Source organism: Podarcis cretensis (assembly GCF_951804945.1).
Source record: "Podarcis cretensis genome assembly, chromosome: 3".
Taxonomy (NCBI): Eukaryota; Metazoa; Chordata; class Lepidosauria; order Squamata; family Lacertidae; genus Podarcis; species Podarcis cretensis.
The window spans coordinates 37,721,525-38,009,882 of NC_137172.1; the positions used below are offsets into that span (position 1 = coordinate 37,721,525).

General features: G+C 41.9%; 3 protein-coding genes and 2 long non-coding RNA genes across 8 annotated transcripts; 3 read left to right on the forward strand and 2 right to left on the reverse strand.

Annotated features, from left to right (window-relative positions):
* Positions 1-1,910: 1,910 nt before the first annotated feature.
* Positions 1,911-154,474, forward strand: KIF6 (kinesin family member 6). Of its 2 annotated transcripts, XM_079969227.1 has the most exons (22): positions 1,911-2,075; positions 3,991-4,100; positions 5,557-5,631; positions 18,003-18,150; positions 22,228-22,337; positions 24,438-24,567; positions 33,278-33,484; positions 36,898-37,041; positions 38,410-38,496; positions 38,710-38,813; positions 51,239-51,344; positions 53,418-53,541; positions 58,171-58,323; positions 83,065-83,173; positions 102,280-102,335; positions 122,949-122,999; positions 139,940-140,021; positions 140,995-141,130; positions 141,657-141,745; positions 147,727-147,816; positions 149,244-149,350; positions 154,391-154,474. In XM_079969227.1, the coding sequence occupies exons 1-22, from the start codon at positions 2,010-2,012 to the stop codon at positions 154,405-154,407; spliced, it is 2,301 nt and encodes a 766-aa protein (XP_079825353.1). In that variant the 5' UTR covers positions 1,911-2,009; the 3' UTR covers positions 154,408-154,474. The 2 variants fall into 2 exon arrangements, with proteins under 2 accessions (XP_079825353.1, XP_079825354.1); XM_079969228.1 differs by lacking the exons at positions 1,911-2,075; positions 3,991-4,100; positions 5,557-5,631 and adding an exon at positions 17,089-17,197.
* Positions 154,475-159,331: 4,857 nt separating this feature from the next.
* Positions 159,332-173,779, forward strand: LOC307212224 (potassium channel, subfamily K, member 16-like). 2 transcript variants are annotated; one of them, XM_079969350.1, is made up of 5 exons: positions 159,332-160,214; positions 164,450-164,564; positions 165,439-165,605; positions 169,512-169,673; positions 172,534-172,729. In XM_079969350.1, exons 1-5 carry the CDS (start codon positions 160,002-160,004, stop codon positions 172,603-172,605), a joined length of 729 nt encoding a protein of 242 aa, XP_079825476.1. In that variant the 5' UTR covers positions 159,332-160,001; the 3' UTR covers positions 172,606-172,729. The 2 variants fall into 2 exon arrangements, with proteins under 2 accessions (XP_079825476.1, XP_079825475.1); XM_079969349.1 differs by having other exon boundaries at positions 159,337-160,214; positions 169,512-169,677; positions 172,534-173,779.
* Positions 173,780-178,758: 4,979 nt separating this feature from the next.
* LOC307212220 (potassium channel subfamily K member 17-like) lies at positions 178,759-207,957 on the forward strand. Its single transcript, XM_079969338.1, has 5 exons — positions 178,759-179,213; positions 186,248-186,359; positions 200,200-200,366; positions 205,736-205,904; positions 207,169-207,957. Exons 1-5 carry the CDS (start codon positions 178,965-178,967, stop codon positions 207,429-207,431), a joined length of 960 nt encoding a protein of 319 aa, XP_079825464.1. The 5' UTR covers positions 178,759-178,964; the 3' UTR covers positions 207,432-207,957.
* On the reverse strand, positions 190,205-197,456 carry LOC307212272. Its single transcript, XR_013836925.1, has 5 exons — positions 197,383-197,456; positions 193,562-193,596; positions 191,954-192,010; positions 191,729-191,834; positions 190,205-190,325 (listed from the first exon to the last, which is right to left on the reverse strand). It is a non-coding gene; the product is annotated as an uncharacterized lncRNA (long non-coding RNA).
* Positions 205,702-209,557, reverse strand: LOC307212251. 2 transcript variants are annotated; one of them, XR_013836892.1, is made up of 3 exons: positions 209,463-209,557; positions 207,192-207,307; positions 205,702-205,836 (listed from the first exon to the last, which is right to left on the reverse strand). It is a non-coding gene; the product is annotated as an uncharacterized lncRNA (long non-coding RNA). The 2 variants fall into 2 exon arrangements; XR_013836893.1 differs by lacking the exon at positions 205,702-205,836 and adding an exon at positions 206,637-206,768.
* Positions 209,558-288,358: the final 78,801 nt, after the last annotated feature.

Below are 288,358 nucleotides of genomic sequence, written 5' to 3' on the forward strand. Positions count from 1 at the left end.
CCCTTTATTTTTAATTTCTGAACACAGCTACAAATACATATACCGTATGTCTGATCCCTGATGCTGGCTTTAATCTTTACAAACCAACTATGGCTGAGGCTCACTAAATCCCTTATGTAGCATTTCTCAGCAATCAGTTGCATTATCACACCACACCTGTGGGTAATTATTGCATACAAACTACTAGTGTGCCTGATTTTGAGCAATAATGTCAATCACAACCACAGCTAAAGCAGTTCTATACAGTATATCAGTTTCCTGCCTGTCCCATACAGTATTGCCACTAATTTTCTCTATTTATGATCTCTCCTATCCTTTCAATATATCACCTGGGAAGTGGGTGGGGTCAGGGCCAGTGCTATCATTGGGCTAGACATCAGAGTACTGACTTTTGAGGGACATGGTTTGATACAGAGTAGTTTTTGTTACATCTTATAAATTTCTGATAATATTTTACTTTTATTTTATATTTTGAATGCAGTTTCTCAAAGCTCAGACTTATAAAATGTACCTCTGCTCAACAATGTTGCAAAAGGAAATAGCTGGCTTGGCAAGTATGTATCACTTTGGAGATTTCCGAGCATCAGCACCTGAACTGAAGGAATTGGTGACAAAGTGGGCAAAGGAAAAGGCACCTAAGGTGATATTTTGATGTGCCTGAAATCGGAACGTTTAAGAGACTCAATTCACAAGTTTATTCAAAATGATTTGTGTGCTAAAACATTTTCTTTTGCATTTGAGAAAGACAGTCAAATATTGTTGTGTTACTTATTCTTGCCATTTAAATTTAGCAGCTTCAAGTTTTTGTGCTTTTCAGTTTTGCTACAAGACATCTGTTTTTGAAAACTGAAGTTGGCAATTTTGTGGAGGGGGGGGGGGCGTTGCAGTATCCTAGGTCGCAACATAGTCTGGCACCGACACCGGTGTAGCCGGCAGAATAGTTATTCTTTATTTTTTAAAGCACAACGATTGCATCACAAGCGGCACATTCATAACTCACATGCTCCGTGCACGCTGCGTCATGGCGGCTGTGATTTAATTTCAGAAAGGAGCAGGCGCCTGGGAAACTTTGCCTGCTTGTCAGGAAGGGCAAATCCCCACCCGAGAGTGACGAAGCACAAAGGAGGCAGTGTGCGCGTGTGACAGATGCCGCTATTATTGGGCTGTTGTATATCCAGAAACATTTTAACCAGAACAGACCTATTAAAAACAATGGACCTAAATCAGTCCTACCAATTCACTGCAGTTAAGTCTGTTCTAACGTTGGAGGCAACCCATTGCGTTTTCCCTGGGTTTGAAGCCGCGCACATGAGGGTCTATCAGTGTCAGTCAACAAATAATACATACACAGTATAATGCAACTTCCAGTAGTGATGTATGGAAGTGAGAGCTGGACCATAAAGAAGGCTGATCGCCGAAGAATTGATGCTTTTGAATTATGGTGCTGGAGGAGACTCTTGAGAGTCCCATGGACTGCAAGAAGATCAAACCTCTCCATTCTGAAGGAAATCAGCCCTGAGTGCTCACTGGAAGGACAGATTGTGAAGCTGAGGCTCCAGTACTTTGGCCACCTGATGAGAAGAGAAGACTCCCTGGAGAAGACCCTGATGTTGGGAAAGATGGAGGGCACAAGGAGAAGGGGGCGACAGAGGACGAGATGGTTGGATAGTGTTTTCGAGGTTACCAGCATGAGTCTGACCAAGCTGCGGGGGGCAGTGGAGGACAGGAGTGCCTGGCGTTCTCTGGTCCATGGGGTCACGAAGAGTCGGACACGACTAAACGACTAAACAACAACATAATGCCACTTAAGGCAATAAGAGCAAGGCTAGGACAGAGCGAACAACGCGCTCTCGTTTTCCGCATGCGCGGTGCGATCCGAGGCTTCTCCCCCCCCCCCCGTCGCTTGCGGCGCAAGGCACGCTGGGTAGCGTTGCCCGGTTACCGTTGCTATGGAAGGCCTAGCGCCCCCTCGCCGCTCTCTCGCCCCGACAAAGCTTTGATTTGCGGAGATGGTGAAGCAAACGATCCAGATCTATGCCCGGGTCAAGCCCCTCGGCAGGAGGCAGCCGCCGGGGGTAGGTGGCGCGGGGAAGAGCCAGCTGCGTCCGAGGGACGGAACCAACGAATAAATAAATAAATATACAGGAAGTCACGGGGGGGGGGAGTGGCTGCTTTTGCGGCGTGTGAGGGGCGCCCTTTGGCAGGGAAGGGATGGAGGGGACCCTGCTGTGGAGACGAGCTGGAAGAGGAAGGCGAGGAGGGCGACCCGCTGAGGAAGTTGTGGCTTGGTGTGGCTGATGCCTAAGAAGCGAATGCACCGCCTTAGGCAGTCGCAGGCGCATCGAGAGCGAATCCAGACGATCTTTCTGTTCACGTGATTAGTAGAATCACCATAAAGTTCTGGTCTGTTGAATCACTCATCAAGGAACTCATTTCCATTTGGGTTTCTTTCTTTCTTTCTTTCTTTCTTTCTTTCTTTCTTTCTTTTACTACACTTGATCTTAGCCAAAAGGCCGAGAAGCGATCTTTCTTTCTTTCTTTTTCTGTATCCTACACAAGTAGAAGTTGTAAATGGGTGCCAACATCAATAAAATATTGGGGAGGGGGCAGGTGAGCCCTGCCCCACATAATTGACCACATGATGTGCACGCAAACTGAACAGCAACACACATCATCTTTTGTGGGGGGGGGGGCTGGCCCAGTGAAACATTTTGTTGAGGGTTGGCCGAAGACCCCCTTGGCCTCTAGGATTTGGCTCCTGTGGTTGTAAGTTTTCATGGGAATTTAACCCATATTCGTCATAGCAGCTTGTTTTGGCCCTAAACGGAATATAAATTGATGCATACCAATATATACTATCACTATTAGAATGGGTTGTTGGACACTTGGGAGTTGGGGTTTTGATTGTGACACTCTGAATGCTTTGGCAAAGTTATGATGATGATGATGATGATGATGATGATGATAGAATCCTAGAACTGTAAAGTTGGAAGGGATCTCGAGGGTCATCTCGTCCAACCCCCTGCAATGCTGTAATCTCAACCGGATCATACATCACAGATGGCTTGTCAAACTTAGCTTAAAAACCTTCCACATAGAGTCCACCACCTTCGGACAGAGTCCATGCCACTGTTGGACAGCTCTTAACGATCATTTCCCCCATATATCAATTGTAAATACAGAACAGTAAATAAATGACATTACGTTCTATAGAACTAAAAGCAAATCAGTGAAATTATGTAATTGCATATCTTTAACTGTTGAATGGCAGACAACTCTGCAACTGAAACTTTCCTTGATTCCTCCTGCCAACTATGATTAATAGGAAATGGTTTACCTGCTATTATGCAAGTTTTTTAAAAAATGCAAAGAACTTGCCGGAAAAAAACAACCTATGGTATCTGTCTGCACCATGAAGCCCCTGCCCCAATTGGCTCACTATGGCAATCACAGTTCCTGGTAATCTATCTGCAAGACTTGTTTGGGAGTTGGAGTAGGGCTTACCAGGTCTTTTTTCAGCTGGAGCTCACCAGAGCTGTTTCAGCACCTCTCAGGTGGGCACCATTACCATTCTAAGAGAACAAGGGAGGTGTTCATGATGAGTTCTGACAACTCTTTTTAAAGAAAAAATAGCACTGGGACTTACATTTGATATAACGCATACAGTTCTGTATTTAATAGGTGGTGATTATCCTGCCATATTCCTCTATACATTGCATGTGTAAGGTTTAAATGTTTTCCATACAAATATATTTTCCTTATTTGTGTATAATTTGCTAACTGATATGAATATAAACCCTTCTTGATATTACTGGTTTCATTATTGGTATTACTATTAGATATATTCCCTTTTTAAAAAAGCCTATTGGAAGTTGTCCATAGAGTCTACAGTTTTAGATCTAAGGGTAATTTATGCTGTATTCTGAAAAAATAAATTGGAATTTCACCAATACAAATAACATATTAAAAGACTCCATATTTATTTTGTAGATATATTCAGTTGAACAAGATGAAACATCAGCATTCAGTTTGGAGATTATTGTGCCACGTGATTTGGCAGATGGATTTGTCAATAACAAACGAGAAAGCTACAAATTTAAGTAAGTTAATTTGTCTCCTTGGTACATAGTTAATTTTAGGAATGTTGTATGTTTGAACATTGTGAATGGCACAATGGCAAAACACAAAAATGCCATCTGATAAAGTTCCATCATGTTGTTTTATAGTTTGTAATCCTTTCCCCTGCCCACTGAACCCTGTGCTAAAAGGCAGGGAGGGGCAGGTGTTCACAGAGAATGTTATAGGGTGGCAATTTTATAGGTTATCCTTGCTTGTTGTTTTGTATTAGTTCTATTATACCATGTGATCATAAGGCAACTTTGTTGTGTATTGTAGGGAGAGAAAAGACTTAGAAGTGATACCTTTATTGCATGTTTGCATGCATCTTCATTTGGAAATAATGGGATTACACCCAAATAAATGTGCATGGAATTAAAAGGACTGCTGTTCTAGGGTAGTGGTGAGGAACCTCCATCTCATGGGCCTGATTAGGCCCACCAAACCTAAATCCCATTGAATTCAGTTGAAATTATTTCTGGGTAAATGAGTTTGAGATTGCAGTGTAAAGTACCATTTCTGTCTGTTTCAATTTCCTTGCTTGGGAATGAATGACGGTTATTGATATTGTTGAAGGATTCTATAATTATGCTGAAAGCAATCTAAAACAGCCTAGAACTATGAAGAATGAATTTGCTAACCATTTTGAAATTAAGTATTAAGGCTTAGTGATGAAGTAGTAGCTTTTGTTTTGTTTTAGATTTCAAAGTCATTACATAACGTTAACTTCTCTCTGCTTTACACTGAAGTGAATGGACTTGAGAACCAGAAGCCTGAAGGCTTCCAAAACATTTGTAGTAGAAAAAAATGGATTAGTTCAGAATAGTTTCTATTAAAGAAGTAGGTGAAACACATATTTGACAGAAATGTTCCACAGAACAGGGTTCTCCTATTCTTATGCAGAGGCTGCTGCTGTCACATTTTGAAAAAACCTGTTGTAAATATGATGCTATATTAAGATGCTAAAATATTTGTATTAAGTGTTGCAAATTGGGCACAATTCCTTTGAAGGATTGGATCTTTGACTAAAATAACTTCCTTAATGACTTCCCTTTCTTCTTCTATAGAAGAAAACTGAAAATAATTTGTACTGTTTATATGATCTGTTTGATTCTAGGGTTAATTATACAAGTCCTGTGTGAGGCCATTTGGAAGCACTGATCCCCTTGACAGTAGTAAAATACAGTTTGCTTTTTTCTAAGCAGTATAATTTTATCAGAGGATTTTATTGTAGAGTGTTTGTCAAAGCAGCAGTGTTTACAGTCTTTTGTGGATACAATAGCACAACAGCATAGTGTAGTAAAGACTACAGGGAAAACATTGTACTGGGTTATGTAAGTTCAGTGATGTAAACATTGACTTAGTTACAAACATATTTTTTTAAATAAAAAAAGAAGTAGTGTTTTAAGATTTGCATGACCAATTGTTCATAATTTGCAGATTTCAGAAAGTTTTTGATCAGGAATCAAAACAGGATGAAATTTTTGAAGCCATTGCCAAGCCAGTTGCAGAATGGTAAGTTTGATAATTTAAAAAAATCTGTGTAATTTCTTTAATTAAATCATCATCTAATAACCACCTAGGGGTTATGCCTTCTGTGAATGGTTTTTAGCTGTTCCCAAAAGTAATTTGAAAGCAATAGGCCAATGTGGTTCTTCAAGGGGCGTCAGTGCAAAGTAATACATTTATTATTTATTTGGAGAGGCATCCAAAATGGTACATTGTCACCTATACCTGGAAGTGAAACACTCCATTTGATTATCTCAGCATTCTGTCACCTTGTTTGCTTTCTGTGTGGACTAGGTCTAATTATGTGGCCTTAGTCAAGTGACTTATATCTGAATTTTACTCCTCCCTAACCTCATGTTTACTGACATATGATATTATGCCAGGTTCCACCGGAGTCCACATTTCCAAGGTAGGTGTTAAAAACTAACTTCTTTCACTGCTTGGCTGCTATTTCTAAGCTAGAGTTTCTTACTTAAATTCATAATGGGCAAAATAATCAACATAAAATTTGGTTACTTTTTATAAGAATTGGAGTAATTGCTTTAACAATTACGAATAGGCTCATAGGTAGTTAGATCTTAAATCCATCAAGGACAGCCCAGGGAGCTAATAGTTGTAAATGGGCATTTTGATTAAAGTGTCCAGCTGCACAATCCTTCAGTGCTTCTCTTAACTTGAGCAAGTGGGTTACTATCACCATTATTAGAATCTACATTTTAATTTGTGTGAGAGGAAACAAAGAGGCTGCTCCCATACTAAGTAGGTGTAGGAGAACTTGCACCAGTGTGAGGCTGCCTCCTGCATCCCAGTCCATCACTTCCTGCAATGACTATGGGACTATGTTTCATCATGGTTTATCCATGTTTTGAAGGTGGCTTGTTTAGCAAATGTCCGTTGATTGTTGTAAGCTATGAGTCCTGGTTGCATATAATGCTAAGCGAAGATCCTTTGAAATGGAATGTAAACTTGGTTGAATTACCGACCGCATGGGAGAAGGAGAGGTGGCAGAGCACGAGCTCTGTGTGCCTTCTCTTTATGGTGTTAAACCATAGTTTAGCATTGTATGCAAATGCACCCTATGAATGGGTAAAGTCTCATGTAATAATTAAAAGCTGAACCCGCCTTAATTTTTAACTGGCACTCCTTGGCATGTTTTTGTTTAGTTTTTTTTTTAATCTGTGTTCTTATTTTGGAATTGAAGGATTATGTATCATCTGTTTCCACCCCCAAATATGGCTTCAAATACTTTTTGGAGAAATAATAAATATGTGAATTAAAACTGTCAGTCAACAGACAGAAAAATGTTTTCTTGCAATGTTTGTGTTCTTTTTAAACTATGTTGTAATTTAGCCCATTGTTAAACTGTTTCCATAGTTGAGTAACACTTGTTCTGTTTTGGTTTATAAAAGTGCAGGATGTTATCACTTGCTGGTAATGGCAGTTTTATTGCAACATAGCTCATTATTTGAACTGGGCTTTCTAAACACAGTTAAAAAACATTCTGTTATGCACAATGTTATTTTTGAAGTATGTATTTACAGATGTGTTCATATTCTAGGGTGTTCTTCACTGCGTGGTGTTACAGTTGCTGTTCATTCTATAATTGAGTGTGCCAAAATTTCCTTACAGGTTGTTACAATTAGATTAATTGTTGCTATTTTGCTATTGTGTGGTTCTTCATAATGAACATTGGTTTTATTATCTTTAAAAAACATATGCACACAAGGTTGGTATGCCAGCTTGTCAGATCCATTTTCTAGAGGCTCAGACCAACATGTTTATGAAGATAAAAGTATACCAGTAAGTCAGGGAACAGCTTTGCTGATGAGTTTCTAGGAAAGTAACACAACAGAAATATCAATGAAGTTCTTCAGTAACATTCCAAGGCTGTTTGTCATATGATCACGGGGAGGCTAAATTCAGTATTACAACAGAATAAATCCAGAACAATGTCAAAATATGATAAAAGGAGAGGACATGCATGGAGCTAATTAGAGGTTTTCAGTGTCTTGTTGGCAGGATGAAGAGTTGAATCATTTTTTTCCTATTTTTGTCTTTCTTTGAACTTCCCCCCTTGTTGCAGTATTCCATTTGTTTAACTGTTTCAGACTGCACTTCCATTCATGGTTACTTGACAACAAGCCCCATTGTGAGGTTGGATTTTTAATCTTCTGATTTGCTTAGATTACATCAGAGCTTTCCAGACTTTTCATGTTGGTGATACACTTTTTAGACATGCATCTTTTCATGACATAGTGATTCAGTTTTAGTAGCAAACCAGAGGTTAAACTAACCCCTTTTCAGCCCTGGGAGGAGCGTAGGGAGTGTTTGCGTGACACACCTACACACTGCAGCCGACACACTAATGTGCCACGACACATAGTTTGAAAAGCTCTGGATTACATGGACTTGTTTAGGTTCATTTGAAATGCTATTTTACTTAAGGCAGCCTGTCCCAACTAGTTGTCCTCCTGATATTTTAAGCTACAACTCCTTGCAGCTTGGGTCTGATGGAAGTTATAGCTCAAAACGTCTGAAAGGCATCAGGTTGGGTAATGTTAAGACACTGCATTGTTTTTCTTGTTTCAGTGATGTGACTGATACATTTCTTGGTTCTCTAGTCTTTTGCTAGAGTAGACATTTTAAACACTGTGGGTTAAACCACAGAGCCTAGGACTTGCTGATCAGAAGGTTGGCGGTTCAAATCCCCACAACGGGGTGAGCTGCTGTTGCTCGGTCCCTGCTCCTGCCAACCTAGCAGTTCGAAAGCATGTCAGAGTGCAAGTAGATAAATAGGTACCACTCCGGCGGGAAGGTAAACGGCATTTCCGTGCGCTGCTCTGGTTCGCCAGAAGTGGCTTAGTCATGCTGGCCACATGACCTCGGAAGCTGTACGCCGCAACCCCAGAGTCTTCCACGACTGGACCTAATGGTCAGGGGTCCCTTTACCTTTACCTTAAGCAGTTTCTGTATTCTCTGACATCCCTGTATTCCCCAGATAGTAGTTAGAGGGTCAGAACTGTATTTACTCATGTTAACTGAACTTCTCATGACTTGCCAGGATCCTGAATATTTATTTACAACTTTAAAACTTTTTTTTTTCTTTTATAAGTGAAACTGTAGACAATTTTGTTGCCTTGAGTAACGTTTAATAGCTCTGTTAGGGGCCAGATTAAATTGCCTCAGGAAGTGAATGTGTCTGATAACCTACCCATTGTCCACCATTGTTCTAAGCATTTCCCCTAACATATAATATTGCTTTCTGGCCTGGTTCATAGGTAACATTGCTGCTCCAACAAACAATGGTTTAATGGAGCAGGAACAAGCTACTAGTTTGAGCATTTCCTCTTTCCCTTCTCTTCTCTTCCTGCACTCTTTTCTTGAGATAGACTACCTGGTTTGGTGAATCACTTTCCCATGACATCCGAAGTAGGACTGGTTTAAGTGCAACTTAAAAGTTCATGTGTGCAAATCAGAATAAAAATGATGGTTTCCAGAGTTGGTTTCTAGCACTTTGAACTCGTTATGAATATAGAACAACTGATCTCGTGACGCTTAAGTCATGCAATGATGGAAGAAATTTAACCATTTAATGGTTCTTTAACTTATTTGACTTACTTTAAATATGTAAAAAATTCCCCTAGAGAGCTCCAGCATTCTATCAAGGGATACCACTTACAAGAACAAGATGCACAACAGCAGAAGCCATGTGCACTAACTAGCTAGTAAGTTACTGGACCTTGGAGAATGCTCAGGCGAGACTATACTGTGAGATTCAAATGGCAAAATTGTCTGTCTCATATGGTCAGATGCCCATATGTTGATTAGGACTGGTGACCAGAGAATTACTAGGAAGTCAGAGGGTCATGGAATATAACCAGCACACCCAGTTGTGGGGATGAGGACCCAGTCTTGAATTTATTACATAGGTATTGTTGGCTAGTCAGCCTGTTCTCTCAGTTATGTTAGAGCTATTATATTATATTACAGTGGTGCCTCGGCTTACATATGCTTCAGGTTACATACACTTCAGGTTACAGACTCCACTAACCCAGAAATAGTGCTTCAGGTTAAGAACTTTGCTTCAGGATGAGAACAGAAATCGTGCTCTGGCGGTGCGGCAGCAGCAGGAGGCCCCATTAGCTAAAGTGCTTCAGGTTAAGAACAGTTTCAGGTTAAGAACGGACCTCCGGAACAAATTAAGTACTTAAACTGAGGTACCACTGTATATCATATCATATCATATCATATCATATCATATCATATCATATCATATCTATTATATTAAATGAATGTTGTATTAAAATGGAAAGAAAGTTAAGAAAAGCTCTTTTATGACTGAATGCAGCAGAAGTTCACAGTTTCCTAAATACAGTTAGGAGACTGGGAGTGTGCTGTGGGCTTGTGTGTGTGCCATCCTCTTCTCTGCATGTGAATTCTACCCACCCTCCCATGGCTTTCTTTAATGCCAATCAGGTTTTACATGTGCATTAGCACTAACTAGGACAATGAGGGATGAAAACCCACTTATTGGTTTTATGATAGCAGCCCTGGTTTACCATGCGTAATGCTAATTCACACATAAAACAAACTATGAAGGAGAGGGTGGCTTTTATTTTGCATGTAGTGTAGGAGAGTATGTGTCACTCTTCGTTGCCTTCTCCCACAAAGAACAGCTATTGCCCATTATTCTTTGTTCATTGTCCCAGCCATTCAGCTGTGGTGTAGCATATCACATTTTCCGTCCTCTTGAACTTGTTTTGTGGCTCGATTGAATGCAGCTGTAGCATGTTGATTCTGGACATGTAGGTGATTTTTGCTGGTATAGTAGGTTGCTGGGCGATTTAACTGGCAGACAGTATAGTTTCCAACACAGTGGCTACATGAATAAAAGGTTTTTAAAACTTACTTATGCTACGCAAATACTGAAAAGAAAGATATTGTCAGTTTTCCAGTTATAGATCATTTATTGCTTCTGGTATTTTTGACTATAAATTCTTTGGAACAAGAGTTGTCATTTAGTTTTATATTTACACAGCATCTGGAACAGCACGTTCCTAACCTGGCTAAGTGCACTCTGTCTCGTATATTCTGACCAGAATATTTATTACTGGAGTTTGCAGAGTTTTGTGTTATTGTAGCTTACTTTAAAGAATGCATAACCACAGTAACTTGTTGTAACACAAGTTTGCCTTCTTTTGAAATCACAACTTAAACTGCAAGTGCCAAACATCTTTTTTTGTGTTTGTAGATCTAAGTGATATATTGCTTAACTTGAGTCCTGGGATCAGTACCTTAAAAACATTACACAAGTTTGCCTAGAATCCTGGACAACAACTCATTTTATGGGAGAACCACTTTGAGGAGAGGGTGGAGATTGGTGGGCAAGTCAGCAAGTCCTGGTGCCACAGCCTCCAGTTGCTTCTGCACTTTTCTTGCCAACTGGCATTTGACCACAGAATTGGCCCTGATTTTTTGGCTAGAAGCTTTTTCTTTCCTTGTTTGTTCTCCAAAATGTTGAGGATTTCAGACTAAAACTATTATATCTAAATATTCTAATTTTAAGATGTCATTTTCATTGGACTCTGAATAGTGCAGCATGAAATCTGAAATATTAAACATTAACAAATAATATTTCACTATAAAATGCCTGTGGTCAGAGGAAATAAAGCTTCTGATAACAGTACTGCACACGGAGGAAATACTCTGGCATGAATCGTAGCACTTTGATATTTGTGTGGCCAGATTCTGCAATGCCACTGTTACATTTCCTAGTTATCGCCATTGACACTTTCCTCTCTTGCTTGTCTAACAACTCCATGATTCAATGGCTGGCTAAACAGAAAGGGGAGCAGGGGGTGTCTTCAAACTAGTTGCATTGCAATTTCACTAGTGAAAAGTACCCTACCTCTTTCAGGGTGTGGGTGTGTGCAATCATATTCTGAAGGACTTCATTTCACATCAACAACCACAACTCAACCAAATAGCTCAGGCCCAACAGACAGTGGCAGAGCTTCATGCTCCGGCACTGGGGGTGGAGAGCAGGCGGGGGCGGGGCTGGCACGAATCCTGGGGGTGGGGCGCGTGTTCTGGGGTGGGACGCATCACCTGCGGGGGTACCCAGTGCTGGCAAGGGGCAGCTGCGATGGAACCCCACCGGGATCATGCTCCCCCCACCCCCCTCTTCCTCCGCCAGTGCCAACAGAGACTCCATTTCCTCAGGGTCTTGCGAAAGAACAATGTTAAACAACAATTGATGACCTCCTTCTACCAGTCCACAACAGAAAGTGTCCTCTCATATTGTATCACAGTGTGGTACGTTGGCTTGATAGCCACAGACAGAAAGTCTTTACAGAGGGTGGTAAACACAGCACATGATATCATGGGCTGTCCCCTGAGCCCGCTAGATGACATTGCAAGGAATCAATGCCTTAGGAGAGTGAGAAAAATTCTCAGGGACGATTCACACCCCGGCCAGCACCTCTTTAATCTTCTACCCTCGGGCAGGAGATATAGAAGTATAATCAGTCGTACCAACAGGCTAAAAAACAGTTTCTATCTGTGGGCTGTTAGGCTGCTGAACGGAAAATAATATAGTGCAACTGACTTTCGGGGTTGGTGTGTTGTGCGACAAGCACACAGAGTGCAATGAGATTGAGTGTTGGGGAGGGAGGGAGGCTCAGTTAATTTCATTGTACACAGGTTGTACATTGACAATAAAGGTATTATTATTATTATTAGAGCACAAGATTCTTAATCTCAGGGTTGCGGGTTTGAGCCCCATGTTGGGCAAAAATTCCTGCATTGCAGGGCGTTCAACCAGATGACCCTCGTGGTCCCTCCCAACTCTACAATTCCATGATTCTATAATTTAAAGTCAAGGGAATTGAGTGAGTCCTAAAAACCTCTCTCTCTCTATGAAATATGGGAGAAAGAAGAACTGGAATAGGTACTTAGGGCTGGTAAATAAGTAAAAAAATCCACCCTCTTTGGAACTAGCAGGATGGTCTATAGTTAGTTCCAGCCAATGGCTTAGCAGCTGAGAACCAATGATATACTGGAAGGCGTTACCATCTTTTGATATCCCTTAGTAAGCAGTGGTGAAGCCATACAATAGACAAACATGCATCACATCCTTCTTCTTATTCGTGTAGGTGGCTTGACATCGAGGTCGGTAGAGTCTATTTGCAGCATGGTGGGGGAAGAAAATAATGCCCTTTTTGAATACCACTTTGACATGATTATAGGGTTTTTATTTAGCATGTTTTGGGTTTGTTTTCTTTCCTCCTTTTTAAATCTCACTGAAAAATGAAGTGTCAGAACTATAAAGATTAAAGTGGTGTTTTTTTAAAAAAAAAGACACTCAGCTATGGAGCCACAGATCTGAAATTGTATCAAGGATTACTATGTTTTTCCTCAAACTGCTATTATAAGGCATAGTATCTTTTAAGATTTATTTTGACACAAAATCCAGATTGCCCAAGCATTCAGATTAATGTAAACTGCTTAAATTATAAACACTGCACATCTTTTTCAGGCCAATTTCTGACAGCTTTTGTGGAAAAAATGTATGCAGTATGTATTTGTACTGAAAAAAATCCATGCGGCTAAGTGTATATATAAAGAACTGCACATATCCGTGAAATGAAGAGCATTGCTAAATAGGGTTTATGCTACAGATTTGGCAGGGAGACAAAAGATGTAATAATGAGATATTTTGTTTATTTTAATGAAAATAACTTTTATCTCCAAATGAGGAAAGATATTTAAATGTATCTCCTTGAAAACATCTGTCTCAAAACTTTAAAATGACGGTAAACTTTATGTTTCTCATAAGCATTACTACTTGAAAGTTGAATTAGTCAGTACTATGCCATATTTCACTCTGGTTCTAAAGGGTGTCTATGATGGATAGAATGGAACTACAAAGATGCCAGAAAAATAGTTTAGAGAAGGGGTGTGACTGAAATATTAATAGTTAACTTTCATCAGCATGTATTTTACATTCTTTGATCTCCAGTTTATTTTTAGCCAAAAATAAAAAAGCTCCCTGAATAAAAGCGTGAAATACTTCATGACTTGATTAGTTTTGAGTGAAAAATAAAGTTTGTACGTACAGTTGTACCTTGGTTCTCGAACACCCTGGTACTCGCACGTTTTGACTCTTGAATGCTGCAAACCCAGAAGTTAGTGCTCTGGTTTGTGAAAATTTTTCAGAAGCCGAACATCCGATGAGGCTTCCCCTTGACTGCAGGAAACTCCTGCACCCAATTGGAAGCCGTGCCTTGGTTTGCGAACTATTTTGGGAGTCAAATGGAACTCATTAAGTTCGAGAACCAAGGTTCCACAGTATCTACCTTTGTGCTTTTCCTCTGTTTCACCTCGTTCCATAGTTATTGAAGGACCACCTCATTTAATGGGTAATGCAGGACTGTATATAATGCAGGAGCAGTTAAGATTCTTTTGGTCCAAAGGCCCCATTTACCCATTCAAGGCCTCTCTTATAAAGTGGCAATTTTTACCATTTACAGTGGTACCTCGGGTTAAATACCTAATTCGTTCCAGAGGTCCGAACTTAACCTGAAACTGTTCTTAACCTGAAGCATCACTTTAGCTAATGGGGCCTCCTGCTGCCGCCGCGCCTCCGGAGCACGATTTCTGTTCTCATCCTGAAGCAAAGTTCTTAACCTGAAGCACTATTTCTGGGTTAGCGGAGTCTGTAACCTGAAGCGTATGTAACCTGAAGCGTATGTAACCCGAGGTACCATTGTATTTTTAACTTGATTATTTTAACTCAGTACTTCAAAGTCTTTGTTTTCCCCAATCAGAATTCCCTCATTTCTTTTAAGTCTGTTGAAATGAGATTTGGTCCATGAAGGATTACTCAGTTAGGTTTATATTGCCAAAGTAACATGCCTCCCCTGAATCTAGGGAGAGAAATGTAACAATCTTTTATATATTTGTACAACATGCTACCCTGTCACAAATTCATGAATGCCTTACTATGAAACTTTGTAGCATGACAAAAACTTGCTACAGTCCATTTTAGTGTGGTTACTTTTTTTAGATTATGTCTTTCATGTGTTTCTGTTTGAGATACAGATATAATTAACTAAATAAAGCAATTCTGTAACCATTTTAAAGTTCAACTACCTAAGAGAAAAGCATTCCAGTTTCTAGTCATATTGTAACTTCCAAGAAGGGCATCTGCAGAACAAGTGGTACTCTGCAAGTGGTTGCCTAGCATTCTTTCTCTACCCAACTCTCCTTTTGCTAGCTCCTCAACTCTTTCTTCTCTTAATTCAGTGGTGGCCCTCCAGATGTTTTGGGACTACAATTCCCATCATCCCTGACCACTGGTCCTGTTAGCTAGGGATGGTGGGAGTTGTAGTCCCAAAACAGCGGGAGAGCCAAGTTTGGCCATCACTGTCCTAATCCATATCTTCTTGTGATGGCAATTGGCTGGATTTTTAAGTTTTGCTGGCATCACCACCCCCACCATTATTCCCCACCCAGCTTAACTAGACAAATAACGTTTTTTACAAAACAGAAACTCTTCCCCCTCCAGTCTCAGAACAGCTTCTTGGTATTGTTCCATACCATGGGGGAATGACTTTCATTTGGGGCAATTTGGACGGGGTGAGGGTGAATAAACTGAAGCTCCACCCAGGCAAGTTTAAACCTGACACTGGAATAGATGTGCAACCTGTTCTGTGCAGGGTTACACTTTCATTGACTCAGCTGATGTACAATATGGGAGTATTTCTGGAACTATCCCTGTTCTTGGATACTCAGGTAGTGGTAGTGCCCGCAAGAACCTTTTACTAGCTTCAACTAGTATGCCACATGTGCTCTTCCCCAGAGAATATGTACCTATCCTCAACCTCAATTCCATCTTGAATTATTGTAGTTCATCTTGAACATCAAAGATAGTCCAGAAACTTTGACAGTTCAAAATGTGGCTACAGAGTCGTATCCTAGTTTAAGCAGAGCTTTCATATCACATTTTGTAAACTGAGATTAAATGACCGTTTTGCACTTTAGATGTAACAAACAAACAAAAGAAATCTGGTTTAGTAAACTGCAGAAGCATTGAATTACCGCAAGACAGAGTAAGAAGTTGTGAGAATGTGAGGACCAAGCCCAAAAAACTGATCACTCAAGAATTGCCCAGTTTCAGTGCAATGCTACACAGTTTGAAAATATTCTGCTAATCCTAAAGTGGACAAACAACTGTTTCACTCTGACAACATGATATAACATAGAACACCCCCCCATGACTTCTTTTTGAAACAAAGGTGGAATATATGCCTAATAACCAGGCAGAAAACAAATACTTCTGACAATTCTGGTATTTTTGTTTTCAGCAGATACTGGCTTTCTTTGGCATCCTATTGTGTTCTTTTCTTTGACATTTTGCTATTGTAGATTACGCTGAGCCATCTGGCAAATGCTTAGGCTTCCAGATAAATGAGTTGGAGGCCTTTTGCCTCTCTCATGGCACCAGACTCACTGTTGACCTACACATGGCCCCATCCTCCTAGGGAAGAAAAGGAAGGTTTTGCTTTTTCTTTTTTTTTTAGCATGGCTTATTTATAACTTTACTCATAAACAGAGTGCACAAAAATACTTTCCCCCTCTTCTTTTACATAACATATGTTGAGTATTTGAGCTGAACAAACCAAATACAATCTTCTTTTGAAAACTAGTAAGTCTTATCAAGAGAATGATTACTTCATCAAGCTGAAATGTTTCCATTGATATGATGTCAGGAATATGATAGAATTATGGGGGAAGCCATAATTCATCATTACATATGCAAGTCAACAAGACAGGGATCAAACCCCCCACGCCCGAGACAGCATACAGTTGATATGGTTTATCTCAGGCACCCCCAACCTTCGGCCTTCCAGATGTTTTGGACTACAATTCCCATCATGCCTGATCACTGGTCCTGTTAGCTAGGGATCATGGGAGTTGTAGGCCAAAACATCTGCAGGTTGGGGATGCCTGGTTTATCTCATCCAGCAACACCCTCCCCCCACCAAACAACACACACTGCAAACCACTCCCTGGGCCCTCTGGTCTCTCACATTGCCAACAAAAAGTAGTGATTCACGTGATGATGACATAAAAGCTTCCTTCATATACAGTGGTACCTCAGGTTACATACGCTTCAGGTTACATACGCTTCAGGTTACAGACTCCGCTAACCCAGAAATAGTACCTTGGGTTAAGAACTTTGCTTCAGGATGAGAACAGAAATCGTGCAGCAGCGGTGCGGTGGCAGTGGGAGGCCCCATTAGCCCCTTAACCTGTGCTTCAGGTTAAGAACAGTTTCAGGTTAAGACCGGACCTCCGGAACGAATTAAGTACTTAACCCGAGGTACCACTGTACTATGTAAAATAATGAAACTTTACTACCTTCCCTCTCTCTTCCCACTTGTCTTTCCCCCAGCCACATATTGCTTACAACAGTAATGTCTCACTTTGAATGTGACTTGAAAACAAAGACTCTGTATGTACATTGCTACCCAAGAAAAATACTTATATATGTGAATTATCAGAGAAGGTATGTAGGATACCTTTTTCAACCTATGGCTACATTTTGCACTGATCTCTGTCTTCTGCATTTCGAACTTTAATTTTGGGAAATCGGAAATGATGATTGGTTTCTTCTAAAACAGTGTACTCAAAAGCTAGTATAAAATTTGGACTGTGAAAAGGGATCCCTCTCCTTCTTTGGAAATTTTCCCCCTGACTGTTGGAAGGGGTGTTAATCAGTGATGTTTGCCGGGTAGCAATAAGGTTTTTGGGTTTTTTTACCTAGGAGGGAGGAATCAATTACAAGGTGCTGTAAGGAGTTTCTTATTCCATTCTTCTTTTAAAAACCTGTTTAAATGTAAAAATGACTTCAAGAAGATGGGGGCAGCCATCTTTTTCCCCATATTGTTTGCTACTGCTAAAAATGACACTGTATCACCTGTGGGGATTGAGGGTGGATTTGCTTCAGTTTAATGATAAAACTACCAAATTCACACTTTCCAGGACAATATGAGAATCAAAGCATAGCCCGCCTTCAAAATTTGCACTTCATTGAATTTTGCTGTTCAGTTCTCCAGCCAAGTAACGTGTACAAAATTGCATACATTGGGGTAAGTGTGTATAAAAATGCATATATTCACGAAAGCATTTAAAAATGTGTTAAATTAAAGGAAATTGCTTGAAAAAGGTTGACATTATTTTCCATCTTAAAAGATGTAAGGAATATCCAGTCATGCCAGCAAAGATTTCCATGGCTACACTAATCAGAGGATGAAGGTTTGTAAACCAATGTTTATATTTTATAGATAACATATTTATTGCTCCACTTTCAGTGCTCTAGCTGGCTATAATGGCACCATATTTGCTTATGGACAGACGGGCAGCGGCAAGACCTTTACCATAACAGGAGGAGCAGAACGTTACAGTGATAGGGGCATAATTCCACGGACACTATCTTACATATTTCAGCAGTTGCAGAAGGTACAGGCCATTCTCTATAATCATTTTTCTTTAAAACATTACATTTACTAATATAATGATATAGCTGAGGAAAGAAATACTGATTTTATCGTGATATCTGGTTGCCTTGAAATTATTATCTGTGTGTGGATGTTAAGCAATTGTTACTAAAAGTTTTTAGATGTTCTTAATTTTTAGATACTTTTAATTGTTTTAAGATGTTAAATATGTTTTCATTTCATTTTTAACTTTTTGGTTTTTGCTGCCAGGGTTCATTTAGTCATTAAAACCTCAATAAGTCTGAGATATCAGTCCTTGGAGATATATTTTCAATCCATTCACGATAAACTGATTTAGATTCTATAGAAGACTGGTTCAGAACCAGATACGCAATCTGTCTTTAAAATGTATTAAAACATTATTGTTGAACTGTAAGTATTCGGAGACAGAAATGTCCAAAATTCTCTCTGATTTTTGTGGGCCTTTTTTATTATTCAATGAAGATTTGAAATACTTATGAATGATATGCAAGAGGTTTTTTCATTGATTCTGTCTGAGCAAAGAAAGGGTAGATATTAGGCAACTTTCTTTGTGTAACTGCACCTGCAGACCACATGAATCAGGTAAATCTGTGAACAGTAAAAATGCAATTAAAATATTTTGTGCAGAAATGTATTTTTCTCAAGAGACTCTTTCCCATCTGTTTTGAATTTAACATTTTTAGATCTGTTAAAAATGGTATCTGGACCAAAAGGACTAGTTAACAAGATCCCATCAAAGACCTTGAAGGGTGAATGCCATTCATAGGACACAGCTGCTCCACAGGTGGCGCTGCTGGTGAATGTTCATTGCTATGCTGGTTACAGACATGGCTGAATTATGAGATACAGTGTTCTGTGTTCCTAAATCCTCTAAAATGGAAGTTAATCCTGTTATTATTAATGTGACCTTACTTCCATATGAATATATTTAGAATTAGGTTAGTTACTGTGAAATGCCCAATTTTACTTTAGTTTATTGCACCTGTTTCTTTGGATTCCTTGTATATTTTAGATATTTCTGCATCCTTTGACTAATTCAGTTACCTTCCCCTAAAATGGCTAAAAGGAGCATGAAATTATGTGGCTTCCTCATGCTTTCTTAACCATGGCTGAGAGTATGTCTGCACTGGCCCTATCATTCTGAGTAGCAATCTGCTTTGCATTTAGTATTTTTTCTTAGTAATAGTTGGAATACAGGTTTGAGCTTAGTGTTATACTCCCTCCAACAAGATGAAACTTGAAGTAAATGATTTTGTTAATCGGATCAAGGGAACAAAGCACTGTAGAAACTTTATTAAACTGATTGAGAACTGATAAGTTAATGAAGAGGTTAGTATTCTTGTCAAATAGGATGTGACAGTCTGAGAATGGTTCTTCTGCAACAGGAAATGAAAGGACCTTGGTATTTTGCCATATTCCACAAAAGAGAAAATGAAATTCTGTTTATATGTTGAAATATCAGTTGTATCACCTCATTAACCAATAGAGGCATAGCCAAAGTGGAACATTTATGTCCTTCTGAGTTGAAACTCTCAGATATTATTTACTATCACTGCTTGTTCATCCAAGTTGCAACTGAGTTAAAAGTTTTTGGTTTATAAGCCTTGACCAGTATCTCTGTTTGGCAGAAAGGTGGCATAGAACTAGTCTGAATATATACATAACTGGGCTTAAAAAGTTCAAATTTTAAAACAGGAAAAAAATCACTTACTGGATTGCCTCAGTTTAGTACTGGAATGGGTCTTCATGGTCTGTAGTCCCACATATGGGATCTCTAGCTAGGCAAAGCCAGATTCAGTATATTCTTGCACATTAGATAGGGAGCTGGCACTCTCCCATCTCTTCCTGGTTTGAGGTCCTAGCTTATGTGCATATCCTTAGAGGTACATGCAACTTCCAGCTCAGTTTTCTTCTAACTGCTGTGTTAGGTAAAGGTAAAAGGTAAAGGACCCCTGAATGGTTAATTCCAGTCAAAGGTGACTGGGGTTGCGGCGCTCATCTCGCTTTCAGGCCGAGGGAACCGGCGTTTGTCCACAGACAGCTTTCCGGGTCATGTGGCCCACATGACTAAACCGCTACTGGCACAATGGAATACCGTGACGGAAACCAGAGCACACAGAAATGCCGTTTACCTTCCCACCGCAGCAGTACCTGTTTATCTATGTGCACTGGTGTGCTTTCAAACTGCTAGGTTGGCAGGAGCTGGGACAGAGCAACGGGAGTTCACCCCATCACGGGGATTCAAACCGCCGACCTTCTGATCAGCAAGCCCAAGAGCCTCAGTGGTTTAGATCACAGCACCATCCGCTCCCCCCTTTTACCTTGCTGTCTTAGAAACAGCTAGTGGAAAGCTTATTACTGTAAATTTACTGAAATGTGGATTATCTTGAGGGAACTGTATGTTAAATCCAAGGTACACAGAATGCAAAGCTCAGTCTAAAGACACTCAAGGAATCACTGAGATGGATACACATTTCTCTCTTACACCGCCATGCCCAGTTTTTTGTGTATGGTTTGAATAATGTTTGTGGAAACACCAACCATGGCATTTTGGTGGCATGGTAGGAGTGGAAAATGTGTAGCTTTGGAGAGGTGGTGCCCCTTGTAATTCGTAATCCATGGGGAAGGGGGAAACAATAACAGTGAGTTGTCCTGCCCAAATATTTGTAATATCCATAGCCTTCCATGTCTTCCTACAATAGGCAGCCTAGTAAAATAGAAAATAACTCACCACCTCAGTAAGTCATCCTTGGTTGATAGGAGCATATTCCATACCCAAAGAAAGGGGCAATATGAGTTGTTTTCAGGCTTTGTACATTCAGAGAACCCTTTCCACATTGACATTCTGCCAGGGAACCTCTACAAGTTGCAAATAAGTATGGTGCAACCTAGGATGTATATTAGTGTCTGTGAGGCACTGCCAGGCCTATTGGGCTCTCCACTGTCCTACATGAACTGATGGGCACACCTTAGAACACAACCGGCATTCTCTTGAGGCTGCACATTGCAAAGAAGCATTGGTAATGGACAGCAAGCTGTCTTTCATTGATCCTTGTCCATCATTGGTAATTCTGCGCTGCTTGTTGGTGATCTCTGTAAGCTCACATTAATTCTTGACCCTTTGCTTTCAGACCTACTGATGATGGCAATTCTGTGCCATTTCTTTAGTCTGAAGGTTCAGAGATGCTCATGGAGATTGGGGGGCTGGTGGCTGATGTCACACCGATACTGATACTTACCTAAAGCAGTGAGAAGTGATGCTGTTCCCCATGTAGGTCCAAAGGGGAAGGTGCCTTTCTTGGGTTCTCTCCCAAATGAAAGATTGTAGGTTCTCAGCAGACTTATTATTTTCTGCTCCCCATCAGTTTTCAGATTGTCTGATCCATCAAAGCAATTCAAGAGGAGAATGCAGACAGATCTGGTCACAGAAACATGGAACATATATATTTGTACAAGTACAGTGGTGCCTCGCAAGACGAAATTAATTCATTCCGCGAATCTCTTCGTCTTGCGTTTTTTTCGTCTTGCGAAGCACCCCTATTAGCGCCTTAGCGGATTAGCGCTATTAGCGGCTTAGCGGCTTAGAAAAAGGGGGGGGAAGGGAAAAAACTCACAAGACCCGCAAGACGTTTTCGTCTTGCGAAGCAAGCCCATAGGGAAATTCGTCTTGCGAAGCGTCTCGAAAAACGGAAAACCCTTTCGTCTAGCGAGTTTTTCGTCTTGCGAGGCATTCGTCTTGCGGGGCACCACTGTATGGAACCATTAAATAAATGTGATAACATATTTTGAGGAAGGTTAATAAGTAACCAGTTGTACTGCTGCTGCTCTTACCATGTTTTATTCTTGATTTTATTACTGTCTTTCTCAGTATGCCAAAATGCTTATAATGGAACATTATAATTAAAAATGGGGGGGGGGGACCACCTAATAATGTTTGTAAACCTTTCAAAGAAGGACATACTGTAAGAAGGTAAACAACACAAAATATGTACTGTCAGTGTATCCTAGGTTTTTTGATAACTATCAATCCCATCTTTTTATTTTTCTTCCAATTCAGGATAGCAGCAAAGTATACACAACACATATTTCCTACTTAGAAATTTATAATGAGTGTGGTTATGATCTGCTGGACCCGCGACATGAAGCCTCCAAACTAGAAGATTTGCCGTGAGTGAAACATTTTTAAAAATCACAAATCTTTTCATTCCCCCCCCCCAAAAAAAATCCAGCCTTCATTAGATGCACAATTACATTTTTCTTTTTAAAAACCCACAAGTGCTTTCAGATTTAGGTGTGGCTATTCTTAATGTATTTCCTTTCCCATACCTTTTAGAAAGTAAATGTGTCAGTTTAGCATTATGTTGGATCGCATTCATTTAGTGGGAACAATTGTGTTAAAATGTGTATTTAATAGGGGTTGCGGTGGATTCTGAAAAGAGTTCTGAATTTACAGAGATGTCATTTTTTCACAGACACATCTAAAACAAAGAATATCTGTGATTTGAAAAGGGCTGCAAAAATAGAGATTTCTGGTCACCACTGGCAGTTAAGAAAATTAGACCTGACAAATATTCCGACTGGACACTTGGATTTTTGCACCCTGTCTCATTCTGGCTTTTTTTTTACCAATAGGTACAACTTTTTCTATAGTGGTAGAAAAATATATGAGATTGATTAGATAGTGTTATGTCAGTGGTTTCCAGTGTCAAACTGTCCCTCTCAAAAAAAAAAAAAAAAAAGTGATAGAGGAAACTATTAATACTGTTCAGTATATTGTTTCTCATAGTTCAAGTTGCTGCTGCTAGCTTTATACCTATATAAAGTTGTCTCCATTCCTCCAATACAGGTAGAAATGTCTAAAATCCGTAAGAATTAGTCCTAACTTGGACCTTGATATGGAAAAGTACTGCTAACTTATCCATAATGATGGAGAGGAGGCAGAAGAAGATTTTTTGTTTTTTCTATAAACAAAGAATGTTTTCATTTGGCTAAGTAGATGGAATTTGTAGACTTCTTTAAAGCTGGGTGGAATATGCATAAAACAGAATTAGCCAAGTTGTACTGTACAAATTCTTTGGTTGCATCAGCCAAGCTAGTAAGAAAACCTAACATATGAGGACTTGTTTTGGTTAGGCACACGCACAGTCATGCACAATCTCAGGTCTAGATGAGGTCTCCAAGTTCCACAACCATCAAGTTTTCTCTTTGTTAAGTTGGCATAAAACCCTAAGCATCTTGGGGCCCAAATGCTGAAAGGAACATCTGTGTGGTGGAGGCCCTTCTTTTCCCCTTGGTTAAGTAAATTGGGATAGAGCCTTCTCAGTGGTGGCATCCCATTAATGGACTGCCCTCTCTTCTGACTGAGGTACAAACTCACTTCTGGGGTGCAGACCGCAATGTTTAGCTTTAGGTGTTAGCTGAAGGCATGCCTCTTTGATCAGCATTTTTTATTTTTTTTGCAGGGGCCGGTGATGTAGCGAGGCCAGTTACTAATAGGATATTGCCTGCTGCATTATTAGAATTGTCCCAAGAATTTTTTTGCTTGTATATTATAATTGTGTCATGATCCTTATTAGTTCATGTTTTATGCTGTAGCCTGTCATTCTTGAATTAGGGCCAGTCTTTAAGTGGAAGAAAGGAAATAAAATCAAAGATAAAGGGGGAAATGAAAGGATGTATTCTGAGGGTGGGGGAAACCATCACCACATTGCCTATGAAATGTTTCATGGGCCTATATCAAGGTGCAAATATTAACTGCAGGGTTGCACTGGGTTTTTGGTAGTTCTGATATGAACACTTGGGAAATTTATTTTTGCCGAGAGACGCAACCTGAGGGTTGCTTTAACTGAGAGTCCTGCATTGTGGGGGGTTGGACTACATGACCCTTGTACCCCTTCCAGCTCAAAGATTCTATGATTCTATGTTCAGAAAAAGAAAAGAAAAAAATCCAGGATATCTGTGCATTTACTTATTCACAAAATACATTATGGATTCTTTAAAACGGCTGCAATATATTTTGTGCCCAAAATGCTGACATTAAGCTTTACTTAAATCTTGGTTTTTTTTAAATGTTATTGTATTGTAGAGCCAGTGTGGTGTAGTGGTTAAGAGCAGTGGAGTCTCTCCGCCTCACTCTCCTCACAGAGTGTTTGTTGTGGGGGAGGGAGGGAAAGGAGATTGTTAGCCGCTTTGAGGCTCCTTAGGGTAGTGGTAAAGCAGGATATCAAATCCAAACTCCTCCTCCTCTTCTTTTTCTTCTTCTTCTAGAAAGGTGACAATAATGGAAGATCCTGATCAGAACATTCATCTGAAACATCTCTCTTTGCAGCAAGCAACCAATGAGGAGGAAGCACTGAACCTTCTTTTCTTAGGAGACACTAACAGGATGATTGCAGAGGTGAGAATCTTTGGCTGTAAACAGTTCAATTATCCTCTCGTTGAACTCAAAATACTTAATATCTTTATTTCTTCTCTTTTGTAAGTCATTTAGCGCAAGACTTCAAGTAATTTACAATCAACTTTAGAAACTTTTCAAATTCCTTTTTTTAAAAATAATATTTATTAAAAAAATTTCAAATATAACAGAAAAAGAAAAACATCCAAATTTAAAACCTTATTTTCATTGGCATCTTTCCAGGACTTCCCCTCCCCTCCCCCTCTTGTATTCCAATTCTTTCAAATAGATTCAACAAATTCTTACCCCAAATTTTAAAATTATTATCATTGGCCCAATTTAAAAAAAATATTTTCCCATCCCCTAAAATCGACCTGTTCCCTTCCACGAGTTCCCCTCTTTAATATGCAATACAGATTAAGATAAACAGAAAGATAAAAAAAAAGAATAAAATGTAATTTAACACCCTTTGGATTCCAAATTTCCCTCCCCCCTTTCCCGGTTGCGTTCCCAATGTCCATCAATGTCTACTGTCATCTTGGAGCTCCCACATCTAAACCACAGTCCTTCACCAGTCCGCTTTGCCATCTTTTTATTAGTCTTTGCCATCTTTTGGTCATCTTTGGTTTCACATGTCCAATCTTGGAAGGAGTCTATCTTCCAACTTTGTCTAGTTCTTGTTATTCTTATTGTTCTTGTTGTTCTCTCTCCTCCTCTTTTTTTTTTTCCCCCTGCTCTCCTGCACAAATGTTCTAATTCCAAAAAGCTTCTAATTCCTCTGCAGAGGCTTTGTTATTCAGGAACAAAACATTACGTCAAGTCCCTTCCATTCTTCAATAGATAAATCTATTGTCTCCTTTAGTGTGTAGACCTCTGTAGACAAAATAGTGTTCCATTTCTGCAGTTTCCCAGGCGATAAAAAGTCCTATTCAAATTTGATGCCAACAATACTTGTAGTGTCCCACAGCTCCTCTAGAGGGATTATAGTAACTCAGTTTCCTTCCCGATCACACCCAACAGTCAAAGTAACTTATTATTCCTTGTTTTAAACAATTTATATCCAATTTGTAACAAATGTGACCAGCAAAGTCCTCGTAACAAAGTTCTCTTTTTGTTCTTCCGCTTTGACAGCTCCTTTGACAGCTGTCAAAACCTCTATTTCTCTTCTCCCGGCGCTCTTTCAGATCGCTCCCGGGGTTTCCGGGGGGGGGGGGTTGCATTTTAATTCACATTCCACTTTTCTCCTCCAGCCCAATCTTATAATTTTCCATTGCGAAGTTAATAACTTTATCAAAAAAAGGTTACACTCAATCTTAGTTGTCAAATCCTTTGCTTTAGCTCCTCTACAACAGGGGGGGAGGCTGACTTCCTTTTTGCACCTCCCCCGCTCGCTCCGAATTTAAATAGAATTTTTCCCCTTTTTTAATCCAAGTTCCAATTACTCACGGGTTATTCTTTTAAAGACCAAATTTTCAATGGAAGAAGTCAGCGCTCTCCGTCGAATGGCATGCGGCTTCGCTCAGCAGGGGAAGCGGAGGACTCACAGCACCCCCCCCCCCCGTCACCCGCTCCGCAGCCTTTAAAAAGGCTCCTTCGCGGGTCGGGGGGGCGCAAACGGTGCCCGCCGAGTCACCATGCCCATGGGTTTCAGCGCCCATGGTTTTTGAGGGTCCCCGCGTCGCCGGCGCGGTAGAACCCAGCCCCTGCCGAGCAGGCTCCCTCCGGAGCTCGGAGGGAGTCCGCCATTCGGCGATGGCGCCAACCCGGAAGTCCAGAAACTTTTCAAATTCCATCAAATGCCCAGGTGAAGAAGAAAATCTCCACCTGGTGCTGATAAGATGTCAGTGTTGGCACCAGGTGAGCCTCACTTGGGAAAGCGTTCCATAGGCAGACAGCCACAACCAAAAAGGCACTTTTTCTTGGGCATCTCTCAGGGGTAGGGCTTCATGGGGAAGGGCCCCAGAAGACATTTGTAATGTCTGGATGAACATAGTCTGGATGTATTCTTGTTGGGAAAGGCAGGCAGTCATTTTTTGTGGCTCTAAGGGTATAAACCCTCTAAGGGTTTATATGTTAAAACCTGCAGCTTATATTGGGCCTCGAAATGTATCTGCAGACAGTGTAATTGTGTTATTACTAGTGTTATGTGGTCAGCAATGGAGGAGTGTGCCTTTGGGGGTGAAGACAAGCTGTTGGAAAGTTGCTCTGGTTGTAGAGACCGATATGGGAGAGACATGTTTTGTTGCAGCTGGGGCAGATGTAGGTGTCTGATTATGCTGCTGCAGATGCAGCATGGCATTTCTTATTTCTGTGATCCTCCTAGTGGTCATTCCTCTTCTTGTCACTGCCATGGATACATGACATGTCTGTCTGTCTCTAGGCACTATGGATTCCCACACAGTGGGGTTGATCCAGACATCTTTGTAGCACAGAGTTGGTCTGCCAATGGGCCTGGTGCCTGAAGCCAGCTCAACATGATAATAAATCTGAATTGATTGTATATTGCATGAGATCCATGCAAACTCTGTTGTATGGAAAACTGAGTGCTTGCTTGGATCATAGACCAATGTGAACTGGGCAAGCATGATTTTGAGGCTTGAGGAGATCTGAGCAGATGCTAGACTTCTTCATTCAATCCATTTTGATACGGTCATTACCATATGGTGATAGTAGACTACATTGTGTTATGAGAAGAGCTGTGAGTGAAGCCAGGAAGTGAGGAAAAAGGAATGAGATAACACATCCACATCAAGTTCACACATATGGTATATGAGTATGACTGTGATAGATCTTCATGGCGTGATGTATATATCCACAAAGACTCAGAAAAAGACTTCTAAAAGCAACAATGGGCATTATTAACAAGGGTATGAAACCTTTCAGTTCACTAGTGAGAAGGGCTCTTTTGCTTAAATCTATAAGACAACTTCAGAGCAGCAAAAAAAAATTTCAGTGGGAAATTTTCAAACACAAAGCAAAAAGGCTTTTGATTTCTGGCACCTGGAAAGCAAGAATTTTTGGCACATTTGAAGCACTCATTTTGGCTTGTGTAAAATGTCATGGTCTGGCTTTTTAAGATTATGTATATGTTAATACTAACACTGGATATCTGGTTATGTTATCATCCAAAAGAGAAATAAAAATAGTTTTATTTTTATTTTTAACTGGTCAGTATTTTTTCTGATGAAGCAGCATACTACAAGATTGACTCTTGTCATTTTTTAAAACGAGGTTACCAACTTCATATTGAAAGAGACAAATTCAGAAGCTACTATGGCAACCTGAAAACATCTGCAAAACATAGTCTCTAGGCTAAAGTTATTAAATAAGAATTTCACCTTAGTTAATTCTTCTGAGCTTGTAATTCTAGGTAAAAGAACCAGATTTGTTTGTAATTTTTGGTTTTTAAGTATATGTGTAAAATTACCCTTTACTGAATCTTTTTTCATGGAAATGCATGTTTTATGGTACTGTGCAACACATTTGTCCAAATCATGAACTGGATTAGGCCGACTTGTAACTATTTGTGCCAAACACAGATTGAATCGAGGCAGCTAGAAATCACTAGAGTGGGTCAGGCGGACCCAAATTAATTTGTATTGATTTCTAAAATGATATTAGAATAATAGAATTGTAGAGTTGGAATGGACCATGAGGATCATCTAGTCCAGCCCCCTGCAATGCAGGAATATGCAGCTTTCCATACGGGGATCAAACTTACGACCTTGGTATTATCAGCACCACACTCTAACCAGAGTTTAATGTAAGGTTTTGCACCTAGTTAGGCAAAATAAGATGCACAAACATAGAATGGGTGGCACAAAACTTAACAGTACAGGATGTCCACAAGTGAAACGTGAATGCAGTTCAACAGAATCACAAGAAATAACATCCAGATCATAATAAATAATGGTGCCAGTCTATTCTGGTTTGGTTAGACCTCTCCTGGAGTACTGTATCAAGGTCTGGGCACTGCAGTTAAAGAAAGAAACTAACAAACTGGAACATGTCTCAAGAAGGTGACAAAGATGGTGAGGGGTCTGAAGATCATGCCCTATGAAGAACAGTTGAAGGAGTTGGGTGTGTTTAGCTTGGAGAAGAGATAATAGCCATAGTCAAATATTTGAAAGGCTGCCTGCTACATAAATGGCAGAATAAATTAGTTTTCTCTTGCTCCAGATCAACAGTTTCACGTTGGAAAAATAGAATGACAATGGCATAGATTGCCTTGGTAGGTGATGGGCTCCCTTGCATTGGTTTTATTTTTATTTTTAAACAAAACAGAGGTTGCATTGGGGTTTTTTAAAAAACAGAGGCTGGATGGTCACCTATCAGGGATGCTACAGCAGTGGATTTCCTGCATTGTCAGAAGGTTGATTATAGAGGACCTCTGGTGTACCTTCCAAATCTATGATTCTATTTCAACAAAGCTACCACAATAGCAAGACATAATGAAGCTGCAACTTATAATCAGGAAAGGAGTTGTGCTAAGTCTTCTGGCTCACAGAATTGAGGCTGCCCTGAAGGACTGTAGCATGTCTTCCTGCTATTGCTTCAGACTTGGCAATCTCTTGAGACCGGGAAATGACCAATGGTGGATTTCCAAGTGGATTTCACTTTCTTTATGCCATTCAGCCAACACAAATGAAATGGATCTAAACTAAAGAGTGCAGTTTCTATTTACAGAACTTTCAAAATAACGTAGGCCTTTCAAGTTGAAAAAGGCTTTACGGTGTGAGTAGTTCTTTGCAGGATTTTATTTATCATTCAACAGAAAAAGTTGAAATAATGACTCATAGCATGCAGATGCTTCAGAAATCTCAAATCTTGTTTTGTTAGGAAGCTAGATCAAAGAAGGCATGCAATTTAGTCTCCAGCTTGGTATTCACTTTTCCTTAATACAAATGTAGCCTATTTTAATGAGAATGGAAATGTTTCAGTACAGGATTTTATTGCTGTATGATTTATTGCTCTGTTCTACTATTGCATCAATTTGGGATGCAGTGCACGTGCAGTATTTTGTCTATCAGTTGTGTTTGGGAGGGCCTAGAGCAAAGAGTTTTGGCAGCATTCACATATGTTTCAATCGAAAGTAAGGATTTTAAATATCTGAAGATGACCATGGACACTTATTCCTGACCTTCATATTGGTTTTACCTCTCTTTTTGTTCCTATTATCATCATTATCTGTTAGTTTATTCTTCTAAATCTTGCACATTTTAAAGGACCATTCTAGTGTTTTGAAGCATTTTGAGTTGAAAATAAAGAAGAGACTTCCTTAGAGACAAACTGGAACTTTTTTGGGGGGTGGGGATAATCCATTTTCTGCATCCATTCCAAATTGTCAAGAGACTTTTTCTTCTCAAAAATCTCATTAATTGCTATTTTTCGCTAGTAAAATGCTGGTAGTTTATTGTTGCTTCCAGAAAAAGACAGAATTGGCTTGAATTTTTTGATTGATTTTTACATGTACAGTATATCCTACTTTGTTCATATATAAAGAAGGCGTCATACTAACAGGCACTCCTGGGGCTAGACCACAGGAAACCATGACGTTTGTGTAATCCCATGAATATGGAGCTAGCTTAGATTGAGTTTGGAACATGCTGTGGTTTGTTGATAAGGAAAGGTTGGAATCAGTGCACCCATTCATCTTAAAAAAAATATGCCCATGCAAGTATTTTCTAAGATGTGCAGGGATAATTTGAACTTTGTGTATTAAATTTGATGGTGAGTGATATCTGATTATTTCAGTGTACAAGCAGACTTCCATGCAAAGTAGGACTTTGTCTTACTGTTCTCACCCTGGAATCTTTTCTGGAGAACACTCCAAAGCAGATTTTGGGGAGCTGCAGGAAAGGAGGAGAGGAAGGGAAAGTTCCATTGCATTAGCAGAAATCTGCTATATTGCAAATAATTTGCCTCTTCAGTTCACGTGACCCGTGTTTCTCCAAATGGTTTTAATAACATGAGCAGTAAGCCATCCAATTCCTCAAGATTTTACGTTGCTGGTGATTCACAAAGCTGTGGATGGTAATCTTTCATGTGACCACAGTGGTAAATGTGTCATTACTGAAATTTATTAGCTGCCGTCATAAATGTTTGAATTTGGTATCTATCTTTGTTTTAATTTTGGCAAAGCTGCACAATTTCACAATACCACAATACTAGAAATATAAGGGAATAAAAATGTGAAATAGCTGTTCAGCAGTTTTCTAACCAAAATCTGACGTATTGAATATTGTTCAAACCGATACACCTTATTATATCCAGACATTAAAATACCACTAGTGAACAACAAGGGTTGACCTAGCATGAACTGCATTGGGTATTTTGAGATGGCATGTGATAGAGATGAGCCTATTTTGCCATGTAATAGCTGAGAGCTATGCGGTTGCTGCTGCTCTCTCAACTTGGGGGAAGGGAGTACAGTACAATTGTAGCCAAGCAGAAACTTAAAGCAGCCATCATAAACTCTGGGTTTGTCACAGGAACTGTTTGAATTGAATAAAATGTGCCCTTTGTGCTCCTCTCATGATGCCAAGAACTATTGAAGCATTGTAGCTTATGATGTCATGGAATCCTGTTATAGAAAAAGTTATTTGCAAGTCACTGGAATCCATATATTTTTTCTAGATATAGATTTGCAATAGAAACCATCTGTTCTGAAATAGACCCATTCTGTAATCCCCTTTCATCTTCATGACTTCAGACACATATGTCTGGGATGTTTTTAACAAGACCAAAAGAGTTCTGAAATCACCAGCAAAATCTTTGTAGTGGACTCTTAACTCCTTATTTAATATTGTCTTTCTTTTTAATTTCAAGTTGTCTGAATAGTTGCCTAGTGGATATGCAATGGAGCTTCATAACAAAGATGTACAAATGGGACAGTAATCTTGCTTTAGTGGCAATTTTGATAAATGATTTTTCTCTTTTGGCAAAAAAAGCCAAAGGTATAGAAATACATTATAGTTACATTAATGTTCCATCATTGCATTTGATTAATAGTTTATGATGTTATTGACTTACATACGATTTTGGAATTTTCTGTTTTGAGGAAATCTGTCAACTGGAACTGCCACATGGAATAGACAGTAAATGATAAGGCAAAGCATCAAGTTAAATCTTGTTAATATAATTTAAGGATTTTTTAAAAACCCCACTTGCTGTCTCACAGTGATTTCTATGGCATATAGTAGAAAGGGTGTGGTGATGGAAAAAACTACTTGTGGCCTAGGCATTTTAGGAAGCTGAGTTCTAGTCTTTCTGACATAAGTACTTCTACTAGGAATAAAAATTATGTAAGTCAGAATACTTCACTCATGAAATGTGTGCAGTACTCATTTACCACTGGCCAGTATTAGTTTGAGACATCTATAACACCATAACTTACCAGGCGCCAGGCAAAAATGTTTGTTTATAGAGAGGGTTATTGGTTTTCTTGTTGTTCTTGGTATGTATTTTGAGTCTTCATTTTTTAATACTGTAAACCGCCCTGTGATCTTTGGAGGAAGGGGCGGCAAATAAATTTAATAAATAAATAAATAATATCTGCATGATTGCATTTATTTGCACATTTTATGCACCCACAATGAGATTGTGTCAAAACTGTACAAGGCTGAAGACAGGCAAATTTCCCCTGTAGCAAGATCTGCTGGGATGAGTGGGGTAAGGATCCAGGGGATCTCTGCCTGAGTCAAGAAGTTCCTGGCACTGGTGGAGCAAGTCGATTGGGTGCCTGGGGCGGCGCGCGTGCCCTGCTCCCAGGGGCAGAGCCAGCCGCCCACAGGGCGGGGCAAGCCGGGACAGGTCGCTCTGTGGGGCCTCCGAGGAGTCTGCCTGCCTCCTCCCACTCAGCCACCCTACAGCTGAGAGGGAGGTGGCGGGCGGACTGTTTGGGGCAGCATGAACCTATGGGCGCCCAAGCCACTGTGTCACTCCCAGGAGAGATGCATGGCTCAGGTGCACTGCAGGCCTTGCAGTGAGTGCCGCCAGGCATTTTGTCACCCTCCTCAGTGGTGACACCCGAGGCGGATTGCCCCCATCACACACCCCTTCCTCCGCCCTTGGTTCCTGGTTCAGTCGGGCTATGCTGTCATATCTCCCCCATTCTGTCTCAGTGTGACCCAGCTGGCTGAGCTAACCCTGGGCATTTTAAACTTCTCTAAGTCCTGAAGAAGGGGCATTATGGAGGGGAGGGCAGAAGGGAGTTCTGAGAAGTGCTGCAGAGACATTTTTTGTGGGCTAAAGTAAGCATTAACAGAAGGGAGTGGGACTTAGACTGGATCTATGGCTGCTAGCATATACAGTTTTAGAAGGGAATTAGGCAAATTCATGGAAGACAGGTTTTATCAAGAGAGAGGTATTAAACATGATAGATAAACAGACTCCTCACCACCATATACAAAGACAGTATGGACTGGATTCTAGGTGCTGGGGACGAGAGCATTGGGGGGAGTTATTTCATTCGTGCCCATCTTGTCTCTTGGGAACCTCTAGCTAGTCACTGTGGGAAAGCTAGACTTGATGGAACTTGGGTCTGATCCAACAGATTTCTGTGTTCATAATGTGTTTGAATGCATCTTCTTGACCTGCGTTTTTAACTTAGTCACTTTTAACTTATATTATGTTCAGGAGATATCTCTCCCCCTTACTTTGTAAGCATTTCAGTTGGCTGCAGCTGAGTTTTATTAAATTCTTTGTCTCACAGACTCCAATGAATCAAGCCTCCACTCGTTCACATTGTATTTTCACCATTCACATCTCAAGCAAAGAGCCAGGTTCTGCAACCATTCGGCGCTCCAAACTACATTTAGTGGATCTGGCTGGTTCAGAGCGTGTTGCAAAGACTGGAGTTGGAGGCCAGTTGCTGACAGAAGCCAAATATATCAATCTGTCATTACATTACTTGGAACAGGTATGGTTGACGTCAGTTCTTCATTTTGCTATTAGTTTGTTGTAGTAGTTTGCTTTTAGAATGTTCATGTTCCATTTCACTTGGCATTATGGCTAATCATTTGATTCAGAGAAGGAGTATAATGTCTCCCAGCATAGTTTATTTGAGGTAATAGCATGGAGAACATAATTTTCCTTATACCATTTTACTGCACTGTACCTTTTAATAGAACTTCCTTCTTAAACACAATTTCAATGGCAGCTGTTGAAATGCAGTATGTAGTAATGTTTTGTGTTCCGTGACCAAAGAAAGGCAGGTGTATTTCATGGAAAGCCTAACAAAGCCATCGTGGATTTTATCTCAGCTATTGAATTATACAGCCAATATATATACTTTTCTGCCTTAGCATTTCACGTGTTTAGTACAGTGGTATCTTGGTTTAAGAACAGCTTAGTTTATGAACAACTTGGATTAAGAACACTGCAAACCCGGAAGTAGGTGTTTTGGTTTGTGAACTTTGCCTTAGAAGCAGAACATGTTGAGTGTGTTCCATTTGTAAATTGAGTCCCCCACTGCTATGGGGAAGCACACCTTGTTTTAAGAATGCCTTGGTTTAAGAACAGACTTCCAGAACGGATTGAGTTTGTAAACCAAGGTACCACTGTCATAATCTTTCCCCATTATGATACTCTTTACACTTTTTCTTTGGTCTTCAACTCCAGGATCTCTACCTAGAAGCACATGAGTGTTGTATTAATAACCTGTGGATAAATTATTACTACTGTGACTTTATTGCTACTGTATTAAAATAGTTTGAAAAACATTATCCATTAGCCCTAGTGTTCTGCTAAAAGAGAAAAGCATCACACCTGCCAGACTACAGTTTTTTGTTTTTTTACAGATTTCACTATGGAGTATTGTTTCATAGCCCTGCAAATACTAATAGCAATGGAAGGCTTTTGTTGATTTTGGAGTGCTCATAAACACAGTGTTCTCTCCCTGAAAGTTTCTTTAACATATTTGTAAGCCACAGAAACTGAGTATATGTCAGACATCCAAGGAGAAAAGTTGTCAGAACTGAAAGAAATGGACAATGTGCTTTGTTTAACTATGTGCCTAACACCTTTCCCCCCTTCGGCATATGGGAATTTAAAGTAGAACATTTAGATTTACTATAACTATAACTGAGAAATCTTTGCAAAAAGTTTACTTTGCCTTCTGTAGCCAAATTGTTGCTTTTGGACTAACCACATGTTGAATAAACATCCCCAACCCTAATGATTCTACCAGCATATCTCATTTTTAGACAGCTGCAACATAAGTGTAGTGTCTGGAGTGTGTGATGGACCGAGGTGAAGGCAAAGAAACTGAAGATCAAACCAGATAAAAAACTGATGTTGATGGTTGCAGTTTATATCGCATTTTAAGTACCTCCTTTGATTGATGAGTTAAGTTTTGGCAATTAACAGTGACTTGAGGATAAATGCTATAACCTGCTTAAAACTGAACTTTGAAATCACTAAGTATAAACTTGAAACAGCATATTTTTGCTTATTGAATATTAAAAGTGCTCTTAATTTTGATTTGCGTGTGTAGGTTCCCAGGCCACCCCTCAAATAATTTCACACATCACACGTAATTTTAGTTTTGGTTTTTGGGCACTATTTTGGCCACAACTTTATTAAAATACAAAATCAGTGAATGGTTGTTTAGACATTGGTTATGACTATCTGCACCCCCGCTCGGGACAGAACTGACATTCCGAGCTCCTATCGGAAACCAGTAGAAGGGAAAGTCAATGTTGGGGATAAGTTGAGCTGAGCGTCAGTCCCACGCCGCTCACCCAACCAGCTCCCCAAGGCTTGCTGGCCCTGGTCCCATGACAGGGATTGGACGAAATCGTGGCAATCCCCAGGATTCCTTTAATGGAATTTCCTTCAGCACAATTGGAGGGCCAGACACAGCCTATCTTGACCCCTCCACCAACAGCTTTTTATAACCAATGCCTAACCACAACCTTACAAGTTGTGACGAATTGCTAAGTAGTAGGCAAAAACCAAATGGCACCAGCCAATCAGCCAAATGGCAAAATTCCTACTAGGCCCCTGCACCAAGGCAGACCACCCCATGACAGGCAAAACAAGGTCAACCGGAAAACAGGGTGGGCGGGTGATCCGATGCACTCTGCAAAAGAGAAAAGAAAACCAGACTGCCCCAACATTTAAAGACTATGGTCCCACCCACCAATTTGCTACATACAATTTGCCCCAGCAACCCGGTTATCCAATCAATGCACCAGGCAACAACAATTAACCTGCCTGGCAACACAGGGCTGGCCCGGCGGCCCACACCGCAACACATACTCTCATTTATTGGAGAACGCGCTTTACAATATACCTCTTAATTAAATACTGCTTTGCAGTGGGAAACAAGGGACTCCCTGCTTCTTCTTGGACAGTTTCTTGGTGGATTATAACTACAGTCTGTTTCTGTTATCCAGCAATGAGGTGACAATGTCATTTAAAAATCCAAGTGTTTTCTACAATTCAGTGTGCTCAAGCATCTTCAGTAGCATTAGATAAAAGGGTCTTAATGCCCGATGTCCACCAGCTTCTATGTAGTCCTCTCTACTAACCTTTGTCAAACATTATGCAGTGCATGTTGTGGGGGAAAGAGCTGATATGAGCAAGGCAGTAGTGCAAAATATTTCCCAGTCCTGGAGATTCTGCTGTTGGGTAACAGTACCATGTCCTTTCTGTAGGACTACACAGAGGCTACAAAGGGAAAAAAGCAGAAATCGGTTCATACACCATTCAGAGGGAACTCATCCCGCTCATTCACAGAGGCAATTGAAACAAAAAGTGTTGGCCGAAGCAAGGAAGAAATGGGCAGTGCTTCAAAGCTCTAGCAGTTCCATGATCTAGCCAAGGGATAACCTGTATGATGCCCCCAGATATTGTTGGACTTTATCTTCCATTAGCCCCAGCAAGTGTGACCAATGGTCAGGAATTATTGGAATAGAAAGCCAGCAACATATGGAAGGCACCACACTGGCAGCTCCTGGTCTATCCTGTGCCATTTCTGTGACTTTACAAAGAGTCACTGCAGGAAAGTTCAGGGTTTTTCTTTGGCTGGTATACTAATGCTATTGTTTAATCTGTAGGTCTGGGCTTTGGTGCCAAAATGCAGGGTAAAAAAAAACTAATAAATTAATAGTGTCACAGTTGGTACCACTGCAATAGTGTCTATGCTGATCCACTACCGGAGTGAGTCTTGATGAGCCAAAGTGTCTGACATTTGCTAATGTATGCCACTGTTACAGTCGGCAAAATTCTCAGTTTTAAAGTAATCGTTTCCAGTATTAGAGTGACTTGTCCAAATATTCAAGAGCAAAACCAGAGTTCTAAGAGTTTCCATTTCTGTTCTTATTGCAGGTAATCATTGCTCTGTCAGAGAAGAATAGGTCTCATATTCCCTACAGGAATTCTATGATGACCTCGGTGCTAAGAGACAGCCTAGGAGGGAACTGTATGACCACAATGATTGCCACACTCTCAATAGACAAAAGGAACATAGATGTATGTCCTCTCAGTTTTTATTATAATTTGCTGTCCAAGATTTAGTATTTTAAATTTATCCATTTAATTTCATTCAAATATGTTTTATAAGCTGACAGATTTAATTCTACCCTAAACCCTAGTTTGCGAAGTGATGCAACACTGCCAGAGTAGTTGGTAAACCCTATATTTTGAACCCTATATTAAGCTGGTTCTCACGCAACACTAAGCCATACAATGGCTTAGGGCAGGGGTAGGCAACCTAAGGCCCATGGGCCACAAGTAGCCCACGGGGGTAATTTAACTGGCCCACGAGCCACCCCCGAACCGCTTGGCGAGTCCCCACGCACTGCGCTAAACTGGCACAGTGCGGCACCGGGACTCACTTTCACGGCACCGGAAATCGCGTCTGTGCAGACGCAGATGCCGGAAATCACTTGTATTGGTGTGATGGCCTGGGAATCCGATTCAGAGGTTGAACCAGAGGAATCCCAGCCTGCACAGGAGTTCCCGCCTCCAGGGCCGGCTGAGCTGGGGCAGGGCCTTGATTCTGAAGTGCCTGCACCAGTGCCAGATCCTCAGGAGCAGGCACCAGGTGAATCCACTCTGGCTCCGGAGGTGGTTGAGGACTCAGTGCCTGCAGGTGAGTCTCCCCCTGGGTCCAGTAACCCTTCAGCCTCTCCTGAACTGCAGAGGCTCAGGGCAGAGAGGCAAAGGGAACTGGTTTCTCCCAGGAGGAGTGCTCGCCTTAAGGCCAGGAGAGGCGGGTCTCCTGGGGGCCGGGACCGCCCCTGGCCTCAGAGAAGATAAAGGCCAGTCAGCCCGGTCCCAGGTTGTGGGAGCAACGTCGTTGAAGAGCTGTTTCGGCCAGCATCCAGTCCTGTTCCTCCAGAGTTCCTGTCCTTGCCCTGCTCCTCGCTGTGGACCCCGCTTCGCCCGTGGAGGACTGTCTGCTGACCCTCAACTCAGGTCCTGGACCTCGCCCCATGGTAACCTCCCCCCTGGACCAGCACACTTGGTTTCTTCTGCTGCATTTTGCCAAATCTGTTTGACACTATTTAGTTCCATCTTCAGTTTGGATTTCAGAGACTGGAGAACTTCAAGTGTTTATTTTGCTGCTATTCTGTGTATATTGAATTTGAAGACTGTTGTCTGTTTTAAACAGGATTCCTCAAGCTCAGCTCTCCAGATGTTTTGAGACTACAATTCCCATCATCCCTGATGACTGGTCCTGCTAGCTAGGGATCAAGGGAGTTGAAGGCCAAAAACATCTAGAGGGCCAAATTTGAGGAAGCCTGGTTTTTAAAGATTGCTGATTTAGTTTATTAATTATATAGCACACTTACTTGTCCATAATTGCATGTTAAGAATATATTTTTTTACATTTAGGAATCAATATCAACTTGTAGATTTGCTCAGCGAGTTGCCCTTATTAAGAATGAAGCCATTCTAAATGAAGAAATTGACCCCAGACTGGTAAGGAATTTTGGTTGTTATTTATACCTAGCATTTTTCAGGAATTCAAATTAATTTAAGAAATCAGTTTTGAAAGGTTCAGTCTGTCATCTACTTCATGTTTGACAAAATAAAAGCATGAAAAATTGTACAAAATGAGAGAGGATTCCCAACAAAGTTCTTAATCATAACTTTAAATTTAGCCAATAAGTGACACCTGTTTCATTGCTGCAGATAATAGCACGACTAAAGAAGGAAGTTCAGGACCTAAGAAATGAACTGGCCATGGTGACTGGGGAACAAAGGCAAGAAGAACTGACAGAGGAAGAGCTACGACAGTAATATTTTGGTCTTGCTTCTTTTTTCTCCTCTTACTTTGAAATGTTTTACTAAGTGGCATAATAAGAATCAGTTCAGTTCTTAGTACATTGATTTTAAATGCTAATATATTCCACAGATTTCCATAGACCTATTTTCCAAGTAATATATTTCAAATTAGGGTTATAATCAACAGAAATTGTCAGATTAGATTGCTTGTCATGGAAAGCAGTTATGGGAATGTGAAGATTGGGGATGCTGTCGTACTGCTTGTGGGAAGTCTTTACGTGGAACCCTAAAGTAAACTGAGAGCCTCCGTGGCACACATCTGGAATTCTGGGTGGTTGCAGGTTTGATACCTAGTTGCTAGGGGAAGAAAGAGAACTAGTGGATGCCTAGCATGCACATCTCTTGGACTGGTGGGAAGAGGAGCAAGCAAAGGGAATGAGATAAGGATGATCTTGTGAGGTACACAGCTGTACTCCTTTTTCTGTGAGGAGGAGAGGAAAGGGGTGAATAATGGTAACTGCAATTTTTGCGGGTCTGAATTCCTGCAGTTTAGTTCTTCCGTGGGTGGTGGTGTGAGATTCCTGTTGGGGTTTAGGAGTAATTTAGTATTGTAATGCTCAAACCTTAACAAGCGTTCAAGAAATGCTCTTTGTGTTGAGAAGTGCTACAGAGCTAATTTCTTGTGGCCCAAAGTAAGCTTGAATTATAAATTATGCTATGCCCAGATGTTTAGTATTGTGGTTCTACTTTATATAAGCAGAATGTGCTTGGCTGTGTTTGTGAAACACGTGAATTAGTAGACCTAAAACTGTAGATCCATGATACCAGGCTGCAAAACTTTTCTTAAGCGAACAGCTGACTTAGTCCTCATAGGGGAATCAGGAGGGCTGTTGTTAGGGGGTGGCAAACCAGGTCCTGGATCTCCTGTCCCTCCCCTCTTTATAAAACAAAACTTTTAAAAACAACTCTGTGCTTAAAGGGTGGCTGAGCACATTGCAAAGCATAGTGTCAATGAGACCCACAGCCACCACCCCTCATCTTAATTTGCCCAGATAATGGCTGATATCATGACCCAGGGCTCTGAGTCCCTATCTCTGAGGGAAGTTGCTGGGGATTCAGAGGACAACTTGGACTGGGAGGAAAATTTGCCCTCTGAACCAGCCTTTGATATCATTGCTTCCTCAGAGGTCTCAGCACCAAAAGGCCCGTTGATACCAATGTCTCTCCAGCCTGAAGAGGTCATATTGCCTTCTTCAGACTCTGAGGACTCAGCTCAGAAATCATGGTGGAAGCCCAGCCTCCACCAAACTGTTGGAGTCAGTAGCTTCTACAACAGGCTGGGCCATTTAAGAATAAGGCACTTCACTAATCATGGGTGGGATTAACTCCTCAGAGAAAGCTGTAGTCCTATTTGAGACTCAGTGTGGGTTTGCTGGTTGTTGGAGCAGTATTCAAGTCTACTTTCTATGACTTCCAGCCTAGGCACTGTTTGGAGCTATCCAGAGTGCTACCCACCTTGCTTGTTTTCCTTTAGATCTTAACCTCTGCCTTGCTTGATCTCACTTATTGGAACCTACTCTCTTCTTTGTCTGACCATGCCTTGATGGCGCTTGAGTTTTCTTGATCTGACTTTGCTTCCTGGATTCTTAATTGATACTAGCATAAGGTCATATGGTGTCTCTGGACTCTGTGCTTAGCACACATACACCACTAGAACCTTGTCGCTGGCCAGAACCACTGCCTAAGCTAGAACAGCTGGATAGGGTGGCAAAGGGGTGGTGGTGAGAGAGGTGGGGGGAAAGGAGGAGTGACATGTTGTACAGGACTTGCTTTAGTTGCAATCCATACATATGATGCAGTTCTTGTCAACTGACTGGGGGGTGGAGTGGAGGACTCAATCCACTTACAGTGCATTGGGTCCAGAAAATCCTGTTAGCATGCCATACAAGCAAGAGCCATAATTTGTTTTCTCCCCTCTGAAAGGCAGTCTAAATTTGCATCTATATATAAAAATAGGAGTATAAAAGTTTCAGGCAAATTTGTTTCATGCGCTTGTGACATAGGCAAGACATCTGGATCATTCAGTATGTGTTCCAGCACTTCAGATACCAGCCACCACACAAGTGGATTCAAAGAAACCATGTTATACATTACCCAATTGGGACTGAGGGAAACATGGTTGGCCTTGATATACTTATATCAGATTCCAGATCCCTCTGAAGAAATATCAGGATAAAACACATTGTCTGTGTGTGATCCCACAACCTTCTCCTAACTGCTGAATTATGGTTAAGGAATTCAGAGCATTATATCTGCACAGGGCCGATGAGCACTACACTGTCTTTTATTAAAACCTCCAGGGAATAAGATTTCATAATGTTTCTGGACAATCTCTTCCATTGACCAGCAGTTAGGAAAAAATTCTTAATGCTTCATACCTTTTCGTCAGCCTTTTAGGTATTTGTAGCTCTGTATTTGTACCCTTAGGGCATTATCATGTAGGAGTCATAAAGGAACTGTTGTTTCAGTTGAGTTTGTGATGTGACTATAAAGCCTACGTTGGCAAGAATGCTTATTTGCATTACGAATGCCTCTTTCATTCCTCCTAGGAACATAGGAAGCTACCTTGAACCATGGGTTCAAATGATTCACTTTTTGGCATTGACTTGCAGTGGTTCTCCTCTGATGTACAAACAACAGATGTTATCATAAACTGAGTGAGAGAGGTTCAAAGGCAATCTAAATCTGATGTATGAGAAAGCCCCTTATCTTTCTCAATTGTTCATAGTTTCTATGCCAGTTTTATATTTTGGTCTCCTCTGAATTATTCTAACTTACCGTTATCCTGTTTATTATGTGGTGATCTAAGCTAGATATGGTATGTTAGCAGGTGTAACCTGTGGTAAATAGAGCAGCAGAATTATTTCCTTGGTGCTGCATACACTGGTGTTATTCATGCAAACGTCATTTGATAAAATTGCAACCGCATCACATTTTTGTCTCAGACTGAGGAGCTAAATTAAATTTAGATTTAAATATACTCAGAACATGATCCAGGAGAACATGAACTTATTAGGGGCTGACATGTACAAACAGTCTACTGATCAAGGAGCCAAGTTGAGCCTGTTGCTGGGAATTTAGTGCTGAATAAGGAAGCACAAGCTGATCTGGAAAACCAGCAAGAATGAGGCAGGAGTTGAGGTCAGGTAGTCTCTGTGGAAGACAGCCAGTAAAAATAGGAACAAATCAAGCAGATAGGAGAAGCTGAATCAGAAGCACTTACCTGGAACCCACAGAAAAGCCACAGAGCTATGGTTTTGCTTTGTTCAATTACTTACTTATAATTGGTGACAGCAAAATGACATACAACAGATTTTCGTCTTTTTAATGTTGAATTGATTCAGAAGACTATATAATTTTACAAGAAAAGGAAATGTTTATTGCATAATGTAGAACTGATACATTGTATACAGGGTAATAGCAATTTGCATGGTTCCAATTTTTTAAGGATACCTAGGGATCGCATCACATCTTACAGAGAAACAAATCCATGAATGTGCACTCAGTCAGTCAGTTTTCCACATTAGCCAATGTACTTGTGTGTGCAAACATTGCTGGATTCACGCTTCAGATGTGCACACAAAACATCAGAGGCATATATTTTAAACAATAATGGACCTAGCAATAATTGCTTCCAGGGGAACAATTTGTTTTGAATAGTAAGTGGCCCAGATGAATAGTCAGACTGAAGAGGTCTCTGTTCATTTCCTTGTCAACAGTGAAAGTTGCTAGGTGGCTGTACATGAAGCCAGCCACTAATGCAAAGCCTAACCCTCAGCACAAGACTAGATAGAATAGAATAAGCACAGTGTATATCATCCTGAGAAAGAATGAGATACAAAGGGCAGGGTTCATCTAATGTAAGGTTACCAGATGTCCCAGTTTCCCGGGGACAGTCCCTGGATTTACAAACCAGTCCCCATACAAAATCCATTGAAGTTGAAAAGTGTCCCTGGATTCATTGAAAAAAATCTGGTAACCTTAATCTAATGAGTCCTATCAGTGAAAGGCTTGTGCAAGGACTTCCACTTCTGAAGTGGGACTCCCCTCCTCCCCCTATACCCCCCTGCAAGTGACTGGGGAGTTGGAAGAAAACATAGAACAATACACAGGAGGAGGAGAGTGGGGTTCATTCTGCCTAGCAGGCTGAATACTTAGTCCGGTTATAGAGGAAAGCTTTTGCTTGGTACCTAAAGTTATATAATGATGGCACCAGTGAGCCTTCTTGGGTAGACATTTGGAGCAACAGCACATCATGCTTCCTTCAGCACATTTTAACCCCCTCTTCTGATATAGTGTGTGCAAGCAACCAGCGACTTGTCCTGCACAGCATCTCCAGCTGCTCCTGTTGCTTTAAGTCCTTCCTTGTCCCTGGAGGAGGGGACGGTAGAGACTGTATCTGGGACTGTCTTTTCCACCTTTGCACCTTCCTGCAACTCTATCCCTGCCTCCTCTTCTCCCGTCTCTGACTGCCCAGCCTCTTCCTCTTTTCCCTGCATCATGGGTGATACAGATCCCCACAAATCAATGACCCCTTCCCCAGATTATCCTCCTGTACCCCCACCTCTACTGCCCACCCTTCAGACCCTGCCTATCCCTGACAATGTCCATTCAACTAAGCCCAGCTGTTTATTTTTTTCTTTCATGACATTTGCTATGAAATGAAAACCAAATGTTCAGATTGTTTTTAGTGAACTGCTTCACGCACAAAACATAAATAAGCAGTCTTGTAAATAAAGTTGCAACTTCTTTGGAAAATCTAACCTTCAGTTTCTCTTTTGATTATCATAGTATTCAGTTTTGCAGCTAAGTCTTGTGCATATTTCCTAGTAAATAAGTTCCACTTTTCAATGGGATTTACTTTAAAGTAAGTTTAAAGAAAATATAGATACTTACAACCTTGGGTATATAGTTTGTGTACTTCAAAAATATTGCTGTTTATTTTGAAAATCTATTGTATTGAGTTTAAACAACAACTTTCAGATTTTGAATTACTGCCTTTGGATGCTGTTGTCAGGCTTCCTTAATATGAAACTGATCTATAAATGTTCATTTAAACTGTTGTTTCTTGTTTAGTAATAGTTGCCAGCATCTGTGCACATTTGAAAAAAAAAAAGTAGATTAAATAGCAACATGCATCCTCTCTAAAGGAGATAGTACTGTATACTTAGAGGCTTCTGTATTATAGGGTTTTTAACGCTGGATTTAAATGGAATCTTTCTCCTTTTTATATTTTATGAGGAGCATGCCAGAAGTAAAGGGAGAGGCCTTTTTTTGTTTGGACAATGTTGGTATAAGTTCTTCCGCCAGATGAGCTCACTAGCAACTTAACTTTGCCCAGAAAGTCAGGATTTCAAATCAAAACTGCTGTGTTCCATAGCACCCACGCTTCCAGAATCCATGCCAGTTGGAACTCTTTAAGGCACAGATTACAAGTGCTGGCTTAGCACTTTAGTTTATTAATATCTTTACCTTACTACTTTTATATTGTCAAACAGAATAGAAATAGTCCTACAAATTCATACAGCAATGCATCTGCTTCAAGCATTGGGCTGTAAACCTAGTAGGTAATATGGTATCTGAAAATATGATTAGGAGGGTACATAACAGACTGATTTAAACATTATCTTTCTTTTATGTATCAAATTTACATCTTACCCTTTTTTCCTGCAAGGAGCTCAAGACAGCATATAGGATTTTTTGCCTTCTAGATTTTACCCTGAGAGAGATGAGACTGAGAGAGAATGACTGGCAGCAAGTCACCCAGTGAGATTTATGCCTGAATGGGGATTTGAACCTGGATCTGGTCTAGCACTATGCTAGATTATTGCAGGGAGTTAGACTAGATGACCCTCAGGGTACCTTCCAGCTCTATAGTTCTATGATGCACTGCTTACCAGTTCATTTCTACCCCAATTCATGGGTTGCTTTTTGACCAATAAGGTCCTAAATAGTCTCCAGTTAGGATATTTCAAGGACTCTCACAACCTGTTTATACCTATATGAATTCTTTGATCGCTATCCTATGGGTTAAGCCTCTCCACCCATCCCAGTGCCACAGTAGGGATACAAATTGTAGGCCCTTCTCTACATTTCCCACACCTTGCTTTTTCTATGGAATTGACATCTTTTGGGTACTCATTTTCTAGAGGTCATCTGGATTCCTGCTTTGCTCATGATCCCTTCCAGCTCTACACTTCTATAATTCTATGCAGTTCTTTCTAAACTGTCGATCCCAAGCTTTTCTGCACCCCTCCCATACCTTTAAATGGAACACTTCCTCTTTGCAGGTTCAGCCAGTTTTATTGCTTCATGTTGATAGCAGCTGGGATGTGACTGAATAGTTTTCCCTTGAAAGGCCTTTCTGGAAAACACCCTGTGTCATTCCCCCCCCCCCCCCCGTAATAGGGAGGAAGTGTTTACTTACTGCTTTTCTCTTGTTTTGTTCCTTTTGTTTTTAAGATAGCCTGATTAATAATACTGTTTGCTACTCTAGATCGTAATAATTAAAAGATGAATGAATGATTCTTCCACCCGCCACATGGGGAAAATAGCTGACATGCGGCAATTCCAAGAGTGTCTATTTAAGGAGAAATTATTCACTAATTCCACAGCTGGAATCAGTAGGAAGCAATAAAACAACTGAACTTGCATACAGTAACATTTATTTGAAGTGCCAGAGATCTTTGCTGAATGGAACTTTCACTGAAAATAGAAATTCTAAAAGGATAGGAAGGGGAAAGGGAGTGTTACTTAATATAGCGCTATATTTTAATGGAACCTTAGTTTTAATTCCACCTCCAACTAATTGCAGGAAAAGAATACTTCAGCACTCATGGTCTCATCAGTTATGGCACCACACTTGTTGAACACACCTGTCAGGGGCTCAGGAGCAGAGGCACAGGGAAGAGAGGAGATGGAGAGCGAAGGGGAAGAATCCGAGGGGAGCGTAGGAGAAGAGGACAGTGGACCGAGGGATTCCATGAGCCTATCCAGCGAATCGGAAGATTCACAGAAGGGGGCGCCAGTGGCCAGGGGTAGGGGGTTCCCAAGGGGAACGCCCCAGGAGCAAGGGGGCAGCAGGGACTCCCAGAGCAGTAGCTGGAAATCAGGACCAGCTTCCCCATGAGAGCAGAGTGGGGGGGAAGAGTCCCAAGGATCGGGGCCAGTGCATTCCCCACCAGGGAGAGAAGATAAGGCAGGGCTGACCACGCCTCCATCAGAAAGTCGGACAACGGAGGAGAGGTCAGATCCGGCCAGTGTCCCGGAAGAGGGAAGCAGTGACCGAAGTAGTGTAACGGTTAGGAGAAAGGTCACTGGGCTGGCGCGAGAGGCAAGTTCAAATGTACAGGAGCGTGGGACAGCAGAGAATGAGGATTGGGAACCGGGTCCTAAAGCCCGCCGGAGGGAGGGGGAGGAGCTAAGCGACTCAGCGTCGGAAGAGTCCAGAAAGGGCAATGCCCCAGCGGGCAGGAGGACCCAGAGGAGGAGAGAGCAGCGTAAAAGGTGGAGCAGGGCTAGGATCTTAAACTGGTGTCATAGGGGAGGAGACTCAGACGGGACTTCGCCGATCTAGGGTTTAAGATGTAGGGCTGCACGCTGTGGCTTTGAAATGGAAACTGAACTTCAATAAAGACTTTTGTACATTACTACAGCCTAGCGTTGGTCCTCTGTGAGCTGGGACCTAGAGGCAGCTCTGACATGGAACTTTCACTGAAAATAGAAATTCTAAAAGGATAGGAAGGGGAAAGGGAGTGTTACTTAATATAGCGCTATATTTTAATGGAACCTTAGTTTTAATTCCACCTCCAACTAATTGCAGGAAAAGAATACTTCAGCACTCATGGTCTCATCAGTTATGGCACCACACTTGTTGAACACACCTTTCCGAGAAAGATCTGCTTGGCTTCTGCCACATTACAAAGGTCTTTCTCTCTCTTTTGTAGAACGTTCAGCAGAGGGCTTGCTGAATAATGACCAATTAAAACACAGATAGTTTTATCTGATTCTGTTCTTTGTTAGTTGCTCATTGTATAGGTATATTCTGACCTGCTTTTACTACTTTAATGAGATTTGTTGACCACCTTGCAGATATAATAACAGTTTATTATTGCACTATTATTGCACTAAATGTTACAATACATTTTGTTTGTTCGTTCATTCAGTCATTCATTTAAATAATGTATATACTGCTTAATACCATGGTTTCTAAGCAGGGTGCAATAGAAATGCAGCATACATCATAAAATTAGTTACAATTAACTGTAAGATTATGGGACGCAGGTGGCACTGTGGTCTAAACCACAGAGCCTAGGGCTTGCCAATCAGAAGGTTAGTGGTTCAAATCCCCACGACGGGGTGAGCTCCCATTGCTCGGTCCCAGCTCCTGCCAACCTAGCAGTTTGAAAGCATGCCAAAAAGAGCAAGTAGATAAATAGGTACCGCTCCAGTGGGAAGGTAAATGGCATTTCCGTGCGCTGCTCTGGTTCACCAGAAGCAGCTTAGTCATGCTGGCCACATGCCCCGGAAGCTGTCTACGGACAAATGTCGGCTCCCTTGGCCTGTAGAGCAAGATGAGCGTTCAACCCAGAGTCGTTCACGACTGGACCTAACTGTCAGGGGTACCTTTACCTTTTAACTGTAAGATTAAAAACGCTCCAAATGCCTTCTGAAATTAGAAGAAATATATTTACTAAGGCACCAGTATCTGATCTCAGCCAGCATGTAATTCCACAGAATTGGGTGCTCACTGGTGGAGGATACAAGCCATGCATCTGAACTGTGGGAGACCACAAACAACGGATTCCCACTATCAGGTGGTACTTAAAATATCCTGGATTCAAGCTGTTTAGGGCATTGTTAATACAAGAACCTTAAACTTGGCTTAGTAGTATAAGGGTAGCCAATGGAAGCTTTTAAGCATCAGAGTTATGTTCCAGCAGCTATCTGTACCAACAGTCTTGCTGTAGAATATTTGAATGTTGACTTCCATTTGCCATGCTGACTGGGGCTAATGGGAGTAATAATAACAATCATTTCCCCCCACTTCAGTACACAGTGGTTTATATGCAGGCATTTGCTTGGAAGTAATTTAAACATGTATTAAGAAAAAAGATATGCAGCTTTTGTTACTTGAAAATTTGGGACTCAGTGAGGGAGGAAATCAGGGCCTGGGGCATTATACAATTATCTCATGTGGCTAAAAAGCATCCATTGGCCTCTGTTTTTAAAAATGTTTATACCACATAATGATTAGCATCTGTACAACTTTTAAACGCCAGAGACTCAGTGATGCACTTTATTGAAGTGGTTACCTAGAAATATAACTTGCTTAAATTAATACAGCATCTTTTTCATAAATAGGGTCCATCAATAGAGTATTGTATTTTGGACACATCTGTCAGTCCCCTCTTATAACAATATTCCCCATTAGTCCTCCTTGCTGCATTGATTGTCAGTTTGCTTGTAGAATGCTAAGGTGTTAATCAAATCAGTGCTTCTGTGAAGGCTCACTGTGTTCATTCTGCATACATTTCACTTCGCAACTGTAGAAGTCGCTTAGACAGGTTAAACCACAGAGCCTAGGGCTTGTCGATCAGAAGGTCAGCGGTTCGAATCCCCGTGACGGGGTTAGCTCCCTTTGCTCGGTCCCTGCTCCTGAAAGCACATCAAAGTGCAAGTAGATAAATAGGTACCGCTCCGGCGGGAAGGTAAACGGCATTTCCGTGCGTTGCTCTGGTTCGCCAGAAGCTGCTTAGTCATGCTGGCCACATGACCCAGAAACTGTACGCTGGCTCCCTTGGCCAAGAAAGCGAGATGAGCGCCGCAACCCCAGAGTCGTCCGCAACTGGACCTAATGGTCAGGGGTCCCTTTACCCTTTATTCTGCAATGATAAGCTGGTTGTGCTATCACTAAATTATTCCTGTTGTGAAGGCTCATTGCATACATATACTTGAATTATCACATACAGTACTTTTACACACCCTTGCCATTTAACTCCAGTTTTAGGAATTTTTGTTTGAAGACCATGGCTGATCCTAGGGGATTCATTGTTCTTTAAGTGATCTTCACTTCTGCATGTGATATAATATTCCAGGGTCTGTTGTAAAAGACAAAAGCAGCTATAAATGAACCATAGTATACAAATAAGGTCAAAGAGAGGGCTTCCAAAATTCCTCTGTGCACTGGTCTCTTCTCTTGTGTCTCATAGCCATGTGATCCTACATATTATTCGGAATTTTAAACATAACCTTCCTGCACTTTTAGAAAGCAATTACTAATTTAATGTTGGACGTCACTTAAGTTGATAGTTTTAAAAAAATGTTATTTGTTTTCAATGCAGTATAAAAATAAAGAATGTTAAAAAGGATTGTTGAATACAGTTCTAGTGCACAATTTTAAATTAAAAAAAATTAACTTTCAGTATCGTTTTGCTTTCTAACACCTCATTATCTCAAGCTTTAATGTTGTAAAATTAGAATTTTATCCATGTTGGGTCATTAGATTGTTAATGTCTGCAAATTTAGCACTTCATTTTCTACCACTCAGAGTTGCAGAGTCCAATGTCCTGCTGCTTGATTTTTCACTAATAAAAGCTATTTGACTGCTTTAGTGCAGAAGTATTTATCCCAGAAGTATAGTATACGAAGTGCTACAGGTTAGAGGGAAAATTTCTACATATTTTTAAATATCTCTTGACAGGGGTATCCATTGCAAATGCATAAGAGGGATAATATGGAATTCAGAATACTAGACTACCTAGTCATGCTTTGCTGTTCATGTATGCTATTCTTAATCCTAATAATATTCTGGAGTTGACATTATTTGTAAGCAATTGCTAATTTATGGCTGTTAGTGTTTTTTTAATCACAGTCCAATGGTGTACTTTAGTGTGTACAACTGAGGAAATGATTCTGTTTCAACGTTAAATTACTATTCTTAATGTTTTCTAAATCATGTGCAAAAGCCAAATTTGGCCCTTGCCTGGCATGGACTTTCCCACACTAGGGAAAGTTTAATTTCCTGTCATGTTGGTAAACATTTCCATCAGTTCTGAACACATAAACTTTGGACTCAGCTATACAGCTGCAAATAAGTCATTTTAAGTGTATTGTAAAGTTCAGTATACAAATGTGAAACTAGATGGTGATAGTGAGCTATGGCAAATTCAATATATTTTTCAAAACATTTTTTTAAAAAACATTTTAACAGTGTTTTTTAATATGTGTGTTGATTCCACCTTTAAAGTCAGTGACATTCTTTAAAAAAAAAAACAGCAGCAACAACAACATGTTGGTGCATAAGAAAAAAGCTGCAAAATTCACATTTGATTGGATACTTCTACTGGACTGTGCCCTTCATATACCAGGACTCCTATTCTCTTTGATGGGATGAAAGACTCCTGCATAGGGAAGGACATGTGGTACTGTGAATATCAGTGTCTCAGTATGGAAGGGAAAGATTTGCTCTCGGATTCTGTTTGTGCATGATAAGTTGAAACAGAATGGAAGTGAAGATTCACATTTGCATCCAGCTGCAAATGATTCTGTGTGGTGAGAGAGACAACAGTCACATTGCTTTCAGTGGAACAAACATTCAAATACAGATCCCCATTCCTGCTCTGGTGCAATTAAGTCATGTACAAATAACATTCCTGAGGGTCACTAGAGCTGGCTGGGTGGAGGGCTTCCTTTTCTCTGGGGCCTCTCTGGGCACAATTGGGTTGCCAGAGTGCAATAATAATTCTTTTTTTCTTTTAAGTGTTAAAACATTAATTTCAATATTGCTAACTATATATAGTTGCTAAATGCAATCACTTCATTTTTCCAAGAAATAATTGTTCTGAAAATAATGGGCTCAGTGGTGGCATACAGGATTGTTTCACCTAAATATAGTGACTGTGTTAACTTGCTAATCCTTGGCTTCCAGAAGCAAGTCAAAATTTGAAACGGTAAGGTTATGAAGATATTTCCCCCACTATTCTTCCAGAGGGTTGTAGTTCAGTTTTTGGTGATTGGGTGATACTCATCCATCTTTTACTTGATGTCAACCCTTTGAAATTAATGAAAGTGACTACGTTAGATTCCATGAATTTTAATAGGTCTGCTTCCAAAAAAAATTAGTGGACTAGTTGAGGTGACATTTAAAACAAAACAAAAAACTTACTGTAGCCAAAACCTTTTTAAAAAAAAAATCAAAAACATTATTTTAAACATTATTTTAAAACAATATATCCGTTTGTGATACTGTATATTGGGAAACACCACTTGTGGTATATTGGAAACAAGCTTGCTCTCAGTCTGGTATGCCTATTTGCTTTTATCTTCTGAAGATTAAGTATATTTTCTGAAAGGTCGTATTTCCTCCTGAATTTAGGGTAGACGAACAGATTAAAGGTTTTTTGGAAGATATGGATCCTGAGAGCACATTGGAGTTGGGAGCTGATATGCGGAAGATCAAACACTCTTTCAACCATTTAAAGGTATGCTTCATTGGCTGCCATTTTCAGGGGTGAGGAAGCCTTCAACACAGTAATAACACTCCATGTGTTTTCATTTACTAGGCATTCCAGGGAGAGAGGGAGAAGGAAATAAAAGCCCCAAATCAGAACTCCATAAAATGATACAACTGAAGCACTAAATACATTGTTCATTTCTCACAGGAGAAAATAAATTGCTTTTGGTATGCATATTGTAATCGAGAGAATCTGAGTTGTCTGGTTTGAATGTAATGTTCCTAGATTAATTAGTAAGCTTGGAATGAGAACTATGCTCATGCACTCCTTTTTCTCAAGCATCATTTTGGTCATGGATTCTTCAAATCAGAGTTTCCAAGGTGGGAGTACTGTGGTTTAATGTCTGTTTGCTAATGAGGATCTGAAACCATGGTTTAAAATGTGGTTTTTAAACAAACTATTTTTCAAGTGTCAAAGCCAGTGGTTGGGGAGAAGTGGCTCCAGCTACCACTACAAGAGCTTCTGATGAATCAACTTGCACTTAGGGCAGAGATAAGAAGCAGAAACTGCAATTTCAACATAAACAGTACTTCATCTTCATTTACTGCAAAAAAGTAGATAATTATTGTTTTAATAATTTTATACACTGTGTGAAGCCCACCTATATATCTTACATAAACAGACAAGCAAGCCATCTTTTATTCAGCTGGGAACTATATATCCATATTTACCTATATTTACCTATGGGTTAGCCAAACTTTCATTACTGAAGTATTCCAGAAATAAGAGTAAATAGTTATGCTTTATTAGCTAAATTAACATTGCACATTGCTTCATTAATATTCCATAAGAACTGTTGAGTATCCCTTTACTGCTAATTTTTACAAAATGTAAATACACCTGCTCATATACTGTTTTCAGTATAGACAGAGTGAAGATAAAGGGAGAAGGGTAGGGTTATTAAGGGAGTACCAAGGATGGAATAAAGGAAGGCTTACTGAAAGAAGCTGTGGTGGTCCAAGAAATGGAGACAGATCCCCCCCATTGTATTTGACTTAGCACGAAAGCTAAGGGGGAGACAGCATCACACTAATATGATCATCCCATCAGCGCAAGCATTTCTGCTTACCAGACAGAACGGTCTTCTTCTTGTCCTCATCACTAAATTCTGGGGGTTCTTTCAACCCTCCTGAGCAGAGTTGGAAAGGTAGATGGGTGTTGCGTAGATCGAGGAGCAAGCTTCTACTAGCACCACAACTTGGTTGAATATGGCCTAAAGATTCTGTAAGTGCAAAGATTTCTCCTTGCACAACACAATATGTTCTCTTTCTCTTTTGGTGCACCCATAAATCTGTTTTGTGATTCCTCCAATCCTCCAGAGCAGATTTGTGGGCTGCATGTGAGGGAGGGGGAAATTCAGTTGCGCTAGCAGTATTTCTTGTGTGCACTGAACTATTTTGTTGAATATTGCCCTTTGATAGATTGGAATTGATGAGAGAGGTAGTTTGAGAAGAGAGTGTAGATAATATAGTTAAAGAAAGTCATTTGGGGCTCTGGTCTTCCACTAGTAGATCTGGATACACTACTGACCTTGAGGAGAAGTTGTGTTAGAAACACTACCATATGATAAAAAAAAAGAATTGGATCCCAAAAGGCAAGTTCTAGTCCTGAAAAATATGTGAGATTGCTGATTTAGGACAAGACATTAAGATGTATGTAGAGAAATGGGGTCAGTGGCAAAAGAAATTGTGTATAAATGCAAAGCAGGGAATAAACTGAGATGAGAAAACAGATGCTACTAGAAAGAGAGGTTTAAATGTAAGGATGAGAAATGGCATTTTTTAGAGGAAAGCAACAGAGAGAGCAGAAGGCTGGAGGAGAAGGGTGACATCAGATAAAAGTGATGAAAGTAACAGTTGCATTCAAAACTGATTGAAGTGGAATGAGAAGACAGGCAAGAGAGCCATTGCAGTGGTCAGCACCAATAGCATTTGTCTTTTACCAAGGCTAAATAAGTTGTTGCAATTTGCTTCTGATGGAGGTAGGTCAACAGAATGTCAAAACTAAAGAACTGACAATTGCTTTTGTTCCATTTAATAGAGATTGGTTAATAATGCAAAGTTACCTAACAACCATCTGCTTGCATCAGACACTAATAATTCAATTGGCTATGAAGAGTTGAAGAAGTTGAAGGATCTTCTGCAGCAACGAGACAATGAAATCAGTATCCTTGTCAACGAAACTGAGATAGTCACCAGTTTTCAAGTAAAATGGCCACTAATTTTACATGTCAATTCAAAAATGCAATGTGACTAAAGTGTGTGTGTGTGTGAGAGAGAGAGAGAGAGCGAGCTGTAGTATTGACCTGGCTTTCCATAGTGAACTACTCACACGTAAGCATCCTAGCTAGGGAAAAGGCTGATACAGGTTCCCCCTGAAGTTGCCCAATGTTTCCATGTCAAGCAGCACTAGACAATCACCTCCCTTAATTTAAGACAGAACTTCATCTCCCCACCATCACCACCATTCCACCTGCCACAGGGATGAGGCAGCACTGCCTGACTCTCTTCCTCTGACCAGAGGTGTGTTTGCAGGTATAGGTAATATTCTCGGGAACAGAGATAAATCCCAATCCCTGTAAGAGGTGAGCATTCTCCTTAACTATGCTTGGCTATGTCAGGGACAGTCCACCTATCCACCTTATATTATTGCTATTATCCTTGTTCATTTTTCTCGCAGGCACCCTGATTGCAGAGGATTTCTATAGCCCTTTGTCATACCATTCTAGGGACCATCTCAGACCATCCTATACATGTGCTTGAGAACAACATAACAGCGTTCTGTATATTCTAGCTACTGTAATAACCAGCTCCAGATATGATGAGTTAACTAAGTTATTTCCCACCTAAATATGCATGGACCTTATTTTCCATGAATCAATAATTTGCCTTCCAGTTAAATTTGTATGATTGCATAATTACACAACAATCTCAGAAGGCAATGTCCCCTCCTGTTTCCTACCCCACTGATCCATTTTACACCTTCAGAAGCAAATACGAATGATTTCTGACCCCAGAACAGGTCATCTGACTACAACCCACATCATCACTAGACAGCTTAGCCAATGGTCAGGAATGATGAGAATTGTAGTTCAACATCATCTCGGGGCCCAAGGTTGAAAAACCCTGCCTTAGGCCTAGAGAAAGAGACAAATAGGGCCACATGTAAATCCATGCCCAATGAAACTATTTAAAGGCAGTGAGCCCTCATTGCACCTGTATAACAGGGGCAGAGGAAGGGGGGTGCGGTGGGTGCAGGCTGCCCTGGGTGTCACCACTGGGGGGTGACAAAATGCCAGGCGGCACTCACTGCAGGGCCTCCTGGGAGAGACGTGGTGGCTTGGGCACACACAGGCTCTGTGCTGCCCAAACGGTCCGCCCGCTGCCTCCCCCCACCCCAGCTGTAGGGCGGCTGAGTGGGAGGAGGCAGGCAGACTCCGGAGGCCCTGCGGTGGGCCCTGCCCCTATGGGCGGCTCGCCCCACCCCTGGGCGCGCCACCCCAGGCGCCTGAGCAGCTTCCTCCATCGCTGCCATATAATATGGCTGAAAGAGGAGAATCCATTTGGTACCACCCGTTGGGGGTAGTACATGCGGGCAGTGCCATTCACTGACCCCAGCAGGATGGTTTATAGCTTCCCTCCCCGGCACCAATTCAAATCAGGCTGGTTTGGGGAGTTTCCTGAACATCTGCAGCCACTCAGGCAGATGCTCTACATCCTCAGTGGGGCCTAGTCCTGATGTTGAATGCCTCTCAGAGCAACAGCCTCTTAGAGACAGCTGCTTCTACAAGGGGACAGAGGGCCTGATGTTAGCCTGTACCGTTCCCTACTCACCACCTCTTCCTCCTGCTCCTGCTGCTGCCTTCAGTTGGGCTGAGTGGCAATCTAGCCACTATTTCCATTCCACCTGCACTCTCACAGTGGCAGGGGACTCCCAGAACCACAAGAGTATGCATGTCCTCACCAGAACGGGGCAGAAGCTGGGAGAGACTGACAGCTATTTGTTCCTGTCCCATAAACTCCCCCTCACACAGGTAATGCTGCAGGCCAGGGGAGCCTCTTTCTGAAAGGAGACACATTGGTATTTCAGCTGGGTTAGACATAATGTTTGTATTTCATTGTCTGAGTGAGTTCTTCAACTAAATTCCATAACAAATGTTTGCTACACCTTTTTTACCAGACTCCAAGGTTTACTCTTATTGCCTGCTCTGAAGCAGGCTAGTTTAATCTCCTGGATGTAAAAGCTTTAGTGTGTTGCTTAGTCCTGACCTAGATCCAGGTTTCTGGGAACCTTATGTGAAGCACTTTCTTAAAAATAATAATAATGGAAAATAGCAATGCTATATAAAGCACTATTTATTGCCATTCAAAAAGTTGAATTTCCTGTAATTGTTATTTTTAGTCAAATGAAATGTTGCTGAACTGTGGATTTAGAGTAAATGTAAATTTTTATTAAACCTAAGATTCAATATATATAAAATTTAGCTTTTGAAATAGTGCTGTGCATTCTATAAATTCATAGTAAATATATACATAGCTGTAGTTTTAGTAAGGTATAGAAAATATAATTACTGTATTCTAGTTTTTGGTTATTTGAAAGAACTGCAGGCAGATAACAGCATTTTATTTTTGAACTGGGGCAAAAAAAACTATTCTGGGTTAAAATCAGATCTGGTTTAAAAGTCCATTTATATAACATGAACCACATTTTATATGATGTTGTTTAATATTTAGATATGTTTTACAGTCAGAAGAATCACTGCATGGTTAAGCTGGATAGGTCAAACTGTATCCCACCACTGTAAAACCTGAATATAATAAATGTTATTAAAATATTGAAGAGTTGTCAAAACTGAAATTTGGCATGGTATATCTACATGACGTGACACGCTCTGATTAATTTTCAGACTGATGCATTGAGGAACTGCTGAGATAATGTGTTTAAAATTGTTTACCTTTGTGCCCCCTCCCTCCATTTGTGACCATTCTTTGCCCTGGCATAACATATCACCAAGTTTTTTCTTGACCTCTTTTAACACTCTTCCTGTTCTGGCTAAAATCTATTTTGTCTTTATGGAGATTTTTTTCTTTTAAATCAGCTTTCCACCTGGCTGCCGGCCAACAGCAGAAGCAATGATGGTACCATAGGGCTATTCTCTCAGCTCTGCTGAGAGACCAGCTTCATGGATAGCTCATTTCGTAGAGCATGAGTCTCTGAATCTAAGGGTTGTTGGTTTGAGCCCCATGTTGGGCAAAAGATAGGTTGGACTAGATAATGCTTGTGGTCCTTTTCAGCTCTATGACTCTATGATTCCTCCTCTCCCTTCGTTGTTTCCATTCAAGCTCATCATTTTACAAGCTTCATAACTTGAACTGGCATTTCAGTTTTTCGTGGTTCTCTTACTTCCCCATCCCACTTTTCCTTTTGTGTACAATCTTTTAGATTGTAAGTGTGTAGACATGGACTGTCTTGTTTGTTAGTGATACTATGTAAGCTGCTCCATGAGTCTATTAGGCTGAAGTGCAGAGTAAATTGGCTGAAGAAAACAATGGAAAAGTAAAAGGTATCCTAGTTGTACCCTACTTTCCAATGAAGATTGGGACTGGTGGTAGTGCGTGAAACTTATTTGACTTTTGGAGGGGGGCTTAGTCAATTTAAATTGATTTAAGGTAGTCTGGGGGCTTTTTTAACAAGTTTCTTATTTTTAAAGTACTTTAAAGGTAAAGCCTCTGAGAGGCTAGGAAATGTTCCTGCCATACACTTCTTAACACAGCCAGAAGAATGTCCTGGAAATGATGCAGTGGGGGTCCAACTCCCCCCCAACCCCCCAACACCCCAAAACATTCTGTTGGTTGAAAGTTCAGATCAGCCATGGTAAATAAGTTAAGTTCCCCTATTAAGCAAACAATTTAAGTAAGGACAAGTCATGCTGCAGTGCATGGTCAGTCTAAGCCACTTCCTTCAACAATGACTGTCAGAAGCCTGAGAAGGAAGTTGTGGCTGCCAAGTAAGGTGGAGAAGTGTTTTGTGCATAAGCGTGGCATTTGTGAGGATTTGCAAGTGTGTTAAGGCCTTTATCTATCTGTGTTTGGAGGGTTTGCAGGGTTCTGGGCAGCTGGTTCCAACACTGTTCAACTGTGGTTTGTGTCAAACCAACCATAGTTAATGTTAACCAGTTTGTCACTTCAGACTGCAGTTATGTAGAAGTGAAAACTTCTGTATAGGAGGGGGAGAAGGGAGAGAGAAGTACACAGACTCAAGGCTTGCCTAGGCTAATTCATGCCACACTAAACTGTGCTTTCACATAACATCCGAATGCAATTTGTGTGAGTCTATAGAATTTATTTGCTGGCTATTTGATGCAGAGATTATGCCTGGTGCTTTGTCTTGCAGTTTCTGTGCTTTTTGGTATATATGAGTCACTTTGTTAGTGGCTTAACACTTCTCTTGAATATTTGAACTTCTGTATGATGGTATATTTTGTGCATGCTATACAACTTGGAATATGTTTAGCATATATACCCTGGACATGGCTAGCCTGTTGGGGACTTAGGTTTGATTCTGGTGTAGCTCTGTAAGCTGCCTGGGTGGGATTCCATCTGGGAACCATATGTAAAGCTCTGTGTGCTCTTTGAAAGGTGAGCAGGGTATATGTTGAAATAAATAAAAGTAAAAGATAAAATAAATAATGCTTTTTGCTTTTAATATATAATCAACAGACCTCTTATTCTAAGAAGAGTGTTTATGGTTGTCTCAAATTTGCTTCAGAAATTTTCCTTAAAATGAACTTTAGATATTTTAGTAAATATGTTAAAGAAGGAAAAAAAGAAAGCGCAAGATGCTCTTCTCCAACTCAGTGCTTCTCCCAAGGAGATCGCAACCTCAGAAAGTGAGATGTTTTCTGTCACTTTGGAAAGTAGATCCAGTTTACTTCACAGGAACACAGGTTAGTGGCTTCAGACTATTCTCCAGTGTTTAATTACTATGTGCCATCTCTTGAGGTGCTGTACTTACGTGTAGAATATAATAAAGGCTGACTGTAGTATTTCTGCATCATGTCTCTACTCTTTTGCTTCTACTTCATATATGCAGAAAGGTTTGTTTGTCCAGCCAATTAAGTGTCATAAGTAGCTTTTACTCGGTGGAAAATGTGATTAAGAAATGGCTATCAAGTCCTGGAACAGTGCCTGGATTAATTAATAGTCTGGAGAGCCAATAAACTGAAACAGGCAGATGCCCTGTGTTTGAGCGGTTTCTGAGTCTGGGAAATTGGTCAGTTGCCTGTTCTGGATGGGGTTGCAGTCCCTCTGAAGGAACAGGTATGTAGCTTGTGGGTACTCATTGATCCAGCATTGTCACTGGAAGCTTAAGTGTCCTCAGCTTCTAGGAGTACTTTTTACCAGCTCTGGCTGGTAAGCCAGCTACAACCATTCCCCAACAGGGATAGCTTTGGAACAGTAGTTCATGCATTGGTAACCTCTAGACTTGATTGCTGTAATGTTATTTAATTGGGGCTGCCTTTGAATTTTGTCAGAAACACGCAGCTAGTGTAAAACACTACTGCACAGTTTGCTCTCTGGGGCAAGCAGTTGACAACATGTGACACCTCTGTCCCACAGACTGCAAATTAGTTGCTGAATTAGTTTCAAGGTTTCACTCCTGGTGTATAAAGACTGGGCTATCTGGGAAGCCAGCTCTCCTTATACATTCCAACCTGTTGACTTGGATCTCTGGATGAAGATCCATTGATGATGCCACAAGTGTCTGTGGTGAATCAAGCAGAGATTTGACCATACGCTTTAAACATTGTGGCATCCATTCTGTGGAATTCCCTTCACCTAGAAGTGAAGCAAACCCCAGTGTTATGTTTTTGTCATTTGTTGAAAACTTGGTCTTTTTTATCTCTGTAGTTTTTAATTTCTTGTTTATTATGCTTTAGTGCTGCTTGATTATCTGCATTATGTTTCATATGCTATTTATGTACACCACTCTGCAGTTTTCTGGATTTAGAAATTCTGAAATCAGTCAGTCTTACTGTGAGATTTAATAAATCAAATTACACTTAGGGAGGCTATTCATTATATGGCTTACATTATTGATGGTAGGAGTGGGGAGCTGTCAGTCTGCTGGCCGAATGTAGCCTCCTCATTTGGCCTGCAAGGCCATTTTGGGGAAGCTGTGCCCACTCACCTAACACCTGAAATCATACATGATGTCAGGGGTAGGTAAGAGATTTAATTCCCTGTAGAAAAAATGTGAACATCGTCAAGGTAGAGATACTACTATTTAATTTAAAAAAAGGTATAAAACATCCTTTCTCTTAGTTAAATGTCATGATTTCTTTGAACAAATTTTGTGTTAAGTGAAATGAAATCTGATGATATGAATGGTTCACTACAGATCTTTCTTACAGAACAGGCATTTAAGCAGTCTGATAGGCCAGTTAAATTTTGGGGAGGAGGGCAGGAACTAAATCCTTCCTTTGTTATACTGAAGTGAAGGAAAGCTTGAATACTAAATGTCAATACTGAAAAAGAAGACCATATTGTTCTTTTTAAAATAGCAGCGGTCTCAGTGTGTTTATGTTGTTTGAACATGTGTTCTAAATAGTCACCTGCAACTATTCAGTGCTCTAGAAGTCCCCACATGACTCACTCCATCCTTTTAACCATTTGAGATTCCAAAAAACAAACAAAAGCAAAAGCAAACCATGAGTGCTGAAAGGCATCTGAGATCGAAGTTTTCATTCAAACAACTTCCCACCATCAATAACGCTTCAGGTTTTATAAAAACCACTATCAAGTGTTAGATGAGGAATAAACAGCTGATCAAAAATAAACGGAGTTGGGTCCATAGGGCTCCTAAGACAAATGGAAGAGTCGTACCTTTGACATTACAATTTCAGAAGTTGTAGTCAGTTCTAAGCAGAATGACAAAAAAATGTACTGTGAAGAAGAAAAAGAGAAGAGGGGGCAATTTAAATGATGAAACTTGACCTTGTTGTTTTTTTTTTTTTTACTAACATTAGGAAAAGTGGTTAATAAGTAATCTCAAAAAGGATTAATATTTAATATGCAATGACAGTTTGAGAGGTAGAGCAACAGAACGGAAGAGCCTACTAATATTGAGTGGCAACGGGAGGGTGGGAGAGAACGCCCATAGCCTTACCAGTAGGAGATGCAAGATAGCTAAAGAGTGTGGTAACAATGCTTTAGATACGTAAATAAAGTCAGTATGCTACATAAAGCTAAACCTTCTGAAAGTGTGGGTTGCAACCCACACAGATGGGTCCCAGAATATTTCGGGGATTGTGCTTTTTTCATTTAGTGTAATGGAAGGTGTCCCAAAGGTCATTTAATTCAACCTCTTGTCATTGCAGGAAACTGGGAAGATCCAGCTCTGATGAAAGATTAAAGCATGGCTTAATGCAAATGAGCAAGCATGTGGGTTCCCAGAGAGGAGATTGTAGCTGCTCCTCCCTGGCCAATGTGCTGTTGCACTGCACTAAGCTAAGTCATGGGTGTCATCTGGATTTGAGTTTGTTCTATGGCTTAGAGCTCATGGTTTGTCTGGGAGAGCTAAATGATTATCTCAGACACAGATAGCATGCGAACCCAAACCATAGCTTAGCTCAGCACAGCAGCAAAATGATCAGGGAAAAGAAAAGCTACTGCAATCTCCTCTCTGCAAACAACACAATTCAAACAAACACAATTCAAAGTGTTGGTGCTGACCTTTAAAGCCATAAATGGCCACGGCCCAGTATACTTGAAGGAGTGTCTCCACCCCCATTGTTCAGCCTGGACACTGAGGTCCAGCTTCGAGGGCCTTTGGTGGTTCCCTCCTTGCGAGAAGTGAGGTTACAGGGAACCAGACAGAGGGCCTTCTCGGTAGTGGCGCCCACCCTGTGGAACGCCCTCCCATCAGATGTCGAGGAAACAAACAACTACCTGGCTTTTAGAAGACATCTGAAGGCAGCCCTGTTTAGGGAAGCTTTTAATGTCTGATGTTTTATTGTATTTTTAATATTTTGTTGGAAGCCGCCCAAAGTGGCTGTGAAAACCCAGCCAGATGGGCAGGGTATAAATAAATTATTATTATTATTATTATTATTATTATTATTATTATTGACAACAACAACAACAACGAGACTGAGTTTAAAATGCAAGAACCAAATTTAAGTTCATTTTGATACTACTTGAATTAGGGTCATGAGACTAAAGCTGCAAAATTCCTAAACACTAAGAAGTGAACCTCATTAGATGTAGTAGGAATTACATTTGAATAAACATGTACAGGAGTGCTCTGTTAACATTTGAAAATTGAATACCTGAAGAAAAAAATTAATATCTGTTCTAACGACTCTATAGTGCTATGTTAAATCTTGCTTGTCAGGCCTAGTCTGCCTTGGAATCCTCTCATGTTCCAATATCAGTAGATGTCTTGGGTTTGATAAAATGAGTAGCTTGAGTCTGAGCCAGTGGTATAGAACTCACAAGTAGACGTATGATATTAAAGCAAGGGTGTTTTCCCCCATATAAATATTTTTCACATTTCACTTACTTTATGATTCCAGTTTATAATCAAGAAGAGATTTCCTATATGTTATTAAACTGCTATGTCATTTCTTTTCATTTTGTGGCATGCAATATTTTCATTTGTTCCTGTAGGAAGTGTGAAATTTAATTGCCAGAAGGTGCTTTTTTCATAATTACGGCTTTCAGATTAGTGATATAAACCGTTGTGAAGAACCTGCAACTTAGAGCCATGTAAGAATTCTGTAAGAGTTCTTCGGGATCATTTGGATGGAATGGCCTAGGAAAGAGTAGGTTTAATAACTGTTCTTTATACAGTCAAAGGAGATAATCAAAGGAGGTAAACAAAGTATGAAAATGAACATAAAAATAAAATGGACAATATTAGTTAAAATAGCTTCAACACAATTCAAGACTAAAACAAACATTTGAAAATGGGACATATTTTTGTGGTAACAATAAGATTAAACAGCAACTGAATCAAAGGCTTTTTTTAAAAAAAGAGTCTTCAAGTTAGATTTAACTTCCAAGAGCAGGGTGTTCCCCATAACAAGAGCCACAGAGCAGGTTTGGGGCAGCTCAGACCCATGGGCCAAATGGGGCCCTTCAAGCCTGTCTAGTCCTCAATACTCTCCCAATTTTTTGCCTCCTCCCCTCTCCCCAGGCCCAAAACCTCCCTGGGTCCTTTTGCTACTGCAATGTGTCCTTGAATTGTGATCATGTCTCCTTGCTTGTCTGGAAAGAGACTGGTGATGTGTGTGTTGATGCCTGTATGGCTGGAATGTAGCCTGCTGTACAAAGGTAAGAGTCACATCCATTGCACTATCCACTTTTGCCTCTGGCTTGCAGTCTCCAGAAGGTTTCCCACAATGCAATGCAGCCTCCAGAGTGCAAAAAGGCTCTCTATCGCTGCCACAGGGAAAGCCCTATTGTGTATTGCCACCAACTGTACCTCAGAAGTCAGTTGCATGTGCAAGAGGACAACATCACTTGAGCTTAAAGGACAGACAGATTCTCAGAGGAGGAGATGGGTTTTCAAGTAGCTATTTAGGGCTGATGATTAGCACCTTGAATTGAACTTGGAAAGGAATCAGCAGTCCAGTCTTGTCTTGCAAACCCAACGTCAACAGTAGATGGACACGCAGAACCCAGAGACTGCTGAACTGCATAGGAAGATGGATTACCTAATTTTGTAAAAAGTGGACAACTTCAATATCTTATTTTTATTTAGAGATAAAAGCATATGCTTGCCATCTTCTGTCTAGTCTGTCCGGCAAGCTTCTGGCAACATATATGAAACTCACAGATCGTTACAAATATAAACTTGTAGAAATATAAAATTTTAAATGCCTTTATAATGTATACCTGTCAAGCAAGTGAAAGCTGACTGGTCTGACTGGAATGAAGAGAAGTCCTTTGTGTTCTAATCAATTCTTTCTTGGGCAAATAAAAGAGAGATCTGTTGCAGATTTAATTTGTAGTGTTCTCTTTTCCACTTAGTTAATTCTCTTCATTATCTTTCTTATCTATTTCCAATTGACTTATAAAAAGAGAGTCTGGCTGAAGCAGGAAAAGTAGAATTAACTCACAGACTCCATTTGATGGCAAAAACCTCCTGGAACAAAGAATTAAAAACACTGGAGACAGCCTTATCCAGATGAGTTGAATGTGTTATTCTGGAATCCAACAAGAAGGCTGGAAAAACATGACCTTCAAATCTTAGAACACATTCAGTAAGATCTGACTACACATCTTGATCAGAAATAAATACACAGAGGAGGTCAGACAAAGCAGCCAATAGCAACCTTTCCAACATCCATAAAACACTAGACCACCTAACTTCATCATCTGTTGACTTTGGCCACTGAATGTTATTATCTGCCTTGTTTTTTTTATTTTAAAAAATAGTTTGACTCTCTTAATTTCACTTCTCTGTTAATGGTTGTGTGTGTGTGTAATAGTCACTATTTTTTATGAACAGATAATCTGAACTAGGGAACAAGGGTGCTCTCTTGTTTTGTGGCCTGAGATTTTCTCTCTCTCAATCTCAAGATGTCCTTTTAGCAGCAACAGATACCTGGATGATGCTTTATGAGCTAGATTTGATCCTTCCTTCTTGCAGAATATGTTAGTGGCATTTGCTGCAGTTGAACTCATGGTAAATTTTGATATTAGCTCAATAGTAGAAGAAAAGCCACAACTTAAAACTCCACACAGCAAGAATTTAGCTGGCAGAAATGTAAAGGATGAAGAAAGGCAGTGTGGTTAATGATCTAACTTGAGTGGATTCCTTTTTATCAGAAATCACACATTTTTAATTGGCACAGTATCACAAATAAAGACACAGATGCCAATAGTGTGAAAATAAAAAGGTTGTTAAAGATATGCAGCTGGTGTTCATTTCAACAGTTCTCAAAACAATCCATTATTATACCATTTTTATAGGATTAATTCCAATGATGTCAAATAAACACAATCAGCATCTGCTGGTCCTGCTGGAGACCACATTCCCCAAACTGATCTCTGACTAGGACTTAGCTGAGCTAGAGAAAGACTGCTGCTTCTTGGCTTTCTTGTTGGAAGCCAATGCCCAATCTTAGGTTCTTGCTTCAGAGCCCACCTAGACATAGCAACAAGGAGGAAAAGGATTGCTGCCCAACAGTCGCAGCTCTGGGGAAAGAACGAGCAAGCCTCAAATTGAACTAGCAAGCTCAGTGTGTGTGTGTGTGTGTGTGTGTGTGTTACTGTTTTTACTATTCCTCTGGGAGCCGTCCGGAGTGGCTGGGGAAACCCAGCCAGATGGGTGGGGTATAAATAATAAACTTTTATTGTTGTTGTTGTGAATGTGAATAGGGGGCCCTACCTGGAGTCTATTGCCCTGAATCCACAGAAACCTGGAACCAGCCTTGATTCCAAATGATGGGGCTGATTGCAGTTGTAGTCCAAAAGATCTGAAAGATGCAAGGTGGTTAAAGGTTGATTTACTTAATCTGTCAGAGTCTCCCAAGTTTCCATTGTAGAAGTTTCCTTATGTAAGACATGGCTGATGGTTGCTTGTTGTCTACATTTTTCCTACCGTTCACCCATATGTTTTTGACAGGATGTGGATTCATTTTGAGAACTGTTACACTGTGTGTGAAAGAAAGAATGACTTGTTCAACACCCAGTGAACTCCATAGCTGAACAAAGACTTATGATTTATTAGAAACTTCACAAATGGGTTCCATAGAGCAGAATTCTTAAACCTTGGGCCCCCAGACATTGGTCTACAACCTGCATCATCCCTATCCAGCTTATCCAATGTTTAGGGATGGTGGGAGTGGGAGTCCTTCAACATCTGGGGACCCAAGGTTGAGGTAGACAACTAGTACAAAACCTATGGACCTTAATAGTATAGGCATGCCTAAAGAAAAAGATTACTACTGATTTCATTGATTACTAAGTAGTTCCTCTTCTCTGTGCTGTGTTGCTTTTACAGTGAGCATCATGTCCTGAAATGATCTCCTCCTTAATCCTGAGAGGGGGAGGGCTTGTCCTAGATCTTTATTAGATGTTTGTACTGATTTAAGAGTGTTTTTTGGTATTGGCTGATTTAAAAGTTCTGCTGCATAGTAAAAGGAACCTGTTGAAATCAGTGGCAAATCCCCAGTTAATTAAAAAAAATCATCCAAAGGCTATTTAAAAACAACCTACTAATTATAATTTCCGTGCGCTGCTCTGGTTCGCCAGAAGTGGCTTAGTCATTCTGGCCACATGACCCGGAAGCTGTATGCCGGCTCCCTCAGCCAATAAAGCGAGATGGGCACCGCAACCCCAGAGTCGTCTGCGACTGGACCTACTGTGTCTTGTATCACAGATAAATAATCATTATGATACGCTGTTTCTTTTGCAGAAGAAAATAATTGAGGTTTTAATAAACATTACTGTCTAGAATTCTCAGATATGAACAAAGATTGAACATAAAACTCTAGAGCTGTTTCATGAAATGAACTTTAAGGCTATATTGAAGGACTTTATCTTTTTGATGCAAGTTGTTTAGTTAATTCTTATGTTTCATTTGGAATTCTTTTTTGTGTGAAGATTTTAGCATTCCTTTGTTTTTAATAGATGTTCTTTAGACTAAAAATTATTGGGAATGAGTTTATAGAGTTGTGTGTGCATATCTCCTGTTTTGCAGAGGCTTCCCTCATTAAGGCTGACTGCAGATAGAATATTCCCAAACTTCTGATCATGGTTTTCATGTACCATCATGGTCTCTCCTCCCCTCTCCTTGGTGAATATTACCCTCCCTAACTAAGATTGCCCTCATGAACAGAATTTTAAAGCAGAGTTTTGAAGTGGGATATTAAAAGCCCTGCAATTCCTTGCTACTAGGAAACAACAATAAAACAAAAAACGTGGTAGGATGGAAAAGAAGCTGGAAGCAAAACTTAACTGTCATTACAGACTAGATTTTAAAACCAGAAGTGGAATGTCCAAGGTTTCTGTTGGGAATATAAATGTTTCTTTGAATGTGGAAATACTGAAAAGGGATGTCGGGGTTGGGGTTTTCTATGCAGACATCCCATTCTGTTTAAGCAGGTTTATTTAATTAACTAGATTCTGGTGCAGAATTGTTTACAGCTGTAGGATCTATCGCAGCAGGCTGCATGTTGAAATAGGATAGTATGACTAGTAGTTTCCATAATGTATCATAACTTTTTATCTTAGTAGAAATTGGTGACTTAAAAGTATCAGACAACTATGCAGGTGCTTGAATATAATTGCCACATTTTATTAGCAAGGCTTTAGGACTTCTAGCAAAAAAATATGGCAGTTTGTATGCTTTTTTCTTGTAGGAAGAGATGTATAAAGGTGTCTTCAAAGTGGATGCTTGTCCAAGCAGGTTGCCAAAAGAGCCTCGGGAGCAGCTTTATTTAGTACAGTACTTCTTCCTTGCAGATGCAGGGTAACTTAGGCACCAAAGCAGTCATTCACACATGCTTTTTTCCAGCATTAATGTAAATCTTTATCTTAGGGATAGTTCAGACATTAGTGAGCTAGAGATTTGTGTTTGCCAAGACTGTAACCATCAGGCAAACTGCACATATGACTCATGGCATAAATATTTACATAGTTACATATGTGTGTGTTTTCTGTTGTCGTTCACCTCAAATAGGTGAAGAGGAACATACCGTCTTTTCTGTGTATAAGACTAGGTTCTTTTCCTAAAAAATAATGTCAAAAATTAGGGGGCGTCTTATGCACAGATAGTGTCTCCCCCCCCCATTTTCTTAAATCTGAGTCCCCCAAAATAGGGGCTGCCTTATACATGGGGGCATCTTATAGACAGAAAAATATGGTAGATATCAGATATATGTAGATGGATCTTAATGACCACATGTTAGGGTGTACAGTGGAAGGTGCACAGTCATAATGCCCCATAATTTTTTTGCCCTAATGCCCCATAAATAATTTTAGAGAATTATTATGAGAATGGTCCCTTGGAAACGGTAATATGTGACATGGGTCTAAATGTCTGAAAATTAGTATATGTGTGTGTGGGGGAATGTTATTCAGTCTTGAAATATTGTAACTTTAGGGGCTGTAGATACAAGCCACTTAATATTCTAAGTCCACAGAAAATCTGCAATACATTTTAAGAGCTGTAATACCTTAATAGCTTTTGTTTGGGAACCTGATTTGCATATATTAACAATGGACATGGACAATAGCTAGAGTAGAAGACACTTGTTTGTGCAAGGAAAAGCTTGAACTAACACTGTTGTAGTCCTCCCTGTGCAGACCCTCCATTCATGTGTCACAACCTACACCACTCTCTAGAGTTCCCTGGCTCTCAGGGTTTTCTTTTTCTTCTAGAGATGCAAGTGGTATAAGAAGAGGGTGCAAGCTAGCTTTTTCTCAATTTTAGTTTCTCTCAGTTTCTCATGTTTTGAATCTTAAATTTAGTTCTCCCAATTTCCACATCAGTCTGTGGTTTTGTTTTTTTTAAAAAGTTCTCATGTCTTACTATGTCATCTAATATATAATTTTTTTTACACAGTTATGTCTAATGTTTTTGGAATCACTTCCCCCTCATATAATGTAAAGGTAAAGGTAAAGGTACCCCTGCCCGTACGGGCCAGTCTTGACAGACTCTGGGGTTGTGCGCCCATCTCACTTAAGAGGCCAGGGGCCAGCGCTGTCCGGAGACACTTCCGGGTCACGTGGCCAGTGTGACATCACTGCTCTGGCAAGCCAGAGCCGCACACGGAAACGCCGTTTACCTTCCCGCTGGTAAGCGGTCGCTATTTATCTACTTGCACCCGGAGGTGCTTTCGAACTGCTAGGTTGGCAGGCGCTGGGACCGAGCAGCAGGAGCGCACCCCGCCGCAGGGATTCGAACCGCCGACCTTTCGATCGGCAAGTCCTAGGCACTGAGGCTTTAACCCACAGCGCCACCTGCGTCCCACCTCATATAATGTACTTCTTTGCAATTTATAGTGCCATTTCCCTAAAATAATGCACTTTCCCCTTATATACACTTTTTGTACATATTTTTGTTTTGAGAACCACATCACTAAATTATTGAGACATACTACCCTCAACACTTACATTTTAGCACAGTGATCTAAGGATCATAGTGTTAAGCTGTCAGTTTCTAATGTAAATTCTGAAGAAACAGTTTGGAATTGCACAACAAATTATAAAAGGTAAACAGCAGTCCATCTTTATTTGCTGTTCTCCATCAGCACACTTAAAATTTCTTTTCTTTCTTTGAAATAAATGTAATGAAGAAAATTAGTGAAGTGTCTTTGAAACTTAATCAAGATCGCATTTCCAAACTCATTAAGTGTCATTGCTTCTTGGGAACATTAAGATTTCTAAATTAGATTAAAGCTCCCATTTTAAGCCTGAGAGGATTTGAAATGTTGCTTTTAAATCTAGATTAATTGCTACAATCCGCTTTAGTTGCGTCATTCCCATATAGTCTTGTGTTCTCTGTAATAGGCATTTGTACCTAAGGCGAATAATCAGGCATGGTTAATGAAATACCATGAATGTTTGTGAAAGATTAATAGAATTTCAGAAAACATTTCTTTTATATTTCGACCAACCTGTCTGTGTAAATAATGTTAAGTGGCTGTGGTAAAGATTAGTAAGAAATCTTCCTGCTCGTGTGGTGAGCTTTTTCCTATGTTGTGTGATTTACAGAGTGAAATTCACTCCTTAAAGAAAGCCTCATAAAATGTCTATCCACCAATGAATTTTTAGAGGAAATTGATGTTGTTAGTATTGGATACTGTCATTTTCAAACACTCCACTAAACACCAGTGTCTTATTGCAGGAGTTCATTTTAATGTAGTGACACACTACCTCAGCTTTGGACATAAATTTCCAGGAAAATATACCCCCTTTCTTTCTTAATATTTTTATTATTTAAGAAACGAATGCAAACATTAAAATAATAACAATAACAGAAAACTGTGTATGTGTGTGTTGACATGTATCTGAAATGAAAACATATTGGCATTCAAAGTGAATGAAATAAATTGCAAATGAAAAAAAAATTATATTATATGAATGCTATAAACCAAAAAGTTTTTCCGAGGTGTCGAATGTTAGATACATCCAGAAATAAATTTTACAGAGTTCCTAATAATGCATGTGGGAAAATATTTCCTTGTTGCGTTAATATATTATGAACACAGTCCATTTTTCAAAATACTCTCTTGATTTTAACATCTTTTCTCCAAGCTTGTATGATGAAAATGCCAGTTCGCACCATTATAGCACATCAGTAATTTTCTGGATATGTTGTACTTGCCAGTTCTCATGGCCATTTGTAGCATGACAAAGCTACCACGAATTGACTGTGCCCTACAGTTTTGCTAAAGTGAAGCGGTTTGGAGTATTCAAAGATACAGAAATTGCCAGATATGACATTGTGGTTAAGCCAAGTTTTTGAAGCCTTTTTAGGACTTGCTGAATTGTAAACTCATTCTACGATGAAGCAACTGCACAACTGTTTTCCCTGTACAAGAAGAGCATAAAAAGTCAACTCATAGTGATTCTGCAGTACCAAATATGGTTGTGGGAATCATTACGAAGACATTTTCAGTTAGCTTTTTTAGCCACGAAGTGCATTATTTTCTAACAGAAGTCATGGTGCATATAGTATAATAGAAACAGAGATACTTCCCCAGCCTTTCTTAACTTACATATTCTCTCCAACACAAGCATCAGTGTTGGGAGAATGTTTGGAAACCTGTGATAATGTGAAAGGAATGTGTGAACTCAAGTTCGTTGCATTTGCACTGAATATATATTGTATATTACTATGGACTCTAAAAAAAACCCCCAACTTCTTTTAGAAGGCGTGTTTTCTTATTTCTCTGCAAATGTTGCTATCTTATAAAGGGATGCTCATATAATGTTGTAACCAGATGAAAGCTAACCTTTTGCTTCAAGCTCATTAGTCCTATGCCAGATTCCGTAGGCACAATGAATCATGATAATTATACATGGGTGAGAGCATTTCATAGCTGTTTAAGGATGGGTTGTTTGCAACAGTGTGAATCTAGGACATAAAAAGAATTGTCTATAGCATTTGGAATCCATTTACCTTGGACAGTGCACCAAAGACTTCATTTTTCGTTCCTCCAAGGGAAAAGATGACTCCTCATCAAAACAAATTAAAGCTGGTCAAAGGAAACTTTTAAAGAAATGAATTGAAAGCATTTGAGGCTGGAAGAAAAAGCAGCTAAAGAGTTACACCACTGTTTCATACACTATAGCCCTTAGACAACATGATCCCCAAAAGAACATTTCAGATAACTTCTAAGCCTTGAGGTTCATTTTGAGTTGTAGCTTCCTGAAGACTGCTTTGACCCCCTATGCAAAATATTTCCTGCCCTTCTTTCTCCTGTTTCCATGAAACAGCACTTTGGAATAGTTCTTTCTTTATATCTTAATCACTGATATAGAGATTAAATGCAAGGTGTCCCTTCAGGAAGACCAATATAAACCATGGCGGTACCAGTAGGGCAGGCATGGCCAAACATGTTGTGGCTTTGAATCTTACCTTGCCTACCAGTCTGAGCATTAAAGTGTCGGAATCTCCGCTACGACTGAGCTACTCCTCCGGTCGAGCCTTCAGAATCTCCTCCAACGATGATTAACGACCTGAGCCTTTGATAAGGCTCCAGGCACGTTGCCCATTCAGCAAAGTATCAAAGCAGCAGAAGAGACAAGAAGTTTGAGCTACATTGCTAGGTTTTATTTCTAACTACACAGACAGAAAAGAAATATACATTCTCTCTCTGGGAAAACAGAGAGCAACTGGAAAACAAAGGAACAGGAAACCAGTAACATCACATCCGTCTCCTGTCTTCCATGAGACTTCCAACAGTCTGGAATCTCTGGAATGCAAAACAGAATCTTGTGACTCCAAGCACTGCACAGTGGCATAAACAGAAAGCAACATAAAGATTATGGCAGAATCCATACTCTTGAGTTCAAGCTCTTCATCCAATAATAGCCAGGACAATTTCCTTGTGGGGCACTATATACTGGTGCTGGTGTGCTGTGATTGGGTGCTGAATTACACCACATCCTGTGCTCTTTTATCATGGTGATGTGGGCAGGATGGAATTTTATGAGTGGGTGGGGTATTGCAGCAAGTCTGGAGTGTCACCTTAGTCCGAAGGAGTATAAGATATGGTATGAGTGTGCTCTTTCCCCTGCCTTGCCTATGTCTTGCTTTCTACTTCATCCCATTTAACCATCCCACTAGTGTATCTTTACCAGTGAAACAGCCCCACTGGCAGGGTGTTCCACCAACAGCTGTCATGGCTTTATCGTATCTAGCATCCCACTGATACAGTACACCTTCTGCCGAATCCTATGACACCTCAGCAAGCTTTATAACACATTGTTTCCCTGCACTGGCACTAATTCTAAATTTCCAGTTCTTTAGGCTGCTGAGATTGCCAGGAAGGGCTGTAATAGAGCATAAAACACCACTGTATTAAGATAAATATATTCAAATTTATTACACATAGCCCTGAGAAGTAAAGACAGAAGGCCTATGATTGATCATTCCACACAAAATATGAATCCATCACATTAGCAGAACTGGTCCAGGTGGATTTTAAAAAATGGCTGGAAGATGAGAACTCATATAGTTCAGAATAAACAGCGATGATGTGGAAAAGGTGTCTTACATTAATCTTATCTCAGCGGAGAAGTATATTTATAGATGAAGCAAGACTTGCTAGACTCAAAGCTAGAGGCAGTGGGGGTAGACACTCTAATGTGCTATTGGCAAAAATAGAGAATTGTTCCTGTTAGCTGGTGGTTAGTAAGAGTAGGTTTCAAGTGTCTGAAATGCAGACTTCCAGATCATTGTTTGAGGAATGGACACCTTAGAAGAACTATTTTGTGTCTGTCTTCTTTGTTCCTTTCTGCTGTATGCCACGATGTTTAGCATTAAACATGGCAGTCAAAGTTCTTTTTCATGTTTGTTTGGTTGCCCTTACACTTACACCTTATGTTTGTTTGGTTGCCCTTACACCACTTGTCCTCCAGCTATCTCCAGATCTATTTTACTTATGTGGTGCTCCCCAGTAAATCATGGGGCTAATTGAGCTCCACGGTGCTGGATAGGACACTTGGGTACAATTTCTTAATGGCCCACTGCACCTCACCGTTCCATAGTGGGACTAGGAACTCAGGGACTAGAAGAATTGCCAGCATTGGCTACTGGAAAATCTCCCAGAGTATTCAGGAATCCATTGGTTCTCATGAGTCTCCAGGATCAGACCATCTTAATAGGTCTCCCACCCCTGCAGGTTATTACTATTGTGTAGTATTGCTATTAGTAATAATCTTAGGATTCATTATGTTAATCGTATTTCTCATACATTCCAACAGAATGCCACCTGCTGCCCGTGAAGAGCTTTTAGGTTAGATAAGACCAGGAAGACTCAATAAAGGGAATACTGTGTAGGGAGAGACAGAAGACAAAAATACACTGGGGGACTTAAGAAGTGCAAAGTATTCTGTGTTAATTACATAACAATATTTTGAATTACTTCTGTACTGATGCTAGTTCTACAGGTTTCTGGTATGCAGGGGCATTGATACATTTGAGCTGCAACCACAACATTTCTCAGAGGGGGGGGGGAGTACTATGATACTTTAAAGACTTGGAAATGTCATTGGTTTGTGAATGCATTAACCTACTTCATTGGTTTTCAACCAGTGTCTTCCTCAGATGCACCCCTGCAGGAATTTAACTGTGCTGGCAGAGGAGCAATTCCTATTGTCTCACCTTGGGTGCCTTGAATGATGGTCAGGGGTACTGTGGGCAACACTGGCCTCTGTCCCTCTTTCCTTTCCTCCCTCCCTCTGATGCCTTATCACGTCTCTGCCTTCCAAAGGCTTGCACAGCTATTTGTTGCAGCAGGCCTGGCTACAAATTCCCCAGATGAATGCTGCCTCTGGGGCTGGCCAGGGGGTGCTTCCCAGGCCCCTGTGGGGCAGTGGGAAGAGGCACCTCTCTTGGGGGGCTGGGGGGAGAGACGAGGGGCAGCAGAAGCGACTGCCCAGAAGACTCCCAAGGAGAGGGGAGAAGAGAGGAGGTTGAGGGAACACTCCACAAAGGAGGGTGTTGGGGAAAAGATGAGAGGCTGCCAGCTTGGGTGGCAAGGGGTGACATAACTGGGCTCCTGAGCCCCACAGGGGTACCACAGAAAGAAGATAGTTGGTTAAGGGAGCCATGGACCCAAAAAGGCTGAAAACCTCTGGTCTACTTCATCAGATATAGAAAAGAGAAGGTTGTGGTGTTGAACTAGAATTTACTGGGGGAACAAGGTGAGGCAATAGGAATTGCTCCTCTGCCAGCACAGTTAAATTCCTGCAGGGGTGCATCTGTGGAAGCAGATGGCTGCTTCAGAATGCTTAAACTATAAAAAAATTGATTTAGTCTTTTTGCTTGCACCAAGTAAAATAACTTTTCTTCTGAAATGTATGTCCTAGAGCAAAGTAGCATAACTTAAAATAAGTTTCAAGAGAGGAAAGAAAAAACTTACTTTTAATGAGCAATCTTTATTGTAAACTGAGCAGTAATAGATATATCCAGTTTGTGAGTTCTAGAAAAAGCGTGATTTCTGACACAGGGAAAAAGAATACTTCTTATTTATTTAGATGTGGTGGCACCAATGGGTGGGGCTCAAAAGTTCTTGTGGCTTTGACTACAGATTTTACTTGGTATCCACTCCCATTTGCCTCTGCCAAACCTGCCATGCTTCTGTCCAGCTCCATTTTTCTCCCTGTACCTACTAATTTAAGGGCTTTCTGTTAGTATGTGTATGCATTTAATGAAGTCACAGCTGGAAACTGTCAAGTGGTCCGGCAGTTCATTCTTGTGCATGTTTATGCAGAATTAAGTCCCTGTGTGTTTACTGGGGTTTCCTCCTAGGAAAGTGTGCAGTGGGCTGGGACTGGAGAGCAGGAGGGATCCATATCTGGATTTTGCCATTAGCCTGGAGAACTTGGACCATTGAGTAGCTACATGGCATCCCCCCAGGAATAACATCCTTGTGTGTCTTGCGTTTTTAATTTGTAAACTGGATGATGAAGCCCCACCCCCCACTCTCCCTTTCATAAGGACAGTTGGCTGGATCAGACCAAGGGCCCATCTAGTCCAGCATCCTGTTCTCACAGTGGCCAACACAGTGGGCTACCATCAAGCAGGAGTTGAGCGCAAGAGCACGCAGCCCTCCTGTGGTTTCCAGCAGTTGGTATTCAGAAGGGCTGCCTCCAACTTTGGAGCAAAGAGCATAGCCATTGTGTCTAATAGCCATTGACAGTTGATGAATTTGTGTAATCCTCTTTTAAGGCAATCCAAGTGGGTGGCCATCACTGCCTCCTGTGGGTTCCATAGTTTAAGTATGCATTACATAACAAGTACTTTCTTTTATCTGTCGTGAATCTTCCAACATTCAGCTTCATTGGATGTCTATGAGTTCTAGTGTTATGAGAGTGGGAGACAAACTTTTCTCTGTTTACTTTCTCCACGCCACGTATAACTTTATCACCAATGTGAGCCAGACTGAGAGACAAGAATTTTCTGAAAAGCAGGATAAAAATGCAATTAAATAAATTTATAAATTTGAACTAGCCAAGTCCTTCCTACATCGTGATGATGCTTAGTTCAGTTATCTCCAAAGAACTGTAGTTCTAACCACACTTACCTAGAAGTAAATTCCATTTCGCTGAGTGGGATTTAATTCCAGTTTATTGTATTTTGGACTAGGGTGTGTTTTCTTTGGCACATGTTTTAGCATTCCTTTAATTTAATTTAATCGGAAAATTTCTATACTGCCCTTCAGCTCAAATGGTTTCCAGGGCAAATTACAAACAAAATACAAAAAAGCAAATGAAGTCGGTACAATAGATCAGAATACGACAATATCACAATAAAAACCAGCAATCAAGAGCTGCAGTTAAAACAAGTTCAGACTCAGTATGTTATGACTTAAAAGGCCTGAGCACAGTAACAAGAGGCCTGAGTATGCTATTGCTTTATATGTTAATGGGACAGGGCTATACACACAAGCCCCACGCCCAACATCCTTGTGCCCCTCTCCACAGTCCCTGACCATCTATGTGTTGCATGGGGAAAGTATGCAGGGGGCTTCTACTTATATTCACTTGAACCTTTATCTGATCAAAGACTCTGAGGAAGCAGAGGCCCTGATGACACAGAGGAGTCTGATTATATTCAAGCAAATGCAAGCAGAATCCTGCTGAAGACCTTACCCACAAGCATGGAAACTAAGGAGCATGAGATGCTTGTGAAGACAGTGGGGGACAGGGCTTGTGTTCTACCTCTGATCCCTAGCCAGTGATCAGGGTTGATGGAAGTTCTAATCCAAGAACATGTAGAAGGCATGTTGTTGGCTATTCCCAGATTAGATAATTGCTATTAGTTACGAAGCATGAAAGCAATGGGGGATGGCTATTACTTGATGTCACCCTTGTAGTCTTGACAAAGAGTCTGACCATGATGGAAACAGAATGCTAAACTAGATGGAACTTGGTTTAATCCAGAAAGGCTGGATGTTACATTCAGTTGGTTGGGGGTGCTTTTGTAACAATAGTGATGTTAAAGGGTCATTCTGTGGTTATGAACTACATTAGAACGGTGATTGCATAAAAGCTGCCTAATTCATCTCTTCATGTGACCCAATGCATCTCAGTGATTAGTTGTGCTTGTGATTATGCTAAAATAATAAAACTCTTATGTCATAATGATTGTGTGTGTGAGTGAGAGAGAGCGCATTAATTGCATGAAATCATTCTGTGGATGTTTGTGAAATGATTCCTACATGTGTATATAATTAAGCTTAGCTCTTATTGGGTGAAATGGACACAATAAGAAGGCTAGTGCAAAGCCTGTTCTCTGTTTAAAATACCACCAGAGCCTATGCTGAGGACTTAACATGGGATTTAAGTAGTGCTTAGGCCTTGTGCCTTGCCCTTTGCATTTAGTTTCATTGTGAAGTGTTTTGGAAGTTAGCCTCATAAAATGTGGTTAGCTTGTTTTAAAAGTTCCTTACTGCCTCCCTCTAAAATTATAATCACATGTGAACAGTTTAAATCTAATGGTGTTAAAAGTGACATTATGGTGCCAAAGATTCATTCAGCTCATTTAATCTGGGCACCCACCTTTTCCTTTGAGGGTTTGTGTTTTTCTCAAAGGCTCCATGTTCTTCAGTATAACACTGCAGGGGTACAATGAACTGCCTTGTTTTATGCATTTTCCATTTTTGAAGTAGAGCCCAGTGAAGGTATCCAGATGTATTACACATGCTCTTTGCAAAGAAGCTCGATGAAGCTTACAGCAGGGGAGTATTACTGCTGGGTTCTCCCCCTTTTAACGTCTTGATTTTTCTTGGTTCATTGTTCTTCAGCTCTGAAAATTTACTATTTTCTATTCTGAGCAGATGGGGATGATAATATCAGCAAAATCCTTGCGGAGAACCAGTGAATTATGGCTACATGCAAACATTTCTAGTACTTTTTGTTTTACTACAAAGCAACTTCAAATAAATCGTCTTCGGCTTGGCTTGAAAAGTGTCTGCCTATGGTTTTTTGTTTTGTTTTTATTTGATTGGAAGTGGAAAAGTTTATGGAACTGAGCAGTACAGTCCTATGCATATTTACTTGAGTCCCACTGAGTTCAATGGGACTACTTCCATCTTAAGTGTGCACAGTGTTGTTGCTGCAGTAATTTAATAACAGCTATTGATGGACTTAAACAGCAATCCAGAGTCTTCCTACTCCAGAGCAATCCTGTTGACTGGATTTCTGTGTGCATGGTTAACAGAAGACCTAGCACCATATATGCTTCCCATTGTAGATAATGGTTATTTGCATACAAGGTATTTACATTGAAGCAGTTACCTTGCTATTATTAGTCCACCTAGGACTCTGAATGTTGCTGTTAAATCTTGTGGAGACAACATTGATGGATTTCTTCACATTTCCTCAAGCTACCAGATATACCTAGCCCCCTGCTAACACTCTCACTTTCACTTCTTGTCCACTCTAGCAGATTATTACGCTGTGTATGGCGTTTCCAATAACTAGATCAAGAGCTAATTTATGAGATCAAATTTACTAACATTTTGACTGCTAAATTAGCAGATGATCAGATGACTATTAAGTAGAAAACAAAAGCAGAGTTTCACATCAATGGCAAGGCAGGACCGTAAGCAAAGGCCCTTCTAGTTTGCTGACTTTGGAACAAAGAAAGCTGCTGTATACCAAGTCAGACTGACAAATCCATTTAGCTCAGTATTGTCTACACTGACTGGTAGCTGCTGTCCAGGGTTTCAGACAAGGAGTCTTCCGCAACCTTACTTAGTGACCCTGGGAATTGAACCTGGTACTTTTTGGCATTCAAAGCAGATACACTATCCCTGAGCTATGCCACTTCCTCTAACTTCCAGGTTTTATCATTAGCCATGTTGGGCCTCATAGAGAACTAGACTACCTTGCTACTGGATTTCCATACAGCATTTGTTCTTAGAAGAAGTGGTATGGATGTGAAACTCCTGTAATATAGGAGATCTTCAGCTGTCCCATCAAGAGACAATTCTGCTGTCTTTCTGCAATCACTTAAATCTTGTAAAACAATTCTTTATTCTACAGGACAAAGCCTTTCTTCCTGAATCATGGTGGTATTAATCTTTCCATCCATTTAATTGTACTTAAGATTGATCAGGCCTCAATCCTCTAGGCAGGGTTGTCCCCTTCTACAAATAGGTTGGTGAAATAACAGCTACCTTCTACAATGATTCCTACGCCCAATTCTCCCCTAATGTGATTGATGTTTGATAGCAAGGTAGTTGATTTCATAAACATAAAAGACAGTGGAAAGAACGTTTCAACACCCCGTGCAACTCTACTGTAACTGGAAACACTGTATTTTAGCTCCCTTTAGGGCCTTGAAGATTATTAACAGTATTTATTGTCGCTACAGTGTAATGGTTGGCAGCTGGGATGCAATTTAACATCATCTGGCAACTTAATAGGAAAACCTCCGTTTTTCTTCCTTATTTCTATTAGTACCACCACCGAGTGTAGTTCTGGTGCACATTCCTATATACAGACTTCCAGCAGGAAGTGTAGGTCACTCTTTTCAAGGGACAGGTGACAGAATTTGTAGGCTGATGGATAAATATTTGCCCTGGAATGCAAGGGTTTGCTCACTTTTGCTGATATTTAGGAAGAAAAGAGAAAGAGGCTACTAATTGAGATGGGAGGATTTTCCAGGCTGCGGGTAGCAGAAAAGAAGGCATAACATAATGTATGGGAGGAATCCATCTGAAAGTTGTATAAATCTTCATTATTAACTAAAACAAAGTTCATCAGCAAGGGAATCATCTCTTTCTACCAGCTCATCAAGTTTCCCACATTTCTTGGCATTTCCTTGTGTTGTGCTGACTCTGCTCTGTGTTTCTCCCAGTCTCTCCATCACTATCCAGTGTATATAGAATTCTTCTACAAACTGTCTTGCACTCACAGTCTGTCTAGACACTTATTTCCTATACTCCTGATTCGTCTCTCTGAGATTTGATGTCCATCTCCCATCTCCCCATCGTTCTCCTTGCATGCCGTTTTCAGAATGCAACTGTTTTCAGATGCATTAAAAAAATGACTAACTCAAAAAGAATCCCCCCTGTCCAAGCAAATTAATTTGATGTGCTATAGATAACTGTATAAACTGTGCTTTTCCTTAATGTTCTTGTTTAAAATTAGCAGATGACTTGGGCTGGGGGTTGCTACCCAGCTTCTACTGGTGTGGCGCTAAACTTTAGTACCATTCTGTCTTCTAAAATTGTCTTTGAGTATTAAATTGTCTTTGAGTATTGATTGCTACTGGAAGAGAAAGTAGCAAATCAAGAGCCATTCTTCACAATGGATCCAACCTTTGAAGAAAATACTTGGCAGCAAAACCCTGGTGCTGATTGGTATTGAAGGTGTGGAGTATACATCTTTCAAATAAACAAACAAATCCTGAGGATGTTTATACTGAAATAAGTCCCACCAGATTTGTTAGGATTTACTGCCCTCATAAGTGTAATTTGAATTGCAGATTCGATTATATTGATTAGCATGTGTTGTGCTCCTAACTAGGCTCTGTCCTTTAAATAGTTCTTTGACAATTATTTTTAAGAACTGTTAGACCAGAATTTGCTGTCGCTGACTGCCACAGTTGTGACACTTCAAATCATACTGTGTGGTTTTTTCACACTCATGAATCTGGCTAGGATAATCCTGCCCTTGGGGTTGCAGGGGCGGGCTTGGTAAAAGAGATGGAATGTGGTGCAAGAGGGTTGAGGAGAAGGGAGGATCCCACCCAAATCAGAGGTGCTTCTGCAAATGTAGCTCCTACTGACACAAGCTATCTCTGCCTGATTTGGATACAGATCTTCCCTCTCAGTTCTCACCCCGATCAGAAGGGGTCCCCAACCACTGAAAATGGCTTTTCTAAGGGCAGGAGGAATGGGAAAGTAAACTCTCACCAGCCCTCCTTCATGGTTTTTCTTTTGAATCTGAATTGAATTGAATCTGTTACCATGTGGCCTGGGGCAAAGAAATAAACCTTTTTTTAAGTAGGCTTTTTGATGGAAAAGGAACATTAATGTTGTATATAGAAATTAAAATGAAATGTAACTTTAGTAATAGTAGTAATAGAAGTAGTAATTTTCTTGTTTATACCCTGTCCATCTGGCTGGGTTTTCTCAGCTACTCTGGGCAGCTTTCAGCAAAATATAAAATAATAATAATAAAATGTCAGACATTAAAATCTTCCCTGAACAGGGCTGCCTTCAGATGTTTTCTAAAAGTTGTGTAATTCTTTATATCCCTGACATCTGATGGGAGGACGTTCCACAGGGAGGGTGCCACTGCCGAGAAGGCCCTCTGCCTGGTTCCCTGTAACAGTGAGGGAACTGCCAGAAGACCCTCAGAAGTGGACCTCAGTGTCTGGGCTGAATGGTGGAGGTGGACATGCTCCTTCAGGTATACTGGGTCGAGGACTTTTAGGTCTCAGAAACGTACTGAGAGCCAGTGAAGATCCTTTAGGACTGGTGTTATACGGTCTCGGCAGCCACTCCCAGTCGCCAGTCTGGCTGCTGCGTTTTGGATTAGTTGTAGTTTCTGAGTCACCTTCAAAGGTAGCCCCACGTAGAGCGCATTGCAGTAATCCAAGCGGGAGATAACCAGATCATGTACCACTCTGTTGAGACAGTCTGTGGGCAGGTAGGGTCTCAGCTGTTGTACCAGATGGAGCTGGTAGACAGAATTAACCTGACTCCATGGACAAGCTGTGAGTCCAAAATGACTCCCAGACTGCGGACCTGGCCCTTCAGGGGCACAGTTACCCTATTCCAGACCAGGGAGTTCATTAGTGAAGTTTCCAGACACTTTAACAGATGTCCAACAATTTTGTGTTATGGAAACGCCTTGAGTTTTTTGAGAAATGTACAGCCAGGTAGCTTCACCTTCTCTAACCGCAGACTTGCCCTAATGTGTGCTCCTGAATATGCAGCACTTTGTAGGAACCTAGTTGGGCAGGGAGCATAATAAGTAATAAATTATTATTATTTTGGGAATTTTTAATGTCTTATGTTTTGCTGTGTTTTTATATTCTGTTGGAAGCCACCCAGAATGGATGGGGCAGCCCAGTCAGATAGGTGGGGTATAAGATGATGATGATGATGATGATGATGATGATAATAGCAGCACCTTTCTGAGGGCAAAGATGATCACACTTAGGTTGCAGCTAGAGGGACTAAAGTCAAATTGTGACTGACCTGGATACACCAAATTGAAGTCTGCTGAAGTTAAGCAAGGGGTGGGGGGGAATCCGCTGGCCAGTTGAGGTTTCAGGTTAAGCTAACAAGACCAGTGGTCTGGGATGATGGGAATCGTAGTCCCAAAACAACTGGAGGGCCAAGTTTGGCCACCACTGGGTTAAGGCTTTTCATGGTGGGAAGAGAAAGCTCACCAAGTCCACACATAAAACTATGTTTTTATTTTGGGCTGCTACATGGAACGAGAACATTCCGTTTTTAAGTTAGCATCAAACACAATATCTCTGCCCTTTCCCTCCAGCTCATTTGGCCTATACAGATGTGAAATCGTTATAGGTTTTTTGCTTTTTTAAAATGGGTGGAGTGCTACTGCATACTTTATGCCTTTCAGTCATCCCGTGTGGGTCCCTCTAGTTCATGTTATTGGTTTCATATGTACTTGTGCTGTTCACGTAAAATGAAGCGTAATATTATAAAATATGTTTTCAGTGAAAGTTTGTTTCTTGCATTCTCCCATTTCCCTGGGGTGCAAGTGAGTTATATATAAAAAAAGGTGTGGGGAGAAATTAACTTTAGTCTGTAGTTAATCTTACTACAATCAGTGGAGCTGTTCATGGGAATTGGTGCTTGTATACATACATGTAAAGCTGGCTGGTTTCAGTATCATGGTATTCTGTAAAAATTAGTTAAGTTTTACTTTAAATGGTCACATTACTGGTTTTTGGTTTAGAGGAAAAGTTGACAACAGTGGTTTTCAAGCTTCCTTTTTCAGATAACCCTTTTGGCATAGGTTTGTGTGCTGAGGAACACCTGCAATGAAACCTCTGTGCATTGTAAAACATTCTGGGGGCCTGGTTTGTGATGTGTGGGATGCCAATAAGGTATACCTAGCACACCTGAGAGTGCATGCGAGCCACCAGGGTTTCATTAGGGGAGTAGTAAAACACATGGATTCTGTGAACTGAAAATAATGAATATGTAATCTTTTTGGCCTGAGGTAACTTCCTGTATATATTAATTTGATTAATATATTGCGTGGTATGGCATGTAAAAACCACAAATGGCGAAGATACGGAGAAAATATGCACTTTTCTTCCATGAAAATTCCAATGGTTTTGTAAATATTTCCACTGCTTTGATTTTTGACACTCTGGTTTTAATTAAGGAGATATTAATAGCTTCTTCAGAAAAATAAACATGCAAGGAATTCAGACTTACGGATGTTCAAGTGACATGAAACAAAACTGAATCTGTCATTTTAACTATACCACTTGGTCTATAACAGGCATTTTTGGTTTCCACAGAATATGGAATAGGATTAATTTTTATAAGAGTGGTTGCCATGTTGTTTTGAAAAAAAGACCAGCAGGATCCAGAATGGTTTAGCAGATGTATTTACTGGTCATCTGTGTTAGTAAATTAGCCAGGTTTTGAGGTTCTTGGAAGGGTAGTTGCTCAGTGTTAGTTCATCTGCCTTCCACGTGGAACACCTCAGGTTCAATCTCCAGGTGGGGCTGGGAGAGACTCTGTCTGAAATCTTGCAAAGCTGCTTCCAGCCTGAGTAGAGACTGCTGATCTAGATGTACCAATGGTCTGGCTCAGTATATGGCAGCTTGCTATGATCCTGTGTTCCTCTGTGTAGCCTTACTTTAAGCACTTTTCACTGTGCACAAGAGGACTTGTTGATCTTGTCTTTGTGGAATGTCTCTAGAAGATAGGAAAAAATTAAATCCCATTACTTCTGCATATGATCCCACTCTTGATTTATTTTCTGAACAGGAGTGAGAGGAGAAATGTCACTTGGACGTAAGGAAGCCTTTGAAATTTTCAAGAGAGATTATGCTGATAGCATAACCATTGAAGATAATAAGCAGCTCCTTAAGCAAAGGTAAGATTTACAGTGGTATCTCGGGTTACATATGCGTCAGGTTACAGAAGCTTCAGGTTACAGACTCTGCTAACCCAGAAATATTACCTCGGGTTAAGAATTTTGCTTCAGGATGAGAACAGAAATCGTGCTCCGGCGGTGCGGCAGAAGCAGGAGGCCCCATTAGCTAAAGTGGTACCTCAGGTTAAGAACAGTTTCAGGTTAAGAACGGACCTCCAGAACGAATTAAGTTCTTAACCTGAGGTACCACTGTATACCGAGCTATAAAACTGAGAACACATTCTTTGGGCAGAAATACATGGTTGGGATACAGAAATCAGTTACAAGTTGATGTTCAGGTTTAAGCAAACAAATGACCTGATTGTGTTGTGTGCCATTGCGCAAGGCAAGAGGTAGAAACATTTGGGGTATCGGAATGGCAGGTCAGGAAGGTGGCAATTCCTCTGTGCAAAGCCTTTCATAAAAATGTGGATGAAGTGGGAGAGTAGCAGGGCAGGATCGTCGTTCGTATCCATGTTTTTGTATCTGTGTCAAGAGGACCAGGAATGTTATAACCACTTATGATAAGCAGATATTCAAAAAAATACCCATTACTATAATCCAAAGCAAAAGGGATGCAGGTGACGCTGTAGCCTCAGAGCCTAGGGCTTGCTAATCAGAAGGTCGGCGGTTCAAATCCCCATGACGGGGTGAGCTCCCGTTGCTCAGTCCCTGCTCCTGCCAACCTAGCAGTTCGAAAGCGCATCAAAATGCAAGTAGATAAATAGGTACCACTCTGGCGGGAAGGTAAACGGCGTTTCTGTGCGCTGCTCTGGTTCACCAGAAGCAGCTTAGTCATGCTGGCCACATGACCCGGAAGCTGTACGCCGGCTCCCTCGGCCAATAAAGCGAGATGAGTGCTGCAACCCCAGAGTCAGCCACAACTAGACCTAATGGTCAGGGGTCCCTTTACCTTTACCTTTATAATCCAAAGCACTCCAATAGAGGATAGATACACATACCTGCATGTCAACTACACAGCATATTGATATGAATGGGTACTGACACAGTCCATATTGGCATCTATATGTCCACATTGCATTCTTCTCGGTCACTGCACTATCATCTCTGTGTACCAAGAGGCAGGGATTTTTCTATCAATGAAATTCCTACTCCTGAGCCTGGATAGCTTTCAAAAGTGATGAAGGACTTTATATGACTGACTTACAGTAACTGGTATTATTATCAAGCTCTCTTTTTTAGTAATTTTGAAGTTAATGTTTTATTCCATTGTGTATTTTGAAATATTTCTCATTCCTTGACCCTTCAGAACTGGGCAGGCTAAATGACTGAATACATACACATGCATACATAGAATTATTTATTATTCACATAGCACTTTTAAAAGTGCAATAGAGCCTATACAAAATATTTTTAAGGTTCTGTATAAGAAATATGTTTATAGTCTTAGAAGCAGCTGCAAAAAATTGGCTTTAAGTTTTGTCTTCATTGTTTTTGTGAAGCAGTGTGATTAGCTCTTATATCATGTATCAAATGGCAAATACAAGTTCAGAGCAACAGAAATGCCTGTTTCTGGAGAATTTATTGGTCAGTAGGTGCTCCTGACAAGGTTTAAAAAAAGCATAATACATATAAAAAGGAGGGTTATAGTAAGTATGTTTACCAAACACCATATGTGCAGTTTCCAAATTGTGATTTTTACTGGTACAGTTCTATGTGTGTAAGTACATACTGTATTGAAGGACCAAAAAGCAATACAAAAATAATAATTAATAAATAATAGATAAATAAGACACCACTCAAAGAACAGTTTCCTCATCTAGGCCCACACCTTAAAACTCACAGCTTATTCTAATATTGCATGTTGTCTCCATTCCAGGAGTCCTTTGTGATATTATATTCATGGAATCATTTTGACCTCTTTCTTCTTCAGTTTCCAAATTTTCTTTTTCTGTAGAAGTAACAGTACTTTGTCATCTCTAGTACATTAGGTGAAACATTTTGAGGGTCTTTGATAAAAGGTATTAGCAGTGCTATTTTTGTAGAAAAAGAGGTGCTGGAACTCACCATGAACTTCTCCCTTGTTCTCTTACAATGAAAAGGGTGCACACTTGAGAGGTGTTCGAACTGAGTTCTGGTGGGTTCTGGCTGACAAAAAGGCCTTAGTATTAGAATAGGAGAGTTAATTAACATTCAGACCACAGGAGCATGGTGACTCTCCAGGAAATTCCATCACAACTCCAAACAAGGTTGCCTGTCCAATGATTCATAATTTTCCATTTCTACATTTGGTACTTATATGTGGCGCATCTCCAGGACTCACTGAACACAAGAAGAAGCCTGGGAATTCTGGAGATAAACATAGGTACTTAGACAGATGTCTTGCATCTCTTTTCATAGTCCTCTCACACTTTATACTCCTTTATCCTTCCCAGACATCTGCTTTTGATTTTTATTCCTTTGGTTGTGCCTTCTTTTATTATATTCTTTAGTCTGATAACTATCTTTCACTCCACCATGGCCATTGTGTTCAGAACCATCACATATCTGATCAATCATTATCTTCAGCTAGAGTGATAGATGCACATATACTTTTGCAAACTGTGCTTTGAAAGTTTTCTCTCAGAATGATAAAGAGGTATATTATTGCTTACTATGGATATAACAGAGAGCAAACAAGGCACGTGTCTCTACCTAACAGGGCCGAGACATGAAGCAATATGATATTTCCATCTTCTGTTATGCACCTTTATCTGCAAATCCTGAGATCATGGCCATTGTACTTTTTCAAAATCTGTGATTTTGCAGAGGCTATGGCTGTTTCAAAACGAACAAATATACCCACAACGTAACTGGCTGTATTTAACTATATAAATTCTTTATACATCATATAAACATAACTCTTTTCACATTATCTAATTGAGTAGAAGCAATTAAAGACCAACATTTAGAACAGGAAATACAAATAGATCAATTCCTATATACATAATGTCCAAATAGAAGCTTTTTGTGTTCCACGTATGTCTTAGCAAATACAAGTGTCAAACGTAACAACTTTAAGGAGCAGTACCTGCAAAAGATGAACTTTTCTTTGTAATGGTCCACATCTACCTTTGCAAAGTATGTTTGTTGTATTCAGCTGCTGTATGCAGGTACAGTGGTGCCTCGCAAGACGAAAAAAATCCGTTCCGCGAGTCTCTTCGTCTAGCGGTTTCTTCGTCTTGCGAAGCAAGCCCATTGACGGCTTAGCGGATTAGCGCTATTAGTGGTTTAGCGGCTTTTAGCGGCTTAACGGATAAGCGGCTTAGCGGCTTAGAAAAGGGGGGGAGGGGAAAAAACCGCAGGAATTCGCAAGACATTTTCGTCTTGCGAAGCAAGCCCATAGGAAATTCGTTTTGCAAAGCACCTCCAAAACGGAAAACTCTTTCGTCTAGCGAGTTTTCCGTCTTGCGAGGCATTCGTCTTGCGGGGCACCACTGTATCAGACAAAGAATACGGAAGATCTTAACATGTGCCTTTGCAAAATATAGTTGCTGTATGCCGGTGTCAGACGAAAGAACTTAAAACGTGAAAAGGATTCCCAGAATAATACCTTGTTTCGCCCTGCTGGGCTTCGTCAGCCATGCATACTCATATTTTGTGTATCAGAGACATCGAACGAGTGACATGGCGGATACCGCATGTTAGTTGAGTTTACAGTGTTGTGTCAAAACGAAGGCATTAATATGCATGTGAGTCACTATGTCCATGTGTATGTGTGTATACTTTGGTCCATGAGGGCGTTCAGTTTTCTATGCTTCCAAATCTGTGTAGATGTTTCCCCGCTCACACTAGTGGGTAGTGCTTGCTGGAATGCATTGGGACTATGTGTTGTTTCCCTCTCCTCTCAATAGGTGCTTCCTCACTCTCCATAATTTTTATGGAGCTTTCATTTTTGAGAAATTGTGTGTGTGTGTGTTGTGAACAGCTCCACCAACACCTATCTGAGACACCTCATCATGGCACTTAGGGGCGGGGGGAGAAATGTCACCTGCACACATTGAACACTGGTATGGACAAGCCTTATATTTCTATCACAATGCATTGTGTGGCCTTGTTAATAATCATGCATGAAATATAGCCATATAATTCCTATGGTTTTTCTAAAAGACTATCATTTCCTCTCTTATTTCTGAAGTGTTTTTTAAGGTATTACAGATGGTAGTTTTCAGGACATTTACAGTGGTACCTCGGGTTACATACGCTTCAAGTTACAGACGCTTCAGGTTACAGACTATGCTAACCCAGAAATAGTACCTCAAGTTAAGAACTTTGCTTCAGGATGAGAACAGAAATCGTGCTCCGGCGGCTCGGCAGCAGGAGGCCCCATTAGCTAAAGTGGTGCTTCAGGTTAAGAACAGTTTCAGGTTAAGAACGGACCTCCGGAATGAATTAAGTTCTTAACCTGAGGTACCACTGTATTTGAGATGAATTCATGTCAAAATAAGTAGAAGAATTCAAACCCAACCTTTGAATCAAATCATATTTAGTTTGTAATCCTAACATTTAAGCAAACCTGTCAGGGAACTGCCATCGGAAGGACAGGTGGTGAGAAGGCTTCAGGAGAATAGGAGAGACACTTCAGCAGAAGAGGGAACCAGTAGGGGGAGCGCGGGAGCTCCAAAGGAAAGGGAGTCGGAGGGGAGGCTCTGGGATACTTCCAGTGAGAACAGTGAGGAGGTATCAGGACACCCTTTAAGGACCCCCACCCCTCGCCGGAAACTGTCACGCAGAGAATCCAGGAGGCGCATGTCCGTGAAACAGCTTTTATGTTGGAAACGTTTCCGCAAACGCCCACTGTCAGATTCTACCAGCGACTGACGGAGCCACCCCAAAGGGCTCCGCTCAAGGCAGGGCTTCACTACACTGAGTGAGCTCTGAGGGATCAAGCTTTAACGCACAAGCAGCTCATTATCCCACCACAGCAATCTGACAGTCCCTGAAAGCAGCTTGTGCAAAGAGAGGCATCATGAGCAACCCAGCCGGAGCCGGAGATGGGGGAGCAGCTGCAGCCGGTCCTAGCCTGGAAGAAAGGTACAGGATGTTGGAGGTACAGTTAGCTCTGCAAACGGCGAGGCTTGAGGAGAGGAGGGCTCATGATGCAGAAAAGGGGAAAGCCGCCCAGCTCTCGAGGAAAGTGCCTGGACTGGTGCAGAAGTTTGGGGGTGATCCCAGGAATTATCAAGCCTTCAGGACAGAGATGCAATATGCCCTCAATCTGCAGTTTGATGATTTTCCTGATGAGGATTCGAGGGTTGCTTATGTGATTGGGCATCTCGAAGGCGGGGCAAAAGATTGGGTGAGGCCACTAATGGCAGCCAATAATGAAGCCCTAAGGGACACAAGGAAGTTTTTTCGCGCCATGGATCTGATGTTTTCCAGCGAGATTGAGCAGGGAGTGGCGCGCAGGCAGTTAATGGCGTGTAAACAAGGGAACCGATCTGTCCGTGAGTACTGGACTGAGTTCACCATGTTGATCCATAAATTAGGTTGGGATTTGTCAGCGGAACCGATACAAATGCTGTTCGAAGAAGGACTATCTTCGGCAGTGAAAGACGAACTTTCCCGGGGGCCCAGGGCGGAGTCTATGGACCATCTGACTAAATCAGCGCTGGCCATAGGATCACGCCAGGAGGCCAGAGCCTTGGAGAAGCGGGAAGGGAAAGGGGAGCGTTGGAGGGATTTCCGCATTCCAGAGATTCCAGAGCAGCCTTCTCTGCCAGCAGAGCCGATGGAAATCGGAACAGCGCGCGCGCGCGCAATTTCAAACCCCAGTGAAGGGCGGAAGAAGGAGGGAAAAGGCGCCAAGAAATGTTTTCTCTGCCAACAGCCAGGTCACTTTGCCAGAGTTTGTCCGCAAAGAAAGGAATGGCAAGGAATGGCGGGAGCTGTTGGGGAGGAGGGAGAAGGAGCTAAGGAGCAAGTAAAAGCCAACGCCTGGCTGCCACCGTCGGGGCACAGCAGCCAGGCCAAGGAACAGTAAATGTGCCCACGCCAGAACCCCCAAGACCAGCTCTTGTAATAGAGGTATTGCTGGAGCTGGCAAACGGACACCCACTAAAGGTGAAGGCGCTATTAGACTCAGGCAGCTCCTGCAACTTTATGAGTAAGGAGTTTGCAGCCGCACATCAGATACAGACCATCCCTTTAAAAAATCCCCTGCAGGTGACCACGATTGATGGGAGGGCGCTGTTGGGGGGAGAAGTAAACCAGCAAACTGTCCCCATGACAATGAGGGTGGCAAGACACACGGAACTGATAGCGTTTAATATAGCCACTTTGGGAGGAGCGCCCATCATTTTGGGGATGAGCTGGCTAGCGCTGCATGATCCGCTTGTGGGATGGCATCAGAGAGTGGTTTCCTTTGGGTCAGCACATTGTATGGGACACTGCACGGAAAAAGGGGGCCAAGTAGGCACTCAGGCCACGTTAGCAAAGATAGAAGCAACGGATCAAGGTAGGGTACCACGACAATATGCAGATTTTGCCGACGTCTTCAGCGAAAGGGAAGCAGATAAACTACCCCCGCACAGACCCTTTGACTGCCAAATCAACTTACTCCCAGGAGCACAATTGCCAGTGGGCAAGGTGTATGCAATGTCTGACAGGGAGATGCAGGAGCTAAGGGAGTTTATTGACAAAAACCTCAAGCGTGGGTTCATCAGAGAGTCACGAGCGGTGGGGGGTAGCCCAGTGTTCTTTGTGGACAAAAAAAATTCGGACAAACCGAGATTAATTGTGGACTTCCGGGCCCTAAACGCAGTGTCCGAACCCGTGACTTTCCCTATGCCCAGAATCGATGACATTCTGACCCGGGTGAGAAAAGGGAAGATTTTTACCAAGCTGGACCTGAGGGGGGCGTATAACCTGATACGTATGAGAAAGGGAGATGAGTGGAAAACCACTATGTTCACCCCCTTGGGAGCATTTGAGTACTGCGTTATGCCTTTCGGCCTCCAGGCGGGATCGGCAGTATTTCAATCATTCATGAATCACGTACTAGGACCATTGCTTTACAAGAACTGCGCTGCGTTCTTGGATGATGTACTGGTGTACTCAGAGGATGAAGAGCAGCATGTGCGAGATGTACGAGAGGTACTGAGGAAACTGCAAGAAAACCAGCTGTGGGTGAAACTGGAGAAGTGTCAGTTTCACACCAGGGAGGTGGAATTCCTAGGGTACCGGTTGTCGGACAAGGGGCTGGCCATGGATCCTAGCAAGGTGCAAGCGGTGCTGGAATGGAGGCCACCGAAAACTAAGAAAGATGTGCAGAGGTTTTTGGGGTTCGGAAACTTCTATCGGAAGTTCATCAAGAACTTCGCCCACTTAACAGCCCCCATCACGGATTGTCTCAGCAGTAAGAAGAAATTTGTCTGGACGGAAGAAGCGCAGCGAGCTTTCGAAAGTTTAAAGAGGGCGTTTGCTTCGGAAGAACAACTCTTACACGTGGATCTGCAGCAGCCGATGAGGGTGGAAACCGACGCGTCTGACAGAGCGGTGGGCGCCGTGCTCCTGCAGCCAGGACCGAATACGTCAGAATGGAGACCGTGTGCCTTCTTCTCGAGGAAATTGAACAAATCCGAGAGGAATTATACAGTGTACGACAGAGAATTACTCGCCGTCCACGAAGCGTTCAAGAGATGGAGACACCTGTTGATTGGGGCGCAACACAAGGTTCAAGTGCGGACAGACCACAAAAATCTAGAATACTGGAGGACAGCCCGAGTATTGAACCAGAGACAAGTAAGATGGGCGCAAGAGTTCTCCAAGTTCAATTTTGAAATTCGCTACGTGCCAGGGGCTGAGAATGTCAGGGTGGACGCTCTCTCCAGAAAACCTGAGTACTTGGAGGGGGAAGGAGGGGCGGAAGAAAGACATATCATCTCGGAGGACCACTGGGTTTGTGGGGCGGCATTGGTGGGGCAAAGAGAACTGGTAGAGGGTATTGAGAACGATGAATATGCCCAAGAAAAACTTAGGGAACTCAGGGAGACAGGTGAGAACGCAGGGGGTTTTGAGGAAAAGAACGGAAAACTATATTACAAAGGGGCACTCTACATACCAGATGGGGAACTAAGAGGGCGGGTGCTCAAACAGTTGCATGACAGCCCCACGGCGGGGCACTTCGGGCAGCACAAGACCATGTGGTTGGTTACCAGGGAGTTTTGGTGGCCCAAGGTGAGGGAAGACGTGCGGGAGTATGTCAGGGGATGCGACAGGTGCCAAAGAGCAAAGGGAGAGAGGTTGGCGCCAGCAGGGTTATTAGAACCCTTACCCACCCCAGAAAGGCCATGGGAGATGGTATCCATAGACTTCATGACCGATCTACCGAGATCCAAAGGGAAAACCGCGGTCATGGTGGTGGTAGATCTACTAACTAAGATGTGCCACTTTATAGCTTGTTCACATGCAGTGACAGCGGAAGAAACCGCAAGGTTGTTTGTGAAGCACATTTTTAGGTTGCATGGCGCCCCCTTGAGGGTTTTGAGCGACAGAGGAAAACAATTTGCTTCCAGGTTCTGGAGGAAACTAATGAGCATGTTGCATGTGGAGGTAAGTTTTTCCACCGCCAGGCACCCAGAAACAAATGGGCAAGCAGAAAGGGCAAACGGGGTTTTGCAACAATATCTGAGGTGTTATGTAAAGGACAGAGAAACTGATTGGGTAGACAGGTTACCTCTGGCAGAATTTGCCTACAACAACGCGGAGAACGTGTCCACAGGGATGAGTCCCTTTCTAGCCAATTATGGGTGTCATCCTCGGGCATTTCCAGGAGAAGGAGGGGGGAGGTGGAGTGTACCTGCAGCGGAAAATTTTGTTGAAGAGATGGAAGCGATCCACCGTCAGCTCCAACTCAACTTAGAGAAAGCCAAAGAAGAATATAAGAAGCAAGCAGACAGAAATAGGAGGGAAGGCGAAACCATAAGGGTGGGTAACCGGGTGTGGCTATCCACCCAAGGACTGCCGTTCAAGGGAGGGTGTAAGAAATTGAGACCCAAACGGTTGGGACCCTTTGAGGTCATACAGCAGGTCAACCCAGTAGCATTCAAACTCCGATTGCCCAGTCACATGAAATTGCACCCAGTATTTCACAGGTCATTACTGTCGCCGTACAGAGAGGGACGTGAGTGGGGGGAACATGAGAGGGAGGTCACCCGGACACCCGTCATAGAAGAGAGAGAACGCAACATGGATGTGGCAGGGATCATTGATTCCAGGTGGAAGGGAAATCAGGTGGAATACTTGGTAGAATGGGAGGGGGAGGAAGAGTCAGAAAACACATGGGTACCGGCAGAGGAAGTCAAAGACGAGATTTTAATAGAAACGTTTCATCGGCGTTTCCCAAGAAAACCACAACCAGTGGCAAGATTTAGGAGGGAACACTTCGGGACTACAGATGAGGAAGGGGAGTTTGAAGGGTTCCCAGAGTCAGGGGTGGAGGTGGAAACAGATTCCGACGAAGGAGAGGAAGATGGGGAAAGAGACGGAAGGCCGTGGTTAGAAGTGTTTGAATCCTCGGAGGATGAGGGGAGTTCCTTCCAGGGATTTCCGTCCTCGCCGCCAGTAAGAGAAGAGGCGGGAGGGGGTGAAGGGGGCCCTGGGGGGGAGGTGGATGTCAGGGAACTGCCATCGGAAGGACAGGTGGTGAGAAGGCTTCAGGAGAATAGGAGAGACACTTCAGCAGAAGAGGGAACCAGTAGGGGGAGTGCGGGAGCTCCAAAGGAAAGGGAGTCGGAGGGGAGGCTCTGGGATACTTCCAGTGAGAACAGTGAGGAGGTATCAGGACACCCTTTAAGGACCCCCACCCCTCGCCGGAAACTGTCACGCAGAGAATCCAGGAGGCGCATGTCCGTGAAACAGCTTTTATGTTGGAAACGTTTCCGCAAACGCCCACTGTCAGATTCTACCAGCGACTGACGGAGCCACCCCAAAGGGCTCCGCTCAAGGCAGGGCTTCACTACACTGAGTGAGCTCTGAGGGATCAAGCTTTAACGCACAAGCAGCTCATTATCCCACCACAAAACCCTATTGAACAGAGTCCCCTTCATGGATCACTGCCTTGCCGTGGCGAAGGGGCTTGAAGAACTCAGAGAAGCTATGAACTATGCCGAGCAGGGCTCCCAAGATGAACAGGTCATAGTGGAGAGTTTTGACCAAACGTGATCCACCTGGAGGAGGAACCGGCAAGCCACTCCAGTATCCCTGCCAAGAAAACTCCATGGACAAAGACAACAGGCATATAAAAGTTATGACGCTGGAAGATGAGCCCCTCAGGTCGGAAGGCGTCCAACATGCTACTGGGGAAGAGCGGAGGGCAAGTACAAGTAGATCCAGAGCTGATGAAGCGGCTGGGCCAAAGCCGAAAGGACGCTCAGTTGCGGATATGCCTGGAAGCGAAGGGAAAGTCCAATGCTGTAAAGAAAAATATTGCATAGGAACCTGGAATGTAAGAACCATGAACATGGGTAAGTTGGAGGTGGTCAAAAATGAGATGGCAAGAATAAATATTGACATCCTGGGCATCAGTGAACTAAAATGGACGGGAATGGGTGAATTCAGTTCGGATGACCATCATATCTACTACTGTGGGCAAGAAACCCGTAAAAGAAATGGAGTGGCCCTCATAGTCAACAAAAGAGTGGCAAAAGCTGTACTGGGATGCAATCTCAAAAATGATAGAATGATCTCGATACGAATCCAAGGCAGACCTTTTAACATCACAGTAATCCAAGTTTATGCACCAACTACTGGTGCTGAAGAAACTGAAATTGACCAATTCTATGAAGACTTACAACACCTTATAGAAGTGACACCAAAGAAGGATGTTCTTCTCATTATAGGGGATTGGAATGCTAAAGTAGGGAGTCAAGAGATAAAAGGAACAACTGGCAAGTTTGGCCTTGGAGATCAAAACGAAGCAGGGCAAAGGCTAATAGAGTTCTGTCAAGAGAACAAGCTGGTCATCACAAACACGCTTTTCCAACAACACAAGAGACGACTCTACACATGGACATCACCAGATGGGCAGCATCAAAATCAGATTGATTATATTCTCTGCAGCCAAAGATGGAGAAGCTCTATACAGTCAGCAAAAACAAGACCTGGAGCTGACTGTGGCTCAGATCATCAGCTTCTTATAGCAAAATTCAAGCTTAAACTGAAGAAAGTAGGAAAAACCACTGGGCCGGTAAGATACAATCTAAGTCAAATCCCTTATGAATACACAGTGGAAGGGAGGAACAGGTTTAAGGATTTAGATTTGGTGGACAGAGTGCCTGAAGAACTATGGATGGAGGCTCGTAACATTATACAGGAGGCAGCAACGAAAACCATCCCAATGAAAAGGAAATGCAAGAAAGCAAAGTGGCTGTCCAATGAGGCCTTACAAATAGCGGGGGAGAGAAGGCAAGCAAAATGCAAGGGAGATCGTGAAACATACAGGAAATTGAATGCAGATTTCCAAAGAATAGCAAGGAGAGACAAGAAGACCTTCTTAAACAAGCAATGCAAAGAAATAGAGGAAAGCAATAGAATGGGAAGAACCAGAGATCTGTTCAAGAAAATTGGAGATATGAAAGGAACATTTGGTACAAAGATTTCCATAATAAAGGACAAAAGTGGAAAGGACCTAACAGAAGCAGAAGACATCAAGAAGAGGTGGCAAGAATACACAGAGGAATTATACCGGAAAGAAACGGATGTCTCATATACCCCAGGTAGTGTGGTTGCTGACCTTGAGCCAGACATCCTGGAGAGTGAAGTCAAATGGGCCTTAGAAAGCACTGCAAATAACAAGGCCAGTGGAAGTGATGGTATTCCAGCTGAACTATTTAAAATTTTAAAAGATGATGCTGTTAAGGTGCTACACTCAATATGCCAGCAAGTTTGGAAAACTCAGCAGTGGCCAGAAGATTGGAGAAGATCAGTCTACATCCCAATCCCAAAGAAGGGCAGTGCCAAAGAATGCTCCAACTATCGCACAATTGCACTAATTTCTCACGCTAGCAAGGTTATGCTTAAAATTCTACAAGGAAGGCTCAAGCAGTATGTGGACCGAGAACTCCCAGAAGTGCAAGCTGGATTTAGAAGAGGCAGAGGAACCAGAGACCAAATTGCAAACATGCGCTGGATTATGGAGAAAGCTAGAGAGTTCCAGAAAGACATTTACTTCTGCTTCATTGACTTATGCAAAAGCCTTTGACTGTGTCGACCATGGCAAACTATGGCAAGTTCTTAAAGAAATGGGAGTGCCTGATCACCTCATCTGTCTCCTGAGAAATCTCTATGTGGGACAAGAAGCTACAGTTAGAACTGGATATGGAACAACTGACTGGTTCAAAATTGGGAAAGGAGTACGACAAGGCTGCATTTTGTCTCCCTGCTTATTTAACTTATATGCAGAATTCATCATGTGAAAGGCTGGGCTGGATGAATCCCTAGCCGGAATTAAGATTGCCGGAAGAAATATCAACAACCTCAGATATGCAGATGACACAACCTTGATGGCAGAAAGTGAGGAGGAATTAAAGAACCTTTTATTGAGGGTGAAAGAGGAGAGTGCAAAATATGGTCTGAAGCTCAACATCAAAAAAACGAAGATCATGGCTACTGGTCCCATCACCTCCTGGCAAATAGAAGGGGAAGAAATGGAGGCAGTGAGAGGTTTTACTTTCTTGGGCTCCATGATCACTGCAGATGGTGACAGCAGCCACGAAATTAAAAGACGCCTGCTTCTTGGGAGAAGGGCAATGACAGGCCTAGACAGCATCTTGAGAAGTAGAGACATCACCTTGCCAACAAAGGTCCGTATAGTTAAAGCTATGGTTTTCCCAGTAGTGATGTATGGAAGTGAGAGCTGGACCATAAAGAAGGCTGATCGCCGAAGAATTGATGCTTTTGAATTATGGTGCTGGAGGAGACTCTTGAGAGTCCCATGGACTGCAAGAAGATCAAACCTCTCCATTCTGAAGGAAATGAGCCCTGAGTGCTCACTGGAAGGACAGATTGTGAAGCTGAGGCTCCAGTACTTTGGCCACCTCATGAGAAGAGAAGACTCCCTGGAGAAGACCCTGATGTTGGGAAAGATGGAGGGCACAAGGAGAAGGGGGCGACAGAGGACGAGATGGTTGGATAGTGTTTTCGAGGTTACCAGCATGAGTCTGACCAAGCTGCGGGGGGCAGTGGAGGACAGGAGTGCCTGGCGTTCTCTGGTCCATGGGGTCACGAAGAGTCGGACACGACTAAACGACTAAACAACAACATTGAACAGAGTGGGACTTTTTCTGAGGAAACAAGCGTAGAGTAACACTGCACTTCTAATATCGGCATAGTGCATTGCAGTGCTCATTAAAATTGCCGTAGATGCCATACAAACAGAGCAAGGAAGTCTTGCTGCTGCTTACAGAACACATTAGGAAAAGAGGTTTGGAACTCCAAATACATCACACTTGTTCAAAACAAACTCCTCTCAGATCTACTCTGTAATTTGGAACATAGCTGCCGAACCACCACTTGTACAGAAACTCACTGACCCAGCCACTGTTCAAATTTCTAAGTAAGGATTATATATACAACACATATCAAAGCTAACATAACTTTCTTCTAAATGTAAACCTCTTCTATGCCAGTATTACTATATGCAGTAGGATTGTCATGTTTCTCATTCCCTGCTTGACTTTGGGTTCACAATTATTTTTATTCCACTGTATTTTCTTTCTTTGGCTTCTTCCCCCGTTTCCTTTTAAAAATTTTGGGTGGATACCTCCATAGACCACTGGAGCAATTTATGTTATGTGGCACTTGGAGATATCTGCATGGCTGCTTTTTATAGATTTCCTTCTGCTACTCTGTGGTGGAGTGGCATTGCCCACCAATCCTGACCACACTAGCATTACCTCTTCAGGCACCTTATCTTCCTTCTAGTTTGCTTCCCAATTGCTTCCAACTTGTCAGTAACCTTAATCGTAAAATCACAGCATTGGAAAAGATCAGAAAGGCATTCAAGCCAACCCTCTGCCATCAACATTTTGTCTATCTGCCAACACCTCCCCCAATCAGTGTGCATGATCCAGACCACAGTGCACCACAAGTAGAATGTATACTCTCTGCAGAAGGTGGCTAAAGGAACCTGTCATTCCTTCTTGAATCTGATGAAGTAGGAAAGTGCATACCAAAACAACATCCGTAACTTGAAATTTTATCTGTTATATTTTGTATTTCCAAACTGCTTAACTAACTCAAGAGCGGTGGGTATGTTAGCCACAACCAAGTGTGTCATGGATAACCGATTTATTATGGCCTAAGATTTGGTACTCTAAAGCCCATTTCAACAGAGGCACATTTTTTTTTAATAGGAAAATATATATAGATATATGGGTCAGTGGTGGCTGCAGAGGATAGTAATGTTTAGTACTTGTCCTCGTTATTATGTTATTGGATGGGCATTTTGTGTAATACAGAATGCAATGTCTTTTGTATTATAAATTGGTTTAATTTTCTGGTTTTAATTGTTTTTAACTGTCATATTTTATCTTGTTAAATTGCTTTGAGACTTTTAAAAAGTGATTAACAAATGTAAATAATAATAATAATAATAATAATAATAATAATAATAATGGGCCACGGCTGCTGAATGCTAGATGACCAGGAAGAGGGTCTCCACAACCTTTTCAATCAGATGTTGTATGGTGGCAGTAGAGATGGGGATAGTTGGAGCTGTGTTGTCCAAATATGCTGCTGCTGAAAGGCCAACTAGATCTAACCTGTGTATGCGCCCGTAGAATGTGGTTGACCAACCTGTGGTCCTCCAGATGTTGTTAAACTCCAACTCTCATCAGCCCCAACCAGCATAGCTAAGAGAGCCAGTGTGGTGTAGTGGCTAAGAGTGGTAGTCTCGTAATCTGGAGAACCGGGTTCGCGTCTCCACTCCTCCACATGCAGCTGCTGGGTGACCTTGGGCCAGTCACACTTCTTTGAAGTCTCTCAGCCCCACTCACCTCACAGAGTGTTTGTTATGGGGGAGGAAGGGAAAGGAGAATGTTAGCCGCTTTGAGACTCCTGGATGGGAGTAAAAGGCGGGATATCAAATCCAAACTCTTCTTCTTCTTCTAATGGTCGGGGTGATGGCAGTCATAGTCTAACAACATCTGGAGTATCATTCAGCAGCAGCACACCTGCAGACTGCACCTCCAGCTGCCCCTGTCTCCACTGATGCCAGATGATGTCCATCAGTAAGTCCCTGCTCAAAAGAGCATGGGAGACTGGAGATGCAAGAATAAGAGGTAGACTGCTGGAAAGGGTTAGGCCCTTTCCTCTAGGAAGACAGGGAAACTGTGACAGGTTGGTAAATAACTTATTAGGTCATGTAACTCATCAAGCCAACTCCTCTGTAAATCCAGGTTGAGGGAAAAATCCAGGTTGAGGAAATGTCTCTTTTTCACAGCTTGCAAGCTATCCCTTATATTACAGCAAATGCTTCAAACAAACAAACAAAACCCAGGACAAACCATTTCCATAACTACTTCTCTGTTTACATCAGAAGCCGTGTGTTAAGTATGGCCCAATTATCCATGTTGGGTTCGGCTCTTAAAGCAATCGCTTTCGAGTACACCTCTCTAGTTACTCACTATAGAAATGATCCCTCAAATAAGGGCATGGAGTCCTAAGATACTAGCTGCTTACAATTTGAAAGAAAAAGTGACTAATTGAGAGGAGACAGTTGCCCAGCTGTGCCTCTCATGTGGAAAAGTGCTATTTCTTAGCTTTGTTCCACTGCTCGTTTTGTTAGACAAAAATGGAACTTGCGGGTTTTGCCAATAGCTTCTGCTAGACCAACTCTTGCCCAGATAATCACTTAAACCCAAGGCTCTGCTAACAGTTAAATGCTATAGTTATGTCTTCAATCTGTACAATGATGATTATACACATCTGAGTAACCATTCAAAATTTCATGACTGTCCTGGCCACAAAACCCCAAACAGAATGAGTCATCCCACAGGTATCTTTGATATATTTCAAGGGAATTATCTTTAAATACATATTTTAATCCCTCCTTTTTATGTGATTGTTTATCTGTATAAGCTAAGTGTAGATAACATTAAAATAAAAGTTAAGGTAAAGGTACCCCTGCCCGTACGGGCCAGTCTTGACAGACTCTGGGGTTGTGCGCCCATCTCACTTAAGAGGCCAGGGGCCAGCGCTGTCCGGAGACACTTCCGGGTCACGTGGCCAGCGTGACATCGCTGCTCTGGCGAGCCAGAGCCGCACACGGAAACGCCGTTTACCTTCCCGCTGGTAAGCGGTCCCTATTTATCTACTTGCACCCGGAGGTGCTTTCGAACTGCTAGGTTGGCAGGCGCTGGGACCGAGCAGCGGGAGCGCACCCCGCCGCAGGGATTCGAACCGCCGACCTTTCGATCGGCAAGTCCTAGGCGCTGAGGCTTTAACCCACAGCGCCACCTGCGTCCCGGCCAAAATAAAAGTTAAAGTAAGCTAAATGTTAGAGACTTGACTCAAATACCTCTGCAAAAGAATTAGAAATTGGGAGGCTCACATTGTCGGTTCCTTACCTGTGCGGTCTCAGGGAGAATCAGACCTGTCAACCCTGTAGTGCAGCCTTCTGCAGCCTGATGCTTCCCATGTTTTACATCAATAGTTCCCCACCTCTTGAGGATGCAACCCACAAGTTCAAATTTACTTGGTATGGTGACCCATCATTTTATTGTCACATGAATATAGGACCTCTGGTCTTCAGCAGCCATCAGTTTTGTGCATTTTACTCCAAATTTGCCTATTTTATAACCATTACTTCAGGCATCCAAACTAAAATTTACTTAATGACCCTATTAATGTGGAATTTGTTGAAATATTTATAGTACTTACAAAGTTATTCAAAGTTTTGTTTATGGGCCATCTGATTTCAGGATATTGCTTCATAAACTATAAAAAATTATTCTAAAAGCATATGGTTACACAAGCAATATGAAACAAGCCATGAATATTTTAATAGTTTTATTCATGATAAAGATTGTTTTGGCAAGAATCAACTGGGTGGTGGAGTTTGCACTTTGCTAACAAGTAGGTCAGTGTGGGGTTTGATGGTTGTCAGACATAATCTCAGATCATTATGGATACACAGGGTAAAGATATCATTTCTTATTTTGACTAAGCAAACTTCACTTAACTATTAACTAAACCTGGCAGCAGATCTGGTGATGGTTCACCACAAGGTACAGGGATTTGTTTTAAGTGACTTTCACAGCTTTCCTCTGATGTTCAGGTGCTGCCTCCAGTGTTTCCACATCAGAGGCAAGCTGTAACTCCTTGTATGAGTACCTGGCAAACTGTCACCACATTTGCAATAATTATTTTGAGTTTACTTACAAAGCCCACAACCCACTTGGACAGGCTTTACAATCCACTTGCAGATCACAACCCACAGGTTGGGAAATGTTGCTTTAGACTGCACAGCATCAACCCTGGCCATTGATCAACTCTTTTTTTGCCAGTCCCTGGCACTTTGTTATCTATTGCATTCTGAGGAGATTTCAGGTTGCCTTTAAAATATGTTAGTGTAAGTTACTAGTTTCCCAACCTTCAAATTTTAGCCTACTTCTCCAGAAGTTAAATTTCAGACTTCAGGGAGGCATGCAACTTGTCTTTACTACAAGCCTGAACACTTAAGTACAGTCTTATGGTGCAACTAACATAGACACCACTACACTGGAGCTTAAGCCAGTGTAACTAATTAGGCCCTATACGCTCCAGTCAGTAACATCAGAAACACAGTAATACCAGTAGGGGGGAAAGGCAAGGCCATTTTGTCTGAGAACCTACCTGCAGAGTTGTAATATAGTCATCTACCAGAATGGAAGAAGGAACATTTAATAAACTATGGAAGTATTAGTGCACGTTAGTTTAGCACATAAAGAACAGTAGTTTTGCCGTTAGAACACAATTCCAGCACACCTTTTGCCAGACCACTGGGGTTAACACTCATAACCATGCAAAACGCGTCATTGGATCTTTTTTTCATGGTTTGCCTTTTCAGCACTTCTGACCAGTATGAGGGTTAATTAGGTGAGTACAAGCATAGAGGAAAATATTGCAGCCTACCAAGTCACTGGTGCCATTTCCTGCAGCCTGCCTGCATGTTTTCCCCTCAGTTTTCCATCACTTGAGTCAGTCATGTGTTGAAGTAAGCCAAAATAGTATGCATGCAAACTTTCTTTTTGCTGAAGCCTAATGAGGAGATGTGCGTTAGATGCTTTTTAAAGGTGATCCTGGAAAAAAGCAGTGTTTAGGTTTAAACATGCCATGAAAGAAATGTCTATTTATTTGTTCTTTGTTTCTAAATAAAATTACCATGTCCAAAAATTGCCCAAGCTAGTTTGGTTGATTGTTAATATTGGTTTGTTGTTGTACTTCCCACCCCAATTTTTATAAGTGTTGTTTTTTACATTAAAATAATTGCACAGGTATTGTGAAATTTGCTAGGACAATTCTAAAAGCGGAGAAATGCCAGTTACAAATAAGGACTTGGGCTTTAAAAAAAACAACCCAGTAAAGGAATGTGGGAATCCTGAAACATGTATCAAAAAAGTGTTATTTCAGAATGTGCAGTGAAAAGGATACAAAACATAAAAAGTGAAAAGTATGTTTCACTACCATGATCCTGAAATTGGATGGGCATAGTGAGGAAAAACAAAAGGAGGAACATTGATTCCTGCTTTTAAAAAAACAGATAATAGAACAAGTAAATGAATGACATTTCACAAGTCTTGCCTCTTCATCATTACTATCTATGAACAATGCATGTTGATTATGGTAACGTTTTGTTTTGCATTATTTGGTCATGGAATTTTTTTAAAATGCAAATTGCAAATATAAAGAGCAACTTGCAACTATCTCAATTGGAATGCTGTTCAAGAATGAACTCAGATTAAAAGAAAAAGGAAAGAGCTCATATTCCACAAGTAGAAAAGTGTGTTGATCTGTTGACACCAAAGTATATGCCACCAATTCTGTTTTACAGTAATTTAACTAACCTACACTGTTTTGTTTACTAGGTTTGCTGAAGCAAAATCTTTGGGAGAAAAAGTAAATGAAATAAGAAACAAAATCAGTAAGTAATCCATGACTCTTCCATGTTCTGTTACAATGTCAGCATATCAAGCTTACATCAGCTAAGCCATTTTAAATATTTTTTAAGATCAGCTGTTATCAGAGAAAGTCAGCTGCTTATCCTGTGCTGGATGTTACCACCAGCTATGACTTCTGCTGATCTTTCCATATACTCACCTCTTAAGTCTCTACTATCAAAGGGTTTTTGTTTTTTGTTTTGCAAAGGAAGCCAGCAAGGGCTTTGTGAAGTGTATTGAAGATACAGTAAGGTCCTGAGTAAGGTGACAGGAGTACTGGTAAAATAATACCTGTACAAGTTGCAAAATAGATCCTATATAACTATGACCCATCAAAGGTATAAACATTCTCAGCCAAAGCTCACCTTTAACCAGGAAATCAAGATGCCCAATAGCCACTGCTGTCTCAAACATTGGGCTTGGTGACAAGCATATACGTACATTGTGGCAGACATCACAAATCTTGTTCTTTTCCTTACCTATCTTCTGAAAAATCTTGTTGGCTCCCTAGGTTTTTGTTTTTCTTCTGGCGGTGGGACATTGGGGAGAAGGGAGACACACACATCTTTGACACTGAACCATGTCCAGTTCAGTGCTTAGCATACTGGGTTGCAATGCTGGCAGTCCAGATTCATCTATAGAATCATAGAATTGTAGAGTTAGAAGGGACACTGGGGATCGTCTAGTCCAGCTGCGTGCCGTGCTTATTTGTGAGACTCCCAGCTGGCTTAGCCTGATCTACTTCATCTGATTTTTGTGCAGATAAGATGCTGTTCTTAACTCCTTGGTGGAAGGACAAGATACAAACCTTAATAGTAATAATGAAATCACAAAATATTCTTAGTCCAGAATGATTAAGGTAGGGAAATGGTTAGGATTCTCCCAAGTTTCCAAAATATGCAGTCATTTTTCAGTATCTCAGTAATAATCACGGAAATGGTCTAGACACCATAATGTGTGTTCTAGTTACAGAATTCTTGGTCTTTGAGGATGAAAGATTGTATCATTTGCATAATGATTACTCATTTAACTTGGGGGTGAAAACAGACAAGTATGGTGGAAGTGGTTTAAACACACATCCTCTGCCCTGAAGAGATATGCTTCAGAATGAAGCAAATGTGTGTACAAACCATTTCTATCATACTTAGGATGTTACGTCTGTCTTCAACCTGCATTTCTAATAACAAACTAATTTCCTCTAGCAATAAGAATTTTGCTCAGTGTGTGTTCTCAGAAAGTGGTCAACTTATATAGTGGAATTTCTCAGTGCCGATCCTTGAGTAATGTATATGCTACACACTGCAGGAATTTGATATGGGACTTCCTGCTTATATGCTATGCCGGCATTTCTTTCTATGTCTCCTACTTCCTATGTTCTCTTTCCTTGTTGCATTTTTCATGTTGTGCAGTATTAACTATCAATGGAATTGATTTGCTTCTCCCACAACAGGGTATATTTACATGGGTAGCAACATATTGTGATCTGCCCTGAGATCTATGGATGAAGGACAGTATATAAATTTAATAAATAATAATAATATTATATTCATTTTTTTAAAAAAATAATGTGCCACAAGAGGGTTATAAGTAATCCCAGGCAATGGGATATGTGATTTTTTGCACCAGCTTCACACTTTGCATTGTGTGGGTTACATCAGCACACTCTAGAATCCGCTATGTTTGCTTGTAGATGAGCAGGATGAGGACCTTCAATAGCTTCCCAAAATCCAGTGCAAGAAAGTGAAAGTGAAATGCACACTAGAATCGCAAAGCTCTTACACAGTACTAAAGCAATTCTGAAACAGCTGCAGAGGCAAGAAAACCCCCTTGGTACAATTCACTTAATGATAAGCTCATTTAAACCCCTGTTGGTTTTGATGGAGAGTGTTAAGCACATTCTCAATTTTCCCATTAAAGTAAATAGAACTTACACGCTTATCTTTGGGTGGATCATACTGCTAGTACATAGTAAATGCAATTGTAAATAGCCACAGGAATGCAGCCATTGTTGTCTGAGCCCCCCCTCCCGTCACCTCACTAATGTCCCCAAGACCTAACTTGTTGTCTCAAGTTTGTTCTATTAAAGCTAGCACTATACAACCAATGTATAAATCTCCAGTATCAAAAGAGTCCACCCCTCCCCGCCCCCCGATTCTGAAGGTAGATTGTGTGGACAATAGGACCATTACTTAACTAAATGTGACTTGTATGTAGAATGCATACACAGTGTATCATTCATTACGCCATGCATGGTTCCTAATCTGCCAGAATTATACTGGAAAACCAGACTGCAGGAATTGTAGCCATCTGTGGCCTACAGCTATATATTTAATTTACTTTTATTGTTGTTTTGGTTTCCTTAAAGCATTCCTGGCTGCCCCAGTGTGCACAATTAAGGCCAGATCACATAAGTATCAGTTTCTATTTTTCCAGCCAACACTTAATAATAAAAAATTCTCTACCACAGAGGTCATAGGAGGACCTTTTGGTAAGCCACTTGATGCAATGTAGAATCCATTTTACCAGTCTTGATGATTTGCTGTGATATTGACAGACAGCAGTTGGCTGTAGCTTGAACTTCTGTCATGCATACCTCATCATTTCCCCCTTTTTAAAGAAAACAAATACTACTATTTTGCAATAGAGGTATACAAAACATTGCAGCTACTTAATAAGTGTCCCAGCTGATATAGTGGCATTTGGAATGAAACTAAGATATTAGAAACAAGTTCTCTGTTGTCATATGTTTTCCTTACTTGACAAACAAATTCACAGGCACAGTCCTGAAAACTAATTACTGCTTCAAAAGATTCCTTTAATATTTATCCTCAGATTGGAGAATATCATGTAAATATACTAATAACAATACTCCTATTTTGAGTCTAAAAGAAGAGACTACAGCTGGATTGGGAAACCTCTGGCCCGCAGGATTGGCATGCCAGGGTGTCCAATTTGGCCCACAAGGCCATTCCTCCTCAACCATGCCCACCCAGCCATCAGTTGATGTCACTGGTGACAGGCATCACTGCTAATGTGCAGGAGGACAGGATTTAACCCTTCATTGGTTGTGTACCCTATTGCCAGCAGGGAACAGGTTTTCGCAACCAAGTCAGCAGCATTTAATCTTCATTCATCAGCTCATGAGTGGAGTCTCAAGCCTTCTCAAAAGCACAGCTCATGTGCTCCTCCTGCAAGCTGGTGAAAGATTGCAGTGGAGTGGGCGAGAAGCAGCACTTTTGATAAACATTTTAAGACAGTGCCCCATCCTGTGTCGGTCAAAATGGGACTGTGGGGTGTGCTTTAAAGCATTTCTCAGAAGCGCTGTTTGAAGCATCTGCCACCCTTCTCCTTTAAATGAAAGAGGATGCTTTGAGAAGTGCTTAAGGGCAGCTCATGGTGTCATGTTCAGCTAAAATGGGACCTTGGGAACTGCCTTAAAGCACTTCTCACAAGCAGCTTGCACACTTGAGCAGGCAGGTGGCAGCAGAGGTGAGGGTGGGGAAGACCCACCCCCCACTTGCTGCTGACAGGAAAAACATGTGAGTTTCAGTCTTAAAGGTAAGGGAGGAGGCTTGCAAAAGCCTTTGTGAGTCTCCCATTCCCTTTAAGATTTTTAGCAAGAGTAGATACTTAAAAGGGAAGTAGGAGGAGGTTTACAAAGGCTTTGGGTTTGTGTTACTGCAGCAACTTCTTAAAGCATTCTGTGTGGACTTCCCTCAAAGATTGTTCAGTGGCTCCTTCTAATGTAAAATGCTGTGACTAAAAAGGAGCACAATGGGTGGAGGCGGGGGGGGGGGCTTGATATGCACATTGATACACTTTTATATTTCTAAGCAGGAGAACATTGTGCCAGTTTTTCATGAGTTTTCTGTATTCTTCCAGCCACACAATTCAGAATCCTAGAAGGCTTGGATAACCAAAGCAATTTTACCCTTGCCTGTATGGACATTCTTTAAGATATTTTGACAACATACAGTTGATTATTCTACTCATAGTCCATAAAGTAAGGATGAGGACTTAAAAAGGCTTTCTAGGTGGTTGGCCCACAATGGTGCATTCCCTCCCCTTGAATTTTTTTCTGAAGCAGAATGGTCCACCAGAGGTTAGCAAATAACTGATTACTTTAAAAGGATGTCATAGTACTTAGAGCGGAGCCCAGTGTTGTTGAGATCTCAATGAAATCAAGAGCCTAGAGGAGGACAGAACTTGGCCAAAAGTTCCGAAAAAGAGCTTTAAAAATAAGTCAGCTAAGCTCTTCTGTTATTGCTGAGTTAGTGATCAAATGTGCTGATCATACAAAGCATAGAACAGTAGGCAGACACACTTGATGCATGTAAGATTTTAGTAAAGATTTCCAGCGCATTGCTTTAAATGTGATGTTTACTCCATTAATTGGTATAACCTTTCCAAGAGGAAAAAATGAGCACAAATGGTATTTAAAAGCCCAAAGGAAAGCAGCTGTTTCTTTTATTCTGCTCAAAGATCACTTAATGCTATAATTGAAGCTGAGTGAGAGAGGAAAGACAAACTTTTGTGGGAGTAGCAGCCTTTCAGTTCAAATAGACCTTCCAGAAATAATGCATCTTGGCTAGTCAATGAGAATGACACATTCTTTCATTGCTGTGGTGATTCATGCAGGATCAAAAATCTACCGCTACTACGAGGTATTGTAAAACACATCATTCCCCACTGTCATGTCACACTGTATTAATAGCAACAGAGAAAAAGAATGTGGGTACTTCACTGTCTAGAAATGTTCAACAGGGTTACTTTAAACCTAGTCAAGATAAGCTCAATGCCTTTTGTATATAGATGTTGCAATAAACAGATTGCTTGTCTTGCCATAAATATTAAGAAAGGAATTAAAGGAGGAGGATAGTTCTTCTTAGAAATTCAGGAGCTGCCTTCTGTTGAGTCAAAATATTGGTCCATCTAGCTCAGTATTATATATTCTGGCCATTAGCAGTTCTCCAAAGTTTCAGAGTGTGTTTTCTCCTAGCCCACCCTGGCTCTTTCCTTCTTTGTCTCAGCGCTGGTTCCTCATCACTTGCCAGTTCATATGATATTTCAGGATCTCTCAACTATGTATCCTCCTTCACCACCTGTATTCTCCATTTTGGTTGTGCTGCTATGAGAAAACTCGTTTTCTACAGCCTTCCGTGATCCACTTCCAACTTTGTTTTTGTTCTCCTACATATGCACTGGGGAGAGTTTGGGTCACAAGAAAGAAATCACAAAGTATTAATCACAGGTGTCTTCACCTGCTATTAATATCCTGTATGGGTTTGCAGGCCTCTAGTCCTTTTTATCCATCTGGCATGTGAGACATCAGAAGAAGTAATTTTTATTAAAATCTGTGGTTAGTAATATTGTCTCTGTGGAATAACTGTAGTGAACTCAAGTGGAAGCATTGTTTGAAATGAAGGAAAATAAGAAAGTCAGGATCATGAAAATAAAACGCAGCTGTCCTGGTAAATAAGAGGATGGATGGAAAGATGGAATGGATTAGGGAGCACAGAAGAAAGGGTGTAAATGTTGGGAAATTGTACAGGGGCATTGGGGGGAAGGGAATATTTATGGAAATGAACATTCCCAAATTGTTAATCCATCTCAAATTCTGATTATATAGAAATAAACAGGAGCCTTGTCCAGCATAATGAAACATGGCCTGTTTTATCCCTGCTGGATGCAGCCATGGAATCCTCAAAGGCAATTGGAGGGTTACACTTTGTACTACTAGATCAGCTATACTATGCCTATTACGTATGCAGTTATATTGTTAAAAGCAAATGAAAACCATTTGACTTTATCTGGCTCACCCAGCAAAGTAACATTTTAAAGCAACTTGTTGACAAGTTGAAAAAGTCTCTTGTACTATCTGTCTCATATTTTGCCAATATGAATGACACACCTTTTCAAGCAGAGCTCATTATTCAGAACTGAGTACCTCAAGAAAGGTGATAGCAGTATTGCATGAATTGATATGCCAGAAGGATTATATAGTTCAGATTATTCATGCATGAGCTTAAAGCAGGCATGTGCACTCCCATAGGACAGGTCCACATTCCTGTAAATATTTTATCTGGTAAAATCTAATCTGAAGTGGCATGTGCAACAGAGCTAGCCTTAAGGATTTGGGCAGGATGAGTAAAATAAGTTCTCCCTCATTTTGAGTTACCATGATTTTAATACTTATTTTGTAGCTTGTCAGTCCATGGCTATCTGTTAACATGGGGTTCTATGGACCTGTGGGCACATTTGGAATTTTTAAAAAGGGCAGCGGATGTGACCTGGTGGAATGAGAGAACCAGTGGGACAGGGCTATATCTCTATATATAAACTCTATAGAAAGGACAGGAAAGGATTTACTGGAGGTAGTATCATTCTGTACATCAAAAAAGGCATTGAGTCCAGCAAGCTAGAAATCCTGAAAGGCATGGACTCCTCCACAGAATTACTGTAGATGGTGATACTAGGCTGCAAGAGTAATTCAATACTGGGGAAGTGCTATTGTTCCCCTAGTTAAAAGGCTCAGGGAGATCTTGAAATGGATAAAAACCAAGGAGGAATACAAAAGAAGAGACTTGGAAGGAGTGACTTCAACCAGCACCAGTTTTAGGGTTGTGCCGGCAGTTCCCCTGCACAGGGGGCACATAATGCTGCTACTCATCATCATCATCATCATACCACCTCTATTTATATGGGTACCTACTGTGAAACTCTATTCAGTTTGTGGGGTGGGGGGAATAACAGAGAATCAAAATAGGAGAATAAATAGAATGGATTATACTGGGGAAGGGAAGAGTTGACTGGCACCATGAAGAGTAGCACTTGACGTTTTGTTGCATATCCCATTTTTTATTCTTGTTTTAAGACTTTTCTAAACCACTCCTGGGCATCATGTGATGGGAAAGCAGGATATAAATGGATGAACTACAACAGCAGTAGAATGGTGCCTTGTGCCTTCAGACCATTTTCTTGGCTAAATGAGATTGTACACCCACTTTCTCACAGATCATTTGCAGCCTATATGCCATGACCACTCCTGCTTCAAGATTATGCCCTTTAGTCTGTTGACCACAGTGAAAATCGGCAGAAATAACTAGGTGCACAGTTTCAGAGTTATGCTCAGATCATAGCTCCCCTTGCTTTGTGGGATTTGGGGGCAGCCAGCTGAAACTGGATGGGGAAAATTGCTTGAGCATCACACAGATAATTCCCATGTAACTGTATGTTCGTACAGTACTGGATTCCATCCTTAATAACTTGTATTTAATTAATATGCTTTTCCTAATTTTTAATCAAGTTTTGTATATCATCGTGTTGCAAATTTTACTTGGAATTCAGTCTTCCTTTCAAAATAACTGGCAAGAAGTAATCATGTTTCAAAACTTGGAACCCTAAGGCTGGATGTAATTAATATATTAATACTTATAGAACAGTAAGGTTATTCAAAAAAAACACAGTAACATATCAGGAAGATATTTTGTATGTGTGACCTGCATATGAACAGTCATGGCAGAATTCACAAAATTGCTGCAATAAAATACAATGGCTGGTGTTTTCCAAGTTGATTAAATCTTAAATCATGTGGAATTAGCACTGTCGGCACAGCTGTTTCTGGATATGATGGTAGGAAAACAGTCTACAGCACAATAAATTCCTATATTACAAGGCCATCATTACTGAACTGTAGCTAAGATTGAGCTGAGCTGGTTTTTTAAATCGTATTTTCCTTCTCTACCAGAAGCTATGAAATGGCTTTAAATCCACATACATAGTCAGCTGGCTTTGAAACATCTCCAATACTTATTCTAGAACTTCCCATGGAATGTACCTACTTTAGAAGGGCCTCATTTTTAGTGTTCATTCGAATGATTAAATCTTAGGAATGGTATTTCTTTGGTAATATAGTATAGAATAACCATTGTTAAAAGAGTTTAAACCAAGTGAAAGGGCATCTGATCCAGGTTCAGACTACAGCATGTGAGGAGGGGAGGTTTAACCATTTACTCCTGGAAAAAAATCACCCTACATCACAAATAAACTCCCATTGGTCCTGATGGAAAGGGACAAGATGCATGAATGTACAAGATGAGAAGCATTTATCATTTCATATATTTCCAAAAACATCTTATAATAATTCAAAGACTGCTTCATGGTGTTTTGCTTTGTGGGGAAGGGATTCCTCATGTTGAAAACTTCTCATTAGAACACCCAAAGTAGAGTGGATATGGCCCAATATTTGAAATAGCAACTTTCATCCCAAAAATACCACTTAATATAAGTAACCATTATACTTGACAACGATTTAAGTACAGTATATAGGGAAAGAGGGAAAGTTCAGAAGTTCAGACATTAGATAAAAATGTATCATCTTAATCACTTTAGGTGTTTCATTGTGGTCCATAAAATTATCCATCACAGATACTGTTGAGTATGAGAAGAGGCAGGAGACCTTCATTCTGGTTTCTGTCCTTGCAGATAGAAGCAAACCCAGGTTCATCACATACACAGAATAGATATAACTAATCCTAGATCTTTGCTAAGTGTATAGACACACAATGTGATTAAAAGCACATTGGCTCTGCCAACATACATTACATTTTTAGTGCACACTTAGGCAACTGTGTGGAGAGTAGACTTTAAGCTGGTGTGCTGGATTGAAGTACAGTTTCTTTCTACTCTGCAGCATATAATGCATTTTTTGTGCTCAGAGTTGTAGAGTAAGCACCTTACGTTTTCTACCATTCTTTAGAAATAATCAAATAATAAAAATGCAAACAGAAATCAATCGTATCTTGATTCATCTGGAGCCATTAAGACTAGCCTGCAGCATCAGCATGAATATGTAATTGACTTAAAGGACAGTGAACCCTTAGCCATATGGCATTGTGGTTTTTGTTTTTTGTTTTTAAACTATGGTAATGGGCCAATTCTATATTTAATTCAAGGACAAACAGATGTGATAAACAACTAAGGGACAATGTCCAGATGCTGTCTCTCTCACTTGAAAAAAAATATTGACATGCTTCTAATTTATTAGGGCCCATGCAGAACCATAGAAATGTAAAGCTGAAAAGAAACTGAAGGATCTGTTGCCTGCATCTATGTTGGACCTAAAAGTTGCTAGTAATTTGGACCATACTATTCCTTTCTACACAGTGCTGGAGGGACCACAATACACTATGCCAAAGTCAATAATAGATTCTGCTGGGCTGGGCAAGCTGTGTTCTTTAAGGAGTTCAGTTGGTGATGTTTCTCCATCTAAAACTCAGTTCTAAAGCTTGGCTAGAAAAACTGGTAGGGAATGCAGTTGCTTAGGAGCCATCACCTAACTTGAGCTTATCACAGGGAAGTAAATGTAAAAACATTTAGACATGACCGTGTGTGTGTGTGTGTGTGTGTGTGCTGCCTATGGGCCATTATTTTTTAAAAAAGAAGGTAGAAAATGTATCGGTCCCTGAACTAGGATTGAATGCCTTGTATCAATAATATTTCTGTTGTAGTATTAGCAGAGGGCAGTGTGGCCCTGCCATTGTAGTTGCTTCCCAAGTGGGGTGAGAAAGAGCACCACCCTCCAGGCCTTTACATGGCTCTGTAGTGCAGCATTCCCACCCCCAGCACACACAGAAATCTTCCTTTGTTTATTATAGAGGTATTTGGTGCTCTGTTGTCTTTGTCCATGGAGTTTTCTTGGCAGGAGAACTGGACCATAAAGAAGGCTGATCGCCGAAGAATTGATGCTTTTGAATTATGGTGTTGGAGGAGACTCTTGAGAGTTCCATGGACTGCAAGAAGATCAAACCTATCCATTCTTAAGGAAATCAGCCCTGAGTGCTCACTGGAAGGACAGATTGTGAAGCTGAGGCTCCAATACTTTGGCCACCTCATGAGAAGAGAAGACTCCCTGGAAAAGACCCTGATGTTGGGAAAGATGGAGGGCACAAGGAGAAGGGGATGACAGAGGACGAGGTGGTTGGATAGTGTTCTCGAAGCTACCAGCATGAGTTTGACCAAACTGCGGGAGGCAGTGGAAGACAGGAATGCCTGGCGTGCTCTGGTCCATGGGGTCATGAAGAGTTGGACATGACTAAACGACTAAACAACAACATTTGGTCTCTGCACAAGTGGACAGCCTCCCTCTTGAGCCTTATGTTTTGAATCAGCCACTCTATCATTACATTCTTCTTTTCCTCCATGCTTTGTCCGTTTTAACAGTGAGCTGGCATTGCTGCCAACTTGTTTTGGCCCAGCAGGTCACTCTGCAACTTAGTGTGCCATGCTCCTCTTTTCATTTAGCTGACTGCTAAGACAAGTCTATAGTGGTGCTGTCTTGCCTCCTAAGACAAGGCCAGGGTTTGGAGAAGAAGAAAAAAAATAATGGTGCTATATAGGCTGAAAAAGAAACCTTCTGTCTTTTGTGCAACCTGGCCTCACCAGTGCACAGACGAGCAAGGTTCTGGAAAGGAAAAGGTTTACTATCTTTCCATTGACATTATAAGCATGGTGGCCATGCCTTTGTGGGTGCAGAGACACCACTGTCCTTTGGTCTTAATGGATTTTGCAGTACATCAGGATTAACTTAGGTTCAGTAAGTTCAGTAGACATAGGCTCTGGGTAAACATTAGCTGAATACAGCTCTTTTTTCCTGAACATATGAAGCAATGTCTCTGGTTTCCATTATCTCCTGTCTGTTGTGATGCAAAGCCAGAGGTTTTGTATTTTAAAAGCTTTTTAAAAGTAAAAGATACGTATATGTAGATATGTATGTACAGGGTGGCTTACAATTAGGCGTACAATAAACATACAGGAGGAATAAAATGTAATATTTAAAAGTCTGGGGAAATAAAAAAGATCTGCACATGGCAGTGAAATGACCTCAAAGTAGATGTCAGACAAACCACCCTGGAGAGAGCATTCCACAAACACATCGATATAGAATGTTAGAGTTTCCAAAGCACTTCACAATATGTTACTGCATGCTTAATCTTTGCAACAATCTTGAAAGGTTAAGGAGTAACATTGTGCATCCCATATTGCTGGGGGACATGGCTGAGGCTAAGAGAGTGGATTGATTGTCTTAGGCTGTATCCTATGCACATGAAGGCTGCAATCCTCCCCCTCCCCCCGAGCTGCTCAAAGATTTTAGGACTGGGCGGACATCCCCATCCACTGCCCTCTGCTGATCTCTTCTGGCAAGTGGGGAAGTTCTGTCACTGTGGAGGTCCCCACTGCAGTCCCAAAAAGCATGGCAGAGAAAATGTTATTCCCGGTAATGTTCCTATCCATAGAAACTGATATGAGGCCACTCAACAGGGTCCATTGGTTTAATAGGGTTGGGCTATGCAGAGAGCCCAAAGATGGACAACTTGGGAACATCAGTTAGACCTACCCAGAACCAATTAGACCTCTGGTGCCCCCTGCCCTTCCCTTCCCTGCCATGCCTTGAACCCTTGCCATGCCTGGCAACAGAGTTGCAGTGGATGGGAGAGGTAGAGGAGCTGGGGAGTGTGCAAGCATGTTTATGTGCACACAGTCCATATCCCTTTATTGGCTCAAACCCTCCCCCCGCCTCAAACCATGCAACAGAGAGACAGTAGGGGTGGGGGGAGAGGGAGCAGAGCTGGTGAGCAGCGTGCACAGTCCATTTGCCTCTGCCCAGCACTCGTTTGGGTACTCCCCAGTCTCTCCCACTCACTGCCACCCTGTTGAAGAGCTTGGGGGTGGGGAGTAAGCTAACAGGGCTCCGTTAGCTCACTCCCCACCTCTGAGCCCTTAATCAGGGACATGCAAGTCCACAAGAGACCCATGAATTTAAATCAGTGTCCACGCTAATCTTCCTTCTAAAGTTCATACTGAAACAGGCCAGGCTGTCCTTCATCCCCCCCCTCCTTATTTGTATCTTAACAATAATTCCATATCTTGTGTCTTCCATCAGAAGTCTGCACACTAATTTTGTTAGTTTCATCTCTTTTCCATACCTTGGGATGGTATTTTTATCCAGGAACCGAGGCCAAAACCACCAGATTTATCACAGTCCTAATGACAGCTAGCTGCATGCTGAGTGAATTCCTCAATTCCCCAAAACTACTTTTTTTGCCAGAACATGTGGAGATTCAGCATTCAGCATTTTATTGGTACTGTTATCTCCAAATGAAGAATGACTCCTTTGGAAAAAATGATTTGGTATCAACTGTGGGAATATTTTTAGCAGCTTGTTTGGTGAGGCTTCATAAAATATAATTAGTTGTGGAGAGAAATGTTAGCACAGTGCTAAGGTCAGTTTTGGGTAGGGTTCACTCAAAACAGTTCACATCATTGGGATCAAAATAATGTGTCTACAGTTCACATTATTGGGATCAAAAGGTACATTTCTGTAAGAATGTATGGTATTTCATTGTTCCTTGAGTAAATATTTGTGTTTCAGAAAGTTATGGAACTGGCAGTACAACACGCCAAAGCCCATCTCTTGTTTGTAGGAAAAAGTCTGTACATACAACAGAGCTGGAATCATTTACTTATTTTGTTACTAATAAGCCTTTGAGTTTGTTGCCTTGCCTTGGTAATGGACTCAATGAGAGCCAACAAACTGAAGTTCAATCAAGATAAGACTGAGGCACTATTAGTGGGTGGTTCCCTAGACCAGATGAGTGGGAGATTGCCTGCTCTTGATGGGATTACACTCCCTCTAAAGGAGAGGGTACGTAGCTTGGGGTACTCCTGGATCCATTGCTGTTGCTTGAGGCTCAAGTGGCCTCAGTGGCACGGAGTGCCTTCCATCAGCTTTGGCTGCTGCCCCAGCTGCACCCCTCTCTGGACAGGGATAGGCTAACCTCTGTTGTCTATGTTCTGGTAACATGTAGGTTAGATTACTTCAACATGTTATATGTAGGGCTGCCTCTGAAGATGGTTCATAATCTTATCTGGTGCAGAATTTGGTGGGTAATGTTGTTAATGTAATCTTGTAATATTTGTAGTACTGAAATGTGGTTTTTGTATATTGTTATATGTTCTATTATGTTGTTTTATAATGTGGCGCTGTGGGTAAAACCTCAGTGCCTAGGACTTGCTGATCGTATGGTCGGCGGTTCGAAACCCTGCGGCGGGGTGAGCTCCCGTCGTTCAGTCCCAGCTCCTGCCCACTTAGCAGTTTGAAAGCACTCTTAAGTGCAAGTAGATAAATAGGTACCGCTTTATAGTGGGAAGGTAAACGGCGTTTCCATGTGCTGCGCTGGTGCTGGCTTGCCAGCTACAGCTTCGTCACGCTGGCCACGTGACCCGGAAGTGTCTTTGGACGGCGCCGGCTCACGGCCTCTAGAGCGAGATGAGCACGCAACCCTAGAGTTGGACACAACTGTCCCGTACGGGCAGGGGTACCTTTACCTTTACCTTTAATGTTACAAAATTGTTCTTGTGATGGTTGATTTTGAGATATATTCCTGTTTTCTTTGTTGTAAGCCACTTTGAGCATGATTCTCTTTGTGGAAGAGTAGAGTACAAATAGAATCATGAAGGAAGAAAGAATATGGAGAAACCTTAGTGTGATCCAGACAAAATATGACAACCATCTACTACATGGAGCAGGAAGGAAACATTCCTGATTTTTCAAAATTCCTGAAGTAGAATGAAAATTTGTGGTAAAATTGAGGAAGTAGAAAAGAACTTGTATTGACTTGACGATAGAAAAAGAAATTGTATTGACTTGAATTGAATGGGGGTGGGTGAAAAGAAATTGTATTGACTTGAATTGAAATTGAAACTGAAATTGAAAAGAAATTGTATTGACTTGAATTGAATTGAATGGGGGGTGGCATTTGGGTGCATGTCCTGCAGTCCACTTTGAGATCCATACCCATCGCACATAGGCAAAAGGGCTGGAATTATCTGACTATAAGCCTAATGTAATATTAGGCTGCAGTTCTGTATCAATTTGCCCAGGAATAAGCCACATTCAGGGATGCGGGTGGCTCTGTGGGTTAAACCGTAGAGCCTAGGATTTGCTGATCAGAAGGTCGGCAGTTCGAATCCCCACGATGGGGTGAGTTCCTGTTGCTCAGTCCCAGCTCCTGCCTACCTAGCAGTTCGAAAGCACGTCAAAGTGCAAGTAGATAAATAGGTACCGCTCCTGCGGAAAGGTAAATGGCGTTTCCGTGCGCTGCTCTGGTTCGCCAGAAGCGGCTTAGTCATGCTGGCCACATGACCCATCTCCCACGGCCAAGAAAGCGAGATGAGCACCGCAACCCCAGAGTCGGTCACAACTGGACCTGATGGTCAGGGGTCCCTTTACCCTTTACCTTAAGCCACATTCAGCTCATTAGTACTTACTCAGAAGTGAGTAGGCACGGCAGTGCTGTTAGAAACCATGTCTCCTATATTCTCCCAGTTGATTTCTGAGGGGATTGGGATTATGAGAGCTTCATGCACTGATCCAGATTTCAGGTACCTGCTTCACCTAGTAGTAGGTGCTCATTGCAGGTTTTCTTAAAAATAAACTTGAGTCGTCATCAGTCAGGGCTTCTTTAGCTGTGATTCCTGCATTTCAGGGGATTGAACTAGATGACCAACTCTTGAGGTCCTTCCCAACTCTACAGTTCTGTAAGTCTATGTGTGATCATGTTTGCAAATGTAAATTCATTAGCCTATACAGACTAAATAATTGCCCTGCAGTCATAGTATAACTTGATTAAATAGCTGTCTGCCTTTGACAAAATATACCAATCTAAAAAATAGTCTTGATGCACATTTTGCTGTTCAGTCTCTAGAAAAAATTGCATGGATTTGTGTTGCATGCCTAGCAGCTTTGTAATAGAGGAACAGTGTTGGGCCCTTGGGAAATATGATGGTTAGCCTCTGTGGTTGGGCAGAAGTGTTTGTTACATTCTTGATGTGCACAGTTGACCAGAGGTGCAACCTTTAGTCTGACCTAATGGCTCAACATCATATTTAAAGAGATCATTAATCTACCAGATCTATGGACAGCTTCTGTCAGCACTTGTTATAAGGGAAAATATTGAGTACAGTCCACCAGGAGTATCACCTGCAGAAGCATAATTGAAATTAATAGAGCTTCACAAGAGCACAACTGTAAAACATGTTAGAGGAATAAAGAAAAATAAAGGCAGCCAACAGAGACTCTGATGGAGAGAGTGGGGGAACAAACCTGCTCCTTTCTATCACATAAAGCAGAAAAGAAGAGTGAATGAACACTCTGTAAATAAACCTACAACACAACTCTGCCAAATGGAGTGGAGAAATACGTAAGGACTGAGAAGCTTTATGCATGTTAGGGGGTAAAGGGTAAAGGGAACCCTGACCATTAGGTCCAGTCGTGGCTGACTCTGGGGCTGCGGCGCTCATCTCGCTTTATTGGCCAAGGGAGCCGGCGTACAGCTTCCGGGTCATGTGGCCAGCATGACTAAGCCACTTCTGGTGAACCAGAGCAGCGCACGGAAATGCCATTTACCTTCCTGCCAGAGCAGTACCTATTTATCTACTTGTACTTTGACATGCTTTCGAACTGCTAGGTAGGCAGGAGCAGGGACCGAGCAACGGGAGCTCACCCCATCGTGGGGATTCGAACCACTGACCTTCTGATCAGCAAGTCCTAGGCTCTGTGGTTTAACCCACAGCGCCACCCGCGTCCCGTTTATGCATGTTAGGGACATCTTATATATTGCAAAATGTCTACAATGAGAATGTTTCTATGTAGAAATGTACCTAAACAGCATGTGCAGGTAGGTAACTCGTAATGGGTGACAGTCGCATGTGCTGGGAAGCTATAGAAGGCATATGCAGCAATTTACCAAATGCCAACTGATCACAGACAGAGTATTCTGCTTGAGGAATAAGCAACAACAATGTTTTCCATTGGCTAGGACTTTCCCTGTTCTCTCAGCTGAGAGTCCACTTGGCACAGCTAGCACTCACCCCTTTCGCAATAATCATTTAGAAACACATTTACTGCGTACTTATGTTTCCATTTATCCATATTGATTTCAGCCCTTTCTGTTAATGCCACATTGTTTTCCAGGCTAATTCCCCACCCTGGCAGCCCAACTTCATTTCACAGTTAGCTGTGCTTTGAGAAACCTTTGAATTTTCTTCACTGCATCAGGTTGCAACTGCTTCTGGGTGCAGTTCCTTCATGGTCTATGGGGGAGAATTAAAGTGACTTTAGCAGCAGTAGAGAGAACAGTGTAAGAACAGCGATGGAATAAAACAGATACCGAACATCCCCCTTGCCTTATCGTACTGCTACCCTGTCAAACTCTCAATCCATTAGTCTTGAACTAATTTTGTGATGGTTAACCAGCTGAAAGTGTTGACCATTTCAACATTAAACAAACTTCACCCATTCTTAATAAATTCTTACATTTTTCATAATCTATAAGGAAAGCAGGTTACACTTTTCATCACAGCCCACATAACACAATCCATCATTTCTTGCAGCCCTAAGTGCTAGATACTCCCTTTGTTAAAATAAAAGCTGATATTCTCCAGATGCTGATTTCTGCATACAAAATCAAGACTGATTATAGCATATACGCAGACTTGTCAATTTGCTTGACAGAAGGGGATAAAAGCAGGACCAGAGTGAGGGTGTGATGGGCCACATCAAATGTTTGCTGGGAGCCCTTCCATTTTTGTCCCCTTGGATACTAAGTGCCAAACCAAGAACAGGAGAAGTGTTTGTCCCAAAGCAATCATTAAGTCAATCCTGCCTTGTTATTATTCATAGGCATTTAAATGTTGTCCAGAATTTTTAATCTCTGATCTGTTTCCAGCCCAGTCAAATTGCAAAGTAATTATAACACTAAACTCATCGATCAAAAAAGACATATGACTTCCTACTTTGCTCTCATTGTCAGCAAAGCAATGTTTTGCTGAACCTTTAATAAATAACAAATTTAAATAGCCTAAGAAAAGTTATCCTAGTAGAGACAGTTCAGTCATAATCTATTATGTGCTGTTATCCAAAAAGCCTCCAAGGTTACCAAATAATTATGGTTGTTTTTAAATGACATGTTTATTATAAATGTATATGAATGTGGCTAGCTCATAATGCTGTTATCACAGTATGAGGAATATTTTGGGGGGAGCTTGGTTCAGGATAAAATAAGGTTGCTATTACATGCAACATACTAGTTAAAAAAATGTCAAATCATTGGAAAGCAGACATAAGCAGGGGTGTTGTTGTTTTTTAAAGAACTGTTTATTCTTTTGGAAAATGTTCTCGAGTCAATTGTTTTCTAAACATTTCAAAGTTCTAAATGCGGATTGAGCTTTAATTTAACTGGCTCTTGTTCTTAATTGAGCAGGCACTGTAAATAGCAAAGCATATGAGTCAGAATTTGGGGTTTTCAAACATCTTTCTGTCAAACATCTGTTTCTGTTTGTGTAATACCATAATATTAAGAATATCAGATATATGTGTGTGTGTGTGTGTGTGTGTGTGTGTGTGTGTGTGTATGTCTTGCAGCCCAACCATCAAAGCTGCTATTATCTTCAGGTACAATGCTTTCCTTTTCCTCCTGACTGCTTTGTTTAAACTACTCATCCAGCAAGATTTGAATATCCTCTTTTATAAGTAGGTACCACCAGCCCCCTACAAACAGTTTTCCAAACTAGGGGGATCTGCTTAAAGAGACAACATAGGAGGGTGCACTATAATGACAGGTCTGTGGCCCACATCCTCTTGAAATGAAGTCTTTCCAATTTCTCAAGTTCCCACTGTTCTACAGACTATTGATGTTACACAAGTGTCTGGGCATGTGGTGTTTCACCAGTCTGGAGCACTTAACCAAACATGTTTTTCCTGGTAAATCACAGAGACACAAAAGCATCAAACAAGCAACTTGGCGAAAGAAAATCAAAAGTTAAATATAATTCTAACTTATGTACTCTGCTTCAGCATTTTTGGTAATTTGCTGAGCCAGCCCTGAAGACTTTTAGAAGACTTTTCTGAGCTGGATCTCACTGTCCAGGCTGAACAATGGGGGTGAAGACACTCCTTCAGGTATACAGGGCTAAAGCTGTTTAGGGCTTTAAAGGTCAGCACCAACACTTTGAATTGTGCGCGGAAATGTACTGGAAGCCAATGTAGGTCTTTCAGGACTGGTGCTATATGGTCTCAGCAGCCACTCCCAATCACCAGTCTAGCTGCTACATACTGGATTAGTTGTAGTTTCCAAGTCACCTTCAAAGGTAGCCCCACATAGAGTGCAATGCAGTAGTCTAAGTCTTCTCTCTTCTCTTTGGCGATCACTCGTAACCGAGTAAGATTGTCTTCCATAAACACGGTTTTAACAATGAGCCCGTAAGTGACTATGGAGGCCAATTCTGGACCCACATGTCCTTCCACAGTGGGGACATTGGTTCCCGGGCAGGAATTGATCATGGTGTGGATTTGCCAAGCGTGCCTTCCTCTTAGCACGTTCCTCCCTTGCGTTCTGAGTTTGAGTGTCTTCAAAGTCCATGACACCTTTGGTAAAGGCTGTTCTCCAGCTGGAGCACTCGCAGGCCAGTGTTTCCCAGTTGTCAGTGTTTATACTACATTTTTTTTAGATTTGCCTTGAGACAGTCTTTAAACCTCTTTTGTTGACCACCAGCATCACGCTTTCCATTTTTACGTTTGGAATGGGGTAGTTGCTTTGGAAGATGATAATCAGGCATCCGCACAACATGACCAGTCCAACAAAGTTGATGTTGAAGAATCATTGCTTCAACACTGCTGATCTTTGCTTCATCCAGTACACTGATATTAGTTCACCTGTCTTCCCAAGTGACTAAGTGGGAGGTAACCAGAACATGTACCACCCTGGCAAGACAGTGTGCAGACAGGTAGGGTCTCAGCCGGCGTACCAGATGGAGCTGGTAGACAGCTGCCCTCGGCGCCTGCACCTGCATGGACCACTGTGAGTCCAGAATGACTCTCATGCTTCAGAACTATCTCTTCATCATCAGAACTGTTGCCTTCTCCCTAATGGCATTATTTGCTCACTTATATCTTACCAATACATTTATTTCCCACTGATACAGTTTCAATCATCCTCTCACATCCTGCTGTGAAAATATTATGGCTATCCCTTGTTCCCATGTCTTTCAGACCACTCCTCATTTGGGCCTCCTCTCTTCTCCACCCTTGCTTATGTATAGATTCTCATGAAATTATTCCCTTGTGTACATTGTTATAAAATATGTTCATTCTCATGTAACACATAGAATAAAAATAAATTCTAGCCAACTATTTCTTTTCAGGAGGGCAGTCGTAGTTAAAACCTATCCTGGAATTTTTTGTGCTCTCACATTTATCATGGATTTCCCCCAGGAAAATTGAAACTAGTGTGGGTCTTCCAGCACTAACAAGAAATGATTTAAAATAGAATTCTTAAGATGTGGTTTTGACCCCTATCAAGCTATGACTATTTCATCCAGCAACAATTTGATGTAAAGTACTAGAGTGAAGACACCCCAAAACATACCCCTGAGTTCGTTGAAAGAGATATATATTCTAATGTTTTTAAGACTTGTAGACTGACTGAATATTTAGATTTGCTCCCCTCTAAATGAGTTCCATTTTTCTTGCAGTTTGACGAGGGTTTGACTGTATATCTTTGACAACTCAATGATCTTGCCCCTTTATGACAGACCTCAGTTTCATATTACATGTTTTGTTCAGGGAGAGAGCATGAGGAAAATGGGCTGAACTTGTTCAGTGGCTATTAGGGAATAAGATTATTATTATTAATTACTGAATTTATATACCACCCTATACCTGGATGGTAACTGTTCCCGCCCAGACTGGAAATTAACCTACAGTTCTAGGAGGTCTTTATACTCAGGAGTTAGGATCAGTTGAAACAGAGGTGAAAAACATACATTGATGCTTTGCAGGCTGCCTGGGACCTCATGGCAGCTGGGCAGTATGAACAGTACCAATTCATACAAACAACATATTTTTGTGAGGCCAGTCCAAGAGCCATGTCTGTAACCCAGCCCTGACTTTAATGTGAAGACTCCAGGAAATGGACTCCTGATCAAGGTGGCACAGCTTGTGGCAGGATATTCACTAAGATGAAGGCTCCATCTACTCTTTCTGCTTGAGAAGAAGTTGGTACATTCCTATATCGAGCACTGAAACTTTTAGAAAATATACTGCATCTGGCATTTACAATTGCCCTTGGAACATTCAAGTATTTCAGCGTAACTTGCTTAAATGCTGGTTATGAGACTGAGTGAATGACTAATCACAGTTTTCCATTGCTAGTTTTATGAATGAGTTCCTGTTAGTCCATTTGTCTTCCACGCTGCTTGGCTTTACAAAGTTGCAGGACGCTGCAGTTCCATGAAAGTGGCTGTGCCGCCATCCTGGGACTGAATTTTCAGAGCCAATGACCAAGCCAGTGCTTTGAGATACGCAATAAATAAATTCTAAATGGTACTGGCATCGACAAGATAAAGAAAGACTGTTCGGGAGATCGCTTATGACAATGGAATATATGCCTGCACTGGCTCTGCAGAAGAGTAAAAAGCATGAAAATTGTCAAGTTATTTTATTTACTTTATTGAGCAAATGTACTTTGTCATTTACACAGATCATTTGAAAGAGGAGATAACCCAGCGGCACATGCAGAAAGCAGCTCAAGGTGAGTTTTCTTGCAGCCATTCTTAGCTCTTTCCATACAAGGTTGTTCCCTCCACACAAATGTGCCGTTACTTGTTGCCTGCAATCCTCCTGTTCTTGGCTAGGGGCTTCTTGCCCCCTGTGCATTTCATGCTACACTGGAAGCATTTTCCTCATGTTGTTCAATGGTCACGTGGCAATGTTTTCATGGCCTCTTCTCTCCTCACAAACAAATTTATCACCGTGGTTAGTGACAGCAGCTGAAGAATTAGGCCTTTTGACCTCACTGGGGCTACGCTTCTCTACAAGCTGAGGATCTCGTCCCCTGGCTTCAATGGAGCCATATTGATTTATGCCTAGGTTTGTTTTGCTTAGATGTTGTCCTGGGTTGAACTGTAACACCGTAGCCTTTGAGAGCAGATATAAAAACATGTGCACTCTGTATGTTTCCAAACATCTCCAGAAACATGTGGAGCCTTTGCAAATGTTTAATTACTCTTCACTCTTCACAGAAACTGATGTGGGGAATGCTTCAACAAATAATGGGTTACTTGATTTAAATAAAGATGACAGCACAGAGCTGCTGGGTGGCAGCTGAAATTTTGAGCACTGCAGTTTCTAATAATTGTCCTTCATACATAAGGCAGGCCTTAAATGTTTATATATCACATTTATAACATATGCAAGATTGTTTTGATAACCACAGTGAATATCTTCTATATGTTTTCTTTCTTCATTCATTGTAATACCATAGCCTGATGTTTGCTGTGTAAATTGGCGATCATTACATGCCTCTCTTGTATATGTGTGTTCAGTCTGACAGAAACAGCTGTGGGTTCTCCTAGGGGCTTCCTTGATCACCATAAAGGCATCAAGACATCCGTGAATGAAAACTGCTTGGTAGTAAACCTACTTAAGACTATGTGGAAAAATCCAAATACAAAATGAAACCTAATTTCCATTTGAAATCTTGGTGTTAACATTTTCCAGCTGCCTCTCTTACTTAAAACTTTCCTCTCTATGGAGATACTTTACTTCCATTTTGAATAATGATGATCTCTTTTCCCTGGTGGACAAGCTTTGGATGTGGATTTCTCATTTCAGGAAACCTTCATACTCAGCCTTAAAAAAAAGTTTTAAGACAGATTTCCTTAATTGTCTTTCCTTGCCCTTCCAAGGCAGTCTGTTCCGCTGTAGAACATCTCTTACCATCAGAAATGTCCTTTATTGTAACTTTAATCCATTGGTTTGTGTATGGAGCAGGTGCAAACAAGCTTGCTCCATCTTTCATGTGACAGCCCTTGAGATATTTGAAGATGGATATTTGAACTATTTAATTTCTGACTTATTTATAGCATTTTTAACCTATGTCTAGGTCCACCCCTGGACACAATACTCCATATGTGGTTTGACTAAGGCAGAATAGAGTGGTACTATTAATTCCCATTATATGTCTGTTGCTGCAGCTTCAAATAGCATTAGTGGGGGTTTTTTCTGCTGCAACTCACTGTTAACTCATGTTAAGCTTGTGGTCTACGAAGACCCAGAGATCATTTTCACATGTTCTACTGGCAAGCCAGGTGTCCCCCATCTTATATTTGTGCAGCTAGTAATTCCCGCCTAAGTGCAGAACCTGACATTTGTCCCTACTGAAATTCATGTTGTTACTTCAGGCCCAGTTCTGCAGTATGTCACAGTCCTCTTGAATCCTGATTCTCTTGCAGCATTAGCTACCCCTCCCAGGTTGGTGTCATCTGCAAATTTGTGGAGCATCCCCTCAGTTCTTTTGTCTAAGTTGTTTGCAAAGTTGTTGAAGAACAACAGGCCCAAGATAGAACTCTGCAGTACCACATTTGTCCCATTTTCACCAAGATGACAAGGAACCATTAGTGGCCACTTGGGGTTTGGTCAGTTAACCAGCTACATACCTACCCAACAATTATCTCATCCAGGCCACATTTTACCAGCTTCTCCACAGGAATATAATGGGGGGACTTTGTCAAAATCCTTATTGAAATCAAGATACACTATGTCCACAGCATTCCCCTGATCCACCAAGCTTGTAACTCTATCTAACGAAGAAATGTAATTGGTCTGGCATGACTTATTTGCTGGGTCTTAGTAATCACAGCATTCTTTTCTAAGTGCCCACAGACTGGCCTTTTAATTATCTGTTCTAGGACCTTTCCTGGAATTGATGTCAAGCTGATGGGTCAGTGGTTACCTGGGTCTTCTTTTTCTTCCGTTTTGGATTACACCCACAAGATCCTTGGCAGCTATCTGCCAATCACCCAATCCCACCACCCTTCTGAGTAATACCCCTCCCCACCTTCTCACTATATAGAAGGGTCTGGTGACTTCTGTTTCAGTGTATCTGAAGAAGTGTGCATGCACACGAAAGCTCATACCAAGAACTAACTTAGTTGGTCTTTAAGGTGCTACTGGAAGGAATTTTTTTATTTTGTTTTGACTATGGCAGACCAACACGGCTACCTATCTGTAACAAGATCCTTTAGTACCTGCATGCTCCTTTAGTACCAATGATTTACTGGATGTACTGAATTTCTACAAGAAACGATGTGACTTCAGACTCTTTCCTTTTGTCATTGGCAACATCTGGTACTCTGATCTCCTCCTTCTGGAATTTGAGGTGACAACCCAGCTGTGCCTCCTTGTGTGTTCCAGATCGATGTCACATTTTGTTGGATACTCATTTTTTGTTTTGTAGTGCATCTCTGGTGAATGTGTTCTGTATTTGCACAAATTACGGGTTACACTTCCACCCTTTGGTAATTTGCAGGAATCAGTTGTGGTATGAGAGAAGAAAACACTCTGCATTGTCTTAAGTGACATCAAGGCAAAGGATGAGGTATCCAATAGCAAATTACTGCATTTCAAAGCTGTATTAACTTGAGGGTATTATTTGGCACATTATCTCCATGTATATTTTATTTGTGAAATTGCAATACAACACTAGGGGAGAAGTTGTTGTCGCGGCACACCTTGGTGTGTGGAGTGCTGCAGGGCGCAATCGTTTCCCTGATGCTTTAAAAAATCTTTATGTGCCCCCTCACCCAGCTTCTCCGGAGTTTCGGTTTGGGTTGCCACAAGTATGCTGATCACACCCAACTTTATCTGCTGATGGATGGCCACCCTGACTCGGCCCCAGACACACTGATCAGGTGCTTGGAAGCTGTGGCTGGATGGCTGTGTGGGAGCCGGTTGAAGTTAAATCCTTCGAAGACAGAGGTCCTTTGGCTGGGTCAGGACAACATGGGGCTGGGGGGGGCAAGTCCTATCTCTTGCAGGGGTGCAATTAGTTACAGCATCTTATGTCAAGAGTCTGGGTGTAATCTTCGACACCTCCCTTTCTATGGAGGCGCAGGTTACAGCTACAACAAAGGCAGCATTTTTTCATCTCCACCATGCTAAGCAGTTGGTCCCTTACCTCTCTCGCCCTGATCTTGCCACTGTGATCCATGCTACGGTCACCTCCAGGCTTGATTAGTGTAATTCACTCTACATGGGGCTGCCCTTGAAGCTGACCCAGAAACTCCAGGGGGTGCAGAATGCCGCGGCGAGACTCCTTACGGGGTCCTCGCCATGGGATCACATTCATCCAGTGCTATACAAGCTGCACTGGCTCCCGGTGGAGTTCAGGATCAGGTTTAAGGTGCTGGGTTTAACCTTTAAAGCCCTATACGGCCTAGGACCCTTGTACCTATGGGACCGCCTCTCCTGGTATGCCCCACAGAGAACCTTATGGTCTGCAAACAATAACATCTTGGAGGTCCCGAGCCTCAGGGAGATTAGACTGGCCTCAACCAGGGCCAAGGCCTTTTCAGCAATGGCCCCGGCCTGGTGGAATGCTATGTCACAAGAGACCAGAGCCCTGCAGGATTTGACATCTTTCCGTAGAGCCTCCAAGATGGAGCTGTTCCTCCAGGCCTTTGGTCGGGGTTCAGTCTGACTCACCCTCCCCTTTCATAAGAACTTGCATGAAAGTGGCCTCCCAATTTTTCTCACAGGCTCATATAAGTTCAGCACAAACAGTTGGGCTTGGTGAGCATTTAAGGTCCCCAACCCTAATCTGCAGGTTGCCATCTGCTTGGATTTTATTTTGATCCTGATCTGATTTTAGGATGTATTTTAACTGATTGCCTGATTTTGTGTTAATGTGTTATACATTTGATGTTAGCCACTTTTAGTCCGGTTTTAGCCGGGTAGGGTGGTGTATAAATAAAAATTGTTGTTGTTGTTGTTGTTGTTGTTATTTCACACACCTTTATGAAAGTGTCAGTCTCTTTCAGTTCTGATAATGCGGTCAAAGATTTCAGATTTTTGTTGGATAAATGAAGGCATCTAAAGAACAGAATATACCATAATAGGTTTTCAGTCAAGGAACAAAACCAGTTCTAGTTGTGGTTTGAATGAAAATTGAACAAGAGTTGCATTTTCTTAGTATTTCACACATTTAATTTTGTTTCAGTGCTATGGTATATTCAGCTTTTTTGAATATTTGTGTTTCAAATTTGAAACAACCCACATCTGTATATCTAGTATAATGCTTTTGATTCGCTTCCTAGGGTGACATCTAGTGGCATTTTAGGCCATTTTATCTGCCCATCGTTACAGAGAAAATAATTTCCCCAGTGTTTCCATGAGTTCAGAACAACAGCATTGGCATCACTTAGCCCTGAGGGTTATTTTTGGAATTCTGAGACTAAAAAGTGGTTGATCAGATGATGTTTGTTAAGGGCATAGATTTTCCATTAGTCCTGGAACAAGATTTTGGTACCAGCTCTAGATGAGTACCTCAAAAACATTCCATGAATATTTGCCTAGGGGACCATTTAAATTTCTTTTGAGAGATTTAAATCTTTTGGGGTTCACATTTCTTTAATGCCATGGCAAATGAATTTATTGGCAGGGATTCTGCAAAAACAGCTACATAAGGGAAAATAAATAGGCACAGAAAGTAAATTTTGTTCATTAAAACTATTGCTAGTGTATCAGCCCTGAGTCTAAAATACTTCTTCATGATCATGCCATAAGTTGATGCATCCAAGAGAAGCGGCATGGAAATAACTGAGAAATTGTCATAGCAAGCATGCTATCAAATAATTTTGGTTTACATGAATAAATTTGAGAGCAGGTTACTAAACTCTGTTTTCTCACTTTATGTGTTTTAATTGCTTTAATCAACAACTATTAGAACAAATTTTAAACCAACAAATGTAGTTATGACATTTTACATTATGTTAAGGAGTATGATATTTTTCAGCTTGGGAGACACTGAGAATCTTAGCTATACTCGCTGGTGATACTACAGTGTCTTTCAATGAATGAGTACAGCTATAATTTCAAGGAGTGCTGATCTTTAGGTTGTATACATTTTGAAGGTTAAAGAAACCATGTATATTTTAATAGACCAATCAGTTTCATATATATACAATGGACTAGTTCTAATATAAATATGAATGAAACTGAATGGAGTGGAATATGCAGCTGCTGGGTGACCTTGGGCTAGTCACAGTTCTCTGAAGTCTCAGCCTCACTCACCTCACAGAGTGTTTGTTGTGGGGAAGGGAAAGGAGATTGTTAGCCACTTTGAGATTCCTTAGGGTAGTGATAAAGTGGGATATCAAATCCAAACTCTTCTTCACCACACATAGTGCTCTACTCTTCTGTGCTCTTCTCCTCACTTCTATAAGTCAGTATTCTTATTGATACCCCCTCTTTTTCTGTTTCCTTAGGCGTAGGCATCTCCTTTGACCTGTTTCTGTTATCACCTTTTACTCTATGCACCCATACCTCCCCTTTTCCAGTTTCAATTTCTGATTGACCCCTCTGCATTCCCTTGTCTTCACTTCACCTCCCACTCCACACATCTTCACACTTATCCCCCAAATGATTCCTCCCTCCTTTTCTTTCCTCACCCACAGGACTCTCTGCATTCCATGTTAAGTATTTTCCTCTCTACACCCAGTAGGGAACACACACACTCTCTCTCTCTTCATTGTCTTTGATCTGGACCCCTTTCTTTAATAGGTCTTACCCCCTTTTCTCTGTGCCTTGTAAGACAACTTCTCTATGCACTGTCTGTCTGTCTGTCTGTCTGTATCTCTCTCCCTCTGCACTGCCCTCTCTCAGACCTGATTTTCGTGAACAGCATATAAAGCAGGAAACCCTTGTCTGAATGGTAATGCTTCATTTAAGGTAAACGTTTCATTGAACAGGAAATGTCACAGATGTAGAAATCCGCATGTCAAGGAGAAGGATAGGCAACGGCCCTTTCCTCTGACATATAGTTTTCTATATTCAGAGATTTTTAAAAAGCATGGAAAATCATTCAGCCATGCAAGCCCTCACCTGCAGTCTGAAGTAGCACTGTCCAGTAGTTTGTCATGTTTTCTGCTGTTTGCAAGAGCTAGGTCTGTTACCAGCTCTCTTTCTGCTTCAACATCCATAGATCACTGTTGACCCCCTGTTATTACTCCTTCCCCCCCTCCACTCCCATAGGTCTCTCTTTGTGTCTATGTTACCTCTTTTTCTATTTCCCCACTACATCTCTCTGTGACCCCTTTTCCTTCTTCTAAGGTCTTTATGATCTGTTTCTGCATCCCATCCCCATTAACATGAAAAGCAATATAAATGATGCAAGTAACGTGGAGAAACTGATGCTGCTCCCTCCATAAGACGGAAGGACCAGTTCAGACATAGTGATGTGAGCATTCTCTCATTCATACCCCATTTTTGATGGGTTTGGCCATGCCTTTACGTAATTATGTGGAGAAAGGCCATGAACAATAGGTATTTGGATTCTCTCATGGGATCGCAAGAGACTGGAATGAGGCCACAGTCAACCTGAAGAATTTATGTTGTGCAGGTCAGTTTTATAGTATCTTTGAAGTTAAAATTCAGTGAAGCTAAACTTCACTTTATCGGCATAGTATTCTCTAAATAAATATCCTTTACACTTGGTGACTGGCCAAGTACTAAGAATGTTGCTGCTGTAGCACTTGAGAAACAGTTATGATAAAATCTAATAACTATGTTGTGGTTTTTTATTCAGGCGTAAATGAAAACCAGAATAGAAAAGCAACAGCTCAGGAATCTTATAACTCTGGACTTCGAGGTCTTAGGTCTATCCATAATAGCCCTAATCTAGAGAAAGTGAGGCACTTCCCAAACTGTGATTTCCCAAATATAGCCCTAAAAGTGTCTCCACATAAACAGGAGATGGTTTGGGGGAAAGCATGTTTTTGTTGCATCCATGGCGTTACTTTTGAAAGAAGGGGAGTTTAAATAATATTTTTAATAAGAAATTAATCGTTCTGAAGAAAAGATGGAAAGCTGTCAGAAGGACTCTAGGGAAGAGTGATTTTGATAACCATTATATGGCAATTTAAATGCCTGAGCACCAAGAAAATGGATGGCTAACAGAAAAACAGGCGTCTTTTGTGTGTGTGTGTGTGTGTGTGTGTGAGAGAGAGAGAGAGAGAGAGAGAAACAATAGAAACAAAAACAATTCAGTTACCAAAAAAATGAGGAATTATGAGAATAAAATGAGACAATATAATATGAAAAATAAGTCTGTATTTCTATATTTACCCAGAGGTTTACCCAGAATTAAGTCTAATCCCATGACTTATTTCTGAGTACACATGCTTAGAAAAGCACTGCATAGAAGAGTAAGAAATAATAACATTTATTATTGTTACTTAATATTTCAGGTTTTTATAATAAAGCATTAACGAAATCCAACTCTCTTTGATTGGGGATTTTTAGATTTTTTTCAAGAATGCCAATTTAATTTATTATTCCCCTTTCAAGGGATGTTATGCTAAAAATTCATGGATTAAATATTTTGAGTTTTAGTAAGAGTTTTAAAAATAGGATGACAGCACTGCAATTTAATAAACTTGCAGGCAGGTTTGTCAAGATTTTCTCCTTAAGCCTGCAGGTGGGGTAGAAATAGTGTCATCTTGCTATTCATTTAGATTTGGACACATTTGAGTTCACTTTAAACTAGCTTTTTTTTTTTTTTACACTTCATTCTCGTAAATTGTTCAAACAGCTTAGGATACATTGATTACAGAAATTATCTTTCTTCTCTTGGACTTGGGATGCATTCTGTTAATGCTTGTATATTAAGTCCATAAACTGTATGTTCCCAAGGGCTAATCCACATATTCATGATTTCATGGATTCATATTTTATGGATTCATATTTCATGATTTGTATCTGATGAATAGGAAAAGTGTGCGCACTGAAAAAATATTGTGTTTGAGATAGTCAAGAGAAATGAAATCAACATACTTGATTATTATGATCATAAATTGAGGACAGCACAGAATGTTATTTTTACCAGGTGATGAACATGTACAGTATATATGCATTCAGTCTACATAGGCTGACATTATAGCTTTTCTGGACTGCAGTTGTTGTATTGGGCCTGTTGTATATAATGCCAAGCAATTCTAGAATGAATATGCCAACATCTTTTTTTAGAGCTCTATTTTCTGGGTTGTTGTTTTTCATTTTGAAATAAAAGCTGGTATTAATTCAGCATTTTATAAGCAGTTTTATGTCTCATGTTTATTTTGAAGTTTAGCAGAACAAGGAAAGAAAAAGATTTGGGGGGCAAGGTTTATTTTCCTACCTTTTAGGCATAAAAACATGGATGCAAATCTTCATGATGTATCAGCAGTACTAATTCATCTCATATTTACTCAAGCATTGTTGAGATTTTATGCTGTCATTGGTTTTTTAAGTTCAAGGAAATTTCATTTAATGGAGCACTTAACTGGCAACTTCTCACCTTCCTTATACAGGTTTCCTCCTGCTGAAAATGCTATTCTGGATCATTGTCTTGTAAAGTGAATAGCCAGCCGTTTTTAATTGTTGTTTACAAACAGACTAAAATTTATAACTTCTTAAAATATATGTAATCTAATATTTAAGAAGAAGCCCAAATCCAAAATAAATAATTTGAATGTCAAAATATAGCTTTTTATTAAATCTCCAAAACTGGTTAAAGGTTAATCAGAAAACAGTGTGGCGTCATTCATTTTTGCTTTGTTTATTAATTAACAAAGGAATGTGCATTGCACACCTTCCATCGCCTGTGGGACTTCCAGGGCAACTAGCAATAAATGCTACTATCAAATTTTGAAACAATGAAAATCTTCGCAATTATCAGCATCACAATGGCCCAGTTTGAACACAACTCTGAGCTAAGCCATGGTGTAGCAGAAATGAGTAAATGTGCAAGTTCTCAGAACAAAGATTATAGCTGGTGCACACATCCCCTGATTCTTCTCACTACCGGAGGCTAAGTCATGTTTTGGCTTAGCGCTACATCTGAACCTAGACTTATGGTTTATCTCCTGCAGAGAAACCAGTAACAAACCTTGTGGTTTGTTTTCTCATCATTGACAGGCTGTTTTAGTTACAGATAGGTAGCCGTGTTGGTCTGCCATAGTCAAAACAAAATAAAAAAATTCCTTCCAGTAGCACCTTAAAGACCAACTAAGTTAGTTCTTGGTATGAGCTTTCGTGTGCATGCACACTTCTTCAGATACACTGAAACAGAAGTCACCAGACCCTTCTATATAGTGAGAAGGTGGGGAGGGGTATTACTTAGAAGGGTGGTGGGATTGGGTGATTGGCAGATAGCTGTGATGAGCCTGTTGACGACTCTTAACGACTGCAATAGGTCGTACAGGAAAAAGCAAGGGGTGAGAAGGTGAATAATGGCTTTGTCATGTATAATGAGATAAGAATCCAATGTCTTTGTTCAGACCAGGTCTCTCCATGGTTTTAAGTTTGGTAATAAGTTGCAATTCAGCAGCTTCTCTTTCCAGTCTATTTCTGAAATTCCTTTGTAATAGAACAGCTACTTTGAGATCTTGTATAGAATGTCCTGGGAGATTGAAGTGTTCTCCTACTGGTTTTTCTGTCTTGTGGTTCCTGATGTCAAATTTATGTCCGTTTATTCTTTGGCGTAAGGTTTGGCCTGTTTGTCCAATATAGAGAGCTGAAGGACACTGTTGGCATTTGATGGCATACACAATGTTAGACGATGAGCAATTAAATAGTCCCGAGATGGTATGTGTGATGTTGTTGGGGCCAGTAATGGTGTTGTCCGGGTGTATGTGGCAGCAAAGTTGGCATCTGGGTTTATTGCAGGCTCTGGTGCCAGTGTCCGTGTTAAGTCTGGTTGTAGTATTATTGTGGGTTAGGAGTTGTTTAAGATTGGGTGGCTGTCTGTAGGCAATGAAAGGTCTTCCTCCCAGAGCTTGATGGTTTCTCTGTCATTGTCCAGGAGAGGTTGTAGATCTCTGATGATGCGTTGTACTGTTTTAACTTGGGAGCTGCATGTGATGACTAGAGGTGTTCTGTTATTTTCTTTTTTGGGTCTGTCTTGCAGCAAGTTCTCTCTGGGTATCAGTCTGGCTCTGTTGATCTGTTGTCTAACTTAATCTGCTGGGTATTTTAGTTCTAAAAAGGTTTGCTGTAGATCTCTTAGGTGAGAGTCTCTGTCTGTAGAATTGGAACAGATGCGGCTGTAACGTAGTGCCTGGCTATATACAATGGACTGTTTGGTATGTTTGGGATGGTAGCTAGAGGCTGTTTTAGGTTCTGCTACTCCACTCCTGCAACAGAATTAGTCCAGAAAGAGACTCAGAGATAGCAACAATGCTACTTGCTATGCCTGTATCCCCAAGACAAGTAATAGCCTTTTCAGAATCTTGCTGGATATAAATACTTTCAAGGCAGCCTATAGTCAGTCCATTGTCTGAACAATGGGTTATTTAGCTTACTCTGCTGACCCCTTGCTTGAAAACTGTTCTGATTTCCTCCCTGATGCAAGCAGGATTACATCCTAGCTTATTTTCCTACTTTGTTAACTGGCATTAAGCCAATGTTCCCAGATTCAAATGCAGTGAAGAACTCTGGTGTGATGCATGCCAGGATTTTGCACCAAAGCAACGACACTTTCTCCAGGCTTCATAAACAAGGGTTTATGAAACCTTGATGGCTTTCCAAAGTGGGTCAGTGTAAGTTCAGATGTGATTTTGTGACTCATCTTTCTTGGGACAAAATGGACTGTAACGTCGTGGCTTCCAAAGTACAGATTTGAAACATCCTGGCTGCTTATCAAAATCATATTCTGCATAGTACATTAGCTCTCATCTTTCTCTTAGGGAAGGTTCACCTGCTTGTTCTCGGAGACATTCAAACTGCAGCACACTTTCTGGGAAGTTTCTGTGTCACTGTGGAAACATGAACACTACACTCTTTTGAACTCTAGAAGAACTCAGATTCCTTTGTGTTTATGATAGTGCACTGAGCCATGGCTGCCTACATGAACCCAGCATGCTGGATGGTTTCTAGCTCAGCTGTTTGAAATAATTCACCTAGTTAAAAAGTGTCTTGGAAACAGGGACAGCTATTATGATCCAAAAAAAAAAAAAAACCCCTATATTGTTGCTCTGCTTTGCTTTCAGTGGAAGTGAAACTCCTTCAGAAAGTACTGCATTAAAGATCTAGGGGAACAACTATCAGCACTTCTGTAAGTAAGTGGGATTTTTCAGGATTGAGCCTGTCAAAGTGCATGTTTGGCATTAGCTTGTGAGAAGCAAAAGTGAAGGCTGACTTGCCAAGCATGTTCCTAGTTTTGCATTGTCTTGTTAACCCAGTGCGATTTTGAGTTTAGGAACAACAAGTTTCCACATATTCACTTTGGCTAGGTCTTTGGTTTTTAATGCCTTTTGGAACAGCACTATAAAATTGTCATCTCTGTGCTTTGTTCAGATCTCTTCCAGCAGAGCTTCTATTGCAGCTAATATTGTTACTAAATTTGTCTCACTTTTCTCATTCTTCTTGTATCTGGAAACCATCTGCAAGTCACTGAACTTAGTTCTAATAATGTCGCAAAGAATGCATCGCTTAATTCAAAACCTTTGCCTTTCATCAAGGATGTTAGGATTCTAGCAGCACTAAGCAACCCGAACTTCCAAGTACTTGTACCAGAGCATCCAGTCTGTTAATTCCTCCTGTTCCATTGAACCACTTTCATCTTTGCTGCCTATGTGTGGTTGAAGGGGGACTCCATTTAATATAATGCAGCTGACAACTACAAATTCACTTTTGGCAGGCAGTGCCTGGATATGTTCTGTCTCCACATGCATGGTTATTACTCCAGATTGGGTATTTGGCTCTTGAACCTTTCCAATTTGAATTGTCTGAAATATATAGTGTCAGTTGCATGAACTCTACAAATGTGTGCAACTCACTAGCAATAACCGATGCACTGGGGTGGTTGGGTTTCAAATGTGCTTTCTAGAGTTGCCAGGTATTCACCTGGAGATGGTGCTTATCTGATAAGAGGCCACCCACATTCAGACAAGTACAGACCTAGTTGACCTAAGAGAAATGTTTGCCAATTTATAGAAGAACTATGTTCATAACTGAACAGGCCTTTTTTTCCAGCTAGAGCTTGCCAGAACTCAGTTCCAGCACCTCTCAGGTGAGCGCCATTGCCATTATAAGAGAACAAGAGAGGTGCTTATGGTGAGTTCTGGCACCTCCTTTTCTAGAATAATAGCACTGACTATGACTTATCTCTAATATGTGATGTCATACTCAAGAATGTACATTTTTCCACATCGTGAACTCACTCCATCTTATCTTCTTTGCTCGGATTCTTTTAATTTGATTTTTATTCTTTCACTTTTTCGAATGCATTTGTATAAGTATTTTCTGTATTATAAAATAACAATAAAAATTCTGCTTTAAAATATGTGATATATTTTGAAAATGCATAAGTAGTTTGAAGGATCGTAAGTGTAGGATCTGTAGATATAGCATGTATATCTACCATTTCTCAGATATACTGTTTTAAAAAATGTCTAGACTGCTTCACAACATAAAGCCATTGAAGAGGTGTACATTGTAAAAACAGAATAAAGTACAGAAGCACCAGCTCTAAAAAAATAAAACTACTTCAATCAACTCTAGAACCACCCATACAAACTCTAAAAAAAGAAATAAATTCATCAGATATAAAAGATATAAAATTTCCCCTTATAACCAGCTCTGGTGCAGATTTTATCTCTGCTAATTTTTGTTTATAACCTCTTTCATAGTTAATATGCTTTTAAAGCAGCGGTTTCTTTTGATGTATCACCTGCTCACCAGGTAAACAGCTGGCCTGAAATGCTGCTATCATACCACGTAACAGATTATTTCAAGCTGCTGCAAAACCACCCATTTTAAGAGAAACTGACTCTGAATGTCCACCTGTGACTCATTAACCAACTCTTGGGGATCGATCAAAGGGATTTAAAAAATCTGGAGATTATAGGCATCAATCAAATCAGCTGGGAAAGTATGTGGTTCTCTACATATGACCCTCTTAGTTCTGCTTGCCTTATCTACTATATTGTTTCTTTGTTATGCAGTGATTTGAGTGTCTCTTTTGGATGTGGAAAAACCCAGGTTCCAATCTCTTAGCTATGAAGCTCAGTGGGTGGCCTTAAGCACATCCTCAACTTTCAGCTAATGTACCTCACAGAGAGATGTTGTAAGGTTAAAAAGATGCTCTGAACAAATAACTATGGTGTGATTCCCAAATGTATAGAGCACTATTATTATCTTCATTCCATTATATTTTAAGTGGATGCTATCTAACCATCACCATTTCAGAGACATACACAGAGACACAAGACGTTTGTGCCATTCAGTCAAAATGTTATATACTCCACTTTTCTTTTTAAAAAAAAATCATGGAGGCAAACAATGACAAATTTGTAAAATAGTAAGTTAAACTAAATAATACATTAAAATAATAAAGTCAACACAAAAAATAAAGAGCAGTAGACAAAACATACAAGCTGAGAATTCTGTAGTATTATCACTAATGGGAATGAGACCTTTACATTTACCTTTACCTATCTATAAGCATATTGTACCTCTGGCTGTGAATTTATCAGGCCAAACTCAGTAGGTACAGATTTATATAAATGTACTAGTTATTGAGTGGGGCCATGGGTGGCACTGTGGTCTAAACCACTGAGCATCTTAGGCTTGCCAATCAGAAGGTCGGCGGTTCGAATCCCCATGACGGGGTGAGCTCCTATTACTCGGTCCCAGCTCCTGCCAACCTAGCAGTTTGAAAGCATGCCAAAAAAGTGCAAGTAGATAAATAGGTACCACTCCTTCAGGAAGGTAAATGGTGTTTCTGTGCACTGCTCTGGTTTTAGTGTTCCATTGTGCCAGAAGCGGCTTAGTCATGCTAGGCACATAACCCAAGAAAACTGTCTGAGCACAAACATTGGCTCCCTCGGCCTGTAAAGCGAGATGAGCACCGCAACCCCAGAGTCGTCTGGACTTAACTGTCAGGGGTCCTTTACCTTTACCTTTTTTTTTACTACTTATTGATAGTTTTACTGTTTGCTTCTTTCATGTCAGTTCCCCGTAGTACCAAAAGGCATTCTAGATGTTTCTAGTCATGTCCGACTGATAATTTGGCAAACATGTGGATTTGAAGCCCTTTAGATCATGACATCTTCTTGGCTTTTAGCCTATATTAAACATTTGGTCTAAAGTACTTTCAGTGTAATTATTATAAATTATTTGATTTCTTTTTTGATTAAGCTGCTGAGTTTTGTAAGTAAAGATAAATGGTTTTAGCTGCAACACTGACAAGCCAAGAGTGGTCATTATTGCCCTGGTGTTCCAGCCAGAATTTCATTCCCTGAAGCTAGGTACACTCCTTTAGCCTAGTAGCAGGTTTACTTATAATTTAATTCCTTCTTAAACCAGTACAGTGGTACCTTGGTTCTCAAATGCCTTGGTACTCAAACAACTTGGAACCCAAACAGTGCACACCTAGAAGTAAGTGTTCCGGTTTATGAACTTTCGGAAGCCGAACGTGCTCCATTTTGAGTGTTACACTTCTGATTTGAGTGTCATACTTCCGTTTTGAGTGTTACGCTGAGGTCTGCCTGTTTTTGCTGTTTATTTTGCGTTTTTGCGGCTCTTTTTGTTTTGTTTTTGTGACTGTGTGGAACCGAGTTCAGCTACTGACTGACTCATTGTGTGACTGCAGTACATTGTCTATTGCTTTCATTTTATGGATCAATGGTCTTGTTAGATAGTAAAATTCGTGTTAAATTGCTGTTTTAGGGGTTGTTTTTACAAGTCTGGAATGAATTAATCCATTTATATTACTTTCTATGGGAAAGTGCACTTTGGTTTTGGAACGCTTTGGTTTTGGAACGGACTTCCAGAACAGATTAAGTTTGAGAACCAAGGTACCACTGTAATTGAGATGGAAGCCAAACTAAATCATTTTTCTTCTGTTCCCTTTAGCTTAATATACCAAACATGTTATCTTGGAAATCTTAATACCACCAATATCACAGAGGTGTTTGTGAAGGGGATATATTGATTGAAAATGTATTGTAACTGTATTGTAACTTTTGAATATATATTTTTAAAATCTCCTTCATTGGAGGTTTTTTGAGCAGCGATTGGATGGCCATCTGTCATGGATGCTTTATCTGAGATTCCTGCACTGCAAGAGGTTGGATTAGATGACCCTTGGGGTCCCTTTCCAACTCTATAATTCTATGATTCTTTGATCATTTTATTACATGGTTGAGATTAGTTGCTTTAAGTACCCCCTTTTATTTTTATTTTTTGTGATAAAAGCCTTGTTGCAGGGCTCACGCTTCTCAGACACAATATATCTATTAATTTAATAAAATTTAAAAATGTAAGAGTTTCTCTTATTGGGTAAAGTGAAACCACTCAAAACAATGTACAATAATATCAACAGCATACAGTTAAAAATAACAGTATCAAAGCACCGCAAATCACATCACAACCCAACTGCAGATGTAACCAAGGAGGATCTTTATCTGCCTTCTAGAGACCTGCAACAGGGAGCTCAGTAAATCCTCTTTAGAGGGGAAATTCCAGAGATTGTGTGCAACAGCAGTGAATAGAACACAAAGCTATGCCAGCCCTTCAAATATCAACAAATGGCAGAGTTCATCTGTGTGAAGATACTCCAGATGAGCATACAATTGGGAAGCAAGAAGAGTGCAAGACAGACTAGATGGGGCAAATACAAGAGCCTAGAAATGGTCTCAGCTGAGGAACTATCAGGGAACCCATTGGAAGATATAGTGATTCCAACTATCAGCAGATTGGTTGGGGGAAAGGTAGGGAGATACTGCTGGATATCAGTTCCTGGTGATTTCCCCCATCTTCCTCTTCTCTGGGACAAGCAGCATTGCCAAGATGGTGTTTTTAACTCCAGCTAATTCTCAAACAGTGAAGGCAGGGCTGGGAAATGACAGCTCTGAGAATATCCTGGTACCCCTCAGAGTGCTGTGTGTTCAAAGCTTGCACTAAGACCTACAATACCAAGAACCAAACTATTTGTTACTTTAAATGTATGATCACGTGCAACGTGTCTGGGTTTTAAGCATGGAAGGGGTGGAATTAAGGTTTGGATCATAGTGTGGAAGGAGGAGAGGCTACCCTTTTCTGTTAGGACTGCAGCTCTCCTCATGCTGTAGTCACGATCCTGACCCTCCGCCTACTGCTATTTTTCTTTTAAGAAACAATACATTCAGTGTGATTGTGAATTTAATTTAACATGTAGTTTTGGCCCCATCAGGCATATTTTTACCTAGAAGTGAGATGCTAATCTTGCGCTGAGGTAAATCCAGAGGGGAGAAAACAGTTTAAATTCATGAAAGATAAACTGCTGTAGCAAGATTGGAATCTATTCCTTTGACAGAAACCGGGCTCTCTGGGTAAAAAAAGTTGTGTATGATACTTCTTTCTGTCAGACATATAAAGCGATTATCATTCCAGCTTATAAACATTTTCTTAGCTCTACATTTTACAACTGTTAACACTCATTATATATTGCAGCTGTTGTCAGTCCTCGACAAATGAATGAGCCTGACCCAATAGAAGAGACACTTCGGACACAAATTGAACGGGAGAAGAAAAGGTTGTTTTAGATTATCACATTTTTAAAACCTTTACTTACATATGTGTGTTTCCAAAGACATTAAAACCAGCATTAAAAAAATATGAAACACAATTCTAATTCTTTTTTTTTTAAAAAAAAACCCTACATTAAAACATCCCACCCACACTAGCTACATAAACCATTGTTCAACAGTGGTACTAACTATGTATTGTTCAACTGTGGGGAATGGATGCAGCCTTGTGACCACCCTGTGAAGAGTGGTATACAAATTTAATAGATAATAGATAAATAAAATACAGCTGCTTAACTAATCAATCAGTCCTCTGAGCCTTAACAAAATCCTCCTTCCCCCAGTCTGGTCCAGTAACATTTAGCGAAGGAATTCCATTTATCACCACACCCCTAGTTTTGTTGGCAAGGCACTTGGTGGCCCATGACAATGTGGCTTATATGAGGAGAGAAGACCTTTGTGGGGATTGAGAGGATGTGTGGAACATTTGATTATCTGGGGCAGTTTTTGGCCCCTTTTCCATGCCTCCCTTCTGTTTTTCTCTCCACTCTTTTTATCTATGTCTTAAATTCATTGAGTGTGGTCTGGACATCTGGAGGAGCTCTGAGAGGACAGAAAAATATTTGAATGGGGCACAGTTTTATGGGAAAGGGTTGGATGCATGCAGGAAGATTGCATCTATTCTGAACCAAATGTTTTGGAATACAAGTTCCTTTATTGTATTGTTATATTTCAATTTTTCAAAACTGTAAATAAAATAAAAATTATCAATTTTGCTTATAAATTGGTGAACTTGGTCTCACACACATACACCCCACCATCTGGGAAACAACAGGTCGGTCTCTCCAGCTTGCAATCTGTGGGATGGGGTGAGGAATGAGAGGAGTGAATTTGGTGCAGCCCTGCACAATAATTAAGAGTGTTTCTTTCCAGAAGCTTCTGCATTATTATTCTATAGTGAATTTTACTTATTTTCTGCAGTTACAAAACAATGTTTACACACTTGAAAGGAATGAAGATAGAGATTGAGCACTTGCAGCTACTTATGGAAAAAGCCAAGGTGAAGTTGCAAAAAGACTTTGAAATCTGGTGGTCTGAGGAGGCGAGAAACTTGCAGGTATCCTCAATATTTAAAATTTGTCTTATACTTGTTAGAGGAAAACATGGTTGAAATTATCTAAATGGGACTGTATTTAAGGCAGTATTTCTCCAGTCTTATACATATATGCATGTGTATGTGCGCAGGAAGAGCCCAAAATTCAGCCGCTGATTAATATAATACGAGACTTTAATTGCATAGATTTTAACCTGTGTAAAATTCTAAGTCCCTTAAGTCACTCAGATCAGCCAATGCCTACTAATCCATTTTGAAAGCCTGAAACCTGTCCTTTGACATTTTAAAACCAATCTTCAACACTTTATTGTAAGGTACCAGGAATTTCTGACTTCAGTGCTAGGATGGATGAGTGGATAGAAGGAAGGAAGAATGCTACAGAAGTAGACAACTGGTGTGGAAGATTAGAATTGTAGAGTAGGGTTTTTTAAAAGCATTCAGCATTTAATTTTAATGGAGGAGGGGCGAACCCACTGTTTTCCACATCTGACTTTTGCATCCTACCTGTATAATGTTTCTTTTGGCCCAGGACAAAAAGCCACTTCTGCAAAAGTCAACCAGTGTAGTAAAGATTCCTCCCTCGCTTCTTGAAGCCCAACCACAGTCATACGGTACCAGGTAAGATGGTTATCTGTTTGAAAATATGCAACATATAATTGTCTTTTTTATGGTCCCCTGATATTTTAGGGTCACTTAGGACTTTAAATAGCTCGTGTTGAATTCATACACATATGAACGTCTATGTGAAATGGAGCTGCACTTTGGAGATACTGTATAGCCACGCCAATATATAATAATGAGTTGAGTTCCATTCTATGCCGTGAATCTATGTTGTGGGTTCAAACAATGAGATTGTAGAGATGGAAAACAGATGGAAGAAGTACTACTTGTAGCAGGAGCCGTGTACCGTACTTTTCCATGTATAAGACGATGTTTTTTTACCTTAAAACAACGCTTAAAAATGGGGGTCGTCTTATACATGGGTAGTGCAGAGGGGGGGACAGTGGAAATGATTTCTGTCTTGAGTAGTAGATTGTCACTGGCATTATTGCGGGTGATAGGTTGCTGCGGCAATGTCCGCTTGTGATTGGGTGTTGCTGAGAGAATGCCCGCTGGCGATTGGTTGTTGTTGCAGCAATGGCTGCTGGTGATTGGGCTCTGCTGCGGCAATTGGTCGTGTGATTGGCGGTGGCTGGTGTCAATCAGAAATACGATAGGAGGCTTCTGCATTGCGTTTGATCGCAAGCATTTGGAATTTGGGTGAGGGGTTTTTCAGCATTCCTCCCATTCTGGACAATCTCTCTCTCCCCCCATTTTCTTAATATTGAGTCCTCAAAATTAGGATGCATCTTATCCATGGGGGCGTCTTATAGACGGAAAAGTACAGTAAATACTCTGTGCAATAATGCTTCTAAATCCAACACAAGTCATCCAGGGTAAACAAGGTTGCTTCTGTCCCATATCCAGGTCTGAACCCAAATTGAAATGAGTCATACAACCACTTCTACCCCTGCCTTTCACTCAGGTGCTTACCCACAACACCAAAAGAATCTCTCCCTATGGCTAGATGTTCACTAGAAACTAGCTGGTCTCGCACAGATGCTTCCAACACTCCCTTCCCATCTCCACAGGAGCACCTGGTACAAAGCTGTCTCTTCTGAAGTAAATATGGAAATTCTTCCTCTTCCTAGGTTAAGTTGTTAAGAAGAACCAAAAGCAAACATGGATGAGTGCTATAAATGTAGACTAGCATTTCTCATGGAGTTCATTTCAGTTTGGGGCTGTGTCACATGACTATTTTTGATGTGACAGATGCACCAAATGTCTGTTAGGTCGAAGTGCTACATATACTCTGATTGCTAATTTCATGTCTTTGAAAACTGACAAATAGATAGATAGGTGACTAGGGTGTACTATTGTTGGATTTGGTTCTTTTTCTTGGCAGCCAGATTATCAGGTAGCCTGGAGGTTATGATTATAAGGCATGTAGACGATAAAAAGGCAAGAGCATGAATAAAATGTGATATTCTATGTGGAAGAGACTGTGTAGCTCCATTTTTATTTGCAGATATCTAATATCATCTATGCCATTACACTCGTAATGACCCTTTTAAGTTCTCTATGGACCTTATTCAAGGCACTTTAGTGTTATTGTGTGTTAAGCCTGCTAAACCCATTTTATGCAGCTATGTTCTCAGTGTGATGCATGAAGAATTTGTAATGGAGCTCTTGACACTGTGAGAGGGAACAGCAAATTTTTATATCCCACTGTGCTGAAAATTTATTCTTGTCCCCTTGAAGCCTGTTTGAGGCATTAACATTTCGGAGGCAAAGTTTTTAGTTTCCTACATTTAAGAATATAAAATAACAAAATGCTTGCTTCCCAAGGATTCCACTGAACCTGAATGACACAGTAACCTAACTGATTCATTCCTGCAATTGTATAGGATGAGACCTTTTGACTTTATATTTTCTCTCAACTCTGTGGCCTTTGAGCACAAAAAAGTTCTTTGTTAAATCCATCCAGAAGCCAACTGGTAATTTACTCACAGAAAGGGATCTAACCATCATCTTCCATCAGTCAAGCTAATAGGAGTAATGAAAGTTGACATGAATTATATACTACATAACAATGAATGTGGGTTCAGGTGTAGCTAGAAAGTCATTCGTAAGAGGAAATTTAGATAACAGATGGATAAGTGGCTATAAATGCTAAAATTCAGGAGACCTGATATAAGAACCGTACGAATGTATCACTAACATAGTTACCAGGAAACTATAACTACAAAGATTCTGGTGGCACTTTAAAGATTAACAGATTTCTTATGGCATGAGCTTTCCTGGGCTGTAGCTCACAAAAGCTCATGCCATACTAATATGATATGTCTATCTCCAGCATTCTCTGTCCACTGGAGCAAGGGCTCTTGCTGTAGCAGATGTGTAGATTTTGCTATTGTGCAGCTGAGGAATCCAACACAACAGTTGTATAGACAGACATGCATTGTGCAACAAGTTGTACAATCTGTTGTGCAACGAAGTTACCAGCAACCTGCTTGTGCAACTTTTCTTTTACTGTAACTTGGAAGTATTTTTTCTGCACACGACTTTACTGTGTTTGGTGCCTGCACTGAAATAGGATTTCCGCTGTCAAATATCATGTAGCTCTTGGTGAATTGATTGACTGGACCTGTCGAGAGTGAGAGGAAGAGTAAAGGTGAGGGTAGCTAGTGGATCTCAATCCTTTGGGTAAGTTAGGGACTCCCCCTGCATGCAAAGACAGGCTTCAGTGGGTTGAGTGGATGAGACCAATAGTATCGTATTGGCCTGAATATAAGCTGCACTTCCCCCCAAATTCTGACTGTGAAAAGTTAAAGTGCTGCTTATATTCGCGACCTTATGTTATGCAGCCAGGAGCACATAGTTCCCTGTCCTCTCCCCCAAGGCTGGGAAGGGCGAGAGCGAGAAAGGGGAAAGGCTGCCAGCAGCGCAACGTGGCTCCCCCGCCACCCCCCAGTATGCAGCCAGGAGCAGCGAGGAAGGGAGCAGCTTATATTCAGGTATTTTTTCCCTCTTTTTTTCTCCCCCCCCCTTCCAATTTTAAAGGTGTGGCTTATATTCGGGTGCGGCTTATATTTGGGGCAATACGGTAGGTCCAGTGGTCAAGAAGGAGGTTACTGCACATGCTGTAGGAGGAAATGAGGGGCAGGTGGGGCTTGTCCACCGGGGAAGGTAGTCCATCTAGGAGAAGGAAAACTCTGATCCTATACCTCCAATGCCTTGCAGTTATACTCATTTGTGATAAAGGCTTTGGTAGTAAACCCCAAGGAAAAATCCATACCCACTGCCTTGTGGGGCATCTCAAGAAGAAGAAAAGGCTAATGTGTAAACTCTATACAAATCCAGAGCTGAGTCCCTAAGATGATGATGATAATAATAATAATAATAATAATAATAATAATAATATAAAAAAAAGAAAGAGGGGGAGGGAATCAAACTGGTTCTAAGCCAAAGGCCAGGCAGAGCAACTCTGTCTTACAGGCCCTGTGGAAAGAAATCAGATCCCGCAGGGCCCTGGTCTCATGAGACAGAGCGTTCCACCAGGCCGGAGCCAGAGTTGAAAAGGCCCTGGCTCTGCTGGAGGCTAATCTAACTTCTTTAGGGCCCGGGACCTCTAGGGTGTTGCTATTTATGGACCTTAAGGTCCTCCGTGGGGCATACCAGGAGAGGCGGTCCCGTAGGTACGAGGGTCCTAGGCCGTGAAGATAGTGCCTTGTACACCTCCTTCCGGCAGCTCCTGAAGCCAAGCTGTATGGCTTTGCTTTCCCTTGAACCACATTAGCAAAGCTGAGAGGGGGATCTTGTCTGGGCAGCCCAGGACCTCTATTCACACACACTGCCCAGGCTTATGCTCTGGGGAGGACACCTTGGTACTGCTAACACAGCAAAAACAATGTGGGGGGAAGCTGTTACAATTTACTGATCTCTGTAGCCACAGTGGGCACTGTGGTTCTCCAGCGGTTTGACTTCACCCTCAGAGGCACACTCCATTGTCTCTCAAGGCAAAATAAATAGCAGATACTTTCAGAAAGTTACTGAGAGATGAATCCTCCCAGCTTGGCTCCCATTATTTGAATGTGCATAATAAACCAGACTTCAAAAGCAAACAGAAAATGTGAGCGTCTTAAATATATTATAAAAACAGGAATATGTTAAAGGACTCCCAGTGCATAACAATGAGATTTAAAACAAGGTGAGAAATATTGAAAAAGAATGTATCACTTTTCAGATAATTGAAAGCTCAGTGCACACAATGTTAGACTGTATAGTAAGATAGTTGACGTCTGTGAAGTAAGGCTGGTGAACATCGCCAACACTCACTGCATTGTTAGGAAGTCTATGAGCTTGAAGACCTTTCCCAAAAATGCTACGGCTGAATACTCTTTCTAATTGCCTTGCTGGAAACAGTTACTCTCATCCAATTAGAGCAAATTAAATTAGTTGTAATGATCATGATTAAGAATTCTACAGAGAGGAAAGATGACAGATTCTTTTTGTTTCTGATTTTCTGAGCTCTGCATTTTACTCCGCAAACCTACGACTGAGCAATGAGACATTCAGAGAAATGAATACTTTGCTGAATGAGTGGCCCCCCGGTGCCCCCAAACTACTTTTCAAAGTTTGGTGTAAGAAAGTGTCGAGGAAAACTACAGCTGGAGCAGATGCTGTGTTCCGCCACCCCCACCCTCCACCGCACCAAAAGAAAAGGAAAAGGCTTTCCCTTTTAAAATGTCTAAGAAAATACAGAGAGAAATTAGGGATTCTGCAAAACAATTCAAACAAACTGGTGAACATAGTGGATGGGGGTTTGCCTGCTAATCTGATCATCAGGGCTGGTTCAGTTGCAAGGAAGGGTAAAAGTAATGGAAAACACACAGATGGGTCATTGTTTCGTTCAGTTCACAAATAGATACCAGGAGGGCAATGTACAGGGTTAACTCGGATGATAACCTTCACCTTGTATCTTCTTGCTATACTTTGGCAGGAGCATTTGCCTCTCTTCAAAGAGATCTACCTTATTCTCGCAAGCATGGCTTTCAGAAAACTCATTCCAATTCCCAGCTGTTTGTTGTTGTTTTTTAAATAAATGGGGCAAATCTATATCTGAAGTGCTTTAGACTAAGGATCTCTTGGTACAATAAAAGAACTCACAAAATCAGAGCCATGGCTGAGATTGTACTTGCTCTTCAGTGCTGCAATTTCAGGATTTCCAGGATTAAGGGAATTTGGTTTATTCCTGCTTTCTCAAATGGGTGGGCAGGGAGTCCTTTGCCTTGGTGGAGTCAAAAGTCTGGGACCTTGTCTTCCAGCCAAGGAGATATGCTTTCTTGGGTCTTGTGACACTGTTAAGAAGCAGTGCTTTGCATTCCCTCTTCATAAATTTCTTTCTTTTTCTTTTTGCCAGAAGTATCTGTTTGGAAGCCAATTTAACACAAACTCATAAAAGCAAAAATACCCCAAGCTTGCCATCTAGTGGTTAAATCTTGGCTCATAATGATATGTTCAGATTTCAAGTCAATGCTTGAAATAGTGGCACAGCAAATTATATGCCAGTCCAAATGTTAAGAAGTTAAGTGTGATGCAAACATTTTGCTTTGCTATGGAGTGCCATATGACATTCTTCTCATCCACTGGTCTGCAAGTTCTGCCCTCTTGAGTAGTGCCATGACCATATTTTGGTAAGTGGAGAAATGAAGAATGAAGGGAAGGGAAGAGAATCAGTAAGCTAGCGAAAAGAGTAGAGTAGGTAAGAAAACAAGGGATAGCTATGGAAAATGGGAACGGCATAGAAAAGTAAAATGTAGCCCATACAGAGGATGAAATTGAAACTGGGTACTGCTATCTGGAATGATTATCATCTGAATGGACTTCGAAGTCCCATTTGCTTAATCCTAAAAGAACCATTGCTGACCATTTTCTTTCTAGGGAATGACCGAATTAGACAAATATTTCACTCCTTTCTATAGATTTCTATGAATTAAACATATCCTTTGTCAAATGCAGCATCATTTGTGGCAGTCTGAAATGAATTCTTCCCCCAGGGTTCCAAATAACAGCAGAGCCAGCTTCAATGAAGAGCATTCTGTGAAGAGCAGTGGGAGCAGCCTGAGTAACTCGCCCTCAAAAGCAAGGTATGCAGTAAGGGCATGTGGTGCTGAGAACCCAGGAAAGACACTGAAGCCCTCCAGAATTATAATTATTTTAATTGGAACACATGGAGTATTGCTGTGCATTCTAGTCCTGCCACCAGTGTTGCCATCTCTAACATCCACTGCTGCCTTTGCTCCTTCACACGCTGAGTGGAAAAACTGAAAGGGGAACCTATGTGCATTCAGGGACACATGACTAGGCTCCTCCATGCTCGCTCGGGGAAACCCAACCATACGGAACATGAAACCCTTCCTCCCCACTTGCCACACTCCTGATCAGGATTGGGGCTCCCACACGGCTCTTTTTACTTGAAAAGGGAAGTGTTTTTAAAGTGTTCAATGGTTTGGCCCTTAAAATGGCTGGTATGTGAGACTGCAGTAAAAGGTAATCTTGCCCATAAGCAAGATTGCAGTAAAAGGTAATCTTGCCCATAAGCAGCTTACCGCATTTTTTCCCTCCTAAAAAGTAAGGGGAAATGTGTGTGCGTCTTATGGAGTGAATGCAGGCTGTGCAGCTATCACAGAAGCCAGAACAGCAAGAGGGATTGCTGCACAGCGATCCCTCTTGCTGTTCTGGCTTCTGAGATTCAGAATATTTTTTTTCTTGTTCTCCTCCTCCAAAAGCTAGGTGTGTCTTGTGGTCTGGTGCGTCTTATAGAGTGAAAAATACGGTATGTGGCTTGAGAATATAACATGCACTGAGCCTGGCCATTTTTATCTCATTCTTGCCACAGCCCTAAAGAGATAGATGTTACCCAAAGTCATTTAGGAATCCTGTTGGGTTTGATTCAGGTGTTTTTTGCGCAGGTAATGTGCAGCGGTTGCTGCTTTGCTCCAAGCAGTCTGGATAACCTCCGTGTTCATGCAACCATAAAATGCCCTGGAAGCTTTGCTGAAGGGCAGCATATAAATGTTTTAAATAAAGAATGGTGTTTTCCCAACACTCAGTTTCAAGTAGCTGGGAAATTGATTTTCTTCTTATTTTTAAGAATGTAATGTGAGTACGTCTTGATTGTAAAACAGATAGATGTGTGCAATTTGCAAATCCAATGCTCTCTCAAATTATGCTGATTGCTACCTAAACAGAACATAATCCACCAGCCCCTGTTCCATCCAAGAGTCCTGAATAAACCTAGCTGAAAGAAATGAACAGAGGTTGTGTAGCACTTTGTGGATTAGGCCTATATCCTGAAGACAGAAAGCACAAGTTATTTAAATTGTTTTTAAGGCTTTAACCCACCCTGGGACCTTAGGGTGAAGAGCAAGAAGAAATAATAATAATAATAATAATAATAATAATAATAATAATAATAGTAGTAGTAGTAGCAATAATTAATATACAAGAAGGAATAGAAAATCTAAGCAGTAGAAAACTCAGATGAAAGCTTACATAAACTTTGTTATTGCAGGATTTCACCAGTACAAAGTTCATCTATCTCCTTCACAGGAGACCACCAAACAGATGCTGACATTCTAGCTTTCATTAGGGCCAGGCAGAATCTCATACAAAAGAAAGGTAAGCCTTGCTAAGTGCACTACTGGACCACATTGTGATCTATGTTATAGCATTAATTGTCTAGGGATACGATGCAATCTCATCCAGGTTTATAGCAAAGAGTCAAAAGCATATGTTTCATAAATGTGTCCCAGTATAGAGCATTTTCACATTAATTCATGTTATGGTAATGTCTGTATTCACCATAGTCCTACTCATTGTTTTTAAATGCACTGTTATGTTCACCATTTGGGATGCTCTTGAAAGGTTGGAAATACTTATCATTAATTAAAGGAATAATAATAATAATAATAATAATAATAATAATAATAATAATAATAATAAATTTATTATTTATTCCCCGCCCATCTGGCTGGGTTCTCCAGCCACTCTGGGAGGCTTCCAACAAAATATTAAAATTACATTAAAACATCAGTCATTAAAAACTTCCCTAAACAGGGCTGCGTAATATGTTAATAATATGTGTGTAATATTATGTGTGTAATAACAAACCTGCTTCATAGTATTTCTTCTTAGTAAGGTTCAGTTTTGATACAATTTCCTATATTGCTCTTGAGAAAATTAGAAGAGCCCTGGTGGTTCTTTTTCTCTTTTTCTCTCTTCTCCCTGCCATCCTTGACACTGCTCATTAACCGACTTTGGAAGAATGGAGAACAAAACTAACAGACTATGCAGAACTGGACAAATTAACTGGAAAAATTAGATTCCAAAGAGATCATAAGTTTCTAGAGGATTGGGGAAAATTCAGAGAATATTTGAAAACTGTATGTGAGGAACATACAACGCTAGTGTGTTTTAAAGAAGCTTTGTGAAAAAAATAAGGAATATTGCAAGAATGTAAATGAGGATAGAAAAATTTTATTTAAAGGTGATATTAAAATTAAGGAATGTGAAGATAGAAATTTAACTATGGATGATTATCAGAAGAGTTGAGGGAGGTCCAATAAGTTAAAATATGTGATGTGAAAATTTGTATGATTGGAGATTTTATGGAAAAACTTAATAAAAAATTTAATACAGACACTGCTCATTAAGCATGTTGGCATCCACTTGGTCTTGGTGATACTTTTCATGAACTGCAATGTACATTCTAGCTGAGCTTCTATTATTGCAGTTTTGAATAACTTTCCTGTGGTACAGGGTTGCTCTCATATGTTTTTTCTGTGACTGTCTCCATACTACTATGGTGCTGCTGAGACATTGATTTTGTGCAGTCACCAAGAAGCAGTATTAAATGGGAGACTTAAAGGGGCATTGTGTTATCCAGAAATGCCCATTGCCAAGATCCTTGGGCTGCATAATCCTGATGCGGAAGAAAGTTCCATTTATCAAAAATTCATTGCAAAATGAATAAAAAGCTTCCTACTTGTTAGTTCTGCCCCTTTTATTGCTGCTTACTGAGCATGGAAGCAAGATTACCAATTGAGTAATTGCACTTCAGTAGTCCAGAACCTAAATCAGAGCAATGGCCAAGCCAAGCCAGTGTCCTTTATAGTAGCCAATTAGTTTCCTTTGGGAACCCCACAAGTGGGACTTGAAAATGATTGCCCCTTCTGCTGTTCTCTAGTAACTGGCAATCGGAAGTATATTGTCATTACCCCTGGAGTCCAGCAATTGCTAGGACACTGAAACAGATTGTACATGGCCAGTAGCAGAGAGCTGGTTTCAAATTCCTGGTTCTCATCTTAATACTAGTGATCAATACTGAGCTTGAGGCTGGATGGCAGGCACACAAACGGTAAAGGCAGTCATGTTGGCCAATAAGAAAAATATATTTATTAAGACCAACCAAAATGTCACAAAATAGTGAGCAAGCTTTAGAGTTCTCCAGAACTCTTTGTCAGGCTGGATGTTAAGCAGAGGGTGTGAGGGGTAATCTGGCTTGCTGATAAAGCCATCAGGTCTGCTTTAGTCATAGTCTTTGCATGGAGTGTAGAGATGGCAGACGTAGGTGGCTTAGGTTCTCCTAGGAGCTACGCAGGCACAAAGGAATATGCACAATGACTGATATCCTGTTTTTGAGAATATAAAATCAAACAGTTACTTGGATCTATTTCCAGCCTTAAGTGTTTCCAGTCTTCTTGTTAACCAGAGAACAGAAGTAAAGGAACACACTGTGGTTTTTATATACCGGCAAAACTGGAAATTAATTTTAGGTAGCATACAAGGTAAAAGCCAATCATCCCTCGCTTTGCTAATGTAAATGCCTACACAAGTAGTCCTTTTTATCTTGTAAATGAGCCTTACCTGCTCTTCTTCATTTTAAAGGTTCTTTGTGCAGAATAGGATGGACATCTGAACCTGGGCTCAATCCACAAACTTTTCCATTTACATGCACTACATACCCAGGCTGTGTGCAAACCAGCCCTTAGATGATGAATGTATTACATTTCACTCGCTTAGGAAGGTAATTAAAAATGGCAAGTGGTAGAAGACATTCAGTATTAAATAGACAACAGTGGCACCCAAAGGTAAAAAGGAAGCTATTAATCTTTATAAAGAAAAAAGAGAGATTCTTTATAGCAGCGGTTCAGTAGAGATGGGAGCAAATTATACAGAACACATGAAAGCAGCTGTGATTAGTGAAGCAATAGCTTTCCATCACCATGCAATTGCTGACGACAGCATTACTCAGCAAGCTATCAGCACCTGCCAGATGGTGTTAGCATTATCCCATAACAGAGCTTTAGTCTATCTCTGTGGTTATCAGCAATAATTGTTGGGTGTAAACACCTTCCATCCAGAGCAAACATTTAGACACTTAGGCTTTGAGATGTCATGTGTCTCAACTTCTTGTCAGGCTCTTTCTAAATATATCATGATGCTGAATTGTAAGGTATTCCCCAACAAACCATGATGAAATAAAGCTGGTGAGTTTGTCACCCAATTTCAGTACACCAAGAAAGCATGGCCAACTAACTAGAAAAAAAGTGCAGGTAAGACAACAAAGGGTACTCATGCCCTTACAAAAACCTAGTGGGGCTATATCTAGATCAGTTTTAGTAATTATGTAGGAAGAGTTATCTGAATAAGTTATGGTGGGATCTATTACCCATCCTAGTAAGTAAGTAAGCAATTTTTTATTAATACCCTGCCCTCCCCAGCCAAGACCGGGCTCAGGGTGGCTAGCATCAAATATCAAATACATTAAAACACAATCAACACAATCAAACAATTGATTAAAATACAGCTTAAAAATTAGAATCAGGATAAAATCAGGATAAAATCCTACATTGTTCGGGAGATCTATTCATGGGATAAAGGTGGACTGTGGGCACATGAAACTTCCCTTCTGTGAACTTCCTTAAATTAATTAATTTGGGGATTAACTAATATTACAACAGGAAAATTCTGGGTGGTGTTTGGGTGCTGTTCTGTCTTGTTATCAGAGACCAGAAACTCTGGATTCTTTGTTAGGCTGGAGTTCAGGACCTTGGATAGCTCAAGCAGACTATTAGCTCCAAGGAAGATAGAGGCCCTTTATGCCTTTTGGACTGGACTACCTCTCTTAGGCTCCACCCTTTGCTGAAGAGTAGGGTGCCTTAAAGGGGTAACCCTCAGGTCTGGAACCTCACACTCATGCCTTATGTGCTGTTTTCACTGCAAGCAGAGAGGCAGGTAAGGCCTCCCTTTCCCTGCAATCTGGCTTGAGGTGCTATCTCTCTGGGGGTTCCAGTTTGAAGCAGCTCTAGCTAAAAGGACTTGTGGCTGATAGGATCTAGCTTAGGCCGAGTGTTGGGGCCAGCATTTCTAAGGTTGTACCACTGATCTCTTGCAATCTAGCTAGAACCTCCTATTCACCTTCAAACTTTTTTCAGATTGTATTGATCTGCAAAGCCATGTATAACTGATTTCCAGGTCCCATCATGAATGCAGGAACCCTCTGGTCTAGATTTTACAGTCAGGAAACTTTCAACTGCAGTTAATGTACCTTTCAAAGAGTTTCTGGTGTACAATACTCCCATATCTGCTGGGATAGAGTCAAAGCCACAGCTTCCAGTAATATATAATATATATAATATATACTCCTTTTTATAATATATATAATATATATTATATGTATATATATATATTATAATATATATAATATATACTCCTTTTTATGCAGCAATTTTTCTGGCTGCAATTCAGGATCAGGATCACAGCAGGTGTTTATGAAAGTATTGAAAATAACCAACCATTTTAGAAAGATTTTTGAATTTTATTTTTGAATCAATAGTGGTTTAGGGGGAATGCTAACTGAGCACCCATATTTACAGCTCCTTTTCCTAGTGACTATCTTCCTCAGTCAATGGCTGTCTTTACACTGAATGAAAACCAGAGCAATGGTGGTTCTTTTCTTCCTGCTCAAGGAAGCTAGTTGACCAATGCCCTCTCTGGCATTGTGGAGCCTGTACTAGACTTTGGTAAATCAGTGAACTTAGGGCGATGAGAAAGGCCATATGCTGCCTAGAGTGAAAAATGTGCTGTGAAGCTGAGCATGAGGAAAACAACATAAGCTTGCTTCAGTGTGGTGGTGAGGGTGGTGAAGAGGGCCCACTTCTCTGCCTCTATCACACCCTCCAATAGTTGTCCTTTTTCAACAGTCTGAAGTCTGTTGAGATCTACTCCAGGGAATGGCATTTTAGATCATTTGGAAGCCCATTCTGAATTGTTTGCAAGGTATTTCAAGGATAACGTTGCTCACCTCTGTAGCAGTCTTGATGCCACAGCCACATTCACTGTAGTCACCAGTGAGGTGTCAGCTACAACTTCCAATGTAACTTCTTGGGATCAGTTTTAGTCGATTTGGAGCTGTAGAAACTTTGGTGCTGTTTCCCCACCTTCAGCTGGAGGTCACTAGGGTGGTCATGCCCCAGGACATGGATCTTGTGCTGATACACTGAAAAAGCCCAGAAACAATTCATGGTATCACATTTCTTGAGGTTGAGAACTGTAAAGAAGAAGGCCGGTCTTTGCTTTTCCTAACATTCCTAGATTAATAATTACAAGTTTAAACCTAATGATTTGTGCCTGGCACCTTTATCTTTTCCCTTTCAGGATTGGGAAACAAATGAATTTTGTCATACAACAAGCTGCCATTTCAAAATAAAAACTAGCAGTGCAGAGATACTGCAACACCAATGGACCTTTGAGCTGCAGCTGAATTTACAGGAGGCAAAAAACATTGGTTTTGTCCAAGGAATAACATGACAAAACGTAAGCAACCGGAGAGGATATCCTAGATTATGCTATGGGGAATCAGATGGCCATTTTATGTAGCTTGTAAATGTTTCGATTATTTAGAAATTCTAAGAACACTTTCCCATGCCTAGCACAAGCAGAAGAACTCTTTGCCTGGGATATTTATTTATTTTTTATCCCTGGGAATCTTATGAAAGAGTTGCCCAGTTCTCCGCAGGTTGGATTTACACATCATGTTAGGGTTTGGGTTTTTTTCTTGGCTGTGGTTTGCTTTGGCTCAGTAGCACTGTGCAAAACACAGCAATTATTTTTATCCCTTATAATTTCATTTAGAGTTGTTAATTTAATGTCAACAAACTTTTTTAAAAAAAATTGTGAAAAGCCAACTTTCATATATTTGGATATTATGAATTAGATTGCTAAATCCGATCTTTATTATAAAAGGAGATTTTCATAGCTGTATTTGCAAAAGAATGAGGTTGTTAGTTAAACTGTAGTCCATGGAGTCCTAGTTTGTCAGGTTGAGAGCTCTGTGTTTTTAAACTGCTGGATTATTTTTCCAAATTTGTTTTTGCTTTTTTGCATATAGGATTTTCATTATTGCCCTTGAGATGCTGAGAACCTGTATGTTTGTGGACCCTCTTCCCCTTTATTTTTGGATAATGTATTATCATCAACTATTGTTGGAAACGTTTGTGCTCAAAAATCAGTTTCTGTTCAGGGCTTTGCTGAATGATGACTGCCATATATCAGAAAATAATATGTTACTAAATACAGAAAAACCACCAAAAAAACATCACTTGACACAAGAATTAATCAATGTGTAAAGGAAAATTGTAATGTTTATCCTGAATTTCTCCTTTTTATGTCAGTAAAATCCACATTCTAAAACTTCTAGACAAGGAGCTTTACCTCAGAGATTCACAGAATTTGTCATGGTGGGCATTTGAAGTGTGTTTGCATGTATTTAACATTTGCATGCATTTCCGGAGCTCAGTAAAGCAAAATAAAGACACACTCAGAGAAATAGAGAGATGGGGAGAGAGAACAACAGCCATATGCAGTTGAATGCTTTATTTTTCAAGCTGACTACACATTTTCTGCAAATGGCCCTGAGCCCTGAGATTTATTTATGTTTTAAGAAAACATTTATGACCTATGGGCTATTGGCACTCAGAAGCAATATGTGTGGGAAGGAGGGTGTTTAACCTTTTTCATGTCTGTATCTTTGCCACTCCAAATTACCAGTTCCCAGTTCCTTGGCCCCTTGAGATGGGGGGGATCAAGAGAAGATGCTTTGAGCACCGAAAAGGTTGAGCAATTCCTCTCTCACTGTGGCTTCTCTGCTCTGAATTCTCCTTCCTGAAGCTGCTTTCTTTCCTTCCTTCTTTCATTCCTGTCTCTAGTATAACACAATGTGTAATGAACCAGTTTCCCAGAGGAGAGATCCTTGCAACAACCATATGACGGTTGTGTCGAAGGAAGCCATGTGAGCCATTTCATCCCACCATCTTCTCATGGCAGGAAATCCAGACCTAGAGCATCCTCAGTGGCTAAATATATCTAGTTCCTTGAACTTTTCCTCATAGCACCTGCCCTTCATACTGGCAGCTATCTACATTACCCTCTTCTGAACTAGAAGATATCCTTCTCATGACTTGGTATCTATGGTTATTTTAATGCAGCCTAAATTCACATTCACCTTTTTTGCAGCTGCAGCACACTTGGCAGCTGCAGCCAGATTGGGTACCTTTAGAATGCAATTAGGACGAGGATCTGTACCCTTCTAATAAGAATGAAGTAAATAACCAGACTCTCCATGATGCTGAATGGTTTCGCCTTTCCTCCTCAAAACAAGAATCCTGCTTAAGTGCAGCCAAAATCCATAGCACAGCCTCCAGGATTAGCATTTGGGGAAAGCAGAAAACCACTTTGGGCCTCTCCTCAAGTGAAGTCTGGGGACCACAGCACACAGCTACAATCCCCACAGAAGGCACATGAGTTACACTGCCAGTCATGTGCAGGCAATAGACCAGCAATTCATCTCCAGGCCAAAAACATAAGCACAGACATGGTATGAAGAAATGTCAGCTAGAGTTTGACAGGAGTGCAACCTGCTTACAGCTTCTTGATTGTCACTCGCAAGTTTTGCTAACTTAAATTAAGCGGGTTTAACGGAATATGCAAAACGGGTGCAGTTTGGGGAGCTCATCATCCTGGTGTTGTTTACGTTCCCTTCCAGCACTTGAAGAACATGTGGTTCTGAGTTATAAACACTGACTAGTTTGCACAAGGAATCTGACTGAGGCCATAAACATGAATTGTAAGCACATTCGTGCAGCAGGTGTTTAATAGGGTTACTTGCAGGTAAATATGCATAGAATTGTAGTTCTAATGTGCTATACAGAAACACATTATTTCCACACTCCTTGGAAAAATGACTTTGCAGAGCAGAAGCTACAGTTGTGAATATGGGTTTGTTTTTGTCTTTCAGCCTACTTAACCACCAGTGGAAAGGCTTTCTTTGGTAAATAGTATCACATGCACACTGAATACTAACCAGGGTGATAGTAAACCAATGGCTGTGTAAACTTGCCAATATAGTAAATACTATTTATCGGTTCCAGGCAGGGCAAATTACTCTGACTCCACCTGCTTTGTTTGCAGAGAATCCCTGGGTGAGAAGAAGACTCTGATGAGCAAAGATTACCAGGAGTAATAATCACCCCTCCAGTTTTATGATTCTTTATCACGAAGGGAAGCCAAAGAAGGGTAGTAAATGAACACAATTACATACTGCTAGACCACTGAAGCTGATTTATTAAAATGGTTTATAAAGTTTCAAGCCAATGCAGTGGGCAAGTCTTCCGGAGCTTTCTTCCACTGGCCAAGTGAAGACAAGCGCTAGAGATATTTGGTGACTCTCTTCTGGTACCCCCACTACCCTGAGGTGGCTGTGGCCAGGACTCCCGAGAAGGCAGCCCAGATTCTCATGGTGTATGAAGCTTAATATGACCCACTGGCATCTGGCCAGCAGGGCCAGGAATGGGTCTCCTGAGGTCCCTCTGGTCACTGAGAAGGATCCACCACCACACCAGGGCCAGGTTTTGCATGCCATTGAGGCCCAGGAGCACATCACTGAGGATTCATTTAGGCACTGGGGGCATACGCACAGCAGCCAGGAATGATTCTCAATATTTAGCAAGCATTTAAATAACACTCCCTTCAAAGAAGCCCAGTTGTTTATCAGACTAAAGCAAAACTAAAAATTAACCGTTACTGTGAAGCCTGAAAATATAACACATTGCCATACTCTTGTTCACGTAAGGGAGGGGAAACCTAAATTATGTAAATAAGGACACATAAATATAAAAGCGTTTGGTCTTTTAAAGAAACAAGCAAACATTCTGGAGGATTGTGCCCTATAGCATTTTCCATTCTGGGAGGGTATGATGGTGTCTGGCTTGTATTAGATTAGGCTTTTGAATGCACTGTCCATGTCACTGATCTGTAGATCTCAGAAAATAAAATGTCTTTGTTAAATAAATGTAATTTGAGTTAGCCACTTCATTTTCCTTTCAGGCTATTCAGCTGGGATGCTCATCTGTCTTGCATGGGCAATTGATTCTTCAAAAATAAATACTTCTTTCTACTGAAACCTGATTATTAACTCATCTCAGGATGTATCTTATCCAGGAGCTTTGTTTAAAAGAACAACCACTGTGTGGTACATTTTATTTGCCATTAATTGATCTGTGGTGCCTGCTATTTTAACATGCTTTCAACATGATTCCTGCCATTAGAGGCAATAATCATGTCAAAAGTCATTAGAAATCATTACATTTCACCTAACAAATTGATTTGTTTCCATATCAACAAGCTGTCATTGGTTTTAGCTATAAAAATCTCCAGTACTGCAGCATCCAAACACGGCGCTAAATTGAGGGGAAGTTTCCACTTGTTTCAAAAGCCAGGCAAAATCCCAGAAACCGGGTTTTCTCCTAAACAAGATATTGCTGTTGCCACCCATTCTCCTGAATCACCACCCTCCATTTGGTTACATATTTATTTTTGGCAATTATATACCACACAGTTACCCATGTCCTTTAGGCAATTGACAAATGAAAACTAAATAAAATGTAAAATCGATAACTAAAATACTTTTTTATTTATTAAATTTCGTACTACCTCTCCCCAGGCATTGGGTAGTGTAGAGGTTTTTAATTCACCTACCTGAGATCTTTCAGCTGGAGGTAAAACAGAGAGAATGAGACCTGAATGTAAAGGATGTGCACTAGCACAGCAGAGTGTGGTCCAAAGGCATGTGAGCCCACCACTTATCTGAAGCCAAGGAAGTCTGGATGTTGTTAATGGCTGGATGGGTGACCGCCTGGGGATTGTATGTGCATCACCTTGGATTCCATGACAAATGGAAAGCAAGATATCAAAGTGAGCAAATAAATAGGAGCCCTAGCTCAAGATCATCAGTGTGATGCTTTCTTTGCAAGTGATTCTCTTCTGGTTAACAAAAACCATGCGCCTTAAAGCAAAATAGGGAATTGCTTATTAAAAAGGGAACCAGGGACTGGTTTTTTGGTCAAGGATCTTCCATGTGCACCCAAGACAATTTCTGACTAACCTTGGAGGTTCTCTGCCGCTTTCTGTCCACAAAACCATTGCTTCCTTCGAGGCAAATCTGTGGGACCATCTGAGCTACAAAAAGTAACCTTTAGCCAGCTTCCCACACACACCTTAGACTGAAAGGGCAACCTAGAGATGGGAAGCAGCAATGATGAGAGATTCAGTCATGTACAAACATCAGCAACACAGAATACAGCTGAAAAGCTGGGAGGCGAACTTGTTATGCCAAGGATGAGAGTCTAGTTTGCAGTTAATAAGGCAGACAAATGTGGCATTCTCCCTATATTACAACCAACAGTTAGCAGCCTTTTGGGGGCATTGGGTTTTCCCTTTGCTTCAGGATATCTTTCCTCAAGTAACGTATCCTTGTACTGTTGTCTAGCAGTTATAGCAAAGTGCTGTGAGCATCACAGCTCCTGCACTTTCTCACTGGCCGTTCCACCAACATGGGCCACAGTTGATCAGTAACTTTTTATCAGTATTGGCCCATCCAGGAAATTAAGATATCAGCTTCGAGAGCAGAGCCACCTTACACTCACTATTCCTTAAAACTATGTGAACGTCTTCATAGGACAGACGGCTACAGTAGGTCTTTAGCCGTAAGTGTGCTGCTCCCAGCTGAAGGAAAGATAAAGGGGTGTGTGAAATCTGTTTGCATTAGTCTCATGTTATCCAGACCTGATGCTCATAAAGCTGTTTAAACAGAATCTCAGCAGCGTGAGCCGAGAATACAGCCGTGCGATTCTTCCGTGCCTCTTGGAACAGGAACATTAACCCAGTGAGTGCTCCACTCAACTAGGTCGCCTCTGCCTTCCCAACAACAGTCATGCCCTACCTCACAGTGTGCAACCGGCAGCTCAGCTGGACTCTGCCCCTGGTGCTGGGGTACCTCTTCTACCTCCTCCTGGGGGCCTTGGTGTTTCAGCTGCTGGAAAAGCAGGCAGAAGCCAAGACTCGGGACCAGTTCCAAATGGAGAAACTCAAATTCCTGCAGAACTACACCTGCTTGGATCGACAAGCCCTGGAGCAGTTTGTGCAGGTAAGGAGAGCAATCCCAAGGAACCCAACTTTATGGTCATCTTTGCATCATGTAACTTTAATGGTGGGGTGGGTGGCTGGTGTGCAGGAAATCCTGACATAGGATTAGAAGTTGGGATTTGGGTCTTCCACAACTTCTGATACTATGGTTCCAGAGAGGATCTGTGCCCGTAGGAATTGAAAATGAACAACAACAGCCAGCAGAGAATGCCCAGAAAAGATAATATGATTAGGAGAAATCAGTGCTGTGGAAACACCCATGTATGCAGCAGCCATTTTGATTTTCTTGAATTTTCTCTCTGATCCCTAACCCCTTTTCAAAATTTAGCAAAGCAGCTAATATTGAGTTTGAAATTATACTACTGTTCCAGTTTCCCCTTTTCATCCCATGAATAAGGTTTTACAGTGGAGTATATGTGTGTTTTAATATGACCAAAGGCTTCCTTCCACAATCTGTTTTAATGATTTTTTAAATGCACATGTGTTTCTGGTTTCCTGCATGTCTTCCCTTCAAGGCTGCACCTTCAGTGGGTGAATATTGTTGTTTCTTAACTTTCCAGTAGTTTTTGAATAGGGAAATGTTATTCTTTCCTCTTTCCCACTCCCCCTGCCCCACCCAGAGTGGATTGCTCTGTGGAGTGTGGCTGTGTGGCCACAAGTGTGATGTCCCTCCCCCTGAAACTTTCTGTGGACATGGAACTTGTAAACAGACCCAAATGCACATAAATGTGTACCCAAATAGGTTCTGCATTCATCATTATTTGTTGCTATTGCTATTACTATTGCTTATAAGTGTTTTTGCCACAAACACTTGAGCAACTATATCCCCAAATCATTTGCCCATTTCTGTTCATGGAAGAAGATTTAATGAGAAATGCATTTCCTTTGTTAAGATAAAACTAAGGATGTTAAATATATGGAGTTGAGGAAACCATGCAGTGCACATCCACTGACACCTGGCTTTCCAGTGCAGTGCACATCCACTGACACCTGGCTTTCCAGATAGATATTGAATGAGTTATCAAAACCAGGCAGAATAGTTCTCTAGATTTAAAGGGCTGCATATGAAATAGTAAATGTAGATACAGTTGTTAAGGAATAATGGGAAATTTAATCCTTTGTTTAATTTAAAAATCTCCATTCTACCATGAATTTTGAGATCCTGTTTCTGAGAAAACAAGCGTTTATTTCACTACTTGAAATGTTTAAATGAGTTTTCTATCATTTAGCTGTGCTCCCATTTGAAACCAGTGGTTTTGCATTGGGCATAATAATGGTTATGAAGAGTAACAGTTTACATGCATGCCTGCAATTCTCACATGAAATCCTGACACTGAGTTTTAGGGCTCTTGTGTCACTGAAACCTGGATGCACTCCAGAGTTTGGTAGGACTAGCTAAATTGGGGAGGGGGGGCTGAGCTAAAGGGATGAAAGTTATGCCAGAGGACGCTGAGCCGAGCTCCTTGGTTGTAGAACGAGAAGTGGAGGTTTTCTGGATAATAAGGGAGGACTGGGAATTGGGGCTTTGGGGGGAATTTCTAGGTAAAAAAAACCAGAAGAAAAGTGAGAGGCTTTGGGGCAATAGCTGAGAATAGTGAAAATAAGGGAATCTGAGATTCTGGGGTGACATAACTAAGGAGGGAGAAATAGCACAGCAAGGAGAAAAAAGAGAGCAGTTCTCCCCAAGAAAGGGGGCTTCAAAGCTGAAGGTAGAAGGAGAGGGGGCTTTGGCCAACTGATGGGCTTGAGAAGAGAGAGCTGAATGCCTTATTCTTATTCTGTGAGTCGGGGGTCCATAGGGGTTGATAGAGGTCTCTTCAGTGCAGGAGTGAAAGAAAGCCTAAGATAGAAGATGAGTTGGGAAGGGGTCCACAAGAAATGTTCTTGTGCAGAGACAGACGAATCCTCTTGATCAGCCAGAGATTCCTAGCCACTATTATGAACAGCATTCCCTCTTAGGCTTGAGCTGGGCTCCAGAAATTAACATAGAAACAAAGACTGTAAACCCCGCCTTCCTGACAGTGAATAGGTTTAAGAAGCTTTTGAATGGTGCCAGCTGGGAAGAGTTTGTCTAAAGAATTGCAAAATGCCTTCTGGAAAAATATTATTCTGCTGTCTATATGAAATGAGGAAAAGGAGTAACATATGTTCTGGGCTCTGCTGGCAAGATCCTCAGGCTATCAAAACTTACTGATTAGTAATTGTGTGGGGGAGCAAGTGTTGGCTAGAGGGAATGACATGTAGGGGACACTATCTTGGTTATCTACTTCCAGGAAGAATCTGATATCCTTTTACTTTTAAATTTACACATTTCTGACAGCAAGAGCTTAGGCTACTTCAGAGGGTGATGGATTCCCATTGATTGGGTTTTGTTAAACAGAGGTTGGATGGTCATCTGTCAGAGATTCTTTAGCTGTTATTACAGCATTGCAAGGGGTTGGACAGTTCTATGATTCTATGAAATGTATTTAATGTTGTCACCCACCCTGGAACCTTGGGGTGAAGGGCAGGTAATAAATATTTACCAGATGCTCTTTGCAACTCAGCTGCTTGGACATGTGAGCCTGGCTTTCTGTAATGCCATAATTAACACTTCCATCTGAGTTGCAGGCTATCACAGCAAAGCTGGATATGCTATAGGGTGCTTCATAACATACACAAATTGCTATTTTGTTTTAACATTTTCTCTGGCATGACGTTTTAAACAGAAGACCCCTGCACATTGCTGTCCAAAGCCAAACAATGCAGGTCATTTGGAGAGCGAGGAGCTGAGGATTTTCTCCTCTGTTAAATAAACAGAAGTTCAGAAAAGCCAGGGCATGTGCATAAGTGCTTTCATTAAAAGGAAACTTTTTTGATGTAGGTATGCCACAAGGATTACAGCAGTGGTTGCTATACAAACAAAACCACTAGAGGGCACCAACATTTCAGCTACAACACAACAGCTTTTAAATATCTCTCGTCAAAATAAATCATCCACGACCTTATTCAGTAAATAGGAATCCTTATCACCACCCTTGGCTTCATACTATTGTAATCTTAGCACATTCTTTTGATGTGAGGCTTCATGCTAAACCATCACTCAGCACCCTTGAATCTGCAAGGCTGAACTTCTCAGCATCTGTATCTATCTGTTGGGTTTCTCTGCTGACTCTTTTCTGATTTCTGTGGCACATGAAGCGGGTTCATAAGGTTAGGCATTTTCTTGGGCCACAGCCAATGGCAGATTTGGCTCACCCCAGACACAGCATTGGAGTATTTAATCACAAACAGTAGCGTACATGGGCATAGCCAAAGGGGAGCAGGGGGGCAGCTGCTTCCCCCAAATCAAGTAAATCAATAAAAAATACTTGTGTTTCTGCCCCCACCAACATAAATCCTGGCTATGCCCATGGTAGCGCAAGACCTTTAACACAGGACTAGGGAACCTGTGATCCTCCAGATGTAGCTGGATTCCAACTCCCATCAGCCTTTGCCAGCATGGCCCATGGTGAGGGATGGTGGGAGTCCAACAACATCTGGAGGGCCACAGCCCAGCCCTGATTAAATTGGGGTGGGGTGGGGTAGGAAATTGAGGGAACCCAAAATTGACGCATTTGCTTGTCCCCAACTGTGGTTCTCCAGTTGCTATGAGACTTTATCTCTCACCAGCCTCAGCCAACATGGCCAATGCTCAAGTTGGATGGGAGTTGTAATGCAGCAGCTGGAAGGTCACAGGTTGCTCCTCTCTACAGGCACAGCAGGGAGCAATCATGTCAAGGACAATGTCTGGGACATCAGCAACCAGGTAGTTAGAACACAGCTGACACTATGTATTTAACAGATATGTCTCCCCTTCTTTTCCCTAATACACTTTGGCCCAGAGCAGATCCCCCTTCCATTAGCCCGCTCAGATCACAGTGTTGATCATAGAGTGCAGGAGCAATGCAAAAGCTTATCTACAGTCCAAACAGTTCCAGCGTTAACCAAGAAATCCTTGCCAGGAAACCATTTTATGATTTTTTGCATATACAGAGCCACCTTATGAAGCTATGTGAGTATGTTGGTGTATCAAGAAGTGCTGCTTACTTTGGCTCATTGACCGTTGTCCTTTTCAGCCCTGCTACAAAAGCAGCTGTTGACAGACTGAACCTGTGGCCGCATAAATGTGCTTTACTCTCTGGCTGGTGAGACTCTCCCAGTTCATGATGTGACAACATTCTTCTATTCCTCCCCCTGTAAATGATCCCACTTCAGGTCATTATGGAAGCCTGGGAGAAAGGTGTCAACCCTGAAGGGAACTCCACCAACCCCAGCAACTGGGACTTCAGCAACAGCTTCTTCTTTGCTGGAACGGTGGTCACCACCGTAGGTAAGGTGAGCTGGGTCTTTTGCGGGAGGTTCCCCCCGATAAATCTTTCCTTGTTGGAGTTCTCAAGATTTTCAGTGAAGTACTGAATCATCTGTGACTGATGGTACAAAGCGAACCTGGCAAACCTGCGTCAGAAGGGTCTTGAACATTGAAATATGTATTTAAAAAGCCATATATTCAACCAACGCCTATTTTTATGCGTACGTTTTCCATGACTAATTTTCTGGTCCTGTAGGATGGTGTGTGTGTGTGTGTGTGTGTAGTCAGTTTTGCATGTGTTGAAGTCTATGACGTGCATTCCAGCAGTAACTAGTGCCAATCAGTAGGGCAGTAGCCATGGAGACCCAACAGAAGGTGGAGCCACAACAGATGACAGGCATAGCCAACTCATTCTAGTTTTGTCTCCAACCTCTTCCCTGTTGAAGGCAACACTGAAACTAAGGAAGAGGAACTGGTGAGAAGGATCATCCCCAGTAAAAAGGCAGGCAGGCGGGGTTTGGGTGAGATTGGTGGGGCCCTAATGGACTAGCTGCCACTATTGCATACTCATGGAAGTCTGAAAGTGTCTGCTTTGTAAATATACAGCATGAACCAGCCAATGCTCTGTAGCATTTCTACCCTTGCCCACCAAGGAATAAGTCCCATAGAATTCAACAGAGTGTGCTTCTGAGCTATATGCTGCCCACTTTTTCCCAACAAGATAGTGACAAATGTGCTTCAAATAAATGGAGTGCAGGGAGTCTGTAACTTCATCTGGAACTTGGGATTAGTCACCCAATATAGATGACTATTCCACGTCCGATGTGGTAAAAGCAAATGTTGAGCCCTATTAAGCGAGTGTGACTATTTTCAATTCTTTTTGCTTTTCTTTCAGGTTATGGGAATTTGGCCCCCAGCACAGTCCCAGGGCAGGTCTTCTGTGTGTTCTATGCCTTGTTTGGAGTGCCCCTTAACCTGGCATTTCTCAATCAGCTGGGGAAAGGGCTCACCATTCACCTGATCAACTTGGAGAGATGGGTCCACAAGCCAGGCCGAGCTCAGGTACAGATGCTTGTTCAACATTGATACATTTTCCTTGCTTTTCAAAGATGACTTTCATGTATCATTTTAGGACAGGCAGAGGTGCCTTAGACTCATTATAACTCATACAGTTGTTGCTTCTTCTCCTGTGACAGTAATTGGCTGACTCAGGACTTTGGGACAGGGATGTACTTGAATTTCCAAAAAAAGAAGAAGAAAGCTTTAAATTGAACAGATACAGGTTGCAAACACCCATGGCTGCTATCAAGTCAGTTCTCTGTTCTGTGTCATTTTCTCATTTACCAGAACCTATTCCTACAAACCACTATAGAAAAAAATGTGTCAGACTTCATTTCAGCAAATGCAGTTCAGGAAGTCTTATAAATGTAAAGGATCCCTCATATGAATAATAACAAATGATTCCAGATGGCCTGTGGCCCCAAGAGAAAATGTTGGAGGAAGCAGGCAAGGTTTCGTGGAAGGAGATGGGGACAGAGTTGGATGGTGGTGATGTGCAAAATGAAAGTAATATAAAAACAGGCTTGCCAGAACACAGTGACAAATGAAGATGACAGACATGACAAAAGTATTTTTTTTTTTAAAAAAAGAAACTTTAACAAGTGGAAACCACCCTACCCCTTAAAATTTGTAGAAATTTATTTTAAAAGGAACAATAAAAGGAACATAAAAATGAAGGTGACCCCTGCCTGGGTAAAGTAGGCCACATTGGAAGCACTAGAAATCAAAGATTTCTCCAGGCAGCAGCAACACGTTCCTCCATCCATCCAACCAAAAGGCATGGTCAAAATTCAAGGACACATCACAGCCAGGCAAAAGCACTCAAGAGGACCTGAGGCAGGGCCAGTGAGGGGTGTGGTCTGGGGAGGTGGCATAGCCTAGAAAGCATCCTATGGGGCCTGAGATTCCCCACCCTTGTTCTAGAAGGTTCCAGGTTGCATACCAAGGGGGGCCTTCTCCATCCTCTTTCCATTTTCTTTTTTGCTCTGGGATGGTAGACAGTACCTTGCTCTGAATACATGCCCAGCACCTGAAAGACACTGAAATGTTTGTCAGACGCATTCTGCTCAGTCCATACATATGCTACATATCCTCTCTCCTTATACAACAATTTCCAGTGTGAATTAAGAGGGTCTGAGGAAATTTTGAGAAGCTGTCAGCAGGGGCAGCCATATCTGATCTAGTGAATGCCTAACCCAGCACAAAGTGGGAACCAGGCAGGTCCTCATGACCACACAATAGGCTTTGGAGAAATCATCTCCAGTGCAGTGCACCCTCACCCTCTCTTCTCCCAAGTCTTGGATCTGGAATAAGGGCAGGGGTTGTCCCTGACCTTGCACTGGACTTCATAGACACCCAGAAGCAAACAAGACTTCTTGCTTGTTCCTTGGACCTAACCAGAAATGAGAATTTACCTCAACTCTTGAGTCAGAGACTGGGATCAGACGCTGTAGCAACCAAAAAATTCAGCTAAACCTCTAGGGCCAGGCAAACTTTGTAGATGCCTCCTCTGAATTACAACTGTTCACAGGGATATTCCAGGAGACAATTGTTTGTGCTCGTTCTAAACTGTGTGGCCCGTACCACACAAAGGAACCTTTTCCCTCCCGAGAAAAACAGATTTCATGTGGTGTGTGTTTTAAAAATGAGCATGTTCCATGACTCCATGACAAAGGAAAAAGACATGCAGGAAAAAAGCCATTTATAAATCATTGTTCCCAGAAATAGCAGACACCATCAACCCAACCCAAATCTCTGCCTTTGGTACTTAGGCCAGAATCACTTACATGGCAGTTTGTCACACTGGACTCAAAGGGACTTAGTCACAAGTAAAAATGTTAATCTCTCACGACATATCAAGTTTTGAAATCCTAGAAGCAGGATGAAAGACTGCAATTTCACAAAACACAAATATCAGACAGATTATTCATATTATTTCCCAGTATAGTATGCTTTCTAGATATGACTATGCAATCTTAGAGGGAAGGACATTTTTTGGTATTTTCTCAAAGCAGATTTTTCTTCCACTACTTTCTTATTTAGAAGGATCAAAAATCCTACCTGACATAATTCAGGGGAACTGCAAATTTTTAATCTGCTCTAGTTGCCTCCCCGTCCACAAACTTTCCCTCTTTTGCAGAAAAAAAATTGCATATGAAAGTTCTTGTGGCTAGTTGTATCAGCAGTCCTGTCCACTGCATTTATAATTAACTGTTTCCTAACTCCATAAAATGTTTTCTGGGGTCAGTCTTGGATCCCTGTTCTGCACCACCAATTGCCTATTGCCAAGACTCTGTCTTCATCTGTTCTTGACTCCCACTCCTCACCTTACCAGCCCCTTGGCCTCTTTTTCTTTTTTAACAAGTTGCTATCTGTTATTCTTGTTAACAAGCCCATTCCCTGTTGTTTTAATATGTGATCAAGGTTGATCATCGGTTGCATCCAATGAAGTCGTCTCATTAGCTAAAGGACTTCTGCCTGCACAGCAGGAAGAAGAAAACAGACCAAGTCATGGTTTGATAAAGATTTATAGAATGCTAGGAGTAAGTTGTGGATGAGGCATTAATTAATGCTAGTTAATTGAACTTCTCTAGCCCTTGTGAGGTTGGAGGGGGGATACTCCTGTCTAGACATGGCAAGGGACACAAATTCTGTCTTTTCCTACTTTTTGTCTTTTTGCTGTATAAAAGTCAGTCTCCGGAATACATGGTTAAGAGGCTAAGGACCGCCATCATTTACATCTGGGGAGGGGAGCCTCTGACCCCATGGTCCAAACTTGGCCTGCCAGGCTTTCCCATTTGGTCTGAGAAGTGATTCTGGGCAAACTACTCCCACCCACCCACCCTGCACCTGACATACATATATGATGTCAGGTGTGGGGCAGGTAAGGGCAGGGCTTCTAAGGAACAATTGGGAGCTTAAAGTGAGTTCCCAGTTGTTCCTCTGCTGGAGCAGGGTGTTCTCCAGAGGGAATGTATTCCAGGAGAGGAAAATGGCTTCCATTGACTGAAAAACACTTTTCCCTTCAGTGCTGTTCCTTAAACTTCCAAAAAAATGGAGGCTCGGTGAACAGTATGGGGCTGTTTGAAAGCCCTTTTGTAAACAGTCCTATGCTGCTCTCAAAAGGGTTTTCAAACAGCCCCACACTGCTCTTTGAACTTCTGAAATATGGAGGTTCAAAGAGCAGTGTGAGGTTGTTTGAAAGCCCACTGGGAAGTGGCCCTGTGCTACTATTTGAACCTACAGTTTTAGGGAGTTTAAAGAGCCGCATGGGGCTGCTTGCAAAAGGCCTTTCAATCAACCTGCACTGTACTTTGAAGTCCTGAAAACAGAGGCATCAAAGTACAGTGGTACCTCGGGTTAAGAACTTAATTCGTTCTGGAGGTCCGTTCTTAACCTGAAACTGTTCTTAACCTGAGGTACCACTTTAGCTAATGGGGCCTCCTGCTGCTGCCGCGCCGCCGGAGCACAATTTCTGTTCTCATCCTGAAGCAAAGTACTTAACCTGAGGTATTATTTCTGGGTTAGCGGAGTCTGTAACCTGAAGCATCTGTAACCTGAAGCATCTGTAACCTGAAGCATCTGTAACCTGAAGCATCTGTAACCCGAGGTACCACTGTACACGGTCACCTGACACCATAGTGACAACAGATGATTGACAGATGGGATAAGGATCTGGCCTACCAGCCGGAAAGGTTCTCCACTTCTGATTTACATGGATCTTTGCTCCATGGAAGAGGTTTTTAGAAGCTCCACTGGGGGGCTATAAAACGGTGTGAAATAGGTATGAAACTGTATGAAACAGCCTTTAGGTAGCTTATCTGAAAGCACTCAGAGCAACCAGACCAAGTCATGCCAGGCAGAAGCATAGTTCTTCTAAACTGTCATTTCCCTTCTCATGTTTCTTAGGTGGTTCAGACTCTGACAATGGGATTCTTCCTGATGGTTGGGACTTTGCTTTTTCTGGTTTTCCCACCCATGATCTTCAGTTACGTGGAAGGCTGGAGTTATGGAGAAGGCTTCTACTTCACCTTCATCACCCTCAGCACCATTGGATTTGGAGACTATGTAGTAGGTAATAGAAAGGGTGGTGGTGGTGACATATTCTGCCCCTGAGATCTTCCTCCTCTCCCAATTAACTTTGATTAGGAGGAACTCTAATGAAATCCAGGAATGTGATCACAGTGCAATCAGCGCATGTAACATCTAGATTATTCATGACTTATTTGCTGAGGCTGCAGATAAGTGCCAAAATTGATTCATTCATGCATTCATTCACTAAACAGTGCTCAACCAGCTCTATTAAGAACTAAGGAGTTATACTCTCAAGGAGGAAAAGACATTTGTTTAAAACATGCTCTTGCTTAAATCACATGCAGTCCAACCAACGTAAGCATCACACCAATGACAAAGTGAACTAATAGCAATGGCCATTTGCTTGTGATCAGGGCCGGCCCTACAATGAGACAGAGTGAGGCAACTGCCTCACGTGGCAGATGCTGAGGTAGGGGGAGTGACCAGGGATGTGACTGCATCCCCTACACAAGTGCTCTGGGGAAGGGCCCCATCTTGTTGTTTGCCTCAGACAGCAAAATGTCTTGAGCCAGCCCTGCTTGTTTACTGAGGCCATGAGTGAGTCTCCTCATTTATAGTGATAGGAACAGTTCCACACTAAGCAGCACAGGACTGACAGAAGAGTGCTCTCTTTCCCCTTCTGTTATTGTTATTTCTCCCACTCAATGCAATGTTAATGTCCTCCAATCCTGAAAGGAGTAACTGGAATTAAAAGTGCCTTGCTGGATCAAACCAATCAGGTCCATCTGGTCCAGCATTCCATCTTCAACATTCACCAGCCAGATGCTTCTGGGAAACTTATAAGCTGAGCATGATGGTGACAACCCTACATTTACACAAAGCATATATAGATGGGGGGTTGGGGGGGGTTGTATATACACATAGAGCCTGAAATGTGCTCAGCCAGGCTTCACAAAGCATGCAAAAAAATTTGCTGTTCCTTTCATGTCCAAAAAATAATGTGTGTTTGGTGGCAATCTACACAAAACATGTTGCGAAAAACCATGTGCTGCAAAATGGCACAGTCAAGATGACTTAACACACTATTCATAACATGGGAAATGCCTATGGTGGTGTTTTGTTTTGTTTTACTTTTAAACCTGTGTTCATAGACTGCTATAGGAGCTGACAACATTACGTGGTCTTCTTTTTGGAAACAGACATAAATGTTTGTTTCTTGTTCCTCATTGTATTTGCTTTGGAAGAAAAGGATTCCTTAAGATTGCCACTGATTTGTGCAGCAAGAAACTGTAGTGTGTTCTATTTTATTTATAGACACACACACACAAAAAACCCCTCCATGCATAGGGAAGCTTATTTCACCCTAACTCTTTGGTTCCTCTTTTCCCCCCAAATACCACTTCCTGCATGCTGGTTTGCATTCATGCAGAGCCAGCAACATGTGAAACTTTATTGCAGAGTCATGTGCTTTTCCTAAATCAACTTACAGGACTAAGTTGGGGTCATGTGTATCCCAAATTGTTTTCTCTTGGCCTGTCAGGGGAGAGGACACAGCTCAGTGGTAGCACATATGCTTTGCTTGCAGAAGGTCCCAGTTTCAATCCTCCCCCATGCCCCACCCCAGAAACTCCTGTTAGAAGAATTAGGTAGCAGACGATAAGAAAAGCACCTTTCTGCCTTACACTCTGTAGAACTATTGTCAATTGGAGCAGATAATGTTGGACTAGATCAGGAGTCAGCAAACTTTTTCAGCAGAGGGCCAGTCCACTGTCTCTTAGACCTTGCGGGGGGCCAGATTATATTTTTTTGCAGGGGGAAGAGAAAGAATTCCTATGCCCCACAAATAACCCAGAGATGCATTTTAACTAAAAGGACACATTCTACTCATGTAAAAAGACGCTGATTTCCGGACCATCCACGGGCCGGATTTAGAAGGCGATTGGTCCGGATCCAGCTCCCGGGCCTTAGTTTGCCTACCCATCGACTAGATGAACACAGACATTCTGGCATTAGAAGCTAATTAGTGTATGCACCATGATTTTAAAAATCCTTCGTCACACTTTAACCCACAAAGCACTGGAAATATTGATGAATTCTAATTTGCTTGTTTCATGCTGTACTCTTCCTTTGAAGTTCCTTGGTTCCAGAATGACAACCTTAAGGTCATTTACAGGGTGTTCTGGAAATGTTCAGAATGTTCTCCGACCTGCCCGACTATTGGTGTTAATGCAATGATTTCAGCACTTATCACTAAAAGTTTCCCTACTTAATTTACAGTCAAGGTCTACTTATCTCCTATTATCAACTATGATTTTACTTTCATGCAGCTGATGAACTGGGCTTGAGCCGATGAAAGCTTATGCCATTATTAAATGTGTTAGTCTTTAAAGTGCCACAGCAAGACTAATTTAGCTGCAAGCAACTAACTAACTAACTAACTATAATTTTTTCCTATGTTGCTGTCAACAGAGTAGCAAAGTTCAGGGACAATGACCTGGTGGCTATGGTAAGGATAGTTTCATTTAGATTGTTCATGCTAACAGTAGAGCTGGTGGCAACATTGGGGATGGTGAGTAACCGTCTGGGAAAGTTGTAAACCTAGGGAAAGTAAGAATGGACATAATCCAACAGACCACACTGTAAAGGCAGAAAAAACCAAACCTATCCTAGGCATGCAACTCATAATGAGTATCCAGGAAAATATCACATCACTTCTAATCTGTGGGCAAATGCACACAGGTGGGATGCCAGTTAACAATCTTGCATGGTTCTGTACACATGTGTATATGAATTGTGTATGTGTGCATGGTGTTCATTGTGTTGGCATATATTCCTCCCAACTGTAGAGAAACCAAATCTTACTTGTGGGTTTTCTTGGTTTTTTCTTTCTTTCTAGGCACAGATCCTAATAAGCATTATATATCAGTGTACAGAAGCCTGGCAGCAATCTGGATTATTTTTGGCTTAGTCTGGCTCGCTCTGATCTTTAATCTGGGAGCTGACCTGATGGAGAAATTCCTACAGCTTAATTGGCAGAAGTCTGGCCCAGGCACTGCAGAGACAGCTGTCACCAAATTAGAGGATAACCCTGATCAACCCAGGATCCATATCCCTAGCTGAGAGTGACTAATGGATAAGCAACACAAAAAACCAACAACTCTCTTGTCCTTTCCCTTATGCCTACAAAGCGATGTTTGTGGGCAAAACATCTTGCATCAAATACTGTACATAATGAGTGGGTCACTTCATAAGGGAAAGGAGATTTTTTTGAAACAGAAGAAACCCTTTGACAATATGTACCGCAAACAGCCCAATGAAGCCTTTGGAGGAAAACAAACTGAAAGTGTCAATGCCACGTTTTCCACACATCTGATTCCTTCCACAAATATACAGTCTACCATTAGACCACATCATCTTGTTTAATTCAATTCAGCATTTGGGCTGATGGATACCACTGTTTCCAGCAGGAGCAAACCAGCTGGCACTACCAAGGTTGCAACACACCATTTGTAGAGTTTCATTTTTCCTCCAAAACTGATATCAAGTGAAACAAGGGGGAGTCACTGCTATCTACTTCTGTGTTTTCCTTAAGCAAACTGTAATCCGAAATCTCTCAAGTGGTTCTGATCTTTGTGGATAGAACAAGATTTAGATGTTCCCAGTTCCACCTGTTAAGAAAGTTTGGGACAGGTTCTGGTCTCAGGTTTCCAGACTGCCAACATAATTTGTTCCCTCCCCTTCTTCCATTACCAGAGACAGAGAAAGGTAAACCAACTTATTTTATCCACTGCCATTGCTACAAATTTGAGGGTATTTGGAGGTTTAGGTCCTATGATCCCCAGAAATCTATACTACCAATTTAGGACTCCTTAAGCCTACAATGGACGTCTTCTCCCCTAGTGGGAAGAGAGATCAAGATTCTAGATGTCGTCATGCTAGGCCAGCCAGCATTCAATAGATTTCCTTCCTCCTGATCTTCTGGTAAGTGTGGATTGAGCTAGGTGACTACTGGTTAGCAGTAATGTGTGAAAGGTTAAACTTTTCTTTAGCACATAGAAATGCCAATGGCTAAAACGAATGAGTGGGAAATAGATTTCTACATTCAGCAGTGAACCATGAGGGCAAATAAAATGTGAAAGACATGCTTCCTCCTGTCCCTACTTCTGCTGATGGGAGAGGGAATAACCTGTGTGCTACATTCTGCATACTTCTGCCAAGTTGCTGCATGCATGTCCACATTGATCAGCAAGACAAAACCCTGACAAAGAAAGCTATTGAATGAAGATTATCTTCTGTGTATTACCAACCCCACTGGATCTTCTGGACCGATTGAGCCAACTGTCAGGAGCTCTGCAAATATCAGCCTAAACCACTGTTTCCTCATGCACCAAATGCAGTTAAGAAATATAGTAAAACTAACAGGGTAGAATTCCTTCATCTGTTTTCAAGCACCTCTCAACAAAAACAGGTACCAACTGCTGAGAGTTGCTAGGTGATCCCTATTCCCTTTTTAAATGGTAGCTCTGGCAATCACTCCTTAGACTGTCAGTCAGCCTTCCCTTCCTTATAAAACCTTGACAGAACCAGTCAAGATGGGGAAAGGTTCCATTTGTAACTGAATGCCTGCACTTTCCTCAGGACCTTTTCCATAAAAAAATGCTGGTAGTAAAATTATCCCCATTAAAATTGCACAAAACTGAGCCTCCAAAAGGTTAGCTAGTCCAGGCATGTCCAAAGTCCGTTTCAGGGGCCTAATCAACTTCAATCCTAAAAAAAGGTTAACAACTTTGGTTGGCCCTTCACTTCATCAAATCTGGCCCTCTTTGAAAAAAGTTTGGACACCACTAGAGGCTAAGCCATAATCAGCAAACAGTAAAATTAAACTGCATGTGTCAGATTTTATTCTTGGAGATAACAGTTGTCCTCAAAGTTGTCTATTTCAAGATAAGAAGTTTAGGGATATAAGGCTCACATAACCTCCAATTCCGTGCCTCAACATTAGCCATTCAGTATCATACCAGCTTCATTTGTCAGACACAAAATATAGCAATCCACACACTTTTTTTCCATCTCCTGGATCATAATGTTCTAAGCACACAGAAGATTACATGTTGCAGGGTTCAACAGTGTGTAGAATATTACTCTCCAACTGGTCATTTGTTATATATCACTTCTTTGTGGAGAAATGGCAAGCCCCTTGAAAAATCCATTCATAATCTTTCTTGGAACTGGCAAATGGCTTCACCTTTACCACAAAATCTGAACTCTCTTGTTTGAGAGTGGGGGCTAGCCAATACACTTTTTATTATTTTTGGATTTTATAAAAGAGAAGCAATAAACTATACATGGTTTCCACAACAAATAAGGTAGGTATTGTGGATGTGTTTGCTGCCCTGGACTCTGTCAGAAGAAAAGAAGGGGCATAAATTCAACAACAACAATGATAAATGGCAATTGATAATAGATAATACATGATGCCATACATGGGTTAAGACTTTAGAAAGGTCATCCATAATAATTCGGTGTCATCTGCAAACTTGGCTACCTCACTGCTCACTCCAGACCATTTACAAACAAGTTTAATGAAAGAACTCACCTCCCCACTCTCTGCTTCTTGTTCTCTAACCTGCTACTGATCCATAAGTGATAACTGGAAGCAATGAAAAATTTATTTCAAAAATTTATAAAATACTGCTAGAATGAGAGAGAAAGGATGAGATTATAAAGGCAACTATGACACATTGGGCAATAGACATTTGCCATAATATAGAAATGGAAGCGTAGGAGAGGCTATGGAAATCAACACTGAACTTCTTGGCATGCTATTCCCTAAAGGGGGGAGGGGAGATTTATAGGTGGTATTTAACTCCTAGTAAATTATTGAAAAGGGATCCAAATTATGTTGGAAATGCCAGGAGGTAGAGGGGACCTTCATGTATATGTGGCGGTCCTGTAAACAGGCTAAATGGTATTGGGAAATGATCTACACAGAATTCAAAAAGATGCTAAGGTTGACTTTTCAAAAAAGAAAGAAAAAGAAAAAAATGAGGCTTTTTTTTTTTACTAAGCATAACTAATGGAGAGATCCCTAAAAAGAAATTTAGCTTCTTCCTCTATGCAACTACAGTGGTTAGGATATTATATGCTAAAAAAATGGAAGGACAAAAAACTCCAACAAAAGAAGAATGGCATTATATTGAATATGCGGAACTTGCAACTATGACAGCGAAGATAAGAGTCCAAGATGAGAGAAAGATATGGGAAGAGTGGCGATTTTTTGGAATTATTTAAAGAGATACAATAAACTAATGAATTTCCAAGTAGAATTAGAAATATGAACAGCAGTCAAAAACAGTACAGTAAATGTGCAGAGTTAATCAATGAAAAAAGATAAGGGTTACAGAAAGCAGATCAATTGAAAAAAGCAAAGAATACCAGAGCCAGGAAAACCTTGTTGTCTAAGGAAGGCCTCTTTCTAGACAGTAACTCTTTTATAGCTCTTCCTGACTAGGAGTACACAATAGCTAACCCAGCTGGATGAGAATCTTCACTGCCAGGAAGATGTTCCAACCTATTGTTCTAAAGATGTTTTACCAGCTTACCACACGGGGAAGCTGCATAGAGATCCCAAAGTTACTGGTTCTAGACTCTGTGGGTCCTGACACTTGTATCCGTCAATCATGTTTTTATGTGCCTATGTCAGTAGTTAGGAACTGGGGGCCCGTGCTGCCCCTTTCACCCAGATGGTCTTGCTTATATACCACATCTGTTTCTCCCATCATCCAGGACAGGGTGCAAAGCAGAACTGGAAAGGCCCATGGACGTCCTTCTTCATTGTTTCTGGGCTGTTCAGAGGCAACAGGGTTGGTCTAGTTTTCCAGCAATCAGTGATAATTCCTTTGCACTATCAGTCTGGTTGCTGGCCACTAAAGCACGTTATTCTGAATTACAGCTGCAGCTCCTGCTTCTCTACATGGCTTCAGTTTCTGTTGTGGGTGGAAATTTTCAGGCATGTACCCCCACTTCGTGAAGCAGGATGCATTAAAGAAGATCCTCTCAGAGTCACATTAGTTCAGGGTTAACCAATATGGTGCCCTCCAGATGTTGAGAACTACAATTCCCCTGATCCCCCAGCACTAGCCATGTTGGCTGGGGCTGATGGGAGTTGAAGTCCAAAACATTCTGAGGATAATAGGTTGGCTACCCCTGTATTCGTTCATCACAAAGGTGCTGCAGGTAATGGTAATACTCTTCTAGGCATCTTTCTTCACAGCCAGTAATCCAAAGCATCTCTTCCTAAAGTTCAGAAAAGGGCAACCAAAGTGATCAAGGAGTTGGAGCAACTCCCCTACGTGGAAAAGTTATACCATCCGGGACTTTTTAGTTTGGTGAAAAGGCAGGTAAGGTTACAAGGCAAATGAAGCTGAATGCTGGAAAATTTGAGACAGAGAAAGAGAAAGTACTTGTTCACACAGCACGTAATTAAACTATGGAACTCATTCCTTCAAGATGTAGTAATGTCCACCAAGTTGGCTTTAAAATAGGATTTGATCAATTCATGGAGAATAAGGTTATCGGTGCAAACTAGCCACAATGGCTATGTTCTATTGTCACTATTGGAAGGCAATAAGCCACTGATTACCAGGAATCTGGTTGGCCAGTGTGAGAACTGGATGCTGGACCAGATTGGTGTTTGATCCAGCAGAGCACTTCTGACATTCATTTTAAACAGGGCAGGAAGGGAATGAATGTCTTCTACTGAAAGTAGGGAAGTTAGTTGACATGCTTGTGCTGGACTCCTTTGAAATTCCCCAGGCATGATGGGTATTTTCCTGTTTCTTAAGGCAGCCTTCTGCCCTACTTTATAGAGGAGAGTCCCCTATTTGTAGTGCTGTCCTGTCCAAGTCCAGTTTAAAGAGAAGGAATCAAAATAAGGAAAAGCAGGGACCCCCCACTCCAAAGTACAGCTCACATTGACACTGTGGCTTCTGGTACTAGCTAATGACTTGCCTTTTTGCCTAGGCCTTGGGAGAGGGCTTGATGTTATGAGGTCAGCTGTAAACTTGGTGTAGTGGTGGCAGGACTGTAGGACTAGTAAGAATTCCAGTTATGTTTTACTTTCACAATGTAATGTATCATGTATTTGGATTTGTTGTATATGTTTTATGATGTAACCTGCCCATGGATCGTATGCTGATGAAGAGTGGAATAGAAAGTGAAGAAATAAAATAAATACTGCATGGCCCATATTGCAAGAGAATGTTAAGGAAAATGGATATGCTTCAGTGTCATTTTGTAGCCCTGCATTACCCCCCAAAATGTTTATTTCCTCTACACTTAAAAACATCCCTCATTTGTTTAGTCCAGAATGATCCTAGACACTTATTATTAACCGGATCATCCCTGAACTGAAATAGCACTTTTAATCCCTATAGCTGGAGTCATAGTCTGTAGCAGCATGATCCAAAACCATAGTGTGTAGAGCGCAAATTTTAACAGCACACTCCTAATCACTAGATACATTGACTGGGAGAGGTACGGTAAGTTATGCGGTGTACCTCCCCCTGGCTGAGCTGACTTCTGGCAGATCTTTTTATGGGTGAGGGAAAGCCTTGCTGTCATAAATTATGCCAAAGGTGGTGGGCGTGGTGGGCGCTGCACCCAAACTCCCTTGATTAGCTGGCCCCACCCACTTGCACCACTCAAAATGCAGATGTAACTAAATCCACAGGAGTCCGTGGAAGACCAGAAAATCCGAATTTTCACTGACCTCCCCCGATTTTGACCACTGACCTCCTGGCCAGAAGCAGTTAGGATGCAGTTTATGTGCATCTACCTGGTTAGAACTGCTCCGTCCATCTCTGGCGACCTAATGCTGCCGCAGGTCTCTCGGCCCAGTTGAGATGCACCAAATGTGGGTTACCCTTTGAGTGGCCAGCATTCCCCCTCTCAACGTTTACTTCCCGGAGCTGGCGGGGTGCAGGGCCTAAAACGAGGGCGGCGATGCTGCGGCCCTTCTGGTAGGTTTTGGGCACCCAACGCCTCCTCAGGCCCCAACCTTAGGGCCCCAAGTTCGCTCCCGCGGGCCAAACGAAGCCGAACTCCGCGAGTGAGCGCGCTGCGACTGACGGAAGCGGAGCTACTCGCCCGGTTTGAAAAGCGCGAGGCGCTTCCTTGGCTCCTCCCAGAGCATCAGAGAGCCGCCGGCGTCTTAGGGAAAGCCGCCAGGGTAGCTCGGAGCCGCTTCCCCCGCCTGGCCGAGTGTAGCCCAGCGCCGCTGCCGCCCACTAAACTTGCGAGCAGGCCGGTGAAGGCACGAAGCTGGCGATGTGCGGCTGCGGCGGGAGGTGCGGCCGGGCGACGCCGGGAGCCGCCTCGTCCTGGGGCCGCCGGCTTCCCGCCACGCCGCTCTTGCTGCTCGCCTACCTGAGCTACCTGCTGCTGGGCAGCGCCGCGTTCTGGGCGCTCGAGTCGCCCCGCGAGAGAGACATGGCGGGGCGGCTGCTGAGGGAGAAGTGGGACCTGCTGGAGAACTACACGTGCCTCGAGAGGGAGGACCTCGAGGACCTCGCCAAGGTACCGGGGGCACCGGGGTGGGGAGCGAGCCCGGCCCGCCGCCTCCGAGGAGAGCGGCGCCCCTGAGCCCCGGGGCAGGGAGGGGGACGGCAGGAGGGCGCCGGCCGGGCTGGGTCGAAGCCCACGAGGGAAGGGAGGCGCCGGCTGTGGGCGAAACTTGTCCTCGCAGGCTCCTCTCTCCCCTCAGGCCGTTAGGCTCTTTTTTGTAGATACTTAATGTGGGGCTCTTACGGTTGAGGGGAGGGCGCTTTGCACGCGGGCAGAGGCACGCTCGTCCCCACGCGCTCCAAGGCCCGAAAGGAGGTTGGGAGCGGGGAGAGAACTGGCTGATGGAGGACTGTATAATCGTGGGAATATGGCAAGGAAGGTGCCTGGCGGGTGGGGAGGAAGTCTGTCCGGAAGAACTTTGCAAAAAGGAAAAGTAGAAGTCCATGGACAGGCCAGCCCTTCTGGAAATACTAGGGTAGAGTAAAGCATTGCACATCCACTAAGATGGTTGTACCACCGTCAGATGGATGGGAAGGCAAAGAGAGCCCCCGCAGAAAGGGTTCTGCGATAAGGAGTTTTATGTAGAAACCAGGGAAGCCGCCTGCCCAAAAATGCAAGATTTTGAAGAAGACCACATTATACCTGAAACCAGTGCTATTTTTTTTTTTAGAAAAAGAGGTGCCGGAGCATGCCATGAGCCTTGTTCTGTTAGAATGGCAATGGCGCCCACCTGAGAGGTGCTGGAGCTGAGCTCTCCCTGAAAAAAAGCCCTGCCTGAAACAATAGGGCAGCCATGGGGAATCTGTGGTCCTCCAGATGTTGGGCTACAACTCGCATCCACCTTGTTCATTGGCACTGCAGCTGGGGCTGATGGGAGTTGGGAATCCAAAAGCATCTGGAGGACCAAAGGGTCTCCATTCCTCATCCCTAGATAGGGATACTGTGCAAGAAAGTTCCATCAGCCCTAGCTGGCATGGCCAAAGGTCAAGAGATGGTAAGAGGAATGGTTTTCCCATCCTGCTGAAAGGGAAGAATGTCACATGGGGCATGAGATGCTGAATGCATGTGAGCTGGGACATCTGAGAGTCTGAGCAGGAAGTCCTCAGTTCAGATGTTCCCTCAGTCATGAGCTTCTTCATTATCACATTATCAGACAGAAGTACCGTGTCCTTAATGCAGTCAATCCAAATAGTGCCATCTTCTCATGGTACTTCAAATCCAACCACAAACAAAATAATTAACCATTTGCCTCCTTTTATTGTTATGGAAAGCACCAAGTTGAAGAAGGCTGTTTTGTTGGTACTTCACATTCTGCTGCTTGAGCAAGGCTGCTTCACCCTCTGAGCTGGCCCTGGTCAGCTCACCCTCTGCAATATGGAGATGAGAATGCTGCCCTATGGGGTTGTTATAAGACATGGCAGGGAAAACAACTGATGTTTCTGGACTAGAACTCCCACCATCCCTGACTAATAGTCATGCTGGCTAGGTCTGATGCAGTCCAATGACTTTTGGAGGGCCACAAGCTTCCTTTCCCTATTATAAGATGTCCTGAGAAATATACTTGAAGTACTGCTATGTAAATATAAATAGCTATTGCTATGAGCAAGACAAATGACCGTGGATTTTTTTAAAAAAAAATATCTCAGTGCTATTTTCTGTTGACATTGTTCCCATATTTGGATGTGACTGTCCCTGAAGAACTCATGGGAGAGCATGGCGAAAATGAAGTAGCATATAGATATGTTAAGTCATGTGTTGTGTTTCACATCACTTCTCCTAAGCTTAATGTTATTTTATTATTATTATTGATACACCACCTAATGTGTTCAACTGGCTTTACAAGATAAACAGAAAGGCAGGGCACTTGCAGTATAAAAGGGTTTTTAGATACGATTTGGTAGGTGAAAATAACAAACAGCAGAGTTAATCGATGAGGAAGGATAAGGGTTAGAGAAAGCAGATCAATTGAAAAAAAGCAAAGAAGACTGTTTTCCACTTGTGATTTGCTACTGATTCTTTTGATCATAGCAATTACAAGCTGGACTCACTCTTTTGAGTCAACTGATATGTAGGCAATTTGATGTACCCTCCGGGCTTCTATTCTTGCTTCTGGCACAGTCTGGTTTGAATTTTGTGGCTTAGTCTTTGGGAGAACCTTTCTGGGTGAGGGAGAGAAGTAGTTGATTTTGAGCTTGGTTGCTTTCATCTCATCCCACTGTTCTTTAGTCTTCCCTTTTCCACAATAGGGAGACTGAGACATGACTAGCCCCCAATTATAATGCAGGAGGTGCATGAGATGGGCATGATTCACTGACTTGGTTTGCACATCACAGTAAGCCAAGCTATAGCACCTGCTTTCCCCCCTCCAGATCTTTTAGCATAGCACAGTGCAGCAGCGGCTAAGCCAAGGTTTGGCTTAGCATGTCATTGAAAGGCAGAATGATGGTTAAGCTCTCTCTTCTTGGACCACAGTCTATACCAAGTTTCATAGCCACCTTGGGAGCAGGAGGAGGTTTTGGTAATCCTTCATAAGGATCATTGGGACCCCAATGATGCTTCCATGCGTGTCTTGTTTGCGTATATGGTCTCACTGGTTTGATTTTCTTCCACATTATCAGTGTGGGAGAGAACCTTTCTTGTAGTAAAGACTCTCAGATAAGGAGCCAGTTGGGGTTTATGATGTTTCACCTATGTACCTGAAAAGACGCATTAAGATTAATATTCACCCCAATATATTGTTGTTACTTATCTGTGTTAATAATGTGGAGAAATAATAACTTTCATTTGGAAAGGGCAAGGTCCATCTAACTTCAAAACAATCTTAATCACCACTACACCATAATAATCTGGCACTCAGATGCAGGTACTCCGGCAAAGAAACTTTGATTTCAGATATGGCTTATAAAGTAATCCTCTCCAAGGCTTTTTAGAAGACCCTGAAAACTATCACCCAATAATCCCTGGCTCACATGTCACATTGAGCCATAGTTTATTTTATCTTTGGTTTAATGAGAACACAAAGTATGTTTGTTCATACTGCTGAAATCATGGGTGCTTCACTCCACCCCCATGGCTGGGAAACAAGCCGTGGTCTCACTTAGTGTTGCACCTGAACCTGGATTTGTGGTTGATTCCTCTCAGTAACCAAAGTTTGCTCTGGACTTTGCACTTGTTTGTTTGAAGGAAACCAACCATGAGCCCAGGATTGGAGGTAATGCAAAGGCAGGCCATGGTTTGCTTTCCAGCTGCAAAGGAGGACTGCAACACCCATGGTTTCAGCAGTGCACACAGGCACACTGAGCATTCACATTCAATCACATGGTCTTTCAACTATGGCTTAATGTGATGTTTAAACAAGGGCTAAGTCATCTTGATATTCCCACATAAAAATATGTGCAGTATCTTTTAAATAAACGAGAGGTGCTGCTTAATGGAGGCTATGACATTCCTGATTCATTAACCCAAGATTACTGTCCAGATTTGGAATCTATTCTAACATTAGATCTATTAGTTACAGTAAGACAAAGTGATGATGCTTGCCAGAAGACATAAGAAACAGATCCTGGATGGTCATTATCATCTATCAGTGCTGTTTATTTAATGCTTAAGGCTTCATTTTTTGTGAGAATGGGCCCATTTTGAGGCAATTCAAATTTTATCTACTCATTCATTGGGGTCTATAAAGATGCTTTATTATACATTGTTTGTTAGAAGGGAGGATAAAAAATTGTTGCTAAGAACATATCTTGCTTGTCATGTGGTGAAGCAATTTGGTGTAGCTCTAGCGTATGTGTTCCTACATCAACTATTTGCGAGTCACATAGGGCACCTATTGCATTACTTAAAATTGAAGTAGGTCTCCCTTCCTTAAAAACACGCATTCTTAAATCCATGATTCCATACTGGCAAAAGTTCCTGCTGTTGTTTGATAAACATTTATAACAAAACAATTTTTAGACCTGCAGAACCAAGAAGGCTGGCAGCAATGTTGTAACCAATCCATGTTACCAATTTCCTCTGCAATGTCATCACAGGACATAACTCACCATAAAATCCATGGTGCAATTAAGATGCCAAAATGGACCTAGAATTCTTCAAGTCCTCTGTTTGGTATATCACAAAAGTCCAACCATAAAAGTACTGCTTATGTGTTGGAATTAACTCTTTGAACTGTGTTTAGATTTCTGGCAAAACAGAGAAAGGGGGAAACTGAGGCATGGAGAGGGGAGGTGCTGGGAGGGAGGGGAACCCACAGGGATGTCATGGCAGTACCCTTCCCTCCAGTTTATCCTCCCTACAAAGTTACTATTCAAGCTCTGAGGTGGATTTCTGCAAGAGCTATCGGATTCCAAGTCTTTGCCCAGTTCATGTGCCTCTTATGCCCCTAACAGCTCGGACTGTTGCCACAGGCCAGAGAGATATACGTCGTCTTGTCAGAGGCCAAGAATCCAACCAGAGCTATAGCTTTTCCCTGGGAAGGTGGCAGCATATTGCCAGCTTCCAAATTCACAGAACTAATTAAAGCTATTATCACAAGCAGGCTGGCCCTATAAACTATTGCCAGGGCAACTAAGAACAGGGACTGTTCTCTTCATTTCAGCATTTTATTATAAAATATATATTTCCTTGTATATTAATAAAGCAGGATGGACCAAGAGCAAGCGTGGATCAAAAATCAATAGTGCAAATATAACTAATAACTTAATTTCCCTTCTCTGTTATGTCCCAACATCTTAATTAAGCTTTAGCAGGTGGAATAAAGTGTCACCTCATGCATGAATATGGAAAGTATAAACAGGGGAAACAAAGGCTTCTCTCTGCCTAGTCAAAGGATCACTGTGAAAGAGGCAGTTATCTGTTCAAATTTATATCCCATCTTCTTTCCATGGAGTGGTTTATGTGATTCTCCCCTGCCCTCTGTAGTCACAGCTACCCTATGATAAGGTTACCAGATTTTTTTCAATGAATCCGGAGACACTTTTCAACTTCCTACTAAATAGATGGATTTTGTTAGGGGACTGATTTATAAATCTGGGGGCTGTCCTTGGGAAATGGGGACGTCTGGTAACCTTACCCTATGAGCTGAAAGGTAGCAACTAGGACTTTGCGCACGCGCACACACACACACACACACACACCAGTTTAAAATGGATGTGTCCATTTTATTTTATTTTGCACTGTCAACACAACGTTGTCCTTATTCAAGTGGCAGCCTGCACTTCCCTGCCCCCTTTAATTTTGGTTTTCCCTATTTGTGGATATTGCATTAGTGGATGCACATTATTTGGGTACTTTTTAAAACATGTATGGTGACATTTTGCTGGGTACCATCTGTCATTCCACCCCCACCTTCCATTGGCAGGTGCTCCTCAGTGGGCTAGTGGGGTTCTTTTGGGGTATTTCGTTTTTGTAATGGCTTCAGATACACAAGTAAATAATATTTGTATTTAACACACACTTTTTAAAAAATTAACACATTGTTCTGTGCAAATCTTGTATATGGAAAAACTTGTATACAAATAGTAATCAATAATGGCCATGTGCATGAGAAACAAATACCTGTGTGTATGCCCATGTTTCCTTTAAATTAACCTATTAAATTAGCTGTTATGTGTATGTCTGTTATATTTGATATTAAAGCAAAGTTAGAAATTGGCTGCTGGCACAGTTAAACAAATGCTTCCAGACCTGCCCACAATGCACATCAGGTTTCAGGGAAGGTGGGAAGTACTAATTGTGGGGGGTAGGGCAATACAGTGCCAGCGGCGTAGCGTGGGTTGTCAGCACCTGGGGCAAGGCAAGTAATTTGCGCCCCCTAACCCAGGGCAAGGCAAGTAATTTGCGCCCCTAACCCCTAACCTGCCGCCGCTGCCAGCTTCTTCTTGCTGCTGCCTGGGCTGGTCGGGTGTAGTTCTCTCCCGCGCTCAGTGCTGCGCTGGGCAGCCGCTGCACTGTCCCTCCCCCAGATAGTCCCTCCCTCGCTCTCTCTCCGCTCCGCACCGCAACGCACGCCTGGCACCCTCCCCCTCCACAGTGGGCGGCGACCCGGCAGCTCGGATCAGATTCGCACAGCCAGCACTGCAGTGAGAGAGAGTGAGTGAGCCAGGTAGGGGCAGAGAGCTGCGAGTGCGAGCGCGCCCCCCCCCCAATGTTGCGCCTGGTGCGGCTGGCCCCCCCCCTGCACCCCCCACGCTACGCCACTGCACAGTGCACATACATCCAATCATTGCCCACTAGCGTGGATGGGAAACACTAAGATAGAGTTCAACTGACAGTATTTGCATGTGGAAAAATGTGGCGGGAGAAAAACAGAGAAAAATTGGATCTGTGTGACCCATATGCACATTAATCCTTTGGTGTATGCACAGTTTAGCTCAAGATCACCCAGTGGCAAACAATTATGATGGGGCTTTATTCTTCAGTAACTAGCCACATTTACAGTGCATCTCCTCGCTGCTTCTGTGCTCCCTACACCTCTGGCTGTTGTAACTACTGTGGAGTAATTATGCCATATGACTACTACTAAGTAATTTCCATGTTCCATATATACTGTGGTCTGCATGTTCAAGCTGAAAACTGCTCCATCCCATTATTTATTAAGAGTATTTTTACCTGACCTTTATCATATGATCCTAGGGCAGACTTCAATGCAGTTAAAAACACTAAAACAGCAGCAGTTCCAATGCATTTTAAAGAACATGGTGAAAACTCAATCTGTCCTTAAAACTGCTGTACATAAAAAGCCCTATGGAGCCACCTATGATAGCCCCTTAAGAGCAGGCATGGGCAAACTCCGGCCCTCCAGATGTTTGGGACTACAACTCCCATCATCCCTGACCACTGGTCCTGTTAGCTAGGGATGGCGGGAGTTGTAGTCCCAAACATCTGGAGGGCTGGAGTTTGCCTATGCCTGCCTTAAATGTTTTAAATATGTGCCATGCCAGAAAAGCAAGTTCCGATCTTGCCTTGGTCTGACAGTCTCCAGGCAGACATAGCTGCTTTGTTGCCAGAAACTCTCACTCTTATTCCTTCTTATCTCTTTGCAGGGCATCATCCAGGCCTACAAGAGTGGGCTTTACCTTAAGGGAAACACGAGCCTGGGCAGATGGGACTTTGTTGGCTCCTTCTTCTTCTCTGTTTCTGCAGTAACAACCATCGGTAGGAAATGTTCTGAGAAAATTGCGTAAAACCAGTTATAGAAACAGCCTTTCCCCCTTCTTCCTTGCCAGAGGCGCCACCTTCAGGAAGCAAGGTTAGCCTACAAATGGGCAGATTCCTGTATTGCTTTGTCTTATGTTCCTGTGAGGCATCTGAGACAGTAAACCGTGCGTTATGGAATGTTGTTGTTGTTGTTGTTTAGTCGTTTAGTCGTGTCCGACTCTTCGTGACCCTCACAATTATCCCTGTTTTTTGTTTTGTTTTGTTTTTTCAAACTGTGGTACAAGCTTCTAGGGAACAGTGTGAAGTATGAGGGGAGAAAATAAATTTCAGGAAGGCTAACCTTCTCTCTCATCAGCCAAGAATGGAATGCCCTATGCTTCCTAGCAAATTACCTTTATTAATCTATACTATATCTCTGGAGGTATCTGAACCCCAAATGTTTCATCATCCCACTATGATCTGAGTAGAAGGGGGCAAAAGGAAGAGTGGCCCTTCCCCTGATAAAGTTTGCTGTGATAATCTAAATTTGTACACCTTGGAGGAGCAGATAGTAAAGAGAGAGGAAACTTATGGCTTAAACCAGTGGTTCTCAAACTTCTTTCTCTAGGCCACACATAAATACAGTGGATGCTCGGGTTGCGAACATGTTCCATGCGGGATGCACATTCGCAACCCATAGCATTTGCAACCTGCAGCGGCGCACGCGCGGGTTGTGATTTGGTGCTTTTGCGCATGCATGACCCCCGAAACCTGGAAGTAACCCATTCCGGTACTTCCGGGTTTCGGCGGGTCCATAACCCGAAAAAACTCAACCTGAAGTGTCTGTAACTTGAGGTATGACTGTAATAAAATTTTGCTCCCACCACACCAAAAATTTTATTGATAAGAAATACACTGGAAGACAAAAAGAAACTTAGCTATGCTTGGTTCATAACACAGAACACAACTATTTATATTATGATTATAGGACATCCAGAAAGTATAAAGCAATGCAGCCACATAAGAACACAAATCATTCCCAAAATATAATTATAAACACGCCACCTACAAATGTACTTTAAGTATGTGTACAAACTCAATGACAGGTATGAGAATGCTTTCCCCAGGTAATCTCATTTATATCAGGTCTAATTTGAGACAAACAAACTCCAGTTTTCATCTCCAGTCCATATGAATCTGAGGCTCAGATAGCTATCCACATATGGTTGACAAACTTTCTTGTTTGGAGGTTTGCTTGGGGTTGCTACGGGAGTCAAATGAGCCTTCTCAAGCACTCTGTCTGAAAGGCGATTTTGAATCACAACCAGGATTGGTCTCAGTATTTCTTTATGTTCTTGCTCTCATTCTGAAAGATATCGATCTGTATTCTGCAGATTTAAAAAAAAAGATATACTATACTATATTACACTGAGGGACGCTGGTGGCGCTGTGGGTTAAACCACAGAGCCTAGGGCTTGCCGATCAGAAGGTCAGCGGTTCAAATCCCCGTGACGGGGTGAGCTCCTGTTGCTCGGTCCCTGCTCCTGCCAACCTAGCAGTTCAAAAGCACATCAAAGTGCAAGTAGATAAATAGGTACTGCTCTGGCGGGAAGGTAAATGGCATTTCCATGCGCTGCTCTGGTTCGCCAGAAGCGGCTTAGTCATGCTGGCCACATGACCTGGAAGCTGTATGCCAGCTCCCTTGGCCAATAAAGCGAGATGAGCGCCCCAACCCCAGAGTCGTCCGTGACTGGACCTAATGGTCAGGGGTCCCTTTACCTTTTTATATTACACTGAAACATTTGAATGTTTCTTTGATTGTCCTTATATCTTCCTGCAACACTTGCCATCCTCTCCTGCCACACCAGTGTGGCACTCCACACCCTTTGAGTACCACTGGCTTAAACTAACATAAACTACCGGTAATCTTTAACTGCTTGCTGACATCAGTTCAGATCTGATATTCTCTATCACTGGTTTACCAATGGCTTCCAGTTCTTCTGGCTCATCTAACTTCAGGGAAGGGGCAGGACCTTTTCAGCCGTGATTCCTGTGTTAGGTGAGTCTCTCTCCAAAGAGACTTCACACTTCCAGTCCATTGGTTTTTAGGAGATCGAGATAAACCTTTTGTGGATTTTAATTTGTTTTCCAAGTTGTCCTGAGGTTTCAAGAAACTACTTTGTTCTTCTGGTTTAACAGTTTATGATTTTATTGGTTTTGTTCTATTGATGGTCTTTGCAAGTTGTTATCTGGGGGCTGCTTTAGAGCCATAGAGTGCCATGTAAATTTCATAAACCAGCTGTAACTATTTATAAGTAAAGTGCTTCTTAACTGTCTTCTCTGGCATTCTTTCCCTTTTGACAAACTGCATGAATAGCCGTAATGTGGGCTGAAAAGGGTCAGTCAATTATTTTAGGGATTGCCTAAGGGTGATAATATATTCCCATGTTTGTGTCATCCTACTTGGTTCTCTTTGATGTTTGGGTGTGTGTTTTTTTGATATACATTTACGCACATGCCCCACAAACCCTACATTGTTTCTCCTAGACTCACTGATATAAATGTGCTGACGTCAAAAATGCCCAAACAGCCTATAGAAAACTCTTCAATGCTCTCATGATTGCTCCTGTTTCTTCATGTGGTGCCTCTGATCACATTTTTTTTATCTGGGCATGTGGCCATGAATGCTCTGTGTATCTGAGACTCAAACTACGCACGACAGCAGCAGCAGCAGCTCCATTTGTGGGTCCCCCAGTTACATATAAAGTGGAATTGCAAATGCATATTTATTTATTTATTTATTTATGGAGCAAAAGAGCGCATAGAGTGAAGGAAACTGAATCTTCCCTGTACTTAGTGCTTGGCTCCATGTAGCCTTTCCTCCTGGAACAGTGTCAGAAACTCAAATGTATAAGCTAATCACCAAATGACAGCTTGAAAATAGATTGCGGTTGCCACAATGGAATGTATAGGCACCATTTCCCCCCACTGGATTTATTATTATTATTATTATTATTATTATTATGCTTTATATTTTAAAGAAAACATTTCAAAGGGGTTTACAACACATTCAAACATCAAATAAAACAATCCAGAATAAAACAAATTCAAGCTTCAGGGAAGCTATTTCAGATCCTTCTCTAAGTGACATTTTGCTTTTCCCATACTTATTTACCTTCTTAATTTATATAGCTGCCCCATATCAGAAGAGCTCTAGGAAGGCAGTGGGGTATAGTGGTTAGAGTGTTGGACTAGGACCTTGTAGGTCAGGATTCAATTCCCCACTCAGACACGAAGCTCACTGGGTGACCTTGGGTCACAACCTCTTAACCTACCTCACAGGGTTGATGTAGAGATTAACTGAGGACATGGGTGAGCCATGTACTCCTTGGAGAAAAAGGTGGGATATAAATGCAGTAAGTAAACCCTTCTGCTTATCTGCCTAAAAAGCTGAGAGGTGGGCAGCCAGATGAAGATGCCAGTTGCCAACCTGGCATCATCCAGAGATTATGTGGTTACAACTGGACCCACACCAGTTGCATAATGTGCCTGGTGCCTGGGGAGTTTTTAACATTGCTCTGGAACCAATCTGGGCAGAAAATGACCCTGGAGAGAAGCTATAATACAGGGGAGAAAGTTTAGCACCCCACTTGAATGGCCCTTTTGTTGCAAACATTGTTGCAAACAGGAGATCCCACTCCCCTAGTTTATACATGGGAGCAGTTCTACCATGAAATCTAGTGTGGGCTTGAGCTGCTTCTTTTGTTTTTGTGCATTTTTTTAAAAAAAATATTTTCACATTCCACAACATGTACATATAAACTGTGCAGCAGTCCTCATACTGGGAAGTATACCCATCTGCATACGGCTCTGCACATGAAATTGTACAAGGAGCAGTCCCCTTGCCTCTGCCTTCTTACAAGTCACAAGATGGCAGTACTACATCATGCTATGTCTGGCATGCTGCAAGTTTTTTACTTCTTACTTCTCTCTAGTGTTGATTTCAAAGCAGACAGGAAGCTTTTAAATATAGGAGTATAACAATCCAAACAACAGCAACACAAAAGAGTATAAGTAAACCTTTCATCACTGAGTTATAAAGTCAGCCAGAAGGGGAAGAAAATCACTACAGTATTACCCTAGCATGATATACTGCAGTTAGGAGAGAAAATCCATAGCAATCATTAAGAGATTGGAGATCAGTTAGTCTCCTTGCTGAAATTAACAAGGAAACGGAATTCAAGCCATTCTTCCTTGAAGGTAGCCTTCCTAAGTTTCCCGTTCACCATTTGACATTCTTGTGTCAATTTCTCTGTGAGAACAAGGTACTCGCCAATCCTTTATTGCCTCCCTGAACAAAGCTGGCCCCATGTTCAGCTGAATTGCTACCACTGTGAGAGCCATAAAGATCAAACAAAAAACTTTGTACCCTCCAGCACTCCCACTGTAAGTGTATAACATCTTGCACCCCTTCTAACTGAGTGGTGATGGGATTTCATTGATGTGGTTGCAACCATACTGGGGTCAGGTACCATAATATATGCATGATCTTTATTCTGGTGGAGAAGGAGTGAAAGGGAGATCTAGGCCACAGAGGGTCTCCAATCCCCTTCAGAGATCTGTGTCTTTAAGTCTCCCTCCCAAACCATTCAGCTGCCTCCCGGGCTAGCTACATGGGGCCAGAATACCTTCATTCAGTTAAGTACTTGCTGCTTTCTGGGTGTAAATCCGATGTGAAATTGTGTTCACACTGCAAAGCTTTGTGTGGCATCCAGATGGGCATCCCCAGTCAGATTGGGAGGTGCATGCTCATTCTATGGAAAACAGCTCTGTGCAGGCAACAGCAGCTGCACATCTGCTTTGCATCAGTGGTTTCTCATCCTGGAAGTTGGGTGAGTTGGGCTGAGTTGAAAAATGTAGGGGATTGGAGAAGAGGGAAGAAAAATGTCCTGCTCTTTGCCCCTTTTGAGAAAGTTTCTAAATGTCCTGCAGGACATATTCCTGTATTTAGGAATATATGTATTTAATTTATAGTGAAGAAAAACTTAAAAGGAAGGATGGCATTTTTAAAAAGGTTTGACCACAGCACAGAATTTGATCACCCTCCCTTCATCTGTTGGACATACTTTGTTACTATAACAAACCACTAGATGGCAGTACAAGCTTGGTGGGAAGGATTTGAGAGGACCTGTTCACTGTGAGCATAACTAATTCGAAAACAGTGGTACCGTATAAGGGTGATAAGCATTATTCTAATACCCACGGATTACGCATCTAAATCAACGTTGCAGTCAATTTTGGTCAAGAGTTTTCCAATATATTTCAACAAAATATCAAGTTATTGTTTTCTATGCAGTGTAACTGATTTTTAATATTAATACACCTACCGGGTTTAGAAGATTGAGATACTCCCTGGATGTGATTTCTTGGCAATTCATGTAGCACATTATTACATCCAGCAAATCAGATGGGGATGAATTATTGAATGGCTTCCTTAACAAACAGCACAAGGCAAAGCAATATATTAAATCTTGAGCTAACAAATTAGAGGGTAAAAGGACTGCAGTCAAGGGCAGTGTGGGGGACACTGGACTTGTTCACAAGGTCCTGACCTGCTGTTCCTTTGCTTAGCAGCACCTTCTGTAGCAAGTGGGACTTAGAACCTGCATCTGCCAGAATGATACAGAGATGAGCAAAACTGGCTCATCTAAATTTGGACTAGGGATGCACACACACACTAACCCATTTGCAGCAGGAAAACATCTATTTTCTCAATCCATAATCATTCATGCTTATCCTCATCTGCTGCTTTCAATCTAGATCAACTAAAGCATCCATAACAGATGCTTAAAAACCTCCAAGGAAAGAGAGTCCACAACCTTGTGAGGGAGCCCATAACACAGTATTCCAGATGTGGTCCAGAGGTGGTACTGTTACTTTCCTTGATCTGGATACTTTACACTACCTTTTTTTCCTTTCTTTTTTTGCTCCTTCCACACACTGCTGACTCATGTTCAACTTGTGGTCTACTAAGACCCCCCAGGTCCTTTTCACACATACTACTGGCAAGCCAGGTGTCCTTCCTTTTTTTTTTAACATGAAGACAGAGGCAAAGTAGGTGTTGAGCAGTTACCCAATATCATTTCTCCATCTTCTCCATGCAGAGAGCTTACTACTTCCTTGTCCTTGTCCTTGCTTCAAACACAGCCAAATATACCTTTTTGAAATTATTTTTCACCACTCTTACAAGCCTGAGCTTGTTCTGAGTTTTGGCCTGCCTGACCTTCTCCCTGCAACTGTTGGCTCCTTCATGATTTCACCTTTCTTCCATTTCTTATACATGCCCTCCTTAAATCTCAGCTCCTATGTTTCATGAGCCTATAACTGGTATGATGGTGATATGTGGTGCTTTTGCCCATGTGGTTCAAAGCAGCTTATGTGCATTAGTTTGGTAAGCAGCCCTGAAAGGAAGGCTAGTGTTACAGTGGCAGCATTATGTGAGCCTGAGAGACAGTCGCGAATGAATGAATATATATATATATATATATATATATCCCCTTTTATCAAAAAGTACATCTTATGGTGATCTTATCAAAGTTGCACACAATGCAAAAGTACAGAATGTTAAGACAAAGTGTACAAAAAGTGAAATGCAAGTAACTTCCTTATTTACTTACACCTGGGAACAGGTTTTTGAAACTTCAGATAAAGTTGTTCTCCATCACATTATCATATCAACAAATATTCAACCCCATTTCTATAAATTCCTAGTTCTCTGTCTCTGTACAGGGTCACCAGACCCCAGCCGTTCAACACTTCTGAGTACTTTTTCTTATCCTGCTTTTCTTGCCATAGGCCACCCAGTGGGGTTAGATGTGCTAACAAAAGCAGCACCCCCAACTGGAAACAGGGGCTCACTGGGGGATCCAGATGAGACAGGAGAGACTTGGGGGAGTGGGACAGGGTAGGAGCTACTTTGCTTACTTCAAGTCAAAGAGCTATGGTGATAAATAGATGAGGGCAAGTTGAAGAACCCTAGAATTCAGTACAACATGACAGGCACTTTAGGAACAGCCTCCCTACCGCCCCCCCCCATTTTCATGATCATTGACCTTCCACTGGACAAGGAAGTGCCCACCTAAGCTCATATTAAGTATTTGTTCATTTTCAGTGGAGAGTAGGGGGGAAACCAACCGGCTGAAGTTTGATTATATATTTACCTACAGGCCACCATGTTCCATTGTGGATTCCAGTTCTGTGGATAAATAACATCACATTATTTTCCTTCAGAACCAAGTAGTCCAGTTAACATTTATAAGACAAACACATACATGTGCGCGCACACGTGCATATGTATATTAATTATACCATATTTATGTAAGTCAGTATCTTTAACTGAGACAGCTAACATAACCAGAGGCTTTAGAAAATGTAAAATCATTGATAGTTAATTTGAAATGAAGTTACAATGTTTCCAGTTATTGCACTGTTATTAGTAAACAATGGCTTACTTGAAGAATCCCCAACTTTTGATTCCTCTATTCAGTTCAATATGCAAAATTGAGTACAGCACTTAACCCTTGGTGCCCTGGCATCATGAACATACTGTGACATTGTCACAGTTCTGCTGCATGATTTAGATGGGAGGGTGTAGTGGACAGTTTAACCAAATACAAGTAGGTCCACTATTGAACTGCTCGTTATACAGAAATTCACTTATCCATACATGAGGAATTAGTACACAAACCTCTCTATACACACCACAGATTCAGATATCCAAACAGCGAGACCTGCGTGTAGTACTGTAAACCAACAAGCAGCCCTAAACAAACCTTTTTGGTGTTTTGCTGATCCAAGACAGCTGTTTCACCAGAAACCGTGGTGGGAGGGATGGGAGACAAATTAATAAATCTTCCCTTTACTATCACTGTAACCTCTGATTTGATTGAATGATCAATATGGTTGTCATTTGGTTAAATTGAAGTGTCATTTGGTTAAATTGAACTGTTCTGTGGCATTTTAAGGATATCCCTGTGTGTCATCTCTGTGCACCCTGAGGTTGCTTTTAAAGCACTCTCTCTCTCTCTCTCTATATATATATATATATAGAATCATAGAATCATAGAGTTGGAAGAGACCACAAGGGCCATCGAGTCCAACCCCCTGCCAAGCAGGAAACACCATCAGAGCACTCCTGACATATGGTTGTCAAGCCTCTGCTTAAAGACCTCCAAAGAAGGAGACTCCACCACACTCCTTGGCAGCAAATTCCACTGTCAAACAACTCTTACTGTCAGGAAGTTCTTCCTAATGTTTAGGTGGAATCTTCTTTCTTGTAGTTTGGATCCATTGCTCCGTGTCCGCTTCTCTGGAGCAGCAGAAAACAACCTTTCTCCCTCCTCTATGTGACATCCTTTTATATATTTGAACATGGCTATCATATCACCCCTTAACCTCCTCTTCTCCAGGCTAAACATGCCCAGCTCCCTTAGCCGTTTCTCATAAGGCATCGTTTCCAGACCTTTGACCATTTTGGTTGCCCTCCTCTGGACACGTTCCAGTTTGTCAGTGTCCTTCTTGAACTGTGGTGCCCAGAACTGGACACAGTACTCCAGGTGAGGTCTGACCAGAGCAGAATACAGTGGCACTATTACTTCCCTTGATCTAGATGCTATACTCCTATTGATGCAGCCCACAATTGCATTGGCTTTTTTAGCTGCCGCGTCACACTGTTGGCTCATGTCAAGTTTGTGGTCAACCAAGACTCCTAGATCCTTTTCACATGTACTGCTCTCAAGCCAGGTGTCTACCCCTGATCCTTCCACTTCTACCCCACTAACCAGGTCATCAACATTGGTTAGGACCAGATCTAAAATGGCTGTTCCTCTTGTTGCTTCTCCCACTTTCTGGACAATGAAGTTGTCTGCAAGGCCAGTGAGGAATCTGTTTGACCTTATGCTCTTGGCTGAGTTTGACATCCAGCAAATATCCGGGTAATTGAAGTCCCCCATTACTACCATCTCCCTTCCTTTTGCATGCTTGGCCATCTGTTCCAGGAAGGCATCATCTATGTCCTCCGTTTGTTTGGCTTGGGGATCTATAGTAAACTCCCACAATGAGGTCACTGTTATTCTTCTCTCACTGAATTTTGACCCAAATGCTCTCACTTTGGCTTTGAGGTTCTAAATCTTGGATCTCTTCACAGGTATACACATCCCTGACATATAATGCCACTCCTCCTCCTTTCTTGTCTGGTCTGTTTCTCTGAAATAGATTGTATCCCTCCATTATTACATTCCAATCATGGGACTTATCCCACAAGGTTTCAGTGATGCCTATTATGTCATATTTAGTTTGCTGTACCAAGAGCTCAAGCTCATCTTGTTTATTTCCCATGCTTTGCGCATTAGTGTACAGACATTGAAGTCCATTAATCATTCCCCCGTGTCTCTTATTTAAGGATTTTTTCCTCCCACCACTAGGTCTGCGTGCTGTTTGCTCCATTTGGTCTATGACATTTGGATGATCATCTTCATCAATTGATAGACTCCTACCTTCAGGAGCACTGTCTCCCTCCCCCACATTAGTCAGTTTAAAGCCCTCCTGATGAGGTTTCTGAGATTTTTGGCAAAAACATTCCTCCCAACCGTTGTGAGGTGCAGCCCATCGCTTGCCAGAAGTCCATCTTCAAGAAACTGCAGTCCGTGATCTAAGAATCCAAACCGTTCCTGTTTACACCATTTGCAAAGCCAGCTGTTCACTTCCACTATTTTTCCCTCTCTCCCTGGGCCACGTCGTTCGACTGGGAGGACAGATGAAATGACAATTTGTGCATTTAATTGCTTCAATTTCCTGCCCAGAGCCTCATAGTCTCTTTTGATCTTCTGGAGGCTATTGCTTGCAGTGTCATTGGTTCCCACATGAACCAAGAGGAAGAGGTATTTGTCAGTGGGTTTTATGATTCCTTGCAGTTGTTCAGTTACATCTTGGATCTTAGCCCCGGGGAGACAGCACACTTCCTGAGACATCTTGTCAGGCCCACAGATCACTGCTTCTGTTCCCCTCAGTAAGGAATCCCCTATCACCACTACATGCCTCCTCTTAGGTCTGGTCGGGGTTCTTCCGTGAGCTGTCCATTCTAAGGTCGCCTGCACATTCCCTGAGGACTGACCTTGCTGCTCGTCTTCATATACCTGATCGACTGTAATGAGGGAGAGATCCTCAAATGGAGTCTGCTCTTCGTCTTCCATGCTAGGGGAGAGGACCTCAAAGCGATTGTGTATTTCTAAACAATCAGAGCGAACCCTGGGCCTCCTACTTCTTTGAGTCACGTTTCTCCATATATCTGGCTCCTGTGTTGGTGAACTAGCCTCCTTCTCAGGGGAGTCCCCTGTCTCCTCCTTGGTGGAGACGGTGTGCTCTGTTGCTTCCAAGAAGAGCTCCAGCTCTCTAATTCTTTGGAGCATAGCTACACGTTCCTCCAATTGCTGGACTTTGTCTTCTAAGAGGGCAATCAACATGCAATTGCTGCAGGTAAAGCTGCCTGCAACCTTTGGCAAGATGGCAAACATTGCGCAGGAACCGCAGGCGACTGCAGCTGTTCCCTCACCCTCCATCTTGAGAACGTGTCATTGGGGGGTGACTACAGCGGTCCTCCATCATAAAAAGCGTGAAGACAGGACAAATAACTCCCCCCCAAAAAAACCTAGGTCTCCCCCAACAAACGTTTGAGACTAGCTCCCCTAAATCTAAAAGATGGATCAAACTGCGCGCGCCGCTGCCCTGCAAGCTCTGATAAGCTCCTCCCACAGCTAATCACCTGCCTCAACAGAAACCCTGCCCCCTCTGACCTTTGCACAGGGAGAGCAGCTAATCAGCCACAAGAAACACACACACAAGAAAACCCTTTTTGCTCCTTCTTCAGCTGCTGCCCTGCAAGCTCTATATATATATGGACTTTCCTGTTTTCCCACATAATCTTCTTTTAGAACTACTTCTGTTTGTGTATTGTGGGTTGATGTGTCTTTAGTACAGTGCTTACCATCATCACTCCTTATGCTAACAAAAGTGTACGCCAATATAAACGCAGCTGATCAAAGAAAACCATACTTGCGGTGTAGTCACACAGTTCTTCAGAATTCCCCTCTTCTAGAAAGCTCCATGGAACCCATTTTAACATTCTTTCAGGATACTAAAATGGAATTGGAACAGGACTGTGTGGGTTGTTTTTTTTTAAAAAAAAATCTATTGGGCTTTTCCCCCCCCTTCTTCTCAGAATGCAAGGTTGCATCTTTAAACACATGCCTACTTTGAAATACTTTCCTGCACATCAAAATGTGGTTGTTTTGAATGGACAGTGAGTTTTTTATATGGGGAAGTGTTTGATCATGTGCCCCACACAGACATTCTAAAATTGTGGAGACACAGGGAAATTGAACCATTTGCTTTTTCCATCTCACTGCTATCCAGATTTTTAAAAGGTGGGCAAATAAAAGCAAACAACTAGTAAAATCCAACATGGAAGCGGGGGAACATGTTAACAGTGCAATCTATTGTAGGATGTGAAATACATGGTTGTTATAGAGGACAACTCTAACAAACTTCCAAGAACTGCTCTTTGCAAGAACCAGGCCCCACAGAATGCAGTTTAAAGACTTATTTATGCTTCAATTTTGCTTTAGCTCCATAAATGTGTCTGCCATAATAGTGTTCACAGCCAATAGAAGTAAGTGTGCTATGAAGCCAGGTGACTTTTATTCTCAGTAATCATTGTGGTTTATATTGAATGCTTATGGTACCTGGCTATTCCTTTTTCCTTGCAGGCAGCCTGCTGCTTTCTCCCCACTATTTAAAGAGTACATGGGGGGGGGGGCATGGGGAGGAAAGAGCAAGCTGTCCCACCAGGAAGCACATGGTATTCTGGTTGTTTTGTTTTGCCATTCAGTCCAATTAACCTCCCCAACCAGAAGCAAACATCACATAGATTTCAGAGAGTTACATCTATAGAATTAAAGTGGGCTTTCAGGTGAGTGTAGAGTCTGCTGAAGCATTCAAGTGGGAACATTTCCTAATTTTAGGACCCTTCTGTAATCTAGAGTGCTTGCTGTTGGCACCTGCCTCCGTACAGCCTTATCTCTTGTAAGGCTGATGATGTTTGTAATGTTGGTTTGCTTGTGAACAAAAAAAGTGTGTCTCAACAGATGCCTTGTTAGTTGGGGGAATGAGAATGGAGGGAGTCCTGAAGAAGATTGGAAGAAATTTAAGATTTACTTACAAAAATACTGTAATTTGGTTGAATGATAAGGAGGATGCTAGATCACAAATAATTGAGCACCATTAAATTGGATGGAATCTGGATGATAAAGGAGATTGAGGAAAGTATAATTTTTTTAATTTTTTTTTGGAGAATTATTAGACTAAATTAAATAATGAGATTTAAGAATGAAAACAAGTTGATAAATTGCTGGAAAAAGTTTTATAATGATGCAAGTGGGAGCGAGAGGCGTGAGGGAGTCCAAAGATGTTATGAAATGATGTTATGATACATGTTATATTGTTTATCATTTTCGCATTTTTGTATTTAAAAATCTCAATAAATATTTATTTAAAAAAAAGAGAATGGAGGGAGTCCAGCATTTATTTCATAGATGGAACTAGAGTTTGAAGAATGGGAAGTAGTTTTATGTTGCATGTTTATTTACAAAAATACTACTAGAAATAATAATAAAAAGTGTCGCTAGAAATCATACCATATGACACTTTTTACTATTGTTAGTAATGCTCTTGAAAATATAGGAAAGGATCTGATGATCAGGTAGACGAATGACTTGGGCTATTCCTGCCTGGCAGCTGCTGGGAGGTGTGGCATGATGCCATGAGCTATAGAATGATGTACATTAAACTTGAGTTTTACTGACCTCATGAGTTTTGTTTCATCGCTGCTGCTTTTAACTGCTGTTTTTATTGGCATTGATTTTTGTTTGGTTTTATGGTGTTGATTTTTAGTCATCCCCACTCCCCATTTGTATTTTTGTTATGTACTGCTGAAGGCTTGGATGTAAGCATACAAATGTTTAGGGGGGGAAGTAAGTATTTTGACCACATTCCTAAATCTAATTGCTCTGGAGTGAGTCCTAGTAATATTCCAGTGATCCTTTACTTCTAAACATGCACTGGTTATGATGGCAACCTAGTAAAATTGTTATTTTATCTACCTGAATACTGATATATCCTTGGCTGGTAGATACACAGTACTGAACACACAAATACAAAATTGTTTACCCTAAATGTGAGACTTCTGTCTCCCCACATCCATGCAATTATAGAATTAGAATATCCACGTCAATATCTGTTACTTCAGGCATCTAATAACCTTTTGATCTTTTAGCTTTTTGTACAGGTTGGCTTCACATATACAGTGGTACCTCAGGTTAAGTACTTAATTCGTTTCGGAGGTCCGTACTTAACCTGAAACTGTTCTTAACCTGAAGCACCACTTTAGCTAATGGGGCCGCCGCGCCACCAGAGCACGATTTCTGTTCTCATCCTGAAGCAAAGTTCTTAACCCGAGGTACTATTTCTGGGTTAGTGGAGTCTGTAACCTGAAGCGTATGTAACCCGAGGTACCACTGTATTAGCTTACCTCTGAGGTGATGGGTGAGAACCTTGCTTCACTTAATGGAAGCTGGGATTTTCTGGTAAGGCCACACAAGTACCTCCAGGACTGCATACAAGCTGTGAGCCTCGTGCCACATATCCTTAACCTCTGACCCTCGTCTTTTTGTCAGATAACACTGAAACAGATTTATGTTTTTACAGCCACATTATTTTAAACTAACTATCAACTTTCTCCTTCCAGGCTATGGTAACCTGAGTCCCAGCACGGAGGCTGCACAAGTCTTCTGCATCTTCTTTGCTCTTTTTGGGATTCCTTTGAACCTTGTCCTCCTCAACAGGATAGGACAGCTGATGCTCTCTGGTGTTCACCTGTGCGCCTTCCACTTGGGTGAGAAGTTTCACTGGCAGGTAAACAGCAAGGGTGCTTTACTGCTCATTTTTGTCAGCATGGGTGAGTTGTTTAGGTGCAGATAAAAGTGACATGTCTTTGACTTAAATCTGTAGCTGGCCAATCAGCTGGCCTGATAATGCAACAATATGGTGTCTTAACCCACAGAATGGCTTGTGATTCTGATGTACAGATTCTTCTCATTGCGATACAGTAGGTGGGGGAAACCTTCAGCCCTCCAGATGGTGCTGAACTACAACTCCCATCAGTCCCAGCAAACATGGGCAATGATGTAGTTCAGGAACCACTGGAGGGCCAAAGGTTCCCCACACCCTGCAACATGGTCTCTGGAGGCTATGCATAACACTTGCTTCTCTCTGTGTTTAAGTGACCAGCTGAGGGCAAAACTAACAATGCTAGGCATGTTTACTCAGAAGTAAGTCCTATTGAATTCAATGGGCTTACTCCCTGGTAAGTATATGTAGGACTGCAGTCCTGGGAACATTTTTGATTTGTGGCTGAAAATGGCAGCACACGGAATAGTTATGAGACCAAAGTACAGACTTGTTTGTTGCCGCATCATTTCTTATTGCAATTCCTACATCAATAATAGCAGCAAGGCTGCCCCTGAGGGAGATCAGTAGGGTAATTATAAAGGCAGAGGGCAAAGTGCATGACACAACAGCTCTCTTCTCCAACAAGCATACGATCAGGGAGCTCAGGATGAAGAGCTGAGGGACACTACCATCTCCCAGCATATGCTGCCCGAGGCAGTTGCCTCACCTGCCTAATGGTAGGACCAGCCCTGTAAATTATAGTCATTATTACTGGTACTATCAGTACTAATATACTTTCTTCTTAACTCTCTGTGTACTGATACTTTGTGTAAGTACTTGAAGGACACATCAGCACTTTCTGCTAAGGGAGCTCTGGGCTCAAAATCTAGTTATGCTTTCAAAACAATGCAAAAGTTTTGACACTCTGATCAGGATTGTGGAGCGTTTTGGTTGTTTAGAAATAATCCTTAAAAACTGAGAACTTCACAACTAGGCCTACATGAACTCTGTACTATGTTCATTGTACTAGTGTGGTTTCTGTTACACAAGACAGTATTGTGTATTGAGGGATCTAACAAGGTTTCAAGTAGGTGTGATTGGAGAAAACAATTAGGAAACAAAGGCAGAATTTGGTGAAGGTGCAAGTCTCCTGCTTCATGCCTTTTACCTTAATTTGTCTCTGTCTGCACCCAAACCAATTCCAAGCCTTGTCACAAACTTAAACTACCACTTATCAATGCTGTATGGTCAGTCATTTCCCATGGCTGGCTGTCATTTCACAGACTGGCTGTCTGCTCAGTCATTTCCCATAGCAACCCTCCAGCACTGTATTGTATCTCATAATTAGGGTAAAGGTAAAGGGACCCCTGACCATTAGGCCCAGTCATGGCCGACTCTGGGGTTGCGGTGCTCATCTCGCTTTATTGGCCGAGGGAGCTGGCATACAGCTTCCAGGTCATGTGGCCAGCATGACTAAGCTGCTTCTGGCAAACCAGAGCAGCGCACAGAAATGCCATTTACCTTCCCGCCGGAGCGGTACCTATTTATCTACTTGCACTTTGACGTGCTTTTGAACTGCTAGGTTGGCAGGAGCAGGGACCAAGCAACGGGAGCTCACCCCATCGCGGGGATTCGAACTGCCAACCTTCTGATCAGCAAGCCCTAGGCTCTGTGGTTTAACCCACAGCACCACCCGCGTCCCTATAATTAGGGTAGCCAGATACAAAAGAAGACAGGACCATTGGACCTTTAATAGTTGTGTTGGAAGGGGTAGTTTCTGTAGATTGGAGCTTGAATAGTAAGTTATACCTACTGAGATCCCTTCTTTTACACAACTATTAGAGGTTCAGGAGCCCTGTTCTCTTCTGCATCTGGCAACACCATTCACAACTTGCCTCCCCCTAGCATCCGTGGAAGTAGTAGTTGTGTCTCTACTAGAAAAGCTTTCCCCACTAGAAAAGCTTTCCAATAAATCTCCCCTGTACTGCTTTTCAACACTACCCTACTATAATTTACCAACTCAGCTAGAAGGAGATGTTCTTCCCTTTGGCTCAGGTATCTGTCATCAACTTGTTATATTGCTGATGTGGAATTCTGAAATGCGCAATTTTTTAAAATATATATATATATAAATATATACATAGATATAAAAATGCAACCAGCTGGGGAACTTGGAGCTGGGGAAAGAATCTCTTCCACACGCAGACTACTTGAGAACATTTTGGCCTGATCCTGTAACGACAGTGCTGAAAAGCAACAGAAAGTTTGTGTGAGTCATAACTTCCACTCAAAAAAACCCAGAACTTTTCGGTAAAATATGTCAACAGGGGCAAAAGAGAGAGCTCACAAAAATGTAATGTGAGTGCCCAGCTTGAATGCCTGTCTTAGGTAAGTCGTTATCAAAGAGAAATTGCCTTCCTTCATGCAAAGGTTGGGTTATTACCTGCTGCCTCTTCCTCATCATTTCCCCCCTTCACGTTATGTCTGGCCAGGACTTGCATTCCTCAAGTTATCTACCAGTGTCTCTGGCTCCAAGTATCCAGAAAGCATGACGCATGTACATAGTCCTGTCCCAGTCCCTGAACTAGGCTAGGATCAACTGCTGTGCATTGTATTCCTGAAAAACTCTGCAGTTTTTTCAGATGCTTTGCAATTCCTGGATACAGCAACACATCAGCTGTTTCAGACAAATCCCAGGCCCAGCACAGGTTGAAGATCTGACTCTGTTCTGATGACTGCTTGCATCGCATGTCAAGATCCAAACATTTCACACCCACCAATGTAAAAAAAAAAGTGTTTATTGCAAACATTGTCATTCCAGTGAAAAAAAATGTGCACGCTTTTGCTGGGGACATTTACTTTTCCACTTGCAATAGTAGAAGTTTCCAAACATTTTAATCAACTTCAGCTGATGCAGCAGCTGTGGCTATATCTGGATGGAGATAGACCAGCCACAGTGACCCACTCTCTGGTAACTTCCCATTCAGATTATTGCAATGTGTTGTATGTGGGGAAACCTTTGTAAATGGCCTGGAAACTGCAGTTGGTAAAAAATAGGGCTACATAAGTATTAACTGGGACTGGGCAATTTGCTCAAACACCAGACCTGTCTAAACTGCTAGTCTATTTCCAGGTCCTGTTCAAATTACTGGTCTTAATATTCAAAGTGGTTGGGTACCAGGGTATCCTTTCAGAGACCCTGTTTCAGGTGCCCCAACACAGGTGATGTCAGTTGGGTGGCCGTCAGAGCTTTTTATGTGCGATGGTGTCCCAGTTGTGGAATATTTTCCCCAGAAAGCCTTGCCTGGCACCTGGTCATTGGCATGCCAAATGAGGGATCCCCCTGGCCTTAACCCCCCATTACCCCCCATATGTGATATTGCTGTTTTAAACCACTGTTTATATGCTATGTACATGTTTTTAGTCATCTGATTTTATTCTCTCTTCTGGAAATGTTTAGGCTGCGAGTTGTAGTTTTATAATATTGTTAATTTATGACATTGCATTTTACTTTTACTTTGCCATTTTATCTTTGAGAGCCATGTGTGTGTTATAGTTATTATAATTATATGGCCATATAATTATATATTTATACTAGATCCTAGAAAGGCCCATTTAACATGAAGAGGGGGGAAAGGAAAGGAAATTAGCAGTCTACCATTCCCACATCTCCAGATAAAAAACAAACATAAAATAAAATGTTATGAAGCAAATGCAAATGAAAGAGCTGGAGAGCATAAAAAACGTATTTCCTAGAATTGATAGTGCTGTCTCCTTTAATCTGTGAGAACCTTCCTTCAACCCACTTTTGTGGCAGATTGAGGCAATTAGTCATGCATCTTTCAAATCTGCCTTGAGTAGCATTGAATTTCCCTGGAAGATCCAAGTTCAAGTTTCAGCTAAGCCATAAACTAGTCGGAATAATAATACTCGTTTTCTCATCTGTAACTTGAGGTCTCTGAGTCACAGCGTGACCAGTCAGGGCCAAACCCACAGAACTGTAAGGGATCAAAAAGTGGCCACAAGGCCAGACAATCCATCTACCAGTCTTCTTCCACAAACCAACCAACCTATGTAGTCCAAGCCACAGTGCGCAACAAACAAAGGTCAGGTCTGCTGCAGCAAGGTGTTTACAGAGCAAGTAACTTGAGATTTACTGGGACTGATGGAAAGATGTACTTAAAGTTCCAAACTCCTAGACATTAGAAGAACCATTCAGAGCCCTCCGTAGGCTCCCATGATTTTAAGAAGAACCATGCCACCATGATTTTAAGTTTTCACATTAATGAGGGTTAGAAATGTGTGTGTGTTTTATAAAGGATGTGAGTTGTGGTCCTCTATGGTATTGAGAAAAATATCAGATGATGTGCAGACCACCCCAATTACAAGCCACTGCCATTGAGGATTGTGGTGCAATCCACAGCCACACAGAATTACAGACACCTTCTTGATCATACTTAACACTTAACTGATGTAGCCAATGTGGTTCCCTCCAAATGTCGTTGGACTTAAGTTCTCGTCTTTCCTCACCATTGGCAAGGCTTGCTAGGAGGTTAGAGTCCAACAGTATCTGGAGAGCCTCATGTTGTCTACCCCTGACTTTATTATTTATTTCATAAAAATTATACGCTGGTTGATTGTTTAAAAAAAGCGGTTTACAAAAAGATAAAATATTAAAATCAAACAAAAAGTTAAACAGATCAAACGAAAACAGATTTAAATTCACATCAGCATTTCTAGACATCTGGGTAGGCTTGCTTAAACAAGAATGTTTTTAGCAGGCACCAAAAATGCCTTAATTCAGCCTTTGCCTTGAGGCTGGTGATGCCTTGAGTCAGCGTTTTGTCAACCTGGTGACCTCCAGATATTTTAAGCCACGCTGACTACGACGGATGGAAGCTGTAGACCATCTGGAGGGTACCACGCTGGCTGACTTAACTGTTCTCAGGGCTTGACTCTTGAGACCATACTTCTGTCTGCAGACTTAGGGCCAGGTTTGATGTAATGTCCCTGGCTTAATAAAACGGTACCGTAATTCAACCAGGAAGGAACGTTTGGTCAGCATGTTTCCACCTTTCCTTCCTCTCGTTGCATGGCTTTGGTACTTTAATCCTGGTCATTACAACTGAAAAGGGGAACTGTGGTTTAATGTCAGTTCACTAACCAGGATGGTAAACCATAATCAAAGCATGGTTGCTGCACTGCCATCAAACCAGTTCCCTGTTTCAGGCACACTGCAATGTGGAACTATGGCTTAAAGAGATCAGGAAGAGATACAAGAGCCTATGCCCATCTACCAGTCTGCTTCAAGCATTATTTTTGTTTCTTGTTAGAAAGGGGCAGCTGTCCTGACGCGGACCTGTGCACTGGTTGCTGGCCTTCTGCTGTTCCTTCTGCTACCTCCTCTGTTGTTTAATGCCATAGAAGGCTGGACCTACGAAGAAGGGTTCTATTATTCTTTCATTACTCTTAGCACAATAGGCTTTGGAGATTATGTAATTGGTAAGTAGTTCAAACCTATTATATACAGAATGTTTTTAGACTTAGATAAACCAGTAAGTTTATTTAGTTTGGTTTTCTCTCTTCCTTTCAGTAAGCTCCCATGTGTGAGTTCCTGTTATGGACAAAAAAAGTGGCCTTCTCAAGTTTGAGTCTAATAACAACAAGGAATAATACCCTGTTTCTTCAGCTGAAAGCTGAAGTGTCAACATTTGCTTCTGCAACATAAGCTGAAAGAGGCAGCCCTACTTGAACGTGAAGGGCTCTTTGCTCTGGAGCGCTTATGTGCTTGATTACACAAACACAGTTTGTGAGAGAACAATTTTTGGCTTCACTTGCACAAACAACCTTATGGCACATTGCTGTGGTGCCCTTTTCAGTGAGGGAAGCACTTAACTCTTTGGGAAAACAAGCACCGAATTAATCACTCAGGTTTAGAACAATCTGTGTGTGAGGTGTTTCTCACACAATCCTATGTCAGTACGCAGGTGCACACACACACACACCTAGAGAGAGGGAAGCTGCCCTTTCCTAATGAACCACAAGCAGCTCTCAGATGAAGAGAGGCATCAATGGATGGTGCATCACACAGAATATGGCATTAATCCCAGTGAGGCAGTGATTTGAGGGCATTTGTTTGAAGAAAAAGGTGGAAAAGAGCAGTGTATACAGTATATACTTTTTAAAGGCCATATTAAATTATATAATGAGTAAATTAATTTCATTTCCCTTTGTAAACGAGTCTTGATTAGTCCAAGATGCAACTCCATCTCCTGGGTATGGCCTGGGTCTTTTGTATTTTCCTTACTACTTGAATGAAAATAGGCCCTAAGGTTGCAGGTATTGGATGCATCTCCATCAAGAGCCCTGCCAATGGAATGTGGACTTTGAATCAAAACAAGGTTCAAAATGCAAATTCTACCTCCACATAATGAGTATTCTTCTTTTTTATTCTGGTGGCTATGGGCAACTGACTCAACCGTTAGGAATCATGTTTCTTAAGCTACATTTCCCTGGTTCATTTATGCTATACATTCCTGGGTAATGAAATCATTGTTCAGTGTGTCCTTTGGGTTGGTCTCTGACCTGGATGGTGTCCTATCTACTCTTAGATGCTCCAGACATTGCAGAATTTCATTTTTCTCAATCACCAGAGTGTTCTAGGCTCAATCCTGGTTGATTCAGTTCATTGTAAAATACTCATGTTTCTCTCTCAAGGGAGTGACATTTCATACCTCTAAAGAGCTCAAGTGTTGTTTTTCCATAGGCATGAACCCTGAGCGTACCTACCCATCCTGGTATAAGAATGTGGTGTCTCTGTGGATTCTCTTTGGGATGGCTTGGCTAGCCCTGATCATCAATCTGTGCATCAGCTTGCTAGAGAACTCCAGTGGCCTCTGCCGGTGCTGCAAGAGAAGGAACAGAGACGCAGAGCAAGAGTTAATAAGTGGCAACCCAAATGTCACTTTGGAATCTAAGGATGGGCAGAACTGCAGCACAAAGGACACTAAGCCTGCGGAGCCAAATTGAATGGCATATATGCTTTATTCCACCAAAGTATTTTGGCTTTTGCTGGAGGGAAACATCCTGCTGGGCAGCCCATCACCAGAGCACCATTTCGTGGCACTGGCAGAAGTGTGGCTATGTGGGATCATCCAACTCGGACCAGAGTGGAAATCAAAGTCTGCTCTTTGGTTTGTTCAAAGACTGCCTCACATGTGATTTCCTTTCTACGTGGAGATGAATCTCTGTGTCAGAGGAATAATAGGGTCTGTGCCATCTTAGCTGAAGGGCTTTTATATCACTGCAAGCGTGGGAGTTGGAAAACCATGAACATCACTGTGCAATTATGGCAATGTGTGGGAGGTTTCCCTCCTATATCAAGGTTATTTCTGTGTGGGAAAAATGTGAGGTGACTGTCTCACCTATTAACCACTGCTCAAAATGCTGCTGTGGTATTGCAACCTATTGACTTTGTAGGGTTATCTGCCCAATAGAAGGCTGAGCAGATGCTGCCACAGTCCTTGCCTTTAATAAAGAGCATTTGCACTCCAAAGCGTGGCAGGTTCTGTTGCATATACTTATCACAGGTAACTGCCAAGGGGCTAGGATAAAGTCAACCAGTACCACTCTCTGGAACCAACGCCGTAGATCCGCCTTTCTCAACCTGTGGGTCCCCAGATGTTGTTGGACTACACCTCCCATCACCCCCTAGCTAGCAAGGCCAGAGCTCAGGGATTATGGGAGTTGTAGTCCAACAACATCTGGGGAACCACTGCCATAGATAGAAGTGGAGCGCCAAGTGCCCCACTCTCAACTCACCAAGATGGTCCAGGTCAATGGTATCAAAAGTTGCTGAGAGAGTGAGCAAGATCAACAGGGTTGCACTTCCCCTGTCCCTCTCCTGTTAATGGTCCACCCCCTCTGGGTGACCAGGACTGATCCAGTCCCACTTAGATAATCTGTTTCCTCTAGGAGGGCCTGGTGCTGCACAGCCGCTACCACCAGAGCCCAGGCCAATGGAGAAGTCACAGTGCCACTACTTTAAGCACAGCAGGCACACTTTTGTCATTGAGAGCTCACCACTTTCCCCACACTATATGCAAGTATCTTTTTTATATATATGGGGCAACAGGGTTTGAGAACTTAGCTGCTGAATCAGACAAAGGTTCATTTGGTCTGGAACTATCATTTCACTATCATGTCTCCCAGTGGGGATGTGATAGCCATTTGTTTCTACCCAGCATCTCATAAGTGGTGGCATCAGGCTTGTCATTTTTAGATATTGCATGCCAATAGCCATTTTGTTGGGGCTCAGTTGGGCGGGGGCCACCCTTACCTTACTAAAACCACCAGAGTCAGACGCAGTATCCATAAAGGCAGGGAGGAGGGGGAAGAAGAAAAAGACGGCAGAGGGTGGTGGTGGTGATAATAATAATAATAATAATAATAATAATAATAATTTTATTATTTATGCCCCACCCTTCCCGGTTCAGAAACCCGGGCTCAGGGTGGCTAACAGCAAATTTTAAACACTTAATTAAAATACAACATAAAAGCAGCATAGAAGCAATAGCAATCCTGTCATGGAGGCAGCAGCTAATTCCAGTTTCCTTCATTGGGAATAAATGCCTATGAGTGAGCACTCCAAGGAGGCAAGAAATTGAAAAGCATATGGAAAGCAAACCCAGAAGATGGATGAAAGAAAAAACTGTGTTATAATATACCGTGGTCATTTTGGCAGAGACCAAAGGGGCTTCCTTCCTGTCCCTATCTGGAGAACCACAGGCTTCCCTTCTCTGGGCTAATCAATGTTAAAGTGATTTATGCTTGTGTCCATCACAACATTTTCTGGAATGCTCTCCTCCTCCCCCCCCCCCCCCCCCGCTTGCATTTCATTTATGTATCTCTTCCACTGGCACCCTCATCCCATCCATCTGCACACTTGCACCATATTGGGCTGCTGGTGATTTTGATGCAACTAAACAGCATTTGCTTCTTTCCCCAAACTCTAGCTTTTGTACCATTAGGCACTGTCCCATTGTAATTTGATCATCTCACCTAATCTGTCTGCAAAGATCCTGTCAGCACGTCAGATTCTCTGTTGCTTCCGGCAAGTTTCTGCTGTTTCCCAGGGCTTTGGAGTGGGGTGAGGTAGTCCTAGCAGAAGGAGATTTGTATCATAAAGGGTGGAAAAATCACCCACAGAACAGTTGTCTGCCAAAACCGGGAAGGTTATTCGTTCAAGGGTGACTAAAGAAAAACATGCCCACTCAGCTGCTTGTTGCAGATGACTGGGATTCTTCCACAATCTCCACTGGAAAATTACAGGAGATACTTTAAGGTCTTTAAAAGGTTTCTTCTGAGGCCATGCATGTGGTTTTGCTTAAACAACCGTGTAATTAATTTTTTAAAAATACAATGCTTATTGAAAGTTCCGCAACCAAATAAATAGTTCACACCCTGTGAAAACATACATTAGCATTCAAAACAAGTGACCAGAAAGTTTAAGGAAATTCCAGCACTTGTTTCCCAGTTTCTAAACAGCTTTTTAGATTGCCCAAGCACCTGAAAGTGAACAAAGTTATCATGCATCAACATTATGCTTGGGTGCAATGGTGGTAGGCAAGATATTGGCCTGGTTTGTACATCATGTTGATCCAATGTGCTAATGTACGAGTTTAGGATGAAGAGTGAGATGATGAAGATTATAATTATAATCATAGTTATAATTAATGTAGTTTACTTACTATTTTTGTGTGTGTGATTGTGGTGGAATCCTAATCAATAAAGATTATTTTCCAACTTGCCCCACCCCCTCTTCCCCCCGTAGGCCTCTATTATTCACATACACCCCAGCTATCCTTCTCTGAAAGGCTCGGCATGGCTTGTGTAAAATTTCCCAGACAATCTTCCTTTTAGCCTGCAGGGCAAGCTCTGCATAGTTTCAGCAATACACCTGCACCTTACGACTAAATGATGTCATTCAAGACGTAGGCCTGGTTCACACAACATGGTAAGACAGAAACTATAGCTTTGGAGGATCACATGAGAGAGGAGCTTGTAGTCTCTTTGGTCCTCTCTGATTCTTTTTGTTCATTTACAACACTGAGCTATGCGAAGGTTTGTCTTAACATGTCATCCAAACCCAGGCTCATGTTTAATCTGTCCCCTCACTAAACATGACCTGTAGGCTGTAGCCAAGGTTTGTTCTTAGCCCAGAGCACACTTAAGGTAAAGGTAAAGGGACCCCTGACCATTAGCCGCTTCTGGCAAACCAGAGCAGCACACGGAAACGTCATTTACCTTCCCGCTGGAGCAGTACCTATTTATCTACTTGCACTTTGACGTGCTTTCGAACTGCTAGGTTGGCAGGAGCAGGGACCGAGCAACGGGAGCTCACCCCGTCGTGGGGATTCGAACCGCCGACCTTCTGATCAGCAAGTCCTAGGCTCTGTGGTTTAACCCACAGCGCCACCTGCTTCCCCAGAGCACACTTAGTGTGGGAGTAAAAAGGGGGGAGGAGCTAGGTACTTGTGCATTTCTCTCCCACAGCCCCAGTTGCCCATGGTTTGACTTAGTTAGCTTATAACATACACATTATATTCTCAATTACCGTAAGAATTTCTCCTGCATTCTGTAAACACCAGGCCTTAGGATACTCCTATTTTTTGAACTCATTAGACTGAGACATTTGGTCACAAGATGATGCCTCTTATACAGCTATTAATAGCACAGGAACCCTTTTTTTGGATCTGCAAAATGTTCCAGAACTTCCCCTTGCTTCATTAATTAAAGGGAATTCAGATACTGTTACAACCCTGGGCTCAACATTAAAAATCACTGTTATTTTAAAACATTAAAAAAAGCATTTCTGTTCATCTCACTGTATATTTTTTGTGACTGAATTTATGTTTCCACTGCTTTGTCCCATTTGGAATATTTTAACAACTTCAGAGAATCCCCAGTGAACAAACAGAGTGCTGTCCAAATGTGAGTTTAAACCAATAAGCCTTAGATTAGGACATGAAAACACTAGCCAGCTTTCAAAAGTTTAGAAACCCGGAAAGAAAATATATAAAGCAGCGGCAAGTGTACTGTTCAGGACCCAAGGCTGGTCATGGGTGGTAGACTCATTCCAGTGTAGGAAACATAGTTATTTCGAGTTCAAAAAGAAAACTTCCAAGGAAAGCAGCAAGATGTCAGCCAGGATTTCAAAGGAATACACCTAATGCTTCTCATGCCAGAGCATATTTCCAAAACAGCCTCAAACAGATATATTTGTCCAAAGTAATTTCATGGGTGCAAAATCCAGAATCTGATACGGAACCTGTGTTCCAAAGAATCTCCTCTTTCTTTCCAGGCTTCATGGCTGGGAAAATGTTTGTCTTTCAAAGCTTCCACTCATTCATTTACTTCTAGGTTTCACAAAGGCATCTGGTCTGCCACTGTGGGAACCGAGTACTGGACTAGATGGGCCATTGGCCTGATCCAGCAGGCTGTTCTTATACAGGTGTCACCCGCTTATGCACAACCGACTTGCATGTGACCGCATATATAGGCTTAGTGCTGGAAAATAGATTCAAACCAGAAAATGGTGGGAGAGAGCTGGAGAGTCCTCGTGGCTCATGAGGAAACCCTCCCTGGAACCTGAAGAGGATGTTAGCGAGGGTGGAGGAAGTCCTGAAGAGACCTGAGGCGCAGCAGAGTTTTGCTTATACTGCTCAGCCTCCCTGCCTAGCAGCTGCTCTATGGGGTAGTGCAGCAGCAGCAACTTTCCTGCGCGGCCTCCAGCCGACCCCAGTGCTTCAGCTCTGGTGGAAGAGAGAGTTGTCTGGAGAGAACTGGAGAGCAGGGGAAAAGCAGGTGTTTAGAGGCTTTTTAGAGGGTGCTTCCAACTTAACTGATTTTCACTTACGCACGTGGCACCCCAGAATGTAACCCCCACATAAAAGGGGGGCACCTTTATACTTGGCAAATGTATATGCTGCTTTTCTGGAAACAGCACTCAAGCCAGCTTATCATAAATGTTCTCACACTACAAAGCAGTGGCAACTAAAAGGGCACATAAATACAATGATAATACTGTACACAGAGAAGAACAAGGCCATGGTCTGAGGATACCTGATACTGCCTTTCTGAAATTAAGCAAATCTGGGTCTGATTAGTACTAGGATGGTAGAATGCCTAGGAACCACATGTACACAATCTTGGTTTCCATGTCGCATGAAAAGGGGGGAGTATAAAATATACTAAATAAATAAATGTCCCCTTACTACTCCTGTCATTTACTTATCCATACATTTCCCCCTTACCACAGCATAGCTCCTTTCTGTAGGTAAAGGGGAAGGGGCCAGTGTCCATGACACTTGGCAAAATATGCCCACAAAAGCCTTGGCAGCCCATGGTCTCTAGCCAGTGCTAGGAAAGTTCGTTTTAAAAAGGAACTAGCTGCAGTTCAAGTTCATTGTGCCCCAAACGGGACTAGTTTGGTTTGAATTTAAAAAAACAAACATCCGTGGCAGTTTTTTAACAGTATTGGAAATGTAACAAGCTGTGGTGCTCAAAAATACATCAGGACCACGCACAGGTAAAAAGATGTCTGGCAGACATCGTTTCAACAGGTGTGTGCATTTCCATACTAGAAAAGGCTTGCACTGTTTAATTTGTGCTAACCACACACCTGTTGAAAGACACAGTGAATCACTGGCTCCCACCCCTGGCCTCCGAGCCTGTACTTCCTGCTGCATGAAGCACCTATTGGAAGAAGTCCTGAATGCTGCAACCTTGTGTCGTAGGGGAATTTCCCCACTCTCTTGATCGTTCTGATCATTCTTCTCTGAACCTTTTCCAACCCTACAAAATCATTTTGGAAGGGGAGGTAGTCAGAATTGTGCACAGTATTCCAAATGTGGCAGCACCTTAGATTTCTGACATTATGTCAGAAGTTTTATTTTTCCATCCACAGCTACCACACTGGGTTGACACCCTCCCTGAGCTACGACCTTGAGGTCTTGTTCCTGGTCAGTCAATTCCTGAGTGTAGCTTTATAATTTTGCTGCGGTAGCTGCTTGATGGTGCAACGCTCTCCCCAAGGAATCTTACCTGTTGCTAACTTTGCTATTATACTGGCAAATATATTTTTATTCTCCTGCACATTTGGAGAGCGCTAATTTTCAGGCCTGTGGTGACACTTCCCTCCCCCCTTTACTTTTAACAATTTTAAAATTTATGTCCCCTTCATGGATCACTGCCTTGCCGTGGCGAAGGGGCTTGAATAACTCAGAGAAGCTATGAACTATGCCGTGCAGGGCCACCCAAGATGGACAGGTCATAGTGGAGAGTTTTGACCTGGAGCAGGAGAGTTTGACCTGGAGCAGGAGCCGGCAAGCCACTCCAGTATCCCTGCCAAGAAAACTCCATGGACAAAGACAACAGGCATATAAAAGCCATGATGCTGGAAGATGAGCCCCTCAGGTCGGAAGGCGTCCAACATGCTACTGAGGAAGAGCGGAGGACAAGTACAAGTAGATTCAGAGCTGATGAAGTGGCTGGGCCAAAGCCGAAAGGACGCTCAGTTGCGGATATGCCTGGAAGCGAAAGGAAAGTCCAAGGCTGTAAAGAAAAATATTGCATAGGAACCTGGAATGTAAGAACCATAAACCTTGGTAAGTTGGATGTGGTCAAAAATGAGATGGCAAGAATAAATATTGACATCCTGGGCATCAGTGAACTAAAATGGACGGGAATGGGTGAATTCAGTTCGGATGACCACGACTAAACAACAACAACAACAACATTTATGTATTTGCACTGCCTCCATGAATTTCCTTTTACATATCGTATCCTGTATTTTATTGTCCTGTAAATCACTCCAGGACTTCTTTTGGGTGTGTGAAGTAATATGTAAACACACAATAAACTAAACTGTGGTTCATTTCCCTCTCATTTAAACTAGCTAATAATGCCTCCCTATATTACATACTGCAGGAAATCTTGAATCAATGCTTGCACAAAACTGATTTTTAAAACCCTCTCTTTAAGTACTATAAAGTGCTGCTGAGTATTATTAGCATGATAATCTTGTGAACTGCCCTAAAATCTTTTGATGAAGGGCAGTATATAAATCTAGTAATAAATAAAGAATAAAACCCACACAGTCAATTAAATCAGGTGTTATCCTCTGCTCATCACTGCCAATGTGGCAGCCTCCATTAGTTTAGGCCAGTTGGGTGGTATTTCATTGAAGTGGGCAACTCAAAGGCTCCCATTCCTTGTTGGCTGGTTTTGCAGCATCACATAAAGGTTTGGAGTTAAACTCCATCTAGATAGGCTGTGATACACAGGACAAATGCCATACAGCATATGCAACACTCTTGAACAAAAATAGCTACATTTTTGCTCAGTACCATCACATTTAATAGAAATGAGGGTAATGGAATATCACCATTCATAGTTTTCCTGCATGGAAACTCCAGCAGTGTTGGAATCCAACCCTCTTTTATTTTATTATGTTGTTGTTTAACATTTACTTAAATCTTGGTTCAACTGAGTAACAAAATAGAGCAAGGAAAGTTTTTTTCACACCATTACTGTGATTGTAATGTGATTTCTTTACTCCTGAGTGATATTTGCAAAGCTCAACATGAGAATGAAACCCTCAGATGCTAGGTCCCCCCCCCCCCCATGAGATGACCATTGGCATTACCCATTACTTCACCCACAGGTTTCATTCAAAGCCAATTCTTGAACTCTGCAAATATTCCGTTTTGGAAAACATTTCCCCTCCCTCTCCCCAAAATAGAAACATCAAGTCTGGCTGCATAGCTCTAACATTTTAAAACCTTTTAAAGATGTTCTTTAACTCCATTTAATCCGGCTAGTTGGGAGCTTCTTTCTATTTGTTTTCCACTGATGTGGAAATCTTCCAGATCTTTCAAACCAATCCGATGCTTCCAGCATCTGGAGACAACATCAAATTCATCTGATAACTGTTATCTTTGTTGCTTTGCAACGTGGAGTTCTGTCCTCAGAAGGATACTTAAAGGTAAAGTGCTTCTTGCATTCTTGAGATGGTATCACCAGGGGAGGGTTCAAACCCATGTTGACTATAAATAGCTGTAAAATGAAGTAGCACCAAGCGGGAGATGTTATCAAACATTACTGTAACCATTTCCCCCTCCAGTATAAGTGAGTTAATTGGGGCTGTTTGTCTGGATCAGTATTCTGGCCCTCTCCGTATGTTTTGGACCACAGCTTTCATCAGCCCCTAGCAAGTTGTGGCCACTGCTGGAAGTGGCACCTGCCTTCTTTACAAATCACACTGGGGGCAGGAGAAAACAAAATTGCCACAACTAGTGCTTTTTTTCTTTTTAAAAAATGCTTAGAGGTACTCTCATTTTCCTACTCATATTGAAATACTGCCCCTCAATGAGGCCAAACTTAGATTCACAAAATGTTTAGGGGTATGCATACCCCTGTGTACCCCCAGAAAACAAGTAGTGGCCACATTTATAACAAAGGCAAAGTCAGGAGATTCTAGAGCAGAGCAGCTGTGAAAAAGCTGAATTCCATGCTACGGATCATTAGGAAAGGGGTTGAAAATAAAACTGCCAGAATCATAATGCTGTTACACAAATTTCTGGTGAGACCACCTGCTATGTACTAACCTTGGATCCTAGAACAATAGGCAAGTAGGATCCTAGAATGCAACAACTGATTGGCTTGCAGGAGAAGACCAATCAGGCTCCAGGAAGAAGTTAATCAGTCTATTAGGCTGGTAGGATTGTAGAATGCAACAACTCATTGGCCCGCAGGACAAGACCAATCAGGCTCCAGGAGGGAAGCAGAATCAGCCAGTTAGATGGGACTCATTGTGTAAATAATGTATATAAAAGCCTGAGGTTTGGGGGCAATTCAATCACTGTTTTACAAGCTGCAATAAAGAGCATGAAATCACTACAGGACTCCGAGTATGTTTCACCACACTTGGAATGGAGAGCAGCAGGGGTCCCTGAAGTCTCTCAGTGCTCTGAGACTGGGTTCTGCACGACAACATGGATCTGACCCAGCTCAGTCTTTGTTGGGACTGACTTCAGGGATGCTAGAACTCTAAGAAAAGAATGGACAGAAAATAACGTTCTTCATAGACAGGGAATGTTTTCATAGGATTTAACTGCATTTCCTCCTTTCATTTTATAAGAGATTTGGAGGAACAGTGGGAAATAAATAAACATTTCCTAATATGATCTACCTCTTGTGGCTTTTCTCTTTGTTGTGGCAAGGTTTCCTGTGTATGTTTGGGCTGAAAGAATAATTGCAGCAGATCAGAGGTTATGAAAAGCTGGAATTACTATTTGTGTATAAAATTATTCAAGGTGAAGAGAAATTGGATAGGGAGGCATTTTTCTCCCCTTCTCATAATCCTAGAACCAGGGGTCGTCCCAATGAAGCTGAACAGTGGGAGAGTCAGGCAAGAAGTACTGTATTTTTCACTCTATAAGACACACTTTTCCCCTCCTAAAAAGTAAGGGGAAATGTGTGTGCGTCTTATGGAGCGAATGTAGGCTGCGCAGCTATCCAAGAAGCCAGAACAGCAAGAGGGGTCCATTGCTTTCACTGCACAGAGATCCCTCTTGCTGTTCTGGCTTCTGGGATTCAAAATATTTTTTTTCCTTGTTTTCCTCCTCCAAAAACTAGGTGCATCTTATGGTCTGGTGCGTCTTATAGAGCGAAAAATACGGTACTTCCTTGCACAGGGCATAGCTAAGCTACAGAATTGGCTCCTTCAAGATGTAGCGGTGGCTGCCAATGCAGGCAGATATCAAAGGGGAGTAGATTAATTCAGGGAGGGTAATGTTATCAGGAGCTACTAATCATAATGGCTATATTACCTAAGTATTAGAAACATCTGAAAAATAAGTTAAGCCCAGCAGTACCATTCGGGTACATCTCATTCCAAATCAATTCCAAGAAGCAGCAGATAAGAGGTCAATCACTGCAATCCCACACCCAAGTCAAAGCAATGCTGGTGTTAGCCCCTGGCATCACATCACAATGATCCTGGGCCCTCCTAGCAGCAAAGTTGTTTTGCCTCGAGCAAGACAATTACCAGCAGAAACAGGAGATAACAAAACAACCCTGGCAGTCACTCCCCTAGCTTCCATGTCAACGCTCCCACCAGTTACAACACTGATTTGCACACCAGCAGTGCCTGCGCCTTACCCACTCAGGGAAGCCTCAGATCAAGGCACAAAAATGGTTGAATGCCAGGATGATGCTATGGAACTCGGTAGGCCCAACTTTTCACATAAGGCATCCATCCAGGTGCCTCAGCACCTCCACTGCCCATGTTGCAGTGGAAGAGATAGCAGAAACCAGCAGATTCTTGTAGCTGCAGACTCTAGGCCTCCTCTCAGACAAGAATTTAGAAGCTCACACAGAAGCAGCCTGATAATAGTCTCTTGCCAGGCAAACATCTAGGGCCAGCCAGGGAAAGAAGCAGTTACTATTCCATACTATGAATGTGGCCCTCCAGTTTTCCTGGACTACAACTCCAATCATCCCTGACCATTGCCCATGATGGCTGAGGCTGCTGGGAGTTGGTGTGCAACAACAGTGGAAGGACATTTTGGGATACACTAAGAGCGAGACAAAATGTGGTTTTCAGAATGATGTGTTAGCTGGAGGTGCTTCATCTTTATTTTTTAATTGCTGTTTTTAGATATGTTGTGGTGTATTTTAATTATTGTTTATAACTAGTTTGCTTTATTATTTCATATTTTATAACTGATGTTTTGAAATGTTGCAAGCTGCCTTGAATCCCAACTCGGGAGAAAGGTAGGATAGAAATGGATTAAATCCAATCAATCAATCAATCAATCAATCATGGAACTCCAATGGGATTTTCTGCCTGCCTCCTTCCTTCCAATATGTAAATAAAGGAAATACTACAGGAACACTGTAAGCCTCCAGGGCTCACTGCTCCAGAGGGAACTCAGTGCTGGAGCATGGAGCATCCAATCCCTCATGGAAGTGGGGAAACATTTAATACTGCATTGCAAGGGGAAATGTAGCATACAAAGCAGCCCTTAAGTGACATGTGAAATAAAACAGAGAGACCTTCTCTCTCTCTCTCTCTCTCTCTCTCTCCCTCCCTCCCTCCCTCCCTCCCTCCCTCTCCTCATTTACTTATTTAAACTACCCCTCTGCAAGAACTAAGAGGACTTGCTCTCCTTTGGACCTGTTCCCAAGGAGATCCTAAGCAACTTGTAACCTGTTTACAGGACCTCACAAGCAAAGGAGCCATGCCACGTGAGTTCAAGGGGAAAGTACTTCTCTGAAATGTTATCAGTCAATACAAGACTTGCTACAGGATGGCTCTCCAACTTCCTGCACATGCTTTCCACATGACCTCATAAAAATTCTCTTTGAGGTTAATAATTTTAATCATTGACAGCACTGCACAATGTCCATCTGATCTCACATAACTTTATAGTTTTGTCGTTGCTTCTCTCGGGTAATTCCATTTCTGATAGAATTCAAGGAGACAATTAGTTTGAAATTGAGATGTACTTGGATGCAAGAACATGAGAAAAGCCAATCTGGATCAAGTCAACTGGTATTCAGAAGCATTATTGCCTCTGTTTGTTGAGGCAGAGCGTAGCCATTATGGCTAGTCGCCAACGATAGCCTTCACCTCCATTAATCTAAAGTCTAAAGATTTATGGAGATTCTAGGAGAGAAGTCTGATTCCAGGAATTGAGGAGAGTTCTTGGAGACAAGAACAATCAGTGCTTTTTTTCAGGGGGTACACAAGGGTACGCAGTACCGGAAAAGCACTGAGAACAATCATGCAGAAAAAGGAAGTCAGAAGTACTGATTATAACCCTCTTCAGGCATTCTCCTTGTGTCTAACAGCATCTTGGCTGTGAGTCCTGGAAGATGGGCTCCCTGCCTTGCAGGCCTTTTTTCCACCTGGGGTAGGAGGGTGGGATGCTGAGTGACTCTAGTTACAAAAGCTGAGGCTAAAGACTCTTAGTGCAGACCCAGTTACAGATAGGTAGCCGTGTTGGTCTGCCATAGTCAAAACAAAATAAAAAAATTCCTTCCAGTAGCACCTTAAAGACCAACTAAGTTAGTACTTGGTATGAGCTTTCGTGTGCATGCACACTTCTTCAGATACCTTCAGATATCTGAAGAAGTGTGCATGCACACGAAAGCTCATACCAAGTACTAACTTAGTGCAGACCCAGGTCATTGAGCCTGAGCTTCCACAGCCCCCACCTGCCACAAACAACCATTGACAGGATTAGACTGCAAAAGCAGCAGATATATTCTATGCTTACGATAATATTTTTATCTTTTGTCAGTTATGCTGTTTTACATGTGCATTTTATCTTTGACTTCCTTTAGTAATGTTTTCTTTTGAAATGTTTAAGATAATATTTTACTTTCCTGTTATTCATTTTCATTAATTCATTCAGCCTTTATTGGCATAATGGTTTCCTATTAATTAGGTTGCTTTGAATGTATATTTTATACTTGACTTTATTCAGTAATGACTTGTTCTGGATTGTTTTATTTGATGTTTGAATGTGTTGCAAACTGCTTTGAGATTTCTTTTCCTTAAAAATATTAAGTGGTATGGAATGAAATTAATAAAAATAACAAACCCCTCAACTATCCCGGGAAAACCGGGACATCCTGTTTTTTTGTGTGAGAGCACAGCAGCCATTTGGGGTGCTATGATCTCAACCCCCCCAAAAAAAGGTGTTTGGGGGGGGCATGATCTCATGCAGGTCCTGTTACTCTATCAGGAGCACAGCCCAGAAGATGTGCAGCCCAGTTTTGGGCCTGAACATATTGGAGGATATGTAATAGTAATACATGAGCAGAGAGGAGCAAGCTAAGGCCCACCTATCGTAGCTACCCTGGTAGCAAACTCTGAAGTGAGAAGATTCCTGTACTCATGGAGATGCCTCACTTCTGAAGTTTCCCCTCCAATTTATGGAAGGCTACCAGGGTGTCAGCAGGGAGGACAGAGCTTAGCCCACTCGTCCTCGCTTCTGTAATGTTTTTATATGCAACGTGAATACCTGAAATGTACGGAAGTGTGTTTTCTACCCATGACACATGTATGACTGTGAATGAGAGTTCTATCATTATATTTACACAGAGCTTGAGAGGTGCATCCACTTATTTCACATTGAAGCAATGTAAGAAGTGGGCTTATGTTTTGCTCATGGGGCAGTTGTGAATTTCAGTAAACAGCAATTGTGATGCCACTGAGAAATCCCAAATACCGGTAATTCATGTTGTTCTTATCTAGTTGCCTGAGCCTATTTTTCTACAATTCTACGCTGGGAACAAAGGCCTTTCACTTAAGCAAATGGAATTAGTTAATCTCCTCTGAAGGAATCTCTTTATGGGTTAGCAATTAGCCCATATTCATAACATGAACCAGGAACTTGAACAACATCTAAAATGTTGAAGGAAAATACTTGAGGCTTCCTCATTCCTCTCAAGCCACAGGGCTTAGTGCCCCCCCCTTGCCCCACACACTGCTCAATGGCATGGCTTTCGTGGTTGACCAATATTTAATCACCCCCAATTCCCATGATGCAAAACCTGCCCAGTGCCATAGAAGATTAATGTATTAATAGGGAGGTGGCTGACAAAACTGCAAACTTCTTCACAACAAATATTTACTTGTACTACTGTGGCAATTTACTCTGTTTGGTGCCAAGAGGAAGATTCCTTCTTAGGGTAACATTACAACAGAAAACCAGATAATTTACAAATGCTAGTACCACACATTATTTATAGCTTAGCTCCCCCAGCCTGCTCCAAAGAAAGGGCAATTTAAGCTCACCTGACATTTTTCCAAGGCATGAATGTCTGTCAGCTAAGGTGGCTTAAGCAGTGGGCTCTGCTTCAAGCATTCAGTCCTAAAAATTATTGTGGAGCTGCTAAGAGAACAGCCCTCCAAAAATAGAAAAAAATACAAAACCTCTTGAAGCAAGGCTGAGTACACATGGCCACAGCCAACTTTTTGTGTGTCTGTTTGTGGTGAAGAGGTATTGGCACCACACTGCTATTTTCCTATGGTGCTTTTCCATCCTAATTTCACAGCTGGCTCACTCCTTTCCCAGGATAGGGACTTTCTAAATGCTAGAACTCATGGCCATCCAATAAAACTGAAGGTTGGAAGATGATAGATAGATAGGTAGATAGATGATAGATGATAGATAGATAGATGATAGATAGATAGATGATAGATAGATATAGATATAGATTAGATTGATAATAATAATAATAATAATAATAATAATAATAATAATTATTATTATTATTATTATTATTTATTATTTATATCCCGCCCATCTGGCTGGGCCTTCCCAGCCACTCTGGGCGGCTTCTATAAAAACCAAAAATACAGTAAAATCACACGTTAAAAACTTCCCTGAACAGGGCTGCCTTAAGATGTCTTCTGAATGTCAGGTAGTTGTTTATCGCTTTGACATCTGCTGGAAGGGCGTTCCACAGGGTGGGCGCCACTACCGAGAAGGCCCTCTGCCTGGTTCCCTGTAGCTTTGCTTCTCGCAATGAGGGAACCGCCAGAAGGCCCTCGGCGCTGGACCTCAGTGTCCGGGCAGAATGATGGGGGTGGAGACGCTCCTTCAGGTATACTGGACCGAGGCCGTTTAGGGCTTTAAAGGTCAGCACCAACACTTTGAATTGTGCTCGGAAACATACTGGGAGCCAATGTAGGTCTTTCAAGACCGGTGTTATATGGTCTCGGCGGCCGCTCCCAGTCACCAGTCTAGCTGCCGCATTCTGGATTAGTTGTAGTTTCCGAGTCACTTTCAAAGGTAGCCCCACGTAGAGTGCATTGCAGTAGTCCAAGCGGGAGATAACCAGAGCATGCACCACTCTGGCGAGACAGTCCGCAGGCAGATAGGGTCTCAGCCTACGTACCAGATGGAGCTGGTAAACAGCTGCCCTGGACACAGATTTGACCTGTGCCTCCATGGACAGCTGTGAGTCCAAAATGTCTTCCAGGCTGCGCACCTGGTCCTTCAGGGGCACAGTTACCCCATTCAGGACCAGGGAATCCTCCACACCTGCCCGCCTCCTGTCCCCCAGAAACAGTACTTCTGTCTTGTCAGGATTCAACCTCAATCTGTTAGCCGCCATCCATCCTCCAACCGCCTCCAGACACTCACACAGGACCTTCACTGCCCTCACTGGTTCTGATTTAAAAGAGAGGTAGAGCTGGGTATCATCTGCATACTGATGAACACCCAGCCCAAACCTCCTGATGATCTCTCCCAGCGGCTGCATGTAGATGTTGAAAAGCATGGGGGAGAGGACAGAACCCTGAGGCACCCCACAAGTGAGAGCCCAGGGGTCTGAACACTCATCCCCCACCACCACTTTCTGAACACGGCCCAGGAGGAAGGAGCGGAACCACTGTAGGACAGTGCCCCCAGCTCCCAGCCCCTCAAGATGGTCCAGAAGGATGTTATGGTCGATGGTATCAAACGCCACTGAGAGATCCAGCAGAACTAGGAAACAGCTCTCACCTTTGTCCCTAGCCCGCCGGAGATCATCAACCAGTGCGACCAAGGCAGTTTCAGTCCCATGATGAGGCCTGAATCCCGACTGGAAGGGATCCAAATGGTCCGCTTCTTCCAGGCGTGCCTGGAGTTGTTCGGCAACCGCTCGCTCTATCACCTTGCCCAAGAATGGAAGATTTGAGACTGGGCGATAGTTGGCCATTGTGGCCGCATCTAAAGATGGTTTTTTAAGAAGCGGTTTAATAACTGCCTCTTTCAGCGGGTCTGGGAAGGCTCCCTCACGGAGGGAAGCATTCACCACCCCACGAAGCCCATCGCCCAGTCCTTCCCGGCTAGCTTTTATAAGCCAGGATGGGCAAGGATCCAGGAGACAGGTGGTTGGTTTCACTCGTCCAAGCAGCCTGTCCACATCCTCGGAGGTAACAGATTGGAATTGATCCCACTCAACTTGACTAGACAGAACTCTTAGCACTCTCCCGCCCTGGCCCTGCTCCCACGGTGGAGTCTACTTCTTCCCGAATCTGAGCGATTTTATCTGCAAAAAACTTTGCAAAATCATTGCAGGAGAACATGTGGCCCGTACTGGGCCCCGATGTTACAGGTGGTTCCGCTAAATTGAAAAAGTCTCCTGCTGCTGTTTTCTGCAGATGCAATAGAGGCGGTGAAGAAATTCTTCTTTGCCGTCGCTATCGCCACTTGGTAGGCTCGACGTTGAGCTCTAACCTGTGTCCGATCAGATTCGGAATGAGTTATCCGCCACCGGCGCTCTAGCCGTCTCAACGATTGTTTCATTGCCCTCAGATCCATGGAAAACCACGGGGCTCTCCAGGCTCCATGCAATCGGAGAGGGCGCTTCGGGGCCAAACAGTCAATAGCCCTGGTTAACTCCGCATTCCAGCGGGCCACCAGGGAATCAGCTGAAAGGCCATCAACATGAGATAAAGCATCCCCTACCACTCTCTGGAAACCATTTGGATCCATTAAGTGGCGGGGGCAGACCATCCGAATTGGTCCCACCTCCCTGCAGAGGGGATGGGTCGCAGAGAAGTCCAGTTGCACCAGGAAGATGCATGATAGATAGATAGATAGATAGATAGATAGATAGATAGATAGATGATAGATAGATAGATATAGATAGATGATAGATAGATGAGATAGATAGATAGATAGATAGATAGATAGATAGATAGATAGATAGATAGATATAGATAGACTTGCACTTATGTACCACTGTTGTGCTTTACAATTTTAAAATAGTAAAACACTGATTTTTAAAAATGTTCTCTTCTTCTTGCTCAAAGGGCAGATGGTGCCCATTGACAGAAGTCATCAGATTCAGGGCAGACAGAAGAAAGCACGTTTTCGCCCAGTTCATATTTGGTTTACCCAGTTCATGGATGGTTTTGAAAGACAAGCTCATGGACGATAAGGCTATCTTCTACCTCCACTGTCAAAGGCAGTATGCCTCAGATTACCAGTTGCTAAGAATCCCAAGCGAGAAGAGTGCTGTTGCACTCAGGGTCTTCTTGGCTTCCCCTAGAAATCTGGTTGGTCATTGTGAGAACAGGATGCTGGATGAAAAGGGCCTTTGGACTGATCCAGCAGGGCTCTCCTTGTGGTCTTATGACATCGCACAGAAAAGGAGGAAAGCCTGTAGATATCAAGGTCTGGCTGGTTCACTCACAGGCAGCTATGAAATGCCTGTCTTTCCTGTGTGGCAGAGTCTGAGAGTGGCATTTCATGGTGCTGAGATTCTTGACCTAACCATTTTCACCTCTTTGATTAAAGGGATTGCCAGTTCCTACCCCACTTCCAACACCTCTTGTCAGTTGTGTGAATTATTTTGCAGGTTTTCAAATGCTTGCCCTGCACTGACATTCTCTCTCTCTTTTTTCACTTTTCATAAAACTAAAGTACTTTTATTACACCAGAAAATGTTAGGCAGCTATGAAGTGGGGCACCAGAATCTTTATGAGATTCACCATAATTTCCAACATTCTGTTAACTGTGAGCCACACACCTTTAGTCAACTCTAGTTTGGCTGAAGAAGTCGCTGTGATTTAGCTTAAATGCCACATGTGAACATTTTTTAATGGGGAACAGCCTGGGTGGTGGCATTTTGAAACCAAAAGCCATTCTAGCCAATGTATACTTTGTATTTGCATATCAGGCCAATTTAACGCAAAGGGATTTGCATGTTGTTCCCACTGTTTATCTCTACAGCTCCCAGTTATATAATTCACAGTCAGGAGTTCTGCAACCTGCCATGATTACTGCTTCCCGCCATGAACTAATAGCTCAATTTATTATTAGCCTTGGGAGCTTGCACTGAAAATGCTGACGGGACCATAAACAGCAGGTTTATCTGACAGCAAAACAAAGTGCATCCAGACATGCTGCGGGGGGAGAAAGGGCAAAATAATGCCAAACAGAGCAGTGAAATCCATACTCTCCAAAGTTCCATAAACAAATATAAGGCGATGCTTTTTGTACTCACAATACAAAGTATTACTTCAAGGGCCACACTTACTCCTAAGGCCGTGCACTGCTTATCTTTCCTTTCAGTATACTGCAGAATACCCCCACACACATTGAAAGAATGCGTGAGGGGTTGAGCAGGCTGGCTCCACCTCCAGTGTAAGCAGTGGCCACACTTGAGTTCATGAGCCCATGAGTTTGGCTGGCATGCAAAGGGGCTTTGAGTACATACTGGTGTGCATCTGTAGAATGCCAGTCCAATGCCCGGATGGTGTGGTGGGTTGTGCATGGTGGGAATGTGACTAGCCTGCATGGCCCCACAGTCCCTTTCATGCATGGAGCAGTGTCTGAACCCTCCCTTAGACTACCAACAGTTATAGACTGCAGCAGCTGCTAGGCATGGAGTAGCATGCTGCGTGCATGGCGCCTTGATGTTCTTACACATGCATGCATGAGTGCTAGAGATGGCGAATCTTCTCCCCACTTCAAGAGACCCTGGGAACAGCAGCAGAGGAAGCCGCTCGGGCACGTGGAGTGGCGCGCCCAGGGGCGGAGCAAGCTGCCCATAGGGGCGGAGCGAGGGTGGGGCCTCTGGAGTCTGCCTGCCTCCTCCCACTCAGCCACCCTACAGCTGAGGGGGAGGCAGCAGGCAGACCGTTTGGGCAGCGCAGAGCTTGCACGTGCCTGGTGAGTGCCACCTGGCATTTTGTCACCCCTCTCCGTGGTGACACCTGGGGTGGTCCACACCCTCCACACCCGCCTTCCTCCACCCCTGCCTGGGAAGGAAGCTGAGGCCCAAAGAATGACGCATCAGGCAATTCACAATGACAATAACAAGACATCCCTAAAAGGCAAAATTAGAGTCATAGTAAGGAGAGTGATTTTTTCCCCCAAATTAGGGCCTAACAAACTTGGGCACTTGGAGTGAATGTAAACCTCTAGGGCATATCCAGACGACCATTTTATTACACAGGGCTCTGAAAACACAGAGCCGGAACACAGACTATAACACTGGATCAGATTGAGAGAGCACAGGGGCCAAGCTGTGGGGCAAGTGGGTCAGGTTCAGAAATTCAGAATGTCTTCCACACGGTGGAGCTGCCTCAGAGTCTTGGGTGGGTGTGTACACTTGGCATCACACAAATGATAGCATCTCATGAACTCCGCAGTTGTGTGTCAGCTTGCATGGTGATGCTCACAAACCATTTTGAACTTGGGATTTAAACTCTGGTTACTGTTGCTCCAAGCTCAACATTATGTATGCTGAGCTACGAAGAGTAATGCACAGATTATAAAAGTATGCTCATTATGTGTGGCACACATGCACACCCCCTGCAGCTTACTTGCAGCAAAAGGCTTGTTTTATGTTTTCTTACCATTTCCTATGCAAGGGGTCAGTTGGAGCGCTGACTGATTTCACAAGCTAATGATCAAACTCTATGGAGGCCAATTACCAGGAATTGTTGATTGTGTTAATTATAATTAGGCACTTACCAAAATAATTAGCACCTACCTATCTCAATTTTCTATTCTCAGCTGAAGATTCTCTCTCTCTCTCTCTCTCTCTCTCTCTCTCTCCAAACATTTAAATTTAGTACGAGGGAAGGTGGAATTACGCAGACCTTTAAAAGTTAGAAGCAAGAAGTTGCGCTTTATTTCCTATTGTCTTTTAAAAGCATCTGTTCAATAAATTTGTCAAAAATACAGAATGCTACATATTAAGCACCATAAAAAAAATGAAGATCAAACAAACATGCAGCCCAAGAGTTAGTTGTTGTTGTTTAGTCGTTTAGTCGTGCCCGACTCTTCGTGACCCCATGGACCAGAGCATGCCAGGCACAAGAGTTAGTACTTAATTGAAATTGCAGATATAAACTATTACGTTTTAAATGGTTTATTTATCAAAGTAAAGGTATATCCAAGCAGCTTCATCATGACATTGCATTATGTCTGCAATGGTATGGAGATATATTGAAGTGTTTGGCTTTTCTTCTTTAAAGAAAATGCTTATTTATTAATTTAACATATTTCTATCATGCCTTATTAATACAATTAATAAATCATAAATAATTCCCATGCATGGAGCCAAGCCAATGAGTGGATGGAAAGAAAATCCAAGTTAAGTAGTTTATCAATCAGGAGAGCAAGAAAGAAAGCAGGTGACATTAAAAAAATGGATACGAATCATGGGGGACCACAAAGAGACCTCTGGGATTAGCAGGGATATAAGGGATCAGGCAATCCCTGAAGTATCCTGGACCCAAACTGTTAAGGACTGGGGAGTCAGCTACATTAGTAAAGAAACACTGATTTGAATGCACTATAAACATGCAACACCAGATGGCGCCAGAGAGCAGGAAATTTCAAAACACGACTTTCCATAGAGATTTTTTCTTTTGTTAAAATGATCCAATTTCTGACCTATTTATAGCAGTTTCTCCCCTGCGTTTACATCCACCCCTGGTAAATTAAAACAACAAGCTTAAGTCTGGCCTGGTAGCATATGGGCAACCACGGCAAGCATTTGAGCGCCAGAGTTATGTGTTGGTGGCAGTCTGTCCGCATCAACAGTCTAGCCACAGCAATTTTCACCAGCTGAAGCTTCCAAGCCAAGCCAAAGAAAAGCCTCGTATAGCGTGCATTGCAATAATTGAGCTGTGAGGTTACCAGTGCATGAATCACCATGTTCCTGTATGGCTAACTAACTCAAAAGAACTTAAGATCTCTCAGAAACAGATGTCCTTGCTCGTTGGCAGCATTCATATTACTGAGGTTGCTTGACACAGTTTAACGTGCTGTGAATTGTTTGTAGCACAGCAGCTCAGTCAAATTGTGATTGTTAATGTGCATCCGGTACACTGCATGAGCCACTGGTCTAGATGAACCAGACAGTTCTTGGAGTAGCAGCTACCTGGCTTCAGCAGCAGAGGGTGCTTGTGATGCCGCCGTGTATGTTGGCGCCTGTGCCAGGTGTCAGAATGCATCATCATTTCATCATCATATTTCACATGCTGTGACATATTTGGGCTTGGGTGTGTGGATCAGTTAGGTAGGCGTATGTTTGTTTAGATGAAAGTCAGCAGTGGTGAAGAGGACAGAAGCGAAGATCAGTGATGGTTTGTTTGCTTGAGATGTTTCCATAGGAATATGCATTGCTTTAAAATGAGAGGTACCTGAAGCAATAATATATACCGTTATCTACCTCAAAGTGTGCTCATACATACTTTGAGTAAGCAACACATTTAAGGGAAACATGTATTTGAGGCAGGTGGTTTTGTTAAAGAGATTAAATTGAAATCAAAAGAAGGGCTGCAAATCTACTTCACATTTGACTAGTGATATGTGTTTTCTGAATTGGAAAATTGTCCAGAAAAAAAGGAGGGGTGAGTTGCTGCAGTGCTTACAAACATTTAAATAGATATCCGTGTCAAAGTCTCTAATCCCTTTTTGCTCAAATAAAGAAAAAGAGATAGAGAAAAGGGTGTCTGTGTGACCCATGCTGAAAGCATCCTTGTAACTATTGTAAGGTATATACTGAACTTCGTGGAGCTTCCTTCTGAATATACATATACAGGAGAGAGGCTCAAAGGTACTGTGATGTTTCTGGGATTCTTTGCCCCTGTTTTTTCCGTTCCCAAAAGTTCATTAGATAAGCTAAATGAGGGGTGTTTAAGTTGGTCCAGGTTTATTACTGGGACTAGATCTACTCTAAAATACTAAAGTATTAACAGAACCGCACCCACAGGATTAATGAACAGGAGCATTCTTGTGTGGGAGAGATTTCACTGGGTTATCGTGTTACAATGCTGCCAGTTCCCAGTCCTTACCGATACCATTTCCTTTGAATGTGCTAATTCTCTTTTTTAGTACTTTTGTTGGAAAGGCCGAAGTATTAACTTGGGGTGAGACAGGGTCAGCCCAATACATTTTGCCACCAGAGAAAAAGCCCCAAATCAGGTGCTCCTCTCACTGCCAGGGAAGAAGGGGTGAATGCAGACTGACATCCAGGAACAAGGTGATGGGAAGAAAGATCAACATCGGGATCTGCTGCCACTGGGAACCCTGCTGCCTGAGGCAATCTCCTCACCCGGTCTCATGGGTGGGCCAGCCCTGGGGTGAAATATGGTTATTTAGAATCTGCCCCTATCAAAACACATGGAATCCAAAGACCTTAACTTCTCCTAGCTCCCAATAGAAGACATTTTAACATAAGCCTGGGTGGTACATCGATAGGAAATTGCCTGTGACAGCTGATGTAATGGCAGGACCTACTTAGCCTATAAAACAGGGGTGAAACAAAGGTCTACCAATTGCAACAAGTGACTGACAGTTTGGTCCCATAGAAAGGCAGGCAGAACTGAGTTTGGGATAAACAATGCTGTCAAGATGTACTTCTGCCTTTTAGAAAGGAATGGGGAAGGCAGGTTGGGAGTCTGGGTGAAGCAGGTGTCAAATTCTGAATTACAATACTGTATATAAAACTGAATTTCTACAGTTTAACCTTTTGCACCCATCACTAACAGGTACTTTATTGTGCTTTACAGATCTTAATTTTAAGGTGGATTTCCAATTAGTTCTTTTGAGTGACCCAGATTAATAAAGCACCTAACCGAGTGCTGGGACGTGGGTGGCACTGTGGGCTAAACCACAGAGCCTAGGACTTGCCAATCAGAAGGTTGGTGGTTCGAATCCCCGCGACGGGGTGAGCTCCCATTGTTCAGTCCCTGCTCCTGCCCACCTAGCAGTTCGAAGGCACGTCAAAGTGCAAGTAGATAAATAGGTACCACTCCGGTGGGAAAGTAAACGGCGTTTCTGTGCGCTGCTCTGGTTCGCCAGAAGCAGCTTAGTCATGCTGGCCACATGACCTGGAAGCTCTACCCCGGCTCCCTCGGCCAATAAAGCGAGATGAGCGCTGCAACTCCAGAGTCGGTCACAACTGGACCTAGTGGTCAGGGGTCCCTTTACCTTTACCTTTAACCGAGTGCTGGCTGTGGGTTTGAGAGGTAGCTCTGCTGGGCTTCTTCTCTAGTGGGCTAACCCGGCTGTGGCAGACAGCAACAGTCCAAGCAGTGCAGGTGGCCAGGCCTAGCCACCATTTTGATTTCCCATATTGCCCTGGAATGACAATATGTCAAGGGCATTGTGGATAATTATTATTTTTTTAATAAAATTTTTATTGGATTTTTACATTTTATAAAGACACACACACACAAAAAGACAAAGACAACACATATACAATTTCATACCCTTACTTTCTTTACCCTCTTTCCCTGACTTCCCCCCACCCCCTCTTCCTACATCCCAATTCCAATAATTAGTTCAGCAGGTTCTTGTCTAACATCTTAAACATATTATTATTATTTTTAAAGCTTAGCTCTTTTTATTTGTCCACATTTAACTTATCCAATTCTCTTATAAACATTAAATCCTTTTTCTAAGGTCGACCTAACTTCCCTTCCACGAATTTCTCCCTTTATTATATTGTTTATAGGTCACAATGGCCAAATACAGAGATCATAAAATTTTGAAATTCTATTCTCCCCTCCCTCCCTACCCCGGTTTCCATCCCTTCCCAAGCAGATGTCCACAAAAACAGTTCCTAGCCTGGATTCCTCACATCCGAGGCCTTCAATTCTCTGTCAGTCTCTCTCTGCCAATTTTGTTGGTAATCCTTTTTATTGGTCCTCAGGTCTTGAAGGAGTTCTGTCACAGTCACATCAAATTTTCTTCCATCCAAAATATTTAAAAACAATTGCTGCAAAAGGTCATCTGCTCTCCCATACTCAGAAAGGAAGTCCCGATCATGTTTCTTTATTCTTTTAAATTCCAATATTCCAGGGACTCCAGGGACTTCCTTCTTCATCTTTCTCATCTTTCGCAGATTTGTAATCCAAGGATCTTCTTTATTTTCTGACAATGTAGGCTTCTGGTTGGTATTTTCCGCCACTATCTCCACTCCTTCTTTCCTCTCCGTCAATTCCAAAAAAATCTCTTCTGGTTCAGCTGCAGATTTTTTATCTGTCGAATCCTTTATGCATTCAGCAGAGTTGTTTGTTTTAGAATTCAAGGTCATAAGTTCTTTGTTCATAGCCGTACTCTGCACTGGCAAGATTCCCATGAGAAAAAACATTTTTTCTATCTCTGCCAGTAATTTTCCCTCTGCAGCCATTGTAGTGTCTCTAGTTCCCCCTAGGGGGATTCCAATTGCTTAATAGTCCTTTTCCAACAATCCGTTACTTTGTTGTTTATCACTACTTTGTTTCCCACCACCTCAATTCAGATGTATCACCTTTAGCTCAGAGAGTTATTAAATAGCAAAGTTCTTAACTTTAACCGCCCATTTGACAGCTCCTTTGACAGCTGTCAAACTCCTTATTCTTTTTCCTCCGGCACACGCACAGGACGCTCCCGGGTTCGGGGGGGGGTGGGTTTACACAAAAAGTTCCAAAATTCCTCCCTTTCTCTCCAGCACAAAGACTTCTTCTGTCAACTTCATGGAAAAATCCTTTATCTAACACCAAAAAGACAGTAATCTCTCCACCTTAGTTCTCCGATTCTTGCTTTAGATCATTTGTAGGTGGGGGGGTGCGGACTTCCCTTTAGCACATCCCCCGATCGTGCCGAATTCAAAGGTAGAAATTTTAAAGTCCAAATTCCATTCTACTCACGGGTTGTTTGTTTTCCAGTCCAAATTTTGGGGAAAAAGTCAGCGCTCTCCGGCCATGGCTCGCGGCTTCACTCCACTGAAGTAGCGGTCTACTCCCAGCACCACGCCACTCTCCGTACCCTCTCCGTAGCCTTTAAAAAGGCTCTTCGTGGGTCGGGGAGGGCGCTTAAGGTGCCCACCGAGTCACCAAGTCCGCAGGCTTCCGCGCCTGCGGTTTCTAAGGGTCCCTGCGTCGCCGGCGCGGTAGGACCCGTCTTCAGCAGAGCCGATTCCCTCCGGAGCTCGGAGGGAATCCGCCATTAACCGATCGCGCTAACCCAGAAGTCCATTGTGGATAATTAAAGCAGTGGCTCAACCCAGCTTTCCCATGATGATCAGAGTATTGGTCCTGGAAAAAATGTAAAGTGGTGTGGGGGCAAGGAAGGCCTTGGTGGTGGGCACTGCCAGGCACTGAGATCCTGACAGAACCACAAGGTTCCCATGTGTGGACACTGGCTCTGGTATCGAGGAAGGACAGAACAGGAAAGTAGGGCTGTGGGTGCCCAACCCTTGAATCTCACTAGCTGTCACTGTTGTGAGAGTTTTAGTCAATGTTTTGAAATCTAACTTCTTATATAAGTGCCAAGTATTGTTATTGTGAAATTGTGTTTTCCATGAGGCATACAGTGGCTTTTCAGCAACAAGCTAAATTTATCCCTGCGGTAGCTCCAGTGACTTGAATTTCTCCCGCTATGCCTGAGTGTTTCCAAATGTACAGAAATCTGGACTGTTGCTTGGGCTAACAAGGAGGTAATGATTTTTAATATGTGGAATATGATATCACTCAATTTACATCCATGTGTTGGATCTCTGCCCGTCTCCTCTTATCTTGCAACTCTCACATTTCATTGCATCATTAAATGAGCTTTTAACTCTAAAATGTAGCAAGTGCCTAAAACCACCAAATCCACATAAAACAAGCCTAACCTCAAAAGATTCCCTCTGACGTCCTCCTTTGATGGCGTGGCTCACTAACCCTAAGATCCTTCCACTGTGAAACTCTCTGCGCAAAGATCCAAGCAAAGATGGGAATCAAAACAGCCATTCATCAATCAGCACCACACCATTTAGAAGATGGGAAGCGCTCGTAAAACACAATCAGCTGTTGGCATTGCTTCTAGCACACAGAAAATATTTAAGGAGAGGGTGGAACTCATTTCAAAAGATTCTATCCATTTAATTGATGATGTAGAAGCTAAACAACTTTTTAAAAGCCCAGCTACGTTGTGCAGCTCTTGCTAAGGTACAGCCTGTTGCATTTCTGAGGATTTCTAAGCACTCTGCAATTTTTTAAAAAAATGATCTGCCCTAGAGGAGATGTTGCAATATCTATGACTTAGGAGATCAGTTTTCCCATGTGAGGGCTGTGTACATACAATGTTTTATTCTAGAATCAGTGGAAACTGAGCCCTTGTTTTTGCTGTGTAGTCCACACTTCACTTGGAAACAGAAGTAGGCATCCCCAGAAATGGAGAGTGTAGGTGGACATAACACCGAGATCACAATCACCACTTCCTTCTTCAGTCACCTGGGACATGCGCAAGAAGGAAAAGACATGGATAACCTAATCAAGGGGAAGGTTTTCTTTTTTTAAAAAAAATGATATTTATTAAAGTTTCCAATAATGCACATAAACACAAACAACATCACAAACATACAAACATACACAAACAAAAACAAGTATAATTTCAAACCTTTTTTTTTCTTAAACCTTATTTCCCCGACCTCCTCATACCTCCCCCTTCTGTATTATAGTTTCATTATCCAATCAGCAAATCCTCTCAAGGGGAAGGTTTTCAAATGTGTATCAAGTAACCACACTCACTCTTGTGGACAGCAAGATCTAGAACCAGGGCTCCCAAACTGCGGTCCTTGGGCCGCTGGTGGTCTGCAAACTTCATTCAGGTGGTCTGCAGTGTGTCTGTAAAAATACAGTTTAAATCATCAGCATCTAGCACAATGTGTTACAATTGCTCCAATGGGTAGAAAAATCATTAAGTTGTCTCCCAAGAATCTCAATGATTTTCAAGTGGTCTGGGGCAGGGAGGGGTGTAGTTTGGGAACCAATGATCTAGAATCATTCTAGACTAGAAACAGCATGTTGAGTGTCAGTATGAAGACTCTGGATTTTTTTATATATGAAAAAGCTTTTGCTGACGCAGCATTCTGTTGCATGAGAGAAGTGGGACAAGTCCATCCAGTTAGGCAGTCATGCCTGATCTGTAGCTGGTTATGCCAAAAATCGGTTGGCATAAAGCTGGAGTCATCTTATCTAGAAAACTAGAATACAGGTCACTAGATTGTGAAAGTGGAAAGTCAATAGAGGTATGTATTGCTTCATTGCCTCTATAAATCTTAGCTTATCCTTCACTCCTTGTTTTTTTTTTAAAGGATGGCATCTGCAGCAACTTCTCATGCACATGGATGGGCGAACACATACACATTCATAAATGCATACTATGATCACTGGTACGGCACATAGTCTGATCAGATAATAATGGATAAATCAGTGATTGTGGATGGGGAAGGCAGAAAGCATGAATGGCAGAGATGTTGCTAGGTACTTTAAAGATCCAACGCACAGGCCTGTGATGCAACTTTGCATAAAACCAGCAAATTCTCATTTATGTATTTGTAGATACATGGAAATTTTCAGCTCTTAATTTAATTATTTGATTATTTAAAATATCTCTAAGTGGTGTACAAAAGAAACTGAAGCAACAACAGGCAGCTTAGACAAAATATCACAAAAATACACAATTACATATAAAATTACATATAAAAATGCTATTTGTGGTATTGGGCTTGGCTAGATAAGGGCTGATTTGTAGAAAATCCGAAACTGGGTTTGCTGAGATGTTTGTGAGGTGATGTTGTAGGTTCTTCATTAAGTCACTCGCCAGGATCTTATGTATTTCGTCATTCACCATCAGAGACCATTTCACTCTTGACGTGCCCAAAGATTCGCCAACTGTACACGTTGACTCTGCAGGAGGCTGACATTCTAGGAAAGGAGCTAATGAAACTAAAAGCAGGAAGTGATCACTTTCAGTTCTTACCAGTACGTCTACTATTTTCACCAGGCTTAAGAGTGGTGGTGAAACTGACCCTGATGTTGGGAAAGATGGAGGGCACAAGGAGAAGGGGATGACAAAGTATGAGATGGTTGGACAGTGTTCTCGAAGCTACCAGCATGAGTTTGACTAAACTGCGGGAGGCAGTGGAAGACAGGAGTGCCTGGCGTGCTCTGGTCCATGGGGTCATGAAGTCGGACACGACTAAATGACTAAACAACAACAAATGACACTTCCTCCCTCACTATGTAAGAAAGCGAGTTGGCCCTTGGAGGTGTCAGCTGGGCATCCATTTAATATCAAGAAACTGTGCAGAAAAACCCATTCTAGGAGTTTCAGTCCTTGAGGGTTAACTTTCTTATCCATGGAAGTATGAGTAAAGGGGAAAATGTCATCCAGATCTATTCCACGTGATGTTAGGCTTCCCTCTGGGCCATCGCCAATGCGGGCATTAAAGTTCCCACATAGTAGGCTTTGGGCATCTGAGTATTTCACCTTTATCTGCTTTATAGGGCTTGTTAGATCAGTTCAAATCTTAACCACCACTGAGATTCAGAATTTTTCTTTTCTTGTTTTCCTCCTCCAAAAACTAGGTACGTCTTGTGGTCTGGTGCGTCCTATAGAGCGAAAAATACGTAAGTAAAATAGTGGTCAATTGGAAAGTTGATTCGGACATTTAAGCTGGCACATTCTACCTGAGAACCCATCACTATCCTATCGTACGCAACAAATAATTCTTAGGAGATGTGATTGTGGTTTATTGTATCTGCAGTGCTTGAGGTTTTTATGGTTTTTATGGTTATTGTTGCTTTTTCTTTTTGTTCCCTTTGTGAATGATGCCATGGCCTTTGGCTATCACAATAAAGTTTATGATGATGGTGGTGATGATGATACATATAAAAATGTAACATTATTTTTATTGTTGCTGCTGGCATCCATCTGACTCAAGAGACAATAGAGTATGCCTCGGGGGGGGGGGGGTCAAATGGTTGTATTAGCAGCACTGAAGTAACCTCCCTAGGATGTAAGCCTGGGCTTTCCAGATTACAAGTCCCCTCTCTCAGCCTCACTAATGTGGTCCAAAATAAAGCAGAGCTATACTTCTGGCACCAACTTGGCTGCAGGAGATGCTGGAAGGAGGTGTACAAGGCACCATCCAACCATCTTAGGGACTGAAAACTTAGCATTTTCTTCTCCAGAAGATATCCCGCAAGGCAGCAGAAGTTTAGGATCACAATTTTCTTCTCCTGGATGGGTTACCTTCCCAGGCTGATGAGTCCCATCTGCCCCTCACTTCCCTCTACAGCATGTGCAGAAACTGCCTTCTGTGGGGCCCACTATCGGTCTCGTCCACTTGATCTGCCGGAGCCTGTCATTGCAATACATACCTCCAGTTTCTAACTCACCAAGGGTTTGAGACCCATCGGCTACCCACACCTGGTTTAGCTGGCCACTTGAAACCATTCGTAATGTAACTTGGTTACATTAATACAAAGTTAAGTAAAGGTAAAGGGACCCCTGACCATTAGGTCCAGTCATGACTGACTCTGGGGTTGCGGCACTCATCTTGCTTTATTGGCTGAGGGAGCCAGCGTGCAGTTTCCGGGTCATGTGGCCAGCATGACTAAGCCACTTCTGGCGAACCAGAGCAGTGCACGGAAACGCCGTTTACCTTCCCACCGGAGTTGTACCTATTTATCTACTTGCACTTTGACATTCTTTTGAACTGCTAGGTTGGCAGGAGCAGGGACTGAGCAACGGGAGCTCACCCCATCACGGGGATTCGAACTGCCAACCTTCTGATTGGCAAGTCCTAGGCTCTGTGGTTTAACCCACAGCGCCACCTGCATCCCTAATACAAAGTTACCAACATATAAAAATAAAAATCAATTCATTTCCCTTCTGACACACCCTCCCTCTCAGCTTTCGGGTTCTCACCCAGGGTCCAAACAAACTCTCAGATCACCCACAATAGTGTTACAATGAGAAGAGACTGCCCACAGCTGTGCAGGTGGTGCTGTGGTCTAAACCACTGAGCCTCTTGGCCTTGCCAATCTGAAGGTCGGCGGTTTGAATCCCTGAGATGGGGTGAGCTCCTGTTGCTCTGTCCTAGCTCCTGCCAACCTAGCAGTTTGAAAGCATGCCAGTGCAAGTAGATAAATAGGTATCTCTGCAGCAGGAAGGTAAACGGTGTTGGTGTGCGCTCTGGTTTCCATCATGGTGTTCCGTTGCACCAGAAGTGGTTTAGTCATGCTGGCCACATGACCTGGAAAGCTGTGCATGGACAAATGCCTGAAAGCGAGATGAGTGCCGCAAACCCAGAGTTGCCTTTGACTGGACTTAACTGTCCAAGGGCCATTTACCTTTACCTTTCCTATCAATCAGCTGCATTTTCCACACCCAGTTCCAGGTACAGCAGGTTTGTTGAGTTTCCCGAGGGGTCCAGAGAATGAGAAAAGGATGGCCTCCACTCACAGAGCTATCTAACCCTTGGTCCTCTCCTCCTCCTCCAGCTGCTTAACAAATGAAAGTGGTGGCTGACTGGGCACTGCACTTTGTAACATACCCAGAAGCCTTGTAAGCATAAAAAACTAGTTTGTTTTTTTAAAGGGGGGTGGGTGGGACAGAAGATCCAAGGCCAGTGCAAATGATGGAAGAATCAGGGGCTCTGAGCTACCAACTAACAATACCCCTGAAAAATGGGGAAGGGGATTTAAGGAAAGAGCCAAGGAGACCCTGCAGCCACGCTGGCTGAAACCAATTAGAATTGCAGTCAAGAACATCTGGAGGGCATCTGAAGGATGGCAAAGGCTGGTGTAGCGTCCACCCCATGTGTGTATCTAAAACTGAGGGTCACAAGCATCTGATGAAGTGGACCTCTGCCCACCAAAGTTTCCAGCACAATAAATTCATTATTCTTTAAGGGGGCACCATGAGGCTCTTGGTTGTTGCTGTTCTCAAAGCAATCACATGTTATTTCTCCATATGAAAAAAGATAAATTTGCCTAAATAAGGCAAGCCCAACCTCAAAATTCCATGGAGCATATTTAATTGATTCTCATTCCGTACTCACAGCCCTCAGTGTCTGTGAACACACAAAATATACTTAATATGGCATTCTGTAATATGGTTTGACATGGGGATCACATGTAAGATAACACAAAAGGATGCAGGGTGCATTTTTCCTTACTCTTGAATGCCCACCTAAGGATTAGACAGCTCCACAAAAGTGGAAGGGTTATTGAGAAAGTTCCAGAATGCTGAGAGGCTGTATAAGAAGAGTTTATCTAAAATGAAAGAAAGGCTATAAATATGCATCCTATGCATGTGGATTCCACCAGGGTATATTGCAAGCAAGGGAGTTCACCAAGGGATAAACTAGATGCGACATTAATTGTATTATTGCCCATTCTTCACTAATTTTTTTCAGCCATAGCAGGGAAGGTGGGGAGAGGAAGCAATTCAGATGAGGATAGCGGCAGGGAAGGAAAGCAGCTTTAACACTCTACCATGGCCTAACTTGATCCCAGTGCTCTGACATCGACAAGGCCAGAAAATGAATGTTCTGGGACATGGCTGGGATCCAAAGGATATTAAGACCTCATAGTCCTCCATACCTCCAAGTGAGGGGCAAATTTAGACATGCTTCAGCCCATCTTTAAACGCTTCCTCCCCTTAGGATTGTAACCTCAATAAAGCACTCCCATTGCTTCTAGAATGTGATATCTGTATATAAAGGGTTTAAAAAAACAACCATCTACTTCCTTATTCAATAACTGTCATGTAACCATTTTAAGGGGTCAGGCAATGGTTGGCTGTCTTAGGCTGGTTCTCTTGCCTAATGTAAACACTGACACAAATGTCAGTCTGTCCTCTATAAAACCACCATGGGGTCAAAAATTGTGCCTTCCGGACTTTGCGTTGGAATGAGTTTTGAAAGTGTTTTCATCTCTTCCTTGAAATACAGTTAAAGTCCTTCTCTCCCAACAAGAATCTGCTGCGTCAGTTGATAATTGTCGCAACACTCCACAAAATCTCCGTGTTGCTCTTCATTGTCAGGACTACAAATGAGCCTCTGGATTTAGTTTCACCCACAAATGGGTGCGATGTCATTCCTCTTCCTATTTGGTCCTTGATAATGAGGGGGTCTGGCCTGATTCATGGGCAGCTGATCTTCCGTCATCCTCTACTAACCACTTCATGGACAGACTCCTAACACTCTTTGCCAGACTGAGAATGATAGCTCGATGTTTGTTTTTTAAAGGCCTAGGGAATTTCAAATGGGAAATCCCAAGCCAGCCCCATGTTTGAGAGGTCTCTCAGCACAGTGGCCTCTGTGGGGCCTGCTCCTACATGGGCTTACCTGACAAAAGTCACAAGCTTACCTGACCACCTGACGTGGTGTGAGTCCAGGGCACTGAGGAAATTAAAATGGTCACCTACAACTGCCACTGTCAGGGACATTGATGGGCCCTGCTGGGGTCCTGGCAGCTGCCCCAGGATGCTGATTCTGGGCTGGGAAAACCAATTTTCCTATTTACCACATAGAGCACATTGTAACACTATTTAAGTCCAGTGCAATCCTAAGTGTGCTTTCTCAGGTATCCCGAGTTTAACAAAAGATGCTCCCTAGTGCAAGTGTAGCCAACATGGTGCTTTCCCAAGGGGTTGAACAACAACTGCCATCATCTATGGGTTTTGTTTCTATTTAGAACTAAAAAAAAAAAAAACTAACAAGGATAGTGAAACTGCACAAACATAATATCTTCTATCCTGATGCAGAAATGGCCCTTTTTTGCACTCCTGAGAGCTATGCTATTCTCCAAACAGTGATCCAAGGATTGCAAATGTATTTTACCTCACAAACTGACCCTTCTGTCAGTGCTTGTGATCCAGAATATACCGTATTTTTTGCTCTATAAGACTCACTTTTTCCCTCCTAAAAAGTAAGGGGAAATGTGTGTGTGTCTTATGGAGCAAATGCAGGCTGCGCAGCTATCCCAGAAGCCAGAACAGCAGAAGGGATTGCTGCTTTCACTGCGCAGCAATCCCTCTTGCTGTTCTGGCTTCTGAGATTAAGAATATTTTTTTCTTGTTTTCCTCTTCCAAAAACTAGGTGCGTCTTGTGGTCTGGTGCGTCTTATAGAGCGAAAAATACGGCACTTACTGACATCTGACAGGAAGGGTTTCTAAGCTATGGTGAACATGCACTCAGCTCAGCACTACATGCAAACATGTACAGTGGTACCTTGGGTTACATACGCTTCAGGTTACAGACTCCGCTAACCCAGAAATATTACCTCGGGTTAAGAACTTTGCTTCAGGATGAGAACAGAAATCATGCTCTGGTGGCGCGGCGGCAGTGGGAGGCCCCATTAGCTAAAGTGGTGTTTCAGGTTAAGAACAGTTTCAGGTTAAGAACAGACCTCCAGAACAAATTAAGTTCTTAACCTGAGGTACCACTGTATATCATATATTGTGCACATTTATATCCAGGATTCAAAGTGGAGATGTAGGATTGCATTCAATGGCTTTGTACTTGCAGCAAATGTTTATGCCTGTTCAAGATGGGTGATCCAATTCTTCACCTTACCCCTCTACCTACTTCAACCCTCTGCACTATTTGTTCTAAATCATTCCGAGGGAGGTCCCCCAAACCTCAGGAGCTGCTTGAGAGCCAGTGTGGTGAAGTGGTTAAGACTCGTAATCTGGTGATCCAGTTTCGTGATTTCACTCCTCCACATGCAGCTGCTGGGTGACCTTAGGCTAGTCACACTTCTCTGAAGTCTCTCAGCCCCACTCACCTCACAGAGTGTTTGTTGTGGGGGAGGAAGGGAAAGGAGAATGTTAGCCGCTTTGAGACTCCTTCAGGTAGTGATAAAGCGGCATATCAAATCCAAACTCTTCTTCTTCTTTTCATGGGACATGGTGGGGGACTGCACTGGGTAGGTGGAATCTGTGAAAAATAAAGTGAATAATCAAGTTGGCTGGAAGAGTCCAGACTGTATCTTTCATGTTACATCCTTTCAGTACCGATTCTCATAACTCAGAAGTTTCAGTGCCCATTTGTATTATGCAATAATTGTATTATATGGATTGTAACAAACCTTACCTTTTACCTACAGAGTCCCTGTTTTGAAACTCCTTGGTTGGCGAGAAAGATCTATAAATATACAACAGTATACCTTTTCCCCCTGAATTGCATTGCTGAGGTTCTCCCACCATGGAAAGCTTTACTCTTGGCAGCATATTCCCAGAATAATGACACAACAGGGGCTGGTGTGGAGCAAAGCCACATCAGAAGAAACCTCTGCCTTTGAAAAGCATCCAGAAGGGTTTTCGTTCCCAGTTACTGAATTCCATTATCAACAAATTCAACACCAAAATGCACAACCATTACATGCGGGGTGCACAATAATGGCAATTCTCCACCATCACAGCAGGCTTCCCATCTTTGACATCTCAGTGGTTTCTGAGTCGCTCTGATAGCAAGCCAGCTGGACAGGGTCAAAGCAAGGCACTTCTAACTGTAAGCTAGAAAGCTAGACAGAGACTGTCCTGCTCCTCTGATCAAAAGCCTCACCTTTGGAAACCTCATCTTTACCAAGGTCCGTTCAACATTTTTCTTTCGCTTCTCCTGGTGTTTCTTATCCTCACTTTTATCAGCACTTTATTTCTTCCCAATATGTGCCAGAGGAAGAAAGAGGCCTCCTTAATCTGTAGTACAGGTTAGCTGAATGTTGAGGCTTCAAAGCAATGTGTCGCCTGACTTCATTGTTAAGTCCGCTGATGGGCAGCCCCACCTACCTGTCCAATCTGACCTGCAGTGTGTCCGGGACATAAAGATCTGCATCCATTGGCCAGATCCAGTTCCCTACTCTGAGATATATCATTGTGGAAAGTTACATCTTCCTTTCATACTCCCCCCCCCCCTGCTTTTTTATATGCAGTTTTATATCCGCTGGAAAAAAGACTTTAAAATGAGGTGTCAAGACCAAGGACATCTCTCGATATTGAAGGAGCAAAGGAAAATGCCTTGTTCTGCTTACAGAGCTCATAAATAAATGTGATTGAGTAATGTTTTAAAACAATGGTCATGGCTTGTGAACACAGTGAAAAGGACTCTGTGTGCTCAGCATGCAGACAAAATTCCAATCTTCTTTCTACACCAAGTAAATCCAGAGTAGATTTGGGGAGAGGTGCATTGCCTCTGGGCCTTGTACCCCCATGTGCTGCTACTCAGATGAAGGGGAAAGCAAGGCAGGAACACTCCTGCTCCCTGCATGCGACTCTTAGTCCCACCTCTGCTTGCCAGGGAAGAAGGGAGGGTATTTGGGGAAAGGGCTGGTGCAGAGGGTCTGGGGGGAAAGGGGGAGGGGAGGGCCACCTGAGATGGTGGGAAGAATGCCAGGAATTCTTTAGCTATTTTTATCTGAGCTGGAGAAGAATGTGAGGGCTTAGGAAGCTCACCAAAATTCTTCTCTAAGCCTGGCCTAGATGAACTTTGCCAGCATCTTAAGCTAACGGAGAACCACAGAGCACTGGAGCCCCACCTAGGACACAGAACTAATTCAAAGAGGGGTCTACAAAAAAGGTTTGTCCTTTTTTTTTGCTTTTTTTACATTTAAATGGATCACACCATTATGTCTCCAGAGAATGCACACTTCCCTCACCATTTTAACTCAGTGCTTTCTTTATAATCCATTCTCTTTAAACACCCCATTTCCCTTTGTATCTGGCAGCACTCACGCAACACCCTGTGGGACCCATGCAGTGGTGTCCAAACTTTTTTCAAAGAGGGCCAGATCTGATAAAGTGAAGGGCCATGAGGGCCGACCAAAGTTGTTGCCCAGGAAATAAATTGACACAGCAGCTGGATTGAACCGACCAATGGGCCAGATTAGGCCCCTGAAATGGACTTTGGACATGCCTGCACTACTGGAAGGGGACAAGCAGTTCGGACATAATGGCCATGCAAATAAACCCTGTGTGAGTTGAGTGACTTGTGAAGGGGCCGTGCGCCATGCCTACTGTCCCCCACTGCAAATGAGCAACTAGAACCTCTGCTGTGTCAGCAGCTCCCTACGCAGGGAACTTTGACGCAGTCCAGTGCTGGTTTGCCAAAAGCTGTTACGGGTTCACTTTTGTTTTTGTGTCGCAGCTGTTTTTCTTATGACTCTTACCACAAGGTTAAGGTCCTCAAGTAGCAAAGCAAATTAACAAAGATGTAAGCAGCCTCTGCAGCAGAGACATAGACGTGGCATAGTGTCATCCATTTTGATCCATCATGGTTGCCCTACTGTGTGCATGCAACATACCCTAACTACCACCTACTCTCAGCAGCCAGAAACATCATAACCAGACACTGGAGAGACCAGTCAGGAATAAGCATGGACCAATGGTACCAAATAGTATGGGGAACAGCCTTACTAGAAAAATTAACCAATAAACTGAAACTGACATGGGGACAAATAGAAGAAGATGCCTTCACCCTGTTATGGCTCCAGCCAATCAGAAGCTGCAGAAGCCCTGTGGGACATTCGGGTTCCAAAATCACTTCTGGGTTTGCAGCGTTCGGGAGCCAAAACGTCCAAGTACCAAGGCCTTCGGGATCCAAGATATTACTGTATGTGATTTCTAGATCAATACAATTTGAAGATATTTTCACAGAGAAGTGGGGACAGATCATAAATGATGGAAATCTGGAACTTCCCCAGGGGATCATAAATAGTGGGTGAGAAGGCCACAATTGACAGGCCATCTCAGTGTCTGCTTGCAAAGCACAGACTATTGGGTTTATGTGCTTGAGATAATGCCCCTCTCTCTCCACCGAACCCTTTTGCTGTGGAACCCACTACAAAGAAATGTGAAATTATACTGAAAAATAATGAAGTGGAATGTAATCCCTCAACAGTGCTAATGGGTTTGCCAGTCTCCTTATAATGAGGCACTACTTGAGCTAATTAACAGTATTTAGCACATACTACATGATCCTTTGTCTGGCCTCCCATTCAATTAACACATCTCTTCTTCCTCTTCCCCTTTCCACTGAATTACACAGAGGGCAGGGTGACCTGCCAAGACTTAAAATCACCTGACCTGAGGGGAGAGTTGACTGGTCTATGTTGAAAAGCTGGCCTATGCTTTTAACTTGGGAGAGAAAGTATGACTATGCAGGTGTCATTATGGGAGAAAAGATTCTGTATCCCCTACAGGTATGTCTGACAAGGCACCTATTATGTTATCTTTTGATGGGCAATTCTGAGTCCGCTTCAAGCTGCCTGCAAACTGGAATCATCTATGTCAGGGGTGAAGAACATTTTTCACCCCAGGGCTGCATTCCCTTCTGGGCAGCCTTCTGAAAGTCATATACCCACAGCCTCCAACTGCCCCTATTTTAACGAGACATTCCTGGAATTAGAGAAGTCATCCTGGCTTCTGATTTGATCCTGGAACTACAACTCTCATCAGCCCCAGCAAGTATCAACAATGGTCAGAGATGATGGGAGTTGCAGTTTATCAACATCTGGAGGGCCAAAGGTTCCCCATGGCTGGTATAGGAGAGTCCTAAAGAAAGGGGTTATCTGCCCTTTCCAGAGACACTTCCTGTGTTTTTAAGTGTGCATTATGATACTCGGCGTGGGTGCATGGATAACTTCCATGTGAAGGTGCCATTTATCTCACTTCCACCGGCACAAACAGATCAATTTGCAAGAGCAGGGAAAGAAAATAACAAAAAAACGTGTAGGCATGTAAAATTGGAGGGCATTTTCATAGCTACATTTTATTGGCTGCTAAGAATGCCTAGTGTATAAAAGAGCTATTTATATGCTTGTTACATGTTTGCAATGTAGATACATTTTTTTATTCAATATTAATCATAAATATGCATAATATTTGACTTGGCACAGAGACCGAGCTATACCTAAAGGGTTCCTCCAAACTTTCTGGTTTAACACGACAGTGTGGAAATAGGAGCATGGGATGCATCCTGAGGAACATAGTTTTCCTTTGGACACATCAGCAAGAAGCCAGGTACATGGGTTGTGCAACCCACCGTATCTCTCATACGTAGATTGCAGGAATAAAGATTGCCAGAAGTGCTGCCATTCCCTGGAGTGCTTTTGTCAAGCCCTTAGGTATAACCAACATTAGACCTACTACAAAGCGCCACATTGCACATTGCCTTGGAGCTCATTCCATGCAGATAAGGACTGATTCATCCTTGCACATCAATCACTCAGGGACTTGCAGCAAGACACGTGTAGTGTTTAAGGTGAAGTCAGTTGTGGAATGCAAACTCTGACTCTGTTATGACTGTGATTTATTTTCACTGCATGGATGTGAGGCAATGTTGCATGTGCAAGTAGGGCTTCCCTATTGCTCACAGTGCGGGATATTTTTTATTGTGGAGTGCCATCTACCATGGGGGGAGCCCCATGTATGCATGAAAACACAATAGCCACTGTATTAAAATCAGCAGCAGGCGTATGTGCATGCTGTCTGCCATTGCCGGTTTTGACAACACTAGTGTATTGGGCAGTGCATGCACATTTCTGATACACCAGGTCGGCAGCTCTAGATATTGCATGTGAGAGCTCTATGTTTGGATTTGGATTTGATATCCCGCCTTTCACTCCCCTTCAGGAGTCTCAAAGCGGCTAACATTCTCCTTTCCCTCCCCCCCCCCCAACAAACACTCTGTGAGGTGAGTGGGGCTGAGAGACTTCACAGAAGTGTGACTAGCCCAAGGTCACCCAGCAGCTGCATGTGGAGGAGCGGAGACGCGAACCCAGTTCACCAGATTACCACTACACCACACCGCATGAAGCACTCTTTTGGATGAGCAAAAGGAGGAATGGGGATGCAATGAGGAAAGAGACTGTGCACTACCTTGAACACCTTTGGAGGAAGAGTGAGGTAATAATGTAATTAATAACAATTCACGAGGCTAACCAAATAAATGATGCAAGGAGGGAGCTGCAGCCCAAGATAGGAAAGGAGGTGGTGAGGGAACACCTGGCTACTTTAAATGAATTCAGCTCTCCAGAGCCTGCTGAGCTGCACCCAAGTGTTCTAAAGAAGCTTGTGGATGTAATCTCAGAGACTGTCTATAACCTTTGAGAATTCTTGGGGAACAGGTGAGGTCCCTGCAGACCGGAGGTGGGCAAATATTGTCCCCATCTTCAAAAGTGGGACGGGGGGAGAAGACCTACATAACTACTAACCAGGAAGCGTGACACTGATACAGGGAACAGATAATTAAACTGTTGGTCTGTGAGCACTTAGAAAAGGATGTTGTGATTAGTAAGACCCAACATGAATTTCTCCCCACCCCCCCAAAAAAAGTAATGTCAAACTAATCTCATTTCTTCTTAGACTAGGACCAATGGAAGGAGATTCCATCTAAACATCAGAAAGAACTTTCTGATCGTAAGAGCTGTTTGACAGTAGAACAGACTCCTTCAGAAGGTGGTGGACTCAACTTCCTTTGAGATTTTTAAGCAGAGGTTGGATGGCCATCTGCCATGGATGTTTTAGTTGAGATTCCTGCATCACAACGGATTGGACTAAATGACCCTCAGGGTCCCTTCCAACTCTAGGATTCTAGTGCATTTCCGAGCACAATTCAAAGTGTTGGTGCTGACCTTTAAAGCCCTAAATGGCCTCGGCCCAGTATACCTGAAGGAGTGTCTCCTCCCTCATTGTTCAGCCCGGACACTGAGGTCCAACGCCGAGGGCCTTCTGACAGTTCCCTCACTGCAAAAAGTGTGGTTACAGGGAACCAGGCAGAGGGCCTTCTCAGTAATGGCACCTTCCCTGTGGAACAGCCACCCTTCAGATGTCAAGGAAATAAACTACTATCTGACTTTTACGTAGTAGACATCTGAAGACAATCCTGTATTGGGAAGTTTTTTATGTTGGATGGTTTAGTATGTTTTGATATATGTTGTGAGCTGCCCAGAGTGGCTGAGGAAACCCAGCCAGATGGGTGGGATATAAATAATAAAGCTGTTGTTGTTGTAAGATACAATTCTGAAAGACCCACACAATCTGATTCTGAACTCTTAGAAGGCAGGCCTGCACAATGTGGAACCCATAAAGCTGAATACAGTGCATAATCCATATACTATCTCTATACCTGCACAAGCTCATGCTGTAAGCTTCTTGCTTGCCCAGAACAATTTTAAAAATCACCAAAAGTTTTAAGGATGGTGAACTTTCTGCCTCTGGTAAGATACCTGCACAGCTTTGGCTATATCAAAGGCGCCAGTCAGAATGTTAGTCCTGAAAATGCTTGCCTGTTTAGGTAGAAAATTATTAGCATAGTTTCCTTGTTATCTAACACTGGGCTTACTTCCAGGAACGGGATAAAGTCATCTTCATTCTTTTCAGTTCTACCAAATAAACAGCATTCCTCATTCCTTGTTGTTACTATTTGGAACTGAGGTGATCTGGTTTTCTTCCTTATTGTGATGTCCCCCTGTAACTAATCAGCAATGAATCCAGACCTGTTCTACCCATGAAGCAGATTGAAATTGCAGGATGGACCATAACTTCTTTAGTGAGCAGGTGAGGAGCTTTGCATTAAAAAGAAGTTTTGAAATGGTCTGGAACAATATGCAAGCTCAGTCTGTTTCTTGCATGCAAATTTTCTATGTGTGGAGGGGTGAATCCTGCCCCCTGCCCAACATAGGGAATTCCATGAAAATGTGATTCTGCCATTTGGAGCAGGAAATGGTACAGTTCATTCTCCCATCTTGAAACTTTGCCACCATGTTTCCACCGCATTCTGCTGCAAGTGTAGATAAAAATTTGGAGAACTCGCCCATCTCTAGAAATAATGCCATAGTTTTTCTGGCAATAGCACTTGTAACCTAAATATAACAGTTCCCTCTGATACCATTACACAGGTGTCAGGCTGCTGCCAGCAACTCCCAGCTGGTTGCCCAGGAACGTACAAAGACAAGGGAATGTTTCTTACTCTCCACTTTTTATTCAGTATTTACAGAGAGAGGCCATAGAACCCAGCCTCTTGGATAATGGTGTTGTCTTGAGTGAATCTCCACACCCCCCCCCCATCTCTCCCACTTCCTCATTCGTCATTCTCATAGTCTCTCCTACAGGTGCTGCTATATGCCCTCAGTCTAAGAGCTCTTTGCTCTCCTACTTTCAAGGCTCACTGGGTTCTGGGAGATGGAGCGCCTGGAATGCTTTCTAAAGACACTGTGTCTGTCAGCTGTTGCACCCCTGGTGCTTCCTTCTCCTCCTCTCCCATTATTTCCCAGCTTTCCCCCTCATCTGCCTCTGAGCTGTGACCTCCCTCAAACCCCTGTTCTAAATCTAAACTGTCTTCCTCTTCCTCCTCCCTGGAAGGGTCAAGCTGGGGAGACAGTCTCCACCATTCCTCCTCTGCCCAGTCCCTGACAGCAGACTTGCTTAAAGAACTGGGCCAAGGCTGAAAATTGATGACATTGGCTTCCACTGACACATTCAGCTCAATCATCTTCTTAGTTTTGTGATATGTGGAAGATATACCTCTCTAACCAGAAATGTGACACATGAGATACAGGGCTGTTGTTGTTTTTGAATGAAGAAGAAGAAGAAGAAGAAGTGTAGAGTTGGAAGGGACCCCGGGGGTCATCTAGTCCAACTATTGAATTCAGTGGACTTACTCCTGGGTAAGTGGGGTTAGGACTGCAGCCTAAGCCTAGGAGACAGTCACATTCAACTCAAAGGGAATTACTTCTGAGTAGGCATATAAAGCATTGTGCTACATGACTAAAACCTAAGCATATTTATTTGGTAGTAAATTCGGCTGATGCTGATGAGATTTTGTTAGGACTGGGTTGTAAATTCTGTCACCCTTCGTTAGCAAAATTTGATTTGGGTGAAAAGTCACCAGTTCTCAACACAGAGTTCAAGCAAACTCTTTACAGCGCAGTCTTAAAACGAGACTAGTAAGGCACAAAGGATGTGGATGCTGAAACTATTATGAATAATGATCTGGATGTGTCGATTTTAATTTGGTTGCAACACAGAAGTATTTTCTGCTGGCCTTCATTTAAAAAGTTGCTCAATATGTGAGTAATTGCAGTGCATCCGAAAGGGTGACTTTGAACTTATGGAAAAATTTCTTGGCTCTGAAAAGAGAACAATATGATTTGGGTTTGGGGTGGAAAATACGTTAGGTAAAGCGGAACAGTGAAGAACTCAAGGCTGAACTGTTGTTGCCAGACACTACTCTTTTGGCACAGCATCTTCAGTCTCTGAAGTGGTTTTGGCAGTCTTGACATCTCTCTTAGAGCCACAATGTTGTATATAGGAATATATTGCTACATTACTTCAATCCATAATAAAGGAATGAGACTCAAGGAAGCTGCAGCATATGTATAGAACAGAAATGGAATAAATGCATGAGCAATCAGTTATTGAGATAGTGCTTTTATTCAGTGATCTGTAATCAAAGACCTACATATAAATATAATTCAGGCTAGACAGTATTATATGTTCTCTTCTGCAATATTCTCTTGCTTTTCCCAATGCCATCTTAAGTAGCTGAAATCCATTTCTATCTCCAGCATTGCTATTTTCTTTAATGAGAAAACAAAAGAAGAACAAGCCACTGTAAGAAGAACACTACTAGAATGGGCCAGTGATCCATCTCATTCAGCTTCTTGTTTCCATACTGACTAATCAGCTGTTCCTAAGAAGTCCAAAGGCAACAGACATCTCCCTGCATTGCTTCCCAGCAGAAGGTTGTATATAGCCAGCATAACTTGGAGCCATTAACAGATTCATCCTTGGTAATCAAATCATTGGAATTCCAAAATGGGGATGGATGATTTCTGACCTTTTTCATTTAATGCACCTATTGAAGTTCACTTCTGTATGAACCTGAGCAATAGTCGGCTTGTAGCATTTACTTCTACCTATAGGCAAAGAGATGCTATCTTAATTGACCATGGTAGTCAAATAAAAAACACTTTATGGGTGAACAGCTTGTACTTTAAATTGTTTTGTGAATATTAATTTGTTTGCTATATTTATATGTCACCTTTCTGCCAATGCACACAAAGCATTTTACAGTCTTTTTCTCACCATTGGCCTTGTTGGCTGGAGCTGGAGTCCAGCAACACCTGGAGACACCAGTTTAGTTATCCCTGCCTTAAAGACACAGATACTACATACTGCAGCCATAGTATTAACCTTTGCTTATTTTCCTCACCCACCCACCCCACCCCCCATTTGTCAGGAGCAGGGCAGCTGTATATTGCACAAGGTAAGTGGAGTTAACTCTTTATTAGGAAAAAACAGCATCTGTAAAGAGCACAGCAACTCTTCTTCAATTGGAATTACCCCATGAAGCAGTTGCAGACTGAAGGTCCCCACCTTCCCACAACTAAGTCCCCTCCTCCCCAGGGCTTTCCCCAAACAGTCTGAGACTGCACCTGTGTACCTGCTCCTCCTGTTTCATGCCTCCCCTGGTTCTGGGAGACTGCAGGGAAGTGAGCTTGTCACAGCAGGAGGGAGAGACACTCTTGCCTCTTTGCAGTCAGACTCCTCTCTGCCTCTTGGTCTCCTTCCTCTCCTGCCTTGGCTTCTGAATCTGGACTTCTTTCTGCCACAGACTCTTGCTGGTCATTAAACCCTGTTAGCTCTTCAGCTTCTGACACCTCCTTCTCCCAGGCCTCTCCCTTTGACCACTCATCATTGTCCCACCACCAATCCCCTGGCTCTGAGCCTTCTTCCTTTAGGGGTTTCCCAGCTGGCTCCTCCCACCATTCCTCCGCATCCAACTGGTCCTTGACACCATCTTTTGTAGTATGCCTACCAAATATCAATCTAGCCTTTTAAATGGGGGGGGGCTATTTTATTTCTGTCTCACATTTATATCCCACCCATCATGGAACTGAAGGTGGTTCCCAGGTGCTCACATATCCATTGCCTGCCCAGACCTGCTTAGCTTCAACAAGGTGGTTGCCTCATGTGCCTTCCCCACCATGCCTTAAGGAGCTCAACAAGAGCCAGTAAAAAATCCTAGATACTATGGTGATTCATAGTAAGTATATTTATTAATGCGCGCACACACCCTGTGCTTATGCAGACTTAGTGTCTTGCTTTCTTCTCCAATGGGCTTTTAAAAATAGCCGACTGGATCTCTTCCCTTCCTTCTCCTCCATGTGGAGGCTGATGCAGTTTGTGCCAGCACCTGCATGGACTTTGTAAGCTGCAAGACAACTCATTCAGTTGCAGGTGAAACATTCCTGATATTTTCTGTTTGTCCGAGTTACGAGACGATCCATGATTCATGTCTGAACTGAATTACTAACATCATAATAACTGGTAGATACAAGCTACTCTAGTAAATATGCAACAGGGCTCCAAACACAAAATATGTTGATTGTTTTCTCAGCAGGTGGTTTAAGGTCACTAGCTTCTACAGCTGCTAGACATACAATAGCCTCCCCCTGAATCCAGCATGGACTGATTCGTGGTAAACAATTCCTGTTAAACTGGTTGTTAAGGTTTGATGACTGTACTTCAAGCAAGGGGCAGTTGGATAAGGGAAAGGAACATGTAGCAGAGTGAGAAATCTGTGTTACAGGTGAAAAAACAATTTGTCCTATAATTACCTCTCACCCACAAGCCTCTCAAAGCACTGGCTACAATAATAAATAAGGATTGGTATTATTTAAGAAAAAGTGCTACTATGATTCAAGGAAAGCTGAGATGCAGCTGGAACAGATGTCTTCCATTCAGTTTCTGATCAAGTAATCAATGAATTGATCGTAGAAACTAAAGAAGAACTAAGTTAGACATTCTAAGTGATCTCTGTTTCTTGGGAAGGGGGAATCTGTCTGCTTCAATATACTGCCTTTTCTTAGAGAAGCAATAGTAAATGAATGGAGTTCTTTCACGCCATCTTTTTTGAAGTGAATTCCTTCATTGTTCTCTTTGACATCACCATACAAGCTATTTATAAGTCCTTCGTGGTTTTTTTTTCTTTGTAAACTGCGTTAATAATGACTGTACTTCTTTTAATCAGTGTTATAGAACTTGTTCAGAATTCTTAGGTTGGGAAGAAAAACCTAGATAATAGGAATGATTCACTAAGTGCTTTTCACAGTGATTTCAACCTCATGCTTAACTCTTCAACTGGAATCAACAGGATTTTAGACCACTTTGGCTGGATCATACCCAATTATACTGCTACTTTAAAATGCATGCATAGTGATAAGCTATTACGCAGGTGAGGAACTACACAAGGGATCCCCAAAAGAGGTCCCCAATTTGCCCACAATGTAAGAGGAATGGTGAGCATGTCACGACACATGAAATCTTAATAGCTTGGTTCTGGGTTCTTAAAGGAACATCTTCTCCAGTATGAACCTGACTGAAATTTAAGAGCTGCCTTGGAGACCCTCCTCCAAGTACTTCCAGTATGTGGTGACTATGGAGAAGGCCTTCTCAGTTATGGCAACCCTTTCATATAATACTCTTCTCCCTCAGTAGCTGAGAATGGTCTAAATTCTTTCATCATTCAGAATGCAGGTTAAGATCTTCCAGTTTTCCAAGACTTTTAGTGTCTTACAATAGCTGTTAATGCTGTGAACCCTCTTTTCTGCTGCTCTGATTTCATTTTTAAATGTTTTATTGATCTCTTCTGTTTAAAACACTTTTAATTATTGTTTGTTCTTTAGGTAGCTGTTTTTTCATCCTACAAGCCATTCTGAGATATTGTTTTACTAGAAAGGTAACCCAGATCTCTTGGTTTCACACACTTCTAAATAAACATTTATAGTCAAGTGCTTTCGCTAGATTGTCTCCTTTTGCAAACTGGTGACAACCAATTGCATAAAATATTAGGCGCCAAATATCCAGCTACTAGGATGAAAGAATTCACTATTGTATGCAGGGCCACTTAAGGCAAACTTCAAAAACCTTATCAAATGTTCAGTGGTTCCAACTTCCAAACCTGCACTGGAACTCATCTTGAAGTCTGGCTCCTTGCAACTCTAACGACAAAAATGTTCCAAAACATATGCGGGATGGAGATCATCTGACATTCACCCCTACTAGTTAAAGTTTATGAGTCAGTTTCTCTGCCACAAACTATGCAACTCCTGTCTGTAAAGCCTTTGAACAGAATCCTTGCTTCTGCCAGCATTTATTAGCTAGCAACGGTTAATTATCTACTCGTACATTCATAGCATATGAGAATCATGTGAACTTAAGATGTAGCTTCTTCCTCCAATAAGTAGTGTGAGTCATACAAAAAAAAGAGATGTCATTCTGATTGAGCCATACAGGCTTAATCAGACAACAGCGTCAGGTAAACTGTGGTCCCTCAGGTAAAGAACACTCTTTTTGACTCACTTCAGTGGCTTCTGCCATACTAACCTCTGGGTCTTTCAATGCAATGAGCCACAACATGACCATCCACCTTTTAGAAGACTTTCCATCATATTCACACAAATCCATTTTCAGTGGTGATAACACAGTCTCCTGTCTGCAAGTAACAGCTGGCAGAAGAAAGGTTGTGATACTGCTTCGCCCTTTCCCTACTAAAAAAGATGACTAGATGTTTGCTTCAGCACTGGACAGAGGAAGTGCACTGCTTCCAAAGAACGATAATGGTGACATATTAAACAGTGTTTTAAATTGTTGTAGGGATGGGGTTCCTTTAGGAATGGAATTCTAACACAGCAAGAGGGTCTCCTTCCCTCAACACATCATGAAAAAAATAATGGCTTTAAGCATTAAGCACCCAGACCCAGAGGTGAGGCAAACCAGAAAGCTGCTGTAATTGAAATGGTGTGTGAAATAGAGATAAAATATTTCAATTTTTCTTTTATTTTCTTTTTTTTAAAAAAAGTTCATTTTATAAACATTTCTATTGCTTTCATTCATCTGGGTGAACAGCCTCAAACATTATTTCTATGTGATGGCAAAAACAAACTCAAGGTCCTTGCACTGGGGCTGGGATTCGTCTGAATCAGTCAACAGTATAATCCACTGGACAAAGTACTGGACTAATTTGCAGCAAAATCCCTGTCCAGCATGATATTGTCAGATACTCTTAGGCAAATCAATATTATTGTTTGGTTTCTTGTTGGAAGAATGATGAAGACAAGATCTGTCTTTAAAACACCATTAATACAGCAGAAATGACAACAACATACATTTCTCTTTGGTTGGTCCAATAAAATTGATCTGCATTAGCTGTTAACAGACAGGTGACTTAACTATGACTCCCGAAGTGTGAGAAAGGTCCCTTTAAGACAGACATATATCCAGATTTTATGAGGCTCTGCGTTTCTTGCTGCATGTTATAGTCTCTGAGCACATTTAGAATACCTTCAGTTTTTCACTGGTCCTCTTTATTCAGCATACATAGAGCACCTTTGATGTGCTGTACTATATTTTTTAATTATAAGTTCAATGTATACAGTAACTCATCAATAAACAGAGGCAGCCATTATCAGTATTATAATTATGGGAGTCCATAGTTCTACTATGCTTTTTGAAGGCATAGTAGAACTAAAATTAAGGGAAGTCAGAGGTATGGCTTGTGGATCTCATTAAGGACCCTCTGTCTCCCCCACCCTCCCATAATCCAGCCATTATTTCATTATATTCGCGGACAGTTAAAAGCAGCTGGACACTTTTGCTGACTGCTAAGGTGAAGCTACATTTGCAATTAGATATATGGACACAGAGAAGTTATCCATATGGTCACTGACTGCCAAAATCTCTGCTTGCCATGTAATCAAGTGCAATGGCACTCCATAGGTTTCAATGAACTGAAACAGTGTGTGTTGGGTTTGTTCTCATCAGTGCCTTTTTGTTTCTATAGTACCTTGCAGTTCATTGACAGAACTGTCTACAGGGGAGGACGGCTGCAGAACTCAGTACAAGTCTGAAAGAAGGAACTGTCTCTACAAAGTAAAGACCTTGGAGTCACTCTGTCTCCATTCCTTTTTTCTGACAGAGATTCTTTTATGGAACATATACTTGGCTAGCCAGCCTGAGTCTGGGTCTGTGCATAGTAATTACAGCCTCACTGCTGGTTGTTGCCTCCCTCTAGAGAGGGGGTTTTGTGAGTCTATAATTGTGCAGTGTTCACAGGGGTGATCTCAGGGCAGCTGAAGTTAATTGGATTCATTTGGAGATGGGGTAATTGAATCTGCAACTGCAGGTGAAATTTGAAGGCAATGACTGAACTGGTTAAAAAGCAAGATGCTGGAGAGGGTGACACTACTTCCAGATCACCTGTTTATCTTCACCAAGGTACCTTTGGGGTGGGACTAGAAGTTATGAGTCATGATGGAGTACCGACCACTCCATGCTTCTGGGAGATGCACAACTGAATGACATCATGTGTCACACATTGTGTATTTGTCATGTTTGGAGCCTGAGAGCTCCAGTGTCTTGCTCCCAAACCTATGTAGTGCTAGTGGATGCATGTGGATACACCACTGTGCCCTACTCAGTGTGACTCCAGTCCACATTACAATGGGTGACTGATCTCACAGCCAAATATTACAAGCTGGACTAATTTGCATACCACACCAAATAATTGGAAATGTTGCTGACATCAGTAAACCTGGCAGGTCATGTCCAGGCTGGTGGGTCCAGAAGTGGGGACAATAGAAACATATAGATATATAAATAAAACTTTCAGGCCGTCTATGATCTTTACTGATTTTTTAGACCCTGGTACCAGTTACCTGCCAGAAGGTAGTTTTATGAGCTGCACCACTTAAAAATAATATGTGCTTGGCAGCCTTGCTTAGAAGTAGTGAAACACATTTCTACATCCACTGAAAAATTGTTGAAAATTTGTTTCTTGATTATTCTCCCTCTAGTTCTTTATTTTCATCAGCATCCTATCAGAATAGAGCTGCATTCAAGAAAATGAATGTCATTTTTCAAAAAACACAATAAAGGATTATTAACTCGTACACATTGTAAAAGAAATAGGTATCTGAGTTTTACTTCAACAGAGACTTTCATAGGGTCAACCTGGTACATCAAGGGATTAGGAACTCAAAGTGTTACACATGCACATCATTTTTTCTCCTTATTGAATTAAATGTTTTAGGTCTGGAGAAATCTAGGAGTGAATTTGTCAGCCCAGCACATAATTAGGTGTACTTTCAAAGCCAAGTTCTGTGCAAGAATGTGTTCATTCTTCAAACCTGGTTCAAGAAGGCCAACAAAACTATTTCACTTTTTAATGGTAATATGAAGTCAAACCACTCAGCAACAGTTATCTGAAAATAAGAGTCATGTCCCCATACATTAAGATACAGTTAACAGATAGCTCTCTCTTGGGAATGGCTTCTTCTCATTTACTGCTGTAGCCAAAATACTTGAAAACTGCGCACAGGCTTTTGATTACGCCATCTGGCTCACGCCACAGCTACTGATACTTTCATTTTCTTTATTGATGTTGCTTTATTGATTACTGCTTCTTAAACGGAACTTGTAAGCCACTTGAAGTACATGCATGTGGGGTATAAATTATACACAAAACTACTGAACCATCCCCAGAGAATATCTACAACTCATACTGAATTTGAAAGGAAGCCTGTTGTAACTGTCAGGACACTGGAGTGCTAAGGGTTGTGCCATGCATTGTGTGAAGACGATTCCTCAAGTTCCAGTCTTAAGCTGCAGTCCTATGAACATTTACCTAAGAGTAGTCTCCACTGCATACAGTAGGGTTCATCTGAATAAAATGCATACAATTGTTCTATTAGTGGGCGGGGGGACAGGACTGGACTTTCCAACATTACATGTGAATCCATGTGATGGCTATTTTTGTGAGTGTGATGAGATAGCTGTACCCTAAAGGCACTGCTACACAGAGTCTATTTTTGGTAATGAGAGTATGGTTTCAACTGATTTTTTTAAAAATTTTTTTACAATACTCTGACTTCTCCCCAAGATGAAGTTCACGCATATTTAGCACTGCATGTGACTTTGTGTCCTTTATTGTGACTTGTTCACTTAGAAAAACCACATATACGCAAAATTCTTGTATGTCCCTTGTGTGGGACAACAGCTTATTCTCTCGACTTACCACACACTCCGCATTTCACAAAATTCCCCATTAACTGCAATGTCATTCACTGATAAGGAAAGAGTCTTTGAAGAAATGGAATGGGAGGTGCCACTTTGCAGATGGCGTTACTAGTGCATTAATGAATTTATGAGTATCTTTTTATATTATTATTCTTTTCTAAACCAGCAAATTCACAGGCACACTCCCTGAAGGCCCAGTCCTCCATTGTCTCCCAAGACAGATGGATGCTAGCCTATACATTTGCTGGTTTAGAAAAGAATAGCATAAAAAGATACCCAAGGGAGACGATTTAATAGAACTACAGTTAAATTGTATGTCTGCATAAGACCTCAAAGTAATAAAAGTGTTGTGAGTTGGGGATGGTATTAGCCTGTATGCCTGAGTCCCTTCTAATTCCTGGATCCAGGAAGGGTTAAAATCTAATTGATCATTCAATTGTTGAAGTAGCTTCTTGGTAATGGTCCCAAGTATGGGTCTGTGCCAGAGAATAAACGGGTGGGGCCCCCTCCCTCAGCTAGCTGTTAGTTAGAAAGACAAAAGCCGAAGTCGAGGTGTGAGAGAGAGTTGGAGGCTAGAATTAGGCTGGGTAGCTGAGAGACAGAGCCATGCCTGATTTCTGCAGGGACTCAAGGCTTCAGCTATGGTTGAGGCAAGACCTTCTTGGGGTGCTGATGCTGTGAGCCCCTCCACTGTAGACTCAGGTTGTATATATGTGTAAATAAACCATATATCCTAAAGACACCACAGTCTCTGCTGTTCCTCATTCTGAGGAAACCAAACCTTGGGTAAGCTCCTGGAACCCCCGGGATCTCACACTGCTTTGAGACTGGGGTGGTGTGCAACAATATTGTCTTTGTGTTCCAGAAAGATGGTAGACTTAATTTATGCAGCTCTAAAACCTTGTTGGAAGAATGGAAATAAGTATATCATTTATGAATACATAGAGTAATTTTGCTTCTATTTTAGGTCCGTTTTATCCATACAATTACTTTTCTGAGTCCTGGTTTTTCATCTGTTACAATGAAATTTAGACATCGTCTGTCACAGCAGCGCTACTGTTACAAGGAAATTGTATGTGGGAGTGAGCAAAAAGGATCACAAGTAATTAAGTGAGCGAAGTCTGAGTCAGGTCCACAAGCAGGATCAAAGCAGATACAGTTTTCCTTATTTGTTTTAGCCCAGCTGCATGCGAAAAGAATTTTACACTTCCATTGCTACAAATTTCCAGAACGCCTCAGTATTTACAAACTTCATTTTGCCCATTGCAGAGTTTAAATAGTGTTTAACAATTGTCATTTACGAATTTCATTTCCTTCCTTTCTTTCTTTCTTTCTTTCTTTCTTTCTTTCTTTCTTTCTTTCTTTCTATAATTTTTATTAAATTTTCTGTTTTACAATTTAGAATACTCATTTAAACAACCTTAAAAAATCAATGACTTCCCGTCTTCTCTTTCCGTGGTTCATTTTGCATAGCATAAATCCCTGCATATTATACATAAACTAAACCATTCAGTATTCCATTATTACATCTATCAAAACTTATTTACACTGTTGAAATTCTCTTAATGCTGCCAACGTTTTCAAGTGTACACAATTCCCCCCCCCCCATATAGTCAATAAACATGTTCTAATCTTCTCGCATTACAGCCCTCTAATACGGGGCGGTCCAATGCAAGCAGCCCTCAAGGCCTTTTTGGGTGGCCCTCTGCAACATTTGATGCCCCCTCAGCCCTCACGCTGCCTTCCCAAAGCCGGGTAAGCAAAGTGCTGGGCTTCGGGGAAGGAGGTGTGAGGGATTTGACAGGGTCCTGGAGTCTTCTCTACTCCTTCTCAAAGCCTAGTTTGCATTTTCTCAGCTTTGGGAAGGAAGTGGGAGGATATCTGGGACCTTGCCAAAGCCTCATACCTCCTTCACAAAGCCTGACACCTTGCTTCGCCACAAGGCAGTGTGCGGCCTGCGGGTCCCTTGTCAAAGTACTCTTGCGGCCCACTTGGTATGAAAAGTAGGACTGCCCTGTTCTAATAGCTCAGTGCTACGACTGTGCTCTGCATGCAGAAGGTCCCTGGGATAGGTACATAACAGGTGGTGGCTAAGACCTCTGCCTCTGAGGCCTTGAAGAGCCGCTGCCCTATCAGAGAATATTACTTTGGACTAGATAGGCAAATATTCTGACCTGGTGTTTTCTCTGCATTTCTGCCTGTATAGGAAAGCAAATCTGTTTCAAAGCGGGTTGGTATTTCATATTACCTCTAAATAGATTCATTGTTGCTGGGAAAAGATCTGTCTCTTGGATCACAGGTCAATTTGACATAAAGATGGGCTTGCTTCCAAGTACATTTTTTTATTTATTTAGCAAAATAAGGACAAACCCATGCTTGAAGTAAGATATGCCAAATTAAGAACAGGCAAGCAAAAACAATCACCCCTCAGATGGAAAATTGGTTCCCGTATTTTGATGAAACGTATAATTAGCAACTCATCGGCCTACACTGATCTCACTCTTACGCACATAACAGTCACGGGGAAACAGGCTGTGAACACCATGGGTAGCGCATTTCACACAGGGAACGGAGTGAAGAAGGCAACTACATTGCACTTTTTCCTTAGTGGCTCTTCATTTTTCTCCTTCTCCATCTCCAAATTAGAAATTGCACAGAGTTGGTGGAAGTGATATTAGTTAATGAAGAAGGGACTGGTCCTTGGTCAAAGTCCTGCTGCCTTTGAAGGATGAATGTTATGAATGCTGATGGCATGCTGAACGCCTGTTTGTCTGCTACTGATAAACAATGGTAAACTTTAAACAGGACTTCTTACTGCTATGGCAAAATGGTAGGGGAGCAAGCAGTTTTCGAGATTGTCTTATAGCTTTATCCTTGTATTTTATTGGTTGTTATTTGATGCATTATTATTATTATTATTATTAAACATTGTATACCACCTTTCATCAAGGGATCCCAGGGCGGTTCACAGAATAAAATACCCAAACGCTAAAGCACTTTGTGAGGAAATTGTTTCAAAGACAAATGCTGCTTTTCAGAACAAGCAAACATTAGAAAAGTGAAGAAGCAGTCTCATTCTACATGACCTGCCATCTAAATTTCAGGTGGGCAGCTTACACTCTTAGCCCCAAGTTCATGCCACCCTTGGCCTAATTTTAGGAGGGAAATTTTGGCAAGGAGGAAAGGGGGTGGCAATGACAAAGCAGTGTCAGAAAGAGAGAGAGAGAAGGAGGTAATTCCACTTACTTCCTTTTGGCTCAGATCCCGTCCACTTTTGGCTCCAACTGCTGCCCACTTTTAACTCAAGCTCCACCATCATTACTGTGTGGTCTCTGACAGATTGCCATGGGAGAAATATGGTCCTTGACAGAAAAAGGATTGTTCACCCTGATTTAAATTCCCCACAATACTTTCTGTAGGGTTCACAGCTCTTATGCTAGCTTTTTTTTTTTTTTGCATGGTTTATCTCCAGATGTTTCCCTGAAGCATGCCTATTTGAGACACATGTCCCATTAAAACCAACGGTGATACTTTTCTGATAAATGTTTGTCACTCAAGGAGATGATCTCATCTGTGCCCTTTGCAGCAAATTCCGCTGTCTGTGTTAGCGGCTTTCCCTTCCTCAAGCTCACTCTTCTGTTGTGCTGTTGTTGTAATAAGCCATTTTTCTCCTTAAGATCTCTTTAGGAGGACGGAATTTCTGCTATTTAAAGTCCTGCACATGCAAACCTCTACATCAGACTCTTAGATCACACTCTTGGCAGGCAGCCACTGAAGCAAGATAGACAGAACCTGTTTTAATGGGCATTTTGAATACCGCAAAAAGAATGTCAACAGACAAATTGCCATAACCTGCCTGAACCAGCCCTTACCCTCCTAGAATCTAAAGCCAGAACTGTCTGGGAATTATTTATTTTGTCAAGAGTTTTTTCCCTTTTTTTTCTTAAAGATAAAGAAATCAGTAGATAGTCCTAGCAATCAACAAAGTAAGTGATTTGCATGGACATTCTCTTCTGAGCCATTACAACTACTTAAGGCTAATTGGAGTTCTGTTTGCCATCCATGTTAATCACACCTGGATAGACTCCAGGCATTGCATGAGTCATGGACTTCAGCTTAGAGATCAGCCACTGTGCTCCCTTTTGATACTGAGACTCAGGAATGTAGTTTATTATGTACCAGTTCCATGGGGGGGGGGGGACTGTCCCATGAGAGCTGCTTTGCCATCACCTTCTTAGGCTAAGTTGTGAAAAATTACTCCATGGTGAGATTACCTGGAAGAATCATAAACCAGCTTCTACTTGAAGCCACTTTAGGCCATTTTTTATCCTCTTCACATAATCTCAAGAAATGCGAGTGCACCTCTGTTACACCCTGAACAGGTATCTGAGGACAGATAGGCTTAAGGACACAATAGTATTGCAACGTATCAAGGCAGCTGCAAAAGGTTTTGCTGACTTGCAGAACTAAGGTAACTATAGATACCTTTGTTTTGTTTACCTTCTCACATATCAGTTGAGTACTGTATTGCCATTTTGCCTATTATCCATCTTGCCTTCAAGTTTGAAGCCAGATCTGTATTTATGCTACTCTAGCAAAATAAACACATTCTCAAACCTTTATTTCTCTAGACGATGTGGGCATTTCCAAAGGAGACTATGAGAGGAAGTATCTACCCTGCAATCCTTCCCTTCATGCCATGGAGTTGTATTGTGAAATGCATGAGGTGAAACTTTCCTTTAAAATCACCAGTATAATAACTGAAGAATTACTTCAGGATAACAACATTGGTCTGCTGCTGCAAAAAACAGTCCCATGGCACCTTAGATGGTGAGATATTGAATTGCATTATCCGCTGAGTAGATCCCTTTCCTAAGACATGTGATCCTGGCAGATAAAAAAGAAGTGAAGCTGTTAAATTGAAGATTTAAAAACAACAACAACAACAACTGTGTGAACTCTTGTTCAAAGCATAAAATATTGCATCACATGCAAAGATTTAGCAATTATAGCCTCTTTGCAAATATGTTTGACCTTTTTCTTAAATGCCATTTCTTTTGTGTTCCTTCCCTAAAGCAGGAGATGCTGTTACTAGATAAGCATGATCAAAGGCTCATATTTGCCAAGAGATTTCAGGTGAGAGGATAGTGGCTTATCCAGTTTCAAAGTATGCCCCTACATAGCATTTTAGTCTTTGCCACACAGAATTGTACCATAAACTTATGACTTTGCATTTTTCCTCTTTGTGAAATCCTGTCAAAACCCATAAACCTGTCAAGCTACAAACTAGCTATGACTTGAGAATGCCACAAATGGAATGTCAATGCTTTCTTCCTTGGGTAGGGGATAAAGCTGCAGGAAGGATTTAATCCAGATCAGAACTGTGAGTCATGGGAAGGGATATTTCCCCCCAAGCCATATTTCCATTGAAAATCCTTCTCAAAGCTATTTGCCCTGCGTTGAAAGATATGGGCTTGCAGGAACTCCCTTCTATCATATGTCTAGTTTGACCTTAGAAGCTGAATGTTACAGACTAGTGGGGTGGGTAACCCCATCACCACCTCTCAGCCTAACCTACCGTATTTTTCGCTCTATAAGATGCACCAGACCACAAGACGCACCTAGTTTTTGGAGGAGGAAAACAAGAAAAAAAATATTCTGAATCTCAGAAGCCAGAACAGCAAGAGGGATCGCTGCGCAGTGAAAGCAGCAATCCCTCTTGCTGTTCTGGCTTCTGTGATAGCTGCGCAGCCTGCATTTGCTCCATAAGATGCACACACATTTCCCCTTACTTTTTAGGAGAGAAAAAGTGAGTCTTATAGAGCAAAAAATACGGTACCTCATAAGGTTGTGATGGAAGAAGAAGAAGAGTTTGGATTTGATATCCCGCTTTATCACTACCCTAAGGAGTCTCAAAGCGGCTAAAATTCTCCTTTCCCTTCCTCCCCCACAACAAACACTCTGAAAAGGTGGGATATAAAGGTAATAATAAATAAATAAACCTGTGATTTCCTGCTTTTTTGTGGGGAGTGGTTATTGTTGCAAAGCTGTCAATTCATTAAGAGGGCTTTTAGGCACAATCCCCAGAACTTAACCCCCTACTAAATGGTGGGCTTACTGTACATAATCTTATGGGTTTGGGAATGGTTCTGAATGACCTCACAGAGTATCTTCTAACCCAGTGATAATGACTGTGAAAATTCCAGGATTAGCTAAGGACTGGTCTGGCAAGTTCTTTGCAGGATCTCGTCCTCAGTTAACTGATAGTTTTCAGGTGAGATGAAACTTTTGTGAACTTACAAGAAAGGCAAACCGATGACTCATCCTTTCTAGGTATAGGCTGAGAGGACAGAGGGCTGAGCTGCACTGTTCCGTCTTCATATTTCCTTAGAAACCTGACTGGGTCATGAAGTTGGGGCATCTGTGTAAGTTAAATTGACCCTTTGCCCATGCTCCACCTGTGTATGCGCATAAATAAAGCATATATCACAAAATGCCAGCAAGTCTGAAATTAACCTGATTCCAAGGGAGACATGGCAAGAAAACACCCTTGGAGTTCTTATCACTCAGAAGATTTAGGCACATAAAATCATAGAGTTGGAAGGGATCATGAGGATCATCTAGTCCAACTGCCTGTAGCACAGGAATATTTTGCCCAATGTGGAGCTCAAACCCGTGACCCTGAGATGAAGAGTCTCATGCTCTACCAACAGAGGTATCCCTCAGGACATGTGTTGTTGTTGTTGTTGTTGTTGTTGTTGTTGTTGTTGTTGTTATACCACCCTGACCATTTGTCTGGGTTGCAATACAAATCTGTAACAGTACATTCTGTATGCAAATGATGATGCCAGTTTCAACCAGTATGGTGTGTGTGAAACATCTTCTAGTCCTGTCTGAAGTCATACGTCAGGCATAGGCAAACTCAGCCCTCCTAATGTTTTGGGACTACAACTCCCATCATCCCTAGCTAACAGGACCAGTGGTCAGGGATGATGGGAGCTGTAGTCCCAAAACTTCTGGAGGGCTGAGTTTGCCTATTCCTGTCATACATGTATGAAGCCATATATAAAATATGGACTGAATCGGGCTTAACTACACATCAAAGCCCCAAACAAACAAACAAAAACCAAACATTGGTTTCAGTGGAGGAAATAAGCATGTTTCTATCTCCAACCCTTCTCACTGAAATCAGTTGGAATAAGTATGCTCATCTAAGAGAGGTAGACTTGATTCTTGATGGCCAAAGGCTGTTCCCCCCGCCCCATTAAAATTGGGTGCAATGGCAGCATGATCAAAATCAGCACGGCTGTGTGACGAACAGCTACACATAATCAGTTTTCCCTAAATGTACCAAGCAAACACATACAAATACGTAAACCACATGTCTGAAACCCACAGAAAAATCCTGAAACCATCTTCCCTTTCCCAAAATGACCTCAAATATTTCTCTGCAGGGTCGAAGGAAATGGGGAAAAACCTCCCCATTGTCTCTGTGCTCACAAATCCTGCCTTAAGGGCGCATTTAAGGTGTGAATAGGGTGAGCCTGTGACCTGGATTCAGGAATTAAGTAGTTATAATAACAAAAGAGTGGCCAAAACCCAGATAATGAAATCAGGTAACCTGCCAGACGAGGGACGCAGGTGGCGCTGTGGGTTAAAGCCTCAGCGCCTAGGACTTGCGGATCGAAAGGTCGGCGGTTCGAATCCCTGTGGCGGGGTGCGCTCCCGCTGCTCGGTCCCAGCGCCTGCCAACCTAGCAGTTCGAAAGCACCCCCGAGTGCAAGTAGATAAATAGGGACCGCTTACCGGCGGGAAGGTAAACGGCGTTTCCGTGTGCGGCTCTGGCTCGCCAAAGCAGCGATGTCACGCTGGCCACGTGACCCGGAAGTGTCTCCGGACAGCGCTGGCCCCTGTCCTCTTAAGTGAGATGGGCGCACAACCCCAGAGTCTGTCAAGACTGGCCCGTACGGGCAGGGGTACCTTTACCTTTACCTTTAACCTGCCAGACGGGAGATAACACACTCAGGATTCTGTTTTAGACCGCCCCCTGTGATGTATGTATGATGTATTGGGGGAGGTGGCCCTGGGCTACACCCCTTCTGTGATGTATGTATGATGTTTCTGGGGGTGGTCTGGAGTTTGAGGGTGGTTTGAAAAGTCTACAAAAGGTCAGGCACACCTTTGTTCTGGGTTCCTCCTCTTTCCTGCTTGTGGTGAGTGAGGACCCTGTTGCAACAGTTTAATAAAGATCAGGCTTAATAGCTGTTTTGCTTCTCAACATTCTCTGGTTGGCCTCTGTTATTTCTCCTACCTACAAAAGGACTCTATATGGGCTCTTGGGTACCCCACAAGGGGAAAGGAGCAGGTTTTTTCCTCATAACAGTGGGTAAGCCCTCAGTCCCTGATTTCCTCTGTGCTAATCTGTCCAAACTTGAAAGCCTCATCATTTCATTCACTTACCAGACCTGGAAGCAGAGGCACCATCTTCTTTAGTTGATTGAGGGGGCAACATCTAGATGTCACACACGCAATGTCATGAAGAGCCAGGGGGAAGAGCTGAATGCCCCCTGAACAGCCCTATCAGAAAATACATTGGGGGGGGGAACTGCCTCATCCCCTAGGAGCTGGAGCCAAGGAGGGTCCATCAATTACCTTGGGGCTCTAGCCAATGACACTACTGCTCCTGTTCTGGGGGGGGAAATATCCAGAACTCCATCCCCTCTCCAACACTCCAAATGCTCATGCCCCTGGCAGAATCCAGTTCTCTTATGTACTGTTTAGTTAAGCAATACAGTGAAACCAACTGGACACCCTAAATTTACCTTATTGATAAATGGCTGACTCACTCAGTCAATACTATAATCAGGTGAAAGGCATTGAGGATGCATTCTTTAACCAGTCAATCCAGATTGTGGAGGAAGTGAAAAGGAGTGAACACAGGAAACTAACACAGAAGATGACTGTTGAAGAGAACTACAGCAAGAGTCGCAAGCTGTTTTTCCATGTTAAGGACTACCAAGGTTCTACGTGAAAGGTGGTACCACTGAAATCAAGAGCTCCCCATGTATTCTAAATGAATATCAATCATTTTTGTTCCCTCTGAAGTGTTGGAAAATAAAAAATTGAACCTGGAAAAATTGTTGCTTGCTTATGCACAAAATAAAACTAGTGTTTAATAATAGGTGTAAAGAATGGGATCTCAGTGCCATGTAATGTGGGTTCCATATTTGTAAGAATTTGATATTTCAGTGTAGTGGCACCTATTTTCTGTAAATCCCTGTCTGTTTCATTGTTTTATTTCTGATGTCTGTCTTGACAAGCCTACCCAGACATATAATTTTACTATGAGTATTTTTTTTTAATGTTTATTTTATCTATATTTTGGTAGCTTTATTACATCCATTTTTTAAAAAATCTGTTCTTAGTGCTATTTTTAATAAAAATAATTTCATTTTATATAAATCACTTATAGTGTTTTGATTAAGCCGTGTATAAATCTTGTCAAATGAATGAATGGATGAAATCTTTCCCCAGTCAAGACTGGAGGAATGACAATTGGGTGACAAACTTCTGTGTCATTTCCCCTACACACATGATACCAAGCTTTTCTTAACATTACAGCAGCACTCCCTGTACGGGCCACCAAAAACAAAACAAAAACAAAATTACATCAGCACTGTGGGACAAATCAGCTCAGATACACCTGGCATAATGCATAGAAAGCATCTTAGATGCTCCATGAGAAAAGAGAAATGTTGCTGCTTTTTTAAAAAATGAAAAATACGTGGCATCTCAGAAAATTTCCTTGAAACTTGGACTTGCTTCCAGGAAATGTGTTTAAGATCAGGCTCTTAATGGTTGGCAATTACTGGGCAGTTAATAATAGCCAGGCAATTTAAATTCCTCCAGCAGTATCAACAAGATGCAGCATCCTTCCTTTCCTTTTTACATGCAACACATTTCTACAATGAAGCTGTCACATGCCAATGCTGGGTAGGGTTGCCTGGGAGCCCCTCATTTTCTGGGCATGTCTTTTGTTCCAAAGTACACAGAAGATAATGATCAACCTTTGTTTTAGATGAGTCATGCTTCATCGCTCTTCCAACAACAGACACTGAAACTCTGTGCAATCTCCCTTGCACATTAACATTTTAAACCAGATTGTCCACTGGGAGGGCAGACTACTATACATTTACTCAGGGGGAGAAGGAACTTGGGGGAACTGAGTTCCCTTACCTTTTTAAAATTAAGTAACTGTTTTTTGGGCAGGGATGGGGGCTGAAACAGATATACAGTGGTACCTCGGTGTACAGACGCTTCAGGTTACATACGCTTCAGGTTACAGACTCCGCTAACCCAGAAATAGTACCTCGGGTTAAGAACTTTGCTTCAGGATGAGAACAGAAATTGTGCTCCGGCAGCAGCAGGAGCCCCATTAGCTAAAGTGGTGCTTCAGGTTAAGAACAGTTTCAGGTTAAGAACGGACCTCCGGAACGAATTAAGTACTTAACCCAAGGTACCACTGTACACCCAATGCCTGAACCAAAAATCCACCTATATCTGTAATCAATAAAGTTGTGGCCATTTCTAATCCAGGTCATCTAATCCAGTTGTGGCCATTTCTAATCCAGATCTAATCTTACATTTAGCCACTGCCCGGGGAGGGGTGTGTGGCACTGCAACTGGGCCCACAATGAATAAGCAAGCAAGCAAACAAACAAACAAACTTCATGGTGAGTTCCCCCACCTTTTGGGGGGGTGGGAAGCACTGCATTTTGATACAAATCTTTTTCAGCTTCTAGAATTGTACTTCAGCTATGGTGGAACAAGCAGAGGTTTATGCTATCGTATCTAAAATGGTATCCATTATTGGGCAGATATGGGAGTGTCACCTAAGAACATAAGAACAGCCCAAGGTGGATCAGACAAACAATCTAGCCTCCTACAGTTTCTTCAGTGTTGGCCAGCAAAATGCCCCAGGGAATTTCACAAATGGAGCAAGATGAATACTGCCCTCAGCATGTGGTAATCAGAGATACAGTATACTGACCCTTGTACATGGAGGCAGGGCTCTTTGGGAGATGCTGGAAAAAACAATGGGATTGTCTTCCTGTCGAAAGCTAGCATAAGTGACCAAGAGTAGCCTTCACCAACTTTGTGTCCTCCAGGTTTTTTGGACCACAGTGCTTCTGAAGACCAGCTGTTGGAAACCACAGGAGAGGAGAGTGCTCTCATGCTCGACTCTTACTTGCTGGTTTCCTACAGGCAGCTGGTTGGCCACTGTGATAGCAAGATGCTGAACTAGGTGGACCATTGGCCTGATTCAGCAGCCCCTTCTTATGTTTTTTTGTAGTCCAAAACATCTGATGGGACCAAGGTTGAGCTAGAGGAGGGAATGAGGAGAGGAAAAAGAAGGCAGTTTGTGGATGATGCCAAATTTTGTAGGGTGGTGGGCAGGCTTCTTGTGCATTTTAGAACCCTGATTTTCCAGGGGACAAGATGATTTGCTGTGTGTGTGTGAACAAATGCATGAACAGGACTTGTAAATGTAAAGTGATGACTTTGAGCCTAACCCCCCTAACTTTACATACATACTGATGGGAGCTGAGCTAGCAGAGATTGACCAGGAGAGAGAGTGGGTTGTTATTGTTTTGTTTGTTTTTAAGTTAGGTATTTATGTGTGTTTATATTGTGAACCACCCTGTAATCCTTGGATGAAGGGTGGTATAGAAATATTGGGGTTGTAGTGGATAACCCAGTGAAAATGCCAGCTGTGTGACAGTTTTGAAAAAGGCAAAATCCATGCCAGTGCCGTGACTCACAGTTGCTGATGAGAAAAAACTTGAAGAAGAGTTCTTTCCAAAGGCTTTGATGCTTTGATTATGCAGCCCACGTGCAAATTGCTGACTTAATCTACTTCAGGCGATACACATGGTCGATCCTAACCACAACAAAGATAGGTGCAGGTGCTCTAATTGTCAGAGCTTTGGGTGTTGATCCCACACTGTCATTCCCCTCGACTATCCTATATGGTAGCTCACAACTTGCATGCATTTAATTTGTCCGAATTCAGCTTTATGGGCTTGGCAATTTAACAATAAAACAATAAAAGGGGGCAGAAACAGAGCAGGCAACTGGGGGAAATGGCTTTGGCAATTGCATTGAACCCACAGAAAATGGCTACTAGCCTTCTTTCCTTCTTTCCAGTTTCATACAGGCACCACGTTTGCCACTTTGAGAAACAGGATGTTAAATTAAATAGGGTTTTGGTCCTATTCTGCAAGCTTTTTCTGTTCTTCTGCACTGTCTTCTGTTTTTAGGTCCCTCTCTCCTCCCCCAACAAGCATTCAGAGATCTGTTGTTTTTATAAATTTTTACTGAATGCTACTCTTAAATGTTTAAGTGCTGCTATTTCAGTAATTTTAATGTATTGCTTATATTGAATTTTGTGGTTTTTGTATTATACTGTTTGACCTTTTTATAAAACCACTTTGGCTTTTTAAAACAGAAAACCTGAACATTACCCCACATGCCACTGCTGCAGTGGCATTTTACATGTCACACAAGAGACAATGAGCAGAACTCCACCCCCACCCAAGTAAATGCTTTAAAGTATTGTTGTTGTTGTTTAGTCGTTTAGTCGTGTCCGACTCTTCGTGACCCCATGGACCAGAGAACGCCAGGCACTCCTGTCCTCCACTGCCCCCCGCAGCTTGGTCAAACTCATGCTGGTAACCTCGAAAACACTATCCAACCATCTCGTCCTCTGTCGCCCCCTTCTCCTTGTGCCCTCCATCTTTCCCAACATCAGGGTCTTCTCCAGGGAGTCTTCTCTTCTCATGAGGTGGCCAAAGTACTGGAGCCTCAGCTTCACAATCTGTCCTTCCAGTGAGCACTCAGGGCTGATTTCCTTCAGAATGGAGAGGTTTGATCTTCTTGCAGTCCATGGGACTCTCAAGAGTCTCCTCCAGCACCATAATTCAAAAGCATCAATTCTTCGGCGATCAGCCTTCTTTATGGTCCAGCTCTCACTTCCATACATCACTACTGGGAAAACCATAGCTTTTACTATACGGACCTTTGTTGGCAAGGTGATGTCTCTACTTCTCAAGATGCTGTCTAGGCCTGTCATTGCCCTTCTCCCAAGAAGCAGGCGTCTTTTAATTTCGTGGCTGCTGTCACCATCTGCAGTGATCATGGAGCCCAAGAAAGTAAAATCTCTCACTGCCTCCATTTCTTCCCCTTCTATTTGCCAGAAGGTGATGGGAGCAGTAGCCATGATCTTCGTTTTTTTGATGTTGAGCTTCAGACCATATTTTGCACTCTCCTCTTTCACCCTCAATAAAAGGTTCTTTAATTCCTCCTCACTTTCTGCCATCAAGGTTGTGTCATCTGCATATCTGAGGTTGTTGATATTTCTTCCGGCAATCTTAATTCCGGCTAGGGATTCATCCAGCCCAGGCTTTCGCATGATGAATTCTGCATATAAGTTAAATAAGCAGGGAGACAAAATGCAGCCTTGTCGTACACCTTTCCCAATTTTGAACCAGTCAGTTGTTCCATATCCAGTTCTAACTGTAGCTTCTTGTCCCACATAGAGATTTCTCAGGAGACAGATGAGGTGATCAGGCACTCCCATTTCTTTAAGAACTTGCCATAGTTTGCCATGGTCGACACAGTCAAAGGCTTTTGCATAGTCAATGAAGCAGAAGTAAATGTCTTTCTGGAACTCTCTAGCTTTCTCCATAATCCAGCGCATGTTTGCAATTTGGTCTCTGGTTCCTCTGCCTCTTCTAAATCCAGCTTGCACTTCTGGGAGTTCTCGGTCCACATACTGCTTGAGCCTTCCTTGTAGAATTTTAAGCATAACCTTGCTAGCGTGAGAAATTAGTGCAATTGTGCGATAGTTGGAGCATTCTTTGGCACTGCCCTTCTTTGGGATTGGGATGTAGACTGATCTTCTCCAATCTTCTGGCCACTGCTGAGTTTTCCAAACTTGCTGGCATATTGAGTGTAGCACCTTAACAGCATCATCTTTTAAAATTTTAAATAGTTCAGCTGGAATACCATCACTTCCACTGGCCTTGTTATTTGCAGTGCTTTCTAAGGCCCATTTGACTTCACTCTCCAGGATGTCTGGCTCAAGGTCAGCAACCACACTACCTGGGGTATATGAGACATCCGTTTCTTTCTGGTATAATTCCTCTGTGTATTCTTGCCACCTCTTCTTGATGTCTTCTGCTTCTGTTAGGTCCTTTCCACTTTTGTCCTTTATTATGGAAATCTTTGTACGAAATGTTCCTTTCATATCTCCAACTTTCTTGAACAGATCTCTGGTTCTTCCCATTCTATTGCTTTCCTCTATTTCTTTGCATTGCTTGTTTAAGAAGGTCTTCTTGTCTCTCCTTGCTATTCTTTGGAAATCTGCATTCAATTTCCTGTATGTTTCACGTTCTCCCTTGCATTTTGCTTGCCTTCTCTCCCCCGCTATTTGTAAGGCCTCATTGGACAGCCACTTTGCTTTCTTGCATTTCCTTTTCATTGGGATGGTTTTCGTTGCTGCCTCCTGTATAATGTTATGAGCCTCCATCCATAGTTCTTCAGGCACTCTGTCCATCAAATCTAAATCCTTAAACCTGTTCCTCACTTCCACTGTGTATTCATAAGGGATTTGACTTAGATTGTATCTTACCGGCCCAGTGGTTTTTCCTACTTTCTTCAGTTTAAGCTTGAATTTTGCTATAAGAAGCTGATGATCTGAGCCAAAGTCAGCTCCAGGTCTTGTTTTTGCTGACTGTATAGAGCTTCTCCATCTTTGGCTGCAGAGAATATAATCAATCTGATTTCGATGCTGCCCATCTGGTGATGTCCATGTGTAGAGTCGTCTCTTGTGTTGTTGGAAAAGCATGTTTGTGATGACCAGCTTGTTCTCTTGACAGAACTCTATTAGCCTTTGCCCTGCTTCGTTTTGATCTCCAAGGCCAAACTTGCCAGTTGTTCCTTTTATCTCTTGACTCCCTACTTTAGCATTCCAATCCCCTATAATGAGAAGAACATCCTTCTTTGGTGTCACTTCTATAAGGTGTTGTAAGTCTTCATAGAATTGGTCAATTTCAGTTTCTTCAGCACCAGTAGTTGGTGCATAAACTTGGATTACTGTGATGTTAAAAGGTCTGCCATGGATTCGTATCGAGATCATTCTAAAAGTATGCAATGCACCAAATCAGTTTCTCTCATGAACTGCAAAGAGGAAACCAAAGTCTTTCGTTTCCTTGATTATGTAAGACTCTGTTCCACTACTGTTATTATTCCTTATTATTCGTTATACAATAATTTGGCAATTACAGCTAAGGAGGTGGAATAGAAGCCATCTCCCTTTGAGCAAGTCTGGGCAGCTACAACTTGGCTCTACCACTAATGCTTCCCCTAATCTGAATTGCTTTTGTCTGGGTTTTCCCCCAGCCACTATTGTTTTCTTCCACTAACACACCTTACTCATCATTTTGCAGAAGCTCCTCTTCACCCAATGCACCTGCTATATGTTTGCTCAACCCATATTCACATGCTCATACATGGTAATTATATTTGGTGGTATTAGAGATTATTCCCTTGAAATGCAGGAAGCTGTAAGGATCCAAGGGTGTGACGTTCTGATATCAATCGATACAGGTTAGTTTTTACATCTGGGAATGCCCAGACATGTCCTCTTTTGGGGGTCCTACATGCCCACCAGGGAGGGAGTTTACATTTTAAAGCAAATGTCTGGATTTTGGGAGCCTCTTGAGAACAAAAAAATGGGTAGCCTCTTGAGAACAAAAAAATTACCAGTTGCTAGAATGTGCCCTGATCATTTACAGTTTGCAATGCCCCATTACATCTTTTCCAGCATGGGTAGCCTCTTGAGAACAAAAAAATTACCAGTTGCTGGAATGTGCCCTGATCATTTACAGTTTGCAATGCCCCATTACATCTTTTCTCATACCTGCTACGCTCCCTATGTTTGTAAAATGGGTGGTAAGTGAGATTGGCTGGAAATGGGGAAGAGTCAATACTTTGCAGGAAAATATTGGGTTTCAGTGAAAAAGAGTTGTATGTTTCCCTCAAAACCCATAGGCTATACTTGTGTACTTTGGGGGTTGTGAAGGACAAGAAATGGCAATGGAGGGCAAACAACAAGTTCAAGGGAGAAAGGGTAAGCAAAGTGGACAGCAAACATCTCTATTGCTACATCAGAAGTGGAGGACAAATGGCACTTAAAGTAATCAAAAGTTAGTCAAAGATTATTATTTTTTTAAAAAAAGACAAGTTAGGGGAACACACTAGAGAATTAATAAGAAGTAGAATAGAAACTGAAAAATAATTAAGAGTAAATAATATTCTATAGAAATATAGGGCCCGATTCAACTAACTGCAAGTTTAAGACGGCAGCTATTCATCAAATCACTTCTTTACTTTAGGCTGCAATCCTATACTCACTTACCTGGAAGAAAACCCCATTGACCTCAGTGTGGCTTACTTCTCAGTAAACATGTAAAGGATTGCACTTGTGTCCTTCTTGAAGATCCATCAGGTCTCACCTTGCCAGCATTCAATTGCTTCCTGACATTTTCCTAAATCATCTACCACTTTCAAAGGTCAGTCAAACTCTCTAAGGGCAGTCCATTCCTTGTTGGATACAATACAGCACACTATACAATTTATGAGAATGCACTTCCTCATTCTGCAGCTGATGTCCATTAAAACTGTTTACGTGGTCAGTGGTGTTTTCATATCCCTGTTTAGTCATGATTTAGCTCTATTTCATCTATTATTTTGGCTTCAGTGCTGAAGTATCAGTGTATTTGCACCAATACTCTGCTGAGGTACAAGTATTCTCTCTCTCTCTCAATGTATTCTGAAGTCCATGTGACATTTCCAAAACTACATAGTAAAACTTTCATGGGCAACCTGAGTTTGGATGCTTCAAAGCACTTGGGACTATAATCTCACTCTCTCTATCCTTCATGTGAAATTGTGAACAGGCTGTCCTGCTGAACGCATGGGGGGAAAACAGCTGATTTTGTTTGGTACTTTTTGTCTGAAGAGTTTTGTTTCCTTGTGTACGCTGGACCTTGAGAGGGGAATGTACCTTCAGAAACGACCAGCGCCCTTCAAATTCTTATCTAAAGGAATCCCCCAGGAAACCTTGGAACTCTTACAAAAATTTGGGCTGTCTGTTATATATCAATTTTACAAGGACACTACTCTTTGCCTATTGTACCCTCCTGTAAATGACCAACCCCCTGTCCCCTCCCATGCTCCTTCATTGGCTTGCTTCGGTTTGTTCCATAGAGCTGTATGCAAAAGAAAAATATTAACTAAAGTGCTAGCTGCAGTCTAGCTGATGATTAGCCACTGAACGTCAAAATCAATGCCTGGCTATGTCAAGATGACACACTGTCCAGCAAACACTTGACCCAGGCTACAGTAGGTAGAATCAGCCAATAAAGGAACACCATTCTTTATTGAATGCTTAGTATTATGTTTCCTTAACCAGTGATTTCAGTATCCTCATAAGATCGTTTTTGTTATTAATGCAATATCAGTAATGCATTTGTTGTAACTGCAGAGGTAACTTCTCTTAAAAATCTAACTGTGTTGGGTTTCTTTGTACATTCATTTTTTTTCTCTCATTGGGAACCTATTCTCAAGTACCATGAATGGTGTCCCTTATTATTTGTTTAATTCACATTTAAAGCCAAATTTATCAAATTAGCCCTTTCCAAAACTATATGAAAACTGAAACACAGTCATCCTTTGAAATTTGCATTTACCCAGATTTCTCTAACCAAAGAATGTTCACAAAATATTAGAGGGAAGTGTGCATAAAAATGAATATGTTAGCGTAAATTGTTGGGAAATAACTGGGAGATACCAATTAATCCGGAAGTCCCACATGTGTGGGAAACAACACAAGGAAAAATTGGTAAACTGCCTGAATTCAAAAAATGAAGGGCTTAACTCACACTCTAGCCAAAAGAGTCCACATCCATCCACAAATTTAAGTAAGTTTAAATGCTTTACTTACCATAATCAGAGGTCTCACTCATGCATCATTTAATGGTACAGCAAAGTCAATAAAGGTAAAAACTATTGAGTACAAAAATACAAGAGTTAGTTTCAAACATGGAGTCTGGAGCTTGGGAGCTGCAGCCCCATGTGTCTGGTCAGCTATGGGGGGGGGCATTATTTGTTTTGTTCTGGCTCTTGATTTTAGAGGGAGAGAGAGAGGGAGAGAGAGAGAGAGAGAGAGAGAGAGAGAGAGAGAGGAAACTAGCCTTACTTCATCCTCCCCAAAGTTGAGGGTGTGTGACCTAGCTAAGCCTTCTCTAACAATTTACAGCTCTGTGGCCTCATTTACTAACTAGCATAGACATGCATTGTAAGGTCTGACTGTAAAACCTCCCACAAAAATAACATCCAAAAATGCATTATGTTGAGAGAAATTGCTTGCAAAATGTGTTCATCAGGAGAAATTTGAACAAATATGCTGAAGAATTTTCATGAGGATTTTTAAAAAAGAAAATCTGCAAATTACTTCAGAAATGTGGTGAACTAAATCACGGAGCCTAGGGCTTGCTAATCAGAAGGTCGGCGGTTCGAATCCCCATGACAGGGTGAGTTCCCGTTGTTCAGTCCCAGCTCCTGCCAACCTAGCAGTTCGAAAGCACATCAAAGTGCAAGTAGATAAATAGGTACCGCTCTGGCAGGAAGGTAAACGACGTTTCTGTTCGCTGATCTGGTTTCGCCAGAAGCAGCTTAGTCATGCTGGCCACATGACCCAGAAAAACTGTCTGCGGACAAACGTCGGCTCCCTCGGCCAATAAAGTGAGATGAGCGCCGCAACCCCAGAGTCATTCACGACTGGACTTAACTGTCAGGGGTCCTTTACCTTTACCTTTACATTTAAAAGTGGAAAAATGAGGAAGGGAGAAAGCTGAAATTGTCAAATCCTATGTTTACTCAGAAGTCCATTGTGTACAGTGGGGCTTATTCCCACATAAATGTGTATAGGATAGAAATTTGAAAAGCTTTTTCAAAACCAGGAAGGTCTTAAAATGTGCTGGAAAGACTGGATATTTGGTATGAGGTGGACCATCCTTGACAGGCAATTCCACAGAGTGTGGAGCCACTGCAGAGTCCCTTGGTGCATCAAGCTACTCTTTTTAACTTGTTAGAAATCTTAAGAAAGGAGGATGCCCATGAAGATGGGCAGTCTCCTAAAATACACTTACTGCAGGCTACTCAGAAGGAAGTCCCACTATAATCCATAGGAGCTATACACAGGTAAGTATGCATGGGCTGTAGATTTAAGGAGGTCTAGCAGATCAGAATAAATGTTAAATTCAGTTGTTTTCTGCACAGATTACATAGCTGCTTCTGCTTTTTTTTATTTTTTTCACAACAGCACATGTAAGATCTTGCAAAGGATTTTAAAAACTCGGATTCCAGAAAAACCCACAAAGACAATTTATACAGCTAATCCCAAAACTTTCCATATCAGCAGACAGGTACATAGAATGGCTCACATTGCTTACTGTAGAAACACAACACCACAAGCCTTGCCCTTATGCTGTATTCCAGAGAGTTACACCCACGGCATTCTCCTTTTTCAGTAGGTGAAAAAATAAATACCTTTTGAATGTACCAAGACATGTGTTTTAGGGAGATGGGAATTACTAAAGGCCTACGGCTGATGTAATAAGAATGGGCAGAACATTGAGTTACTCTTCCTATTTTGTAAGCTAAACAGTACCCAAGACCTGAGCTGCTTGGAATGTCATACTGTTATGAAATCAATGCTTTAATAAAGAAAAACAAGGAACAAAGTCTACCCTATGCATTATTCATTGACAGGGAGGAATATAACAACTTCCCAAGAACTTGCAACAAGCTATGCTGAAACTGTCAAAGGACCTTTCCAGACTATGTTTTTGTGCATTGAATATGAAGTTATAACTAATATTGGGGTGGAGGGTTGGCATCTAGATGTCATTTTTAAACGTTCAAATACTCAGTGCACTTTAAACTATAATTTCCCTCCACTGCTTGTTGAGCTTTTTTCCCTACAAACACACACACACACACACACACAAAACATGTGATTTTTTTTTTTTATTGACTTGCCTAAGATCCAGGACAAAGTGGATGTTAATTCCTGGACGTTAATTCCACCTTTGAAATCCCAGTATTGTCTGGACGTTAATTCCACCTTTGAAATCCGGATGTATGGCAGCCCTACAAAAGCACCAGTGTCTGACTACATCTTAGTAGTACATCAGTCCTTCAAGAGCCAGTGTGGTGTAGTGGTTAAGAGCAGTGGACTTGTAATCTGGTGAACCGGGTTCGCTTCCCTGCTCCTCCACATGCAGCTGCTGAGTGACCTTGGACTAGTCACACTTCTCTGAAGTCTCAGCCTCACTCACCTCACAGAGTGTTTGTTGTGGGGGAGGAGGGAAAAGGAAATTGCTAGCTGCTTTGAGACCCCTTAGGGTAGTGATAAAGTGGGATATCAAATCCAAATCCAAACTCTTCAAGAGCAATGGCCCTGCCCCTTTCCATTGTGTAGTCACTTTGATTCTGATTTGATTTTAGGATGTATTTTAATTGATTGCTTGATTTTATGTTAATATGTTATATATTTGATGTTAGCCGCTCTGAGCCCGGTTTTGGCCAGGGAGGGTGTGGTATAAATAAAAATTATTATTATTATTATTATTATTATTATTATTATTATTATTACTAAACACCACTGATGTTGGATTGGTCTAGCCCAGGGGTAGGGAACCTCAGAGAGGTCAAGGGGTCAAATTTGGTCCTCCATGTCTCTCTGTCTGGCCCTCCAAACCCCTTACCAGGCTGCAACCCTGCTCCACCCAAATGTTTTTGCCTAACTGTAATGTGTCCTTGTATTTTATAATGCCTCTTGCTTGTCTAGATGGAGGACAGAGAGGAATGTGTGAGAGTTGATCAAACAAAGCCTCCAGTACATTGACATTTGTTGCTCCCCTCACTTTTTCCCACTGGCTCTGATCAGCACTGGCATGATGTGGCCCTCAAAATCTAGCCCTTGGGCTGGAAAGGGTTCCTCACCCCTGAGCTAGTGTAAAGAAATATAAGCACTATCTGTATGTAAACAGCAGATGTTTTGCAAGATCAAATTCGAATTTCACTTGCAATGCGGAGTTCTAAGATGGGACCTGTATCCAACTTCTTAGGCAAATTCCTATTACAGACCACTGAATTTCACTCAAAGAGCTGAATTCCACAAAAGTTTATTATCACATATAATAAAACAGTATGAATGGCTCCACTGAGTTAAGCTTTACACAGTTTTATTCATACAAAAATATATTTGCAGCTTTGAACAAAATATGATTAAATTTTCTCTTCCATGGATATAATAAAAAGTAGAGATATTTCTAAAAAAACTGCCGGTCACTGGGTTTATTGGTTCATGCTGAAGATGCTTGTTGTTTTCCATTGGTTTTCTGTTCTATTTTAGGACAATGTTCTTGGCAAAACCAGGAAATGCCACTTGCTTTAGAATGTACTTGAAAGCCTTGAACTGTGATAATAGCGTACTTTGTAATATATTGAGTTCTTGGTAAGCTTTGGGCAGAAAGCAATCTATGTAAAGACTGACAAACTATAGTATTGGTCATCTCACCATAACAGGTTGTAGTGCAGACACACAAATAATAACCAGAAATCCCTATAGAATAATAGAATACCTACACACTTTACCAATGATTGTAACCTGGAAAGCAGAGTGTTCTGATGTACATTGCTAATACCTTTTGTGAAAATTGTTCTAGCGACAAAAGCTATTGCAGCATTTTCAAAAGACATTGCAGAGCCTGTCTGAATGAAAGCCACTTAATCTCCAACAATAAAAAGTACTGTTATTGTAATCTGCCCAGGAGATACATGCCTGCTGACCAGCATTAGGAGTCCCCAAACAAGACATTCAAGTTGGTGGCCGCCACTGTCTCCCGTAGGAACCAAGTTCCATCATTACCATTTTTTTTTTTTTTGCTCTATAAGACTCAATTTTTCCCTCCTAAAAAGTAAGGGGAAATGCGTGTGCGTCTTATAGAGCGGATGCAGGCTGCACAGCTATCCCAGAAGCCAGAACAACAAGAGGGATTGCTGCTTTTGCTGCGCAGCGATCCCTTTTGCTGTTCTGGCTTCTGAGATTCAGAATATATTTTTTCTCGTTTTCCTCCTCCAAAAACTAGGTGCATCTTATGGTCTGGTGCATCTTATAGAGCGAAAAATACGGTAACTATGCACTCCGTGAAGAAGCACTTTCTTTTATCTGTCCTGAATTTCCCAACATTCAGCTTCATGGGATGTTCATGAGTTCTAGTGTTATGAGAGGGAGAAAAATGTTTCTTTAACCTCTTCCTCCTTGCTGTGCATATTCCACTTTTATAAGTAATGCAATCTAAGAGAGTACTAAGATTTAATACCCAGTGATGCAATAATACTCAACAGAGCCTAATACTCAGTGTTCAGTGCTTCAGGCAAACTCATTCTTAGATAAAAAGGAAGACAAGTAAAGTGTTGTCAGTCTCAGCAGATGTTTCACTTCTGTGTTTGAGAAAGATATAGCAGCTGAAATTGGCCGCTTGTTATAAGAATTAAATGATTTTTTAAAATGTGATGCCAATATAAAGTAGTCTTTATGCAGACAAAACACTGCTATTCCTTTCTCCTGCTAAACTCTGTAATAAAGCTTAATATTTGCAAAATTCAACTACAAGGAAAAGATAAACAACCACACATTATCTTACTAAACTCAAATAGGAAGTGGAATGGGTCTACCAAACACCACTCTAATTAGTAGTGCCTATTTCCAGAATTTGAAACTAGTGTCTTCATTTGCATTGCATAAATGATTATACATTACTTGCATTAATAATCATACACTTCCTGAGACCCAAAACTTTTGTAGGATTATTTGATTAAGGGATATGCAAAATTCTGTCAACTACCTCAAAAGTTGTAGTGGTTATGAGTTTTTTACGGTCCAAAATCCAGGTGCCTTTTTGACATATTGGAGTAATTTACAAATTTAATCCAGTTACAGTAAAATCACAGAACCAATAGCTTCATAATTAAACCCTTTGCAGCCCCAACCGATATTAGCTGCCTATCAAATTTACTAAAGTCTGCATGCCTAAAATCATAAGAGTTCTCAGATGGTCTCGCAGCAATACCATCTTCTAAGTATTCACTAACTGTCTATAGAAAAAATCCTACTAAATAAATTTTCTTTATGATTTATTTCTATTGTTTCTCTTTGGCAAAAGAAATGTAGGAAATTAGAAGTGAAATATTCATTGGATGTAGTCAGCATCCAATTTTAGTGGCTAAAATGTGACTAGTCACCCTCCAAATGTTGATGTACTCTAACTCCCATCAGCCCCAGCCAGCCTGGCCAATAATCAGAAATGATAGTTGTAGTTCAGCAACATCTGAAGAATAATAGGCTGGCCACTCCTGAACTAGAGAATTAACCCTTTCCCTGTTATTGAGAATTAGAAGAAGACAAGTAAAATGATGTGAAGACCCCTGGGAGACACTTGGGATTTGCAAACCGAATGTCCCTAGATGTGCAGTTAGGGTATTTACATGCCTATCTAAAGCCTAAGCATCTGAAACTTACTGGCTGCGCCTAAAATTGTCACAGCAAATGAGCTGGGGGCAGGGAGATAACACCAGTTAATTTTTGGTTTAATAAGGTGTGATTTGGCAAACACACTCAATAATTTTTATTTTAGGCAGCCTCTACTGTATGTTCAATAAGGCTCAAGGAGTAGGAAACTGTTCAGCAACTTTCCCTGGAACTGTGTCTCTCTCCCCAACAAAGACAAGTCTCTACATGAGCTAAAACAGTGTTTACTGCTGAAGCAATCTATGTGCTGGGAAATAGAGGCAGATAAATCTCAGGACATCACAGAGTATTCTATACTGTGCTGCAAGTTTTCTTTTTTCTTTTGTTTATTTATTTATTTATTTATTTTTATTAAAGATTTTCTTGATTTACAAAAGTGTGTGTGCAATGTCTCTCTCTCGTATTCCCCCTCCCCCCCCCCCGGTAACATTTTTACAAATCAATTTCATTTGTTGAGACTTTAGGAAGAAAAGAGGGAAAGAGGTGGCACAGGGAAAGATGGGTGGGGTGGGGTCAGGTGGCAATGTTTCTATTTTACTTACTATATGTAGGGTTTGGTGTCAGTGTTGCTTGTGCAGGTTCTTTGTTTGTCACTTGTGTCCCTTTGGTGGTGAGAGAGGTTGGGGTTGGCCTATGGTGTGGTTATTCATTTGTGGCTGGCTGTGGTGGTCTTTGTTTTCATGTGTGAGTGGGGTGGGTTTTGGGTCAGGTTACCCATATTGATTTGTATGCTATTGGTGGATTTTTGTCATTGTTTTGTTGGGCTGTGTATGTGATAAAGGGGAGCCATACCAGGGTGAAGGTGTCTTCTTCTATTTGTCCCCGTGTCAGTTTCAGTTTATTGGTTAATTTTTCTAGTAGGGCTGTTTCCCATACTATTTGGTACCATTGGTCCATGCTTACTCCTGACAGCTCTCTCCAGTGTCTGGCTGTGATGCATCTAGGTCCTGGCAGTTTTCTAAAGTTCTTCCATAGCAAGAGGATGCCTTCTGTAGACAGAACTTCTGTTATTTTGAGGCATGTTTCAATCAGAATTTGCAGCAAAACCAAAAGCTTGTCTGCTTTCCCAAAACCAGTGTAGCCAATCTGCCATGAAGAATGAATGTGGCATAATGTGATCTTAAGACCAAAAGACTTTCCTGAAGCCAAAGGAAAGTCTGCCTAAACACCATTTCATTGGGCAACACACTCCCCTTTACACAAGTGATTTATGACAGTAGCTAGATAAAACACAGCTAGTGTGTGCTCACAAGCCAAAGATGAATAAGCAACAGAGCACATAGCTTCTAAATAATCATTACTGGAAATGGTGGTGGGTTCATTCCTGAAGGACTAGCTCCTTCAATACAAACAATATATCCTTGTTAATTTTTTTCATTTGGACCATTTTTTCCTTTTGAACTTCATTTTTTTTTAAAAAAAATGGTACTGCTGGCATGATCCTTCTTAAATTTGGCTGCAACCAAGTAGTTGACAGCCCTGAGGCACCACCAGTTGAAGTGAAATAAAATACAGGCTGGCCATTCACCCAAAGAACTTGATTTAAATTTGTCTTCTGCCATGAACACTTACTGGAAATCCTGGGCCAATTTTCTTGCCATCAACATCACTGGCCTTTGTCAGGCTGAATGCGATACGGCTCCAAAGTATTTCAAACTCCAAAACACCCATTTAAATTCACACCATGATTAGTTAAGTCTCAAGCCATTGCTTCTGCTGCACACCTTGCTATGCTTGATCTAGAACCATTTTTTTCTGACATCTATTTGTTAATTGTGCTTGATCTAGGAAACATCTGTACAGCAAATATGTCTTAGACACACACCTCAGCTGAAAGTCATTTCCTTTCTGAACTTGAAAGCCTGAAGCTGATGACCTATGCAAATAGTAAGAATGATTGATAATTGTGGAATTGCTCACAACCATATTATCTGTTTCTACCTCATTGTATTTTTTAAAAATTAGGTTTACTTTTAGCTATGATATAAATGAACCCGACTTTTTCATTAACTCAACTAACAGGAAAAACTGTGGGACCCATGTGACAGGTGTTGGGAGTGAACAATAAAGGCACTGTTTAAACAGAGCGGGTGAGAAAAAGTCAGAGAGTGGAAAAGGAGGATTTAAAAAAGAGAGAGAAAAGAGGGAAACATTTATGAGGTAAAGCAAGGCATTTTAAAATCAGAAGACAGAAACAGAGGTGCCATTTATGGAAAAGCACTTAAAGAAAAGCACAGCTCTAAGAGCACCCATGGCTAAGACAAATTCTTCCTTATAGCATAAACTGTAGCAGCTAGGAGAAATATGCCTTGTAATTCACTGTGCCCAAGACAAGATGAGTGAAGTGAAATTTCCAAACTGAAAGGGTTTGTTGACAAGAGCAAGAGTAATTTCATGATTATGTCAACAATCACATTTTCTTTGGAAATTTCATGTCAGGAACCAGAGTCAGGAGTAGGTCAGCAATAAAAACATGCCATTAGTGAAGTTAACTCTTTATTCAAAGAAACCAAAACAGTGCAGGCCTAGTGATCACAGCTACTCTTCCCAGTAGGTTTTGCCCCACTGAGGCAGCTGCGAGGTCTGAAGGCAGTTGCCACTTTATAAGGCTCCTCCCCCAGTTCTTTCCCCAGTAGTCCAAGGCTCTGTCACCTTGTATCTTATTGCTCTACCCTCTTCATATCTCTGTGCGTTCTGGGAGACCGGCAAGGAGGGGAGCTAGTCACAGCAGGAGGGGGAGACCCCCTGGATTCTTCAGCAGACTGCCTCATCTCTGCCTCTTGGTCTGTCTCCTCTCCAGCCTCCTCTTCTACTTCTGAGCCTGGACTGCTCTCTGCCCCAGGCTCTTCCTGCTCACTAAACCCTGTTGCCTCTTCAGCTTTCAACACTTCCTCCTCCCAGTCTGCTTCCTCTTCTTCCTCTGACTACGCATTGTTGTCCTGCCACCAATCCCCTGGCTCTGACCCTTCTTCCCAGGGGGTTCCCTTGGGGGTTTCCCAGCTGGTGCTTCCTACCCATCCAGCCACTTCATTCCGTCTTGTCTTCTGTAAAACCAATTACAAGGCATATTTAAAAAAACTAAAAATATTTTTTGCCCACTAAAATTATAGTTGTTGTTTTTCAAGAGCTGCTGCTATCCTGGGTTATAAGCTTAAAAAAAACCCCTAAAATTCAAAGGTTGTGCTATGGCTAGTAATGTTTTAGCACAGAAGAAAGGGCCTTCATGTTTTGTAGTGCAGATTTTGTTCAAATGCCAACAGTCTCGGTTAATGCCCATCTTCAGGAAGAGCACACCTATAACAGTTTATTTCTTCCATCCTCGAAACTTCCGGATGGGTAGGAACAACCAATTCCAATGGGGGCTGAGTCATAAAGGTCATGGGAAAGCCAATGTCAAGTGTTAAGGATATGGAAGTTTTATGCAATCCACAACCCAGCTATTTCAGAATACTCACAATGAAGTAAGTGGGCACACCCTAATACCTTTTCCTCAGTGTGTAATGAAAGTTTTATATCTTGTGATGAAATGTGTTAATAATTGTGAAATACTGGAAGTTCAAATACACTAAGATAATCTACACAAAATTAAGCCCCAAGCTCCACAAAAATACAAGAAACGTTGTGGTCTCTCTGTTCAATATTCTGTCAAGTTAGTTTGGCTCACATCAATATTTACAATCACACGGGTGGACATATTTAGGCAATGTAGCCATTAAGGCAAAGTCACAAGTCTTTGAAACCCGTTCTCTAAGTTGGTGGGTTTGAATCATGCTATTTAGGAACTATTAAGATTTTAATTGCAGTTAAAAATTCTACCACAAATCATAATGCTCCTGACACAGAAAGTATTTCCAATACCCTAGCAATTGATTAAATGAAAAGTCATAGCCAATCACTGCACTAATCACAAAACAGCTTCCTTCCAATATATCTTACCTTATCATAATTCCACCAAGGATAAATAAAATTAACTGTAGTTTTGGATCATTTTGTTGTTGTTGTTGTTTAGTCATTTAGTCGTGTCCGACTCTTTGTGACCCCATGGACCAGAGCACGCCAGGCACTTCTGTCTTCCACTGCCTCCTGCAGTTTGGTCAAACTCATGCTGGTAGCTTCGAGAACACTTTGGATCATATCCACCACTTATTATTTTATTTATTTATAGAAAATTTTCTATGCCTTGATAAAATATCAAGGTAGTGTACACTGCTAAAACATCATTTTTAAAATTTAATTTAAAAAATCAATATAATTTCAAAATAAATATTTTTTACTGATTTTTAATCTCAATTAACAAAACATACCGACAAAGGGAAAGCAGAGATTAACAGTTGTTCAAGAAGGAAAGAAATATATCAGCTGGTGGTTTTGGTCTTTAACATTTCAATAAAGGCAATCAAAAATATTTGCTTTGTTAGGACAACATTCTTACTGACATTCTTTTCTTTCTTTTTTTACTAGGCAATTGTCCACTACATTGGTTGCTGCATGCAAGTGGAGAGGAATTCTGATCATCAAAATGTACATCACATGTTTTGTTTTGCTACGTCTTGGTGGCAGGAGGAGATATAGGACAGTTATCTATGGCAGAATGTGTTTGTTTCCAGGAATGTCTCCAGCTCCACCCCTCCACCAATTCAAGTTCTTCTTTTCAGTTGACTCAAGTCTTTCTTCTTTCCCTTCCCTGCTTATGCCTGGAACACTTCCTAACACCCCTATGTGAAACTGCTTCTCGCTTACCTTAGGTGCGCAACCTGGGAGTCATTTTAGACTCGCAGCTGTCCATGGAGGCACAGGTCAATTCTGTGTCCAGAGCAGCTGTTCACCAGCTCCATCTGGTACTCAGGCTGAGAACCTATCTGCCCACGGACTGTCTCGCCAGAGTGGTGCATGCTTTAGTTATCTCTCACTTGGACTACTGCAATGCGCTCTTTGTGGGGCTACCTTTGAGGGTGTCCCGGAAACTACAACTAATCCAGAATGCAGCAGCTAGACTGGTGACTGGGGGCGCCTGCCGAGACCACATAACACCAGTCTTGAAAGACCTACATTGGCTCCCAGTACGTTTCCAAGCACAATTCAAAGTGTTGGTGCTCACCTTTAAAGCCCTAAATGGCTTTGGTCCAGTATACCTGAAGGAGCATCTCCACCCCCATCATTCTACCCAGACACTGAGGTCCAGCTCCAAGGGCCTTCTGGTGGTTCCCTCACTGCGAGAAGCCAAGTTACAGGGAACCAGGCAGAGGGCCTTCTTGGTAGTGACTCCTGCCCTGTGGAACACCCTCTCACCACATGTCAAAGAGAACAACAACTACCAGACTTTTAGAAGACATCTGAAGGCAGCCCTGTTTAGGGAAGCTTTTAATGTTTGAGGTATTACTGCATTTTAATATTTTGTTAGAAGCCCAGCCAGATGGGCGGGGTATAAATAATAAATTATTACTATTACTATTACTATTACTATTACTATTACTATTACTATTACTATTATTATTATTAAAATCCTTCTGCAGAGCCTTTTCCAAGTCTTCAGCACAATTTTCATCGTGATGCCCTACTGAATCTAATGTGTGAATAACTCATCTGAATACATATTGTTTTCCTGTTTACCTTTGCCACCTTCTTGCTCACCTGTGTGAAACCAGAAATTCCTTGGGAAAAGGACCTGCCTTTTTGTCTGTTACTCCATAAACTGGCACATTGGTTGCACTAAAATAAACAAGCAAACTTCTCATCCAGATAAGGATGTGTGCAGGAAAGCATATTCCAGGCATGTTAGGTCCCTCTTGCTTCTGTAGTGAGTGAACAATCTCACTTACATCCACTTCATTCCTGACTGGCTAACCGCTAATGTAAGCCTAACACTCTAGCTAGAATTGTTTTTCAGTAGTTGTTGCATTACTTTACGGTTATCAGTACTGATTTCATCAGTCAATTTATTTCCTGGTGATATCATTTTGCAAGATCCTTCTGCGCTGTCTGCTTTGTACTTTAGTAAGAACTAAAGTACAAAGTATGTAAACTGTGGATAAAGGCTGGTTTCTAAATGTGTCACAGAAAACCACCAACAAGAGTTTCTCACTTGCACACTATTAAGTATGCACAATGTTCTACATGCAATGCCAGTATTTATGCGGCGGTCCCTTACAATGAATGCAGACAAACATACAGACAAAAGAATAGTTCAAAGAAAATGAAAATATTTTCCCATGCTACTTGTCAGTTTCTGACTGAGGCTTCTATCCCATGCACATGGGAATAAGTCCCATTAGAAAAAGAAGAGAACTGTTTTATACCAAGTCAGATCATTAGTCCATCCAGATCAGTATTTTCTACAGCAGTAGTCCCAGTTCCATTGGGTCCATGCAGCCATGAAACTCTTCACTGTTGCCCACAAGCAGCGGAAAGAAAGTTATGAATCAAAATGTGCAGATACCCTTCAAAGCAATGCCTATGAAATGAGTCATCCTGGCTGGTCATGCCTGTCAGTGTTTTTCCAGTGAGTGAAGTTAAATGGCTGATTGATAATTGATTTGTTTGGACACTGGGGGATAGGAATCCCTGGGGTCCTAAAGAGTTTCCCCCCTCCACTTTAGTGCACTTGCCCTGCTTCTGTCTTATATTCTAGTAGTCCATGGAATCTCTGTAATTCCATCTTCCCCCCTAGCAACCAGAATGCATCCTTCCTGTGGTGATTTTGCCTGGGATCAGGTACTGTGCTCCAAAGAAGTTGTTTTCAGCAAATACTACTACACAATAAAGTGTGGTGGGTGTTAAACAATCACCTCCTCAAATGGCAAATGCAAAAAGTAAAAACTTTGCAAAACAGCTTAGCCACATACTATAAATGTGTATTTCAGAAGTAAGTCTGTGTTTAATGGGGCATAAGGTAAAGGTAAAGGGACCCCTGACCATTAGGTCCAGTCATGGCCGACTCTGGGGTTGTGGTGCTCATCTCGCTTTACTGGCCGAGGGAGCCGGCGTACAGCCAGCATGTGGCCAGCATGACTAAGCCGCTTCTGGTGAACCAGAGCAGCACACAGAAACGCTGTTTACCTTCCCGCCAGAGCGGTACCTATTTATCTACTTGCACTTTGACGTGCTTTCGAACTGCTAGGTTCGCAGGAGCAGAGACCGAGCAACGGGAGCTCACCCCGTCGCGGGGATTCGAACCACCAACCTTCTGATCGGCAAGTCCTAGGCTCTGTGGTTTAACCCACAGTGCCACCCGTGTCCCTTAATGGGGCATACTCCCAGGTAAATTGGTATAGGATTGGAGCCTAGGTCTTGCTTTAGGGATG

Excerpts from the sequence above, each read along its gene's own strand:
- LOC307212224 (XM_079969349.1), top strand. The coding sequence starts at position 160,002 with ATGCCCTACCTCACAGTGTGCAACCGGCAGCTCAGCTGGACTCTGCCC. Across the intron at positions 164,565-165,438 it reads AACGGTGGTCACCACCGTAG|GTTATGGGAATTTGGCCCCC; the intron begins GTAAGGTGAGCT and ends CTTTTCTTTCAG. Across the intron at positions 165,606-169,511 it reads ACAAGCCAGGCCGAGCTCAG|GTGGTTCAGACTCTGACAAT; the intron begins GTACAGATGCTT and ends CATGTTTCTTAG.
- KIF6 (XM_079969227.1), top strand. The coding sequence starts at position 2,010 with ATGGTGAAGCAAACGATCCAGATCTATGCCCGGGTCAAGCCCCTCGGC. Across the intron at positions 141,131-141,656 it reads AGGAGGCGAGAAACTTGCAG|GACAAAAAGCCACTTCTGCA; the intron begins GTATCCTCAATA and ends CTTTTGGCCCAG. Across the intron at positions 141,746-147,726 it reads CCACAGTCATACGGTACCAG|GGTTCCAAATAACAGCAGAG; the intron begins GTAAGATGGTTA and ends TTCTTCCCCCAG.
- LOC307212220 (XM_079969338.1), top strand. The coding sequence starts at position 178,965 with ATGTGCGGCTGCGGCGGGAGGTGCGGCCGGGCGACGCCGGGAGCCGCC. Across the intron at positions 179,214-186,247 it reads ACCTCGAGGACCTCGCCAAG|GGCATCATCCAGGCCTACAA; the intron begins GTACCGGGGGCA and ends ATCTCTTTGCAG. Across the intron at positions 186,360-200,199 it reads TTCTGCAGTAACAACCATCG|GCTATGGTAACCTGAGTCCC; the intron begins GTAGGAAATGTT and ends TTCTCCTTCCAG.